This window comes from Centroberyx gerrardi, chromosome 1 (genome assembly GCF_048128805.1).
Source record: "Centroberyx gerrardi isolate f3 chromosome 1, fCenGer3.hap1.cur.20231027, whole genome shotgun sequence".
NCBI classification, from domain to species: domain Eukaryota; kingdom Metazoa; phylum Chordata; class Actinopteri; order Beryciformes; family Berycidae; genus Centroberyx; species Centroberyx gerrardi.
In genome coordinates, this window is record NC_135997.1 from 8,666,377 (window position 1) to 8,895,406 (window position 229,030).

General features: G+C 42.2%; 14 protein-coding genes across 16 annotated transcripts; 8 read left to right on the plus strand and 6 right to left on the minus strand.

Annotated features, from left to right (window-relative positions):
* The first annotated feature begins 3,865 nt into the window (after positions 1-3,865).
* Positions 3,866-43,686, plus strand: pde8a (phosphodiesterase 8A). Its single transcript, XM_071901473.2, has 22 exons — positions 3,866-4,264; positions 21,943-21,999; positions 25,749-25,939; positions 26,592-26,648; positions 26,868-26,922; positions 27,175-27,263; positions 27,578-27,656; positions 28,160-28,300; positions 29,828-29,916; positions 30,067-30,118; positions 30,215-30,257; positions 32,727-32,804; positions 33,026-33,096; positions 34,122-34,286; positions 37,353-37,401; positions 37,802-37,937; positions 38,053-38,251; positions 40,039-40,256; positions 41,225-41,357; positions 42,508-42,672; positions 42,816-42,945; positions 43,051-43,686. The coding sequence occupies exons 1-22, from the start codon at positions 4,112-4,114 to the stop codon at positions 43,155-43,157; spliced, it is 2,457 nt and encodes an 818-aa protein (XP_071757574.2). The 5' UTR covers positions 3,866-4,111; the 3' UTR covers positions 43,158-43,686.
* Positions 43,687-45,969: 2,283 nt separating this feature from the next.
* LOC139913455 (KH homology domain-containing protein 4-like) lies at positions 45,970-55,036 on the plus strand. The gene is made up of 14 exons (XM_071901476.1): positions 45,970-46,107; positions 46,876-47,179; positions 47,288-47,407; positions 47,650-47,726; positions 47,927-47,979; positions 48,743-48,948; positions 49,778-49,986; positions 51,252-51,312; positions 51,610-51,667; positions 51,893-52,128; positions 52,330-52,434; positions 53,446-53,528; positions 53,617-53,735; positions 54,191-55,036. Exons 1-14 carry the CDS (start codon positions 46,079-46,081, stop codon positions 54,319-54,321), a joined length of 1,791 nt encoding a protein of 596 aa, XP_071757577.1. The 5' UTR covers positions 45,970-46,078; the 3' UTR covers positions 54,322-55,036.
* A 47-nt stretch (positions 55,037-55,083) lies between these two features.
* fsd2 (fibronectin type III and SPRY domain containing 2) lies at positions 55,084-62,157 on the minus strand. Its single transcript, XM_071901474.2, has 12 exons — positions 61,876-62,157; positions 61,597-61,692; positions 61,107-61,340; positions 60,430-60,452; positions 60,019-60,140; positions 58,859-59,023; positions 58,549-58,683; positions 58,152-58,305; positions 57,184-57,317; positions 56,960-57,092; positions 56,324-56,500; positions 55,084-55,523 (listed from the first exon to the last, which is right to left on the minus strand). Exons 1-12 carry the CDS (start codon positions 62,155-62,157, stop codon positions 55,274-55,276), a joined length of 1,905 nt encoding a protein of 634 aa, XP_071757575.1. The 3' UTR covers positions 55,084-55,273.
* Positions 62,158-63,182: 1,025 nt separating this feature from the next.
* On the plus strand, positions 63,183-77,870 carry whamm (WASP homolog associated with actin, golgi membranes and microtubules). Of its 2 annotated transcripts, none has more exons than XM_071901488.2 (11): positions 63,183-63,810; positions 66,538-66,711; positions 67,724-67,874; positions 68,548-68,717; positions 69,657-69,852; positions 71,741-71,925; positions 72,695-72,781; positions 72,912-73,007; positions 73,747-74,173; positions 75,023-75,165; positions 76,297-77,870. In XM_071901488.2, the coding sequence occupies exons 1-11, from the start codon at positions 63,238-63,240 to the stop codon at positions 76,456-76,458; spliced, it is 2,364 nt and encodes a 787-aa protein (XP_071757589.2). In that variant the 5' UTR covers positions 63,183-63,237; the 3' UTR covers positions 76,459-77,870. The 2 variants fall into 2 exon arrangements, with proteins under 2 accessions (XP_071757589.2, XP_071757590.2); XM_071901489.2 differs by having other exon boundaries at positions 73,750-74,173.
* A 2,294-nt stretch (positions 77,871-80,164) lies between these two features.
* On the minus strand, positions 80,165-109,001 carry homer2 (homer scaffold protein 2). The gene is made up of 9 exons (XM_078283158.1): positions 108,582-109,001; positions 98,666-98,822; positions 91,126-91,257; positions 90,263-90,355; positions 89,053-89,192; positions 87,295-87,451; positions 86,636-86,746; positions 83,782-83,862; positions 80,165-81,636 (listed from the first exon to the last, which is right to left on the minus strand). The coding sequence occupies exons 1-9, from the start codon at positions 108,584-108,586 to the stop codon at positions 81,448-81,450; spliced, it is 1,065 nt and encodes a 354-aa protein (XP_078139284.1). The 5' UTR covers positions 108,587-109,001; the 3' UTR covers positions 80,165-81,447.
* A 577-nt stretch (positions 109,002-109,578) lies between these two features.
* On the plus strand, positions 109,579-111,308 carry LOC139912588 (RNA guanine-N7 methyltransferase activating subunit-like). Its single transcript, XM_071900428.1, has 3 exons — positions 109,579-109,651; positions 109,874-110,044; positions 110,589-111,308. The coding sequence occupies exons 2-3, from the start codon at positions 109,875-109,877 to the stop codon at positions 110,818-110,820; spliced, it is 402 nt and encodes a 133-aa protein (XP_071756529.1). The 5' UTR covers positions 109,579-109,651; position 109,874; the 3' UTR covers positions 110,821-111,308.
* A 7,428-nt stretch (positions 111,309-118,736) lies between these two features.
* LOC139912575 (BTB/POZ domain-containing protein 1-like) lies at positions 118,737-123,748 on the minus strand. Of its 2 annotated transcripts, none has more exons than XM_071900410.2 (8): positions 123,198-123,748; positions 122,620-122,776; positions 121,453-121,558; positions 121,155-121,352; positions 120,757-120,886; positions 120,547-120,634; positions 119,758-119,904; positions 118,737-119,632 (listed from the first exon to the last, which is right to left on the minus strand). In XM_071900410.2, exons 1-8 carry the CDS (start codon positions 123,623-123,625, stop codon positions 119,474-119,476), a joined length of 1,413 nt encoding a protein of 470 aa, XP_071756511.1. In that variant the 5' UTR covers positions 123,626-123,748; the 3' UTR covers positions 118,737-119,473. The 2 variants fall into 2 exon arrangements, with proteins under 2 accessions (XP_071756511.1, XP_071756510.1); XM_071900409.2 differs by having other exon boundaries at positions 120,757-120,949.
* A 636-nt stretch (positions 123,749-124,384) lies between these two features.
* On the plus strand, positions 124,385-130,395 carry LOC139912576 (transmembrane 6 superfamily member 1-like). The gene is given in 10 exon segments (XM_078283663.1): positions 124,385-124,641; positions 124,767-124,892; positions 125,286-125,387; positions 125,478-125,577; positions 125,831-125,913; positions 126,165-126,283; positions 126,959-127,063; positions 127,628-127,720; positions 127,832-127,951; positions 129,951-130,395. Coding segments are annotated over 10 exon segments (1,143 nt in total). The 5' UTR covers positions 124,385-124,544; the 3' UTR covers positions 130,149-130,395.
* Positions 130,396-131,261: 866 nt separating this feature from the next.
* zrsr2 (zinc finger (CCCH type), RNA-binding motif and serine/arginine rich 2) lies at positions 131,262-136,561 on the plus strand. The gene is made up of 11 exons (XM_071900416.2): positions 131,262-131,509; positions 131,697-131,782; positions 131,890-131,959; positions 132,136-132,244; positions 132,457-132,543; positions 133,088-133,126; positions 133,675-133,811; positions 133,956-134,169; positions 134,512-134,567; positions 134,683-134,792; positions 135,024-136,561. Exons 1-11 carry the CDS (start codon positions 131,463-131,465, stop codon positions 136,046-136,048), a joined length of 1,980 nt encoding a protein of 659 aa, XP_071756517.2. The 5' UTR covers positions 131,262-131,462; the 3' UTR covers positions 136,049-136,561.
* A 56-nt stretch (positions 136,562-136,617) lies between these two features.
* Positions 136,618-141,412, minus strand: LOC139912580 (AP-1 complex subunit sigma-2-like). The gene is made up of 5 exons (XM_071900419.2): positions 141,257-141,412; positions 140,482-140,660; positions 139,119-139,227; positions 138,730-138,867; positions 136,618-138,082 (listed from the first exon to the last, which is right to left on the minus strand). The coding sequence occupies exons 2-5, from the start codon at positions 140,658-140,660 to the stop codon at positions 138,035-138,037; spliced, it is 474 nt and encodes a 157-aa protein (XP_071756520.1). The 5' UTR covers positions 141,257-141,412; the 3' UTR covers positions 136,618-138,034.
* A 2,501-nt stretch (positions 141,413-143,913) lies between these two features.
* Positions 143,914-160,299, plus strand: LOC139912578 (phosphorylase b kinase regulatory subunit alpha, liver isoform). The gene is made up of 31 exons (XM_078284320.1): positions 143,914-143,991; positions 144,858-145,016; positions 145,971-146,018; positions 146,387-146,555; positions 146,691-146,773; positions 147,182-147,262; positions 147,426-147,524; positions 148,279-148,425; positions 148,579-148,632; positions 149,015-149,137; positions 149,265-149,360; positions 149,845-149,952; positions 150,578-150,656; positions 150,980-151,114; positions 151,224-151,333; positions 151,453-151,597; positions 152,026-152,104; positions 152,237-152,391; positions 152,506-152,676; positions 153,322-153,431; positions 153,565-153,701; positions 154,236-154,398; positions 154,977-155,056; positions 155,189-155,267; positions 155,370-155,499; positions 155,613-155,714; positions 156,050-156,168; positions 156,969-157,022; positions 157,382-157,615; positions 157,813-158,013; positions 158,113-160,299. The coding sequence occupies exons 1-31, from the start codon at positions 143,914-143,916 to the stop codon at positions 158,284-158,286; spliced, it is 3,702 nt and encodes a 1,233-aa protein (XP_078140446.1). The 3' UTR covers positions 158,287-160,299.
* Positions 160,300-172,909: 12,610 nt separating this feature from the next.
* On the minus strand, positions 172,910-181,852 carry ppef1 (protein phosphatase, EF-hand calcium binding domain 1). The gene is made up of 17 exons (XM_071900424.2): positions 181,798-181,852; positions 179,401-179,528; positions 179,204-179,264; positions 177,533-177,696; positions 177,062-177,176; positions 176,470-176,516; positions 175,991-176,157; positions 175,844-175,880; positions 175,465-175,614; positions 174,962-175,113; positions 174,616-174,847; positions 174,323-174,508; positions 174,040-174,182; positions 173,790-173,896; positions 173,494-173,657; positions 173,205-173,289; positions 172,910-173,109 (listed from the first exon to the last, which is right to left on the minus strand). The coding sequence occupies exons 1-17, from the start codon at positions 181,850-181,852 to the stop codon at positions 172,910-172,912; spliced, it is 2,193 nt and encodes a 730-aa protein (XP_071756525.1).
* A 4,636-nt stretch (positions 181,853-186,488) lies between these two features.
* rs1a (retinoschisin 1a) lies at positions 186,489-192,569 on the plus strand. Its single transcript, XM_071900406.1, has 6 exons — positions 186,489-186,540; positions 187,079-187,104; positions 187,552-187,681; positions 190,649-190,790; positions 191,830-192,025; positions 192,417-192,569. The coding sequence occupies exons 1-6, from the start codon at positions 186,489-186,491 to the stop codon at positions 192,567-192,569; spliced, it is 699 nt and encodes a 232-aa protein (XP_071756507.1).
* Positions 192,570-196,158: 3,589 nt separating this feature from the next.
* On the minus strand, positions 196,159-211,688 carry cdkl5 (cyclin dependent kinase like 5). Its single transcript, XM_078284287.1, has 17 exons — positions 211,643-211,688; positions 211,422-211,558; positions 210,750-210,870; positions 209,806-209,865; positions 208,688-208,778; positions 207,326-207,428; positions 206,076-206,162; positions 205,519-205,599; positions 205,140-205,315; positions 203,505-204,325; positions 202,908-203,248; positions 201,861-201,962; positions 201,369-201,474; positions 200,446-200,581; positions 199,396-199,501; positions 197,654-197,920; positions 196,159-196,563 (listed from the first exon to the last, which is right to left on the minus strand). Exons 2-17 carry the CDS (start codon positions 211,515-211,517, stop codon positions 196,159-196,161), a joined length of 3,099 nt encoding a protein of 1,032 aa, XP_078140413.1. The 5' UTR covers positions 211,518-211,558; positions 211,643-211,688.
* Between the last annotated feature and the right edge of the window lie 17,342 nt (positions 211,689-229,030).

The window sequence follows — 229,030 nt, forward strand, 5'->3', positions numbered from 1 at the left end:
AATTGTAATATTATTACTGATATTGAAAAAGTAATTCATTATACTACTCCGTAATCATTACTGTGCAAAGTTATAAGGTTACTGAAACATGTTACAACCAAACGCTGCAAATAGGTGCATTTCACTTGCACTTACTCTTAGGTACATAGTTTCTAACTTGGCAACATTGCTTTAGTGACTTTTAGTTAGTTTTAGTTTAGTTTTTGATGCCTGGTTGTAGTTTTGGTTTTAATTGCACAGAACCTGAATATGATCGCTGTATCAAACGTTCAGGCCTTTGACCTACATTGATCTAAAAAGTAATTTTCATATTAGGAGACAATAGTCCTAGTCCCAAATATACAGGCTCCCATGCTGCTACTATGCCTCTCTGATTGCTAGAAACATCAAGTCAAAGTAATAATGCATATGGACAAAACCCAGTCAGTCACATGTGAAGCAAGTCGCTGCATCACATTTAACTCTGACAGAATCACCAATAGCCTAACCAGGTAGTTTTCACATAGCTATTCAATGCTGTGGTCTTGATTCAAATAAGTATATGTCTTGAGCTGGGTTTAGACATTGCTCTAATGCACCAGTACAATTGGTGCCCAAGAAATTTGACCGGGTCAGTTGGTTCAAGATGGTTAAACAATACAGGTTTGACGCACTAGGTGAAGGGACAAAACAGGACTTCACATATAGTGCAGACATATTGCATGACACATTGTAAGTAAACCTTCAAAGCTGAAGGATTATACCAGTGTAGCAGCATTGGCATAGCCACAAATGTGCAAAGTACAACTAGGTTGACTGATAGCAAAATATGCATAAATGACAGAAGTGTAAATAAGGCAACAGTAAAAATGTCATCCCCCACGCATAATGCAGTCATTGTTTGTTTATCTAAAATGATGTCACTCAGTGCTTGTATAGTACTGAGTGTAGTTTTTGTCTGTGGATTGGTGTGCTGCCACCCATCATATCTCAGACACCACTGATTGGCCAATCAGTGTAATTTTTAAATGCCAGAACACAGTGCCAAAATGTATCATCCCTCCAAATTTCATCAAAATCTGACCATTTTGACCTGTAATCATATCTCCCTTCTCAGGCTAATTAGTATAATTTTTTAAGCACCAGAACACTGTGACAAGATGCATTGTTCCACTAAGTTTTATCAAAATCAGACCAGTGAGACCAGTGAGACCAATCAGACGTTTAATTGTAGCGCCTCCATCAGGCCAAACAAATTATGGTACTACTATCCATATAATGTTACCTATTGTGCAAATGAGATGTGTTAACAAGACAGTGAGAGTTAGCTGGATGCTATGGTTAGCTAGCTAATTAACAAGCTGACAATATGTAAACACAAAATCAACCACAGGCACCAGTGAAGAAATGATCAGCACTGAAATCAACCATGTCTATTTCATCCTGTTTAATATCTACCATTTTAGAAATGAAGTCAGTCATTCTCAGATGTTGTTGTGGACCAAAAATCAAAAAATCCTCCATAAATGCATTAAAACAGATAATTCCAGTCCTCAGTTCTGATTGGATGAGTCAGCTGTTGTAAAATACGTGATAAACACACAGCTGTGACCGCATAAGACTGTGGTCACAGATCACATTTTTTTCCCTCATGCTGAAACACAATGTGCCGCTTTGAGCGTCACTAACAGCGAGAGCAAGAGTAAAATCGCACTAACCAAAAATCACTGGAACATTTTATAGAACCACGTGAGACTGTGATTTATAATGATTTTAGAACAACTAACAGTCTGAGCTCTGTTTCACGTTGCACCTAAAAACACCTCTTAGCTGTTCTAAAATTGCTGTAAACTACCTCCTCCCATGGCTTGTTGCTTAAAGGAGTATTAAGTAGCCTAATCTTTAACTTTTATCGACCTCTATCAGCGACCAAGGAATTCCAACAACATCGACAGGTCTCTGGCACAGCTTATGGTGCCCATTAATTGACATATATAATAATCAATAGTTTCACATATAGAGATGAGTAGTAGTAAGTGTATGCTTTTTTCAGATTATGCAGCATCCATGGCATCAAAGGCAATATATGATGCAATTGCGGCCTGTGTAACCGCGCGCATAGGGTCTTAACATGCACCTCCGAAATTTTGTAACAACGTGGATGGCAGTGATCAAGCTGCAACGATTGGCTGGCTAGCCTATGTAGTGCTAGTGCATAATGTTTGTTGCTATGGTGACAGAACATGCACTCTGTTCTTCAAGCCGCTTTGACCTCATGAACCATGAATTCGCCTGACGTTCGCGGAAACTGTGCGTGCGGAAGCTGAAATAAAGTATGAATCAGCTGTAAGCTAATTAGAGCAGAGAGAAACATTTATTAAATAGTTTGTCATGATGCAAGATATTGTAATGATAAAAGTCATTTGTTTGTTTTTTTTACTTGAGAATGAGATGTCTTCTGAGCATGAGCAGCTGAAAATAGGGGGGCGGGGAGTTTTTGTTCCAAAACAGAATAAGGGCCTGAAAGTGAGTTTTGAAAATCACAAATCTCAGCACCTGGCAAAGTAATGGCATTGGTATTGATCAATAACCCTATCAATCCCCCCGCAGATACACTATAATATGTTCTATGGGAGAGTAAATACGTCACTTACTGCACCTTTAATTATTTACCCGGTTTGCAAGTGACATTCGCACAAAATGTGCCCGTAGCTCCAGCCAGCTCTCTGCGGTCTCCTTCCTGCTTTCAAAGTTCCCACGGAAAGCAGCGGACCACCCAGCAGCGCCGAGCACGACGCCGATTAGCTGAGTTGAGCTCATTTGCATTAACGTCAGTAAAGGCTGTAGGTCAATCCTTGCGGGTGCTTTTATTGGATGTGCCGCTGTCAAGCAGTGCTGAAGAATTGGAAGGGCAAACGCTAGAAAAGGCAGAGAAAAGACAAACAGAAAACCAGCATTATGTAGCTCGTTTCTGCCTTATCTCTGCGCTCGTAAACCTTAAATAATTCTGCCTTCCCCTTTTTCATACCCGAAACTTGTGGACGCGGAGCGGTCTTGTTTTTTTTAAATTTTTTTTTCCTCTCTCAAGCGATTGCATTCTCCAGAGGTGGTACCTCCACATATTACAATTTGACAGCCTCTACATCTTTCTTTTCTCCAGAATGAGAGAAAATCGCGGAGCCTGACACACTGTAGCCGGGTTTGTGTCTCTCTATCTGGCGGATCATCTTCAATCGGGCAGCGGATGTCTGAATGGAGATTGCAAGCCATCCCCAAGATTTCTCCGCTTCCTAAATTGGTGAATTTGGGCTGATAAATGGAGTGTTTGGTCGGACTACATGGCATTATGTTGCAAGGGGGAGGCTTGACATCGGAGCGACTGACCAGAATAATAGTCTGCAGTGTGAATATTTCAGCCTGTTGATGATGAACGGCTCAGGACTGGAGCAAAGTGTCGTGAGAACCGGTTTGTGGCCCATGTCTTGAATTGAAGTGGGCAACCAGATTGTTAAAGGAGAAAAAGGATCATTTTGGATGGCTGTGGGGTGGGGAGGACGACAGCAAATGAATCCTCGGACACAAAAAAATGGATAAAACTAATGCATGAGCTGGCGGGGGGACTGGTGTTTTTTAGGCCTACTTGATAACAGTGAAGTTCAGAAAAAAAAATGAGAAAATGATGATGTGGTACGAAGAAGGCGAGAAGAGGAGCCAGAGTGAGGGATAAATCGTCCATGGGGATCTGAACAGCCCAATTGAAGAATAACGGAATTCAAGTTTTTTTTTTTTTTTTTTTTTTTTTTTTTTTGCGCGAGGACGAGACAGCTGCTTTGATTAAAGAAACATCTCCAATTAACTTCATGTGAAAAACAGAGGGAGGAAATCAGCTTCCTGGTCGGGGGGTGGGGGATAGAAAGATAGATATATTATTCATGCTTTGTGTTAGAGCAATTGGAGAACCCGTTTTGTATTGGCCTAGCTGATATATATATAAATATACATATAAATATAAAAATGAAATAGCTTAGGAAGAAGAGTGGACCCTAAAAACACAAGGAGACAGCGAATGACACTCGGGTAGCCTCTAAGTAAAGCACTTGCGCAAAAGAAAAAGGCTGAAGTGGGTTGAAGCATGGGCTGTGCTTCAAGTATTCATATCTCTGATAGGGTGGTCTACCACAGTGGAAAAGAGTCCGAGGATTCCCACTCACCCCAGCAGACTAATACCACTCAGCATCAAGGAAATCCTGCCTCGGGACTACCCATAAAACCCCTGAGTTGCAAGGTGAGGGAGCCTACATTCATTACATTCAGAGAACTGAGAGAAAGAAGTGTGTGTGAGAGAGAAAGAGTGTGTGTGTGTGTTTGAGAATTGAGAAAGTGAATATCATACAACCTATTTAATTCAAGTTGTTCAGCAAAAGGCCTGTATTCCCTTACAGAAAAGAAAACCTATAATGATTTTTTGAAGTATACTGTACAAATATCCCTCCAAAATCATAAATTATATATTATATCCAGTAGGGAAATTATAGTGACACTCTAGGAGATAAAAAATAACACAAAATACAGTAAGGTCACGCTAAACTATTGACTGACACAGACACAGTCCCTATAGGAATATTACAGTGATTTGTTTTGTTTTGTTTTGTCATGACTGCTAGATTTCACATTAGAATTTGCCATGCTTGACATTACAACTTTATCTGCTACTTTTTTTTAAATATAGAAAAGCTAGGCCATGACAGTGTCACACACACGGTGGAAGGTCGCGGGGTCACGGGCCTCCACACCAACCTGAGGTATTGTTCAGGAGTTTATGAGCCCGGCAAACGCAGTCAGGATGTAGCATATATGTTTATCAGCTGTGAGGAGCTTGATATATACTGTATATGTATAATCCCACTGCTGGAGTTGTGGACTAAAACCTTAATCAAAGCTCTAAGCATTCACTTCTATTATAAAATATGGTTCTGTTCAGGTCACCACACTGTAAAAGCCACGGCCTTTGCCTCTGCAGCACCTTTCTACTAATGGAGCTCTTTTAGTTTTCAGTAAGATGCCCTCTCTCATTGGCCTGGTCGAGGCCCAAACTTGCCGCTTCAGGTTTGATTGAAATTAGACTCTAGTCAAAGTCTCGTACTGAAACGTTAAAGTGAAAGTGCTTATACGGGCGGCGAAAGTGTCTGAACGGGCAGCAGGAGAGGCACTGGAAAGGATTTAGTGACATAATCACAAATAGGTCCTCATCAGTATGTTACATCATGTCAAAAAGACAGAAAAAAAAAAAAAAAACAGGCCCATTTGTGTATTGGACTATAAATAATTAACAGTGGCATAATGAAATGCACTGTTTGTATCCTGGGACTAAAAAAAGAGTTGTTTCATGTTAAGATATCCCAGTATTATTATTATTATTATTATTATTATTATTATTATTATGACGATGATGATGATTATTATTATTATGATTATTATTTGGCATTCTATGTCATGTTTGGACTCACATAACAAGAAGTGTAACAAATCAGAGGTGCTTGTCTCCCTGTTATCAGGGTTCAGAAGTCAGCAACAGGCATTTGGTGATGAGGAGGATCTGATTTTTGCGACAAACTAACAAGTGAAGATCCTGGTTTCCACGTGCGCTGGCAAACCGCCTCGTCCCTTTCACACAGTGCTCCTCAGAAATCTCAGTCACTACACAATCTTGAGTTCAGAGCAGTTATTCTTTTCCTGAATGAAGAATAGTGATGCAGTGGACTCAAGAGGAGTGGCAAATTTACAATAGAGTCGAGAGAGCTTGTACTTGTGTGCATGTGCCGGCGTCTTCAAGTATAAACAGTATGTAAATGTGCGGTTTTATGATTTTTAGTGCGCAAAAGTGTGTTTGTGTGATGGTGTATGTTTTCATGAGTGTGTGTGCATTTGTTTGACAGACCGCAGGCTATTTGAGGACCTCTGTCAAGCTGAATTTTGTGGCCAAATGTCACCGCAGGATCCAGTGAGAAGTCAGTGTGACAGATGCCCCCACGTCAAGACGCCCACTGTGCCTGTGATTGAATTAGTCCCCTGATTGAGTTAGACTAATGGCATACAAATCTCCTTCAGCTGGAGACGGTTAAAGCCTGTTCTGTAAGGTGTCATCATCAACATTCTCCGTAGTCACTCCCAGCGAGCGGCCACGTTAATTCTGCTATAATCTATACTTTACAGCCAAGTTGGGTTGTAACATTTACCGCTCGCTCCCTTCACAAATCAAGTGTTTGCCAACACCAGCTGGCTGCGATCGGTCTGAGGTGTATGTTCAGTGATATGTGTCACTGTTGCTCGTCGTAGCTCTCTTGGATTCTCCTGCTTATAAGCGATCAATATTGGCTAGGGTTAGGGTTAGGGATTATTCTCGTGAATGTAGGTTTTATTCTCCCTTCGCAAAACAATTCCATTACAAAAAGCACAGTGTCCGGCGGTTCTTCCGGAAGATGTTTGGGAGTCGAGTTTTCCGAAGATGTCAAAGTGTTCGTTTGACCTTTTTCCGACAACAGTAGCGCTGCACCGTAACCCCAACAAGTGTCACCGTAAAGCAAATTCGACCCACATCATCTCTAATTGTTGGTGCGTCTAATTATACGTGTTTCTGTTATTGTCTCTGTGTGTGTGTGTGTGTGTGTGTGTGTGTGTGCCCATGCTTGTGTCATTGTGATTCTGTGGCACAGAAAGGGGCACACACACACATTCAACACTTGCAGGATAATAATCATCCACATCTGTGCCCAAACTGGCACTAGCTACAGCAAAGCACACTTTTTTTTTTACCTTCATAACAAACTTGAACTAACCGGATTTTAAAAGTGTGCTGTGTCTTTTTTCTAGATTTTTACACTGAGAGAAAGATACAGAGAGAGAGAGAGAGATACAGAGAGAGAGTATGTGCAGGCGTCCAGGCGAGTGTGAGAAAGATTCAATAGAAGTTTGGGAGCGTGATGTGAGCCTTTGTCAAGGGTACGTTACCATCTGGGCTGCTCTGGCAGTGATAAGGCTCAAGTACAAGGTCTTGGTGATAGTGGGCATTTTTTGCTGTGTGTAGGGCCAACAGACAGAGCAAGACCTCAGCCAAACACAACACCATTTATCTGGCCTTGACTTTCACAGTCTGACTGCCCCACTCAAGAAAATCAAGACGCTCTCTCCCCCGCACCCTGAACAGCAAATACAGAATCAATTTTACATAACCTCTTACCATGAAGGGGGAAAAGGCGGGCGGTATCGGTCCTAAGCTTAGCATCCGGATATAGTAACGCCGTCCCGCTTGCTCTCTGATTCCAGCCGCTGTGTACATTAACATCACTCACTCGCACCTCAGGCTTTCCCCATTAAACCCTTCCATCCCCAGAAGTGACAAGGCACACAAGGTCGCTTTTCTCAACTGAAGCCCCGGCCGGGAAAAAACACTTAACTACACATTTACTAGCATGCAACACAAAACTTTTAGAAGTTTCTGAGGAATCTCAAATTGATGCTTCTTAGTTTCTGTTCTCAACCGTAATGAGTGTGTATGGGGAGATATGCTACATCTGGGACCTGGGCGACTTCTTTCCAGTTGTCAGTTTTCTGTCCCTCTCTCTCTCTGGTGTGTGCTCTTTTGAGCCCTCTCTGGCCAGTGGAGTAGAGATTGTGTGTGTGTTTAGTCTAAGTTGAGAGCCATTGGGTAATTTATTCCAGAGGAAGGCAAAGGCTTAGCATGGTGATGAATTAATCCACTGTGCTTTTTCTGCCGGCTGAGAGGAGGGAGACTGATATTGGCTGTTTTTTTTTTCTCTCTCTGTCTCTCTCTCTCTCTCTCTCTCTCTCTCTTGCTTTCTTTCATTATCACACTTTCTCTGTTTTCCACGGTCCTCCCCTTGTGTTGTTCTTGTTCCATAAAAAGTTTTTTTTCTTAGCTATTGCGCTCAGATGGTGCAAAGTTAATGCATTAATCTCTGTCGTATTGACAACTGTGCTTATCACCACTGTCGCATATATGATTTAGTGTACAATAGGAGCAATCTCCCTCTGTAGACCCATAGAAATGCAAACGTCCAATTGACTTCAATGGTCCTGCTGTTGTCTTTGTCTTTACAGCTGGAGATAGGATCTAGTGATGGACTGTGCTTATCTATGTCCATCTAGGATGTCATGTGTGTGTACAATGGTGCTTTATAGCTCCATGGCTAGAGCATGACACTAACGCCTGGCACTCTGCCAGGATTAGGGGTTTGATTCCCATTGGGGCCAAAGTGTTTGATACTGTAAGGCACTTTGGATGAAAACGTCCATCCAAATGGCACATGTATGTAAACATTGGCACATTTTCAATAACTACCAGATAAAGAAAGGCTTTCTGTGTTAATCTGACCATTTCTGCTCACTCACTAATAGTCACTGAGGCGGAGCTGCCCGATTTTCACATTAATTGAAATAAAAAGACACTTCACAAACTCCATGAATCCAACATACAAATATCACTTTAGCTGTACATTGTGTTTTATTTAAAGAAAGTGTCAGCTGGCACGTGACCCTGTGTTTCCCTTCCTGTCAGGAGTATCTCCAGTGGCAGTGAGAGGGCAGTTTTTTGTTTTTTTTGCCATGTCATACTTGTCTCTTTATCTTTCTGGCACATGAGCTGAAGGACTTGAGGAGAGGAAGCCAGATGGGGCCCATAGAGCACCCATGGTCCACTGATTGATGCATTGGCAATGCTAGAACTCATCATCTTACTGGACTTTTGAGTAAAGGCAACAGTAGGAGTTGTCAAAGAGTTTAGCCTTATTCAACCTCTACAGTAAAATGTATTCAAGCAAAAATATGAATTGCTGTTTATTATGGTAACTTGGTTGATTTTGATTGGGGTGGAATTAGACTTGGCTTAGGTGTTGAATGGCTCCAACAGTCAATGCGATGACAACGAAGAAACAGATACAAATGGGCCACTTTAGTGACAGAGCCACTACTTGATGTTTACAGAGTCTCACCACTCCTTACAATCCTTGTTATTGTGCTATCTAATACTTAGAAGCACATATTTTTGCTGGTTATTCATGGAATTACATTGAATTGAAGAATCACTTAGTGGAACAGGGATGGCTATCCGTTTTGCATGTAGCATCACAAAAGCATCTCTATGTACAATCCTTTGCTTTCACTTGATATCACAGCTCCCACTGGTGGCTACGGAGCCTGGGAGTGGCCATCCTGTAGGGGAAAAAATCTATTTCTTGGTAATGAAGTATTAACTTGTGTGCACAACATGCTCTTGTGTGTGCACATTATATGAAACATCCACTTGGGGTGCATAAAAACAGCAAGATAGATAGAAGTTAGTAGAGCCGTGCCAGTGCAACCGCACCAACTTCTTTCTGAGACTGGTGTTGGAGAGCTCTACTGTAAGTGTTGAGAGATACAAATCCTTGCAATTGATCGACTATAAAGTCTATAACATCCCTCAAGTCTGCATTTTGTCAACAGTTTGGCCCATTAGCTCTTAATATCCTTGACACTTGTCTCTTACAGTAAGTGTTGTCAGCAGGCAATGGCTTAATAACTCAACCAGAGTTATTTATCTGAAGTAAAACTTGATTGACGAATCTCCTTATGAATCCTCCTCATTGAACCTTATAAAAAGCCTGAATCAGCTAAATATGTCTTTACTCAACAAAATATCATCCTAATTGCAATAAATTAATCAATGCAATCAAGTAAATTCAACTGATTATTGCAAGTGGGTGAAATAATTTTGAAACTTGCTGAATGAACTAAATTGAGCACACCATTTATAAAAAGCACACACATTTTATTAAATTGTAGGCACATGTTAATTTGTATGTATGAATTATGAAATTGTGTGCACAAAATATCGAAAGTGAGGGCACAAATGAACCAAATCCAGTAAACGTAATGTGTCTTGTACACTTGACTTAATCAATACAAGGATATGAGTTGTATCTTGTGCACACACAATACGATCTCATGCTGTCTATGTAGTAAACTGTGATCTCCTCCTCCATTTTTTCTCCCTCGACCACTCCTGAGCTCCATAGGTGGCCATTTTTATGGCGGCGATTTTGTATCCCTCCTTGCATTTGATTGTATTAAATTAGGGATGGAAAATGGTGTGACTGAAAGCAAAACATTGTGGCTACAACTGAATTAGTGTGAGATCATATGTTGCTATGTTACTCCTGTAATCACTAATTAAATGGCGATCCTGAGGAGAAATCAAATTAGGATAATATAATAAACAGCTTTGTCACCTTGGGTGTGGACAGTGCTCAGTCTTTTCAGCTCCAAGAGTTTGTTCACTTATGAGATGTCAGCTGAGGTGCATGTACTTTTGAAACAGACCCTCCCATTGTTTTTGAAATAGTCTTAACAAATAAGGCCACATTCAAAGCTTGTTCTATTCCCCCTCAAGGTTAAGAACTTAGTATCATAAGGTCAGCATATGATAGTTTCATAAGATTATGGAAATGGTATTCTTCCAAAACAAGGCACTGCAAGTGTTTACTTTGTAGCCATGCTCTCTGTTCTGTTTCAGAAGCTCCCAGGAATGTGGATGTGAGCGGGCCCAGGTCTGACTATCGGTGGCCTTAAGCTCCTCCCTGACTGCATCGCTCCCAATTTCTGGGCTCACGCCTGAGCATCTGCTGTGGCCATGGCGTCGTGCTACCAATGCATGTGTTTTCAATGCGGCTTCCAGCCCCATGCATCTAGACTGTCAGGGCGCAGAATGGAGTTTATCATGATGAGAGAGAGAGAGAGTGCCTGAGTGGATGGGGACTCGCTCCCCTTGCGTGTGACGCTTGTAGAAAACAGTGCTGTGTCAAAGGCCTGCTAGGCGTGTAGTTCTCCAGAATTTTATTTTGTCTGCTGACTGCTGGAATGTCTTGCAACCGCTGCCTCGATGCTAAACTCTCCCAAGGTCCTAATCCCACACTTGACTTTAAAGTGGTTTTGAAATGAACACCATGTACACAACACATCATCATTGTTCAAGCAAATGAAGAGTTCATCTGAGATTCATCGTCCTCTTGCATAGTATCGCATTGTCAAAGTGTCCATAGACGTATTTGACTCTCCCCTGTGAGAGAGCCTTATGTGGCGATTGAGGGCTGCTGTAACCATGCACAACACACTATGTTAACCCTGTTAACAGCCATGTTAACAGCCTCTGGTTACTGGAGTACTTTGGCCGTTTTCACGCTCCGTCACACTACTGTCCATGCAGCCAGAGCACACAGGAGAAAGGCTGTGTACAGTACAGTATGTTGAAAGACTACTCCTGGGGCTAGATGTACAAAACCTAAGGAACAGTTGCACCCAATTGGTAAATTTAGGACTAAATTATAAACCTAATGGGCATTTCACTGCTAATTCTGAAAGTTCATCTGAGACTAATTTCTGGAGGTTTTGGTGGCAAACATCTCCTGAGGCCTTGACTTCATTTTAGTTCCTTTCTTCACTAAAGAAAGGCTGAGCAGACAAGAGGCTCACTGGATTTAAGTGAACAGGGCTGCAGCTTATTGGTTGTAGTAAACAGGCGAGAGGCTCATTCACCTGCTGAACACCACAGTAAGCCGGCAATACCTGCCTCCTTCCTTGTGTTGCACGGACACAGCTATGACACACAAACGTTTCATGACTTCCGGGAGCGTGTCTTGCCTTTTGACTCTCTCTGAAGGTGTGCGCTCTTTTGCTAGAAGTCTCTTTAGCCAAAAACAGTGGTTGAGTTCCACATCAATGGAGTCAACTCTGCCCTTCCTCTGCCTAGACCTGAGTTAGCCTGAATGAATGTATGACTGTATGAATGCTCTTTAAAGGAAGCTTTTTAGCCAGAATTTTTCTTCTGTAGTAGTCAGTCACATCCCAATGGAATTATGGCACTTACCTCAAACTTTCAGATACATTCTTTAAAGGATAATACCGGTGTTTTGCTAAGTTTGTGCCAATCGTCTAGGTCGCCCCTCTCTCCTTTTACAATATTCCTGGTTCTAAATCTGTCTGCACACAGTCAGCGTAGTTGGAGATATCAAGGCTCATTTTCCTACCTTCAGAAGGAGACATTCACAGCCATTCATTTTATTACAGTATGAAAAACAACTTTAATTGTCCGAGCAAGATTATCCTTCACAGTAAACATGAAGCCTTAATTTAATTTGGTCAAAGTTCCTGTTTTATCGTTATCGCCATTGTGCCCAAGTTGAGTGTTGGCCATACACACGGCAAAAACTTGCTTACTGTCAGTCACCTGACACCCACAGAAAGAAATAATCTTGCAGTTAATTTAAAGCTAGATTTGACACCGTACAAGTTTGTATTTAAAAAAACAAAAAAAAAACAGTAAATTTAAAAAAATCTAATTACATACAGCATGCATTGCAAAGTGATTGGGAAAATGCAAACTAGATGTAGACTATAGTAAATGGTCGATAACTGTAAATGACACTGGTATTCTCCTTTTAAAACCTAAATGCTGTGCTGTTGAACTGGCAATATAACCCTTCATTTTCCATCTGTTTCAGCTGCTGTGATTGTATTCTTAGCACTGAACTTTTTACATTTTGTCCTGCTATGTTAATAACCTCTTAAAGAAAACTCTTAGTTTAAACATTAGGGTTAGTGCTATGAAGCTATTTGAAGTTCTTTTAGCAGTAAGATAAAGAACTTTGTCATTACAGGCCCCATTGGCTACCGTAGCAATATGAAATAATATTGCATTTATTCAGATAGGAAGTTACTATAAGTGCTAATGTTACCTGTATTATTAGGTATTATCGCTGCAAGCCACAGAGACAAATATATTTTCTTTCAAGATTAGAGTGCATTTCTTCTAAATTATGAAAGTCTTTCATACCTAAACATTAATTCTCTATCCATAGCCCATTGAAGTTAAAAAAGAGAGCTGGGGCTGTGTGTGTGTGTGTGTGTATGTGTGTGTGCACGCGCACATGCAGTCATCAAATCTCCATTCCTCATTCAGCTTTTGTGTGTGTGTGTGTCAGTCATGTTTGAGTTTGTGTGCCAAGCCCTAGCCTGGTGCTTCAGCTCGTGTCACTCAGTGATCCCTCATGCTACGGTGACATCAGTGCTCCACTTTTAGCAGGTGAAGAGGAGGGGGAGTCCAGTGATTATCTAATGCTGTGTCTCACAGCCAGCTGAACGACCAGGAGCCCGCTCCTGATATTTTCAAAAAGATCTAAGCTGTTCTGGAGAGGTGGAGCCACACGGTGCTGTAGATGGAGCTGGGGTGGTGCGGCCTCAATGAGTATATTGCTAATTCTAATCCTGTCTTTAGGCTACGGGGGCAGGTGTGATAATTAAGATTGTACAGTTGGGTACGGCTCTGGCAACATACTCACTGTAAATGGAGACTAACGGTCTCTTATTGAGGCTAAACTGTTTTTATGTGTAGCTTCTTGTCTACACTCTTGCCTTCCTTGCTGTGATGTGTTTGGCAGGACTGAAGAGGAGGAGGGGTCAGTCGCAATGGAAGGTTTCCCGGTAAGATTATGCTGTAGTGTCACTGGACCAGGCAGTGTCCCAATTAGACTGACCAAGCTCCCTTAGCTTGTCTCTTTGCTTTACTGGCCTCTGACCTTACCTGGAAGGAGCTAAGAGGGGAAGGAGAATGTGGACTACACACGCCTGATGAACAGCTGCGTATTTTTGACAGTACAAGTGACACGGCCATGGCAGGCACAGATGGAGATGGACAAAGTTAAGGGGTTTAGTGCTGGTATTGGAGTGGGTCACAGTAGAAGAGAAAGGAGGGGGCACACAAGCAGATTATTTGAAGTATGCATTGGTCTGTGTGTGTCTGTTTGTGTTAAGTGAGGTTGTTGTTGGAGGTGGGGAGGTGTGAATGAAGGGGAAAGTGAAGCAGTCCATAACCTAGGCCTACAGTAACTGTAGTGCAGATTGAATGAGGCTGCTGGGGGCAAAAGAAGAGGAGGTTTTAGTAAGGGGCTGCCCCAGAGCCCTGGATGGCTTAGGATTGTCCAGGTATTAGGGGGATTTCAGGGTAATCTGGATAAGGACAGAAATACCTTGAAGGTGAACATTGGAGAAAGTGCTCCGCTCCTCGTGGATCTGTTTTCTCGTGATTCATTCATTTAATTAATTTACACGCTGTGGCTTTGGACACATTGAAGTCTTTAGCTTGCCGCACGGGAAGAGTTTGTAGATGTAGGCATTCACTACTCGGCTCATCTGATCACACCAGGATGCCCCAATATCGGATTTTGCTGGGATTGCTATCGGATCTTCAAAACCAGATATGGACTTGTTCAGGCTCCTATTGAGATCGGAATTCTATGCCGTTTGGACACAATCCAATCACAATGTGCGTACAAGTAATGTAAAAAGATGGAGGGGGAGAGTGGGGAAAGTAATGTAGACACAAATGTAGATAAATATAGCCACAGGAGATGTAAAACAGCCGTTTTCAGGCCAAGTGTGGACATATAAGGATGTGATCATAAAATCTCATCTTTATGATCAAAATCTCTAAAATCCTAGCCTTAGTTCCATCGTTAGAGTTCGACATGTAGCTTATATGCAGGGATCTAGTGGGTTACTTTATGCATCTGGTGGCTTATCTGTGTCTGTGTTGAATGTGTGCATATCTCTCGCTCTCACTCTCTCTCTCACTTGCTCTCTCTCACTCTCTCTCTCTCTCTCGCTCTCTCTTGCTCTCTCGCTCTCGCTCTCATTCTCATATCCCTGTGGACCAGTCAGGGCTCTGAGCACTGTCTTTCCCAGTCTCTAACCCTCATCACATGGTCTGTCGGCAGGAACCGCTCCACGGCGAGGCCTCAGTTACTCTCCTTGGCACAGTGACGCACAGATCACATACACACTCATGCCAATATGGACACAGGGTATGCAGGCACGCCTAGGCAGTGTCACTAGCTGTGGGAATGCTGCTTGCACTCTGACGTCAAACACAAACACACGTACCGTATACTGTAAAGTGAATACGCATTGTCCTTTTTTCTTTCATTCAAAAATATAAACACCGCGTACTGACTACGTCTATAGGAGCAGAATATAGTGAGTAACAATGGAAGCATTTGGAGTGCTGTGATATGGTCGGCTAGTCTGATTGTGTTTGTGTGTGTGTGTACGTATGTGTGCATATGTACGTATATAAGCAGTCAACAGATATTCATTCCTCATTCAGCTCTCTCTGTTCAGCTGCAAAATACACAGAGGAATTCTACATAATTTGCAGATTTTGTGTCACCTTCGAAGCGATGCTTGCAGGTGTGGTACACTAGTGAGAAATAGGGACAGGTCACCAAGGATGAAGTAACCTAGTCATTTTCTGCAAACTCTGTATTTTTAAACCACGGACGTCATTCAAGGGCATTTGGGACTGAATTCCAGGACAAGGATGAGTTCAGTCTCCTGCGAGTTGTATCGGTGTATTCCCTGTGTGTGTATGTGTGCATTCCGGTATGCTTGAGTTTCCGCACTATCTGGTGAGGTAGGAGAGATGTCACTGCAGACAGAATAAAGGTCAGGCCGTACTCTGGCAACCCTTAGTGTAGTGTCACCAGGCACTGCATGAAACAAAGTGTGTGCGTGTGTGTGTGTGGATGTGCACGCCCACACATGCTTGTGTGGGCGTGCAAGACCGTGATTAGAAATTGCTGTATTTAGGACAGTATGTGGAAGAATGTGAGTCACTAGCTAATACTTACAGTAGGCCTACATACAGACCAAGCACCAGCACATTGCTTTGCGTCGTTTTCCTCTATCAAAAGTCATCGCTTGTGGGCCTTTCACTGGGCGTGTTGTTGGGTCAAGCATCGGTTTTGTTTAACATTATTTGTGTATGTAGACCTATTTTGTATTTTATCATTTTATTGTGCCCAAATAAAGTCTGTGATCATATGTCTGCAAAATGTAATCTTGAAATCATGCCTTACTCATTAGCGTGATATTCAGACTGAATGGCCATTTCGTTACCACTCCATTATTCAGCCTGAGATTACCTCCTAGTTAACCGTTTTCTCTGTGTGTGTGTGTGTGGGGGGGGGGGGGGGGGGATTTTCCCCTAACCACTAGTGACTGACATATCCGGCCCCTCTGACATTATTTTCAGTCACACTGATGCTGGGCCTATTTTCTAACTTCACCAAGAATATCGCCCATTTTTGATAAAAATATAATCTTTGCAAAGGTTGTCATGCTGCGACTGCCGTGCATATGCATTATATAGATTTTTTTCAAATTGTCGTGTTGCATCATGGGTCTGGTTGGCATCGCCACCTATCGGTATTTGCAGACGATACATCATTGTCCATGAGAAGGGAATGACCGAGTGCGCACGGCATGACGGGATAGGTGGCGATGCAAACCAGGCCTGCGATGATGAGAAAAGTTGAAAAAACATAGATGAGCACGACAGTCGCGGCACAAGTACCAATTACAAAAAGCTGGAGACTAGTTGGTGTGTAACATTACCGGAGGTAGCCTAAAAGCTAACTTTACCTCTGGTGGCTAAACACTGAAGTTGGCTTGCTAGCCTACCTATCCCATCACATCCAAATACATAGCCAGCTAGCTAACTGGCTAGAGTAAAGCACAATACTAAGATTATGTATTCCACCAGTATGCTTATGGAATATATTTGGGCAAAATGAAATGAAGAAAATGATAAAACGCCCCAAAGTGATGATCTTTTGATAGAACGAAGTGATGCAAAGAGTGGTTAGGGTTAGGGTTAGCATAGTGTTTGCTTACCGTTTCCCTTCATGTGGTCACTTGCTTCTCATATACAATGAATGGAGCCAAACTGCTTCAAGTAATAAAAAAAACAAACTTGTAGTTGACTATTTTTATACGTCAAACATGTAAAGCCACACAGTTGTAATTCTCTCAGAGTGGATTTTTGCAGTTTTTGTTCTACGGGTTGGTCTTTCCTCTTTAGTGCATTCCACCAGCAAGTGAGAGAGAGACGCAGATAGAAATACAGAGAAAGCAAGGATGTTCTGGGACACACGGATCCACGGTGGCCTAGTTTTCCTCAGCCATGCCAATGACTCACCTAAAGTCTTCTGCCTGGCTGACTGTGGGCTTGGTCACCGTGGATAAGACATGTGGACGGGGCCAGAATACACACACACATGGTTACTGTTATTTTTCTAAATGGATGAACTGCAGTAATTACATTAACACGTTAGACAAGTGCCTCGTTTTTATAGGGGCGGGGGGTTGTTCTTTCACTCGGGTGAGTCTTTTTGCTGCTCTTTGGCTACAATATCAAAGCACTGGAGCCACAGCAGGGCCAGATAGAAATACTGGACCACCAATATTATCTGCTAACATTTGCCTCTCATTTTTGTGTCAGTGTAATATTAACGTCTGCATATTACCTGACCTTCCACCTTATAGCCCTTCCTTTCCTTTTGTCTAATTCCATGCATTCTGGTCTTTATTTAATTTTACTGCATACTGCCTGACCATTGCTCTAATATCCACTCATTAATCTGCATGCAGGTGCCCACACACACATACACACACACACACACACACACACTCCTTTTCTGTTTCATGGAGTTTGTGCTGTACTTGTCTTATCTCTCTCATTATCATTTCTTTCATTATCTCTTGATTTATCTGTATCTGTGTCCTTTGCTTTCTGTAAAACACTTTGTGACAAACTTGTGTGTGTTAAGAGCAGTTTGGACATAAATTTAACTTAATGTGATGTGACTTGATGTGATAGGTTGTAGGCTACACTGAATGAATGGGTCTTGAGTCTGGGCTTAAAGTCACAATGAAATGAGCAATGGCTTTTTCACCTTGGTTGCTAATTTTCCATGTCATAATATTTTCCTATTCAATAATATATGCCAAAAAAAAAATAAAAAATTGTTTTCTTGTATTTTTATATCAAAATCCCATGGTGTGTCTACATATAGGCTTATGTACATAAAACGTACATAAAAAATCCAACCACATTTTTGAACAATCCCGCCCTTCCCATCAACTGCCTTTACCTCTCTGTGCCTAATGGATATCCCATTGGTTTTCACTTTTGAACAATCCCTCCCCTCGTTATGTCCCGCCCCAACATCCTGTTTCAACAGGAAATGCGTCATATTACAGAAGCAAGATGCTCTCAAAATACCGTTTCATTGTGACTTTAAATACAGAGAGAGTGTCTAATTCCTACAGTTCCTCTGTCTGAGCATTTTTGATTATATGGAAAAAGAAAAAGTAATCCCTGCTGAGAGAATAACAAAGAATACCAACACTTGTCTATGGTCAATTCTGAATTGTAGCACATAATGAAGTTCAAGTTGTTTGTCCGTTTATGATCATTTGGTTCACTGTGTGTCCAGAGCCAGATTATGAAATAATGGTGCCTATGATGAATTCAATCTAAAAACAACAATCAACTTTTGTAATTTAAGTTTGTAATACAAATTACGATTTTTTTCTTTGATAATTAAGTCTTTGCAAGCAATGTATGGAAATGTCTAGTTGTTTCATGCTGTCACAACGTTTTTCTAGTGGCAGATCAATTTGGAATCTGCAATTTTGCTCCCAAATAGTAATCTAAATATGCTGTATCAGTCAGGCCTTAGAAAAATAGTACATTGTTACAGTTCAATGATGATTAAAATGGATAGAATGATTTACTTTATGTTTCCGAGTCAGTAAAGTGGCTGTTGTAGTGAGGGTTTAGTGAAGTGCTTGCCAGGTTGGTTAGCGGGCTACGGGTCATTGATTGGTCAGAGTTGGAGCTGGTTGCAGGTTTGAAACCCCATTGTTATTGATGGCTTCAGCACAGTTCTAAGGGCAGCAAATGTAAGTGGCCACACATCAATGTGAATTATTCTCTTTGAGGTAACACACACAGCATGGACAGCCAGCACTACTATCTGAGTGGCTCGGCATGTGGTGGGGTTGACGTGTCACTCAATGCCATTTAGCCCATCGCTGAGCTCTCTGTGTGTGTGTGTGTGTGCGTGTGTGTGTGTCTGTCTGTCTGACCGTCTGTCTGGTACATAGTGTGCGTCCCACACCTGTGGCTGGGACTGCTCCCCCTAATCAGCCCTAATGAAGAACATTGATTCATCTCCATTTGGTCCACACTTTTAGACTGTTGTACAGCACACGGACAGCCTCTGGAACATACACACACATGCGCGCACACACACGCACACAAAACCCCCCACCCCCCATCCTCACCCTCTCCCCCACCACCACCAATTGTGAGACCAGCACCAACTCAAGGCTCTGACTTCTTCTAACAGAGGAAGAAATACCGGTCTCTTGTAGTACGGCTGATAGTTGTCTTCATTACTTATACTCCTTTATCATTATCAGTTCTGAATATAATAGACTTAATGACATGTATGGAGATATTTAAAAGAGGGGAAAGAAGTGTCGCAAGGGAATTGAAGGAGGGGAGGCATCAGAGAGTGGGAGGAGGTAGAGCGAGCATGTTAGCAGGAGAAAGCTCTGTCAAAGCGAGGGATCTGGAGATTGTTAGTTAATGGGGCCGCCATGCACATTTTCCTAAGAAGCACGAGTAGGGCAGACATCCCAAGATTCCCTGCATCCTGGTCCCAGCTCTGGGGTGGAGGAAGCTGTTTACTCTTTCTATCTCTCACTGCTGACGTCGGCGCACCGAACAATGTCATCCAATTTCCTGTTTTTCACTTTAGTGGAAAGCCACTCTCCCAGTGTGTATGATGTAGTGTGTGTGTGTGGGTGTGGGTGTGTGTGTGTGTGTATGAGTGTGAGAGAGAAGGGCTGGTGGGCTGGAGGAGAGGAGGAGATCCATAGGGCCGGATGCACAGGGAGCAGGATATGGGGTCAGAGGCAGCTCTGCTATGTAAATACATTAGGTGTATAGAACGAGAGTAGCAGTCGACTGCAGCCTGGGACGACTGTAGACGCCTAGCGGCTCTGATGCGATCAAACCGGCCCGAACAAGGAGGAAAGGTGTGTTATCACATGCCATATGATCAATTGGAGCGATGAGGCTGGAAACTGTCACTTGACGGCGTGAGATTGATTTCTAAGGTTATTGTGTTAAGTAGCACTCAAGCATTTGATTTTGAATTCCTCCCTGGTCTTGTATTCTAGGTATTTGCTATTGTAGAGCTGCATTTTTTTAACTGTGGGGAAATGTATGAGTCAAGAGAAACTACAAGAACCAGAATGCATTGCATTGAACTCAGACTTCCATTCAAAGTGTTTGCACAGAACAAAACTGCATCTACACTATGCCCAAGTCAACAAACTTGTCATCTACGTTTACCACCTGGCCCTGTGCAGAAAGAGAGAGAGGGAAAGAGAGAGAGAGAGAGTGAAAGAGAGAGAGAGAGATCCCAGTGTGACTGGTACAACGCAGCACATAGCAGGAGGGAGGGACATGGATTACGTAGGCACACACACCATGTCCGTACTGCCCGCCCGCCTGGCCTGCATGCTCACTCACTTCCCCCGCTTTGTTTGCCCCTGGTTGGGTGCCAGCATGATGTTTGCGGGATGCAAATGCTTGGGTGAGTGATTCATTGCTGTGTGTGCGTGTGTGTACTGTACAAGAGGAGTATGCTGCCCGAGGAGGCTGGCAGACTGGCTCGACGCTGTGTGTGTGGCAGGCTGGCTATTCGAGTTACACAACCTCAGCTGCAGTTGCATTGGTTGTGTCAGTGTCAATTAGAGAGGGAAGTCTCTCTGGACCGAGACAGAGCGCTGCGTTCTGCTCTGCTAGGCCTCGGCTAGCTGCAGGCCCTGTGGCCAAACTCCATACGTCAAGGCCCTGACCTCAACTACTTCGCTAGCAAATGCTGTCACAACGGAAACATGATGTACATGTGTGTGTGTGAGTGCGCGCATTCGGGCACTTGCACATTCCATCTGGGACATTTACTCCATAGGAGAGAGAATGTTTTGCTTCACTTCCACAGTAAAATGAATGATTTGGTTAAATCTCTAATCAAAGTCGATAGAGCTGAGGACTGAGGTTATTTGTTCTGACACACATGGCCAAAGAAATTAAAATCATATCTGACAGCAGTAAAAACTGGGTTTTGTCCTGTCAAGCCCTCTTGGAATACCAGGAGTTTGTTGCATTTCCATACATTGGTCCCTTTTCACAGCCACACACACACACACACACACACACACACACACACACACACAGTATCATACACATACATACCATCTCTCCAGGACACATGAGCTAATCATGCGACCAGGCCCTCGTGTCTGTGAAAGATCAGATTATCACACAGCCCATCAACTGCTGGCCATCCTGATGTCATACTCTTTGTTAGTGGACGTTACAACAAACAGAGCCTAGAGTCACTGTGACGTCAATTTGGCTACTACTGAGAACTAATCAGCTTTTTTTCCCTTTGTTGTTAATGTTGCTCACAAAAAGGCTTACAATTTAGCGAGAAGCGATTTACTGCTGCCCGGCATGTTCTGAAATTCCTCTCTGTGTTCCTCCTCACGTGTGTAGATTGTTTACGGAGAAGAGGAATTCTAGAGGGATGGCGGTCCGCAAGGGGCTTGGTTGCTATGGTTACTAACCCCTGCGCTGGGTTCCATTTAGCAGGAAGGAAGCTAAATTATTTGCAGACAGAAAAGAGTACTCTCATGTAGGGAAAGTGTAATGAGTTGAAAACGGGTCTATTTGGAATCAGTAATCAAGTTTTTTTCCTTTTTTCTTTTTTTCTTTTCAAAGCTCTATAATTACTTGATTTTTACAAATTATGAGATTTGTTTTTGATGGCAAGATATGCAATACATGGCAAGAGGCTCATGGTAGATATTTACATTTTCTTTTATATAGACAGAGTAACTGAGTGATCTGCATTGATTAAAGATACCAGGAAATATCTCATTTATGAAATGATTTTTTTTTCTAATCCTTGTATTCTTCTTGTTATTTTTCAGACCACATTAACAGAGGTGCAATTTGGACCAATGAAGTTATTTAAAGACCCGCTTCAGGTATCGTAAAACAATGCCAAATGTCTGAATGATGGATGCTTGTGTGGTTGAGTGAATTAGGCTTTCCAGTGAACAAGAGAAGTGCTTCAGTGAAATGTTCATGTCCATATCATTTAGGCTCTTAACTAGAACAGTCCAGCTAAAGTTGGAGTAGACTGTCAATATTTGGTAGCATTTTTCTAGGATTACTATTTCAAAACGTCGCCACAGTATGTTTGCAGTTAGAACTAATCTTGAATTTGAAAAAGATACCACACCTCACTAATAGATTAAAGAAAACAAGTCCTCATTCAAACATTCAAAGAAGAGAAAAAAAAAAATGTTAATGGACGTATTGTGTGCGATGTAGCCTTGGGTTGTCAAGGCAACAAGGCCAAACATTGATGACCGTGAACATACCATCATGAACAATGCACGTTATGGGAGAACTGCACAGAGGAGCCATGGACCGGTTTCGTCACTGCAAATAGGACATTCTCTGACGTTCAATGGTTCATTATACAGTGTTGCACTGTGCTTGTTCCTTTGGCATGTGTCGCTGCTGTTTTATGAAAACCTGCTGTCTTCTAAAAGTCAGCTTTTTAGGAATTGTAAAATCATTTTGAAAATATACACGTTTTGAATTGGTTTCAAGGGCGCCTGGGCCTTGCAACTTGCTCAACCCACAAAGGACTATGCAAACCTTTGGTTCGAGTAAAACCACAATAATCACTAAAAGTGGAAGTATGAGGTTTCCACTTGACAGCAGCATGTCATGTAGCCAACGCGGCTGGAAAAGGAGCCTAAGAGGAGAAATGCAATAGATTAGAGGTCCTGTGTTTGAAGCCATGTATAAGTGCACAGAATCAGCTTCATTGTAGTCCGGGCGTGATGCGCTCCAGTGTGACCACAGTAGGAAAACGAGGCAGAGAGATATCCCCTTCCTGTTTTTGTCACTCACAGCTGATCCTGTCATGCCCTCCTCCTCTCTTCTCTCCTCCTCTTTTCTCTTGGCTCACAGGATCTGGCCAGGCCCTCTGTTTTCAACAATGATGTTTTCTAGACAGAGCAGTCAGACCCTGCCAAAATGCTGGCTACCCCCCTGAGAACCAGTTTGCCTGTCTTTCTCTTTCTGTCTCTGTCTCTTTCTGTCTGCCACTTTCTCTGCCGTTTTCCCTACTGTTTCTCTTGGAACATATTAATTACATCTTCACTCAAAACATTCTTCCTATTAGTAGCTTGAATGTACTGTGAGTTCTTTGCTGGATTTTTGTCCGTTGCGACTGGGTGTGTTAGTACTGCACTGGAAAAAATGTCCATCTTAACAAGTCATTTAGGCTATTATTGAGTCCTAAAATCATAATTTTCTTAAAACAAGTGAAAAAATCTGCCAGTGGGGTTAGATAATTTTACTTGTTTCCAATGCAAAGTAACTTATTTCAAGAATTTTGTCGAATCAAGTGTCATTTTCTTGATAGTAGTGCAGTGATCTGCTTTATCCTGACTTGTTTCAAGATATTGACACTCATTTCTAGAAAACTCCTGAAACAAGTGAAACTGTTATCTCACCCCATTGGCATAATTTTTCTCTTGTTTTAAGAAAAATAAGATTTGAAGACTGAATATGAGACTAAAAGACTTGTTAAGATAGATGTTTTTTGCAGTGTGAGCGAGGCCTATCTGTCCAGCCCCAGTGCAGGCACCTGAAAAGACCTGATCCTGGCCTACGTTAGCCCGTTCCTCCACCTCAGCCGGAATGTTGACTTTTCTACCAACATCCCAATGTGGAATTCTGATCTAATTCCCTGTGCGTACCAAACATAGCTGAAGGACTCAGTGATGATGTATTTACGACCTGGACACTTTTTGCTGCTTGTAATGAAAATGGTCATATGTGGAATATGGTTCGTATTAGGAACATGTCTCTCAGCCGTTAGGGCTCCTCTATAGGCCTGGGGCCGGCTTTTGATGAAGTCAGGTCTTTAAATAAAGCCAGACCAATCGTCAGAGTGAATCAAAAGGATAATTGTCCAACAACAAATCCTCTGTCCCCTGATTGTGCGTAGGACACTAGCTCTAGTTTTCTCAACAGAGTCATGTCTTTGTACCCTAACTCAATTTTACAGGTGTGATGCAAACCTAAAACTGCAGAACAAACTTTCCCTTCTTTACGTTCATTCTGCTCCCTGCCAAACAGTTGGAGATGACGTCTGTTTGAGAGAGTGACTCATGAATCTACTCTTAGTGCGGCAGTGCTCTTGGAGGCGGGCCTAAATCTCTGGTCCTGTATTTACGCAAGTAAGGGGTTATATGAAAGTATGCTGGCAGGGAGAGTGTGCTCTCAATGGCTGGTTTGACGGTAGCAGCAGTACCTTCTGCCACAGCCTTGGCAGACCAATGGGAGGGGCCGCAGCTAGTCAAGGCCACCTCGACTAATTGTGTCATAGATCATGGCAGCGGACAATAAAATCTCTGACGCATCCAGGTGGGAGCTGGGCCTGATCGATCAGGACCTGTCCGCTGGAGGCCTGAGGTCACAGTCAAGCCCACACTGCAGGCTGGTTAGGGACAAATGAGCATAAGTGCACCTATGAAAACATGACGACTTAGAGCTGTAAGTGAATGGATAAACTCCTGTTCTAGCTCTCTCTTCTCTTGCTGTGTCCGAACTGATTCTATAGCTCAGAGGGGAGGCAGGGGAGGTGGATCGTCTGTGGTTTGGAAAGTCAGTTTCCATAATCAGATCAGGGCTACATATCAAGTAGCTCTATGGTTCTCATATATCCTCCTATAAATAATATCTCCGGCCCATTTTGAATGCAGTAGCTAGGATTTTAACTGGTGCAAAACAAATGGATCATATATCCCCAACTTTTGCATTTTTCCATTGAGTACTGGTTAGATAGAGAATTGATTTTACGATTTTACTGATCACATTTAAAGCACAGTTAGGTCTGCTCCCTAGTTCACTGCAGAGCTCCTAATCGCCTATGAACCATAGAGCGGCCTGCTGACTGTCCCACAGTCTGGACTCAAGACTGAAGGTGATCGCTCTTTTGTCATCAAGACCTCTAAAATGTGGACCGCTCTGCCTGAGGAACTAATGCTTGTTCCTACTAATTTATGCAAATTCACTGTCATCTTTTAAAACACCTCTTAAAACACACTCATATAGACTTGCTTTCATGTACAGTTTTGGATTTTGACCACTTCAAATCTGGTGTTTTTTTTTTTTTTGTTACTGTTTATATTTTATGTATTTTTATTTTTTTTCTTTTGAATGCATTTCCCATCTTTATCTCCTTTGTATATATTTTATATTTACTATTCTTGTTTTTTATGGCTTCTTGCAAAGCACTTTGTAAACTGTGCTTTTAGATAAGTGCTATATAAAGTTTATTATTAAGTGAAAAAATCTTTATGCATCTGCCAGTGGCGTTAGATAATGTCACTTGTTTCCAATGCAAATCAACTTCAAGAATTTTGACGATATTGACATTCATTTCTAGAAAATTCCTGAAACTAGTGAAACTGCATTGGAAACAAGTGGAGTTATCTCACCTCATTGGCAGAATCTTTCTCTTATTTTCAGAAAAATACGATTTGAAGGCTGAATATGAGACTAAATGATTCGTTAAGATGGGCGTTTTTTGCAGTGTAGTAGTTGTTGTAGTAGTAGTAGTAGTAGGATGTTGCATGAGGTCAATGAGAAACAAAAAAAAGACTTACTTAGCTTTGTACTTTGTACTATGTCATTTCTCTTTTTGCAGGTACTTTTAGTATTTGCCAAAGAGGACAGTCAGAGTAATGGCTTCTGCTGGGCATGTGAGAAGGCCAACTTCAGGTGCAGCATGGCGCGGACACCTGAGTCGGCTCTCGAATGTTTCTTGGAGAAGCATCACGACCTCGTCATCATTGACCACAGACATTCCAGACACTTTGACGCTGAAGCACTATGCCGGTAGGCTAATTCCCTTACCATCAAAGTACTTCTAAATGCATTGTATTTCTGGAATGATACAGTGGACACAGATGGATTGAATCTGATGCCATGCAAATAATGTCACCGAAGGCCAGTGTCCCAATCCAGACCAGATCTGAAAGTCTTGACAGGCCCTGCTGTAGCCTCTGTGGGTTTCCCTGCCTCGCTGAGGGGGATGAATGGGAGCCGGCTCACTTTGGGCTAGCTTCATTCGCATGCTACCTAGTGGAGTCATGTCAATGAGAAATGAGCAGTGCCTGCCCATACCACTCTCTATCTTTAGCCTGTGCCCAAACCAAAAACACATTTACAAACATTCATTTACCCTGCCCAGCGTGTATGTTAACCCTATTCATTTTGGCCAATCCATATGTTCAGTGTACACGCACAGGCCCTGATGGGGAACTAAAGGGCCTTTATGACCACTGGCTGGGGAAAACCACAGGCGGATGAGTGGCCCTGTACACTGCATTCTTTCAGAGGCCTAGGCCTGCTCACAGAGCTGCACCACTGGGCTCTGCCTGCCTGGGAGAATCGGAGCGTGAAAAACTGAAAAATACATTGATTTGATGCCATGGGCTTTTCCACCGGCCTGCTCACTGGCTAAAAGGCTCCCTCTGTTTACATTCAGGTCAATTAGAGCGGTCAACTCCTCAGAAAACACTGTGATAGTCGCCGTTGTGAAAAGGTACGTACAACTCGCTGACACCCCCTTGCTCTCCCTCTTTCTCCCTTTTCTTCCTCACTGTGTCTTGTTATGTAGCTAATGATTAGGATTATGGTCAGCATCAAAATGGCTGACTCAGCACAGGCCTGGAGCCTGTCATATGGTGCGCCCCTCTGACGTTCTCTCAACAGGCCTTTGTCGTGGGGATGGTTGGGTGCTAACATGTGTTCTTTTTTTAAGGCCAGACAGAGAGGAAGCCTCTGTGATGCCTCTGATCAATGCTGGCTTTAATAGGGTGAGTACGATTGCATGTGATTTTTTTTTTTTCATTCCTGGTGTCAACACTCGATCTAAGGCAGGGATCCAGACTCTAAATCCTTTTTGTTTGCTTAAGAGGCACACCCATTGAGTTCCCTATACCTGAATCACTGGTACTCACTGGCATTAGCAGCACCATAACATGGCCTATAATAGCACTGATTTGAAAATGGACTATTAAGGAGCTTTGGTTGATCCATGCTGCTTTGTGTTGCCCTCTGACCCTCAGAGATATGTGGAGAATGCCAATATGATGGCCTGCTACAATGAGCTGCTACAGCTGGAGCATGGAGAGGTGCGGGCGCAGTTCAAACTGAGGTGAGGAGCGAATGGGCATTTCCCAGAGCACACCTTAGTATCTGAGTGCAATTAAGTAGTACATTAGTTATACAATGTGTTATCTAGACCTCTTGCACTGAGGGCAAAACATCAGAAAGAGGATATAGGTTAATGTAATTTGTCGTGCCAATGTTGCTACCCGTCTCCATCTGGGATATGAATACATGTCCACTTTGATGTTCTCTAAGATCTACTTGTTAGCTGTCTTTGTATAATCAAGCTCATGTGTTCAATACATTTGGGGAATATGGGTATTAATGAGTCTGTGACTGTTCTCTCTCTATTTGTGCAAGGGCTGGAAATGCTATTTTCACGGCTCTAGAACAAAGCCAAGAGGCCATAGAGATCACTTCTGAAGATCAAGTCATTCAGGTGGGTCTCTGATACACTTTGCATTCTCATTGCATCATTGTGGTTAACGTTTCAGTTCTCTCTCTCTCTCTCTCTCTCTCTCTCTGTCTGTCTCTCTCTCTCTCTCTCTCTCTCTCTCTCTCTCTCTCTCTCTCTCTCTCTCTCTCTCTCTCTCTCTCCTGTTTTAGTGCCTGCTGATGTCTTGTGATCCCAGATCTCTGTAATGATAGTCGTGGTCTCTCTCTCTCTCTCTCTCTGAATGGTTCCTTTTGTTAACCACAAAGCATTTTAGGCTGTGTTATCACATTCTGTGTTTTTGAGTTCTATGAAGTGAGTAACGAATGTGCCAGCATCTCTCTCTGGAAATGTATTGTTTTGGTTGGCATGGCTCCTATGCCATTAGAGGTCATCATCATAGCTAACACTGCTGACACCCCTAAGACTGCACTGTGTCTGACCTCAGCCCAGTGTGCGCTTCATGAACAGCAGATTGTCATCTCAACACTCTCTCCTCTCCTTCGCAGTACGTGAACCCTGCCTACGAGTCCATTATGGGCTACCAACAAGGCGAGCTAATAGGGAAGGAAATAATAGAAGTGCCTAAAAGTGAGAAGAATAAGCCTGATCTCCTTGAAACAATAAACTCCTGCATACGGAAAGGAAAGGTAATAAGCATTCACAAAATCTTACTCTTGCCTACACTACACTTTTTAGAACAGTGATTCTCAACATTTTTCATATCAAGCACCCTAAATTTAGTGCCCATTTAATGAGATTTTGTCTCTCCGACCCAACTCTGAGAATATTTTTATTGTTAAATATGATTTTGTCCAGAATTCCATGACTATCAGTATTTCTAGGTAGAGAGATAACAGTGAAATTATGACCAAAATAGTCATTCTTCTATTTTCTCTAATTGTGTTAACTTCTTGTAAATTAAATAATGCTGAAGTTTAACGATTCATCAGTTTGCCGGGGACCCTCTGGAATGCCCTCAAGGACCCCTGGTGGTCCCTGGGCCCCATGTTGAGAACCACTGTTTTAGGCTACGCTACACTTTCACTGTGGTTCACTTGCACCCCCATGCAAACTGTAGCCTCATCACTAAATGAATGATCGCCTACATGATTGTGATTGTGACTGTGTTGATAGACTGTCCCATATACATACTGTGTGGCCGTCATTGTAGTCTATTACTATCATTCCACTATTAGTTCACTCTAGCAAGTAGTAGGGATGGGACGATATATCGAAATTCAATATATCACAATACAAAAATGTGACAATACGTATCGTGGGGCAGAAAAATGAATCGCAATATTAGCTATGTTTTATTCTGCTGTAGTAATCACAAAATGCGCCGGCTTGCCAATCACAATTTTACAATCTCTCCATCGATATTATTTTCACTTTGTAATGACATTTTTAAATTGTTGTTTACATTCTATCAAGCCAGTGCCATTGCTAGAAAGATTTTTGGCTGAGAAATAAACATCATTCTGCACAGTTATACTTTACACATTAAATGTTTATTTATTACATCGTATCGTGGTTGTGTCGAATCCTGAACCCCATATCGCGTATCGAATCGTATCATGAGATAAGCACATCATCCCTTCCCTAGTAAGCAGACTACTACTTACTGTATGCAATGCATATGTGCCTTGTCTGTGTGCAATGCATATGTGCACGTGCATCCACGTGTGGTCCATGAACCGTGCCACGGGCCATCCAGCAGCTCTGTTTCATGTGCATAAGAACAGTGGTTGATGGCTGTGCTGTGATCTTACTACACAGAGAGCGAAGGTCAGTCCCAGACAGACTAACAGCGGGAAAGGCCTTTTAAAGCTGCTGCAGCAGTCCATGGGTGGGGTGGACATGAAACAAGCACACTGGACTCCAGGAGTGTTTCACCTACCCATTAAAGCAACTTGCTGCTCTCTGAAATACTCTGCCACCCCCCCTACCCCACCCCACCCCCAAATACCACCCTGGCACACCCCGCTACTCCCAGTTTTTAGTACCTTTTCAACAGATGAAATCTTGTGATTCCTCACTTTTATTATGTTTTTAATTCGATACAGTGTATATCTACAGTGAATCCATGTCCTGAGTATGTCTTCTTATACTGTAATGTTTTGTTGCTGTATGTCTCACCGCCTCTCTCTTGGCTCTGGCTTGGTATGTTCCAGGAGTGGCAGGGGATTTATTATGCCAAAAAGAAGAATGGAGACAGCATTCAGCAAAATGTGAAGATCACACCTGTAATTGGACAGGGAGGGTGAGTGACAGTATGTTTAGGCCTGGCTCATCCAATCTTCAGCTGTCATCCACTGTAAATTACCTTGCAGTAACTTGCTGTATAATGATACTGTATAATTGTATCCCCTTTATTTTTTCCCCTTGTACTAATTGTTTTTGTCATTCACAGAAAAATCAGACACTATGTGTCTATCAACAGGCCTTTAAATGATAATAATAAGGTAAGAGGTATTCTTATTTTTGTTACAAATAGATGAATGAAAGGAGCTCTCTGACCCAGATGTATCAAGTTGCTTTTTTCCCCCCTATCCATACAGACTGATAAATCCAGTGAACGTGTGCAGGCAGAGTCTCAGACAGGTAAGATCTGTCCCCAAGTTCTCTCTACTACCTTAAAGTGTCTACTGTGGGTGCCGGGGGGGGCTGCTCCATCTTAATCCTTATAGATATTAGTGTAACATTTGATTTCATCAATCACACAATTATGCTGAACCACCTAAAAGCCTGGGTTGGAGCCTTGGGGACAGCGCTTGACTGGTTCAGGTCTACTGTATGTCTTTGGTAGAACACATCGGTGATGCTTGTTTCTCCCAGGCCAGTATCACTTGCGGTGCGCCACAAGGTTCGATCCTAGGACCAATACTGTTTTTTTAATACGCCGATCCACATTTTTTTTATGATTGCCTTGAAGGCATCAACTGTTAGATGGCGTAAAACTGACTGAAACTTAATGACAGTAAATTGGAAATGGTCACATTTTGTAAACTGAGATTTGCAGACTCGGTTTGCAATCACCTGCAATATGTCCGCAAATATAAGGCACCGTGCCAGAAACCTGGGTGTTTTTTTATTAGGAGTTAAATGTTGAAGAGCAGGTTATCTAGTCCTGCTTTTTCCAACTGAGAAATGTCTCTAACATGAAATCATTTCTTTCTTTTATCGACCTGGAAAAAGTTATCCATGCTATTATTTCTTCTAGACTAGACTATTGTTACTTGCTCTATTGTGGCCTCAGCTGTAAAGCCCGTTCACAGCTGCAACTGATTTCAAAGTGCAGCAGCTAGGCTCCTGACAGGCGCAGAAAAGAGGGATCATATCGCTCCTCTCTCCCTTCACTGGCTCCCTGTCAGCTATAGAATCAACTTTGAAATCTTGCTGTTTGTTTATAAAGCTTTGCAATGCCTTGCACGTCAGTATAGAGGTATTTCTGAACTGTTTTGCCCTTACAACACCCCAAGATCCCTTAGTCTTCTGATCAGGGGCTCTAAAGGGTGATCACACTTTTACTATTGTGGTCCCTATAGACTGTGGAACAACCTTCCCAAAAGTGTTAGGTTGGCAGAATCGACTGCTGTTTTTACAAATCGATTAAAGACCTACTTTTACTCCACAGCCTTTCAGTGTGACTGATGTGTTTTACCTACTTTTCTGTAATCTGGTTGGTCTTTTTGTCGGTGTAGATTGTTTCTTGATCTGATATCTTTTTCTTTTAACCTTGTGAAGCGCTTTGTATCAAAGTGTCTTGTGTTTAGGCGCTATATATAAACATTTGTATATGTTTAAAATTGGCTTGACTATCCCAAATCCCTCCCAGAGCCTCTGCCAGCCTACTGTATAGATGAAGGTTTCTGTTTTACTTCAGAACTTTTAATAACTGCATTATTCATTCACATCATCATCATATGTGAGTAGGTACAAAGATACAGGGTTTATTTTTAAGTCCCTCCAAGATTTTGCAATTTTGCAGTTGCGATAATAGAAATTCAAGCAATAGAATAGAAATTGCAGTTTTGCAAAATGACTAAAGTTGCTGTGGATGAAATGGCCAAATCAATTTTTAGCCGATCATTACACTTTTTCACATAAAATGATCCACTCAAACCATACGTTAACAAACTATGTCTTCCTCGGTCTTCTTATACTACAACCAATGACTTGGCAATGGAGCTTTAGAGAGGGAGAAGATGGAAGATTATTCAGAGGACAATGAGTTGTAGTTTCATATACAAGTTTTATTCACCCCTACAGGTGGAAGAAATTTAGTTTTTCATTTAACCTACACTATTATAGCTTCCATTTTTCACAAGCCTTTGATTTTCATACTGTTATTCAGAGGAACAGAAAGTGTACCTTAAACATAAATGGGCACTTTTTAAATGAAACTACACAGTTTTATGTTCATGAAACATATTCAAATGGGCTGGTTTTATTTGGTGCTTACCATGCTGATGTTAATTTGAAGGTATATTTATAAAGACTGAAATCTAAGCACAGTATTTCCCTTTGTTGTAACTTTGAGCCCATGTTTTTTTCTCTTCATAAAAGAAAAAAAGCATGAGCACTGAAGTATTTCCAGTAGCTTCTGTGATATCCAGTATGCTTATTATCAGAGGAAGTGATTATATATGACTCCTTCTTAATGGGTAGTAGTTACAACCATCCCATTTTTGGTATATCTTTAGTGCCACTTTAGTACCTTTTTTTTCTTGACGTCAGATTTTTGCCAATTATCACAATTTTACTGCAAAAAAACACACATTAAACGTCAAATTTCATTGCAATTTTGGAGAAAGGCCACCACAAAATCAAGCAATTTGGGTACAATAACAACACAAAAAGCTCTGCTACATCCTGAAGGGACTGTGTACAGTAAGCCATCTCTCTGTTAGAAAGCGTTTGCCGCCTTCTCAGTGTAAACTTCTTCTCGTCAAGGATATCGTGATGGAGGTCAAAGTCGGCCCCCTCATCCCTTTTGAACTGATTGCTGTGTGTGTGAATATGCGTGTGTGTGTTTGTGTGTGTTAATGTAAGGTGTGCTGCTCTCCCCAGACATCCAATCCAGTAAGCACAAAGACCGGAGGAAAGGCTCTCTGGACGTCAGATCCACAACGTCTCGAGGGAGCGACGGTGAGAGAGAAGGGAGATAGATGATGGAAACTCTGGGCGTTTCTCTATAGCTTATGAAACTTTCCAAGTTGCCTGTTTGCATCAAGTGTTGATTGGACACACACACTCACACCAAGTAGTGGAAAAAAGGCAGCTGATTATGAATTTCTCCCTTTGAGAATTTGGTTGAATGGAAGATCAAGCGGACATTGACATGATCTTTTTTTTTTGTCTCCTTCCAGGGAGTTCTCAGCGAAGGCACTCCTCCATGGCCCGAATCCACTCCATGACCATAGAGGCTCCCATCACCAAGGTGGGTTCGTCTCCCTCCCCACCATCCCCTCCCAGCCTCCATCATATGATTAGCAGTTTGCACTGATGTTTCCATCTCATGACTGAACTCTCGGGTCATAAAACTGCCAGAACGGCCATGAGCATGTATTGTACAGCTACAAGTCTAAGTCTAGAGGCCATGCATACCATGTCAAGAGAAGATAGGCTGATAAAATGCCATATTTCATGGACAAGACAGGAAAAGCATGTGGGACCAGAATGACCTGCTGTTTCAGTGGTTTATGTAGACTGCAGCGCGGCTGGTCGGAAATGGAGAAAGTCCCCGGGGATGGGTCATATGACACACTGCAGTTCCTCTGCTGTATCATTTGACTGTGTTGTCAGTCCCTGTAGGCATCTTCCTCTCCAGAATAAAGCCACTGATAGAACTGCTGGTCATGTGTGTGCAAGTGAGTGGGTTAGCACTTGCGCAGTGCCCTTGCATCTGCCTGCCTAACCTAGCCGTAGGTGTCCAACCTTAGATCCTACAGTAACTCTGACTTCTTTCTTTGGGAAGTCAACTACATAATACAGATAGACCTCGGGCTGGGCGATATATCCTATAATATCGATATTGTGATATGGGACTAGTTATCATCTGGGATTTTGGTTATCGTTATATTGTGAAATTAAATGTTAAATGTTACTTCTCCCTGGTCTTAAAGGCTGCGTTACAGTGAAGTGATACAATTTTCTGAACTTATTAGCCTGTTCTGGCAGAGTAAAATGAACAATGATTGGCTTTACCTGCTCATCATATCCACTTTACTTATTACTGATTACCCATTACTGATTACTAATGATCATTACTAATTTTCAAAATTTTCTTGTGTGTAAATATCTTATGAAAGCACAAATACTCATCCCCAAAATATCGTCACATTATCGATATCGAGGTATTCGGTCTAAAATATTGTGATATTTGATTTTGTCAATATCGCCCGGCCCTAGATGGACCCCACTTATGCCCCACTCTCTCTGTGCCCTTCTCGCTTCGTCATCCAGGTTATCAACATCATCAATGCGGCACAGGAAAGCAGTCCCATGCCAGTGGCGGAGGCCTTGGATCGGGTCCTGGAGATCCTGAGGACCACTGAGCTCTACTCCCCACAGCTGGGCACCAAGGATGAAGACCCCCACACCAATGACCTGGTGGGGGGGCTGATGACGGTAAGGAGCAGCTCCACAGGGGCACAAGGGGCCTTTAAACCAGTCTAAAAGCCCGCATCCGCACCCCATCTGCTTCCACTGAATAGATTCCCATATGAACACACACACGGTGAAAAGTTTGCACATGATTCTGTGGTGATAGCTTGCAAGTCCACACAAATGTTCATTTAGCATTCAGTAGCGTGCAGTTGACTATCTCGCCCATGATATCATGTGATGTGTCATGTGTTAAATGAAAGTAGCAGAAAGTCAGGAGTGGTGTGTATGTGTGTGTGTATGTGTGCGTGCCCGTGTGTGGACTTTTGTGTTTGTGTGCATTTCTGTTCATATTTGCGCACTTTGAGTGTGTATTTGAGCGAGAGAGAGAGAGATTAATGGACAGCAATGGTGAAGTAGAGAAGTAGAAAGAGTGCCAAGTTGGCAGTCTTGGCAACAACCCCAGAGGAAGTGTTAGATTGTCCTTTGTGCTCCTGTAGGCTGGAGAGGAAAGCCCACCCCTCCCTCTCTTTCTCCCCCCTCTCCCTCTCCCTCCCGCTCTCTATCTCTCTCTCTCTCTCTCTCTCTCTCTCTCTCTCTCTCTCTCTCTCTCTCTCTCCCTCTCTCTCTCTCTCTCTCTCTCACACACGCACACACTCACTCACACTCACATGAACCTCTTCCTCTCAACTCCACAGGCCTGGAAACATCCTGTTCTTTGGATCAGATGAATAAGCATGGCTTTACTTATACATGTACACTCCAGAGACACAGAGGCGGAGAGATGTACAAAGAGAGGTTATACGTAGACTTTTCTCAGAAAGATTTTTCTGTGTAAGCGATAAAGGCTGATGAAACCAGAGAGCCATGAGGTGTGAGTGGGTGTGTTGTCTTGTTTTGCCCCAGACTAGATGATTATTTATGTAGAATCTTATCTGTTTATGAGGCGCCCGGTTGCTTATTTATTTTCTTGGCCTTGCGGTTCCAGCTCGTTGTGGTGCGGGAGATACGCCAACTGAGCCTGCGCTCAGAAGGCCCAGGGAACGTTAAGAGAGGAGCTGTCATCTTTCTGGGGAGAAAGTCTTAAAATAGCCAGTGTGTACAGAGGCAGCGCCACCATGAGACAATGCTCAGGTCAAAGATGAGCCAGTCTCCTCTTCCTTTCTCACTTGTGAAGTAAACACTTCACTCTGTAACACACACCCATGTGCGCACTAACGCCCAAAATATACTGTATATCGGTGCACCAGCATGACTGGGTGATATAGGTCTTTCATTTGCATAGCCAACAAATGGCAAAATTTTCTGTTTAAGGAAGGGGCGGGGGCCTTGATGCTCACAATGCCTTGTTTTATTTTAATTTTTTTTTGTGTTCAACATTTGCATAACATACAATGGCCTGAGGATATGGTTTTATACCACGTAACAATACATTTAGAGGTCAAAAAAGCATTCACTGCAGCTCTTTGTCATAATTACTCTTTGAGAAACAAATTTGAGCAATACTTCCCAAGGAAACAACTGTAATGCATGCAAAACTCCTGCACTGGTCATGTGCACACTCATTGGCATGTGCACACACACTTATAGCATACATTTATGGAAACACACAGTGTGATAAAAACTGAGCTTGCCCAATGTAGTACATTGTGCACAGCTGATGCCAATCACGTTCCTGGAAGCGCCAACTGATAACCAAGTTTGAGATGCAATTTTTGATCATTCAAGTGTTACTCTACTGATAAGCCCCATTTACTAATACTGTAGCATGACAAGACTAATGTCACATTGGAATCATTTACTGTAGATTGTCTGACATATGTACATTAATTTTCACGGCGTCATTTCTGACACAACTGGAACAGTTCATGAATATGATAATCATTTTGTAAATGGTACATTAGTTTCATTAATGAGCTCAGCTTGGCTGCCTCAATCCTCCCCTCCCTCCCCTCCATGTGCTAGTGTGGAAACGGCTGAGATGTCGTCATAGTCCAGTCTCCAAAATACTGCATCACAGGACAGATGAAAGAACAAGTCATAAAAGTGTTAATTGAGAAAATCATCCATGTTTCTTTATTTCTCCTTCTTTATATTATTGTAATCTGTTATTCTCTTGCCTCAGTCAAAATGCATTTCCATCTGCAACAAGACATTTGGCCAGATCCAAGACCCAAGATCCATGTCTCTCTCTTATTTTGTTTCATATCTCTTGTAAGAACTCCAGACACGACTGTTCCTGTCATTAAGTCATTTGACAGGCTTTGCTATGAGAGTTCACTGTTGACAGATACTTGGCTTATGACGTAGGATAAAATTACATCACAAGTTTCACACCTACAGCACCACATGAGACAGAGGTTCACTATGTATTACACATGAGAAAGTGGCAATATCTATAGATGACTAAATGAAAAAAATGTAGTGTCCATTATAATTGAAATAGACTTAATTTAATAATTTTGTCTTTAATGGTTTTTAGTCTGACTGAAATAGACAGTGAACTATGAAAGTCTTTGAACAGAGAAACATTTATTCTTGTTTTTGTTTGGTACGCTGGTTGCTAATTGTTAAAGTGACAGAGGTTACAGTATAAGATGAACGCATATTATTGATTCTATAGTTTCATTGGCTGGGAATTGAAAATGAGCTATCTAGAGTCTGGTTTGTGAATTTCAGAGGGTCGTTGCCTCTTCAGAGTTTTTTAGACACACTAAAATGACTTTTTAAGCGGATATGATCTTAATCTGTCCAAATACTCTTGGAGCCCTGATATGCTCAAAACGTGGCGCCTTTTTTAACATAATAATCATCAGTCACGCTATGTGGGTCTAATTCAACAAAATGTCTGTGATAGTGGGTGCCATACCTGATCTCACCCACCCTTCTTTCCTCTAATTTCCTAGCCGTTTGTCTATGTAGGCACTCTTCGTAGTTATATCTGATCTTATGTATTAGTAAATGTCTCAACTAGCAACTGTTGCAACTAAACTGTCATTATGTGGCTGTTGATAAAGATGAGAGTGATAACCTATGCATGCATTCTGTTTCTGTTTCTCAGTCCCTGTCACTTTTCTCTCTTGTTCACAGGATGGTTTACGCAGATTATCAGGAAACGAGTACATCTTTTCCACCAAACGTAAGTATACACAAAGCACACAGGTTACAGTAATGAGTAGTGCTCATTATGAAGTGCTCTGCTATGTTTTAGAGTTTAATAGATGTTTTTTTCTGGCACATATGTGAAACTAAAATAATTTTTTTCTTATGTTGGAGCATCCAAAAATAGTAATAATATTAATAATTTTATTTATATAGCACCTTTCTTGACACAAGTTTACAAAGTGCCTCACAACAAGTAAAAAGCAATAGACAGATAAGATAAAGTACAAAAACAAGTAGGTTATATAAAAGAAAAGGTACATAGCAGTAATATTAAAAAGTACATAGTAATCTGTGAATTTCTGAACAGTCTCTCTCCTCCTCACATCACTCTCTTCATCTGAACGCCTCCTCTCCTGTCTCCTCCTTGCACACAGAGCCTCACCATATCCCCAGCCACCTGACCACTCCTCTGTCGTTAAATGACATCCCGCCACGCATCGCCCAGACCATGGAGAACGAGGACTCTTGGGACTTCGACATCTTCAACTTGGAGGCTGCGACCATGAAACGGTGAGGCAACAAACACGGTAAAGAGCTACCAGAGAGGCTGTGTGTCAGGTTCTGGGCTGTGGAAGGAGAGCTGAGCAGGAGATGTTGTGTTAAACCACGCTGAATCCTCCCGCAGGCCTTTGACCTACTTGGGTCTGAAGATCTTCTCTCGCTTTGGGGTCTGCGAGTTCCTGAGCTGCCCTGAGGCCACTTTGCGCTCCTGGCTACAAGTGATCGAAGCCAACTACCACTCCAGTAACTCCTACCACAACTCCAGCCATGCGTCTGACGTCCTGCACGCAACTGCGTATTTTCTCTGCAAGGAGAGGGTCAAGGTAAATGGAAAAACAACTACACACCATGCTTCTTGCCATTTCAAGTTTTCAAGTTGTCAAGTGATTTTAACTTTTCAGATCAGACCTACAGTATTTCAGACCTATTTCCTCCTATTATCCTTACCTTTCATGATATTTCTAGTTAAATTATCTCACTGCACTGCCAGATAATCTTGCTGGCTTCAATAAATTTCACTTGGTACAGGCCAAAATGACTTATTTCAAGAAATCATCATAAAACAATGAAGAAAATCTTGAAACAAGAAGACAATTTCACGTTTACCAAGTAAATGTCCTGAAAAAGTTACATTATCATGAAAAAAACAGTCAAATTTGTTGAAACCTAAAATAAGCTTGATAAGTCTGGGTACAAGATAAAATAAAGTTTTTGCAGTGTACCCCTTAAAATTGGTCCATAGCTGTGGTTTATAACCCATGATCATCCTTTGTGTGGGAGGCTTTTGAAACCAGCCAGTCACTCAGTTTTAGTTTGTCCATAGACAAATGAAATGAATGGACATAGTGGCAGCGAACCTCCCTCTGTCATGGCTTTCTATTGCGTTTGGACCACCAATCACATTCATTTCTAATGAGACATTACAATTTTCCTGCTTTTCTCTGTGAGTGTGTGGTGTGTCAGTATCCTGGAAAAAAGCTCACTTCCTTATATGCCAATTCTGTTTTATCCTCCCATAGAGCTGCCACTGCAGCAGCCACTCTGCCCATGAATCAGCCATAGTAATGGGCTATTGTTAATATTTGTTATGTTGCTAGACAAAAAAAGAAAACCTTACAAGTCCTGTCATTTCCTGTATATGTGTAATTCATACTAGTAGTTCATGAGTAGATGTGAAGCTACACCGCTTTATAATTCAATATGTTGCTGAAAGTCAATACGGAAAGACGACTTTTTCTCTCTAGGAACGCTTTGGAGAGTTATCCCTTTGGTTAAAACTGTTCGCTGCTGCTAGGGTTTTATATTCAGTGGTTGTATGCTAATCCCTTGCCCAAGTAAATCTGCCTTGTCTATCGCTGCACAAGTAGGCCGAAATACCTACAGTATATAGATGTTGGGATTTTCTTTTGTCACACACGGCTCTCTGCTGAGTCTGTGTGAGTCTGAGTGTCAGGTGCCCCGTCTGAGATTATGTTATCCTAGAGAGTGCTGGTGTAGCCCAAGTGTGTCAGTGGCTCAGTAACTGGTTAAGTGTGCGGCCCTGGCTAAGCTGATTACCAAATTGTCTATTTCTGATCTCAGGGAAGCGATGTTTCATTGGCTTAGCCAGTGGACTGTGGCGTTACATCACCCAAGGCTAGGGCACATAGAAAAGACCCTGGTGCTCTCTAGACAGGCCAGGAGAGGTCTGTTAGGAAGCTAAATTAAGTGATTACATTGTGCTGATAAAATTCATGCAATAATTTTGATGATCTATATTCTGTTAACTCTGTTTTATTTATTAATTAAAATAAATGTAAATGTGCCAGAGGGTAATTTTCATCTGTAGTCCTTTAACACAGGTGACTAAAAACTACACAACAAGCAATAAAAGACATCATAAACATGACACCTAAAATGACATGAAGTACAGCTGTTTATTCTGCCTGTTTATATAAAGTGTTCACTTTTATGATAGTGGAATAGTACTGAAATAGTTCTGTTGCATTGCTTAAGTCAGTATTTTAACATGATTTTCTGGTTAGACATCATTTGCTGACATTTTCCTCAAAGCGCAACACCCTCCCTCATTTTGTATTTTCATCGTTTTACATATTGTCTGCCCTGACAGCAAAGTCTGGATCCCATCGACGAGGTGGCTGCCCTGATCGCTGCCACTGTGCACGACGTGGATCATCCAGGCCGCACCAACAGCTTCCTCTGCAACGCAGGGAGCGAGCTGGCCATTCTCTACAACGACACGGCCGTGCTGGAGAGCCACCATGCCGCACTGGCCTTCCAGATCACCACCAGAGACGACAAGTGCAACATCTTCAAGAACATGGAGAGGTAGGAGATTCATCACAACACGGGGTGTTAAAGGAATAGCTCATCCCCAAAATGAAAATTCAGTCATTATCCCCAGTGTCTGTCAAAACTCCATTGAAGTTGGTAGGAACACCAAACACACAGCGAGGTCGCCGCCGTAGTTCCATCTCAGCCTTCTCCCAAACTATTGAAGTTAACAGGCCATCTTTTTACAGCTCCAGAAATAAGCATAAAATGTCCATTAAATGTCTCCAAACAGCTCATGTGGCATAATCCAAGTGCTTTGTAGCCAAATGACTGCACTGTCAAAAAGTCCAGTATATTCCTCAGTATCTCCTAATGAGGTAATGACTTCAATGGAATTTTGACTGGCATGGGCATGAGTAAATAAAGTCATTTTGGGGTGAGCTATTCCTTTAATTTAAGTGGACCTGCTGACTATTCAACTTAAGTGCACTTTGAGTGATTGCACTATGGCCCCAAATTTACTGAAAAAATTCTATACTTCACAAGTTTGAGAAGATGTCAGTCATCATTTTAATTATTGAAGTTCTTTCCGAAACATTGGTTGTGATACTGAAATCAGCTGGGTTGTCATATGGGATAGGCTAGAGCTGCACATATGCAGATAAAGATAGTTTGTGTGTGTGTGTGTGTGTGTGTGTGTGTGTGTGTGTGTGTGTGTGTGTGTGTGTTGACAGCGGCAGGGTAGTAATGTGATTTGAGTCCCAAAGCAGAATGGCTCACATGCGCTGGTCCCCTCAGAGGGGGAAGGTGAACAAAGCATCCATTCATCGCCACTGTCACTGCAGTCAGAAGGGGAAAACTGTTCACACGGGTTTCCATGCTATTTACCACACTGTCATCTCACTCTCTCTCTCTCTCTTCTTTTCCCTCTCTTTTTCTCCTCTCTCGCCCGTCCTCTCCCTCGCCCATCTGATTTCTGTCCATCTCTCTCTCTCTCTCTCTATCTCTCTCTCTCTCTCTAGGAATGAATATCGAACACTACGACAGGCCATCATTGATATGGTGCTAGCAACTGAGATGACCAAACACTTTGAACATGTCAACAAATTTGTCAACAGCATCAACAAGCCACTGGCTGCTCTGGAGGAGAATGGGGTGAGATGGATTGAACAGAAAAAAAAATATTAGCACTTTTAATGTCTGATATTAGAGGATATTTCTGAAAATCAATATATTATGTCTGCGTAATGATGGGTGGTCTCATTTTAGATTTAGATATATGTGTGTGGTGTGTCACAGACAGACACCAGATAAACTTAACCAATATATTCTCATTCTGCCAAACAAGCATCCTCCGTTTGTGGGACATTTAATGCAGACAGTGTCCCACAACTGTACCCAGTCCAACACTAAGCAAGCAACGATAGTGTATTGGTTTGAAGGAAGATGATGCTGGTTTAGGGGACGTGTGGCCTGTCGTTGCCTGGGCACAGATATCTTTGAGGGGAGAGAATTTTACAAGTCGGTACCATCTTTCTCATCTGGGTGTGGAATGCTCAGCACAGCCATTTAAAAGTTGTCTGTTCTTTTTAAGGCAGGAATGATAGGGAATAAATGATAGGAACACTGACTCATTTTTTTTGTTGTCAGAGTAAGTAAGCAAGTAAGTAAGAGAAACAACTTTTCCACTTTGACATATTGTGGATTTAAGTGTTATGTGTATAAATTGTAATGGAGGTTAAGTTCAGTAAATAAAAAGACTAGATTTGAGAAAGGGTCTTTGGCCTTTGACTCTAACTACAGTACGAATAGTGTAGCTACAGTACGAACACTGCACCACATATACTCCACCATCTGATGGCAGAGTGAATCTTAAAGCTCCAGAATAGAACAGAGGCTCCATCCATCTTGGCACAGCAGAAATAGATATACCGTATCCGTATGTCTTCTGCTTAACAAAATTGTCAGTGGAATTCAATCATGAAACATACAGTAGGCTGCAAATCTTGTGACTGCATGAACCATACTGTGCTCTATTGCATCTGTTAACTCATAATGAACTCATGCTGAACACTTGCACAGTGCACTGCCCGATCTCCCATTGTAGATATGAATGAAAACTTAAGAGATATTTATCCGCTGCCAATGCCAATGTACTTAATTTTTCCCGGCATGATATATGCACAGTCACAGTTGAGTTATTTTTAAAGTTGTTCAACTGTTCTGTGACATGCGGAGCTGTCAAATGCCGCTACTAAGTAGAACTTCGGTTTTCTTTCTGCTAATGGTCTGCCTCTGTTTTCAGGGAAACAATGATGAGGAATCTGTCAAAAGCATCCTGACGTCCCCCGAGAACCGGATCCTTGTCAAGCGGATGCTGATTAAGTGTGCAGACATCTCCAATCCGTGCCGGCCTCAGGAGCTCTGTATAGAATGGGCCGGACGCATCTCAGAGGAATACTTTGCACAGGTAATTAGAAAAAAAACCCAACATGATGCCGTGGCTGGGAATATACAGCAGATGGATCTAGCGGGCAGCAGCTGCACTGTGCTTATTGTATTTCATGTATTTAGTGTGTGTGATGATCATTTGCGCTGTCGTCTCTGGTACAGACGGACGAGGAGAAGAGACAGGGTCTACCGGTGGTTATGCCTGTGTTTGACAGAAACACGTGTAGCATCCCCAAGTCCCAGATTTCCTTCATAGACTACTTCATCACGGACATGTTCGATGCGTGGGATGGTAAGAACGGATGCCGTATCTGCAAAGTATGATGCAAACTCTGTCGTTAAAAACAAAGCATACCGCATCAAATCCCCAATCCAACGCTCTTCTGTTTGTTTCCAGCTTTTGCAGACCTGCCCAATCTTATGCAGCATTTGGACAACAACTTCAAGTACTGGAAAGGCCTGGATGAAAGGAAGCTGCACAGCCTGCGACCGCCTCCAGAGTAGGTGCGCCATGCGTGGGTTCAGCCCTCGGCCCCGGGACTCTGCGGTCCAGGGTGGCCCTCCTCTCCTCTCTCCTGCCGGGGTGTCTCTCTCCCTGCCGGCCCAGCCACCCAGGGCCTCCTCGCCTTCACTCTCCTGCTTCTGTAGCACGCCGAGCGTCCACATGTCCGTCCACGCAGAAACACAGAGGGACTTCCTGACAGACAGCTGCGCAAGCGCTGCTGGCTTTGTAACCCTGTCAGATGGGAACTGTGACAAACAGAGAGATGGATGGCTAAAATGGACACACAGCATCCTTATGAACTCCTTGTGCCTCTTAGGCGTCGGCGGTGTAGCTGGTCAAGTGACATGACTGAGAGAGGGTCCTCATGGGCCTCCTGGCAAAGCATCCGTCCCCTATTTACTACGTGGGTTCTCCCTTTCTGCCCGCGAGGCAGATGTTGCTGTCTGAGTAAAAAAACTGCTTGTTCACTGATGGAGCGATAAACACTGACCGGGTGTTGCAGCGCTCGGGTTTTCTAGAGAAACTCGAGGATCGGATGGAGGAGCGGTCTGGAGGCGAAGGCGTCCAAATCCACGTCCGGACCGTGAAAGATCACCTCGGGCCTCCATCCCTCTGCTCGCGGCAAGGCAGGACTACTCTCTTGTGCCCCTGGAGGCCGCACCATAGAACAACACTCCACTGCTTTTTTTTTTTTTTTTTTTTTTTTTTTTTTTGGCTTTTTTTGGCAATATTTTTGTCTGTCCTTCAGAAACACATCCACTAATCCAGGCAAGGAAGATGTATAGTGACACGAAGCTGTCATAAGAGACAAGTGGGTTGGGATGCTTTCTTTGGGGTCAGGGAGTGGAACTTTACTTAGGCCACTGGTGAGAGACAAAAACCTCAACATCATGATCATAGGTAACTAATTACAGATGATTTGGTATATTAATTTTTCTTAGATGTTCCATATTTTCTATATTAAAAAATACATACATGAATTAGTTGATAAATAAGAACAAAATAAATTTAAAAAGAGAGAAAAGCCAAAGCTGATTAAGACGAATACTACTATAACTCTCAAAGTCTTGTCCACGATTATTATTCATATGAAGCATTACCATTATAAACATTTTTATTTTCTTATCAAAAGTACAGTACCAGTTTGAATGAACACCTTTGTATTGCACTGTAAACAATATTAGAAATGTCTACGTCTCAGTGATTTGTCCAGGGATGGGATGTTGCATTGGAGAATAAGCTGTGTTATGGTTGATCATCAGGAGTGTGTGTGTGTGTGTGTGTGCGCGTGTGTGTGTGTGCGTCAGTGGGTGTATTCATTGTTGCAACAATCCCTTACTCTTGGTTTAATGCTGTAAACCGCTTGACATTTGACAACAGCAGAAATATGTGAAAACATTTTGGACTTGAAAGATTTTTTTCTCCCAGAAATTTTTGTATCTGGTTTATCCTACTGAAAAGACTGCCTTATTTTATACAATATTTATACAGTACATCCCACTGTGCAACTGCAACGGACATCTGGAGTTTTTATTATAACATAGTCAAAAGGTTATGTTCAAGTAAATCTCAATATTTTTATAGACAATGAATTTTACACTGGATTTGCAGCAAATGAGATCAACCATTATAGCTATCTGAATACCTGTGAATTGGATGGTCACAAAGAGGCATTTTAGGCATGTATACAGAGAACTAAATGGTTTAGAAGGATGTGGATTACAGAATTGTCTATCACTGTCTTTAACCAGTCTCCTAGAGGCCAGCTTGCTTTGATTTTGATCAAACATCATTCTATTTTGGCCACTTGTCCAACATCCTTATGCACAGACCCAGGGAACAACTTCTATCCAAGGTTGCTTTCAGATTAGGATACTAATATATGTTAAAGAATGTTGCTTATTAAGAATATTTCCTATTTAAACAGTATATAAATGCCATAACAACTAAGCAAATGATGGTTAATAAGATGTATTGACCATGGTATCTTTGTTTCTCTCTTATGACAGAATTGTACACTCAATCAGGGGATTTGTTTGTTCCTTCTGATTCACTTCTTGGTCTGAAGGCACGGAAAAAATAAAAAAAATAGAAACTATTCAATGGAAAATAAAATAATGTCAACAATAAGTTTGGAATCTCTTTCCTGCCATGATTCAAACTCTCTCCTCTATCTTTCCCTTCCTCTCTACCTATCTATTTTCATTCATCCTTGATGATTAAGCCAACAATGAAATGCCTTATTGATGCATTGGAAACAGTTTTTGTGCTGCATTGTGTCTGTCTAGTTTTCTTTATCAGCTTGGGTTCCTTGTTTACCACCCAACCAGACTACCTTGCTTTACCAGATTAAGAAAAAACTGTTTTAAGTTTGCAGGGAATTTGTTCAGGTTTGAAGTAGGGAAACTGTACCACATGTAATTCACACACAATTGCACTATAGCAGACTGAGACCCCGGCCTGGACAACCACCTATTTCTTTTTAGTCACCTTTGGGAGAGCTGTAACGTTTGGTAAAGTCTAATTTTGAGTAGATCCATGCCAGCCTATCAAGGAGGTTCTATATTAAGCCTATCCGTTGGGCCTGTGTAGGAAAGGTAACTCAGGGGACGCAGCGTAACTGTAGCAAACACGGCATTAATATGAACAAAAATCAAAGGAGACGCAGATGAGAGTTTATATTAACTACTAGACCGAGGACTAATCGTCTATCATCTCAGTCCAACATTATTCCTACGTACAGGCGTGTAGTGTCTGCCTCGTTACATAACAGGCGCTCAACTTCCGCCTAGTCAGAGTTTGCGACAAGTCGTCAGAAGAAATTGCCGGCGTTGGAGTGAAGCTAGATGGCTAACGTTGTCCAACGTAAATTATTTTAGATACAGTTTTTATTTTACTGCAGATTTAGTAGAGTGGTGCTATGTCTTCGGGAATGACTGGACAAACACCGTAAGTATCCGTTTATTTGGGTTCAGTTAGTTTTGACAAACCCTACTAACTTGGGTAACCGAGCTAACAACACATTGCATATTTTGAGCGGAACAGCGCGCTAGCTAGCTAAGTTGTATTTGAAGCTACTAGCTTTAGTTTACCACCAACTAGCATATATGGTCGTGGCAGTGGCCTGCTAATAAATCTTAGCTGCCGAGCTATCGTTTGCGCGCTTATCAACCAGGATGAATAGACTGTCGTCTGTGTACCATATCACAATACTCAAGCATGATATTCCAAAATGTCTTGTTAAATAGCTAAGATATAATTTGAATATTAAGATAATCAAGTAGCTATAGCAACTTGCTGAGCTTTTTTTTAGCGCAGCCTTAGCTCATGCCATGTATCAACTAGCTAACGTTGGCTATTGTTAGCTTAGAATAAACATACCGTAAAGCCAGTTTACTTGGCAAAAATACAAATAATTGCTGTTAAATCAATGTTTCAATAAGACAGTTTACCAACGTACAATTATTTAATTATCATATTTTCCCAGTCAGACAGTCATGATGTACGACGACACCAGACGGCTAACGTTAGCCATAAACGCTACCGGCTTGATGGCTTGGCTTAAAACTTTCCATGATATATCGTTCGTCTATGGCGAGTCATTTTTTCTTGTTGTTAACGCGTGTTTGGCAGTAGACCTGTATAACTAATGTAAGTGAATGTTAATCGTTATCATAATGCCGCATACTTAATGTTTTTATTTTATTTTCTTCTCAGGTGCTTAACCAGCCGATGGGATCAGCCCGCCCAGCCCAAACAGAGTGTAGATGTGAGGCAGCAGAGCAGTGTTGAAAATGCAGCTCATCCTGTCTCCTTATCAGGAGTAGCTGCCACTGCGGGCTCAAACAGCAGAGTTTCTAAAAGTCAGCCACTCAACTCAGCAGCTGCATCCTTTATACCTGAAGTGGAAAAGCCAGCACCTCAGGGAGGAGTTGAAATGGCTGCAGCCATGGCTGCCAAAATCAATGCCATGTTAATGGCAAAGGGAAAGCTGTTGACTCCCCCACCATTACTTGCAAAGGTGCTCAACTTTCAATAACCTTTAGTGAGTAGCTGTTAATTTTCCCATATGTATGGATTCATTAAATATGCTTACTGTGTTTCTTGTCATTTGGCATCTGTCTTTCAGACCCCTCCAAGTGTGCCCGTGCTGACGACTACAGAAGAGACGGTGGTCACAGAGGTGGACATAAATGATGTACCAATAAATTGCAGGGACCTGCTTACCAAAGGCAAAACACAGGAGGAGGTAAATGGAAAGTAGTCATGGCAGTGTTGCATTAAGAACAATAACACTGTTTGAGAAAATGGCAAAACTATTATAAAAAAAAGTACATTTTAGCCAAACCTCCCTCTTAAACGCGAAGAAGCATTGTCCTACTGTTTAGACTTTGTCCTTTTTTACTATGAAAAAATGCCAAAATAAACCTTCATTTTATCAAGTAAAATCCTTTTTTTTGTCGCCATCAACTTTTCTGTTCCTTTTTCCAGATCCGACAATTTAGTGGAGCAGTAGTCTCAACAAAAGGTCACTACATGACTGATACAGAAAAGGGAAAAAGAGCAGGGTATGTATTCAGTCATAATCTTGTTGACCAGTCATAGCATTTGTACTTCAGAAAATGAAGAGGAACTGCAGTGTTTACAAATCGTTGCAATTATAGTGATAAACAACTGTTTGTTGTCATAATGATGATGGGAAAATATTTTTGGAGGGCTTGCATAAGTTCTGTGTTGTCCATGACATATTCTGATTTGCTTTCTTTAGAGAAAGGCCTTTGTATTTGCATGTCCAGGGAAAAAACCAGGAGCAGGTCAATAGTAAGTAGTATTTAACTTCTTATCAGTCCATTGTAGAGGGTTGGGAATTGTTTGCACTTCGTAAGTTCCAGTAATGCCTTTTTGTTTAATTTAATCTTTTAAAGGTGTACAGCTGTGAATCCTCAGAGGCTTCAACATGTTTGTATAATACCTGCGACAATACATATTTTTAACTCAGGAACATGGCACATTCCAGCAGTATTTTAGAGGATTTAAAAATAATAATAATAATGAGCAAGGGTTAGGGTTAGTCAAATAATCAGGATAATCGTTTTAGCTATAATCATGTAGGCCTAGCCTTACACACATTGATTTGACTCTACTTTAATTCTTGATACTGCTTCTTACGCAAATTTTTGGATGAAATTAATGCAACATTGTTTGTTCAAAATTCACTAAATGAACAGTATAATAGCAGGAATGGAGCAATCTGATACTTTATTGTCAAATAATTTATTTTAAAGCATTAATGATACGTTTCAATCAAATACATATTTACTTTCAGAAAAAGCATAAATATAGTCAAATAAATTGAAAAACAAATTGAACATTTCTAAAAAGCCTATACTTTGTGGGAGAAAGAAATAAAAAAAATGTTGCTGGAAGATTTAAGCATTCTTGTTATCAGTTCTGTTACTTTCAGAACTGGAATTGTTTTTCCAATTCCCAACCCTACTACTGCTGAGGTTTTGAGGCCAGGGGTTGAATATGGAGACAGTATGGCTGATGTCTAAACATTGTGCACTTCTCTTCTCAACATCAGAGGCTGTGATCAGGATCAAGGAGATAATCTCTGAGGACGTGCTGAGGGCGTCGGCAGCATCAGGAGGACAGCAGATCCCCGTGATGCCCCCTCTCACTCTCTACCCTCAGCCTCCTCGGCCCGTGATTCCACCGCCAATGCCAAGAATGCCCAACACCAACTCCACTTCAACCCAGGGACACCGACCTGCAGCTCCACATTCAGGGGTAGGCAGATAGACACGACATCCGTGTTAAACATCATCCTATTACAAAAGTGGTGAAACTACTGATGTTATACAGAACGAAAATTGAATGACACTTGAATGACAAAGTTGTCACGTACAATTAATTTAAATGTTACAAGAACATTTCTGTGTTCAGACGTGGAGGACAGATTTGCCTCTAAAAATGGCATTTAATCATCAAGTTCAAGCACTGGTCTACTTCTCTCTTCCGTGTGAAGTGAGCTGGCAGCTGACTTGGCTTCCTTTTTGTGCATGCTTCAGTCATGCTAAACATGTGACGGAGACAAATAAGCTGCATCCTGTGCGCTCAGTGGTTGTGATTTGTTATAGCGGTAATTGTGAAGAGCCAAGGAATGTAAATGCAACTGCTTGTGTTAAGTACAGCAAATAGGAGCAGTTCATTTGATACTGGAGGCGTTCTCAATGAAATTAAATAAGACATCCATAACATTGCCACATTAAATGATTATTAAACATGCACAGTAAAATCGGGGTTATTGTATACAATTAATGATGCAGCCCAACTCTCTTGTACTTAAAATTGGTTGGTGTCAATAAGATAGGATTCAACTAATGGAGGTAAAGAAGGTGAGGCAAGTCAAGACCATGCAGCCTTCTCCGATACCCACCTCCAAGATCAATCAGCAGAGAGAACAACCCTTGTCTACAGAGAAAAGCCTTGGGTTACAGTGTCTGCTTACAAACCTGTTCTCCTTCTAGACACAAAGTTGTTTTAGATGTCTTTTGTCAATGAATGGCAACTTAAACTCACAAGTCATATTAATAACTCGCATTTTTCATGTCCTCAGAGTTTTGTGCACACAAAGATTTTTGTGGGTCTGGACCAGGCGCTGCCCTCATTCAATGTGAATGAAAAGGTGGAGGGTCCAGGGGGTTCGTACCTGGGTCACATCCAGACGGAGACGGGGGCGCGGGTCTTCCTCAGGGGAAAGAGTTCTGGCTACATTGAACAAGCATCAAAAAGAGAGTCCTTCGAGCCTCTTTATGTCTACATCAGGTAATGTTCAATCCTAAATGCTAAATACAAGATCATGTACCATATCAGGGCTCTAAATGGACTTTTTTACTTGGTAGCATTGGTGCTCCTAACCTCCAAAACATAGGAGCACCAACAAAAATGTAGGCGCACCCCAAAAAATGTAAGGAACACCAGTTTATTTTTTATATATAAATATACACGCAGTGTCAGTAAGATGGTATTCCACTAATGGAGGTAAAGAAGGTGAGGCAAGTCAAGACCATGCGGCCTTCTCCGATACCCACCTCCAAGATTAATCAGCAGAGAGAACAATCCTTGTCTACAGAGAACAGCCTTGGGTTACTGCGTCTGCTTACAAACCTGTTCTCCTTCTAGACACAAAGTGTGTGTGTATGTATATATATATATATATATACACACATTTATTTTTATATATATATATATATTTTATTATTTTTTTATTGGAAAAATAGCCAATGCTTTACAATCATTACAGTTTCATGCTATGTGTATATACTCTCTATCTAGATATGGAACATAGAAACACATACCAACACTAATTATTTACATAGATTGGCAAACATTAGCATCATAATGATAATAATACACAGCACATTTAGCATCAGTAGTTGACATGGCTTCCATACTCTCTAAAAGTCACATCTCCGCTTAGTCATAGAAAATCCCCGCTTTCGAGTCAAAACAAACTGGCCAGTGCAGTAATGCTGTCCTTGAGTGGTATTGCACTCATGTTCACTGTATATCTGAGTGTTGGGCAATTATACACAAAAAAGTGGCACGTTAATTTCTAGCACACACTATTAACACATACATGAGGTTTGGAGCACTTTTCACTTTTGCTTTCATAAGGGTCTGGCTAGATAGGAGTCAGTTATAATCTGGACAGCCAGCACTTGTGGAAAATAGTGTTTCTTGTGAGAGGAAGCCTGAGGAAGGGGATTTAATTTTAGCCAATAAAAAAAGAACAGCCTTAAGGTAAATACAATCACGTTGTTTTTTGGCCAGAACCAAAAGGGAGAGGAGTTGACATGCTCAGTCTAAAAAAGTTATTCAGACAAAGGCGCACCAAGACAATTATTTGTAGGCACACAAGCGCTCCCAAATTTAATTTCCAGGTTGCACAATTTCAATTTTAGTGGCCGCACTTTAGAGCTCTACATATACTTCACAATTAGGCTAAAACCATTTTCTTTCTTGTTAACTGCTACTCTTTTCCTGAGTCTGGTTCATCCTAGTTAACAGTGGTCCCTTGTGTGTTATAGCCATCCAAATGCAGCTGGATTGGAGTCAGCAAAGAAACTCACTGAGAGTCTGCTGGAAACTGTAAGTTTCTAATTTTCTCACAACAAATAAAGCGGTGGAGTGTGTCGGAACTGTATGAGAGTCTGATGGGAGGTACAAGAAGGTGAAACTATTAAAGCATATAGTTTTCACTGATACCCACCTCCTAAAGTAAAAGTGGTAGCGTGAACCACCTGATCTCCAGAGATAGGTTTTGAGTGCTCTGCACCTACCCACAATGCTTACTGCAACTCTGCTGTTAAACTAATATAAATCAACCCTGCCTTGGAATGTTCTCTTCTTTAGCGTCTCACATTTTGTTTCTCCCCGGTTTTCCAGGTGAGAGCTGAACACGGCCGCATGGTGTCGATCTACACAGCCACCGGCTCCACCCAACGTGAGTTTTCCTTTACACCTTGTAACTAAACAGGCAAATTCCAACAGGGTGACCTAATATCAGATACTAGCTGATTTAATGTATTCTTCTTGTGGTAATTAACCCTCTCCTGACGTCTTTAGTGGCCCAACAATAGGTTGGAATAGGTCAGAGTTTTCAAAAACCCTGTGTTATTGATCCATGTGATACGTGCTATTAACTCCATGTTCTATACTTTCATTTCAGCATACGCAGCACATGGATTTCCACCTAATAGCAATTACTCTAGCCAGGGGTCCTGGTATAACTACCCAGCAAATGGGTATGCTGGCGGCTATTCAGCGTACCCAGGAGCCGGTGGTTATTGGAGTAATGCAAATGGTCCCCCAAGTCATTCTAACCTGTCGACAACCCCTCCATCTTCTCAGGCAATGGTTCAGTATCCTGTGTGTCCTAGGAAACCACATCCCTATCTCGTCCAGGTATGTGTATTGTGCGCACACACTCGCATATGACATCACATGCTTCATAAAAGTTAATGTCAACAAGGTCTTGAGCTCATTGTGGACGCAATAATACATAGTATAACACTGTCAGGCCACAGGAGATCTGTCAAGGCCGTTTTATCTGTTAACAATCCTGCCGTAGCGTCAGTGTGTGTGTGTGTTTCTGTTCTGCCCAAGGATCCTGGGAGCAGTGACACAGTGGAGCCTGAAGGATCCTCAACCAGCCCCCCTGAGTCAGGAAGTCCCAAGCGTCATTTCCAGGAGGGGGCTGAGGAAAAACAGGTGAGCTGAGAGTTGCATTTAAGTATTGTACACACTATTAAAGGATAATTCTGGCCATTTTTAACCTGGACCCTATTTTTGCCCCATACTGATAGATTCTGCCTGCACACACAACTCCAATACAGTGCTTTCGGGTCAATGGACAGCTCCCAAAGCATGTCTTTTTCAACACATTGCTTGCTTGCTCTATAATGAGAAGTGTTTGTAAATAGATGTAAATGAAAATTATCTAAAGCCATGTTTTGCTCGTACAGTTTAAATGCTGCCTTGACCATTGCTTTAGCACTTCCTTGTTTACCCTTTGCCAGCTGGCTGTGGGCTGCCTGTCTGCATACGCCACAGTTTTGGCTCCAACTCGTAACACTCCGTCTACACTCACTAGCTCACCACTCAGCAGGGTAGCATGACATTTCTTGTGTGCCTCCGCTTTGTAAAGTAGTGCAAAATAAATGGTGATAGTTGTCAGGTCATGGATAAACTGTAATGAGACATGTCTATATTTAATTTTCAGAGTGAGTGTCAGTATGTTGAAAAGGACATGCTTTGGGTGCTTCTGGTGTTTATTTTTATTGATGTATGTATGTACTTATTTTTTGGGTGTCCACTGGCCCAATAGGACTGTATTGGAGAGCTGCAAGGTGTATGTAGCTCTATAGTGTAGCACTTGAAGAGGTTTTGTTGGGGCGTCCTGGTGACTCGGTGGTCTAAGGCGCGCGCCATGTAAGCACAATGTCCTGGGTTTCAATCCAGTCCAGGACCTTTGTCATCCCTCCCTCTCTCTCACAGTCTGTCCTGTCTGTCTTGACTTTGAACTGTCTAATAAAGGGGAAAATGCCCCAAAATATAATCTTTAAAAATAAAAGAGGTTTTGGTCAGAATCAGTATGTTGGAAAATGGGGTTCAGGTCAAATGGCTGGAATTATCTAACTTTCCTAATTTATGCATCAAACTTTTCTCTGTATAGGTTGATAAGTTTTGAACAGTCCTAAAAGTCTGTGCTTTTCTATTTAGCCTACCAGCAGCTCCTCAGAAGACCCTGCTAATCAAGAGTCTTCACTTCCTGCCTCCAGTGTTGCAGAGAAAGGAGCAGAAAGGTTTGTGGATAGATCTCATTTCCCTTGGGTGTTAGACTTCATGAATCTTATGTGATGCAGATGTTACTTAACGCTCCTCTCTTTTTAGGATACTGATGCCTCCACCACCACGTCCTGTCGTGGCCCCCGCCCCTGCTGCACGCAAAAGGCCGAGGGAGACGACGACAGAGCATCCAGCCAGTCTGCCCAGCAACTCCGCACCGATGGGTATGCATCTCTCACTCTCCTACCATTCTCAGACCCGAGTAGTCAGACATTTTATCAGTGGAGTTGTCGGTAGTATGAAATGGCTTCTCCCCCCGTGGAGGAATGGGAGAGCAGTGGAGACCTGTGTGAATCCCTCGGCTGGTAGAACCCACTAACACGCTCTTCTTGTATATGTTCTTTGTCTTTCCCTTGTTTTCTCTCTCAACATGTGTCCCCGGACCTGCCTGTTATGGATGTGTGCTCTGCTGCGGTTTCATTTGATATCCCCCCTCTGGCTGTGGATCAAACGAACTCAAAACCACCGCTAACATGGGGCTCCTCAATGGGTTTCTTCTTTGTTTTTGCTCTTTCTCGCTTTGTCTCCCCCACTCTCTCTCTTTGTCTCCCGCCTCTCTCTTATGTCTCCCCCCTTTCTCTCTTCTTTCCTGTCTCTCCATTTTTTTGTGCCCTCACAGGTGTTCAAGAGGAGGTGTGTGAGAAGAAGTCTAAAGTGGTTGAGGATGCGTCAGGGCTAGTGCCCTACGGAGGAGATTCCTCCGACGAAGAGGAGGAGAGGACACGCAGCAGTAAGACAGCTAACTCATAACCCCTACCACACCCCCTCCCCACTGTCCAGGATACCCACAGCCCAAAGCCTAGCTCTTCTACGTACATCAACACAACTCTCGAAAAACCCCTTAAAGGAAAAAGTCCACGCCCCTCACTCAAAACACAACATGTCTTGTGGCTGCATTGCATTCTGGTCTATTGAAGCTGCTGTCAGTGAAGAAGTTGGAAATCTCTTCCTCTTCTACGATGGATTTCTCCCTGTGTGATTGTTGAACATCGGTGCAAAATGGTGAATCTAGAAAGAAGCCCTTGCTCTTTGATTCTGAGGGACTGACACCAAAACCTGACGTTTACCACTGATGTCTCGGATCGCAGAAAAATGTTCTGCTATCAAAGAAAAGAGAATAAAATAAACCACCAAACCACAAAATAGGCCCAGAAATGCAAGGCACATCGCCAATGGCTGTTACTTAAACAGTTTTAGTGTTTTAGGGTGGATTTTTCCTTTAAGACACGAATGCAATTGTATAGTAATTATAAATGACACCTTTTTATTAAGACCATTTTATTTCAATTCTCAAAGCATATTTTGTCCATAAATGAGCCAAATCTTTTTGGGATTTTCATCACTTGCTCTGCACCAGTTGCTGATGATATAAATATATACATATTGTAAAATTCAGTGGAACTTTTTCTTATCTTGGAAAATGGTGTATGCCTGTTCCCATGGAATACTGTAATAAAAAAAATGGAAAAACCCTTGTCTTTGGGTCTCACACATTTAATACAGCTGCAAGATTTCCTTTTTTGTTATAAAGGCAGAGATGCATATTATGTAGGGATAAATCCTTTCCATGCTCCTGTTGGTGTCCAGTCATTTAGAAAACACTTCCGAAGGTATTCAAACAGACATCCTATATTCTGCTTACTACAAGCCATGGATTTTATTTCATGTAGAAGACTCAAAATTGCAGACATGGTAATTGATGTCAGATAAATGTGTACTCGGGAGCCTCTATGCCGTTGTGCACAGTGAGAGCTCCGGGGTTGTCCAGGGCAAAGCAGGGGTGGACGTAATTTTGGAAGTGACAGTGGAAGGTGTGGAGGTGTTGTTCTAGGTCGACGTTAAAGAAGGACAGAGCCCCCTTCTCATAGTCGAGTGCCACTCCTATGCGCACCGGGTTCACCGTGATCCTCAGGTCGGGGCTCCAGCCGTTGTGCAGAAACTCATACTTGTGTCTAAGGAAAGAAAAGGGCAACGTCATGACGGCTTACCTGGGAAGTTATAAATGTTCTGCCGCTTAGGAGTGAGGTGACATCTCATGTGAATCCTGATAAAAGAAATTTGCTGTAATTTAAATCATGACTCTTCATGCTGTCAGAATAATGTTCCAACTCGCTAAGCCATTAGTGATGTCGATGCTGAATTGTCAGCCAACAACGGGAAGTCCTGTGGCTGCGGATTAAGGAATGAGAAGTGTGTATTGTGAAGTTGTGCGTAGGCAGCGCCACACATAGCAGGATGACATTAAGACACCCGCAATGTAAAGCGCATTGGTGGCTTGTGTGATATGCCTTGGTGAATGATCCGCTAAATTGGCGATTCAACTGTCCTGCTGCTTTGTTCCAAGAAGAGTTGCTATAGCAACTGCTATAAAGTAATATTTATTCTACTCTGGGCCTTTTGCATGAATAAAGTCTACCTTCAATAGGCTTAGTTTTGCACAAAGCAGAGGCACAACATTTTTTGCTTAGGAAAGGAATTTGTTTAGTGACTAAAAATACTGTCTTGGCCCACTTTCCATGAAGTGTGTGGTAGTTCCTCTGAGAGGATCAGCACACTAATTCTGGTATCACATGAGCTGAAAAACTTCTACTTGGTCTGTCCAGTCCTGTGAAACTAATAGCCAGTCTCTCCTGTCCAGCTAGTATGTAATGAATGGGAATAACTAATATATCCTTTGTGCAAACCATAGAGCAGCAGACCAAGGCTACAGATTATTAATAAAGTTGTATTTTTGATAAAGATGTACTGATACCTGGATGGAGTGAGGATGTGTCTCATACACCATGAAGTGTTGTTGGCCCCCAGGTACGAGTTTCTCTGGGTGTCCTCATATGCAACTCCAATCCTGAACTCCGTCCCATCATCCACCTCTACCTCCCAGTAATGTCTGCCGCGCACTGGAATCAGATCCCCCAGAACAGCTACACATCTACACACACACACACACACAGGTTAATTTCACATATCTACACTAAATGCATGAAGGGATATCTTGAGTATATACATTCAACAGTCATCAGGACACTTCCAGTTACTATGTGCATATTGGTTGTAGGGCTAATAACTACTAAGAATTATTTTCATTATCGATTAATCTAGCAATTATTTTCTCAATTAATCATTTAGTCTATAAAATGTCAAAAATAATGAAGTTACTTTTATGGGTAGCAGCCAAATAAAAACAAGTATTCATTATATAATGATATGAAAAAAGCGAGCAGATCTTAGCATTTGTGAAGCTGTAACCAGCAAATCTTTGGTATTTTGACTTGATGAATGACTAAAACAATTAATCGATTATCAGAATTATAATCGATTAATTTTCTGTCAATAGACTAATCATTTCAGTTCTGATTGGTTGTCACATTAGTAGCCATGCAATATTAACCTGGCAAAGGTGTTATCGTCAAACGCCATAGCGCTTAGTGGCAGCTCCTCATCTCCGTAAAACATGGTGAAGCCATCTTCAGACATGGACAGGCAGGGATGGGCAGTATCCTCTAGAAGATGGAAGAATGTACCTGCACAGATGCACATAAACGTACACAGTGTTATTCATCACATGAATATGCTGCAAGCACAACGAGCAGGCTGATGCACGCTGCTCCTCACCTGTTGTGGAGACAGTAAACGCCTCACTTCTGTCACTGGGCCCTCCGATGTTGACTGCTCTGACAGAGATGAGGTAGCGCCTTCCTGTCTGCAGCTGGATCAGACATTGACAGGTGGGCACAGCTACTATGGACCTGGGGGATTAACCAGTGGGACAGAAGATAGATATCGCTTCCTTTTCAATGTATTATCTGCCTAAGAATGGCAACGTTTGGGTTAACGTCATTATTTTCCACACTGGTACCACAGAGAAAAGTCTCCAAACATCTTTTCTCGCAAGTTCTGAAATACTAGGTTCATATTGCACTTTGTGGGATGGGCAAGCAGTGAATGATGTAAACAAAGAAGGCATCCAACTGTATGCACCCATCTCATTCACACGGTTTAGAAGGTTTGATTTCTGTTGTAATTATATGGAAATAAATAGAGCATTGTAATAAATGGTTTGACTTTCTTTCAATTCACTCTCTGAAGTGACCAGATGAAAAATGAAAATGACCCCAAACGCTGGGACAATATTCTAGCTGAGGCTAACAGTGCTGCAGGAGGCGAAGCTAAGAATAGATTTTCTAGGACAGACTGTGTCTTGAATCAGCAGCTCTACAACCATGGGACCTCAAAAATCCCAGGCAAGCACTAACAGAGGCATGTTTATGGATGTATTGAAGCAAAAGCCTTATGAAAGGGCAGCACAGTAAAGACAAATATCATGTGGTACTGCATCTAGTATGAAGCTCTGCAGATCCAACAGACCATTTCTGACCCGGGCTTCTATTTATACAGTGCCTTTTTTAAATTTAGCTTTTTGCAGAATTTAAAAACATCTATCATGCAAATGTTAAAAAAGTCAAGGAGTGCACAATAAAGTCCTGAGCTTGTTCCCATGCAGAATCAGTCACGTTCATTCTGAGCCAGGATAATCAATGCGATACAGGTGTGTGTTTGTATTAGGGCAAGACAATTCTTACTCAGTAATGCCACTCTGTCTGCCATCTGTACCCATCTCACTGAGCTCCACAGTGTAGGAGTCAACAGGGTTGGGGTTTCCTGACTCCCAGCGAATCAGAGCAGCCTCTGGACAACTGGTACACTCCCTCTGCTTGATCACTGGAGGCGAGGGCACTGGAGAGAGAGAGAGAGAGAGAGAGAGAGAGAGAGAGAGGAATCCACAATTTGGGCCTCATTCTCATAACATCAGTCTTGTGAGTCTGGAATGACTACAAAGTTGAGAGTAATAAATCTGAAACTCTGCAAAGCAATTTTGGTGGATAACCAGAAGTCTAGCCAGGGCATTAGAACAATTATTTTCGACTGTCGGGACTTTAATGACTGCTTGCGTCATGGCAGGACCGGGGCATTTATTACCTGTCATGTATAGGGCTTTCTCGCTGGCTGGGCTGATGCCTGTGGTGTTGGTAGCCGTCACCCACAGCTCATACTGAGCGTTAGGCAACAAATCTGTCACAGTGCAGTGGGTCTCCTTCACTTTTACCTTGGTTACTGAAAAGGGGACAGCAACCACAGATTTAATATACGATTTGTTTGTTGATCAGACTTCCGGTACAAGGATCCCTCAGCGTGAGAAACCTATATCAACAGATACGATTTCAACAGTAAACAATGTGATAATTCAGTTCAGTAGGCAATGTGAAACTGCAATATTTCTGTCCTGTACCGTCTGGTCCACAGGTGCTGTCTGCTGGTGTGTCCTCCAGCACCGGTCTGTAGTACAGCTCATAATACTCCACTGTATCATCTGAGAACAGGCTCCAGCACACACGCAGGGACGTCTGTGTGGCAGAGTTGGCCATCTGGGGGTTGATTACTGGGGCGGATGGGGCTGGAATCACATTGGAAAAACATTATAATCCCAATCCTGTTACAACAATATAACATCAGTTGCATTGCAATGATAGTACAGTAGCAATTTTACAAAAAAAACAATACGTTTTGACCAGGATTGGGGCCATTCATGAATTGAATTGAGAATGCATGGGTAATTCCAATTCAATTCCTGGAGTTCCTGGAAACAGAATTGAATTTCATGAAATTCCATTTCTATGACAAGTTGTCTTGACTTGCTGAACATAAATCAAACATTATGAATCAAATAAAAGACAGTTAAACAAATCAAATATGTTCAATCATAATGTATGTATTACGATTACATGTTATGCATCAAATACCACCTGAAAGGCACCTTTAACACTTTATGATATTCAGTATTGATAATATATAACACTACATTTATTATTTTGCCCAAATCGCTTGAGACTTTAAGCTCAACAACTGGGAAACACACACACACACACACACACACACACACACACACACACACACACACACACACATATACAGGACAGTTGACCAAAGTGATTCAAATATGAAAGTGAATCATGGATAGGCATCATAGCAAGATTCTCTCATTCAGAAAATGGGTGGTAACAGTGCTGTATGCATGTTTTCCCATTAAGAGCATCACTGGATTATTGACAAATTAGAGATCATCCTATAATTAAATACACAAAGGCAGTAAATTGCTAGTTATTGGTCTCTAGGCAACCATTATGCCACATTCTTCTCCAAATTGTAATTACGCACATATGGAGTCTGGAGTGTCCAACTGCACAATGCCTTCAAGGAAATTAATAATCTATTCTCATCATGCTTGAGAGAGAAAGAGCATTTGGCTGATTCATTCATTCAAGAGTCAAATTGTCTCAGACAGCTGTGTGGGACAAGAAATTGCCCGTTATCTACAGTATGTACAGACAGACAGTAACTGTAACTACACAGTCTATTGATTGGTATGTAACATATGGGTGAACATCAGACCTGGAACAACGTTGATGGAGTCCATCATGGTTTTGACATCTGATAGGTCAGCAAGGGGCGTGCTAAACTCAAGAGGTGTAGACAGTCTGAGGTCAGTCTCCTCTTTGGCAAACTCCTCGATTCTGGTGAAAAAAACACACATTGAATGCTAAAGTTTTAACATAAAGGTAAGGCAGCTTGTGTCATGCCATTCACTGTCACTGGCATCAGATGGATTAGTCAAAGATAATCCATTAGCACAATGTCATTCTGAAACTACGTGCAAAAAGTATCTTGAAACACAGCATCACTCTTGAATAAGTGAGCATCACTTCATAAGCAATTAGTCTTTTGAAATATCACTAGAGTCGCTGTCACTGCAGTGTCATGCCACATCAGACATTCTCTCTGAACAGCATCACACAGAATTACCTCTTAATGGTGGGCATGACTGCCTGTCAATAAAGTTCAGAACAGAGCAATTCAACAACACAGTAAATACATATATAAATACTATTCAGTATATCCAAGTCAGAACAAATCAAGAGTCCAGTATCAATTCAATCTTAAAGAAAACAAAATATCTGTTTTTCAATGCAATATGGTTTTAATAGGATAAAAACTTGGTAAAGCAGCATGAGTTTGATTTCTATGATCAGTTTCAACTTCAATAAATTCAATCATTCCATACTAATTCAGAAAACAGAATTTAAATTTAGTTGTCTGGTGGAACAAATCTCATCACTTTCAGTCTGAGTCATTTACACAAACACAAGAACAAATCAAGTCATGTCTCAAGTATTCTCTTCATGCAACAAGTCAAGTCTTAAGCAATTAAAAGTCTAGGTCAAGTCCAAGGTGAATCCAAGTCATGTGACTCAAGTCCCCAACTCTGAATATTTCATATTGATAATCGAATCAGTGCTTTATTCTACATTACTATCATGACAACAAAAAACATCTGCTGGCTGACTCTTCTACTTTGTTTACATGATGATCATGAATCATGAATCCAACTGTACGTTGGATTCTGCACGTTCTTATGACTGGACTTGGTGAAGGGAACTGTTGCAGAGCTGGAACAAACACAAGTCAAAAAGCCGACAGACCTTTAGGAACAGCCTCTTGTCCTGGCTGCGGTAGATCTCCTGGGCCGCCTCGATGAGCTCCTTGGAGGCGTCCAGCGTCTGGCCGCAGCCCAGCAGCTGATTGTACAGAGCCTCCAGCTTGCCCTTCTTCTCCTCCTCCAGCCCGGCTGCCCGCTCGTCGTACCGCTGAGACAACGTCTGCAGCACGTCGTTATAGTGCTGCTCCAAGTGCTGCTCCTGACGGCCAAAATTCTCCTGCACAGACATTTACATGTTCACAAAGCTGTAGTAAGAGATTGATTTATATTAACAGATTTGTTTCGCGTTTAATTGATTATTCAGACGCAAGGAAATGAAGAGAAGAAGACAGATCAAGGGAGGCAAAGCATGAAATTAGGATGTGGCGGTTGTTGAGCTCAGGCCCTCAGGAGGGAGGGACACACATGGACTTTCCAGCAGCCAAACCGTCTCTGGTACAAACTGAAAGATCGTTATTGAGGATGATATTTACCTCCACAGTGAGGAAGATTTCTTCCAGATGACCTGCAAAGTTCTCCATCTGAGCAACCTTCTCTTGCAGCTTATTCCTGGTCTTGAAAATCTCACTCTGAAAGCAGTTGAGAGCCACACACACACACAAAAACAATGAAGATCCATTCAGTTTGTACTCGATTTCAGCCGTACCCCTTTAATTCAAACCAGTTTCACAGAACAGGCCACTGCAAAACATGTTCAGAGGTAACTGGAAACTATTTTTTTCAATAAAAGGTCAGTCTCTCAGTCTCCCCACCTCAGTTTCTTGCTCCTCAAACACATCATCATGCCCATCTTCAGCTCCAGTAGGGGACGGGGCTTCATCTTCACAAGGCTCAAAGTGAAGGGACTCATTGGTGTCGACAGAGAAGCGCTGGAAGGTGGAAATGTCTCGGGTTGCCCTCCCTCCTCTGTCTGACACCGAGGCGAAGGGCTCCATGCTGGTGAACCCTCTGTTGAGCTCCTGGTGCTCGTCACCACTGAGGGCTTCCTCTGTAATCACATCCAGTCTGCCTCCTCTGATGTCATACAGGTCCATAACAGGAAGGGGAAGGAGACACCTTAAGAGGGACTGTGGAGGACAAAGTCAGGACACAAGGTTACATACATACATCTAATCTAATACAATACAATCTAATACAATACAATCTGATCTAATATCAGACCAATTCAGCCCTTTCTGATTCTATCTCACATTCATAGATCAAGAAGAATGATTTTAGATGATAATATTGTGTTGGCTCATGTTGAGAAAATCTTGCACCATACAAGCTGCACAGAATGAAGTCAACAGTAGCAACAGCACACAAGATCTGAAAACTACTTTGTCCATAACTTGCCTGTGCAATACAATTAGGCTGTTGTGTTTTCTTGATCCAATTAAATTCCTTATAGTGAACAAGAGACTGGTGGCAAATTTACCTGGGTGATGAATCACTTAAAAAAAACTGTTCAAAATAACATTTAAAGGGCGGCAGTGGTTTTCGACAGCACAACTCTGCAAGCAGCCTAACGTGCAGCCAGCACTTGTGACAAAAATAGATAGGATGCAGGCAGCTCAAATGTCAGGAATGTCAACCATCAGTGGGGGATGTTAGTTATTCATTGAATAAAAATATAAAGTGAGACCAATTAATGACCTGCCTTTTTTTTACATTGTTAAATTAAAACATAATTAATGCTGTTGCCAGGTTTGTGCTCAGCATAATTTATTGCCTCGATGTTGCAAGAGTGGAATTCCCCGAACATGTGATTCAAAGGTCAAAGTTGAGCATGATAAAGCGACCTACTGTTGCCTTCAAGTGTCCCCCGTAAGCTCCTACATACGGTCATCCAAATGCTTTTGGTCGGAAATAACAATAAAATGGATTCTGTAATATAGGTCGTTTTTGGTGGCTTTTGCTTTAATTTAGAAAAGGTCTAGTTTATGCAAATATGGTATCAAATTCCGCCTTTCTCAGTCGTATTTATCACTTTGTTAAGTCGTTCATGTGAACTTAAAAATCGTTATTCCTATAATTTTTGAGAGCACTGAAGGCAGCATACGTCACGCAAATGGCGGACGGTGTAAACAGAGGCTGTAACGTCGCAGACACAAGTGAAATATCTTTAGTTTAAGATGAATAACGTAGAATATGAGCGTTTAGACAGCTTGGACGGCTGGGTCGCTGTAAAAAGTAACATATTTGAAGAAAACGAGACGTTTAAGCTGGGATTTATCGTGCAGTGGAATGTCATCGAGTCTAAGTTTGCTGTCACCTGTCACAACCGGACGTTACAACGGCAAAAACGCAAAGACCAAGTTGCCGTCGGAGACTCTCAAATGAGCTGGGCTGGACTCTTCTCTGTCAACGATCTGAAACACATCCATCAACAGTTTACATGTGTGGCTGATGTCTTGGTAGCCTATCTTCCGGATTTATCCGATTTTGAAGAGGGCAACATTTGGGACTTGCTATTCCTGAATCGGAAGTCGAGTCCAGACGATGACGAGAGAGATTTTGATACACCTTGTCGAAAGCTTGAGAAATATTTCAGCACGGCGATCGATATCTGCGGACGCAAAATAGTGCTGGATACCTTATTCACACAGGATGAACGCGACGTCGAGGAGTACTTTGAAAATCTCCAGGAGTTCAAAAGGAAGACCATGCAGGATGAGATGGCGAGAGCCAAGGGTCAGCTGCGAGAGGTGAGGCACTGGACTGCTGCTCAGTGTCTGCTCTGTCCTGAAAACTAGGGGAGAACGGGGTCAAATGAGCCGCAGGATAGGGTTATGCAGTTTTAGAAGTAAAATAGGTGTCTTTTGGCACAACTTGCCCCAGGGAAGGGGTAAGGTTAGCCATAAGGACTATTTTTATGATTGTATAGGTCTAAATGAGCATGCAGTGGACCCCAGGAAGACTAGCTGTGCTTTAGGGCAAAGCTAATGGGGATCCTAACAAATAAACAAAAGCAGTAAAATGGACAGTCATACCGAACAGGGAGAACACAGTTCTCTAGATGAGACCTCGTCTGAAGCTGGGGAGCTAACATGCGGTGCACCTCAGGGATCTATTCTGGGACCCCTCCTATAATAACCTGTCATTACACCTTGGCAAAACCGAATCTGGTTTGTTTGGCACAAAGCATAGCTGAAGTAAAGCAGTTGGGATCAAGGTAACCTGTGATGGCAAAGGAATTGAGTCCAAATCTCCTGTCACATATTATTTAGGGCCCATATTAGATCAGTCACCTTCTAGCGAAGCGATAGCAGACATAATCCTAAGTAGGATGCCAACAAACTGAATTATCTGCACCGCAGAACAAGGCAGTTTGGCATAAAAACCAGGCAACTACTAGTAACAGCTCTAATACAGTGCCATCTTGATTACGCCTGTTCAGTGTGCCACAGTCTCTTAACATCCAAACTTAAGAGAAAGATGCAAGTTCTCCAAAACAACATGATACACCATCTACTTGATCCTCCAACCAGAAGTCATGTTGGGCCAGAGGACTTTAAGACAGTGGACTTGTTACCTGTGCAGCTAGCAGCTTAAATTCAACTACATGTTTAACATCATAAAACCATAAAAAACACACCATACTCGGCACAGGGAGGACCACATTGGAAGCAAGTGTCATTTCACTTTCATTTCACTTTCCCCTGGGTTGGCACAGTACTTTGGACTCTCTATCTTACCCAAATCGAGTCAAAACAAATCAAATCAAGGACGGGGCAAATTGAGCCCTATGGGGGTAAAATATTGAAAAGAAAAAAATTAAAACCTTTATTTTTGTCTTTTTCAGTCCTTTTACTAGGGCCTTACCAGCATGCCACAAGTTCAGTGTGTCTCTCCATTCTGTCTCCTCTGAGAATGTCTCCCATTTTTTCCTCTTTGACATTCTAACAATATAGCCTAACTTCAACTACTTCAACATAACATGGGATACTTTCTCTGATTCCCAAAAGGATAACAATGCACCAGGTGGCTCAGCAACTGCCAACACAAAGTTTGTGTAGTGATTGTGTGTTTAAATTAATTACATTTAACTGAATGTAAATGTAACTCGATTGTTGTAAGCTGAGCCATTGGCTTATTGGCCCCATAGCTCGTGGCACATTTACCCCACAACCACCATTTTGACAAAACTGCTTCACACAAGCCCTCAGTTATGCCAAGTTTTTACCCTCATAAATGAATAGGCCTATATAATAAATCCTCAAACATATCTACTTCCTTTTAGATACAAGAATCATGACAGCTTTACCATGATGAAATCACCTCACATAGCAAAAATCACGTTTTTTTCCCCCTCACTTATCACTTCACTTACCACTTTCTCCATGTGCTCTCTTCCATCACAGATTCAGGGAAACTAATTACTGTTTCTATATCTGTGATCAAATGATTCATTTTGTGTATGGTTGCCTAGATACATGGGGTGGCTCATCTTACTCACATGCTCAGCATACCCCATTCTCCCCTGTGACTGCCAGCTTAAATTTCAATGACTGACTCAGCTGACCTAGGGACAAAACCTTCATCAGATGGGGGTCTGTGGTCTAAAGTGTATCAAACTGGAGATCCCCGACATGAAAAGGTTTGGGAACCTCAGGGTGTGGATGACACACAAGATGTTAAAGAGTTGAGGAGACTCATTTGTTAGACTTCTGTGGTAAGGGTCAGAGTTGCAGTCTACACCACTAACTTTATCTTGAAGTGGCTGCACCAGTCGACCTTCAGCTACAGTAACTTGGTTGTCAAAGTAGTAAACAGTACCTAAGTTCTGTGCTTGCTTGATGCTGTACTCATCATAGTATTCATCAGAAAGCTTATTGCCACTTGATCTGACTTCGCCAGCTACGTCCTCTGTAAGGCACACTGCAGGAATGATGAGATCTATTTGCTTAGCTGCTGTAGTCGCGGTATTAGATAACTTCTCAGTCTTATATATTTTTTCAAAACAGTCATATTGGTGTGCTCAGGTGTGATTGGTACAAAGAACAGCTCCCTGCACAGATTTTTCTAGTGCATTGCAAACATGGAATAGGGCTGCGCAATAATTCAATATTATCGTATATTGTCTTTCAATAGAATCATATCATGATGAAATAATGATTTCGAGTTATTTTGATACACAATTCTTCATTCACAAAAATTCACAATTTTTGTCTAAAATTACAGTTTTATCATAATTTAAATTCCCATGCAGTTCAATGCAATGAACTGGCCTGCCTCTACAAGATGGAGATCCTGGTAAACATAGACTCATACTTGCCAACTGTGGGCTTTTGATAATTTATTATGATTATTGTTATAATAATTTTGTCCATATCCTCTAGCCCTAGAATGGAATAGCTATGCCGAGCGAAGAGTTGGCCGAGGGCAGAGGGAATAAGCCCAAGCAATGGTGTTTATGTCTTCTCCATCCACAGCTGCTGCAGAGCCACGGCAGCGCTGACGGCATGGTTCTGCTGCTCAGCATCTACCAGGAGGAGGACCAGGCCTACCAGGACCTGGTCACAGTGGCCACCACCTTCTTCCAGTACCTGCTCCAGCCATTCAGAGACATGAGAGAGCTGGCCTGCCTCTACAAGATGGAGATCCTGGTAAATATAGGCTTGACAACTTGACAACTGTGGGCTTTATTTTTAGGATAGTGTGTATTGCATATGCTCCTTTTAAGGTACAATCTGCAGTTTGTTAGCATCTACACATTGGATATACAGTATGTAAACATCAGGTATTGAAAAGTTTGACTTAAATGAAAAGGAAGTTTTGTGGAACTGTCTTCACTCAAAGCACAGGTCTGCTTACAGATTCTGCCAATGTAAATACACATTTTACACCCTCAGAACACATGTAAAACTCATCTTTACTGCCAGTCCTTGTATCAAAAGCTCAGATAGTAAATCTCAGAGTGGAAAATGGCCAATAAACCACTATGTAAACAAATTCAGTTTTGGGGTGACAAATCCTGCAGTGACATGACTGTTTAATCACTAACCTTCTTTGTTATTGAAAATACAATATTTCCTTTCACTCAATGGACAATTCAAATAATTATTTTGGTTGCTATAGGTCCCCCTGCTGGTCGGGGGTGTTTAATTTGTAACTGCTGATATTCCCAAAACATGCCACCCAGGGAGTGATTGGCCTATGTTTCAACCCTAAATTGGAGTCAAATTAGGACACTGATTCACAGCTTTTTTCCTCCAGTAATTTGCATATGGTTGCTGTGCTGGAGTGTTAGCTGATCCTAGAACTGGCGTGAACCTCAGGGATTCAGCAGCCGGAGCGGCTCTAATGTAATCATGAGCCTGAGTGATTACCAGGTCACCCTGCCTGGAGCGCATGGGAGCCCCAGTCAGAGAGGGACATGACCAGAGCTCTCCATCATGGTCTAGACACACACATACACACACACACACACGGTAGGAGAACGCTGGACACAGTTTGATCTTTTTTTGTTCATTCCTGCAAAATGTGAGGCAGATTTTAAATTTCTCACCAAACTAAATTTGAGTAAAAGCCAAAGGCATATATATATTAAGTAACTGTTCTGCATTAAATCGCTGAGTGCAAAGTTGTCTAGTTTTTGCTTACTGTGGTCTTTTGCAGAAGTCTTTGGAGTATGAGGACTTGGGTCCTAAGAGAATTGCAGCTCTGGAGAAGGAGGCGGAGGAGTGGAGGAGAAGAGCGGAGGATGCAGTCGCCTCAATTCAGGACATCACTGTCACCTACTTTGTGCAGACATCAAAGGCTCTGGCTGGTATAGGCGACTATGTTTTACTGTGTGTGTGTGTGTGTGTGTGTGTGTGTGTATGTATGTATGCATGTGTATAACCACTAAGCAGGTGTTCACATGCCACTTGTTTGTGTGTTGTGTTATATTTATGAACTTAAAGGAAAAATCCACCCTTTAACGCTGTTCAAAAACAGCTATTGGCAATATACCTTGCATTTCTGGGCCCATTTTGTTGTTTGGTGGTGTATTTTTCTTTTTCCTGTGGATAACTGGCCAAATGTAGACAATGAGACGTTACATCGAGATGTTTTCAGCACAGCTACAATGGAGCAGAACATTTTTCAGCCATCTAAAATATCAGCAGTAAATGTCAGGTTTTGGTGTCAGTCCCTCAGAATGAAAGAGGAAGAGCTTCTTTCTAGACTCATCATTTTGCACCGACATTCAACAATCATACAGGGAGAAATCCATCATAGAAGAGTAAGAGATAGCAATTTCTCCACTGACAGCAGCCTGACATTTATGACAATACTTCATAACTCCTGGAATGCACTGAGCATCACAAATTAATGACATCTAACAGTGTAAGAGTATCCAAGGGTGGTTTTTCCTATTCTTGTGTTATGTTCCTATGTTTACATGCATGTACTTATGTGTGGTGCGGACATGCATAATAGATCATTGTGTACATGTCTAGGTATGTTGAAGCAGATGGAGGAGGATAAGTGTCGTTTTGGAGCTGCTGCCTGGGCCTCTGCGGCTCCCAGACTGGAGAAACTACGCTTCCTATTGGCCAAAGAAACCCTGCAGCATATGAGAGCCACAGAGATGTGCCTCAGCCGCAAGAAAGATGGCATCAGAGAGAGGGTGCGTGTCTCACTCTGTTTTCTGCTGAACAAAAACCATGGTACAACATGTATCTCTGATTTTGAAATTAGTCGACACTTTCCAAGTTGGCATATTGGACCCTTGCACGCTCGCAGGGCTTTGGCTGTCATTCAGATCTTCCTCAGCAGTGCCAAGGTCTTCACTGCTCTAGCGCTGTTTGTATGTCTGTAGCAAAGAGACGTGACACAGTGTCTACCCGCTCTAGTGTATCTTTCACTTGGTATTCCAGTCCGATCTGAATCTCTGGCTGCTATAGGCCTTTGATCTATTTATAAAACCCTGACTAGAAACACAGAGAATCCCCCAGATACACCCCCAAAACCTGTGTGTATGAATAAGTGAGTGAGTGAGTGTGTGTGTGCCAGCTAACATGCCAGCTATATGTCTATCTGTGAAGGCATATATTTCTTCTGATTTGCTGCTAGTTTTTTGCAAGTCAAAATCACAGTATGTTGGAAAACTGCAACAAACAACATGGTGGTTTCAGGGTGTCACGCTGTGCATTTCAGCTTCTGGAAGAGAACACAACACCTTTAGCACCTTCACCTTCATGCAGCTGCATTATTCATCTGATTAAGTTCTTTAAAAATCAGGTTTCAGGATGCTGGCAGCAGCTACCACTGTGAAATCGACATGAGCCTTTAAAGAGACAGCTGTGTGTGAATGTGTATAATGAGATTAGTGAGCTACACCTACGCACATCTTCTGCATAAAGCACTGGAGCCAGCATAGCTTGGTGGCACCGCTAAGTGTGCATGTGCGCCTGCGGATGTCACAGCGAGAACACATGTGCACTCATAACATGTTTGTGTGTTTGGAATGGATTACAAAGCTTCAGTCTCATATCCAGTGTGCCTATTTGACACAATCCCAGCATTCATGAGGCTGATTTAGCACTCTTCTTTTGTTGTGGTGCAGTTGGGCGGTCTGTCTGGCCAGAGATCTGTTTCTGGGTCTGCACCTGAGGGTGGCCAGCAGCAGGACACAGTGGATCAGCTGGAGCTGCAGTTCTACGAAGCCCAGCTGGAGCTCTACGACACCAAGTTTGAGATCCTGAAGAATGAGGAGCAGCTGCTGGTGGCTCAGATAGACACCCTGCGGAGGCAGATTAAAGGTATGCCATACATGATAATTAGTACAATGGCGAGAGTAACAGTTTATAGAGTAGTTCTGTTTTATGGTAGCCTGGTTCCAGACTCCTGAATCGCGTCCCGCCCACTCTTCAGATTTTGTCGAGCGATTCAGAGAGTCTGGTGCTGCTCCAGTCAATGGCTCGTTCTTGCTCAGAGAAACAGTCGAGCCAATCAGCGCTTTTGTGGGCGGGACTAAAGTTTAAACCATTTGTGCAACGGTTTTTCATTGCCGTTTCAGCAGAATAATATTTGTTGAAATCACCCCCTTAACCAACATATTGTCTTTGCAAAGACAATATTTTTGTCAAAAACGACTGACATTCTTGGTAAAGTTGATAAATACACCGTCAGTGTCAATGAAAATAACCTCAGAGTGGCCGGATATGTCAGTCACTAGTGATTGGTTTGGGGAAAATCTCCCCCCCCCCCCCGCCACACACACACACACACACACACACACACACACACAGAAAACGGCTAACAAGGGGGCAATCCCAGGCCGAATAATGGAGTGGTAACAAAATGGCCATTCAGTCTGAATATCAGGCTAGTTTTGCAGTGTGAGGGTGAAGAGTAATTTAACATGACTCCTTTCTGAGCAATATGAATCACGCTGCAGGACAGACAGGTTTTCAAGTGGAATTGTGATTCTTGGCCTTTTACAGTCCACTGTAAATCATTCAAGGAACCTTCATTCAAAGGTCTCTTAAGCTCCATAGAGGTGACTCACTGCCTTTTTCAGAATTCATAATACAAGAAGTTCAAAGTACAAAACACAGGTAAGCTGAGAGAAAAGGTTCAAGGTTGCCTCTGACTGAAAATTTGATTAGAACATAAAGGCAGCTTGTCCGCACACAGATTGGCATTTTTGCCAGAAAACTGTATTTAAAATAATGCAATAATATGCTACAAAGCATGTTTACTTTGGGGAAATATTTTGTGCATTTACATGTTCCCTAATTGCTCCTCCTGGGAAATGTGATTTTTGCTTTCCAAGTTATGTGTGTGTGTGTGTGTGTGTGTGTGTGTGTGTGTGTGTCTCTCTCTGCCTTGGCTGTGTGTATGCTTACCTTGGCTGGCTTCTGGTTTATTTTCCAAACCTGAAAAGCAGGAAGGGGTCCTCTACCACTCGTTGCTCAGTAAAGGAAGCAGGAGGACACAGGAAGAGATGAAAGAATGGTTTGTGAATGAAAGAAGGCTGCCGCGAGTCTGTGGAGCCTTTCAGAGGAGTTCAGAGTCAATACCTTGAATTAAATATTCATCAGCGGGCAAGGGTTTGTTTCATATTGGGGCCACACGCTGAAAATGTATGCAGGCTGTGCTGTAAGGTGGTACTGTAAATGTTATGTAGGTTGTTGGAGAAAGTGATGTTAACTTTGACGCACTTTTCAGAATGAATGAATTATATTAAAAATGTACTGTAGTTAGTCACTTAGACCCCTTTCACACTAGACTAATGACTCAGGAAAATATGCAAGTCATCTGTCAATGTGAAAAGGTCAAAGCAGAACAACTTTGGCCAAGATCAGGGTCACACTCTCTTCGGCACAACTGTAGTGTTTACAAAGTTGAGACACTGTTGCGGCCCACAGAACAATGTCTGAAGCATCATGTCACCCGCCATGCTGAACACACAATGTAAACACATCTGCTTTTAATGGTGCATAAAGAAGAGCTGATGAAAGAAGTATACTAGTGAGATGTGCTGGTCATGCACGACATTCCTGTGTACGAGGCTCGGTGTGGATTCCCTCCTACATGGGATGGAACCAGATCAGCTTATTTTAATATTCCCACGCCGCGTGTGTGTGTGTGTGTGTGGGGGGAAAAGGGTGTTAGATTGACGGGAAGTCTGCGTTTGTGTTTCAGAAATGAAGGAGGAGGTGGTGTATTATGATGTGTGTGAGGATCCAGAGGAGCTGCACAGCCTGGCCCACACAGGTATTCAGCAGACAGACTCTCCCGCTGTCAGTCAGCTGAGAAGACGCCTACAGACCCTGGAGACCAAGAGAGGCAACATCTGTGCCCGGCGAGCATATCTCCGCAATAAGAAGGTAGGGTGTGCACCAGGGTACGAATACAAACTTTTTTCCACAAGGCTTTGTTTGTCCCTTTGATCTGAACTTTGAAATAATACATTTTCATTGCATATTGTCAAATAAACACTCAATTTGTACCACTAACATCTGGTTTATTTTAAAGCATACCACACGTCCCACACTTTCCCTTCCCACTGCTGGAAACTGGCGGTAGATCTTATAAAAGAGGATGGTGTCGTTTTCCCCACTCTCTGTCCCCAACCAGTCCATCTTCCTCCCCTCAATTGTTTTTACAATATTGTTTGTTTTATTTTTTATTGACACAGTGATTTGTGTGGTGTTGGCATCTTCTTCTGCCGCTGGCTGTGTGCTCATTTGTTTTCTGATTAAAAGCCGGTCTATTTTTCTCACCCAGAAGCATCCCCGAGTCATAGGCTCCCACGAATCCCCTATGGTGGCCCACAGGGAACAATAGTTGCATTCACGTGTGACTACTTGACAACTCAGTGAAAAAAATGTGAACTGGGTGAAATTTTTAAAAGGGTGCTCCTAATTATCGGGGGCATTTTTTGCCCCTCATTTTTAATTTCACTGACATTTTATGAACTTTCAAGGCCTTTTTTGCCCAAACTTCTGATAATTTCTGATTCTTGTGTGTACACGTCAAACAGCACTATTCTCACTCTTACACATGTTTTTGTATGTATATGTTTATGTACATGTGTGTGTGTGTGTGTGTGTGTTATGTATGGGAACCCCAAATGTGTGCCATGTGTGTCTGTAGGATCAGTGCGTGGAGGCCCAGGAGCAGAAGCATCATGTAGCCGAGCAGAGCTCCATAGTCTTCACCCAGCACCACCAAGTCCAACTGGTACGTCACCATGGCAACGGGGCAACCCTACCCACAGAGACGCCAACACCGGCAGAGGCCGCAGATCAAATTGGATCCAATTCTCTCTCATATTTGTCTTCCCCTCACTGTCTCCCTCTGTTGTCTGCAGAAACGAGAGAAGAGGAAAGAGGAGGAGCAGAGGAGGAAGGAGTGGGTGGACCAGGAGAGAGAGAAGACGCTGAGCAGATTACGATCCTTCAGAGAGGTCAGGCTCTCTCGCTCTCTCTGTTTTGCTCCCCCCTGCAGCTTCCCCCTCTCTTCCTTTAATAAAGTCCCACAAAACCCCTGCTCCAAGGAATAGTTCACCCTAAAATGAAAATTCTGTCATTATTTACTCACCCCCATGTCGGTTCATTGAAGTTCGTAGGATTATATTTCCCTCACTGACAATGCTCTAGAAAATATAGGAGATAATGAGGTAAATATTGGACTTTTGGACCGACTGCAGTTCTTTGGCTACAAAACTCTTATGCTGGCTATGCTGTGTGATCTGTTTGGAGAAATTAGATGGACATTTTATGCGTTTTTCGGAGCTGTATAAAGATGCCCCGTTAAGTTCAGTAGTCTGGGAGAAGGCTGAGATGGAACTGCGGGGGGTAACTCGCTGTGTGTTCGGTGTTCCTACCAACTTCAATGGAGTTTCTGCTGACTGTGAGTAGACGCTGAATTTTAATTTCGGGGTGAGCTATTCCGTTAATCCCAGTTGTTCATTTTCTCTATGCATCAGCATCATGGCTTTGTGTGTGTCTGTGTCTGTGTGTGTGTGCGTTGTGCACATTCGTTCTGTCACTTAAAATTAATCTCAGTCGCTGTGAGACCTATTTAAAACAAAACGTCAGACTGATGTGTGGGTGGCGTCATGTCTCTGTGCTGTCTGTCTCTCCTAAACCGTTGGATTGATAATATCCTTGTCCCTAAAGCCATTTCTTCTCTTCTTTTCCAAGAAGCGACACGGCCAGTACATGCTGAAGACCCCTCAGTCCAAGATGTCTTCCTTGGGGCTGCCGTGGCCCGACGACTCCTCCCAGCCGCTGTCCATTATCAGCCTCGGCCCCTCTCTCTCCTATGCCGGGTCCTCCGCCCGTCCCGCGCCCAGCACCAGGAAAACACCCAAGAAACAGCAGCCCAAACACAAACCCAAAGACATCCCTGTCCAAATCTACACCCCACCACCGCCACCACCAACAGCCGACCCCACTGCAACCCCGCCACCGCCCCCTCCCCCTCCGCCTCCCCCACCCCCGCCGCTGCCTCCCGCTCTACCTCCCCCTCCACCCGCCCGTGCCCCTTCCTCCCAAGACACTCCGATGCCGCTCAGCGAGAAAGAGGTCGCCCCTTTCCCAGCCAAGAACACCCTCAAGCAAAACATAGGTGAGAGCGAAATATATGATTCTGCTCTCGCCTTGTTTATATTTCTGAGGCATCAAAATGTTTTTCTCTTTCCCAAAGCCACCAAGAGGTCTATGAATCATTCATCAGATAGTTTCATTTCTAACCCAGTCAGAGCTCCCAGACCCATCATGACTGTGTGAATGGAAGCAAAGCTGCGTCTCCACTTCCTGTTTCTGTCACCGGCGGACGATAAATACATATTCTGGCTGTTAGCTCAGGATAGATGGAGGAGGATGTGTGAAAGTATCCGACCACTGGGAAGGTTATGTTTGTTTGTTCCAGAGAAAAGTGTGCTTGTAGTGTGTGTGTGTTTTTATGTGTGTGGGTGTGTGTGTGTTGTCTGCCTGCCTGTACTTGGTGTTCTGTCCTAAATCCCCAACTTCCCCATGAGGCCAGGGGAGGCATTTACCTCAGTTGTGCTTATGCACACTCTCAGCTCCAGGGAGACAATGCGGTCTGGTACAGCTTCATTTTTCTGAACCTTTGGAAAATGGAGGCCATTCAAGAGGATGACATTTTTGAAATGTATTGAGATTCTGTACCAATGCTTATTCAAAATATGCACTTGGGAATGCTCTGTGCAGTCTACATTGTAGTTAGTGTTTTTAATTGCTTCACCAGTGAAATGAACACAATTATGCATAATTCATAGAGCATATTATCAGCACATTTGGTCAATATTTCTGTTCAAAGTGAAGTCTGTGGTTAAGGTGAACAATGTTAAACTTTACAAAATGAAGGAAAGCTTGTTCTGCCCAATTTCCCTCGTTTACTCTCAAATCTTTCCATTGTTGTAAAATTTGGTGTTTTCTGTCACTCTCATACTAGGAACAATGGACGAAGTGTTGGCCTCGTTGCAGCGGGGTCAGATCCAGCTTCGAAAGGTCCCTGCCCCTGGGACAGCGCCCCCTGCAGGGGACCTGAGGAGCAACCTGATGTCTGCCATCCGACAGGGAGTCACCCTGAAGAAGGTGAGGAGAAAACATACAGACATGTTTACTGTGTTTGCTTTAAGGGTGCAGAAGGAGAATCGAGTTTGATTTTACTGTCAGTGGTCTAAGTGAAGGGCCGGTGTGTGAATCAATTGTTAGATCATTCCCCCTTTAATCACTTTGATGGTTATAACTGAGTAACTGAGGGCAACTTCAGTATGATATGAAAGACAAATGAGGTAAATGTCCATGGGTCACTGCTGCGGCTTGGACTGAGTTCAGTCGGCTTGAAGCGGTCAAAAATAAGTTAAAAAACATAGAACTTATATAACTTATATAACTATAACTATCCTTGTCTGGTTTTATCAACTGATATTCATCTATGTGTGTATATTGTGATGATTTGTCTTGTGTTTTATTATATGTGTTTTTATTGTGGCTTTATTGTTTGTTTTTTTATGTTTTTATTGCGCATTCTTAACTGAAAACCTTGTCTGCAAAATTTCTTTAAGGGACAATCAGTGTCTGACATTAACGTTTGGCTCACCTGCCAACAGTTGGCAAACTAAAAATAATTACCTGCCAAGAATACATTTTACTGGCCAAAATAATTCATATAAATTTTTCATAGAAATGTGTCATCCTACCCATTTTCAGTGCTAGTTTGTGTAAAGAATCAGGTACTTGTGTTAATTTAAAACTTGCTCGATCACTTATACATGGATCAAATTTGTAATACACACATAGACACACACACACACACACACCGAGTTATGTTTCACATTTTGATATTAATCCTCAAGTAATGTTAGGCTAGTTAACTAGGCAGGTGAGAAACAGGAAGAAACGTTTGCACTCCTTTTTCTAGAGCCATTGTAACAGGTAGCCAATCAACAGTCTGTTTGATACAGACCTTTGATTTGATTGGCTCACGGTCAGAGAGACTATGGTGGTCAACAGGGACAAAGTTTGAGAACCAGCCAAGACCAAAGACTGTATACAACTGAGGCGTTCAAATGTTATCGTCTCAAAGATGTGACCCTTACTGATTTATCCTCCAACAACAATTTTTAAACGCATTTGGCGCTTGGCGGGTGTTCATTTCAGACCGTGGGGACAGTAAAGTTTTAACAGAAAACTGAAATTGAATTGAATCCTCTAATGCTGCAGATGGTCCCTGTGCGTGCAGAAGTCCAGACGAGTCCAGACAATGAGCTGGAGCGCAGCATCAAGGCCGCCATGCAGAGGATGAAGAAGGTCTCAGCCGACTCCGATGAGGACGATGAGGACAGAGGAGACGACGAGACACAGTCTACAGAGTGGGACAGCTGAGAACACACTCTCTCTCTCTCACACACACACTAATGAAGATGTTCCCTTACATCAGCCCTGCTCTTATTTTTTTCTCCATAGTACTGAGCTACAGCATGTTGCTGCCAAATATTCACCAAAAGGCTTCTTGTTTGACAAGGCTGGGATTATGTCTCCTCTAAATGTGACACTGCTGTTTGCTGAAGTTGTCACCCAGTTATCTTATTTGTCATTTCAAAATAATCCTAAAGTGACAGTAACGCCACCCAAAACTGCTTAAATCAAAATAATCGGCAAGTGGTAAAGTCAGAGTTTCCTCTCTTCCTAGCAGTTGGTTTACAGAAATCCCAAGCTGAGTGTATGAGGTGTTGAAATTTAATAAGCAGTAGTATGTAAATGATTGAATCGCTCCCATCTCTCAGTGTCTCAAAGGCCTTTGGTGAGCTAGACAGTCACACAGCAGGGGAAGCAGAAAAAAAACCCTGTGCTTGAAGCAGAGACAACAGGGAAACCCTGTGAAACAACTACAACTCCACTGTCATTCAGTACTCATTTTTCTCACTGTGCTGATCTTGGACATAATAGTCTGAAAAAAACTATTTTGACTCGATTGTACCTTTAATGAGGGCTCCCGCAAATCATGAGTTTTGCGGCTTTTGGATTTTCTTTCTAACCCGAGGAGGAGTTAATAACGGTGTAATCAAGTAGCATTAATTAGAATCTACGTTTGTCACTGTTGTATTATAGACTGTCTTATGTACCGTCCCTGTTTTTTGTCTTTGAATTAGAAATGTGTGAATGTCTTCTGTCATGCATAACATGAAGCTGACTCCTTTAAGGTGCAATTATTATTACATGATCTGACGTTTCTTCCTCTATGATGCCATAACAAATGAAGCTTGAATGTTGGATTCTTTTGCCTTTCGTTAACCAACAGGGTTTCTTATTTTTAGCACTGAACATTGAAATGCATACATGTACACACCTGTCAGCTCACGGTTCTGTGCTCATCTTCAAATCCCCAGAAAAGCTTTAGATGGGCATGTTGACAGGTAATTCGTAATGTTTAGGGCAAACTTTGTACTTATGACCTTTGAACGTGTGACACACAGCACTTAATTTACTAGGACTTCTCAGAGAGTTGAGGGTGTAACACATAAGAGGACTATGAAGCACTGGTCTTTATTCTGTTTTGGTTTCAGTTCTTATAATATTGGATGGTAAACAACATTATAAAGGTTTGCAGATAATGATAATAAATGCAGATAATGAATGCTAGTTCTGCAGTTTCCTTTTTATTTTGAACTTTTGAATGTGCACACATGAAAAGTATTCCGATGTGTTACAGGTCAGCTATGGGCTGAAACGCTGAAGCGCGTTCACCTGTTGCTGCTGCCGTCTTTTAAGAATAAATGAAGACATATTAGTCTATACTCTTGGGAGTGCTGGTCATTTCTTTTTAATTCATTATGTGTTGGGCCTTGCACCCAGTCCGAGATATATTCTTTGACATTTGAACCTTTATGAGTTGTGCGTGCTACAACCTGATCTCTGTAGGTTAGCTTTACCCTGGTCATAATGAAAGCCAGTTATTTAAATGAGCCACATCATCTACTAAAGAGATGCCTTATCAAACTGTGCCGGTGAACCCCAGTGAGTGTGCTTTGGCAGATCCGAAGCCCACATGATGATGAGTCATATTGCAATATCCAATCTAGCAGTCCTCGCTCTGAAATATCTCTCCTGCAGTGAGGGCTTAGACATCCCCAGCCAGCTGTAATTGGGTTTATTCAGCTCTATGTACTTAGAGAGCTGCCACTAGCAGAGTAATAATGACTGCTCTTAAACAACATCTTGTTTCCAGGGCCCCCTACACTTTGCATCTGTCAACTGTGTGTGTGTGTGTGTGTGTGTGTGTGCATGTACTGGTAGCATTCAGGTGATGCAGGTGAAAAAAGGGCCATGCACCTAGGGAAGACACACATGGCAGGTACTGGGCAAACCAACTGATTCAGCGTCAACGTGAAATTCCGGCAGCTACTGTTACTATGGCAACAGGAAGTCTCAGTGGTAGTGGCCCACGGTGCGCTTTTTCTCTCTCTCTCTCACACACACACACACACACACACACATATACAGAGAGCAGCATACTCTCTTAATGATGTTTCACCAACTCGCCCACTCATCACCAGTCACACAATGAGCCTTGCCCAGAGAGTTAAAGAGAGAGAGGGACGGGCAGGAAAAAAGGATAAAGAAATGCTGCTTTGCGACATTGCCACCGTGTTGATTGGAGTGTGATTGATAATTGATGCTTATACACCGACAGAGTCATTTTCCCCTTACCCAGAAGCCCCGTGCATTCCTATATGAAACCCCAACCAACTGATCTCAGAAGGTCAGCAACAAAATTTTAAAAGGCTCCCAGGGAGTCTCTTTGGCTGGGAAAGATGATTGACTCTCTAGTGTAATTAAAAATTAGTTAGGAAGCAGCACTGGACACACACTTTTCATAGTCAAACAATAATTCACACAGCTATTTACAACAAAAGGAGTGAGTGGGATTAAGTTGCCTAGGCAACATGTCCTCTGATCCACCACTGCAGCTATTTCCACATTATGATGAGGACATTTTGGAGTTTAGGGTTTTCCGTTCCTCAAAACAAGATCATCTGCTTCCTTTCATTTGTCCTGATCTGAGAGAAATTGATACGTGCCACTGTGATCAAATCCCACCTCATTCGTTTTGGTTATTTGTCTTTCTGTTAGGATTAGAGCTATATTTAGTGCTATGTAAATCAACATCAGGGGGAAGATGTGAGGTGGCGGAGCTTCTGTACTGGATGCAGCTCTGGTGCTATACAGTAGCTCTAGGTTCATTCCCTCTCACAGCTTCTCACCTGTGAACTTGGAGAAAAAAATGCCTCAAGCAGAGTAGACCTTGACAATGTCATGCTTTACCTTCTACCTTTGACAGTATCTTGATTTTCTACACAGTACCCACAATGCTGATCTGTAGCCGAGTGCGGATTAGAGACGCTTCCCTCGTCCTCGCTGCAGAACTGTTGCTGAAATGTGGCCCAGCGCCGCATAGTAACCAGTGAGTCATATTCCTTAGTTACATCTTAAAAGGCATTTGAACTGAAAGGAGGACACTGGCCCGGCATTGTAATTAAACTAAATTTTAACAATTGTCAGTTCTATAGTACAATATTGAACAGGAGTCACAAAAGTGGATAAGAGGCATTTGTTTGACAGGAAGGATCATACGTTCTGTTATCCAGGTTCAGATGACAGGAGGGTTAAACAGAGAGAGAACAATAAGCAAAAGTCCCTTCATAGACGACTCCACCTTATAATGAGATCAAAACGGTGATGGAAAATATAGAACATCATAGTGTTTCCCCATAAATATTCCACTACATGATGTGCCTTTGATTTCAATTAAAGTACTATATTTCAAAACAGCATATTGCTGTATTCTAAAAAGGTGGATTTCCCATCTTAAAAAACAGAACAAAAAAAAAAAAAGAAAAAGGATTCATGACACCATCCTGCAATCAAATTCCTCCATTATAAAAACTCTGAAGCCAGACAATTTGGTATACATATATTGTACAGTGCGTTTGTGGAGACATTAGGTTAAGGTATTGTTCATGTACTGGGTACGTTCTAGAAATACTAGTTGCAGATAGGCACCAAAATAAATAAATATGTAAAACAAAAATCAAGAATCTCACAGGGTTGTATTGAAGGCCCATGCCATCTTATGGTATCAATGAAGTACACTTTCACATTATTCACCCATCTAGCAGCACCAAGTCCCCTCACCCAAAATAACCACCACCATAACAAAAACTAGTGTGTGGGAAGCACATCAACAACAGCTTTGAAGACATACTTCTTTGTTCTACAAATGGACAAAAATACTATCGCACATGCAAAATCCTTTGAACACTACACTCATGGCAAATGGGTTTTCTACTATTATTTTTGGATGACTAAGAACAGTCCTCGGCTGAGACAAGGAGTTTTCCTTCTTTATGCAAATATAATCTTAAGGACTGTGTATTGCAAACAGCTGATGAAATCCTGCTCCAATCCCTTCTTGGAGTAGTTTTTGTGCCAACACCCGTTTTACCCTTTGTGTTTCTCACTCCACAAGGAAGCATTAACATCCTCAGGATTGGCTCGCCTGCCTGCAGTCTCCTTTCATCTTGTTTCCTTAGTGAGGATGTGTGTTTTTCTTTAACACTATCATTTTTAATCAGGTTTTCCACAGAAAATAACCAAGTTATTATTATGGTGATGGTCATCACTTGGCCAGTTCTCCTTGCCAGGTGGGAATAGGCCCACCTGGAGGCACTTTGTGTCACGGCCGTTTGTCATATATGTGCATATAATCTAATGAGTACAAACTGTCTTCAAACACACCTGAGATAGACAAGAGGCAATAGCAAGGACAGTCTTTAAAAAGATTTCATCTCTAATTCTCTGAGGTGGCCAGAAGGATTAACACCAATTATTACTTTAGTGGTGCTGAACAGCATTTTCTGTGTGTGTTCTTCACTTTAGCCCTTTTAAGCCCCTTCTTCCCACTCTTAAGCTCAGACTGCCAGTGTGGAACTGCTGCGGCCTTCAGAAAAAGACAGATGGATAGAATCTAAGAACCCACCACCAGCTTTAACGCCGTTTCCCCCCACAGAAACGGATAGGTAACCTTTAAGTGTGACTCTGGATTTAGTATTAGAATGCCAGCGCACAAAATGGAGCCATTTGGTGGAGCATTCTGGCCTTCTTTTTGGTACATCTGCCAGTCTCTCTCTCCCTCCCTCCCAAAAAAAACCTCTCTTACTCACATGGTAGTGTTTGTTAGTAGCCAAAGCTGATTGTTTCTGAGTGGACGTCACCTTGGGGGAGTGGGTGCCACATAGTACTGCCCTGAAGACATACAGTAGTTAAATCCCTCATATCTGACCTCTGACCCTTTCAGCTCTCGGTGCCGCTCTCTCAGTTATCCACGCCTAACTTGGACAGCCCCTGCCTGAACTCGTGCAGCTCGTCTATCTTTCCGTCCAAAATATCCATGAACTTCTTCAGTTCTCCCTTCATGTTGCCCTGCTTTTGCTGATTATCGTCGATGTCCACTTGAAGACCCTCTATCCTCCCTTCCAAGTCCTTGTTCTTTGTCTCTGCAGCCTGTGGAAAAAATGAAAACAAATGATCAAACATCACCAAACACAGTTTCATTGCAAAAAAGAAATCAGATGGTGGATTTACAAGGGAATCAAAATCATCCCCTAAATTGGAAGTTAGTCCATTTGACTGTATGCTGTATGTCCTCGTTTAAGCAGAGCTACAGTGGAAGCCATGGGTGCAGCACTGCGGTGCATATCTGAGCCAAGGAAAGAGCCTCCTTGAATTACAGCTATTTGTAAAGTGAGAAAAAAAGATAAGCTGAATATACTGAGAACTGTTCTCTTAGCAGTTTTCTTCAGTTCAACCAGCCTCTTAAGATAGAGTCCTAAAGTGAGCAGTGATGAAAAATAAGGAAATATTTAAAAAAAAGGATACGATTGCATTTAATTTTAGGGAACATTTGCCAAAAACATTCAGTGTTAAATCAAAACACGCTGCACAGTAAGAGATCCCACTGAAAAGAAGCAATTCCTTCAGTCTAGGACAGGTTAAAGGATAATGACTCTTGGCAATTTAGCCTGTCATGCCGCTAATTGAGTTTGTTTTTCAGTTACTATCAGGACAAACAATCAAGGTCTTAGATTTAGGCAACTTTTCCATGTTTATTATAGTGTATGGGGGTGGGGAGTGGGGGTAAAATAAGCCCTCCAGACTAGCAGGCGACACTAGTGACACATTAATGCCAAAGATACCAGTGAAGGGAGGGGTTTAAAATAGGAGCTCTAAACGGGCGTTGTGTCTGCATGACCGTATTCTCCAGCTGACTCCTGAAACCTGATCTCCACGTGGGGTGTCTTCTTTAAATAGAAGGGAGCCAGCACCGCAAGCACAGAGGTGGAATAAGTAGATTTTACAAAATGCCGCAGAAACGCATTAATGTTAGGGGAATGACTTTGATTTGGTGGCATTTAGAAGTGGAATATCGAGTTACTGTATTTCAGTGATGGGCCGCAGCAGGGAAGTGATTTTCAACAGTTTTTATCAGTCAACTTCCATCTCAATGGATGCTGGCTCTAATTTTCTTTGGGGCCTCATGGATAGAGAGGAGGTATTTGAGGCATCCCATTGTCGCCTCTGTGCTTCTCCTCAGTTTGGATAGCCTGTTTGTCAGATCGGTTTCTGCTTGAGCCAGTTCTGTTGTCATTGTCATTCATGCAGTTGGCTGATGCAGAAACAAACCTGGCAACCAGGCTTTGCAAAGCATAAGAACTTCAGGCATGCCACTGTTGGTTTTATACTCCACCCTCTCCTCCCCTCCCCTCCCTCCTCTCCACCCAGCTTGAATAGCACCACATGCATGACAGCTTGGATGATGAAATCCTGCTCTGAGTCAGTTAGAACAGGGGGAGAAGAGCGTCACTATCAATGCAGCTCATGTCAGACTTGGCACTAACTGGGCATACAGTCATACACCAAGCCTGGCACTTCAGGTTTCACAGAAAGTCTGATGTATGGCTGAACAAAAAAAAACCTTGAAGAACAGGTGCTCTCTAGTTGCCAGGTAGACGGCGGATGATGGGCGTGAGTCCATATAGTTTCAGGGTTTCTGTCGACAACAGAATCTCACACCCGACTTCGCCTCACGAGCACATAAACATGCCCGTGGATTTGCGACATGAAATGTTATAAGCCCGGGGTCTTTAAAGCCGGCCCTGGTTACGAGCTCTCAGCGGAGCTCTTAAACATCTTCAGCTGTACTTGTCATCAGCAAAATGACGAGATCAAATCAAAAAGCGGCCGCCGGAGAACCAATAAGCTGCGACAGAGATGTTGTAAGTGCAGGAAGAGAATACGGCAATGATCCACTTAGTCTTTATTTATAGTGCTGTGATGGAACTTGATTAATAGGTACAGTAACCACAATGTGTGTGTGTGCGTGTGTGAGACACGTGATAGGAATGTTGTGTCACAAGCCCATGGGCAGAATGATGAATGCACCTCTAATGCTCTACCTCCATCTGAAAGCATTTAAGAGCCCACGTGTCACGTCAATGTGACAGCCGTGACGTCTTCGTGTGTTGTGTGCTCGAGGTCTGTGCCGTTCTCCGCCGCGCGCTTATGCTCTGGCCATAGGTCAAGGCTGAGCGCGTGCGGGGGTTGATGGGAAATTATTTCGCGGGAACTTTCGGGCTGCTTTGACCTCACCTGCAGTTTCTCGGTGATGCTCTCGCACTCTGCCATGAGCTGGGGGATTATCTCCGCCTGCTTCCTCAGGTTCTCTAGTTCCTGGGAAAAACAAGTCAGTTCATCAAAAACCTGCAGTTCATATATTGCTGCACAAAAAGATATCAGCGATATAAAGCAGGTAAGGAACAAAAAAAAACAAAAAAAAAACACATATCACAGGCTTTGAATTAATATTCCAAGATGTAACCTTAATGATGTTTTCCCCCTTTATGCTTAGATGCCTTTTTTCCTTCTTTTACTTCTCAATTAAATAATCTATTATATCTCCAAAAAAATAAAAAATAAATCTTCACCCTCCACTGCCTTAAGACAAGCACACTACACGTTCATAGCTTCTGTTAGCGCTTCAAGTACTTCCAGCCAAGTAATAATTGGTCTACTCTTTGTAGTCGCCCAGAGCAGCTTCGCTCCGTTAGCTCACGGCCGGCCAGCGCCGGGGTCAGCATCACACTGGATGCTTAATAATTCATAGTCACGTTTTTAATTGGACGAGTTCGGCGTGTGCATTTCTAGAAGGGGGTGAGTCACTCTGCTCTGTGGCTCCGGCAGATGAACCTCTGTGGGCTGTCTGCCGTGTGAATGCATGGCAAACAATGAGATCTCATTTTGTAGGACCCTTGGTAAACATGAGCATTCAAGCTGATGCACAGCACTGTGGAAATGCTGGAGACCAACGAAGGACTCGTTTCTTTGGTTCCAATCTTTCAAAATGAATCACAGCCTCTTTCAGCTACTTCCTGCTCGTCATTGTCCTGCAGGAACGCTTTATGTATTCCAGTAATACTCCGATATGTGGATACATCTAATTTATGCAAAACAATCTAGTTTGTATAAAGCACTTTGAGTTGCATTCTATGTAGGAATGGTGCTATATAAATAAACATATTGTTATTATTATTATTATTAGATTGCCAGGTGTCAAACTAGAATACTGACACCCATTTCCTCATGGGGATTTTAAATGGATCCAGTGTTTCCTCTGTATTCATTTAGCAGTGGTGCGCCACCACAGCAAGGAAGTTACCACCACTGCTAGAGAGAATGTGAAATTAAAATTAACACTGTAATTTAGTCTTACTATCATCTAAAACTAAAGAAAATAATTTTTGAACAGCTAAAAGTCTTGAGTGACAGGTGCATAGGACAAAAAACAAAAAGGTAGATACTGAGAAAGCAATATAATCCTTCATCAAGCAAAAATGACTCATTCTTGGCTGATGAAGGTCCTATGACCTGTGTGGGATTATATTATCATCTGCAACTAAAATAAATGTAGTCCAAATGTTTTAGAAGTAATGATTTTATTGTGATTAAAAAACATTTTTAGCACTACACCAAACAGTGACAGATATGGGATAAAACTAGAATTACCCCCCAAGCACCACAACTGCACCAAATTACAGAGGAAACACTGTGGTCTTTATGTAACTTGAATATAAATATAGTTTTGCAGCACAGTGATTAGCAGCATTAGAGACAGACCATCATTCACCTTTTAGGGAGAGTGGAAGGCTTGCATTAAAGTAACTTGTATTGCACCAGAGTGCCAAAATGTCTAATTTTCTCTACAATCTGTCAGCGGAGGTAGGCCGCTGCTCTAAAACCTCAGAACAGTGACAGAGAGCACACGCTAGTCAGCCTCTGTGTCCCTTTATCACTTTCTGTGTGATAAAATATCTAAAATGACCTGGCCAGATATCAACTCGCAAAGGATGGGGAAACAAATTCAAAAACGATTCATCCTCTACGTTCTTCTCACGGTGGCTGAATTTGTTTTGTCAAACGCTTTCTTCCTCTGTTTCACACAAGGCTGAACACACTCCCCGTCAACGGCATGAAAGGGAGACACAGTCACCACAGAAAGCGAAGCGGCGGAAATAAAGAGAGGCAGTGAGATTCTTAGGGAATGCCAGAAGTCAGTACTAATAAAATATTTGTCTGCAGACTGAAACAGCATTTAACCAGTAATGAGAAAAGGTCAAATGACTGTGTGGCCATGCAGGACCCATCCTCATTAGAACTAACACGGCCATTAGGCTCTGCTGGGCTGAGAATCAGATATTTTGGATTATGGATGAGTGACGTAATAGACAGTCGGTGCTAATGGCATTTGTGCCCAAAATTCCTTTCCGTGCATCTCTGATAATAGACAAGTCAGGAAACGAATACGCATTCCACAGTCTGGCTATTTTCAAAGAGCAGTTCCATTACAAGAGGCACCAAAACTAAGGTACTTAAAACATATGTGGGACACAAAGTAAGATAAAGGAACTTCAGAGAGGGAACAACAACAGTGGCCTGTATAAAAGTCCGGTTTTAGCTGGGTAAGCGAAAATAACAAGACCAGCCCAGAACCCCAGATCCCACAACAATACCTATCATTTCCTATTGGAGAGTAATCAGCTCCGGAGGGAGAGGAGCGCTATTGAGTGGGGAAAAGAGGCAAAGAGAGCCACTGTGCAGTGAAGAGACTCACTGAAATCTAGGATTATGGAAGAGAAAGCTAGACTTGTAACTTCAGGAGATTAAAGGGTGGAGGGACAGACAACGGTGGAATCCTGCAGCACTAATCTGAAAATTGTGATTGCTTTGATGGAGAAAGGATGAAGGGAGAGTGGATCATAAATGTAAACTCTGTAGGTGAAACAAAACCTCTACTATGAGGTTTTCCCAGCCTGGCCCTGATATCACTGGCTCAAGACAGATGTAATTGGATTAGATTTGCATTTTCGAGGGCTCAGAGCGTGGTGAAGCGATCAAAGAGCAATAGATAGTTGCAAGATCTGAAGCGCCGTGTGTGCAGACATCTCACCTGCTCTTTGTCCTGTAGCTCAGCCTCCAGCTCCTGCACGCGTACGGTCAGCTGGGCGTTTCTCTGCTTCTCCTGATTGGCTTCGTTACACTGGGCTTCCAGCTCTGCGATCTACCGATAGACAGAAAAAAGAGAGAGAAGTGCTTGATGAAAAAGCAGCTCTTTGTTTTTATTGTGAACAGGGATGAATGAGACATTGGAAATTCAAATTCATATTAATTGCAGTGTTATCATGACAATTGACACGCTAGTAATAAAATAACTTGTGGCATGTTACAAAAAGAAGAGTTGTATTGTTGCAACACCAGTCCAGTAGCAGCACCAGCCCACATTGATTATGAAACTAAAATGATTCTATTTATAGTGCTGGGAATACAGCAGCTGATCTAATGTACTCTACTGTTCTGAGAAGAGAAACAGACATTACAGGATTTACCACAATTTGTTTAGGGATTCACACATCACATTATACAGATTTCAAAGCATAGATTTACATAAACTGCTCTTTTGCCACAACATAAGATGTATAGCAGCATAGAGATTTATTCTGTGTCCTTTTTATAGCAGTGCCAATATTGTTTCCAAGTTACCTTTACTGCAGGTTTGAAGGGTCTGTGTACATTACTTAACTTCCCTGTAGGAGTGCATGACTGTATTACCTTTTCCCTGAGTGTGTCACTCTCCTCCTTGCAGGCGCCGAGTTGTTTCTTCCAGCTTTCTACATTAGCTGAGGACTCCTGCAGTGCGTCCACCAGCCTAGCATTATTCTCTCTTAAAGTCTGTAGCTCTGTCTCCCACTTCTTAGCATTGGTGTTGCTGCCAGAACGGACAGATTGAGAGGGATCCAGGCGGAGAGTTATTAAGGGAAGGAGGAAAAGAGATTCAGACAGGTTAGTGTTGAAATGCCTGGGGCCTGTGCCCACTGACATGACACATACTTCTACCAAATCCTTCCAATCATAAGTATTTAATTAGCTGGGGTGCGCATCAAACTGTCAAGAGTCTTTTCAAGTAGAAAAAGAAAAATAATTGACTGTGAAAAGACTCAAAGGTCTAATGTGCTGCAGCCCTGATAAGATAATGCAATCTGCCTATATGGTTCAGGTATCCTTTCCCACTTGAGTGTGTGGATAAGGTTGGAGAGGTTGTGATGTATATTTAGTATGCATCGCTGTTCCCTTCTGTATGCATGGCTGGATTGAAGTGTGCTCCTCTCTGTCAAATGTAGACAGACTTGCACCGTGACATTCTACAGCAGCAGTCCTCAGCCTTGCTGCTGCTGCGGCACACTTCCACAAAAACAAAATCCTAAACCCTTGTAAAGGCACGCAAAAGGGCCAACAAACACAATCAACTATGGTGGACTTGGCCCAAATTGCATTGCACAACCACTACTTGGAGAAGTCAGTGCATTGAAGTTTTATGAAACAAATGTAATTACTTTGATTTCATTTCCACGGCCCAGATTCACTCTTCTAGAGCAACACATACTCATTGACACAGATGTCTATTTGGTTCTCTTATCCTTGTGTGAATAAAGTCTCAAGCCCTCTCCGGGACGCCGTTGGTATTACCAGGGGAGGTCTGGTGATCGGTCATTTTTACCTCAGGACCACGCAAATTTTATCTTGTCAGGATCAAATACGCCAGTGATTTTCTCCAGCTACCCCGGTAAAAATCCCAGCTCAAATTGCCTACTGTATTTTGATATTTTGAGCTAACTCTGACGTTCTGGGGTCATTTTAATCCCATCTGGATCGACATCTGGTGTTTCACGCAATTACCGTTTTGCGCATCTGGATTCCAAGAGCCATATAACCAAATGGCGGGGTACAGCAGCATCACTCCTTAGATTAGATTAGATGATTAAGGATCCCCGTGGGGAAATTAGCTTATTGCAGCAGCAAAAGTGATAGGATTCAGCAGGGAAAAAGGCACATAGAGTATAAGCACACAAATAGAATATAAAATGAGCAATAAAAGGAAGAGATAACTCATTTAAGCACAGTTTGGTGCCGAGACAATTAGAAAAATAGACAAGACAGTGGAAGAGAGTTTAGGAGCTGCTGCATCTGGTTACAGAGAGTTTTGCCAGTTTTGCTGTACTGTTGGTGACGTTGTGTGGCACATTTGCACAGACAGATTCCTGGATTACCAAGTTCAATATTTTACCATCTGGATGGTGGACTGAAATTACTATGCGCATGGGCAAAATTGGGCTAATTACTGACCTCACCTGGTAATACCAATGCTGCCTAGAGAGGGTTTTAGTTAGAAATGATTTGTTCTTTCAGAAAACTCTGGAAGCAATGCAACAGCCCCGGAATGAAAGGAGCTAAATAAATATGTAGTATAATATTAAAGCCCTTTTTTTTTAAAATCATTAAGTCGTGCATTATTTATAAATGAAGCCTTACCTCTGTTCCACGGCACTCTTGAGGCGGTCGTTCTCGCTCTTCAGCAGGGCGGCATCCGGACCCCCGTGGGAGATTTTCTCATCATCTGTCCCATTGATGCTGGACGCCTGGTTGGTAGACGGGGTCTCGCGGCCAGACTCCTGGTAGGGGACGGAGGGAGACTTTTTGAGCACAGTCACAGCTTTCTCGCAGCTTTCTAAATGTCTGATGGGTTGAAATGTGTAAATGCGTCTCACAAATAGCACTCCCATTGTGAAAAAAGGGCCCTGGGCTCCTCCATGTGAAGCACTGTAACACCCACAACACATCAGCTATGACAGTGGAGGGGTGAAGAGGGAGTGTTGCCAGTATCCATCATGTCATATGGCCCAGCAGCTTTCTGCTTCACAGAGCCGAGTCTGAGTCCTGCCATCTGGAGTTAGCGCGGGCAGAGAGCGCGGAGCGGGCCTTGGCAGCTGGGGACCGGGCGGAGGCTGCTGGACGCACCTCCAGTCCGGCTCTCCAGCGCCATTTTCTTACACCACAGAATTGCCAATCGGGGATCATTTGTGCAAAATACAGGAGCAAAACAATGTGGAGTGACACTGTGATCTCCCTCTCGGTCAAATTGTCACTCAGATAAAACATTTCCAGCCCTCCACTTACCTCTGACTCCAGCACAGTGACATTTATCTCTTTCCTTTTTTTTCTTTGTTTTATTAAACCCTCACTCACTCACTCACATGCTCCCTCCTTCTTCTTTTAATTGATTTCTGTCCGTGTTTATCCACCTCTGTGGTGCTCCCCAGGTGATAAGTGGCTTGGGATCACTTTTGACCTTTCCTACACCTCATCAGTCATCATGAATCATATGCCTGACTATTATTACATGAGTGATCTCTGTGTTGTGTAGGTTAAAATTCATAGTTACAGCACCACAGGCAATGACTTACAAACTGTGGCTGAATTCATGGTTGGGTTTCTGGCTTTCCACATCTCTGTGTTTTAGTCTCAGCTTTGGTGCTAGTGCACTAAAACTATTCTTATTTGGATATTTGATTATGCTAAATTTCTAGACACAGAGCCTATACCGTTTTGTGTTTTTGAGGGAAAGTGAGCTCAATTAAAATGTTTTAACTTCTCATTTCCACCGTAACTGCAGAGAAAGCATTGAGACAGCAGAGGCGTTGTACTGAATCAGAATTTCAGACAGTCGCAAGATATAATTTACCTGGGAGTGATTACTCGATGTCTCCACTTTCTCTTGAGATTTGTCCCTCGCTAGCTTGGCTGCTTCTTTCACCTCCTGGAACTTCTCGGCAAACTGAAAATATATGAGAGATGTGAAAGAGTTGTGATTAGTTGCAATACAAGCTGAAATGCAATAAGCAGGGCACCTCGCCTTTAAATTGGTGGGAGCTCATGGTAGACTAGAAAGCTGGAGGATATGATGAGCTGAGAGATATGGGGGCACATATTCTATCTACCCTTATAACTTTTCCTAATGCTTTCTATACCCCCGGTGATGTGCAAATTAATAGAGAACGAGTGTGTGCGTTTGGTCTCATGAGTCCTAAGACAAAAACAGAAATAAATATCAAAAAGTCCTTCTCTCAGCTACAGCAGTGGTGGAAAGAGTACTTAAACATCCTACTCGAGTAGAAGTACTGTTACTTTACTGATATTAAGTTGAAGTAAAAGTACTGGTGTGAAAATCTACATAAGTAAAAGTAAAAAAGTAGCTCATTGAAAATGTACTCAGAGTAAAAGATACTGAGTTGCTTTTTAGAAAAGAGGACACAGTTCAAACTAGATTCTTTTAATTGGAAAATTTGGAAATTACAAGCTAAAATGCACAAATCAAAGTAAAGCCAGATTACTCTTCTCACTTTGAATGGCTCCACAACTGGCCAGTTTGACTCTTGCTCTAACAAAAATGTACTTAAGTAAAAGTAAAATTACTGAAAAAGTACACAACAAAGCTACTCAATTACAGAGACAGGAGTAAATGTAATCAGTTACCTCCACCCTTGAGCTACAGTATATGGAGGCTTTTGTGACCTTATGTGTTGCTGAAGCATTTTCTGGACTCACCTTGGCCAGCTGCTGCTCCGAGGCGAAGCCCAGGCCGAAGACGGTGTTGGCCCTGCTGTCGGCCCACTGGCCAAACTTCTGCGACGTCTTGGTGAAGGTCATGTTGGGTGTGATGGTGCTGTTGATGATCACCTGTCAGGGATAACGACAGGATAATCAATTCATCGTGACACGCTCGTTTTAGCTTTATTGGAAATCGCATGGTAATCAATTAAGATTTAGGCTTCCAGCATAATTCACAGATGCACTTCCTCAGCAGGATGCCAGGTGTTTGGATTTTGAACGTCATGTCTAGCCAAGACAGGGAGTTCCAGCAGCTGCAGTCGCATGGTGAATAGTCCTATTGATTTGCCAAAGGACAAACCCCTATTGTAGCTCCTTTCATACCAGAGTGAATATCTGTTGTGCTCTGCCCTAGACGGAAGGCCAACACCAACCGCCTCCCTCTGACTAATACAAGACTACTAATTTTACACCATGTCCGTCATCTTGCCTACACTGACACATTTGATTCGGATTAGCATAAAAGAGGCTGGGTGTTTTTTTTAGTTCATCTGCTGTGCCCATCTCCAACACTTTAGAGGAGAGATCGCTCATACCTTGTGTCATTTATGTAAGACTGTGACAGTCCACTTCCGAAAGAGATTTGGATTCATGTGAATGTTTGAGATTCTCTCTAAACTCCAAAGCAATTAACTCCTAAGCATAAAATCTCCAATACTTTGCGACTGTTTACTAGAAAAACCTCCTTGCTCAAACATGACTTATCTTCTCTGTCCTCGATACAGAGGGAAAGGCAGAGTTTCCACAATAACAATAAAAAAATAAAATAATCCAACAGGATGCTGGAAGGCAAATGGAGACTTGTGCATAATCCTAAAAGGGGGGCAGCAATCTAAACACTATTAGATTTGCTGCTGTGAGTGTCACTGTCTCACATTCCCTTGAGGATCAAAGAATACTAGTCTTAAAATGGAGCTCCTATCTCCTATCTCCCCGTGACACACACAGACACACACACACACACACACACACACACCCACACACATATATACACACACACACACACACACACACACACACACACTATGCATTGGTGATTGCTGACCCACTAACCTCTAAGTGGTCAAATAGCTCCATCCATATCTGCTACAGGACACACTCAGCTGTTGTAGCTATGCAGTATATCAGCTGCCAGAAAACATCTGCTGCAGTCTAAAATTGTAAAGTAACAACTAGTGCATGAGGCAGCCGCGCTAACCAGTAGAATCTCACTAATAGATGCTACAGTTGACACAACGTCAGCACAACTAAACTGGGCTTGACTATGCCATTGAATTATGCTTGTGTGTCTTTGTTACTGCACCACAGCAAACACAGACATGTCTAACCCTGCATGCACACTTACACATTTATGTGCCTGTAAACAAACACACACACACACACACACACACCTTCAGTCTACCCTCGCACATGCACACAAACCCACAAAAACTCATGACAGGGGTACAACAGAAGTTGGAAACAACACGTGCAAATTATCCTAACAATTAAGTAACAATAGAAGACAGTTTAATTACAATGCAGCCCTTGTCTCATAGCAACATGGCGCTGAACATAGGATTTGAGAATTCAAATTACCGACAGACTCTTGTCCTCTCCTACGCCCCCACCGTCTCTCTCTCCATTTCTCTCCATCTCGTCAGCGGCTGAGGTGTTAAAACACTTTACACTGCATCTTTCCAGGGCACAGAGACCCAGAAAGCACAGACTTAACAGAAATTAGCCAACATTAGCATTCAATCAATAGCCTCTTACTGAGACATTAAAGTCTTATTCAGAACAATTAAAGCGGCTACTAAAGGGGGAAAACATTGCACATACATGGAAAAAGCCAGTCAGGACACCTTTGTCAGCGTCATTTTTACTGTGGAGGTCATTGGTTGCAACCTGTGATTCAGTTTGCATTCGCTCCTCCAGGATTAAACGAAGAATTAATCTGATTTGAAATTACCAGAGGCTTGATCAAATCAAAACAAAGGTAACCCAAGTTCCCCAAAAGAGGGACCTGGGCAAACCTGGAACAGCACTTGCAGATCTCATCTAAAACAGCTCTGTGAATATTTAACAGACCTCATTGCTTTGGCTAAAGGGGAAGTGTTAAAATAGAATGAAACTTTAACGATTTTAACGAGATTGACCAATTGACCAATCAGAGCCCAGATTGCACTGCCCCTGCTTGTTTGCACAGCGCTACAGAAACTTTCTGACTGGGTTTCACGTTAACTTCCATCTCGCCACACCAAGTCACTAGTTAAATGACTGATTTAGGTAAGCCCTTTTGCTTGCAGTTTTAGTAATTAACTTGCAGCTTGCGTTAGCTTTGCTTGGCTAACATGCTGGGGCTGCCAGACGTCCTTGGTTCAAATGCTCGGTGGTCAACTTTTCAAATGAATTGTCCAGGTCTGATATGAAAATATCCGACCAGAACACTATTTGGCAGCAGTTTCTCTTATTGTTCGTCTACTTAATTTACCTCTAGCAGGCTGTCGGCAGGTTATCTAGTTAATGTGCAAAATCAAGCTTGGATAGAGAGAACTCTACTGTAGCCTTGTTAGACCTAAAATCAGCAGGTGACAACCATTCCTGTTTCTTCAACACTTGCCAAAGTGGCAAATAGTGCTGATGTAGGGGGAAGAAACAAAGAAATAAAAATATACCAAACAAAATCTGAAATATGTACAGAATGAAATAAGTTGTAAAAAAAAACATCAATATATGGTATGTATAACCTATGAGAGGAAAAATGCGGATATGAAAAAGAAAGCAAATGTCTGTCTGCTGCAATAAAAATAAAGTAATAAAATTACTTTGAGAGAGTCACCAATATCATCAGAAAATGAACCGCAACTGACCTGTAAAAATGAGTAAATTGAGAGCGCGAGACTAGAGGCTGTTTGTTTTTTATTCACCTACAGACGCGCTCAGAAAGGGAGACGGTAAAGCTACAGTATATGTCTGTGTTGTTGATCCCGCCAACTCTGTCTGTAATGTGGTGTGTAATAGGATAATGAGCAGTGTGGAACATGATCGACTTCACGCCACTGAAACTACTGACACAGATCTACAGTCTGCCTCAGTGTCCTGCTCTGATCACCTCCAGCTCACATTTTCACTTTTTTTTAAGTGGGTTATTGATCTTGTATTGTGGTTGTGCACACCTACAGAAACGTGGGTATAGACAGACGAACCTATGGAGGCTCCACTTCATGGTTGATAGGGGCATCCTGATGGTCCAGGATGCCCCTATCAACCATGAAGTGGAGCCTCCATAGGTTCTTTTTAGGCCCTGTGAGAGTATGCTGGCGTGTCTGAGTGTATGTGAGTGAGTGAGCGAGTGAGAGTGGGAGTGTGTGGAAGAGAGAGAGAGAGAGAGAAGAGTGACAGGGGCAGCTGTGAGGGTGGTGAGCTGGGCTGCGTATCAAGTGGCACAGGAGGCGCAGAGCGAGGCTCGGCTGGGCGCTGGCCTGAGGGTCACCAAGAAGACGGCCAGGGAGCGTTACAGGAGATTTCTGACTGGGCTGGTTATGTGTCTGCAGCGTGCACAGAATCTGCAGAGTCAGGTGAAGCTAAAACTAAGATCAAAGATGTAGAGCATGGCAGAAGAGTGTAACCAAGCGCTGAATACCGGTAAAATTTGTCTTTGGTCACCCACCACACTGGCCAGTAACGTTCTGAAACGATAACATCTGAATGCTTGCGGTATATATAGAAATGCACACGTTCGTTGGTCTTTGCCTGTCCTCTAACTTTGTCCCTGCTGATCACCGTAATCTCTCTCTGACCGTGAGCCAATCAAATCCAAGCAAAACAATGGTTCTGTGTCAAACAGGCTCCTGATTGGCTGCCCGTTAGGGCTGATTTATACTTTGTTTTTGGGTTTGCGATGTTCAGGGCGTGGATGTCAGGCAACTCATGGTTCTTGGGGTCAAAGTGGAGTGTGCGTTCTGTTACCATAGCGACAAATTGCTTTTGTAGTTCCATTTGCACACGTTGTAGTCTACCTTTTTCAGATTTCTGTGAGTTATAGTTGAATATACGGCCTATAGCTCTAGTTTTTGCAGGCTATATAGTAAAATGGTGGTGACAAACTGGGAGCCCTTTTCTACCTTGCTTCTCCTTTCTTAAACGTACCTCCACAGAACAATTACACACTTCTGGATAGTGCTGGCCAGCCAATCATTGCACCGTGATCTCTGCGACACCGCCTGCACTGTTACAAGATTTTGGAGGTGCACAACTCTGCACATAGTCCCTGTGATGATCCTACACACGCAGTCACACAGGCCACAACTGCATCATATCAACATTGATGCTGCACATTCCGCAAAAAGCATAAATTAAGCTTTAAGCTGGCTCTACACAAAGTGGTAGCATCTGAACTTCTGTTTCTCCACTGCCTGAATGGTAAAATGGTAAAACAAAAGATCCATTGACTACGTGAGTCAGCAAGTTTTAAATTAAAACTCCAAATCTACTCTTGTGTCTGTATTTAATGTTTCACATAGTACCCGATTCTGTACACAAAATCGAATACAGGTACGGTGACATATTGCTGTGAAAAATGCTTAAAAATTATTTTGGCTGTTAAAAAGTATTCTAGGTAAATGTTTTTAGTTTACCAGCTGTTGGCAGGTGAGACACAATTTTGTACACTGGGTGTGAGAGAAGTAAGAAAAAAACAGAAAGAAACAATAGGTGGTAAAATGACAGTAGGTCATGAGACAGAGGAATGAGGCAAAGAAAGGGGAGAAAGTATTCAAGACCAGAACTTTGCAAAGATGTTAGTTCTCCATAGCATTGGCTCGGAGGTCTATCGTGGTCATATTTACACATATTTAAGTACAGCCAGCAAACTGGACTCAGCGCTGTGTTGTCATAGTACTTGTACATCCGTATATCAGGAGCATTATTCAGGACGGGTTAGAGCGAGAGTCAAATGTGCTGATACGCTCTTCTACTTGCCATATCATCATCATCATCATCATCAAGTTGCCCTGGCCATCAGGGACGGACAAATACAAGCTGACGGTCTGTCATAGTCAGTGTATGTTGCACCAAAAGCCAATTCTCCCAGACAGACCTGTCTCCCTGGCAGCTAGTCTAGGAACTAAAAACTTTAATTTAACACTTATTTGATATGACTCAATATTTCTCTGCTTTCAATTACTTTGCCTCATTTAAATTTAAGCGGAAAGAGAGATAGAATTGGATTAAATCAGCTGGAGTCGACTCTTTATTTTAATTGAGCGACCATTTTATGTCTTGACTATAATAAGTCCTCATACCAGATAGCTGTTGCCTACAGGTCCTGTTATAATGCACACTGCTCCCTCCCTGATGGTAACAGGAGAGTGGAGAGACAGAGGGGCAGAGAGGACAGCAGGAGTGGGAGAGCGGAGAGAAAACTGCCTTCAGGGTATATAGGACATGTACCAAAATAGATGAATCTACTCCAGGAAGAGCGATGTAAAATAGATTACCCATCTCTGATAACTATGAAATCTTTACAAAGCAAAATAAAGATGTTTTGATAAGAGAACTGCCTGCAAGATAAAAGTTAACTCTACTTATCGTCAGTAATCTACAGTTATTGTCAGTGGTGTCAGAGTCTTGCCTCTCTGGTTTCTAGCTGTGGGAGAGACTTGTTATGAAGCTAACAAAGCGTGACTAAACTATGCTGGAATAGAGGAATAAAGCATGTGAATTCTCTTTTAAGATGTATTTTTATTGCACCGAACTGCCTCAACCTGCACAGCTACCAGTCCTGTAAACAGAGTAAAATGCGTTCTCAAATCTGAGAAAAAGAAAAAGTCAGAAATTCATCTTTATGCCAATATATATGATCCAGAGGGGCAAAAACAAACTTTCTTCAAACATAACAGATTTTCAAGTCCACACGCACACACACTCCTCTAAATTCAGAATGCAGTTAGCATGCATTTGTTCAGAGGAGCTTTTCCTTAGCACTAGAACAAAATGCTTGATGTGCAAATAACAATCTACATTCAGGCAAGTCAGTGTTTAGGTCCTGTGAGATCTGTCCTTCAGCAGTTGGGCTGGTAATCCTAACACTGAACTCCACAGGCCTTTTATCCAAACAACCGGTTGAGAAAAGTGCATGACTGAGAAAGTAAACAGATCCAAATATCCCTCAACCTGCTCAGTCATTGAAGTGGCTGTGGAGGTAATCTGTGTAATTTATGCTCGGTGCAAAAGGTGACAGTCCACCAACGTCAGTAGAGGGATCTCGTTGCCATCACACCCCTACAATTTCCCACAGAGAGAAGACTCCAATCACCATGGAAACGCATAATCTACCCTTTCAGCTACTAGAGGAAGTAGGCATGAACATGAGATACATGCACACCAGCTATGGTATCTATTAGTACATGCATGATTTAATCTCAACAGCACGTTCTCGTCATGTTGGGGGCGATGCTAGTGAGTATGTTGAAGATTTCAATTTAGCCATGGCACACAGAGCTGGGGGAAAGATTCATGGTGTGTGTGTGTGTGTGTGTGTGTGTGTGTGTGTGTCAGGGCTTAAGTCCCGTAGCCACATGCAGGCAAGGGCCCACGAGGCTGGAGGAGAAAACACAAAAAAAAAACAAAAAAAAACGCCCTAATTGAGCAGCACTCTACAGTCTGCACTTTGCTGTGCAGCTTTCAAGGGCAGGGAGGGGTGTGTATGAGCCAACAGAGGACAAATCAAATCATTTTATTGGAAAATGAGTGTGTTGTTTTTGATTATGAACCAATTAGAATGTTAATTGGTTAGGAGGCTCTTTGCTCTTTGCTGGTGTTCAGTTTCTGATTTCAGGCTACATGAGAGCTGTAACGGTGCCGTCCTGTGAGTTGGTGCTGAACTGTTAACATGCATGTGTAAGCCTTTCATAAACTCATCTCTGTCTGTATGCAGGCAGTAGGCTAAATCAGATTTAAAGTGGTGCTAGGTGTAGTCTCGGGTATGTGTGGTTGTGCAAAATCTTATCTCTTATCCTCTGTTTCTTTTGCATAAGTATCATAAATGTATTTTATGAGGCAGAACGATGGTGATGGGTGCTGAGGGAACACAGGCAGAGATGGGCTTCCTCACTTCAGAAGCAGGGGAACACAAGAAATGGCAAATGGTCCACTATTAGGTGGATGCTGATCAATAGGAAGCGCAAATGTGACATTACTATGCTTCGCTGCAAATTGTTTTTTCATTTCTTCCACTGAGTGCTCTTCTTTAGCCTCAACTGTCTCTCTTAGGAGCAGTCAAATCTATCCCCTCATCCCTCTCTCTCTCACATTCTTACACACACTCAAAAATCTCTGTTGCTGTCAGTCTCCTGCAGCTCTAATACACACCTCAGTCAGCCCTGGGGACGTCCTGGAGACAGGACCCATTTGCAAAAAGCATGCATGCACACAAACAAAAGGCACACACCGGCGCGCAGGAGTACACACATACGGTACACACACACACACATACCTTGGATCCATCCACGCTGATGATGCGGTAGCTGTTGCGCGTGTTGTCGTAAAAATAGGAGACGGTGACAGCCTGCTTGCTGGCGGGGACCCAGTTCTTCTTGGTGGTGGGGTCAATCTGGAAGACGTGGGCCCTGGTGGTGAAGATCGGCTGCTCCCTGCACACCACAGAAGAAGAGGAGAGAGACGGCATGAGAGGGGGATGACTGCAGATCAGATAAACCAGAGAATTCATACGAAACAATAGAAAAATCATTTACTGATAAGCCACATCTTGCAGCGGTTAGCCGACGTCTCAAAACACACCAGAGCTCCAGATATCTGCTTGACCAGACACTCTGCTAACATCCCTCCATCACACTCTGCCTGCAGCACTGCTGTGCCGTCCCAGGAGATGCCATGTCCTGAGTGTCTCAGCATGGAGGGGCAGGTGTTAATGTAACACATACCCTAAATCCTCATGGCAACCCACAGCCAATAGCACATCAACACCTCTTGCCCTCTCACAGCGCAGGACGGGCTACAATAACACATCTCTGTGTTTGTGTGTGAGTACGCACCTGTGTGTGTGTGTGTGTGTGTGTGTGTGTCTATTGCCTAATGGAAGATTTCCCCTGTGCACCAAATACATTAGGGGCAATCATCTACAATTATCTACTTGTAGCAACATAGTCAAACAAAGGAAGATTTCTTAGCCTAGCTTGAACCGATCGTACTGTGAAGTGTAACCTTCACTGTCTGATACCTTGTATTTCCAAAATGTCAACTTTTCAGGAACTAAGAAAAACAGCCTTGGGTTTAGCTTGATGCATTTTTCACATCTTCCAAGTGGTTTTGAAAGGGTTTTGTAAGCCCAAGATAACTCTCAACCCATAGAAGAGCATGCAATCCTCCAGAATGAGGTGAAAACGTCCAAATCACCAAAATAGGATATGATACGAGTAATATGGGAATTAAGGAATCTAAAAGCTATGCAATCCAATGGGAAGAGAAAGGTTTTCTATCAAAACCCTTTGCAATGAAGCCAACAGCAGGGAGTCACTGTCATCATAACCGCAGAACTACAACTGCATTGGAAAACATCATGTCAAACTGCCATTCATGCATCATTGGAATAATGAATTAATGAAAACACTGCTGAACTTGTCTCTTACAGCCATTTCAGTGACCGCTACTATTAATGATCAAATGTTTCTGAAGAGTGGGGACAGTATACAAATTAGGGTTTAGATGTGTTCTCTCCAATGTCACTGCCATGTCCAGTGTGTGTGTGTGTGTGTGTTTCCTGCCACATCTCCCTTAAGTTCTCATTAAACACAATCATCCTTCCCAGTTTCTCCATCGCCGACAGCTCAAGAATTCTTTATTGTCTGAGTGTGATGTGAAAAACCTCAAATCCGTGTCAGTTTATCTTTGAGAGTGTGAACTAATCGGTTTGGCGCTGGTAGAAGTTGTAAACTGAAACAGATCACTAGACCCAATAACAGCGGCATCATCTCTGTTTGATCTGCCTCCCAGCGGCGAGGAGCTCGTTGCCTGTGTGTTTTTAGAAGAGCATCAGCATGTTTTCCCAGACTCGCCGCAAAAAAAAAAAAAAAAAACATGGTTAGTGGATGAAAGAGCAGAATTAGACCGGCTGTGAAACTTTAATGATCTCAGAATGAAAAATTACAGTGGAAATGCTCCTCCTCCTCATAACATTCCCACACAGCTCACACACACACATATCCCCTCTCTCTCTCTCTCTCTCTCTCTCTCAAGACACTGTCATTACCCTTCTCACTCACTCACACACACACCCACACTTACACACACACACACACACCATAGCCTGATTCAGCATTGCGTTGAGAGCTGTTGTGAAATGTGTTCACAAAATCCCCTTCTCCCCTCTCTTTTTCCTGTTTAGAGCATCAAAGCTTCTATTTAAATAAACTTTACAATTTCATGACGATTTTCTCACTTTCTCACTCAAGATTCAAGATAAAATGCTGTGTCGTCATACTAATTAATATTGCAAGGGAATTGCTCAAGCGCAACTAAAAGTAAAAAAAAATAATAATAACAAAAAAAAATCACATGCATACAGACTGTACATGTAATAAAACAGGAGCTGGAACACCCATTATTGAAAGTGAAAAACTACTGCACTGCCCTTTAGCGGTAGTGCTTCATGGGGACTAGACCCAGTGAGTTAAAATTGTCTCCTGGTTAACATTTCAGAGGTGAATGGTTTTAGTTGAGATGTTCCAGGAGGGAGGCATGATTAATTAAGGGTTGGCTGGATGAGAGTGATCAGAGGACACTTCATGAACTTCATAATGGAGGAGGCGGGCGAGGAATACAGGGGGAGACAGAGGGGAAGTAACAACCACCGCTACTTCGCTGGAAATGAAAATGTGAAAGTAATGCCTGAAGTAGCATGGAAAACATACACAGAATTTTTTCAAGAGCCACTCCTAGCTTGTTACCATGCTAGTGCTGTGTGTGTGTGTGTGCATATAAATAAAAAACATCCAATATAACATCAAATGGTCACGCTAATCTCCACTGCACATGCTATGCCCACTTGTTTAGAAACATGCTTCCAGGAGAAAGCTTTTCTACTGCGGTCCCTATACAACTTCAGACTTTTGTTGTATAATTCGGGAAATTGTGATGTTGATAGTGCTAGAATACATTTTTCCTCCATTTTCTTTCCCTTCCTGGCCGGCTACTTCCCTTGCTATTGGACGCACAAGGGTTTCATCACAACGTGCAACAGCCCAGCAAAAAATGTGTTAAATCACGGCAAAAGCCATTGGAAATAATGGGATGAAAGTAGCATCAGCCTACACCCAAAGTTGTCATCTACAAGTTAAATTTAATTTAAAAAAAAAAAGATTCCTGACCAACTGCTGTTGATGCTGCCAGAAACATAAAACACAGGGGGATTCTTCAGGAAAGACCGACCAGACACTGGATGTTTAAAACAACAAATATAAAAGCTTTCACTAAGGCTGAACCGCTGTTGTGTTATGTCAACCTGCAATAGAGAGCAGCAAGATGAGCACTGATTTATATGAAAACATAATGGATTATCACTTTAATGCACCGATATTATGAGATCCCGGTGAAAATAATTCCAGACAGACATGCAGCAAATATTCATGAGCTAATAAAGCTTTTACTTCCATTGGGATTATGGTTCTGACAGAAATGAAAGCCTAATAAATTCACTGTCCCCTTTAAGCCTAATCTCAGTTCTCATCTGCTTTGGGAGCAACAAAACCCATTATATAGATCAATGTTGTTGGTTTACACACACACACACGCACACGCACACGCACACGCACACACACACACAATGACCTTTGCAGTGGCCCTGTCTGGATCCAGCTCACACTGGCAGGACAGGGAAGAGAAAGGCCACTGCTGAACACATGGATGCACTCGCAAGCACGTCACACAACAGTCCAGTGATCTGCTTTTCGGAGATAAAAACATTAGGTTGATTGATTTTCCTGGATAAAAGGAGGTAACATGGGGACGTCCTGGAGGCTCAGGGACCATGTGAACGCGACATCCCGGGTTCGAATCTGATCCGGGACTTTTGTCGCGTCTTTCCTGTCTCTCTCTACTTTGATCTGTCCAATAAAAAAGGCTAAAATGTTAAAAAAAAAAAAAATTTAAAAATGGAGGCAAGATTCAAGACTTTTGAAGATCGCTGAATCCTTTGTCCTGCTGACTCTGTCGGGCAGTCGCTACCCCCATCTGGTTGCTTTAAATAATTTACAGGTGTGTGGGTGGGTGTGTGTGTGTGTGTGCTCGTCTCATGGGGAGCAGGTCTGAGTCAGTCCACACCGTCTGCCCACACACACCCACACACACACACCTCAGTCCCGTCCACACCGATGCTGTGGCAAGTGTTTTGTGAACCGTCAAAAAAAAAAAATAAATAAATAAAAAGTTGAATATGTTGACAGCCAGAGACAAACACACAACCACTGGGTTTGTATGGAAAGTGGTCAAGTATGGCTGTCAGTATGAAGTCTACTTATGAAAGAGGCAGCATTATTATATAGATATACAGTATGGCTTTATTTTTACATTTAATGAATCTATATATTAATGAATGTTTCTTTGAAGTTATAATAACGCAGAAAAGTAAGAGAAAGCCAACAAGTGTGAATCCAACTGTTTGAAGTTGAGGGTTTCTCTTCCCTGAGCAGAAGGCTGCCATGTTAGCATGCCATACTACACTACCTGCATCAAGTTCCCTCTGAGGAATATGAAGCAGGCAATAATGTGATGCATGACTAAGCCTGCCTGGCTCTTGCTCTCTTAAACCCTTTAAAAATTTTAGCTGGATGATCACTACCTAAGATTTACCTAAAAAAAAAAAAGCATATTTCCCATCCAATAAGTCCAGAATTTTCAGTAAACTCTGCTTACAAAAGGATAATCTTACTGCTTAAAGGAGACAGTTTCAGGATGATGTTGGATTACACCATGTCCTGAGTGTGAATAACAGCGTGAGAGTGGCTCCCATCTTTTGACAGCAAGTTTGGATGGAAATTTCATGTAAGGAGTTGCAGTCGCCTTGTATTTGTTTCATGCAACGCCTGTAGTTACATTTGGGCTTGTCTTCCCTATCGAGTGTGAAAACAGCCTCGTCTGGATTCCTGGGCTGAAGAACCCACTCCAGGCTCATTCTACATACAGACTTTCTTCACCCATAAAAGTAATCTACCGACTGCAAGAGCTGCAAGTCAACTGTCAATATCTTGCCAAGTCATTTGAGAATGTGAGGCGAGGCTTTGAACGGACCAATATATGAAACAACTGTGGCCATTGGCCATAAAGCCTGCTGATATAAATCAACAGCATTTGCTGCCACAGATACACGCACTGCAACATTCTTCATATTCCTACCAAGATCGAACACAGGAATGTTACTTTACCTGCTGCAGATGTCACTGTTATTAATGCACACACACGCACGCACACACACACACACACCCCTGAGGCAGGACACATGACTACACAAATGTAGGTGGATGTAAGGCTCAAATCTTACATTGCATAGTTCCCAAGTAAATATAATATAAATATACAGATGCAAAGTAATATTTGTGTAGTTAGCTAGTTGTCCTCCTCTTACACCATATCTGACAATTTCATTCCTGGATGAGGAGTGGATTACACTGCCAGCGCCTGGTGAATCTCCCTGGTGAAATCAGTTGTCAACATGGTGCACAGAGTTTCTTTTTCTCTACTGGCAATAATTTTATGGAAGTGTCAAATCTGCCTCTGAATGGGTCGGGAGAGAGAAGATGATATCAACATAGGCAACACAAAGCATCTGAGTTTTATTCCATGGTAGGAGTGTGATAGGGGCTAGAGAGGACCATGTGAAAAAAAGTAGTCAATTGTACATCCAGGTGCCATTAAGTGCAGATCCACAGACACAATGACATGAATGAGACTGCAACACTATCATAGAATCTCTTCATTAGTGAGACAGCATCTCAATGCTAGTGGGCCTTCATAACATCATTGTCCAGTTTAGTATTATGTTCTTCCTTTTGAATCCTCCAGAGGTAAACCAGACACCTGAACAGGCAGCGTTTCCAGTGAAAAGCACCACATTATTGTCCGTGACCTGATGAAAACAAACTGGGTGCCACAAATATCTCACTAATAAAATACAATTTTAGAAGCAATTGGAAGCTTTTTTTAGCATGCTGCATGTTTGTGTGTATAATATATGGGAAGTGGACACATTACATTATATCCTAACCATACTAATTTATATGTGTTATTGCTTTGGTATTCAACAACACAAAGGACAGGCTGTCACCAAGACGACATCAGTTACTCAGATCATTACTTTGTGGGGGAATATGGATAAAACGATAGCCTTGAACGGGAGTAAAAATTTGGAGGAACACTGAGTAGCCCCCTCTCATTTTTTCTCTATTTCTCTGGCGGTGCTGACAACAATACAGTAACAAAACGTTACAATGGGCTCTTGTACAGGACCAAGGAACATGAGAACATCTTCTCCCAAATCTGTCAGAGAGGGAAGACAAAAAATACACATATCTAGGTCGCAAGGTACATAGACTCGGCGGCTCTGACAGTATGGAGATGACATGAGTTAGAAAGCAGATTTGTTGCGACTTTACTAGACAGCATCCACGTGTGAATGAAAAAAAATAACCCTCACACCTGAAACCAATTACTTGAATTCTCATTAGCGAGTTTAATCGAGTTCATCTGTCAGAAGAAGAGAGTCGAGGCTCTCCATCATTTTTTTTTTACCTGCGAGGCCCTGCTGGAGTGCAGAGCCGCCTCATTAGTGAGAGTAGTGTTATGTCTGTCTGAATGAGCAGAGCACGCAGGAGAGGAAAGCTCCATGGGATCAGCATCAACACCACCTGGGCTTTTATCCAATAGGCTGCTGTACTAATGATGTCAGCAGGTCAAAGGGCACATTTTCCCTCAGATAGCGTACAACAAACCTGGACTCTGAGATTTCCCCATTAACGGAAGCAATACTTACATCGAAAAGACTGTGCGGCGGACATGAATGAATCTGCCAGTAACAAGAGAGCGATGACAGCTCCACATATTACGCTTTTTTTTTTATCTTCTTCTCTTTGACATTTACAAAACAGGACACGCAGTATCATAAGCTCAGCATGAACTTGAGATCATCCTTGTTGCAAATAATATTTTGATTTCGGCTTTCGAAATCTATTCAAGGTTTGTTTTAGGAGGGAGAAAGAGAGAGAGAGAGGCTGTGTTTGTACTGTGTTATCTAGAACTCTTTGTTACTTTATATTTACACTAACCAATCCTAAATCATTACTTATTGTTATGATTGCCATTTTATTACAACTGCTTTTTATTAGCATTATTAAATATTATCATCATTATTGATTACTAGGCTGTCAGAGCTTTTGCAGTATATTCTGAACGGTACTTCATGCCAATACAGCTCACTGAATTGGACAGAGAGAGAGAGAGAGAGAGAGAGAGAGAGAGAGAGAGAGAGAGAGAGAGAGAGAGAGAATGCCATGACTCAAAGCCAAGCCAGGCTCAAACCCGCAACCACACCGCATGTCCGCCCCGCCCCCCCCCCCCCCCCCCGCCCCGCCCCGCCCCGCCGAGGCTCCGGGACACCGAGCCCCGTCTTAATCTCAACGCGAGGAGGAAAAGGAAGTGCGGAGGTCTCCACAGAAGCACAGCGGCGCAGCAGATGGCCTCCTAGCCCTCCACCATCTGGTGAGGAGACGTCCAATCCCCCGTCAGTCTGTCCCCTTTCATTTCACCCGTTTGTTTTTACAGTAAGCGCTGCGGAGTCCCTGCGACCCTCCGGCTCCCACCTTCCCCTCCCTCGAGTCTTAGGGAGGCAGACAGAGGACATACATTTAAGATTTACAATCCGCTCTCCTCCCTCGGGCACCTAGAGCTTCCCTGCTGGGGCAGCCAAGAGACCCACCGCCACGTCACATGTCACGCAGCCTAACAATGAGCGTAAGCCTTGAGCTGTCACTCTCTGGTCGGCCAGCAGATTACCATCTATCCCTGTGTTGGGGCTGCTCTCAGCACGGCTTACTTTAAATAGCGATATGCTGATTGCATTGCTGTCAGTGACCGCTTACTCAGTCAGCAGGGGCTTGGAGCAATCTGAGCTTTATTTTGGATGATTCCAGAAGGGAAACGGATGCAGTGCTTAAGCTGTGAAACTCTACTTACACTGCAATTATCATCACTTTCTCCTCAGCAATCTATGACAAAACAAAGCTTCCCAAATTCTCCAAATGCAGCAATCTTGTAGCAAATAAACCTGATTTGTTGGTTCTGCAAACTTTTAACAGTGCAACTTTCCATCCAGTGTCATATATCTTGGACTGATATAGTCACGTTTCAGTCTTCGTTAATGTTAAACCAAACGTCCTATGTAACAAGGCAATGGTGATAATTATATGTTTATATGATCTAAAAGTGACATAAGCCCACTCATGAATGGGTCAAAGTCAAGAAAGTGCTGACAGTTCGCACGATGATGACCTACAGCAAGAGAAAGATAGAGAATGGGGGGCGAGAGAGTGTGAGTGAATGAGTGTGTGTGTGAGTGTGTGTGTGTGTGTGTGTGTGGCAGGAGTCATTGTTAATCTATAACTCCATTCAGGGCCAACAGCTTCAGGGACAAAGGGGACGACTTAATCCAGCAAAAACATGACAAATGATCAATACTACCAACAGCCACACACACACACACACACACACACACACACACACACACACACAGCCTTATCAATACTGTCTGGCTGCTCAGGGTGGGACACATATTGCATAATCGCCAAATGGAATCAGCATGTCATAGCCTACATTGCACACTTCAGCATGCATGAACACTCAATCTCAATTTTCACTTCTGGTTTGAGAAAAAACTTTTCAGAAACAAACTGCTTGGGAAACGTTTGTTGTGGTGAATTTTGATGCTAAACCTCCCAAAAAGTATTAAACTGTCAAGTGAAACTAGAGCCTGGGAATGACTGAAACCAGGAAATGAAAAAGGGGAATGCCATGTGTTTATGTCTCTCTCTCTCTCTCTCAGTAGGTGTGACCTCCTGGATCTAGGATTGTCTGCTTGGCTGTCTTGCTGCCGGTCCATCGGGGCAGTTTCATGACAAGGTGAGATGATACATGAAACATCAACTCCTTTCCATTTCAAGAACCTGCTGGGCGAGTAGGCTATGCCAAACCCTTGAGAAGGAGTCAGGACTGTTGAACTGGTTTCCTGCACATAAACACTCTGCTCAATCTGGAAAACATGGGCTGGTACTTTAACTTGGATCATAATCACTAAATGACAATGCTGCTGATTATTCAGGCCTAGCCTCTTATTTATTTCATTTTGTTTTACATAATTCAGGGTTTTCGTAATGGCTGCAAAAGAAATCATTTATAAATTGCTCATAAATAATTCAGGGAAAGGTTTGATTTTGAGAAGAAATATAACTACACTGGGCTGTTACTGCTGTTTCTAAGTCAAATAAAAATATATAGGAGCAGTTAAGGTGTGTAAGAAGAAAAAGCAAAAGCAGAGGAGGCAAAAATCCTATGAAAGTACAGTAATGTAGATGTGAACAGGGCCAGCGATTGCATAACTGAGGCAAAAGCATAGACTCAACATTCACACCACAGTAGACTATTGAGGCAGAATAATCTGTCCTGCCCTGTAAACAGCTGTAGGAGGACACTACCTCCACACACACACACACACACACACACACACACACACACACACACACACACAACCAGAACCACCTCTCTTTGCGGTCCTACGTGGGCAGTGTTGACTCTGACACCTTCATATCATAACACCCCCCACCCCCCCTCCTCCTCCCATAGCCATATTCCTACAGACAGTGAGGATTAAAAAAAAGAAAAGAAAAGGAATCACTTGTCCGCATTAGTAACTCGACTGATTTATAGGCACTCCAATGGGAAATTTAGTCAAAAAAAGAATCCACCATTAGAAATATAGAAAATATCCCATCATACAGCGAAAGATCAGAATATCTCACAGGCTGCGATGACCAGATAGAGAGTCATCTCTTCAATTTCCACCACATTACAAATAAACAATATTCTCAGCCTCAACAGCAAGGACTATGAAAGAGTGAATTGGGGTCTTCCTCAGCTCGCACTTAACGCGCACCAACACACAGGCGCGCACTCGTGCAACAACAGCGCTAATCAAATTTATTCAAAAAAGCTTAACAGCGGGGAGCGGATAGTTGTAAAGGCATTTTGCAGTATTTTCCCCACTGCAACACACACACACGCACACACACACATTTCAGTCAGCGCAGGTGTCATAAGACGCTCTGAAGGGCAGCGCTTTCTGGATTACTTACCCCATTGCCGCGGACTTGAGGAACAACTCCTTTTAAACCGGCTGTGATCTTTTTTCTTGTAGAGAAATTAATATTTTAAAAAACGCAAACCAAAAGTCCAGTGATGATTAGCGGTCCGGAGAGGTCATGTCTCGTCCACCAGCTTCGAACAAGTCGCCTGGCTGAGAGACAACTGAAATATGAGAGCTACTTCGTAAACTCGATTCACCGGGTTGTCAAGCTTTCACATACAGAGCCTTCTTCCATTTCAGGAAGTTTTTTTTTTTTTTTTTTGGGCTGTTTAGATAAGCGACAGTACAATCCCACTGTGGAATATCCTCCTCCTTGCTGCCTTAAAAAAAGCCGTGCTTATAAATTAAGTTAGTGTTCGCGTTTCCCTGCTCGCTGCGCAGGAGTTTCTTCCTCCCCAGCGGGATTGTGTTTCATACGGACGGCAGCAGCAGCGACACTGAGCGGCTTCCACCTGCTCACGGTTTTGCCACCCACACTTTTTTTTTTTAGAGCCTGTGGCATCTGCACCGCAAATGTTTAAACCCGGGGCGAGGCCGCACATATAATGAAACTGAAAATGAATATTAATTAATTACATTGAATACATTTCAAATAAGAACATGCAGTGTCAACAGCGGTGATTGGGCGAATATATTCAGGTGCACTTACATGTTTTATATGACTAGACGATGGCTCCCAGCAGTATTTCCTAAATTAATTTAATAGCAGACCTACATGCGATTAATTGTGGCACACATGGGCATCTCTTGTGCTAAAAATGCCCCCAAAACTTAGGTTTGAAGCAGGCCGCAAGAAAGCCTGGTAATTAACTTTAAATGTAATCGTTTTGACAACCTATGCTCCGCGTTGATGTGTACTGTTTCCTTGCTTTTATCAGCACACACTGCATGGAGCAGGTAAGCCATCAACATAACAGGTGTGTGTCGGGGTGCAGGTGCGCGCCCCCCGGAACCTTTACAACTAGTTCATTTTTTTCCGGGGGAGCATTTCAGCGACGTACTATTGCCAGCTTTCTTTCTCGGACATAATTTTTTTTTTTAATTGAACCAATTCATCAGGTACTGTAAGTTAACGATTTGTAGCCACAACTTAACACACATTTTCCATTATCTAAAACGTATGCTTTATCTAGCTAGCATTAGAGAATCGTTCTTTCTTTCTTTCGACGTTTTCTTGGTGTTTTTAGCTTTTGCTAGCGTTAATCGCATAGCTAGCTGCGTTAGCTGCCGTCACATCATATCCACATAACGTTAACTGTTCGTTTTCTTGGGTCGTTTTAGAATGGCAGAGACCACAGAAAACCTGCCTGACTACGAGGACCAGTTTGCCAACCGATTTTCTAAAGAAGACCGTGAATATCAGGAGTATGTCAGCCGGCCGGCCGACCCGCCTCCTATCGTGGAGGACTGGAGGGGCCGCGCAGGAGGAAACTCCAGAGGCAGGGGCAACAGGTAGCAGACTGTAGCTAGTCAATTAAAATACATTTCGATTATATTAACGTTACATCTATACGTAGGATAACAATGTTAAATGTAGGCTACATGTCCTTCTCGCTAGTTATGAGCCCAAATGTGCATTTGTGTAAGATATGACATGGTATGTAAAGCCCTTTGAGACATGCTTGTGATAAAGGACTTGAATCTTGGAGTAACATAGCATCGTAATAATAAAGTTGGTGAGCCCAGAAGATGATTTTGGATAATTTCAGAATCATGTTTTATAATCCGCAGTCAAACATTAGGACAGTGAATGGACCAAAACTTGTAGAGCATGAGTGAGAAAATATCTGCACTTTAAGGAAAAGTAGTGTCATTTAGGAGGATTGTCCCAGGTGCTTTGGTTCAGAAATCATAGACAAAAACGCCATCACTGAGCGACTGTCACTGAGTCGAACTACTGATCCATTATGCTACCCTGGTCTTTACCATACCATATCGACTGATGCATATCTGTTCTTGAGATTGTCTGTTGATGCGTTTCTGTCTCCCTCTCTAGGTTCCAGGACCGTCGTGGACACAGAGGCCAAGGGTGGGGAGGAGGAGGAGGAGGAGGAGGAGGCCGAGGCTGGGGAGGAGACCGGAGCTGGGGAGGGGAGCAGCGCGAGCAGCAACACTCGCAAGACAGAGACAGGCGCTGGGGGCATGGCAGTGGGCATCAGTCAGGCCCTCCGGGTTACAACCAGGGATACAACTCCTACAACCAGAGATCAAATTATGACCGCTACTAATCTCTGCTGAAAATCGCTCGGGTATTGTTAGTATTTACAGTATACACAAACATGTAATGCAGCACCATTTTTGGCATTAGTATTATTCCTCATGTGTCCCTCGCGGCCAGAGTCTGATAAGCTTCAAACATTGACGTGGAAGATGCAAAATGTGCTCATCTCAAATTAGAATCGCTACACTTTTCTATCCAAGTTCAGTCTCTCCAGGTATTAACAATCTAGCCGCTACATTTTTACATGAATTTACATTTACTTGAATGTTTGTTATAATGGGTAGATTTATACATGGTTGCAAATTCTACATTGACGTTTTTGTTTTTCGATTCTAGAAATGTTCAGCAGGTCTGGATATACTGTTGTAGTCGGTGAATATGAATTTTCACAGCAAATGTATCTGTAATGCAGCTGTATTTTCCTATGTCACAAAGCTATATAAGGACACTTATGAGCTGAACTCTAATCAATAAATGTATATTTTCTTTTCTTAATTAGTATTTCCTTTTTGTGAGGTTATGGAGCAGCAAGCATCATCAACAAAACCAAATATTGAGCACAAAATGTTAGTGTGGCGCTACTTACAGCACAATAATATGCTAAGTATTCTAGGAAGGGGGTCAGCATAGGACAGCTTTTCCTCTCCTTGATGTTGGGTGAAGAGGAAATTCTTTGCAGGCTTTTTTGGTTTTATTAGATTGTTTAGAGCCGGCGTTGTTGCTTTAGACATGGAGAGAGCGGTGATGCGTCCTCCTGACCCACATTTAGGCCATTAACAACAGCGACTAAAATTGAGGCCACCACACTGTACCCTCCCCAAATCTTAGACTCTACCGTCAGACACAGAACAAACTAGGGGTGAAATTACTAGTTTTTGTTTAGTGTTTATCTGCAAATTTTGAGTGTCCAGTCCGTTTCCCCTAATATTAGTGAGTCGCTGTGACTGCAGCACCTAGAGCCAAGAAGAAGTCACTCTGTAGATCAATTTATTTTTCCCTAAATAAGTTCTGATGCTTGTGTCAAAACTCTACCTATCAGCTCAGTAATTAAGAACTAATTTAAGTTGCATAACGACATCAGTTTCAGCCTGTAACGTCACTTAAATGGCTGGCATGTTCAGACAGATGGCCCGAACAACTGTACTGTATGTGGAGGGAATGTGGAAGGATCAGGAGGAGCCTAAGACCAATAGTTGACATTGTGAAAAAAGACTGAAATATTTATGTGCATCATTAATACATTATTTCTACATGCATCATTGGCTATGGCATATGTAGCTCACTGCCTAAAGAAGTCAGCCATAATGTATCTCAAACGATTCACAGAGGATCTTCCTTAATTCATTAGCAAATTATGAAGTTGGACACAGTGGCCCGATCCGCTGATGCAGTGCATAAGCAGAAATGTGAAGTGTTGTTTTATCATTGCCTGATTGCCATTCTGTGGTTTCTATTTATGGCCCTGGTGAAGATGGGGTTAACAGTTCATTTGGACTTCAGCAGTGCAATCAGCTGTGATGATGAGGGAGGGATGAGAGGAGGTTAGAGGGAATGTGTGGGGGATGCTGTGAAACTGGCACACAGCGGGGAAGGCTGCCATCACCACTGTAATCAGTTTAGATTAGGGAAACTTCAGCCTTGGTTGCTGCATCTTCACAGAGCAGGGATGGGATGAACAGGACATAGAGGGAGAAAGGGATTGAGATAAAGTAACAAGAGAGAGGCTTATTGGCAAAGAAATGTTAAAATTATATTGTGCTACATTGAGGGCATTGTAAAAGGAATTGGAATTGTGGAATTGCAGATGACTTTAAACATTACAGTCATGAGTCAGCACAAGTCACTTGTCTTTTCTGTGATGCTACGTGAAGGCAGGAATCACTGTGTCCAGATGGAGATGCTGTTTAGAGCTGAGGAGACAGGTAATGAGGGAGAGGTATTCAGGAGACAATATTTGGGTTTCAAATGAGGGAGAAGAGCTCTTCTTTACAATAAGGGACCCAGTGAAATCCACCTGAAATCCTGGATAGTTAGATGCAGTCAGCAAAACTAATCCAATGTGGTCAACGTGTTAATCCAACGCTTGAGGTGCCACACAACAGTCCTAAGTACGCATTACTCACTCATTGCAATCATCTTGTTCACTAAGCATGTGAGTGTAATGATGTGATTTAGGGATGAGTACATTTTGTTTGCTGCCTAAGACAAATTCACCATTACCACATTGTCCCGTTTAAGGAGTCAAACAACTACTCGCTGGAGAGGCGTCGGTGAACTCTTTCGATGCTCCCCATATTCAAATCCAGCAGCTATTACATTTAATTAATAAACCATGAATGCGTAGTGAGAGAGAGAGAGGGGGACTTGTGAGTAGCCTCAGTCTGCTCTGCTGGGCTGTCAGGCCTCATGTTGCCTGTTTGCGACAATGCAATGTGACAGCAGTGGAGACTGTGCTGGCAGGCATGTCCTTGATGATGAACTCATCCTCCACAATCATCACTCTATCTCTCCCATCTAAGTGCATACACACATACGCGTGTGCACACATAATGCCACAACCCCCCCTTACCAACACACACACACACACACATAGAGAGAGATGCCCTTCCCCCCCCCCCCCCCCCCCCAGCCCCTGCAGCACTCTGCGACCTACATCTGGTGTTGGAGAGTGCAGGGGCTAAGGTTGGACCGGGCCAGGCATCCTGCAGCAGACAGTGGAGTGTGTTCATGTAGCATGTGACGTGTGTGAATGGAGGAGCGCCCCTGTTATTCTCTTTCTGTGGAATCAAACCCCCCCCCCCCCCCCCCCCCCCCCCGGCTTCATGAGGGACATACAAATCTGTGCACAGTTGTGCCCCGTCACATGAACGCACACGTGCGGACACAGACACAAATACAGCCACATGATCAAGGGTGGAAGTAACTAATTACATTTACTCCAGTTACTGTGATTGAGAAGCTTTTTTGAGAAACTATTTTGAGTATTTAAATTTTACTGTTACTCAAGTGCATTTTCACTTACGTATTATACTTAGCTAGATTTTAAATCACATCCGTTACAGAGTACAATTTTTTTTCTTCTGTTTTTCATAAGCAACAGAAACTGGATCAATGTAAATTGGTCAGTGGTGGAGCCATTCACAGTGATCAGGCAGAAGAGAAGAGAAATCTGGCTTTATTTTGTGCACTTTATGTTGTAATTTCTAATTTTTCCAATTAAAAGAATCCAGATTCAACGTCTTGTCCTTTTAGAATTGCATGGAAAAGATCTCTTTTTACAGTACTTTTACTTCTACTTAAGTAAAATTTCAGTAAGGTAACAGTACTTCTGCTTGAGTAAGATGTTTCCACCCCTGCCCATAATGTAAGCAAACACACACACACACACACACACACGCACTGCAGCTGCAGATCAGGTTAGATGAAATCCTGTCCCCTCTGCTGGCATGGCTCTCCCCACTCCATGCTCTATAAGTTAATAATGCAGCCACTCAGGTCACCCATTGGCTGTGGACTCTGTTCCCAAGGGGAGCTTGTTAGTCTGATTATGTCTGATGGTGTCTCCACAGGGACGAGCAGGCAGGGCTCAGGAACACTGCCACACATAGTAAGGTAAGCAATAGTCTTTCACTTGTTATCAAAAAGTCCTGGTGGATTTCCAGTACCAAGAAGTTAGTGAATACTGTGCTCCCATCAACTGAGCCATCTGCTGTGACTCGGAAGCCGCACAAGATTGTTCCTTCTGCTACTGTTTGTGTGTGTGCGTGCGTGCCTGCCTGTGTGCATGTGTTTGTGTGTGAGTTGTGTAGTTTTAGATGTGTTTATGTCTACGGTTCAGTCTATCCTCAGCTATTTATATAATCCAAAGCAATGCTCTGCCCCAGGAAAGGGCTGACATGCCATCTGACAATGGACAATACACTAGAATCTTTTTACAGTGCAGAAATGTTGCTGCTTTGTGTGTGTGTGTGTGTGTTTGTGTGTGTGTGTGTGTTCTTCAGGATGAGGCATGTTAAAATCCAGCAGTGTATTGCAGGTGATATTTCTGTTTCCATTCTTGAAACAGTGCATTCTGCCTACAAGGCTGCAATTACACTTCAGTGTGATAAGCATATCAACACCCTGCAGAGAATCTCAATAATCAATCCTCTGCTAAAGATTTACATTGCTGAATATTAATGGAAGCAACACTGGCCTCACTCAAAGGTCACAAGCATAGACTTACAATGACTAGAACAAATGCTCCTATTGAAAGTAATGGCCCAAAATGGGTAAACTGTTGGCATTTTGGATTGTTTTTATTGCCATAATGACCCTCATCCTGGCTATACTAGCTGAACCAGCTTTCCTCTGCGGGCTACATCTTCATAATGGCTGCCATGTCCACTATCACTAACATCATGTTGTGTCATGTATCTTCCACTGGCAGCAAGTGAAGCAATTGTCTGCTCAGATTGTATTTCAGAGCAAGACAGGACAACACGTCAGTGAGAAGAGAGAGGTTAGCAGCTTCACTCTTCTCTCTCTGCTTTTTTTATTTTTTTTTACTATAATGTGAGAGAAGTCACAAATTAGCAGTTTCTATTGATGTGAACAAAGCACATGTTCAGCGCACAGTGACTCAGGGGCCTTGGGGTAAGTGATGCTCACCACAGAGTCCTATATGTGGTAATTAATTACCCAACTGTCTTACATCATTAGAATACAGATTGCATAACTCCCACCAGCTGGACAAGTCGGACACACACACACACACACACACACACACACACACACAGAGAGAGAGAGAGAGAGCTGGCTATCAACCTAGAACATTCCTCAGTAAATGTGTAAAGGAGATCTACACTGGGAGAAGAAATGGATTAGGGCCAGAGAGGATGTGTTATGCTAACTGGGTGTACAGAATGACCAGGTAACAGTAATCACACTGGGAAAGTGCTTACCATAGTTAAAACTTTGGTAACGCTTTATTTTCTGGGTCCACAATTTCTCAATAATCTCCTAAAAAGGAGCTGTTAATTTCTTGGGAAGTTTCCTGGAAAGAACCATGAAATTATGTAGTAGTTACATAGAAAATGTAAGCAGTCTGTTTGATGGAGTTAATAAGATACTAAAGAGTTTCCTGGAAAGAACTGCAAAACTATAAATTATTTACTGGAAAATAATAGGCAGAGGTCAATCTGGTAATCCAAGTCATTATTCAAAAGATGATATGATGTAGTTATTTGTTGAATTTCTTCCTCTAATTTCTCATTTTCTATATAACTACTGCATAATTTCATGGTTCTATCTTGGAAACTCCAAAAGAAATTACCAGGTACTTACCAACTACCATCTACCATTGAGCTCTTTCTCTGTTTTCTCTATAATTAGTACATACTGTAATGGTTCTTTCCAGGAAACCTCCTAAGAAATGAACAGTTCCTTTCTAGGAAATCATTAGGAAATTGTGGACCCAGAAAATTACCAAAACTTTTGACCAATAAAAGTTGCACATTTGAGTCCAGTTTCAGAATCCTGGATTAATAGTTCTAACCCAAAGCCGCTTCCAGACACATCATTTGGAATCGTCTTAGAAATAGTCTATTCAATTAATCAGATTGCTTGAAGGAAGACTGGAGCTGCATCAGGACTAAATGGGAGCTTAAATTAACTTCAGTTTAATGTTGTTGGCCATTAACAATGTAGCAGGACAGGCCATGACAGCGATAACCACTTAGCACCAAACAAGGCCAAAGACTGTAAAGGCACTTTAGGATTTCAATGAAGTCAGAAAGACTTTCATAAGTCATAGGCATAATCAAAAATAATTCTCTAGTTTTAGGATAGATTCATTGTTGATGGTCTATTCCAAAGCATGTATTTTTACTTTTTGAGTTAGTGATATTATTGTGATTGGTTGGCTTTAATTCCCCCCAGTTTCCAGAACAATGCAAAATACAAGCCCATCTGAGTCCATCTCATGGTTTTGTGGAAACCTTATGCACCAGAGTCTGAATAGGCCTTGAAGATGTGGATTCTATAGTCCAGAGGCAACTAAACCAAATTGAATGATTCGGAAATCCATTTTTTAAGCCATAATGAACTATTTTAGAGTATGATCTACTACTTCTACTACTACTACTACTACTACTACTAATTAATACCCTGTCCAGGAAGCTGGCCCTTAAAATTTGAATTGTTTTATGTCATCTAATGCTCTAAACTGCTTGACCAAAGAATTAATCCCATATGGAAACATACTCAGAGAGCTTATACAGGGGGAGATGGGAAAGAGCCTTTCTCTGTTTTGCCCATGGCGATCTAACTCTGTCTCAGCAGCACATCAACACTTCAGTCTCACACAGTCATATGTCATATAAGTTGTCAAAGACAGCAGGGGCATGCATCCTCTCTCCTGCAGTCGGTTTTCAAGTAGGTGGCTAGAACTGAAAAAGACAGACCGTTCCACTGCTCCATCTACCCACTCACACATGCATGTACACACACACACACACACACACACACACACACACATACACACATACAACCACGCACACTGGAAAACTGAGTCTGTCACAAATCACTGTCATGGATTTACAAATCTAATGACTGCGGGAAACCATCCACAAGCTTGAGTTGTTCCCCATAAGCTTCATATTTGCCTCTTTAATGCCCCAGACATATCAGGGGAATCTACCCTCCATACGCTGCAAGGAGCTTTCACGCAGCTTACTTTTATATAATCCCTTAAGAGCCTGAAAACAATTCTTCACAGGACACAGGTGAGACTGCATATGCTCATGCTGTAGTCTATTTGTCTACCTGGTTCTGAGAATTTCACGCTGGTGGGTGGCAAAAACCTTCCTAAAACTGATTTTCTTAGTTGTTTTCTGTTGTGGAGTGTGTCTGAGTGGGCAGCGAGCAGGAGAAGCTCTCAGGTCCTGGTGACTCACCTGGCAGCCTCTGTGGATCACTCTCCTCCTCAAAGCCCACTCACAACCATCTAAAGTGGCCTTCTCTTCACCGCCTTCCTCACATGAATGTGCAGATTATGCAATTTAAGAGCACTTCATCTCTCTGCTATACATGTAGCCTTCAGCTTCACTGTTGTAAATCTTCTTTTGACTTGTACTGACTATGAGAATTATGCACAGCCGACAAGAATTAATCTGACTTTGTTCATGATAGCATCAGGATTCAGGACTACACAACTATGGATAAAATGATAACGCTGGTTATTTTGCTAGATATTGCAATTATTTATCAGTAGCTAATTGTAGTCTGGATGATTTGAGGAGCAAAAATATTTTACTGCACTTTTGGCATCTTGAAAACATCCTGATGATTTCAAACTACTGCACACATTCTAAATGAAAAGAAACATTTCAATATTGCCAATATGCTATGAATATTAATCAGTCTAAAATTGCTTGTATGATTGTACACAATTAATTGCAGCCATATCAAGAATATGACATTATTCCTTAAATTCTCTTTCTTCTCTGACATCAGTGTTGGTACTTTTTAAGTGTCTCAGAGTTGCACCACCAGTTGCGATAAAGCATGTAGACCGGTAAAAGCTTCTTTTACTGCCAGGATGGTTGTGAAATTGGCTAGACTATTATGAATAACATAGTCTAATGGAATAGTAGTTCATAGTTCATGATCCGCCTTACTCATACTGACTAGTTTGCTAAAATACTTTGATGGTAATGATGACAATTTATGGCTGAAAGCTGATCACCTATCATCCCTTCTCCCAATTCATCTGTTCAGTAACAAAGTTTGACAGCTGTATGGAGTTTCTGGCATCCTCTAGTGACAGAAAGAGGAAGTGTATGAGCTCTGCATTATCAATGATTTACCCAAAAGCAGACTCATTTGGAGTGTATATCCAAGGAACTAATCTTGCATTGGTCTTATCACATTTTATTGCCAAAAAGCTAAAAAATAGCCATTTTCATTCATTTGACCATAAAAGTCCTGGAACGTTCTTTTCTTACATTTTAATGAAGTGCTAAGCAAACAACATGGTATCATAAATTACAGCATGTACCACTGGCAAACACATCGGTACACACACTGATCCTCATCATTACAATGCAAAAAAAAAAAAAAAAAAAATTACTTGAAGACACCTGCTGAATAAATGATAAAAGTAGTGCACAATAAAAGATGTAAATATTATACAGTTTCAGTAATCGCATCAGCAAAGATAGGACAAAATGACAGGATGAACTGGCATTGACCAACAATGAGCGGCTGTCTCTACAGTTTCTCACACACACACACAGAGACTACACTCATGCATTGGCTGCCTACCGATAATGACACACACACACACACACAGAACACCGTGATTTGTATAATTTACAACCAATGATAAGTTTATGCCCAAAAAGCTTTTTCAAACCAGAAGAACTGTGATTTCCCTAAACCTCCAACCGATCTTTAAGAGTCCCACTCCAATCTCATCAAAAAACATGTCTGTACACCAATGTATAGACAGACACACATGTACGGATGCATGCACGCGCGCACACACACACACACACACACACACTTAAACATTCTTTATTCCAAGTGAACATGAGGCACAATCTCTCCAGCAGTCCAGTCTTCCCAGCAGTCTGAGGTCTCCCTGGTTCAGTGTACCTGCTTGACAACATGTTAAGAGTCTAGGTGTAGTAGATGATCTCTGGTATCTGCCCATCCTCCACTGATGTACCATTGTTATTTCCAGGTGAGCTGAAGAAGAAAAACGTCGTCTTGGTCCCCGTTGCCGATTCCTGGGTCACTTTCTTCAAGCCTTTGGTGCCGTAATGGGAGTCTGGGCCCTGAAAGGAAGAAATTAAAAAGACATGCGCTTGGTGAATCCTAACCAGGGGTAAAAAAAAAAAAAACAGGTAATGGTCATGCATGCATTTGAGAATGTATTGTATATACTGATAGTAAGACTAACCTTTAAGGTGGCACAAGCAGTGTAGCTGACATTGGGTAGGATTTCCACAGGCTCTTTAAACATCACTCTGAATGTGTTTGCTGTGCCGTCACAACTGAAACCTGTGTCATTCTGCCCAAGTGTAAGGCTTTTGTCGCTCTCAATGATCTGCAAAATAAGACATTTTTTTATTAACTGAATGAATAATGTTGTGTAAAAATGTTTTTTAAAAAAAGGAAAAATCCACCCTAAAACACCTTGAAACTAGCTACTTGCTTTTCTGGGTTCATTTTGTTGTTTGGTGTGTGTATTGTTCTTATTCCTGTGGATAACTAATGTAGATGATGTGATGTCACGTCAAGATATTTCCGCTACAAGGTTATAGCTACGAGTTTATAGCTACAAGTTAGAATTTTCTTTAGCCATTTAAAACATCAATGGGAAACGTCAGGTTTGGGTGTCAGTCCCTCAGAATCAAAGAGCAAGAGCTTCTTTCTAGACTCTGAGATAACAATTTCTCTTGCCGTTACTATGCTATCACTATCACTCTCTCCAACTATATGTATAAGTACACGCCCTTTCTCTGGGGATTGTCGAAAGGCATTCTGGGAAATGTAGGAAATCACTAATTGAAATAGAAGCAGGCGAGGCAGGTTGAGGGAAGGTAGGTAAACCAAAAAAGTAAATTACAACACAAAATAACTCCTGGAATGCATTGAACATCACAGATTTGTGATATTTAACACTGTAAGAGTATCCGGGGGTGGATTTTTCCTTTAACATCAATACACCTTACATGCCAATACTTACCTGTATGTTGACCTGATAGTCAGTGGGTCCATGTATTGAACCATACAAGCCAAACCCCACTATTGATATTCGTCTATTAACATTGAATCTGTAGAAAGAGAGAGAGAGAGAAAAGGAGAAAAGTGTAACTTGTGTTGTCCGTTAACCATCTTTCCATTTGCGCTTATGAACCACATTAGGAGAGCTAACCGCCGCGGCACGCTGTCCCACCTGATTCTGTCACTGGTACCACTGTACCCCCATCGACTCTCAACCTGGTGGAACCTATTAATGCTGCATTCCTTCCCCCTGAGGCAGCAGCGGGGTCTGTCAATGTAGTCGACTCGTGGTTTGGGGTTTACTGTAAAGTGTAAAAACAGATTTACCACCTCCCGATCGAACAATATTCCAGACTGGGCAGGCCCTGTTGCACAAGAAAGAATATCAAACTGGTTTCTGTGGTTTGGGTTCTTTGCACACATCAGGCACATGACAAAAAACAAAACACACATGGTGAATTATGTTCATTAATGGCATTATGCATTTGGTGTTATTACAGAAAAAAATGAACAGTATAAAATTTGACATGGAAAAAGACATTTATTTTTTTTGTTTTGTGATACGCTTACCTGCGGCAAACTCCTCCACAGTCATGAGTGGGAAGCGGATGAGCGAGAGCGCTTTCCCCAGAACCTTCTGTTTGTTCTCTGAGGTCAGGGGAAGCTGTTGTCTGTAACACTCAGCATCCGCCCAGCGCACCACCGCCCCAAACAGACGGTTCTCCCTGATGCCGAGGGTGTCTCTTTCTAGCACTGCACATAAGGTGTCTACACACACACACACACACACACACACACACACAGAATGCTGATCAGTTCAGATTCAAACACTGCAACAGGACAGGAAAAGTCTTGACCATTTACATACCTAGGTCAATATCAGTAAAGCCCTCGGCGTTTATAGCATCAGCAGTGCTTTTGTCTATGGTATCCAAGCAGAGGCTGGCAAGCTGAGGCTCATCAAAGAGCCTGGCCTGCAATGAAAGCATAACAGAAGCCACATGAGTATGTTACGGTGATTTCAGGTCATCTAACTACGCATGCTCCAAAGGAGAATGTCTACTGTTTTACAAACTGTGAAGAAAAGTAATTCTGTGTAATTCGATTTCATATTTAGTTTAGTTTCCAAATACCTTGTCTGGTAAACCCAAAAAGTGTTTTGGGGTTGTCAAAAATGAAAAAAAACAACAAAAAAACAAAAAAAAAAACAACAACAAAAACAAGTGAAGTGAAAGTTTGTTCTTAGCGAAAGCATTGCAAGTGAACAAATCTAGCTAGATTCCTGGGTATCTGGTTCCCTAGTAGGATACCAGCACCACCTGATTTGGGAAAGTCTATATAAAGACGAGCTTTGCATGAGGTTCAGAAATTAGCAGGGCTCGGGGCAAAAACGGCCTTGAAATTTAATAAAATGCCTGTGAAATGAACAGTAAGGGGGCAAGAAATTCCCCCGATAATTAGGAGCACCTTTTTTAAAAATTTTCGGTCTGTTCAGTGTTTTTTCAATGCGTTGTCAAATGTTCAGACGTGAATGCGACTACTGTCCCCTCCGGGTTACTGTAGGTGATTCATCCTATGATCCTATCCATCCTATGATCCTATCATCCTATGATGACCGGGGATCCTTTGCAGTGCGTTCTGGGCAAGAGTGTTTTTCTGATCAGGAAACAAATGAGCATGCAGCCTGAAGCAGTAGAAAAAAATGCTAATATCATAACTATTACATAAAAAAAAACAAACCCTCTCTTGCTGAGAGTTGAGTGAGAGTGGAAAGTAAGTGTGGGACATGTGGTATTATTATTATTCACAGTTCAATAAAATTGTGCCAGAAAAGGACCAAAATGCCCCTAAAAATCCGATCAAGGGGGCAAAAAAACAGGGGAAGAAAGCAACTTTCTTCCCCTGTCTTGCATCTGATTTTGGTCCCTTATGTCTTTCGGTGGCAAACCAAACCTAGGGTTAACAAAGCTCTCTTCAAAGCCAGATAGGAAAAGTGTTAACAGTGTTTGAGTGTGTAGGTGTGGATGAGGATTACCTGAGTGAGGAGCATAAACGCATTGTCAGCTCTGAGGTGCTTTGTGAGGAACTCGACACAGTGACTCTCCAGAGCGGGGACTGCGTACTTCTTAGCCGTGTACAGAGTCGTCATCACAGTCTCTGGACCGATGTGGACCTCATCAGAGTACAGGAACCTGCAGACAGGAGAGGATGTGCAGTTTACCCACCTTTTTGACATAAATCTTTACACGACAAATTTACAGTATGCAATGTAGTAAGTAGCACCAATGGCGATAGAGGCATTAAAAAACATAAATTAATGTTTTTCTAAAAATATAATTAATGCTTTACAATGGTGGTTGTTTGCCTTATGATGATCACAGACTGGAGGTCCTACTGTAGTTTACCCACCTTTTTGTTTACTACCATCACTGATCTTATAGTGATATTAAGGCTCTGTCTAACTGGAGACAGGGCCACAAATCCCAGAGTGCAGTGCAACAGCCAAATGGCATCCTGCAAATATAACTGAAGCTGCAGGTTGCTGGAGGCTCAGATACTAAAGTGACCCAGTGGGCTTGAATTTGGGCAGTAAGTGGTGACAATGTGGTCTACCTGAGCAGGGCAAGGAAGGCTGCCGGCTCCACGTCAGGCAGCTCTATTTCGGCCGAGGTAGTGGCCATTCCCCCGTTGAACATGGCATCGAAAACGGCGCTGCCCGCAGCCAGGACGAATTTATGGGCCGGTATCCTCTGAGCCTGCCGGCCTTTACCGACTATAAACCTGACGTCGCTGAGAAGTTCGTTATTGAAGAGGAAGGCGAAGCGCTCCTTCAGAGAGCTCTTCGTGGCCTGCCAGTTGTACATGGGCTCCCGGTGAAGACCCATGACGGGAGCGGAAATGGACGGGGCAGGAGCGGAGACTGGCACGTTGGCGAGCGCTGCGGCTGCGGTCCTGCCCGCTCCAGACTGAGCCAAATTGGACGCCGCTTGTCCTTCAAGATTTGACGCCAATCCGCCGCCACCGCCGCCCCCGGTCGCCATGCTGCACTTCCAGTTACTCGGCGACCAGCTGCGACCAGCGTTGAAACGGAAACTTACACCGACTGTGCAATATTTACAGTCTTTTGCGTGGTTTCACCGGAGCGGCCATCGTTCTTGGATGTTTACTTGCTAGCTTGCGCTGCGCTCGGCTCTCCAGAAATGACGCACACTTCCGCAGTTTACGCCTTCCTGTGCTGCCTGATTGAAGTTGTACAGTCGACCGCTAGTGGGCGGTCTCTTCACATTCACTTTGAACGGCTGAGCTGTGTTGTTAGAAACGGCAGTAACATATTATTGTATTTAAAAAAAAAGAACACAAACATTTCGTATTTAGTATTCACGGACATAGGTTTGCTTTTATTGTGTATTTAATAATGGCTTCGACAGTGACGACAATCAGAACTGAGGGCCGGACCTACCAGTTTCATAAACTATGGGTTACCGTGACTGAGAAAAAAGTTCTGCCACTGCCACTATTGTGCTGTAATGTAAAAATAAAGGGAGAAACGCTACACTGTCCAGAAAAATATAAATAAAAACAACCAAGAAATTTCACTCTGAATGAAATTCATGAAATAATTTCACTCATTCACTATATCAATCAATCAATGGCACCCGAAATAGCTGTGTGTGTGTGTGTGTGTGTGTGTGTGTGTGTGTGTGTGTGTGTGTGTGTGTGAGAGAGAGAGAGAGAGAGAGAGAGACAGAGACAGGGACAGACAGAGAGGAGAGAGAGAGAGAGCTTAAGCATGCATGAGTTGAAGATTTGTAAGTTTGTGATAACGATGGAATTATGCCGTAATTGTTGATGATTTCTTGAATGTGACTTGTAGACTGGACATGGCTCAGTTCTCCGGCTGAACGCGCCTTCCTCAGATCCACAATCCTCGGGGAGAAAATTGCTCAAACGGGATCTGCAATGAGCGCGTCAGCTGGGACCGGGGTGTTTGTTCTGTCCTTGATGTCCATACCCATCTCCTATTTCTTTAACTCCCTTATTTACTACAACAGGTGAGTCTGAATAAATTATATTTGGATGTTATCTTTGCCAATGAAAAAATGTGACGATCACTGACTGGAGCATTAGTTATTGACATAGCAGTTGAAAATTGTTACATTGTTACATTATTAATTGTTTATTAATGTAAATGTCTTGTGTTTAGTATTGAAGCAGTCTTCTTCGCTGGCTGCACAACAGTTCTTATCCTGGCAATTTCGGTCCGTTTTATGTTCAAGCAGAAGGCCCCAGAAGATCCAGTCTTCTATGGTATGAGTCATGGAATTATTATATTATTATACAATATTATGGTATGTATTCATAAATGTCCTCTTCTCATTAGTCTCTTTAGTAGCTCTGTATCCTGTTCTGACCAGACCAGGCTATTATTGTTCCCTCTATGGAATTAAATATGAATACTAAATTAATATCAAATCATCAGCTTGAAATTATAAGGTGCTCTGACTTTTTTTTTTAAAACATGAAAATTGAGTTATCCACACATTCATGATCTTTGAATGTTACTTTTTGCTTGTGTGGTGTTGCTATTATTATGTTTTTTAAAGAACATTTTGTGGTTTAATATTCAAAAAGACAGAAAACATAACAGTTTTGAAGTTATAAACCCAAATAAAAGCAACAACAATGTATGCCCCTCTACAGTGTATGCAGTGTATGCCTTCCTGAGTGTGCTGAACCTGATCATTGGGCTGGAGCAGGACAGCATCATCGATGGCTTCGTGACTTTCTACCTCAAAGAGGCGAGTGTCCTGTTGCCTCTCTCTGTTTGAGGATGACCTTTGTTGCCTCCACACATCCTAACTGACTGATGACATGACCCCGTGTTTCAGGCAGATCCTCACATCAACACGGCTCACGGCCACATGATCTCCTACTGGGATGGATGTGTGCACTACCTCATGTATCTGCTCATGGTTGCTGCCATTACTTGGGGGTAGGTTCTGTGTTTTCTATATGCAATGCTGATTTAACAGATAGGTAAAAAAAATAGCCAAATGTGGGAACAGTTTGTCTCATTGTTGCCCTTATACATCAGTCACCAACATTTATTAGTATCATTGCAATCAAGGCTTATTTACATGAATTGAAACAGTCATTTACAGTCATTCATGTGTTGAGTATCTATCTATCTATCTATCTATCTATCTATCTGTCTATCTGTCTATCTATCTGACTGTGGTTTGCAGGGACAGTTACAGGGCCATTGGACTCTACTGGGTGGGATCTTTTCTCATGTGTGTCATAGTCTACATTCTTGGGAATGCTGTGGGTAAGTAAACTAAAAATAATGGGATGCATTTAGATGGCTACTGTAGGACATGCAACCTCCCTCTCGCACACACAGCTCCCCTAAAAATAATGAAGTGGTCCAAACTTTTGTGTTTTCTCAAGACTAGAATTGAAGTGGCTCAAATTGATTACTTGATGCACATATTAAACATGCTGACTTCATATATAAGCTTTTACATTTCCCACAAACAGGTACTGTCTTGTTCTGTCTTGTTCTGTCTTTTCCCCCAGGGAAATATGGGACCCACGTCGGTCCTCTCTTCCTCTTACACATGCTGTATATCTTGGTGTCTGTTTGGGCTTGTTTCCGTGTCTTCAGCCAGTCGTCCACACAGGAATTTCAGCTGCTGGTGAGAAGCCAAGTCCTCAGGATCAAAACAACAGTTGTTAAAGAGGAGTGTTGAACAAAACTATTCCAAATGTTTAAATGTAGGCAGGGGCGGAGCTTGCCTTTCATGCATATGGGGACAAGCTATAGTTGTGATCTCTGTCTACTCAACCATGGTATAGGTCCAAAAGGGCAAAAATAATAACTTATAAGCATACTGAAATTACAATTAAGATTCACAGATTCACATTATGGTACAGAAAATGCAGTGGTACTTCCCAGTGACTTGTCAAAACAACATTTATTTATTATTATTTATTTACCAATTCTCATTGAGTCATGTAAGTGCCTCAATATCACAGCAACACAATTTTTCCCCCAAATCTGCCATATTGCACCAACACCACAAATTCATTTTTCTATATTTTGTCTTTGCAAAATGCCAAAGACTGTGTTGATAAAAATTATGAGTGAATTAACTATGGAAAATTGTCTGTGATTGTTCATAATTTGCTTATTTACCTAATGAGTATTTTTTTTTTACCAATATTACTAAATTCCAAGGGATTCTCTACATTGTTGGCCACGGGTGCCAGGCACCCACAGCACCCATTCAAATTCTGCTTACAGTTTCAGTATAAGAAACATCAGTCATAGTTTGAGCTTGACGTGTTGCTGTTGCTCTTATTCCTGTCAGAACATCCAGGAGGCCCAGAGGAAACGCCTGGTCCACAGACCTTTGGACCTCCTGTTCATCATCTACCTCATCCCTGCTACGGCTTTCTGCGTCTTCAGAGGCCTGGTAAGGACTAAAAGAGGTTCAACAGGCTACCACACACAGAGGCAGGACAACCGCTTTATGTAGAGCGCCTCTAGATTTAATACTGCTGCTGTATCTTCTCTCACCTTCCTCTGTGAAGCGAGATCAACACTAGTATTTTTTCATTTACAGAGCCCTTCTCAACAAATTACCTTGTTATATCACAACACTGTTGGACTGGAATATTAGAGCGTATAAAACCAGATTCCAGTATTGGCTCTAAAAGTTAATTCTGACATAGGAAAGGCATTTAGATTTTGTTCCCCTCATACTGAGAATGAACTGCAAAGCCTTTTAAAGACTGATTCATTGTTATCACTGGGGTGTTTCAAGAATCTAATTGTAAATCTCATGAATTTTGAATGTAAATGTTTCGACTAATATTTTCACTTCATTTTTATTTATTTATTGTCCCAATTTTTTCTTAGATTTTTGTGTTCTATATCTATTGTTACCTCGGCAACCTTGCAAATCAGAGTCTTTCTCTCAGTGTGGCCCGAGGATTAAATAAAGGTTTGAATTAATGAATTAATTAATTTTATGTAGGTTGTCCTGGACTGTTCCAGCAAATGGTGTCAAGAATACACTCAGCAGTATGAACCTTACCTGAAAGACCCCTCAGCCTATCCTAAAATACAGGTAACAGAGGCTACTGAGGCTATGGACACCTTACTTGTGTCCTAACATCATGATTACACTTTTAAGGACATTTAAGTCTCAGACACATCAAACTGTACTCTTGTCTGCCAGATGCTGGTGAGCATGCTGTACTCTGGACCGTACTACATCATTGCTCTTTATGGGCTGTTGGTCCCAGGATGTGAGTGGATGCCAGACCTGACCCTTGTGCACTCAGGGGCGCTGGCACAGGTAAGTAGTATCAACTGTGCTATACAAATAAAATTTGACTTGACTTTGACTAGTGTAACTAGGAAACTTGAAACAGTTTTGGAAGACAAAGAGGTTTTTCCAACTCAAAGCATCTATTTCTCATATATATTGTCAAAGTCTAAAATGGCCTCTGTGACTATTTCTGTTGGGATTCTTCACATTTAAAGTGGGAACCAAATGTATAGACTATATCTCTTTTTTACAAGATATTTCTGAGACACAGAGGAGATAACACTGAGCCATGAATTTCTGCCTTGCATAACTTGTAAATACCAGTATATCCATGTAAAAAAAAAAAAAACCCCACATGAATTCATGTGCATTTTGGACACGGTTTTCATATGTGAAATTCTCACCTGACATTACATATGACAAAATTTGTTTCACGTGAAAACATAATGTCACATGCAGATTGACAATTCGCAATTGAAAATGTCATTTTCACCAAGATGTACCACATGCTTTGAATTAACGTGGGTTTTTACATGTGACTTCTTACTGTGGCATCACATTGAGACTGTGGGTGACAGTGACTCTGCAGAGATTATTGATCATTACTCCTGTGAAGGTATTACTCTACACACCTATTAACACCTAGTGTCTGCGATACCTTCTAAAACAAGGGCTTAGGGAGAGCTGTGTGTACTATTTTGATGTATCCCTCAAGACCAAAATGTATCAGATGTCAATGCATGTTAACAGTGACACAGTGATATACAATTTTCAACACACAATACAGTGAAAATGAAATAATCAAGTTTGAAACACCAACATAGTTTCATTCTACTCTGTTTTGTAAGTTACGTCTGGCCTCATATTCAAAATGCCCATATACCAGCTTCTGTTCTGGAATTCTATAACTTCTCCTCTCTTCTAGTGCTGCAGATTGGTCTCTTTGTTTATGTTATGTTATGTTTCTACAGTGCAGTCACACCACAGTGGTTCTGTATGAACAGATGACGTTGACATCTAAAGATGGAAACTCTAAAGAGTGGTGGGAGCAGCTAGGGCACCAATCAGATCTCATCAATATGAAGCAGCTTTTTGTTGGAACTGCAGGCTGACACGTCACTCACCGGCGGGACAAAGGCAGTCGCTGACTTCAGACCAGGAGGAATGGTGGTATTCACTTAAATGTCAGCTGTCTGGCCAAGATATAAATAGAAAAACTGATGCTCTGGCAGCCATGGTTGCTATGAGACAGCTTGTGCATCTTTTTTCAGTCACTCTCCATGTACTGTAAAGGATAACTGGCGGGAGTCCAGGGAGTCAGATTGAAAAATATTAGTGAGACTTTCAGGATGAGAGGTGATGCCAGAGTCTTTGCTTTATGCTTCACCAAACCATTAACAGGAAAAATCCACCCTAAAACACTTCAACATTGTTAAAGATACGTCAAGATATTTCCAACACAGCTACAATGGAGTTTGGTACCAGAAATGTTTTTAACTACCTAAAACGTCAATGGTAAACATCATGTTTTGGTGTCAGTCCCTCAGAACTAAAGAGCAAGAGCTTCTTTCTAGACTCCCCATTTAGCACCGACATTCAACAATCATACAGGGAGAACTCCATCATAGAAGAGGCGGAGATACCAATTTCTCCACTGACAGCAGCCTCAATAGACCAGAATGCAATGCAGCTACAAGACATGTTGTGTTTTAAAGTCATTCTGGGAAACGTAGGAAATCCCTTGCTGAAGTAGAAGTAGATGAGACCAACAAAGTAAATTACAACTCTTCATCACAAAATAATTCTTGCATTGAACATCACAGATTTTTGATATCTAACAGTGTAAGTATCAGACAGTCAAGGATAAAATAAACCTTCACACACAACAGAGGAGCTCCCTGTCTTCCTTTTTTTGCAGATATCAGCGAGATGTCTATCACCTGAACAGGACAGAAGCAGCTCAGAAGCTGTCAGTCAGTCATTCTCATTTTTCTCTCCTCCTTTTCCTCTCTTCTTCATTTCTCAGGCCCAGTTCTGTCACATCGGTGCGTCTCTTCACACGCGGACACCGTTCTCCTACAGAGTGCCTGCTGCCAGCCAGCCTGTCTTCCTGCTGCTCAACATCCTGTACGCTCTGGTGCCGCAGGCTCTGTGCTACCGCTGTGCCACCAGGCCGGCCTTCTTCCTCAGGCCATCTTCCTCACCTGACAAGAAGAGTGAATGAATGAATGTGTGTGTGTGTGTGTGTGTGTGAGAGAGAGAGAGAGAGATAGATAGAGAGAGAGAGAGAGATCAAGCATACAGCACAAGGACAGCTGGATCATGATTGTGATGGAAATACGCTGTCATTATTTATTATTGCTAGTGTATTTCTTTTAGCCATAATAATGCGGTGAGAAAAAGAGAAGAGGTCTACAATGATGATGATGGTCATACAAGACACCTTATCTTTGACTTATACTGTGGATGCGATGATGTAAAGTTCTTGATAACGTTTAGTACTGTTCTTATGTTTTTGGCCAATGATTAAAAAGGGAAAATAAGTAAAATAATTGTTACATCAACATTGTTGCGTTTATTTCCCACTTTCATCTTTCTTGTTGACAATAAATTTCCTGCCCTGTCTGTTTTGGCAATGGGTGGGTAACATTAATTAATTAATTAATTAATTAATAAATACTGTGCTAGTGTGTATAAATGTACGTGTTATTCACACTAAATATACTATAAATAATATTTATTATAATGAAATGAGTAGACTAATCAGAAACAAGCCTGCTGTTGGTAGATAGATAGACAGATAGATAGATAGATAGATAGATAGATAGATAGATAGGCAGGCCTAGTTCAACATCACTTTAAACATCAGGAAGAACTCAATTAGAAAACTTCTAGGCTATAGATCGAGGTGGAGTCACACAAAATTGAATAACATATTGCAGATAAACAGTCCAACTTTGTCAAGAAAGAGAATCAGTAGGCTACAACATATATATTCAGTGCAGTAAATATTCAGCTGAAAAAGAGACAGACACTTATGGTGAAACTATGGGTTGAAGGAGATACTAAATATTTATTTAATGTGCCATCAGGGAGTATTACTTTTAACAGTCTCCTCAATTATTTGAGAGAGACAGGGCTAGTAAATGGGGTTTAGAGGAGTTTTATTTTTTTTCGTTTTAGACTCTGGTCTACACTCCAGCACAGTAGGTGGCGGTACTGCACCTGACAGTTAAGCGCCATGAAACAAAACAAAAACAAGAAGAAGACACAAGGCGGTTGAACCGGAAGTGTTTAAAGTTAGCGCCACCTTTTCCTCTGCTCGTGAGCAAAACAAACTCCACTGGTAGCTAACAGTAGTTGTCAGCTAACTAGTAAATGAGTGAGTTAAAGTTAATCCAGTACTTTGCGAACAAACTCATCTCAAGAAATAACTCATCCAATCATAAGAATATCCAAGCCAGTGTTTTTCGACTAAATGCTGGCGAGCTAACGTTAGTGAAGGAACTAGCTAGGTGTCGTAAGCTAGCTAGCTGTTATGATGGCAGCATCCACTCCTTCACTGGTTTCTGCTCCAGCATTAAGGTGCGTGTTCTCTTAAACTTTGTCTAACCTTAGTTTGTATTGTCTTTTGATCATGTTAAAGTTAGCTTAACTATCCGTTTTTTTATGTGTTGGATGGACTCAAAGTTAGCACCAATTTAATGGGCTTAGCTACGCTTTTCAAGTCTGATATGGTTGCTCATTATTGTTTTACCTGTCATCACTTTAGCTGCAGGCAAAAGCAACGCAGGGCGATTTTGAAGAAAGGACGAAGAAAACGGAAACGCCAAGCCCTAGCCCAAGTCAGAGAATGTGGTATGGAGTTAGCTACCAAGTTAAATGTGTTAACTTCATATTGTTCTCGTTTTAACAACCATTGCTGTTACGCTTGATAGACACTTATGGCCTTTGCACATCCTTAGGTTTAACAGATGGAGTGAACTGTTCACCCGAGGAGGAGGAAGAAGAAGATGATAATGCTGAGGAGGAAAGGTAGCTAAATACTAACTTTGTTCTGTTTTCATGTGCAACACATTCACTGGTAACATGTAGGCCTAATATCTAATAACACACAGGAATGTTGATCTAGATAATACTAACACAGACTACATTAGTGATATGAAATTAGTTTGATACGTGTTTGATGTGCCTCCACCTTCTCTTTTCAGGCAGCGGCTGCATGAACAGTGGCTGGAAAGAGAGAGGCTTGCTCAGGAGGAGTTCAGGCTCAACTTTGAGAGGGAGGAATCTGCAAGGAAGAGAAAAGAAGAGGATGAGGTATCCTACAGCTTCTCAGTATCCGTCACACAGAACCTGCCCACATGGTCATTAACTGAGCGTGTTGTGTTCCTTGAATGCAAGAAACCTGAACATTTTGACAGTTTTTAAACATCCCAGGTTATATAGTCATTTGTAAGATATTTTTTATGATGTTGATGATTTAAATTAACATGTCATTCCTTGAGCAGCTTCACTTCTTGTGTTCACAGCGGAGGATAAAGGAGGAGTGGGAGTCGCAGCAGAGGAGAGAACAGGAGGAAAAAGAACAAAAGCAGCAGGAGAAGCGAGACAGAGAGGTGAAACGGGCCCCAGGAGGATAGAAACAAAGAGAAATATATCCTCTTCTACTTTGACCAATGAGTGGACCCTTAGATTTATCACCAGTCTTTATATTAGCAATTACTAGCATCCAAATTGAAGATTGAAATAATCCTACATTTAAACATATCTAATTTAGAACTTGTATAATTTTGTACCAACTGAATATTTACCTTCAAAGAAGTGTTCTTGCCTTATACACAATTCTTTTTAATTTTTCCTTGACCGAGCGGCACAAGCAATGATCCTGTTCCTTAACTAAGATACACACAAAGAGAAACACCCTTGCCATCACCTTCAACTCTCAGGACAAGGATGTATCTTTTACTCGTGGCTCTGTGTGAAAACTGTCTGTGAAATTGCTTCCCAATAGTCCAAATATCTTGGAATTAACCTGTTGAAACGCAAACAAATTATTTTGTCTCCTTAAGTACTGGTGAATGTGATCTTAACATGCAGTAACAGATATGCTATGTTGACCCCTACACATTTTCACCAGCCATGTCTTTACACCATTTGTAGGAGGCTGTTCAGAAAATGTTGGACGAAGCTGAAAATCAGGTATTGACATGCACCAACGTCATTGCATTGTTTTTTATGATCCCCAAATATTCATAGGTAGAAAAGAGTGAGGAAACATTTATTGTATTATTGAAATGTATAATCTAATTCAAAATCTACAGAAAATCCACTACAGTCAGCCTTCAAGAGAGCATATAAAAGGAACAGTGCATAAGCAGGACAACATACTTAAAATTCTTCATAGCATTAATCATGATCACTGATTGCTCTCAAAATAGCGTTTCCAGTGTAAAGCCCTACTCATGCATTGATCATATTGAAACTGTGGTTAGGATAGACTACACATTTTTACATTTTAGGCTTTAAGCTTACACTGTTATCCAGAGTGTCTTGCAGTGATAAGCCCAAATTCCCATATCATCAAAATTACAAGCAGCCAACAGTAAGGAGTGTCGGGGTCAAGATTGTCAGGGCTACAGTGCACAATCTTATGACCATAGAATGACCATGTAAGAGACTGTACTAAAAGCTCAGCAGTAAATGAAACAAGTGAAAAATTAAACTATATATTTTGTCGATGTTCTCAGTTGCAGCTAGATAATGGAGGTCCATGGATGAATCCTGAGGCTCCAGCGACAGAAAACTCTGAGAACTATGGAACAGAGCGGGACATAGCCAACTGTCCCTTCTTCCTCAAGACAGGAGCATGCCGATTTGGAGAGCGGTAAGTTTTTGTTTTTCTTTTGAAACTGTGTGACATTCATAAATCTGTAACTTATCTGTTCAATGAATGGATGTTTGTGTGCATAAATGAACTATTCAACCATCCCTCTGTACGTTCTCCTCCCCACCGGCCTTGTGGGTGCAGATGTTCTCGTAAGCACGTTCATCCCGCCGCAAGCCCTACCCTGATGATCCGTGCGATGTTTGTGACGTTTGGCATGGAGCAGTGTCGCCGCGATGATTATGACACAGATGCATGTTTGGAGCACAGCGAGGAGGAGCTGCAGGAGTATTTCCTAGATTTCTACCATGATGTCCTGCCAGAGTTCAAGAGTGTCGGCAAGGTGGTGCAATTCAAGGTAAGAAAATCAGGACAGTGTGAAATCTTGTTTGGGGAATTTTTGGTTTCATTGTTCTCTGGTGTGTTTTTTTTTCATTGTGTTACGAGATCAAAGAAAACATTAAAGTGTATGAAATTTTCCTTGTAATATAATGCTAGATCTCTTACTGATGGCAGGAAGAATCAGAGCTCTAATGTATATCTGGATGTTTCAAAACAAAGTTTGCTGTATAGAAACCTGCCTCAGACTTTATCGTTTAGGTTCATGCTCACTGGATGGATGGTGATACAATCATTACCAGTAAAAAAATATTTTCATTGAAATCTGCTGGTTCCTTTTGTGTTTTTTTTGTTTTTTTAGGTCAGCTGCAACTTTGAACCACACTTGAGAGGAAATGTTTACATCCAGTTTGACACGTAAGCCAATGCACAACTACTCAGCTACTTTTTCAAAATAGTTAAACTGCGCCGTGTTCAAAATTTTGGATAAAACTCTCACTCTCTGTCCTTTGTCTCTCTGTTGTACGTCAAGAGAGGAGCAGTGTAGAGAGGCCTTCGTCAAGTTCAATGGGAGGTGGTACGCAGGCAAGCAGCTTCACTGTGAGCTCTGCCCTGTTACACGGTGGAAGAATGCTATATGTGGTGAGTCACTTATTCATCCAGAAATCAGAAACGCATTATTTGCGTTAATAAATATACAGGAATTTGGCATTGACTGACATTACTGCAGAGATTGACAGCTGAGTTTCACAGTACAGTGCAAAGGGACGGGGCAAGACATATGATGGATGTATCACATATCATATACTGTACATTCACTATCTCTGTGAATTCACTATCTTGCTTCTTTGTGTATTTGGTTTTTTTTCTCAGGCTTGTTTGACAGACAGAAGTGCCCCAAAGGGAAGCACTGTAACTTCCTGCATGTATTTCGTAACCCCGGCAATGAGTTCTGGGAGGCTGACAGAGACCTGCACATGTCACCAGACCGCAGCGGCACGGGGACTCACAGAGCAGGGTGGTATTCAGAGCGATGCAGAGAACGATCCTGGAGACAGCGGAACGGCAGCAGAAGCCCCCCGAGATCAGAGAGATCCCACAGCAGACGAGAAGCCGGCAAGTGGAGGAGCAGGAGCAGGAGCAGGGAGAGGAGTCGTGAGAGGTGGGCGTCCCATCACCAGAGAGGAGACAGCATACGGAGTGACAGGTCATCCAGATCGAGACCCATCAGCAGGAGGAGAGATGGGTATCGGAGCAGGAGTAGAGACAAAGACAGAGAGCGAGACCGGTCAAGGAGTAGAAGTAGAGAAAGGGAGCGAGAAAGGCTTCGGAACAGGAGTACAGATAAAGACAGAGAGCACGACAAGTATAGGAGTAGAAGTAGAGAGAGAGACAGGCCTCGAGGTAGAAGTAGAGATAAAGATGCATGTCTTGGAGTAGAGAGAGACAGGTCAAGGAGCAGAAGTAGAGACAGGGAAAGAAAGAGGCAAAGCAGAGAAAGGAGCAATGATCTGAGCCCCAAGAAACCAGATAGGAAAGACAAAACCCCGAATGATGACACCCACACACGCCGCCACCACAAACGCTCCAAAAAGAGCAAGAAAAAGAGCAAGAAGAAACACAAGAAGAAAAGCCAGTTGCCTGCAGGGATGACTTCATCTGGAGAGTCGTCGAAGGAGGAGGAGTCAGAAACCGGGGAGAAGAACCTTTCTGCAACAAGTCCCAGTCAAGAGATGAATGAAGGGGAGCTGATTCGGAGTGCTGAAGAAGACTTGGGTATGAATCCCAGTGTTCACAATGAGACTGAGAACAAGTCTAGTCCGGAGGTGAAAAGTGAAAAGTCTGACCCAGAGATCCCAAATGAACTGGTTGGAAATGGTGACATCAACACTTTCTAGTGGCTCTCTTAAATCTGTGCATCTGTTTTTCATCATAGCTGTTTGCAACTACATGGATAGAGATTTGCTTCGCATTCAGTTAGGAATAACTGTTATCCTTTTAGCAAAGATGTGGCAAAAGCCACAAAGTTGGCTTTTGCAGTTTCAGGTTTTCAGCAGGCAAGATCACCATTTTGTACAAATGTAAATGTTTTCTTTTGGAAACTAGAAGGGCACTCGGAGAGCGCAGACCTCCACCAAGGTTCGTGCTATTATTGCTTGTTCGTGAGTCAGATCCGGATCCGCTCCAAAATTTAATGGGTTCTTCCTTGGCCCATGCTACACCCTTCCACAAAGTTTCATGAAAATCGTGCCAGTAGTTTTTATGTAATCCTGCTAACAAACAAACAAACGGCACCGAAAACATAACCTCCTTGGCGGAGGTAATGATAGTGTTGCTTTAGCACTATCAGCTGAAGCTGTAGCACTAAACTACATGTTTATAGTGACTGAGTAAAAACGGTGTAAAACAAAGATTAACAGACAGGTTTTCTTTTTTGGATACATTTATTGTTAATAACTTTCAATCAAGTATCAGAAAAAAAATGTTGGCAAATGTGTTGGCAGTGTTTAATACAAAAGTCGGTGATTTCTTTTGCACAAATGAAAGATGAACATGACAATTGTTGGATGATTGCCTATAAATCAATGGTTACAAAACACCCTTTTGGTGTTAACTATTCAAATAAAAATGAATGCCAGCGTCAGTCAGTTAACCAGACAAACTGGGATGAGCATCTAATCATAGCTTGTTGGCTTGGTTTTTCCTGCATCCTATAGATAAATGAGCAAGCTGGCAATAATGAGTATTAGTGATGTACTCTGATATGTGCAGTCGTCCTTGTCAATCTACAGGGCTTAAGTTCCCACCCCCCAAAGACACTTTGGAATGGACCTAAGTCTTTAAATTGATTTGATTGGAGTACTTATCAAAATATCATGGCAAAAAAAACGTACATTTTTGGGACAACTATCCTGAAATATATAATTACAATACAGCTTAAACATAAATCAGTTGTGATTAGTAGCTCTTAATCCCTTTTCCGCCAAGTGAGTCTTCCATAGACACCATTAATAAGGTAAACACAGTGTTCTTTGGTCATATAATGTTAGTCTTTAAGAATTAGCCTAAACTATGATAATACATAAAATATCATGTCTTTTATTAGGATCATCGTATTTTCCATATGGCAATCCTGACCTAAGATTAAGATTTATCTCCAAAGGCCATACAAATTTCATTAAATATTCAACCGTGTCAGAAAAATAAATCAAGTGCGTATAGAAAAAAAGCCTACTAAATTACATTTTTTAACACCTTTGACAGTCTAATCATGTAGAAACTACAAAGGCAAACAATTTGACTTGAAAAGGAAATATAAAATTCTTGAAGTAAAAAAAGAAAAGTAAAACAAATTGAGTTTGGGTGTATGGTTTAATTGAATTTGTCTGGCGTGTCAGATATGTCCATCTATAATTGGTTATAATGGTGTCAGTGATTCCCATGACAGCACATTTAAGGAGCTTTAATCATCTCATGAATTCAGAAATACTCCAGATAGGACTTTCATTTTTAAGTCTGTCTTGTAAACTGAACTGCACATACAGCTCTGCAATCGGTGAGCATGACAATGGATGATCCTAACATGATACCGCAGTTTTCATGTTGATGTCCTCGCTACATTGTACTCCATGGGGTTTCCAGAGTTTTGTGGGAGTGTAGTAATTGTACTGCAGAAAACAGCGATCTGGTACGTAGGAGAGACACTAACACCACAATTGGCACAACATTAAATGACATTACAGAATAGTACAGTACATTGATTGTGATTATATACATACAACACTGACAGTGAAAGGAGAAGACGGGACAGAGACATGGAGGTGGCGAGATCTACGTCTGGGAAAATGAGTAACGCAGGGCCGCGCGGTGAGGCCGGGACACATTTATGTCAGTCCAATTTCTTCTAGGACGCTCCGTGGGGCTTCGGCCTCCTGCAGATGAGGAAGAGAGAAAACAAACGGACACGGTAATGCTCTCCACTAAAATACACACTTTGTACGACAACGAGGTAGTGTGTGCATGAGTCATGTTTTGCAGAGCAAAGTACCACTCCAAATTCAACTTAATAATAGGCGAAGCGTGATTGCAAGTTACAAAATCTGTTGACGGGGGGGCAGGAGGCTTTTCCAGTGAGTTTACCTTTTACAGGCTTGTAAAGTGAGCCATGTTACAATAACAAAATTGCTGTGTGCTTTACTAAAAATAAATCGCTTAACATTGACTTGATCTACTGCCACTGATGACAGCTATGCAGCTACGCAAACATGCATGCCACTTAGGAAGGACAGCACTCACTTTAGCATCCTAGCAAAATGGTGAGGCACAAGGGAGAGAGGTAGTGATTGAGTGCTGCAGCATTCTAGGCAAGGCAGAGGTGAGGAGAGGACACAGCGGAGACAGCAACGCATAAAAGGGAGAGAGATCATTTTGGATCTCCCTTTCTATCTGATTCTCCACCCTAAGACTAAATGAAACTATGAATTCTACACTTATGCTATGTACTCTACTTAATACAGTAATTGGCCTGTGAAATCGTCTATCCCACAACCAGAGTCGCTGATAAAGAAGCAGTGCTCACCTCCTGCAGTAGGTCAGCCTGCTCGATGGCCTTCAGCACGTTCTTCTTGGACGTCTCCTGGGCTTCTCCTCCCAGCAGGAACTCATCCAGGATGAAGTAGGCCTTCTCAAAGTTGAAGATGATATCCAGCTCACACACCTGTGAAGCCACACCAACAATTAGCAGATTGGAGGAGATCCTGTGTAGCCTAAAAGCTTTGGACTTTTACTGCTTTTACTGTAGACTTGTGTAGCCCCCCCCCACACACACACACACCCTCCCTAACAACATGTGCATGCACGTATAAACAAAAACACCCCCACACACACAAACAGTAGAGGATGACGTGTGAGTAAGGAGTCACTCAAAGACCAGCAGGGTGAAATGTGTGTGAAATTTAAGAGACTCACACTTCCAAAGTATTTGTCCAGCAGCTCCACATATCTATGGATGATCTCCAGGGTGATCAGCTCATTATCCTGATCCTCTACTGCACAGCAGAAATACAGGCTAGCATATCTACAATATAAGGAAATACAAGGCAGTACATGGGTTAACGTGGAGGCAACATGTACAAATAATAGTCCTCCTCGCCCACACAGCAATCACACAAGTGGTGCATATTAGGAACACAGGTGGTAATATAGGGATCTGCCACCACTGGAAATATGCTGTAATCATATAGGTACGACAGCAGCACATGAGACAAAAATCTGGAATATTCACTAGTTCCCACTCAGGCCTACAAATGAGAGAAAGCAGAGAGAATCAGCACTGAACCACAACACAATGAGACAACAGACGGTCTCTGAAGATAAAAGTTAGTCTTCACAAGTTTTTGGCATCTTTTTTCATCATTTAAATAGGGCATTAAATAATTTATGACTTGTATTGATTTCAGTCAGTTACCAAGGAATTGCAACAACATCGACATCGGTGGGGGTGTGTGGGGGGGGTTCTGGCTTTCAAAATGCACCAGAAGGTGAGTTTTAAAAGCCAGAAATTTCAGCGCCTGGTGAAGTAATCGGTGAGTCATTGGTATTGATCAACAACCCTATCAAACCACTGCAGATATATTATGGTTATTTTGTGCTATGGGTCAGTAAAAATCTTACTTGATGCCCCTTCTACTAGGGATGAACTGCTTCAATATTGTGCAAAGTAAGACGCATTGTAACCAACTGTGAGCACTTGCACAACATTGGCACAGACAGGTCCCATTATTAGAATCTTTTAAGACTACAAAATATTTTTTTTTTATTGTCTGGCCTAAGAAACTCTTTTTCTCCACAAAGAAACCACTGCTGTGAAAAGTGGCAGCCTATTGTGAAACACAGATAAAGGTAGCTATGTGTGACTCACGATAAGCAGCTGGTCAGCAGCTTTCACAGCGAAGCTAATGGCCTTGGTTTGAACAGAGTGATAATGATTTAAACAGAGTCTGCCATTGTGTTCAGAGGGTTAGGTGCAATGGCTATCTGAGTTTCTTATTCAAACTTTACTTTCACAATGATATGCATTCAAATAAAAGATTCATGCTTGCTTTGAAAGCCAATGAACGACAACAAGGCACAGTTTCCTATTAGGAAATTACTATCAAAGGTTTGAAAAAGTGTAATGCATCTCTGCTGCATGTGTGTGTATGTATGTATATGTATCTGTGCATGCATGCATGTGTGTCTGTGTTTAAACAGCAAGTTGGAGGAAAGCACAGATGCCGTCAGGGAGTGAGAGATACCACAGCCAGGTTTTACACTTCTGTTACTCGCTTACCTCTTGTAGACGATCTTAAGGTCCCTCCACTCCAGAAAGCTGCACATCTTCGGCTTCCTGGCCAGTATGGTCTGCACCAGGTCTCTGGAGATCTTCTTCCTCTCCTTGTCAGACAGAGGCACATACCACTTCTGCAACCGCAGCTTTCCCTGCCGGCTGAACAACAGCATGAACTGCATCTAAAGGGAGGGAGGGAGGGATGAGGAGTTGGATATAAGATTATGAAGCGATTCAGTGAAAAGTAACGAGGGTATGCATGGAGAGGGAGCGATGCAAGGAGAGATAAACAGTAACATTTACAATGATTTAAGAGATGAATAAATTAAAATAATTTGAGAGTGGTGAAGAAGGGACGAAAATGATTAAGTAGAGGACAATGTTAATGATAACATTACGGCTAACAATAATTTTACGTTACATGATAGGGAAAGTTAATCCAATCCCTCAAACAGAATGAGACGGTTGGGAAATAAATAATGCTAGCATAGCATAGGGAAGCATGATTTTCGAGGTTAATACGAATCATTCGTGTTATCAAACTTATTCTAAGTTAGGTAAATAATATATCCAAATATTCGAGAGGCTTTTATACAAAGTTTAATCGGTGGTTTGTTCGAGCCAAATAGCTAGCTAATATTAGCTAACCTAAATGGTCGGATATTACTAACAACATCAAACGCGGGTGCTTCCCAACATGTTTTGTCATGATGTGTCATTTGCGCCCCCTCCTGCGACGCTTAGCTAGCTACAGCCGATAAGTAAACATTAATCTTACCTTCGACCCGACCTTCGATGTAGACACTTAGGCGATTCGTAACTTTGATAAATTCAAGCAAAATATGTGGCCACAAAGTGAACGAATAGCCCCAGTGTTGTTGTGTACTTGTTCCGCTAGCTGCTAAGCTAGCTAGCGAGTCTAACCAGCCTGACTGATGATGGTGATGAGGCAACGATTCAGTTAGCGGCGCCGTCATTGGCTGAAACGTCCACTGCTGTGAAATTTGATTGGTTTAGAAATTCCGTTATTCGTTACGTTATTCTCAGCACGCACCCTTGGTTTCCTGTTATGTGAACGGCATGCAGAAGCATAAACCGATGTGATGGAGTGATAAACAAGTTTATTACTTCACTGTTGGAAATGTGAATGAGATGGGAAATGGACACTTTTGTGTTTGAGACTATTGTGATTTAAATAGTGACTTTGTAGTAACCTTATCGTACCTGATGGTATTTGTATGGCCTTTTTGTTATCACTGTAATATTCCAATATAATATTCTTATAGGGACTTAATTGGCTTTGCTGTGATATTTGTATAGTATCCTAAAATCGATGTATTGTAAGATTACTATAATTATTTTTTCTCCAAAGCCCCAAAATGCAGTGACAAATGAAATGGCTGATTACTCCATGCATTTCACTCTTTCATGTTTGCTGTTTCAGACATGCCTTGACGAGAGAGAGATTTCCAGGCATTTCTATGCATTTCCATACTGCCCGTGTTTAACAGTCGCATTTATGACTGCATGTTTATTATATTTTTAGCATATTAACATTGTGATATTTTGCACCGAATAGCCTACAAATAGATAATAAATATGCCTAACTGCCATAGGCATCACAACTGTTTTACTGCTTTTCTTTATTCACAAAAAAACTCACAATAAAAAGAAAATTGCAGAAAGTGCAGGGGCGTGTCTAGGGGGTGGCAAGGGCCACCCCTGAAATCTGACTGGCAAACCCAAGTGTCACCCCCAAATCCTTAATTATGATTGGCTGATGGGCATATGTTAGAGGTGGGGACCATAAAGCCAGCGCATTGTTTTTCTGTTGTTGTTGAGTTTTGTTCAAAACTATGCTCCTGTCTTCCAAGAAACACGCCCTCAAGCAACGGGAAGCAAAGAGAAAATCGGGATCTTTTAATGTGACAAAAAAAGTATGTCTGACCAAATTGAATGGCATGCAGCACCTGAAGATAAAAACCAAGAGGTAATGTTAGTAGCCTACATTTTTTTTTTTATATACATACAGTAGGTAGTGATGCTTGGAAACATTGGATAATTCTGGTTATTTTCAATCTGGACCTTGTGTTCAAAATTTCATCACTTAATTCAGTGATTCTCAACCTTTTTCATATCAAGCACCCCTAATTCAGTGCACATTAGGGCCACGGACCCCTGTTTGATTAGATTTTTTCCCTCGGACCCAAATCTGAGAATTCTTTTTATTGTTAGATGCACATTCTCTAATTGTGTTAACTTCTTGTAAATTAAATAATGTTGAAGTTAAAGTTTAACAATTCATCAATTTGCTGAGGATCCCCTGGAACCCCCTCATGGACCCCTGGTGGTCCCCAGACCCCACATTGAGAACCACTGACTTAATTCACTGGAGAGCTTTCACATCTCCAGATCAGGAACGCTGCGGTCCAATAGGTAGACTACAAACACACAGGGCAAACACAATCTCCAACAGTTGAATCCAAAAAGTAATTAAAACTTGTCCTTTCAACACCCACACAGCAGTGGGACCTGCCTACATCCTTCCTAAATGCCACGCACAGTGCCACCCTGCATTGAGTCTGTGCCCCACCTCGGCCACCCCAGTCAAAATGGCCTGGACACACCAATGAGAAAGCGTACAGATACTCCAGGGTCATTGGTTTGGATAGAGTCTGGAGAGAGGACCTCATCATTTTACAAGGGAAATATCATATACATAAGGTGCTTTTATTTGAATATGAATCCTCTCAAGTATTATGTACTATTGTTAAATTACATTAACAATTAATTGTATACGTTTATTCATCCTGAAACAACACTTATTTTGTCACTTATTTTAATGTGAGTTGAATTTTTGCTGTGTCAGGCTGTTTGTAATGCATATATAACAGAATGAGTCAAATAAAATGGAATAAAAAATAAAAACAAAACAGAGCCTGGGGAAAGGTCACTTGGCGCCCCCTGCAGGCCATTAATGAAACAACAGGAATATTTTTGTTTTGCAGGATGGATGTCAAATTGCTCACAGCCACTCCAACATTCACCCTGCAAATCGCTTACAGAGAAACCGCCTGTATTAGCATCTGCAGGGGCTGACCGTGCATAGAAAGCACTTTGACCAGAAGATCATTCCGCACTCAGAGGAATACAGGCTGTGACTGTAAACACCAATGTCGGCGAAACAGCTGGATGCTACTTACTGTAGCTAGCGAGCTTTAGCAAACCAGCAAACTGCGGACCGGCGTGAAGTCACCAGCGGTGAAAGTGTCAGACTCATGCTGCAGATGTGGAAGGATGGATCACTGGTAGGTTAGCTCAAAGCTTTTAAGCATTTTAAGGACGGAATTGGGCTGCTGTCTTTATTACTAAACCGTACTCTGCAGACGAGGAAGTTGCTCCTAACTGTGTTGTGTGCAGTGATCAGGCGTGAGGATGAGGAGCCGCAGTAACTCAGGAGTACGGCTGGATGGCTATGCCAGGCTGGTCCAGGAGACCATCCTGTGTCTCCAGGTAAGTCCAGACACCCTCTCACTGTCATGTTGTTTCACAGCACTAAACCCTGCTGTGTTATTGACAGCTGAGAGAGAGAGAGAGAGCGAGCAGTGTTGTGAAGCCGTCTTGATGGTGGAATTGCATGGTATAGCTGTATAGTTCAAGTTCAAGTTTGTTTATATAGCCCTTTATCACAAGCATGTGTCAAAGGACTTTACAGAGAATGAGCCTAACTAGATCTAACTGATCAACAATCAATATATGATAGAACAGAATGATATAGGACAAACATCAGGAAGAGCAAGACACACAAAAAACAGATTTTAGCAAGACAACATCCTACCTATTTTACACAGCCTGACCTACCAGCGCCACCAGCCTTAGGCCCTCAATGCATACAAGGAAAAACTAAACCTTGTTATGAAAAAAAAAAGGAAGAAACCTTGGGTGGGCCAAGTCAAAGAGGGATCCCCCACCGGGAGGTTGAGCATGTAATAGGTGCCGGGGAAATAGTGACAAGAACATGGGCAATGACTGTATCCTGTGTGTAGTTTTGTATGATGTGTGTGTTATTTTAACTAAATCTTCAGTTTTCTGTTTTGCCACTGAAATATGTTAAATATGCAGATGTTATGGAGCCTATGTATGCATGTTCTGCTCCAGCCAGTGTTTGCAGCATAGAAATAAACAAGGGCTTGAGCAAAGTTCAACCCCCGGAACAGAGGACCGGGAACGCTATGCACCTTATCTGGTCAACACTTTGGTTCACACTGAGGCACACTGTCAACAGCTGTCTAAGTTTAAAACTGTGGCCCAGATGGTGGATAGTTGATAGAAAACAGTGCCCACTGTCTTTCCTTTGTGTGTGTGTGTGTGTGTTACAGAACCCAGTGACAGGGCTTCTGCCTGCCAGCACCCAGCAGAAGGATGCCTGGGTGAGGGATAATGTGTATAGTGTCCTGGCTGTGTGGGGACTGGGCATGGCCTACCGCAAGAATGCAGACCGGGACGAAGACAAGGCCAAGGCCTATGAACTGGAGCAGGTGTGTTTGTCACAGAGAGGGAGAGAGGGAGAGGGTCAGTGTGTACACCAGTGTGTTTGTCCTTCCCTCTATGTTGGGTTAAATATTTCCGCTTAGTCAGTATTTGGCTTGAGGCCCAGCTGATCTACAGTAGGAGTCTGGAGAAGCCAGTGATACTGTAATAATCACCATTCTTCATATGAATATATTAGACATACTTAGGCTACGATTACACTTGTTGCTTTAATGTGACTTTTATCATCCAATTCCATCAGGTAAGGCTGGGCGGTATGGACAAAATTAATATCACGATAATCCTAAGAAATTATTTTGATATCAATATATGATGATCTCTGCTAACATATGCAAAATTACATGTTAAATATTCAAATTGATCTTGATTGCACTGAACTGCATGGTAATATAAAGTATAGGCTAATAAAATAATTATAATCATAATATTCCCTCATTTGTTTCAGATCTCATTTCAGAAAGATTTTAATTACTATTAATTAATTTATTATTAGTACAACAAAATTGTGTATCATAACTCCATATCATTATTTAATTAAGATTATGATTCTATCGAAAGATGATAATCGATAATACTGAATTATTGCCCAACCCTACAGGACACATTAAGTGGCAGGTTGCACAAACAACAGATTTTGCTCACATTGCTATCAGATCTTCAAAATCAGATGGAAGTGATCAAGCTTGCATTGTGATTTGAATTCTATGTAGTCTTGAGCTAATCCAGCCACAGATACTTCGCACATATAAGCAATGGGAAGAGATGGAGAGGGAGAGTGGGAAAAAGTAATCCAAACACAATAATAAATACAGCCAGATTTCCTTAGAGCACTTGCCTCCTGTCCATCAGAGTCACAGAAAAGTAGACGTTTTGGTCCGGTAGTGACCAACGTTTTGTTTGATCTGTGTGGTGCTGATGTGACTGTTGTTGTTTCTTGGCAGAGTGTGGTGAAACTGATGCAGGGACTTCTACAGTGCATGATGAGACAGGTAAGGTGCACTCATGTGCTCCTACTGAGTGATTGATTTATTGATTTATCTCATTTTGAATAGCGTAATGTTCTTCATTCTATTTTTTTTTATGCAGACCATCTTATGTTGCAGTACATTTTAAAGGCTATGGTAAATTGTCAGTAGCTGCATACAAAACTGACATTTTATAGTTTAAAAACCTTCAGCTATTCCAGTCTTTGCAAAAGGAGTTCCCGTTCTAATCTTGCCATAATCCCTTTTGGGTCTCATCTGACCCAGATAAAACAAAAAAAAACAAACAAACACATTGCACTAGAGAAACATGCTTTCAGTCAGTGTTGGTATGCATTTTGTGTATGTGTATTTGTGTATGTGCGTGTGTTCAGGTGGACAAGGTGGAGAAGTTCAAACAGACCCAGAGTACAACGGATTGTCTGCATGCCAAATACCATACTCCCACCTGTGCCACAGTGGTGGGGGACGACCAGTGGGGCCACCTACAGGTGGACGCCACCTCTATTTACCTGCTGGTGCTGGCACAGATGACGGCCTCAGGTAGGCTGAAAGACCGCAAAGAAAGTGGAAGAGTAACATTTACCAAAGCACACTTTTTGCAGTGAAAAATACGACGTGACGCATTTTGACTTACAGAATTGTTAACGTTTGTGTGTGTATCACGTTTGCATGCAGGTCTTCGTATCATCTCGAACCTGGATGAGGTCGCCTTCATTCAAAACTTGGTCTTCTACATAGAGGCTGCCTACAAAGTAGCGGTAAGTGGCACTTTCAGAAATTGGAGGGGGAGTTCCAGTAAGTAAGATGTAGAGGCAGACACCTAGGGGAGTTAGCTGAAAAGTGGAACAAAGTCTTGGAGAAAACATTTAAGATGATGCACGGAGCCACAGGGGGTTTGGGGAGAAAGGGAAAGAAGAGCTTAGAGATTGGAGAGACTAAATTCAGTCAGGGGGAGAGGGCAAATTGTGTAGCCTGCAAGATGGAAGCAGGGAAATGGTGGTGAGAGGGACTCGCAATTAGCTGCTGGATATGGGAGCAGAAGAGGAGAGAAAGGAAGGGAGAAAGACAGAGAGAAGAGAGAGCACGCATGAATGAAAGCAGGTAAAGTAGGAAAGATGAGTTGCCAGACTGTTGAGTGGTGCTGTCATGACCTTTTGTCTCTGCAGGATTATGGGATGTGGGAGCGAGGTGACAAGACCAACCAGGGCATTCCTGAGCTCAATGGCAGCTCTGTAGGCATGGCTAAGGTACCAGAGCTACAGATTACAACTTTGCAGTATTTATCAACGTCTATAATTTACTGTATATTATTAAAGACCTGAAAGGTAGGTGTATATATTTTCCAGAATTGAGAAAAGTGTGTGTGTGTGTGTGTGTGTGTGTGTGTGTGTGTGTGTTGGGGGTTTGCAGGCAGCTCTGGAGGCCATAGATGAGCTGGATCTTTTTGGTGCCCATGGAGGGCCAAAGTCAGTCATCCATGTTTTGCCCGATGAAGTGGAACACTGTCAGGTACTGCTGGCCTTGCCTCTATCTATCTCAACATTGGGGAATTTTGAGAGTCTACTGCTGGAAAAAACCTCATGAATCGTAATACAATGTCTGTACAAATTCATTCAATCGTTTATTTATTCAGATGAATCTCATCGAGATCTCTTTTTCGAGAGAGAGCTGAGTACAAAAGTCATAACAAAAAGTGGCAAGACCTACACAACAAATCAATCATACATTCATACATCAAGCAGTACATGACAACATGAAGAAACTAAAAGCGATTACATACATTACTAAAAAGGTCAAGTATCAACATTTTAAAATCATGAAAGGGAAGAAGGCAGTCTAATCTCAGTGTTTTCTGTAAATTTTCCACTTGTAATGGCTAAACTAGCTTTACCCAATCAGGTTTTTATGCGAGGAATATTGAGTAATACATATTCATGAGATCTTGTACCATAGCTTAATAATTTAGAACTGAATAAAGGTAATATAGGAATTTTAAAATCAAGGCCTTGTATATAAATATATATATATATATATATATTATATATACTGTGTATACATATTTATATATATATATACAAATACAATGAATTTCTCTTCTGGATGTGAGCAACAACCATCCTGCATTTTGATATAAGACGCAGTGATGTGTCCTGAAATTGTCTCCTGTAATAATGACATATATTACACATTATTAATGACATACACACCTGCACTCTCCCTGCTGGCCTCTCTTCCTCTCCACCTTCCTGTGTCTTTTCCCCAGTCCATCCTGTGCTCCATGCTGCCAAGGGCTTCGACTTCGAAGGAGATCGACGCCGGCCTTCTGTCTGTCATCTCCTTCCCTGCCTTCGCTGTTGAGGACGCTGACCTGGTGGCCGTAACCAAGTCTGAGATCATAAACAAACTGCAGGTACAGTCTAAGCACAAGAAACTCACATAGTTCATTTTGGCCTGCTGTGCACTGAAACACTATCCAATTCAGTATTCTATTTTATTCTATTCTGTTCCCATGTATATGCAAATCATGTCATCATAAAATTTCTACTCTTCTGCGTACTTTCAGGGTCGCTATGGCTGCTGCCGCTTTATCAGGGACGGGTATCGTTGTCCTAGAGAGGTAATGCTGTTTTGAATGGTTTATTCAAATAATGGCTGCAGAGAAAATGAAACAGGGAGAGGACATATTAACTTGATGTTGCATGTAGCAGATAGACATGCCACACCCGAATTATGAAATGAGAAAGAGGAGGCGCTCTGTTTGGATGGATGTCATAGACAAATTTAGTATGAATCTGATTTAATTCCTATTAGAACAAAATTGTTGATCACATTTTAAAGAATTACATTTCCCCTGCTTTTATTCTAGTCTGTTGACCGCAAGTGGTTTCAGTTTAGTCTATTGTTATGTCTTATGTGGTTTTATTATATTTTTATTATTAATTATACGTGTGATATAATGTGAGCTGTAAGGTGCTAGTGTGCGGCTGTGTGTTTCCCAGGACCCGTCTCGTCTGCACTACGACCCCGCAGAGCTCAAGCTGTTTGAGAACATCGAATGTGAATGGCCGGTGTTCTGGACGTATCTCATTCTGGACGGCATCTTCACTGGAGACCAAGTGCAGGTAATAGAACCAAGTGCGCTGTCCGTAAGCAGCATGTGTTAAAGCCTGGAGTCACTTCTAACAGCATGTCAAAGTGATGAAGACGTATTATAGACATAGTAAACAAACTACTGTGTGTGCTGTGCAGGTGCAGGAGTACCGTGAGGCTCTGGAGGGCATTCTGATCAGAGGGAAGAATGGCATCAGACTGGTGCCTGAACTCTACGCTGTACCACATGAGAAGGTATCCTACTCAGATAAGAAACGTCCAAAACCTGCAAACCAACTTCAAGCAACTTCGTGAAAAACATGGGAGTGACGGCTGCACTCCAGAAACAAAACTAGAAAAATGACTGAGACTGGTCCTCATCTTTTCGAATGAATTGATCATTTTTCTAATACGTTTTTTTTTGGAGTGCTGCCACTCCCATGTTTTTGAGTTGCACGAAGGAATTCTATTCTATTCTATTCTATTCTATTCAGAATTGAAGGGCAACAAAGGCAACAAAGGCTCAGCAGACAAGAGTTTCGGCAGCAAAATCAGTAGACCAGTTTTTTTCTGACCCTAGTTTTTTAAGAAAGTTATAGGCCTATTTGCTGCAGATTTTGCCTAGGTTGCCCTTAAAAGGTGAGAATGAACATCAGATTAACATATGTGTGTTTGTCTGAGCCGTTGTACCTGTGTGTCATTTAACCAATTAAGAGTGGGAACATGTTGCCTGTTGCAGATGGAGGAGGAGTACAGCAGCCCCCACACAGTGGACAGAGTGGCTCTGGGGCAGCTGCCTCACATGTGGGGACAGTCGCTCTACATCTTGGGCTGTCTGTTGGCCGAGGTAGCTGATGACAGGACCTTTACACACCGCTTCTTATGTTAGCTAGCAACACTTAACTGGTGTTTACAAACATGCTCAGCTATAGATTGTCAGGAATGCACATTAACACACATTTTCCCCTGTACACAAGTAAAAGAACTCAGTTCTGTAAAGGCAAATTTATGGTTTCTGCGGTGTGACTGGTGTTTGCGGTGTTCACGGCAAGACCGTTCTCTCCGCAGAGGCACAGCTTTTTATGGTAAATGCGGTAGCAGCGTGGTGTTCGCAGAGAGTGCAGAATCTCCTCCGGTTGTCCATTTTTGCCGGTTGTCAACTGTCAGTTGGCTCCAATAGACTACTTCCCTAGTAACCAACTAACATAGCAACCATTAACCAATCATAGCCTCGGAACTGACTGCGGTGTTTGCGGAGGCCTCAGCAGAGTTTCATGACCCTCCGCACTGCGAAGACCGGGCACACCGCAGAAACCATAAATTTGCATTTAAGAAGTGGTTTCCAGTGGACATGCAGCCATACAGAACTATCATGTCTTTTCTAAACATAAACAAACAGTAAAGCAGCTTGCATTGTTTCCCTGTGTAAACTTCCCCTTTCTCTGTCTCTCTTCCTCTCTCTCTGCTCTTAGGGTTTCTTGGCACCAGGGGAAGTAGATCCACTCAACAGGAGATTCTCTACTAACTTCAAACCCGATGTTGTGGTGCAAGGTTTGTGTCAGTCATCTCTCTGAGGGAAGCTTTAGCATAGAGGTTAGAGAAATGGGCTTGTGACTGGACGGTCACTGGTTTGAATCCCAGAAAAACTGGGAGGGAAAAGTGAAGGAAAAGAAGAAATCAACACTCTCAAATCCCATAGCAACTACCATCAAGACGCCCATGAGCAAGACAATTAATTTCTTTGCCACTGTTGGCTATGGGCGTAAATAAAAAGGGCATACATGCTCTGTCAATCTTCCCATGATAGATAAAGTTTAAAGCAAAAGAAATTCTGTTCAAACCACGTGACACTTTTTTTGTGTGTGTCTGTCCAGTTTGTGTTGTAGCGGAGTCGGAGGAGATCCAGGAGTTGCTGAGCGACCATGGGATCCAGGTCCAGACAGTATCAGAAGTGCTGCCCATCAGGGTCCTGCCCGCTCGCATCCTCAGCCACATCTATGTCAGACTGGGTACCAAGCATCGAGCACTCTTTTCTTCAGTGTGTATGTGTGTGGGCTTGTGTGTGTGTGTGTGTGTGTGTAAGAGAAAGAGTAACATCTTCCTGTATTGTTGCCACAGGGAACTGTAAGAAACTAAATCTGAGTGGGCGGCCCTACAGACACATCGGAGTTCTGGGAACATCCAAATTCTACGAGATCAGAAACCGCTCTTACACGTTCACCCCTCAGGTAAAACTGTAGCCTGAACTGAGCACACTGATTCATGGGTTCACTCATTCACAGCATTCTGATCTCTCCGCTTGTCTCTCTTCCTCCTTCTTCCCTTCTTTCCCGTGCTCTCTGTCCAGTTTCTGGATCAGCACCATTTCTACCTGGCGCTGGACAACCAGATGATTGTGGAGATGCTGCGTACGGAGCTGGCCTATCTCTCCTCTTGCTGGAGGATGACTGGCCGGCCCACACTCACTTTCCCCATCACCCGGAGCATGCTGGGTAAGGCACTTGAGTCCAGGGTCATCAGTTGGTGCTGCGGTCCTTGTTTTCTCAGGAAACAGCCAATGGAACTGCTCTTGACCCTGATATTTATGAATCTCAGACATTGGTCACAGGTGGAACATTGCTGGCATTTTTCAGTCCAGCGCAGTGCAAAATTATTCTCACAAACCAGAAAATTTATGGGGATTAATGGAGATATTATAAAGGTGAAATGCTGAATGGTTTCGCCAGGATGTCTGAAATGCATCCCTGTTTCATCCCTGCTTGCACTGTATTGCAGTCTAGCTTTGCCATGATAATTCCCATATTTGTGGTTTGAAATAATATGTAGTTTCTATGTCCATATATGTATGTTTCCTTAATGCTCTTTCATCAAATGAAATTACCATCTACTCATAATGATTTTTTCATTTTGTTATGTCCAGTTGAAGACGGTGACGGGATTGATCCGTGTATCCTAGCAACCCTGAGGAAACTACAGGATGGCTACTTTGCTGGAGCCAGGTCTGTCTCCTTCTGTAATACTACACATAGGATGTCATAGTACTGAATTTAAGAATTTCTGCTGTTTTCTTTCACAAGTGTATTGATAATCATGTTGTACAATATATGTTATTACTGTGCGTGTGACTGCAGGGTGCAGATGTCAGACCTCTCCAGTTTCCAGACCACTTCCTTCCACACTCGACTCAGTTTCTTAGATGAGGAGAATGATGACAGCTTACTGGAAGATGAGGAAGAGGAGGATGACGAGGAATATGAAGAGGGAAATGACAGCTGTGGGCCTTCAGGTAGCCCACCGAAGTGTTTGCATACCTCTCAGAGGCAAGATTAGTCAATTAAGTGTAAGTATAAGTAATCAAGTGTATTTAAATCATAATTTATGGCTCATCTCTCCTCTCCAGGCAGCTCAGAAGGCATGATTGACCAGTACCTCACCCAGCTACTCCACAGCACCACCACCAAGTGCCATCTCCCTCCCATCCAGGGCGGGCAGCACCATGTCTTCAGTGCTGAACACACCACCAGAGATATCCTGTCTCTCATGGCCCAGGTTCAGGGCCTCAACATGCCCAGTGAGTTACATGAAATCTAATGATTCAGCCTAGGTGGTAGGTGGGAAAAATCCTTATCTTCCTGTAAAAACAGCTATTGGCGATGTACCTTGCATTTCTGGGCCTTTTTGGTATTCCCATTTGTTTCAACAATCTAAAACATCAACCGTAAACGACAGGATTTGGTGTCAGTTCCTCAGAATCGAAGAGCAAGGGCTTCTTTCTAGACTCGCCATTTAGCACCGCAATTTCTCCACTGACAGCAGCCTCAATAGACCAGAATGCAATGCAGCCACAAGACATGTTGTGTTGACTTGAGTAATGGGGGACAGTCTTGCTTTTTCTCGACTGGCAAACCTCTTGCTCCACTATCGCTACCGCTCTCTCCACCTACAAGTATAACCCACAGCTAAATACAAAAAGTTCACCTCCCTTCTCTGTGGGTTGTCAAAAGGCATTCTGGGAAACGTAGACTATCTGAAGTAGAAGTAAGCAAGGCAGGTTGAGGGAAAGTGGGTACACCAAAAAGGTAAATTACACTTCAACATCACAAAATAACTCCTGCAATGCATTGGACATCACATATTGATGATATTTAACAATGTAAGAGTATTTGTTGTGCTCTGTCTGTGTGTGTGTGTGTGTGTGTGTGCGTGTGTTTTTCAGAGTCATCCATGTATCTACCTGTGACTCCTGCCATGACCAAACACCGCAGATCTCTCAACCTACTTGTAGTTCCCCATCCTCAGCAGGCCTCACACACAAAGCAGCTCAAGGTTGGCACAACAGATCACTGCACAAGCAGCCTTGTTTCAATGTGGACTAAATTGCTCTGTATGTCTTATGACTTAAGTATTAGTCCTTCTTTTCTCTGATGCCTAATTGTGTAACACTTAAATTCCTTACAAGTCCCACAGTGCTGCTGATCTGCACCTGCCTCGAGACTCGCAGGGCAACACAGACTTTGCAGGGTTGGTGAGGCAGCTGAGAGAGTGTCCCACTCTGCAGGACCAGGCTGACATCCTCTACATTCTCTACATCATGAAGTATGGACACAGACTCACAGACCCTCTCTCACACACACTCACACACACAGCTCATTGCCAGTCTTAGCACACTAAGGCAGCGGCCACACTAATCCATCAGAACAGGTTACTTATAACAGAATTATTGACGGATAGATTTCTGTCCGTTGGGCTGTTTTGGAACGTCAACATGGTGGGCGAGGCAGAAGTACAGTAAGGCTTTGCTCATAACGGAGCTACTTCATAGAAAAAATAAGACTATACAGTATGAATTACATAATAAACTGTTTTATCCTTGTTTTGGTCATACTGTTATTTCTGTGTTGCTATTTTTCCCCAAATAAATGTAGGAACGCCTCTAATTGGCTGGTGAAGATGGTGAAGAATCCATCCGTCCAGAAAAAGTTTGGACAGAGACGGACGTGTTCATTGAAAATAAATTAAAATGATACAAGGACAGACACAACGGATCAGTGTGGCTGCCGCCTAATAAGTAAACAATGATTTGAATAAATTGTTGTAATTGAGTGTCCTGTGCTGTCCACTGCTGAGCAGAGGAGCTAATTGGCTGGTTGAGGTGTCGGGCCCGGGCCAGGGCGGGGCTAGTGTGCGCTCTCTGCTGGAGGAGCTGTATGTGCAGGCTGGAGCCTGTAAGGAGTGGGGCCTCATCAGATACATCTCTGGAATACTGCGCAAGAGAGTGGAGGTCCTGGCTGAGGTCAGTTTGTGGCTGTTGCTGTTGCCCAGCTGTTAGAGAGACTGTTCTTTAGTTGGAGAGCAAGAATCCCCCCTGCTGAAGTGCCCTTGAGCAAGGCACAGGATAACTACCAGCTCCAGCAGCAGTGCTGCTCTGTAGCTGAGTCTGCATTCTGAACTCTCTTTTCAGGCAGGCAGACAAAAAGAGAATTTCCCTACGGGGATTAATACACTATCATATTTTTATTATTTGGTAACACTTTATTTGGATAGTCCAATGTTGATATTTAACTATCACGTGACAAAATATAGATGTTCAGTAAAGTGTAATTTGCCTATTTGGTGCATCTCCACACACTATATAACCCACAAACCTGACTTAACCCGAGGCCTAACCCTAAAATTAAACCTACCCCAGACACTGAATATCTATAGACTACTTTTCACACAATTATGAATATCACTTGAAACTCTGTAGACTTTTTAGTGACATGTTATAGTCACTTGATAGGATGTTGAGTATCAACACTGGACTATCCAAACAAAGTGTGACCTATTATTTTTACTATTTCATTCCATCTATGTGTGTCTATTCCACAGGCGTGCACAGATCTTATTTCCCATCATAAGCAGCTGACAGTGGGTCTACCTCCTGAACCCAGGGAAAGAGTTATCACAGCGTAAGTTATCTTACATACAATTATTGCCAAGAAAACTGGTGTGGCTGTAGAGAATTTGTGATAAAGCTTAGGCTTAGTTGAAATAATTACTGGAGAGTAAACCGACTCCTCCTCCTTCCTGTCTCTGTCCAGTCCGCTTCCTCCTGAGGAGCTGAACACTCTGATCTATGAAGCCAGTGGTCAGGACATCAGTATAGCTGTACTCACTCAGGTAAAACTTTAAGGTAAACTATAGGGCTGCTGCAGGACTTCTTTAAGACACTGATCTTAACGGCATGAACTGTGTGTGTGTGTGTGTGTGTTGGTCATATAGGAAATAATGGTCTATCTAGCCATGTACGTGCGCTCCCAGCCTGCTCTGTTTGGGGACATGCTCAGACTCAGGATAGGACTCATAATGCAAGTGATGGCCACTGAGCTGGCTCGCAGCCTCCACTGCTCTGGTAGGAAAGCACACACACACACACACACACACACAGAGAGACACAAACACGTGTGAACATACAGAAAACTACCCTACACAATAGGAATGGAAATGTGTGTAATACTTTTGTAGGTGAGGAGGCCTCTGAAAGCTTGATGAGCCTGAGTCCGTTCGACATGAAGAACTTGCTGCATCACATCCTCAGTGGCAAGGAGTTTGGAGTGGAGAAAAGCAGTGAGTCTCTTCCTTTCTCTTTCTCTCTCTCGCTCTTTTGTCTTTCCCTCCCCCTTATATATATATATATATACAGTATGTGTGTGTGTGTGTGTTTATATCACACTCTCCGTCTTTGTATAAAGGAGAGAGAGAGAAGAATGAGTGAGACCAAGTATGAGGTAGGATGAGACAGGTCAGAATGAGGTGAAGGCCAATAGAGCTAATGAATGAATGAGAAAAAAACAGGTAAATTGATGGACGAGGAAGTGAGGAAAAGGTTACAGGATTGGGAGTGGAGTTCTACAGCATTATTTAATGTTTGAATACTTGGTGTTTTTATCTCTATGCATCAGTGCGCCCCATCCAGTCAACAGCCACCAGCCCTGCCATCTCCATCCATGAACTAGGCCACACTGGAGCCACCAAGACCGAACGCACAGGAATACGCAAGCTCAAGAGCGAGATCAAGCAGGTGACGAGCACAAATCATAAAATGGATAGACGATCAGAAACTGAATCTGTATAAATATGTCATGTTGTGGCACGTGCTTTGCTATTACTGATCTATCAATCAATCTTTAGTTTTTCTCTGAATAACACTCTCCTTGGTTCTGATTGCAGCTGGATGACTCTCGGCCGCTGAGTGTGGGTTGGGTTTGATAACGATCTGTAGGCATGTGGCTGTCTCATCTCTAACCGCTAAACAACAAAGCCGCTGGCTAAACCCTTCATAAACCACATGCTGCCTCTAATCATTTTGCTAGCCACAGGGCCGTCCATGGCTGGGATTAATCCCACTTCATCACTGTTCTCATATCAGCAGGAGAAAATGCTTTGCTACTCTTGCAAGTACCTCAGTTCAAAGTAATTCACTCTCCCAAGAATCTCTCCCTGGTTTTAGAAGTTCACGTTCACAAATCACATTTTCACGTATTCATGAGCTAGATCATAACGTGAATTCAGCTCCTCATTAAGCCGCTTTCAATAATCCATCCCTCTCGCAACTCGTTTAATGAAATTCTTTATAATTTCAGCATGGAGTGGCTTCATTCGTTTGTTGAATGGTCTTGTTCTTAGTTATTTCCAAGAGTCTTTCACATCAGGTGCCTGTTGTAGTGTTGACTTACATTGTTCATTTCATAGACCAAACATCTCTTAATAAAATGTGCTGCGATATCATCTGGAGTCTAGCGTGAGAATGAGATGGCGTCTCAAACTCAGTCACGAATTGAAGTGTGATTCCTGTCATCTGTCATCCATGTCCATCTGTAGATCTTTGGTGGCGGTCTTTCCATGAGTAGCAATGTCACTTCTCCCCGCTCTACGGTAAACCATTTCACCCTACAGCACATCTGCTTCAGTTTAGCTTTTGCTTGCCTTGTCCTACCTAAAGTTGCCGTAGTTAGAATGTAGATACTGAGTAAAGTCATCCTAAAGGCATTTTCCATTCAGATTTCATATTTCATGTTGGTCCAGCTAGGCAGCGCGTGTCTTGCTAAATGACCTCAATGTGTCTGCTTAACTATCTTGCATTGCCAAGTGTGCTATAGCATGATGTTGATGTGCTTGAATGTTGATTGCATGGACTGTATGACTATGTATCAGTGTTAGAAGAGTCCTTTTTCATGTGTGTGGGAGAGAAAGAGAGAGGGAGAACATTTGTGTAACTTGTCCTCCATCCACAGCGTTGTAGCAGTCCCTCCACCCCTAGTGGGATCCTGTCTCCAGTGGGCGCTGGTCCAGTTGACGGACAGCTGCACTGGGAGGAGAGGCAGGGCCAGTGGCTGAGGAGGCGCAGGCTGGACGGGGCTATCAACAGAGTGCCGATGGGTTTCTACCAGAAGGTCTGGAAGATCCTCCAGAAGTGCCACGGCCTGTCCATCGATGGATACGTCTTGCCCTCCTCTACCACCCGAGAGGTAGGAGCCTCCGATCTGAGTGAAATCTAGAACTGAGAGGCATCTGTTTTCTCTTGGTTCACTGTGGTACCTCTCTACAGTCAGATGAGATGGATGAAAATAGCTTGTGGCCTTTCGATTGAAGCTGGCTTTAGGACTTCATGTGTGTGTCTGCATGGTATTATGGATGTGTGTTTACTTCTGTTTGTGCACTGCAGATGACAGAGGGAGAGATCAAGTTTGCAGTGCAAGTGGAGTCGGTCCTGAACCACGTCCCTCAACCAGAATACCGGCAGCTACTGGTGGAGACCGTGATGGTTCTGGGCCTGGTAGCCGATGTGGATGTGGACAACATCGGCGGCGTCATCCACGTAGACCGCATCCTACACATGGCCAATGACCTCTTCCTCAGTGACCAGGTACTACCACTTTCTGCACTGCGTCGCCGTTAATCTAACACAAAGGGACGAGCATTTATTTTGCACTGCCATCACTTTCTTTTACCTCTCCATCCCCAGAAATCCCACAGTGCTAATGACTATTTTCTGGAGAGGGACCCAGCCACCGGCATCTGCAACTTCTTCTTCGACAGCGCCCCTAGTGGCAGCTATGGCACCATGACCTATCTGTCCAAAGCTGTGGTCACGTACGTCCAAGACTTCCTACCAAGTTCCAGCTGCCTGATGCAGTGAAGGCTCGGACCAGCAGGTGTCACTATTCCTGACAGATGTTGTAACATGACATGTAGGTAAAATCTTAAGAGATGCATTGTGTAACCGAAGGATCCACTGACCAAAGGCAGCAAAGCTTCTCATTATCGGCTCATATAATTCACACGGTGCTTGTTTGATGAACTTCGTAATGAGTATTTGATTCAATGAATGCTATAGCTCTAATATATTGAAGTAACACATAGCCTTGGCAGCTGATTGCAAACCACTATTTTAATTTTCTTTCTTTGTGACCCTGGACTGTAAACGTTATTTATTACTTTCAACATGCCGCTCAAATATGATATGTTTACAGCCAATAACTAACATGCATATCATGTTAATGGCATGAATATCTACCAAGACAGCAGGTATATGTGTGTGCTTTTAGTCTTGTATGTGTGAGGATTTAGCCTAAATTACATGAGCAGTTACCTGTCCTCTGATTGGATACGCCATATATATTATAATTCAGTGTTGTTGATACTAAAACTTAATTGTTGTGGTCCTATATTCATATTTAATTAACCTGTGTGATGACAAGAATCCTAGTTTCTTTGAATGCCAAGAGGCTGGTGATAATGTTTTTGTCTGTGCTTATATGTTGTTTGTGTTGTACATTGTGTGAAAATTAATCTGAAAATTCGTCCATCTGTCTTCATATGAATGTGACACCCCTGGCATGTACCAAGGTACTACTGTACTAGAGCATTTGGCCTGTACTGTAACATGTTGAAGCTCTGTCCTTGTTACACTTTTAATTTGTCTAGAGTGACATTCAAATTGTTTGGTTTGCTAATGCTGGTGCCATGAATTAGTAATAATGTAAGATCTTGCATAATGTCTGGAAAATACTTTAAAGGAAAAATCCTAAAATCCTTAAAATACTAAAACTGACAAAAAACAGCTATTGACACTGTACCTCATATTTTTGGGCCCATTTCGTTGGTATATTGGTGGTATATTTTTGTTATTCCAGCAGATAACCGAGCAAAAGTAGACAATGTGACGTCACGCCAAGAAATTTCCAGTGTAGCTACAGTACAATGAAGTTTGAGAAAAAAATCAGAAAATGTTTCAGTTATCTAAAACATCAACAGTAAACATCAGGTTTTGGTGTCTTAATTAAATTAAAGAGTTAAAGGTTTCTTTCTAGATTCATCATTTGCCACCAATATTCAAAAATCATATGGGTAGAAATCCATCATAGAAGAAGAAGAGATACAAATTTTCAGCCAACAGTAACCTCAATAGACCATAATGCAATGCAGCCACAACAGGTGTTGTGTCTTGAGTAAGGGGTGTGGGTCATTCTGGGAAATGTAGGAAAACACTTAACTGAAGTAGAAGTAGACAAGGCAGGCTAAGAGAAAGTGGTTACACCAAAATAAATAAATAAATTATAATTCTTAATCCCAAAATAACTTGTGGAATCCATTGAACATTACAAATTGGTGATATCTAAAAGTGTACGAGTATCCGAGGGTGGATTTTTCCTTTAAGACTCCAGTGTATACTAGTGCTTTATACATGCATGATGTATGTGTATGATCATGAGCATTACAGTTGGATATTTTATGGTACCAGAGAGGTGCAAAGTATGTTGAAAAAAAGGTCCAAGTTTGAGAACAGTGTTGTTCCACACAGGCTTTGTCCTGGTCTGTGACATGAACAACTTGTATAGGGTTTGTACATGGAGCAGAGAGAGGAAAAGTTGCAACAGCTTTTGCTTAGTGCTTAGGAAAAAAGCAGGTAAAAGTGTACAGAGTCTTTTATTGCTAGAGGTTGAAATGGCATTTTCATTTCTATACAACTAAAATACTAGAATATAGTACAATTTACATATTTAATTGAAATGTAATATATCAACAACATATTATAATACAATGTGCAGATCACACATTAAATATTGAAAGACTGCTCTCTTAATGTAACAATGCAATCGCCCTTCATCTCCATAAGCTATTGTGTTTATTTACATATTTTTAAAGTACTTAAGTTATGTGGTCATACAAGAATAATAAAATCATTATCTACTAAAATCATCAGATACTTGTTTTCATCATTTGATACTATTAATCATCACTTTTCCTCAAGATCTATTTAATGATGCGTCATTGTGAAAATATCACACACACTGCTACTGCTGAACGGACGGCTCACACCTGCATAATGTAAGTGTCGGAGAAACTACTACAGAGTTCATAGTTTCAAAATTAACATCCATGTGTTTTAAGTGAGTTTCTTGGGTCTTAGGGCTCTTAGGGTTCTGAAACCTACCCAGTACATAGAGGATCATGTAAACTTGCAAACTGTCAAGTGAGAAAATGTCACAAAACAGCAGCAACACTCTACCTGTTTCTGGTTTCTTGTATTTTCACACTAGGAGAAGGCCGGTAGAGAGGGACAGGCCGTTACAGCAAAGTACAGAGTACAGCAGAAGTCTGTCCAGTCAGTGTTTCCCAGGTTAGCCTGCAGTGTCCAGTGTTTCCCTGGGTAAACATTTCTTCCAGCTGTAGGGGGAGAGGCGGTGGGAGGCCGGGCAGGCGCATTTATATCCCCCTTTATGGTTCACACACAGGTGAGAACACCCTCCGTTCTTCCGACTGCACTCATTAATGTCTGGAGGAGAGGGAGAGAGAATTACTGTCTGTAGGCTACCTTCAAGACGGAGAATGAAACATCAAACTGAAAAGACACTTGAGCTGCGTAATGTCCCGCCATAATCACCATGATATATTAAACATAACCACTTATGCTAATGTCATTAATTAAGCTAATTAATGCACTAATTATCTGTATATGTCAACATATTTGTCTTCACATAACATACGGGTGGTATTAATTTGAACTCTGTATCTTAAATCTAATCAGATCATCTACTCTATTCATAGTATTCTCATGATGTCACATGCATTTCCTACCAATATGGTGCTTTACCATGTACACAGCTCACTGGCTGTGTTTGTCATTTGATTATAATCACCTGTTCATTTATTACAATCAGCTGTTATTTTCCTACCAAGATGGCCATGTGGTGATGTAACAGAATTCTATGAATAGGGGGAATCTGTGGTGTAAGTATGAAGTTTCTATCTCCTGGTCCTGCATACCATGTACCATGATTGTGGGACAAGTGTTTATGTGAGGATGAGTGTGTGTGTGTCCTCACTGACCCTTGCAGCGTTGTCCATCTGTTTGGAGTGTGTATCCTCTGGGGCAGATGCAGCGATGAGAACCTGGCAAGTTGACACACTGCCACTCACACCTGTTGAGCTGCAGCGTTTCCTCCTGGCACTCGTTTATATCTGTGTGTTGACGCAAAGAGTCAGCTCAGTGACGAAGGGAGAGAGGAAAGACTTCTGACAGAACAAGGTAAAGAAACCACTCAATGATATCTTTGAAGATATATTAGGATAACCGCTGTACTTTTTTAACAAACACAATATTTCTCCTACCGACACACTCCTCTCTCGGAGCTTGTGTGGTTGAATCCTCAGGCGTTGGTGCCGGTTGCTTCCTGTAGCCAGGAGGACACTGAGCGATGCAGCTGTGTCCGTCTCCGGCCAAGGCGTGCCCATACATGCAGGAGCATCGGTAGGATCCTGGGGAGTTGTGGCACTGCTCCATGCACGGCCCTCGACCCTGGCTACCAGCACACTCATCTACATCTGCACCGGAAATGACAAAAAGGGAGGTTTATGTTTATGTTTACAAGAGGTGCTTTTACTGGACGACAACTAAGCCAAAGGCTTGTGTACAGCATTATTTTATCAAATGTGTGAAGGCACTGGGACAAAGGTAGACTGAAAGAACAACATGACTTTTAGGCTGATTACAGTCACAGTTTGGCATCATGATTGATTTTAAAAACTGGACCCAATCCATGCTACAAAGCAAATTTTCCAGTGTTAACAAGTGTTGATTTTTCAGTGACGCTTATTTATTTTGGTGTTTATTGGAATATTGTTGTCCACTCATAGAACTCATCCAACTCTGATGGATGTAGACTTATGCAAACTTATGATTTTTACACTGAAATTAACACTGGCAATTTTGCTGTGCATTTAAAAGAATTTCATTCCAAAATAAGATATTGAATGATAGACTTCATGTTCTGATCAACTTCATGGTTTTTTTTGATACATAGTGCTTTGTAATACAACCCCTAATACATTCCAGGGGAATTTGAGTTAATCTGCCATAGAAACAACAGAAAAGAAAGAGGAGTGGATGTACAGTAATATTTATCCTAACCTTGGCAGTGGCCATCAGCGGTCCGAAGGCTGTAGCCAGCAGGACACTGACAGTGGAAGCTTCCAGGAGTGTTAACACAACCAAACACACAACCTGTCACTGCTACAGGCAGCAGGCACTCATCCACATCTGGGGAGAGGGGAGGGGAGCAGCAACTTAGCAAAACATTTAGAAATAAATGATATAAACAGATATACAGTACAGTACAGTCTCACACACTTGTTTCACACACACCTGTACAGGAGGTCTGGTCATGAGCCAGCTGGTAGCCGTCATTACAGCTGCACTTATAGGAGCCAAATGTGTTGACACATCTCTGCTGACACTGGTGCTGCCCTTCCACACACTCATCTAAATCTACACACACACACACACACACACACACACACACACACACAAACACACACACACATTTTTACAATTTAGTTAATACACTTAACCAGCAATTTAAAATAAGTGCAGCCACTAAATAAGTGAATGTAGACAAAAACATGCATAAACACACAAAAACACAACCACACATATTGTAACACACGCACACACACACACACAAACACACACACACACACACACACACACACACACACACACACACACACACGCACACACACACACACACACACTGAAGCACACATGCACAGTCAACGAAACACAAACACACAGTAAACACCACACAGTGAGATGAAAGAGAACAGCAACAGATGAAAGCTGGTCATGTTTCTCTACGACTCTGAATCAAGCTGGAATCTGAAACCTCACTGATGTCTCTCCATGTTTGCCTGCTGTTTTAGCCTGTAATGAGCTAACCATAAAGCAGATGTTTTCTGACTTCCTTTTCTTCGTCTTGGTCCTGTTGTAGAAGAGACAGGAAGCGAGGATGTGTGGAAAACAACTCAGCCAGGATGAACATCATCTATCCCAGCGTCCCTGGTGTGGCCTGCCATGCTGCAGAGCATCATTTTCCAATCTGATGCTTCTCTGTATACACTACCAGTCAAAAGTTTGGACATACCTAATTGAATACATTATGTTTTTCATTATCTTTAAGCCATTTTGATCTAAAGGCTTCTGCTTAAATGCTTGAAATGTGTTTCTTAGACAAATATAAATAGTGAAGTTGATCCTATGTATGAATTTCTTTCCAAAGCCTTTGCCTTTCCATCAAGGCAAAGGGCGGCTATTTTAAAGAAGCTAAAATATAAGATAGCTTTGATTTGTTTAACTCTTTTTTGATCACTGCATAATTCTATTTGTATTATTTCATAGTTTTGATGTTTTTACTATTATTCTAAAATGTGTAAAATAGTAAAAATAAAGAAAAATATGGTGTGTCCAAACGTTTGACTAGTAGTGTACCTGCCATCTTTGTTCATGGGTCAACATCCTTCCATATTCTGACATAAAGCAGAATGTGGAGGACATGGATGAGCTCTGGCTGTCAGACAGGAATGCTTCCAAGAGTTATTTCATTGCAATGGAATTCCTGGGCTAAAGCTAAACTATAATCATTTACCCATCATGTCTGTAGACAAGCTGACAGGACAGGACTATTTGTCCATCTGCACACTGATAACTGTACATAAATAATATCAGCACCTTGCACCGATGGTTCTCACAAATGACTGGTTGTCCACGACAGGAACATCGCGTGAGCAAGCACACCTAACTTGAGAACATAAATCTATTTTTAGCATAGTAAATTTCATCAAGGGGATCACGCCACCATAAATTTCACAGTTCACTTATGCTTGTCAGTGAGCCATGAAACATCAAACACATAAAACATTTGAAGGAGGTTCCCCTGCTGTGCTGTAACATGCCTCATTGCACCGTGCTTTGTTATTTGGAAGATCCCTACGGGTGCTAAGAGAGACTCAGGATGAATGCCACAGTCCTAAGGGAGCTCCGACAGCTCTGAAAAAGCAAAACATACCAATGACATGCTCACCTCTACACGTCCGCCTGTCATCCAGCAGAGTGAAGCCAGGTCTGCAGTGACACTGAGTCCCGGTCTGAGTCTGACTGAAGCTCTGGCTGTGGTTGTGGGAGTGAGAGCAGAGCTGGGAACAGCCCCCGTTGTTAACCGAACATGGTGTCAGCTCTGGGTACAGACAGACAAGACAGAGGAACAGTGAAGGAAGATAGATACTGTACAACCGGGGATGCTGTCAGAATAAGTGAAATCATTTGGTGTGTTCACTATAGACCGGTCCCTAGTCTGGCACAAGCTGACTGTCAAGGCACTTTTAGATGGTGGAGAATTGGAGACTAGCCAGTTTGAACCCACATCAGCAGAGGATGTACCTAACCAAAAACTGAACTCACTTCTACCCTTCAAATCCACATTTGGCACTATCACGTCAGAGTGCGGTGATGTGTTTAGCAGATGAAATGACGTCAGTGAGGTAACTGATGTTTAAAGCAGATAACCCACATGAAGCGGCATTACTCTGCTTGACTGAAACACACAAACTGGATGCATCTTCACATAACACAACACAGAACACATACGAGAGACCAAGTAGATAAGACGAAGGGTTTTTAAGACTTTTTTTACTTTACGATGGCACTTTTATTGGTAAGAGGGGTCAGCCAGAAATCGTCCAGTTAAAGACAAACAGCTGTAGCAGGACTAAAATGATCATTGCAAGCATGGACAGGCATACTTGACTTTTATTGTGATGGCAAGGAAGAGCATCTTGCCACAGTGAGATGCTAGTCACAACTCTTGGATAACAAATGCGCATTCTGTACATTATCTATATCTGTAAATTGAATGTATTCATGAGGTGAATAGTCTTTTACAATGCACGTCTGCATGCCTTAACACTTTCTGTACATATATATGATGACCTTCTGTAGATGCAGATATTTTCACATTGTATATATGCTGTAAATGTATTTGTTTGCTTCATATTCTCATATCCTTGTCATTTGTTTTATATTGCATATATATAGATATTTGTATAATTTCCCCACTATTTTATACTGCATAGTAGAACTTTCTGAAACAAAAAAAAATTAATGCTGAATATGCACAATATGGTATATTTTCATATTGTGCATATTCAGCATTAATTTTTTTTTGAGAAGGATATGAGAATATGAAGCAATATGTTTGTTTTACACACTTACACACATGTTCTAGTGTTGAAATTGTTGTTTGCTCATGTTTATAACCTCATTTGCCACATTATTTAGATTATATTTTTCTTTGCTGTATCGTACTACTATTACTGCTACAACGATCCAGTTTCCCCACACAGAACACTAAAAGTTTCATCCTAGCTATACTAGGGTTTGACCGATATACTTTTTTGAGGGCTGATACCGATATGGATATTTTTACACTGAAGTTGCCGATAGCCAAAATTTTGTGTTGATATTCAATATCTTTAAATTTGACAATTTTCATGCCAAAAATGTACAAATATTCTGTGTTTCCCTCAGAATTTTATTCTTGGCAGGATGGAAAAGCCTCTGAAGCAGCATTTAGACCAAAACTCTCCATACTAATAAAATTCTTTTAGGTAGTTTGGCAGCTCCTTAAGGCACAGTGCATTAGGCCTTTAAATAAAGAATTTATTTACAAAAAAACATTATTGAACAATACTAATAAAATATAAATTCAATGCAGGTTTTACAGACTGTTTTTATGTAGGTGTGGCCAAGAAGGAACCTCCTCACATCGGCGGTGGACGACATGACAAGCCGGTATCCAGTATTTGATAAAAGGCCAATATCAGCCTGATGTATTGGCAAACCAATATATCGCACTAACCCTAACCTTTACCCATTACCTGCATCATAAATCCATCTCCCCCTTCCTTGTCACTGAGCTCAATTGCAGCACGGTAAGATTACTGCAAAGAATCCAAATTATGAAACAGCATCATAACCTACCGAGACAAACAGGTGTGACTCCGCTCCATGTGCCGCCCTGCTGGCAGTAGCTGTGTACGTCTCCGTGAGCCAGTGTATAACCGGGGTAGCAGGCATACTGTATGTAATGTCTGTACTCCCTGGGACCCGGGTTTTCTACGTTACGAAAGTAGAAGGTCCCGTGAGCGGGTACAGGTGGGTAGGGGCACACAGGCCGTCTGCTGAGGGTCAAAGACCGTGTGGGAGGTTTGACGGTGACATACTTCATGAGGTATTCTGTCCAGGAGGGTCTTCGCTCGGTGGGGGTTGAAGGGGTGACATCAGACAGCGGTGCTTTCTCATTGGAGGGAGAAAGGGAGGGAAGGGAGATCGGTGAGGAGGAGGCAGTAGAGGCAATAGGGGAAGGTGATGAAGTGGAGGACAGAGCTGAGACAGAACTGACAGATTTGGAATAAGTAGAAGGAGACAAAGCGGACGGTGAAGTAAAAGCTTGTCTATGCCAAGCCCTCTGAGGCTCCAGCTTAATGCCAGTAAAGTCTGGCGGCTCCGTCACACTCTGACCAGGATCCGGCAGGCTGGTCGCTCTCACCTCCTCTTCACCCTCAGACCCAGGCTGTTGATCCTGGGCAGAGTCTCCAGTTGAACCCCTCTGTCTGGGGCCTTCAGACAACGAAGGATGCTGGAAGACAGTTCCAGCCTGGGGGTTTGCATCTGCAGGTGCGGAAGACCCAGTTACTAGTCCAGGATGAGTCACATGATCCCGGGATGTGTTGGGGACAGAGAGGCCCCCTTGGTCTCCGAACTCAAACACTTTCTCGCCACCAAGCACAGGTAGAGCTGATGCGGAGGCTTGAGTTGGTGGGAAAGTCACAGTTTCTGCCGCTGGAGAATGCTTGATCGTGGTACTTATGACGGCAGTGGCAGCTGCAGTTTGGGCCGTTGAAAATGATGATGATGATGAATATGTTGATGCTTCTGTTCCTGACATTAATGAGGTAGATGAGACAGTAGGCGATAGATGTGATTCAGTGGTGAACTGTGTAACAGGTGTCAGAGGCATTTGGGAGGCTTGTGTAACCTCCTCTGCTTCCTCAGGTGAACCTTTTGCCGATGAGCCCTTCATGCCAGTTCCTCTGTCTGGTCCCATGCTGGTCTGTCTTACAGACACTTCCTCTCTGCCAGATTTAGTTACAGGGGCTTCAATTCCCTTCTGGAATTGAGCTTTATGATGAAGGGTTTGGACCCCGTCTTTGAGGAGGACTTTAGCGTTAGGGTTTTGGACTTTTTGATTAGTCACTTTAACCCCCTCACTGTTTGAGGTGCGGGATGGCATGCGAGACGACAAGCCAAATTTTAGGTACACTTCCTTGGAGGCGGTATTAGCGAGGGCGTCGTAATGGGATTGCTGCTGGTTCTTCATAACCGAGGGAGCCTGGAGGTTCTGCTGTGTGTTTGGCTTTTGCAGGACTGCATGTGAAACAGAGCTCATCATGTCAGACTCTAGGAGGAAGAAAGGAGTAAAAAGATGAAAAGGTCATGACATAATACAATATTACACACAGATGAGTTTACTGTTGTCTTGAATAATAGATGGCTACAGGAGAAATAATGAAAAGCATAATACAAACACAAATAAAAGTGCACGCTCACCTTTGCAAACAGGCTTGGTGCTGTTCCATGTGTGGCCCTTACAGTATAGCACTGAGGGCCCATGGAGCCTAAAACCACTGTTACAGCTGAACACCGCCCAGGAGCCATCCTCATTCACACTGCTTGCCCCATGGAGCAGCGGTCCTGGGCTGCGGCAGCCAGAGCCTGAGGCAGGAGGAGAGAGACATGAAGAGTGAGAAAATGTTTAGAAAAAAAAAAAAATTAGAAAGTTATTCCTTTTGTCAAGAAAGGAAAGACAAAAATGAAATCATGACATAAATGCATGTGAATCAAGCTCCTCTTAGGACTCACCAACACAGACTGGCGGTTCCCGGCTCCAGTGCCCAGACATGCAGCTGTTAGTTTGGTATCCATGGAGCTTGTAACCAGGGTGACAGCGGAAGATCACAAGCAGCCCGCCGTACCGGAAAAAGGTGCGCCCGTTCTCCAGGTGTCTAAAACCACTGCAACTCTCAGCTCCATGCACTGTAGAAAGAGTACGATAAATACTTCCAGTTCTCCCTGTGCTTGTCTGAAACCACTGCTTCTCTTACCAACACACACACTGAGGAGAAGAAAAGGGTTGATAAACTGACAGAAGGAAATTGAAAATGAACTTGGCAGCAGGTACCTGGAGTGTGGCTGCAGAGCAGAGCGACCAGTGCCGCCAGGAGCCCCGTCTGAGCTCCCATGGAGTAGCAGAGGTGCACACAGGATGACACTGCTGTATGATCTACAGACCTGGGATACCTCTCATAAGGTTTAGAGAGGGAGGGAGGGGAGGGGAGGGGAGGAGAAGACGAGGGAGGGAGGAGTGCAGGATGGGAGGGTTGGCTGAAGAAAAGAAGGGAATACTTGGAGAGTGAAAGTGGGTGGTTTATGAGAGGTGGGGGATGAAGAGGGGAGTTGTGGCCTGGGATTACTACAGGATGGGCAGAAGGGAGGAAGGAAGGGAGGGAGGGAGGGAGGAAGGGAGGGGGTAAGAGGGTACATATGCACTGGAGAAAACCAAAACACTCTGACAGATGGATGGAAGTGTGTCAGGAGAATTGCTCTTTCTCCCTGCTTTCCTAATTCTTTGTGAGTGGCAAGGACTCTACAAATTCCAGCATACACCGTAGAACTGCGGATGTATTTCTGATGTTTGCTGTACGGAGAGGGTAAATTCTACCAGTCCACATACTTCCGGATATATACCATTCGGATGTATGTGGAAAAGGGAAAATTCTGAAATTCTGATGTAAAGCCATCAGTTGCCATGGTAAATAATCCCTCCTGTGGTATTCTGCCAGGAAACCTTATAGAGACATTAACATTTGACACCTTAGTGGCACTGATACAATGTTTTCCCTTATTGGTCACTAGTCTCAAACTGTCTTGCCTCAGAATTGATTTGATTGGTTACATTTAAAACTTAGCCCACTCCCAGACCATGAAAACCGCATATACACACACACATCCCAATAATTTGCAAATTACAGAAAACTGTGGGCAATCACGTCATTATCTTTATTAAAAAACAAACAAATGCAATTACATAAACAGAAAACCTAATCACTGCCCAACAGTTCTAAAAATGAGCCACTATGTCTTGGGTCAGTTGTCCTGGCTGCCATTGCTGTGTCCAGTTGTACTCGCTGGTGATGTGTGCCCATGTAGTGTGGGTCAGCCTCCAGTCTACCTGCAGCTCCTGGCACAAAGCAGACAACTCCTGCACTTCCTCGTCAGACTCTCGTTCGCTGGCAACTCTGGGAAAAAAGCAAACCCCTTCTAGAAATACAGCTGTACAAATATAGATCATCCTCTGACTGCATGTCAAGCCTGTCCGACTGAAACACTGTTTTGTTGTTGTTTGTAGCAACTTTGTGTCAAACGCCATTGCAGAAATATGCTTTATTGTGCCGATAAAACAGTGCGTGTGAAATATAACGTTGTTACAATGTTCACAAAACTGCCGAGGTCTCTGTCTTTTTTTTACTCTCAATACCATTTTTTTCTTCCATGCTGAAAGCCAAAGTGGAGAGAAGTCAGTAGTCTCACACAAATATAAACAATACCAGCAGAAGACAGTAACCAATAGGAAATGCCCATACTCGCCGTACAGTGAAAATCTTCCACTCACAACTTTTCTTCTTTTGGGGGGCATGGCGCAGGAGAGGGCAACCAATAATATTTGTGCATCAATGCATGGGCGCGAAACTGAACACATAGCCTAGTGCTTGTTCTCTACTGTGGATAATAAAGCTCATTTTAGATAATTGATTTAGCACTAGAACATCACCCTGGCTGGCACATGGCATTGTGATTTTTAATTTTAAATTACTGATCTGAATCTGTATCTCTTTGCTGACTGACTTCACTGCGAATGGCCCCACTGTTGTCGAATTCCTGATGCTTATGTAGAAATACTACTAGTGAAATACTAATTCAGAAAAAAACGTACTGAAGTAAAAGTATTACGAACTTAAAAAATATTCCAAAAAGTACAACTACACAAAAAAGCAATTAAATTACAGTAACATGAGTAAATGTAATTAGTTACTTCCACCCTTGGTGTGTGGTACACGCTCACACAAACCACTGTCTGCACTGGAGAAAGATACTGTGTTGTAAATATTCTGAGCAGGTCAACACTGCACATTTGTATTGTATTGTAATGTAAAACATTACATGCATAAAAGCACAGGACTGAGAAAAGGTGGCCTTTTTACTGGCAGCCTACACATTGTTCTGTGACAAAAAACAAGCAGCCACCACCATCCCAGCCCATTAGCCAGTCATCACCATATGAGCAGCTGTGACACTTAGCCAGCCATCAACCAAAACTTGTAGAATTCAAACCGGGGACTTCCAGAGAATTACACTGATCTCTGTAAATGTCCACAAAGTAAACATATGTGGCTTTTGTTGGAAATTTACAAGTCCACAGTACTTGGTTCCATTTATTTCCACATACATCTGACAAAAGTGAGCTTAAGTGTAAATTTACAAGTTCCACATTTTTCTGGATACACCTCTTCCCATGCAGTACTTGATGAATTAATATAACAGTCAATGTTCAACAGAGTTAAGAAGGTTCATTGACAAAAAAAATGAGGGGGACGTTCAGGGACCCCAACCCTGAAAGCACCATGTTTATTATTAGTCTCCATGCCTCCCTCCATTTATCTCTCTCTCTTTTCACTTTTTGTAGGCTCTGGCAACTGGTAGTTATGTGTAGTTGTGTTTAGTGTGTGTGTGTGTGTGTGTGTGTGTATGTGTGCTGCATGAGTGTGTAGATGCCTTCAGTAAAATCTGACCCCATTATTTACTCTGGCTGACAGGATGCCCGGGCCTGTTTAAGTGCTTTCACAGTTTTATAATTATAGTGGGCAGGATACCAGAGTGAACGAGCACACACACATGTACAGTATGTACACACATACACACACTCTCGCTCTCTCTCTAAAAATACACACAAAAATGTACAATAATTATAACCGTATGAGGAAATCTATTTTATAAAGCCATTTTATTCTCTTTTTGGATAACAACAGTTGGAACACAGACCAGCTGAAACACTCAAATTAGCGGCGCTCTCCCATGTGAAGGCAGCGTAGTGTTTCTATTTTCCCTAATGCTACAGACTCCAGTCATCAACACCTGTAATACTAGAGAACTGACATATAGGTGACTATGCTGCACTGCACTGGCACTACTACTGTAGACTCACTTTGTGCCTTACAAAACTGCAACTACAGTTATTTTAGTCTGGGAGAAACTTAGAGGCGATATATTAACACAAAGCTATGTCAAACTATATCTACAGTCCCAGAACCTGTTCTAGACTAATATGTTTAACACGTTCTAGCAGTTTTTTCACCTATTAGTCAAGGTTTGTGGTGGTTCTTGGTGTCTGGTCTGCACACGTCTCTGAAGGCCGCATTGAATACTGTCGTCTGCCAACATAATTCTTCTGACCTCTATATTATTATCCAGTCATTTTTCTAATCCTTAAAAGGAAAATTTCACCCTCTGATAACTCGTACACTGTTCCATATCATGAATTTATGTCCAATGCACTCCAGGAGTTACTGTATTTTGTGATGAAGTGTTGGTATTATCCTCTTTCCCTCAACACTGATTTCCTACATTTACCAAAATGACTTTCAGCAACCTCCAGAGAACGGCTGTGAAGTCGTTGCATTCAGCTGTGGGTTATATACGTGTAGGTGGAGAGAACAATAGTGATAGTGGAGTGAGAGGTTTTCAATGAGGGAAAAAGTGAGTCTCGCGCCCCTTTGTCAAAACACCTTGAGGCTACTGTCAGTGGAGAAATCGGTATCTCTGCTGCTTCTATGATGAATTTCTCCCTGTATGATTGTTGAACCGAAAATTGTGGGTCTAGAAAGAAGCCCTTGCTCTTTGATTCTGACACAAAAACACAAAACCAAAAACATGGGATGACACCAAAACCTGACGTTTACTATTAATGTGTTAGATGGCTGAAATTTTTCCTACCATCACACTCATTTATTGCTGCGCTGGAAATATCTCGACGTGACGTGACATCATCTATGTTTGCTCAGTTACCTGTGGGAATAATAAAAATACACCAAACAACAAACAGTGCCCAGAATTGTACGGCATATCGCCAATAGCTGTTTTTTTTTTAACAGCATTTAAGTGTTTCGGGGTTGATTTTTCCTTGAAGAACCCTTCCTACCTCTCTTCCTCCCTTCATTTCTCCACCAATCAGGTATGCAGGACTTCCAGAATTTCGTTTTTAAGAATGTTGCCATTCCTCCCTTCACTTATACTTCCCTCTGTCCATCTGTCAGCCTTGTTGCTGATCCTTGTTGTCCAGTTTGTGCACCACTCTGAAGGCCTCTAGGAACTCTGTGAAGTCTATACTGCCGTCCTTGTTGAAGTCGATACTGCGGGCCAGGTCATCGATGGCTCTGTCGTCGATGTCGACCCCCAGGTGGGCGCTGAAAAGACGCCAGGTGTGACGGAACTCCTCGATGGAGATCAGACCTGAACATGAACGCCCCCCGCACACACACACACAGAATTTTGAGGAATAGATTTAAAATTACTGACACTAGTTATCCAAAGAGATACTTCTTTACCTGAATGGTCTTTGTCTATAATGTTGAATATTATCTCAAGGTCTGTCCTGTATCTGAACAGAGTTTCAGCCAGGTTTGCAGTGACCTAAAAAGAAAGAAAGAAAGAAAGAAAGAAAGAAAGAAAGAAAGAAAGAAAGAAAGAAAGAAAGAAAGAAAGAAAGAAAGAAAGAAAGAAAGAAAGAAAGAAAGAAAGAAAGAAAGAAAGAAAGGACACTAGGGTCAAAGGTCAGTCACTAGACTACACCATTACTATACCATATGTATATTAGGACCTGTCTCCAGTTCTGACCTGTGGCAGTGGAAACCCCGGGCCCATGTCCTCGAAGCAGGACTGATACTCCACACTGCCATCTGGTGCCAGGTGAGCCAAGTGCGGCCGAAGAGTCCTCCAAGGCAGGTCCAGTCTCAGCACAGACTCCAGCACCTGAGCCCATTCACTGACTGACACACAGCCTGGACACACACACGTAGGGATGCGTTTACATACAGAATAAAGATACGCACTCACATAAATATGATTCATGATTTGACCCCAACCCTGGTTTGAACCACACAGAAAGACAAAAGAGGGTTTGCATATCTCACCAGTGTTATTCTGGTCACACTGCTGGAAGCCCGCCATCAGCTCAGAGCGATGGGCAAACAGCTTCTCCTGCAGAGACCTGAGAGCAGAGCCCTCAGCTGCTCGCACTCTGCGGACACACACACACACACACACACACACACACACACACATGCACACACACTTAGACTGAGCTCTTCTGTCCAGATAACTGCACCCAGCTGCTGTTAATCTGCCCCAGTTTACACCCAAATGACCACCCCAGGCACCTACCTCTGTGTTAGGGTGAGTTTGCGGGTGGTGCGGCTGACCTGGTACTGGTAGAAGCGGGGAACCAGCTCTCTGCCCAGTTTGATGTAGGCGCCGCGGTTGCTGCCCTCCTCATAGTAGTTGGAGGCTGAGAAGATGGTGATCACCTTTAGCACACACATACATGCATACACACACACAGATTTATTTTTCCAGACTTCTGTAAAAGCAGGACTTTACCTATCAGAGCAATCTTAGCGATTTGATAAAGTTTCCCCACCGCTACTTCCTCCACCAGCTAGTCTACCTGTCCACCATGACAGAGTTCGTAGCCCTCCTGTTTGCACTCATGGGAGCGGATGAGCAGCTGCAGCCCGTGGTGGAGCAGCAGTCTTTGGGTGACGTCAGGGCCGAAGTAGCAGCCTCCCCCTCTGAACGTGTTGGGACTGCAGCCCTCTTGGGTTTTAGGGTCACTCCACAAAATATCCACTATCTGCAGGGGGGAGAGGAGCAAAGTGCTGCACAAGATAGAAGAAAAACAATGCAATAGAGCAATACAAAAAAGTCTTTATTTCTTTCCGCTGCCTCCGCTCCTCTGACCTGTTTCCATTCCCGTTCGTGTTGAGGGGGCGAAGGAGGGGAGATGGAGGAGAGGGAGTCCAGGAAAGGCACATGGAGGACATCCATAGTGCAAGGCATGCTGGGAGAAGGCGGGCAAGGATGAGGCGAGAGGCAGGATGGAGTTCGAGGAGAGCAGAGAGAAGAGGAGGACGAGGAGGAGGAGGAAGACGAGGAGGCGCTGTCTTGTCGGCTCAGCCCACAGCGCCTCTTTCTACGAGAAACAGAGTAGAAGAGAAGATCTGTCAATTTTAACAAGAAGTTTAGTCGTACACTGACATCATAAAAATCAGTTATAGCTGTATGAGATAATGGGCTGCTGTCGGACCTCTGAGTCGGGGTCCTTTGGCTCTTGCCGTGGCTACGACAGCTGCCTGGTCGTGGGCTGTCGGTCGATCTCAGTCTTTTGGCCTGTCTGCAGGACCTGCTGATATCCAGCTGCTCCAAACTGTGCCTGGGAAACCTCAGTGCAGACTTTACCTAGAGGATGGAGGGAGGGAGAGAAGGGGACACCGAAAGAAAGGGAGAACAATGGTGTTGGACTTCAAGCACGGTTTTAAATTAAGTAAAGTTCTAAATTAAAGCTCCAACTGACACCGATACTCAGGAGTTATTTTGTGATGGTTATAATTGACTTTTTTTCTGTATGTTTGGCCTATTATCTGCAGGAATAAGAAAAATACACCACCAAACAAAAAAATGGGCCCAGAAATACAAGGTACACCACCAAAAGCTGTTTTTTTTTTAACAGTTTTAAAGTACTTTGGGGTGGATTTGTTAGAAAAGTGGGAAGGGGAAGGCTGGGAAGATTGGGTGTTCACTCCCTCTAACCTTGTGCCTGTCTATGGAGCTGAGGAGGTCCAGGTCAGTCTGGTCTGATATCCCTCCATGAACGATCAGGACCTTGCCGTCTATCACCGTCGCGACAGGCAGGAGGCTGAATACGTCCTGAAACAGCTGGAGAATCTTGCGGCCGTGGGTCTGGACACAGTCAGTCACACAGGAACGAAGGAATTCATTTCACAATCATGGACTGCTCAGCCATAAATAATCCACCTGCTTCCACTGGCTGTGACAGTCAGTGAAGCAGTCAGTAAGACGACCACAAGATGGCGGCAGCTACATGCTACAACTGCAGAAAGTATGATGGAGCTCTGTGCACAAAAAAAGCATAATAATCATCTTTATCCTTCAGGACCACTTACTGTACCTTGTACTTCTGCATGACTTCTTTTGTGAACCCATATCTGAAACAACAACATGTGGTGTGGTCTTTAACCAGACATCTGAGTTAATCTACCATGTCTTTATCCATGAATAAACATTTTCTTTCCCATGTACTGTTCAACCTACCCACCTGAGGTTCATTATGTGGTCTTCATGGTTTCCTCGGTTCAGATGCATGTAGTCGGGGTAAAGCAACAGGTAGGCAAACAGGAGGATGACCACCTCGATGGACTTTTTGCCCCGGTCCACAAAGTCCCCGTTAAACACATACGGCGTGTCCGCAGAGGGAAGGCCGTTCTGAACAACAGCAATGTGACATAAAGGCAACACACTGTCACAATCTTAAATCAGATCTTAAAGAAGCCTGTAACTGCATTATTGGGCTATCTGTAGTTTGAATTTGACCGTTACAACTGTTTTGTAGAAATCTTTTGTGTATTTAAACAAGAAGTAACACATAAAACATAACTATGCAGTAAAATCAATAGGAAATAATTGTTTTTCCGTGTCATCTTCATGCAATAGGACCTATATTTAAAAACTGATTTAATACCTGATGATTAATGCTAAAGTAAAAGCTTTATGGACAGCAGCAAAATGTAGCTTTACCTTATAAAATATGAGAAGTAAGTCATCAAGCCGCCCATGTAGATCACCTGAGCCAAATGAAACATCACAGGGATGGAAAAATAGGAATGAAAAAACAAAACAAAACAAATCATATAACCCTATCTACATTGGCCACTGTTTTACACTGCATGTGCAAAATTGCCTGATGGCATGAAAACGAGACGGTGAATTGCTCCACCTCAACCAAAGGGTGTGTGTTTTTGTCTTGGTCACAAGTATTCTTGAGTTTAATGAGATGCACATCTGCAGGAGAAGGCAGCCATGGAGGAGTCGTCGAGTGCCTGATCAGTGTGCAAATAAACAACATTTCCATTCTTGGAACGCTCCCCTCAAGATTCAGTCAATTGTATTTGAAACACGTTACAGACGTAAACTAACATTGAACCAGTGAGCAGGGCATTTATTTATTCAGTAGCCTGCTGTATGCTTCCCCGGCTGCTCAGCCTGCAAAACACATGGCAATGGACACACAGCAATGTAGTATCATGACACTGAATCTTTATGATCTTTATGATCAGATTGCAAAAATCTCATTGAGATGACAAGGGTAACTGAGGGAGTTGTCACCTACCACATATAGTGATCTCCTTGGTATAGGATGTTGACAAGTGGATGATGTTGGGCATCTGTTTGAGGAGCTTCTTGGTTTCATACAGCAGCTGCAGCACATACCTGGCATGGAGGGACTGGGGGAACAAACTCATCAGACCAGAATAAATACTGCTATTACATTTGCAGATGTAACACAAGGGCTAAATATAAATCCAATCCCAAATTCTCAATTCTCAAAGTCTAATTCCCAATTTCTCAATGAACCACTATTGCATTATTCAAAGTGTAGGCTACATTTGTAGTTTCAATGAAAATTCTCAATGCTGGGGAACAGGGAATGAGAAAGTCAGAGGTCAAAGTCTCGTCTCTCTTGCCATTATCACCACCGTCAAGTCGTTGCTGTCATTGATTTGCTGCACATCTCTTTCTCTCGCTCTCTGAACCTGGTCTAAAGCTCAGAGCACAGCATAAGACCCACTATACTCTGTACCTGCTGCTCCTTAAAGGCGCTGAGGAGAGCAGTAGTGTGGGAGACGGAGAGAGGGAAAGACAGCCGCGGGCCGGTGTAGGACTCCGGCACGGGGATCAGGTCATAGCAGTTCTCTCTCTCTAACCAGGGGTCGACCACTGGGTCCAGCAACTGGGAGATCAAGTCTGGAACGCACAGTGTAAAGAGCTGTAAACATACTGAGCTCGAGTCTCCTTCTGCTTGTTGAGTTTGAGAGAAATTAACTGAGTTAGAGGCCCAGGGGGGGAAAAAAAACACATTTTGCCTATTGGTATTTGTAACAAAGTCTTTTCATCTTTCTTTTTTGAGTGAAATGAACTGAGCTAGAGGGCCAGACGAGTGAAAGAAAATCAGAGTTTGTGGAGTGTGAAAAATGTGTGAACTAAATTATTTTGTGAACAAATAAAGGTTTAGCCCACTGAACTAAAATATATCATTCCAACATTTGTTTTATGTATAGCCTTTGATCTTGTAATCAATAGCTTGATACGATACGACATCTAGCTCTGTGACCTCATGCACTGTATTAGAAGTCCACTCCAATATGCTAATGCAAACTGATGGCCTCTAATTTATGCAAACAAACAGGGCATGAAGGGACCTCTACCTACAGTCCCATTTCTCTTTTGTAAATCTTTTGTCAATTTCCTTCTCTTAGTGTCTATTTTATCTCTTTCATTCACACACACACACACACACACACACGCACACACACACACAGACACATACGTATATATTTTAAATATGATCAAATGAGGATAGCCTTTCTGCGTTACTTATTTCAACCCCCATAATGTGAAATCCATGAGGACGTGTAGATTTTGAGGAATAGCACTGGCCTAAGGATTAGCTTGTCAATAGAGCATTATCCTTTTTAGCTGGATGAGTGGGTCAATACACACTTCAACCACAGCTGTGTCAGTGCAATACACCAACACATTGGCCTCCACATCCACAGTAGTTGCTAAGCAACAGGGTATACGCAATGGTTTTCTAGACCAAAATACAGGGGCATGACTAACAAAACCAATGTTAATTTGATGGAAACAGTAAAAAAAAATTCTCCTATGTTAGAACATGTAATAAAGAGAAAACAGATGTGCAGAACTGATACAACCGTTACAACATCAACCAACAATTACAGAACTGGTTGAAATTATTATTAATGTGTAATGATTGACAGTATTTTTATATTCCCAAGGTTGGTTGAACACTTTTTATAAAATATTTTTTCTCCAGAAATGCCCTTTCTTTACTCTTTAGTTCAACACAATAATACAACTACATTCTGGACGTCATCTCTCTCCTAAATACATGAATGATAAACTGCCGTACAATAACCTCATAAATGAAGTTATGGCAGTGAATGAACCTGCACACAGACAAAGATGGCCAACCAGCCCTGAAATACAAGGTGCAAACATGAATAAAAGTTTTACAGTTCCTAAGAAATATCAGAACACACTGATAATGTAACAACCAGTCTCTGTTAGACTCAAATAAAAAGCATGATGTGTTTCTAAAATAAAACCCTAACTTCACCTTCTACGGATAGATATGGATGAAGTTAGACTCTTATTTTGGAAACACATCATACTTATCTATGTATATCTTCTATATCTTATCCAGATGACAGTAGACTGGTCTCCTCACCTGGCCCGTTGCCGTTCAGCTGAGTGAAGTTGTCCAGCATGAAACTGAAGAAACTGGAGAGCTGAGGAAAGAAGTGAAATAACACTGAGCCTGTTTCTATTGCATCAGAGGTTAAGTGTTGAGATGCGTATACAGATGAGCCTACACAGGTATCTCGATCCTATAAGCAAACAAAAAAGACTTGTGGTGAAAATCACCTGTAGCTGGTCCTGCTCCCCAGCATATTCAATGGACTGGAAGATGTTCCAGGTGTACCTGCGTCTCATCTCAAGCCGGGCCATGTAGCGCCGGTACCATCTCTGGATCAAAATGGCCGCCTTCATAGCTACAGAAAAACACCAGTGTTTAAATTTTCAGCAAGTTGACTTTATTCACTCTTTATGTAGAGGTGAGACAAGTCAAAATATCTGGCCCTAGTAAAATTTGCGTACATATGATCATGAACACACACGAAAAATCCTTCCAACCTCACTCCTCAACTCCTTATTTTCCTAACACTTCCTGGCACTTCTCAAACAAACAAAAACACAGAAATGCCACAGGAATATTTTGTTACACGTGTTGTCGGGGAACTACGGCTCTGAACGCTGCACTCTGCAACTACTAGCTGTTTGTAATGAGAATGATCTACACTGCAAAAAAAGTCCATCTTAACAAGTCATTTAGTCTCATATTTAGCATTCAGATCTTATTTTTCTTAAACCAAGAGAGGTGAGATAACTTCATTTGTTTCCAATGCAGTTTCACTGCATTTCACAGGAAATTTCTAGAAATTAGTGTCAATATCTTGAACTAACTCAGAATAAAGGCAGATCACTGAACTTCTATCAAGAAAATGACACTTGATTCTACAAAATTCTTGAAACAAGTTGATTTGCATTTGAAACAAGTGAAATTATCTAAAAACACTGGCTGATTTGTTCACTTATTTTAAGAAAATTACGATTTTAGGACTCAATAATAGACTAAATGACTTGCTGAGATGAAGATTTTTTTGCAGCGTAGGAATTTAAGCTAATTCTACTGTTGCACTCATTGTAAGTCACCACTCTGAGTAAGTGCATCAGCTAAATGCCTAAAATGGAAAAACGATAATGCAAATAGACATGAGAGGAGAGCCATACATCCCCCCCAAAACACCTTCTGGTTAATCATATGGATCACAAGGCCCAGGATGAGCCACCACCCTCCGCCTCTCTTTCTCCTCCTCTCTCTCTTGCTCTCTCTCTCTCTCACACACACACACACACACACACACCATGTGTATGGCACACATCATGTATGGCACAGACTAATCTTTAGAAACGAGCAGGGCCTTACTCAGAGCAGGGCTGGGATTCTTGGCTGCTTCATCTGCGTGAAGAAAACTACAATTCAGCATAGGAAAATGGTAATTGAATAAAATCATGTGTGAGGCAGCAGCGAGACAGCGAGAGAGATAACAAGACACAGGGGAGGGCAAGAGGAACACTGGGACTGGAAAAACTGAGCAAATTAATAGAGCTTTCGGAAGAAACGGCACTCGTTAAAAACAGGAGCGAGGAGAGAGAAGGGGAACAAAGCAAAGCACCATCTGTCAAACATCTTGATGGTATCACCTAATGAGGGGGTGGCGAAGGTAAAAGATGAGCGCAACAAGTCTGTCAAAAATTTACAACTGGGGCATTGTAAAAATTAATTAGCGTCAGATTCATAATATGCAATGTGATGTGGTGGAAATAATAATAATATACTTCATACAGCACAAAACAAAGTTACAAAGCACTTTGCAGAGTTTGGAGAAAAACAAATAAAACATCAAGACAATTCCAATAAAACAATTAAAACAAATAAAATAAGAACAGTTCAATCAACAATAATAGTTACTAGGCAAAAGCCAGTTTATGACAGTGAGTTTTCCATTGTGATTTAAGAGAAAGAGGCACAGATTTCCCCTGGCAAAGAGTTCCAAAGTTCAGGGGCCCTGATGGCAAAACATCAGTCACCTTCAGTCTTTAATCTGGACTGAGGAACAGACAAGGGCTTTGTCTCAAGATCTACTGTAAGACTGCTTTTTGGCAAATAGGGAGATAAGAGCTCCATGATTTAGGCAGGGGCCAAGCCCTTTAAAGCTTTAAATGTAATTAATAAGATCTTGGAAAGTAACTGGAAGCCAGCATAAGGAGGCTAAAATAGGAGTTATATTTTCTCTTTTGTTAGCTCTCATTAAAAGCCTCATTCAAGTGATTTTGGAGCATGTACAGCAATTAGTATCCAATTTATGGGCTGTTTATGCTCAGCCAGCTTGTTTGCCGATGGACCAGGTGTATGAACATGGCACCTCTAATTTGATGCCATTGCTTTTTTCACACCTTTCCATAGTGCAAAGGGTCCAAACGTCAAAACTTTCCAGTTCAGACAGAGAGGAGGAGGAAAACATGCGTCAGTGTGGGATGGGCTGGGAGGACTGATGACGTCTATCCGGCATTTCAATCCCTCCTAACCAATAAAGTGCGTAGTGTACTTGGGGGGGGAAAAACACAACAACAAAAATCTGTCCGTTCAGGGAGAGCAGTGGATCGCTGGGACACAGTAAACCAGCCACACTTCGTTACCTGTCTCCAGTCTTTTCTCTTGTGTCTCCGTGGCAATGGAGGTGCCACAGCCCATGATGACCAACAAGGAAGTCCAGTGGTCACATGAGTCAGCGTTTCACCAGCCTGTAGCAGTGGGTCACAGCTGGTTGGTGGCATGTAACTGCTGTAAAGAGACCTGCGAGGTACAGGAGAGAGTGGGCGACTGTAGCAGGAGTGGTTGTTGGTGACCAAGCTGTAGCCAAAGGCCTGAGGAAATGTTTATTGGACATGGAAACCTTTCAGGCTATACCAAATTGTGCAACACCAACTAACATGATACCAACAGTGTTTACCTCAGCAAATTGTCCAGCTATTGGATGCAGTAGATAGGGCACCCATCTCTGCTGCAGTACTCCTGGAGAACTGTCTTTTCTTCAGCCACCTCTTTCACTTGGGCCAGGTTAGTGGTATCATCAGCAGAGTGCTTTCTGGTGAGCATAGACTTCCTGTTGCAGACACCTGCTGTACATCACAACACCAGGATTAACGATGAACCGACCCACATCTCCTTAATTACTTCTGCCAACTAATCAAGCCCTAAGAGAAATATCAAATCTAAATTGGTCAATTTAGTCTCGAAATTGCCCAGTAAAATTGTAGATCAAGGTGTCAATCCCTCAAAGTTCTCCCAACAACTTTTCTGCGTCCTTTAATGAGTTTCAGCAAATTTTTGCGTGAGAATTAGTCTTTCCAAACCTAAAGAGAGTTCGGCAGAATATCGCAGGTCTTTTCGGACAACTAACTGTTCCACTTTAATGAAATCTTACAAATTTAAATTAGTAAATGGTTGCTACAACCAACGTCATAACCTCATTACGCTTGAACACAAAACAGCCTAGGCTACTTGCTTTTGACAGCACAGATCAAAATAAACTGCTGCAGCGTTAAGTATTGCGCGACACTTGCCTCCATTAAGAGCATCACATTTAGACCATGCGCCTCACCTCATGCATCTAGTCAATCAGATTTGCTCCCTCTTGCTAAGCAGTAAAGCATCCACGCTTGGTAGATTTGCGATGGTGCCTGCCTACCTGCCGCTTGTACGCACGATCCGAAAATCATGAATGGCACCCACAATCCATGTGTTGCGCAAAAACTTGTATCAAAAACAGGGATAGAGGTTGAGTTTTACGGAATTATAAGGCGTTAAAAGTGTGTATTGGAGCAGCTCTGGATGCTCATCTGTTGTTGCTCGCAGCCCATCAGAGGATGTCGGAGCGCACAGAGCGGCGAGGAGGCGGAGGCGTCAGGTGAGCAACACCCACCAATGGAAATGATAAGCACACAGTACATCAGGCTTCACGGGGAGGGCGACGTTTCACCTTTTCTGCTGTGACAAGTCTCTTTTCACCTAGGCTCCTCCAAGTAACATAGTGTAGCTCAATTCATTCATCCAAAATAGGCATTTATTGCAGTTCAGGTGTCAGAAAACTAAATTTCCAAGCTACTTGGTATCCCTTGAGTCTTATGCCAAGCCATTTGTCATTTTGCGTCACCGAGCATAGGAGAAAGGCCTTGTTTGAGAATAGTTTCTTCTCCCCGTTGACTCCCACTTGGCGAGACTATGCTCAAGTCTACAAAGGTAGCCCATCACTACACACCAAAAAATCGTCAGTGTCGATTTAACTCAGATTTAAAAACAGACTATACTAATCTTAACAGTATAATTCCACATCCAGAGTTAGTTTAATATTAATACATTTCTGAACACCCACGTCAGAGCCATAGCAGCTCTGAGTGGACAAACTCGCCAATCACTTACTCAATTGCCACTGGAAGAAGAAAAATCGCTCATAACTCTCGATGTGCAATATTCCTATAGGGAGTTATCCTTCTAAAATCAGATTGTAATGTTCGGGATAGAGTACATCACAATACAAATTCACTGCCCCCCCTCCCCCAAAAAAGAAGAGTGTAGCCTACAGCTTGGGGACATGTATGGGATTACACTCATAAAAAAAAAAAAAAAAAAATCCATTTAGGCTATGTTCACACTACAGGTGGAAGTGGCTCAAATCCCATGTTTTCCCCAACATACTGTTTTTTTAGAGCAGTGTGAAGACCAAAAACACATGGAATCTGATATAATTCCGATGTTGGGCCACATTCGTATGAAGTCCTAGATCAGATTCATATCACTGACTGGTCAGATTGGAATTCATGTGCTTTGCACAACACTGTGTAGCTCACTACATTGGCCACTTCAGAAAAAGCTGGAGGACAGCAAAACACTGGCAGTCAAAATGGAGAGACAGTGAGGAATCATTCTAAAATTAATGCTTGGACCACAATTTAACCAGCTTCCATCATGTACTGTCTGGCAAATGGGACCTTTGTTAATTTGCGCTGTGGGTCTAGCAGATATGGGTTGCTTTTTCCAAACATGAGTGAGAACAGTCAGACAAACACAAAAATTGAGCATTAAGGCCTTATGTGAATGCAGCCTTAGTTTCCTTCAGCGACTCATGACTAGCTGAGTTTGCGTCACCAGTGATAAAGGCAACAGACAGTAAAATAAGAGACATCTTTAATAATACACTTGATAAAAATCTTTGTTCCAATTCAGTCTTAGCCCAGTCCAATATCTCATGCAGCGGTTCTCGTGCAAGTCCTCTGTTGTACAAGTGTGACAGCAGCACTGATCTCCTGTTGAGTGATCACTCTTCGTCTGGTGGTCTTGGAGAGCCGAGAAGCCTCCGAGCCCACAAGTCTGAGCAGGACCTGTTTTGGATAACCGGAGCGGCTGGCCAGGAAGATTTTGCTCTTCATCCCGGCTCGCCTGACCTGCAGAAGACACAAAACACAGGCTGTTTAGAGTGTAGCTGCACGATGGGGGTGGGGCTGGATTTATATAAGCTTTTTACTACACCACTTTACAAAAAAAAAAAAAAAAAAACCAGCACAACCCTTATCCCAAACAACCTTAACCGAACATTAAAGACATCCCATCTTACACTGCATGTACAGGAAAAAAAAGCAGGCCAGAAGACTGTTCAAATCTCTTCCACCCTGTTGATCCCACTGGTAGACAAACGCATGTTGCTTGGCCAAGCTTTGTTCAAACCCACAGAACGTTATTTTAAAGTCTAATCAAGATCCCAAATTTCCAAAGATACCAAATATGTCATGCTGAGTTACAGGGAGAATGACACAAGACATCTAGATTTATTCCATTTGATGTAATTGGGCAGCAACAAAACATGGCATCATCGGTTTAAATAAGTCACTCAATATCAGCGTGCTATTGCTTCAATGAAACATTGGAGTGAACAGATACAGAATATGTAAGTGACTTTGTTGTATAATGTGGAAAAAAATGTTTGCTGTAACTTTGAAGTTACTTAAGGGGAAGTTTAAATGGCAACCAAGGTGCATGGGGCTAATTTCACAAGTAATGCATTTGTTCTGACCTCTTTTCTGGCTCTGTAGATGAAGGTGCTATAAGCTCTTGTCCTCTTCTTTCCTTCTTGATGCATCTTCCTTGTTGCTTGGACCGGCGCCTTCATTTTTGCTGTTATCACTCTTGTAAAAGCCAGATTAAAAGACACTGATGAAATTGACAGCAGCCTTTTATAAGGCCACCAGGAGAGAGAGAGAGAGAGAGAGAGAGAGAGAGAGAGGGGTGAAAAAGGTGTTTCAATGAACACAAATTGAAAACAGCTTTGTGCAATTAGGCTTGATTACTTTCACCTGAGTTTCCTCGGGCTGTGGGCGCGCTGGGCTGTGAAACCTCAGTGTGAGGTCTGACTTTAGCCTTGACCACAAGTAGATCTTACAGCTAGTGTATGTACAGGAAGACGACTGTCCAAAATTGTCTTTCAACCATCAAAGGTGATGAAATTCAACAATGTCGTAGGCCTGCATTTTCCCTGATCTACCTCAAAACTCATAAAACTGGATAAAAAAAAATCATCTACTTTTTGGAATTCCTCTTCACCCATTTTATTCATTGTTATCTTTAAAGGCAAAACAGATCCCAGAGCAGCATTTCTCCTCACGTCTCCTAGCTGTACACTTCTATATTCTTCTATATTCTCCTGTGTTTTCCCAAAAGCTATGGCCATATTCACCCAGATGGATCTAGCTCAGTGGGAATGAAATCTAAATGTTTCACTGGACGTTTCTACTTTCCAACAATGATTCATCTTAAAAAGGAATATGACTGCACAGTGTTGCCCTTGCAAATAGACATGAGAGGAGAGCCATACATCCCCCCCCAAAACACCGTCTGGTCAATCATATGGATCACAAGGCCCAGGATGAGCCACCACCCTCCGCCTCTCTCTCTCCCTCTCCTGCTCTCTCTCTCTCTCTCTCTCTCTCACATTCACACACACACACACACACACACATTCATACTCATACCACTCAACCCCCCAACTCACACCCGCCCAATCCTGTCACATAACCGACCATCCTGTCTTTATTGTTTTTTTTAAATTTTCACAGGCTTTGTGACTTTCCTTGTAGTGTGCGCTGATTTCCGCAAACTGGCAGCAGAATGAATGGCGGTGGTGGGTGAACAGCTGTAGGAGGGGCTTTATGAGATAAGGATGGTATTAGGTAAGGCCATTAGTGTCCTGTGGATTATTGTAATCCAGTCTCTCTTCACTGCTGGCTTGGTTGCTCGGTCTACAGTCGGTCTAGTCCGGGTTGAAGCAGGTTGGAAGATGGCTCTCGACGCGCGGTGTCTCCTCCTGGCCCTGCTGCTGGGAGCGAACGGTAGGCTGTCAATCTGTCTCTACACTCTGCTGCTTGTGTTGCTGCTGGGTTGGTGAACCCGTAGTCTGCGGTTATAGTTGATTTCTTACTCATAGATTTAGAAAAGTAGGATCAGACATGTACGGAAGAGTTACGTTACATTGTCTGATGTATAGCTTGCTGTATATAAGTCACCTCAGATTGGACCATATGTTGGAGAAAACCTCTGAAGCAGAACAGGACACTTCTGCTTCACTATGATCTCAGTGATTCACATACTGAGAATTTGACTGGTTTGTCAGATCGGTTTCCCTCAGTAATCCCTTCGATTATGATCCAAGTTTTTGTTGGGTGGCATAACACTTGAGTCTCTTTGTATCTCTGCATTAGGTTTATTTTGTCTATTCTTTATTTTAATGTGGTTACAGTGACAGGTTGATGTACACATTTTGTTTGTTCTGATGGGAGACTACTGTGTCCTAACAGTGTGTCCTTTTCTCCCCCTCTGTGCTTCCCTGGCCGTCTGTCTTTTCGCCTGCCTGTCCATCTGTCTGAGCAGTGTTCATCAGCATTCATGCTCAAGAGGTAAGAGGAAACCTCATCCACACAGCATCTTCATCAGTATTAATTTAACTCTCAGAGTGTGAAAATCAACACCGTGCCAGTGTTTGTATCAGTCCACACCCATCAGAGTTCATTTAACACTTTTAGATTGTTTTGAACAGCCACCCAGAGCCATATCACCTCTGAGTGGACAAACAACTCTCCATTTAACACTTGTCAACTCCAAATAATTACCACGGGAAAATCAACACTTATTAACACTGGAAAATTTGCTTTTTGAAGAGATGTTAGACAGTCTAGCCTCTGCACAGCATTTTCTGAATTTCGCTTATTTTATTTTTGGCAAATCAGTTAAATGCTAAATTAGCTGGCTTTTAATTAATGGCATTTGTGATACTAGCATGGGATCTTTTTGTATTGTATCTATACAATGTCTAATGTGTGTATCTGTGTGCGTGTGTATATGAGCCGGGTGTGTCTGAGGCGTGGACCAGCAGGGCTTGTAAGTGTGACTGTGAAGGAGAATCTCCGACCGAGTTTTCCTCCATCGTGTCTCCAGCTGGGTCTCCCATGGTGCGAGGCGTGGACTGCATGCCAGGTAAGACCTGCACTCCTGTCTTTGAAGAAAAACTGTCTACTCCTTTGCCTTCCGTTTTTTGTGCCTGTAAAAGCTTTGCACACCTAGGAAATCCCTCAAAGCAAATGAGTGTGTTAATAAGTGTTGATTGTAACAATGCTTACTATCTCCAACACTGCACAGAGGTCATTCTTAGTGTCCTTTTCTTTCTCCTTTACCTAACAAGTACACAATATAGATGTATGTCAGAATCAGTATCAGAAATATACAGTTAATTTCCTGGGATTTGTGCTGGTGATATTGATGCAGAAACAACGGACAAAACTATAATCAACTACAGTGACAACTTAGAGAGTCCACTGTACAGATTTATACATTGGCAACAGGACCTCACATACTGTGCAAGGAGTCAGGGCAAGACATGCAATGATGTGATGACAGAAGACTGTACAAATCACCCTGAATATAAACATGCAATATCTATGTACTATTCCGTGTGGGAAAGGGGTGCAGCTGCAGATGGAAGTGTAGTGAGTGCGTTAGTTAGAGTTAGTTATACTGAAGAGAATGTGCAGTTTGAATAAGTTATGGTAGAGAACACAGATCCATATCCAGAGTCTGTAAAGTCTCATTCTGCCAAGACACTGGGTGATATAGGGTTGCTTAAACATTGTGAAGTAGTTCTAAAATTGCACAAATATGGCTTATAATGATAAATGCTTTTTAAGTTATTGCACTGAGATCTCAAAGTGATGATTCAGATATTCATGGTTTTCATTCAATGGACTTTTTGGTTTGCTAAGATATGCACTTTATGAAACACTGTGCACATGTTTAATCTTCTAATCGCCAATGAGGCCACAATTTTACCTACTAAAGCGATTTTCGTTATTTAGATGATTAAGCTATTCTAATGAGGTAATAGTATTTCTTACAGAGGGTGGATTGTGTTTGAAGCGCTCTGTCTAGATTGGTGAATGTGCAAAGCTGTGCGCTGACTGAGAGAGTGGACGAGGGCGAGGACAAAATATGTCTGCCTGTAACCTGCTGGAAACTCATTACAGACCACAGATGGAGGGAGAGTCTGTTTTGCGTGTGTGTGTGTGTGTGTGTGTGTGTGTGTGTGTGTGACAGAGAGACAAGAGAGAGAGAGAGACAAGAGAGAGAGAGAGAGAGAGAGAAACCCTATGTGTGTATGTGACAGAGAGAAAGGACAAAGAGAGAGAGAGAGAGTGAGAGAGAGAGAGAGAGAGGGAAAGTGAAAGTCTGTGAGTATGTGTGTGCGTGTGTGTGTGCATGTGTGTGTGTGTGTGTGTGTGTGTGAGCACATGCATGAGTGCACGTATGTGTTTGATTAGACTCCAGATCTGACGCCACAGGATAGACATGCTCCATCGGATGTCCTCAGAGAAGGTGATGCAGCTCAGAAGGCGATGCAGAGGATACAGTTAAACAAAGCTATGAGTCGGCTTTATAGTGGCAACAATGGGAAACAAAATCATGAGATATTAAGATTAGCAGGTCAGGCTTGAGAAAGAAGGATAGACTTGATGGAGAAAGAAAGAGAGTAAGAGACAGAGAACAGAATGTGGATTGGTAATTTCAGAGAAGAGTTTAATACTTGAAGAAGCGATGAATGAGGATTGCAGAAGACATGGTGAAAGATAAAGCTGGATTACATCCCGTGTGATGACTTTCACTGATACAGCATCTTTCCACCTATTGTAGTGTTGGAGCCCCGGGGCAGTGAGGGTTTTTTTTTCTCAGCTGATCAATGTGTGTCAGCTGGGCCGCCAGCGTGGCAACCGCTGACGGAGAGGAGAACGTACCTGAGCAGATAATCGTATTCTTAGAACCTGATGCTCAGATTACAGGGCTTGGAATAGGCCGCGCCCGTCGCACAATCACAGAAAGCAGCAAACGGGCTGACGTGGACCGGGTGACGACAAGCGCCCGGCGAGACGGACTGCCTGCACTGCCTCACCTCCTTATGTATCTCAGTTCTTCTTAGTTTCACGTTCATTGTTCATCTAAATGCATTTGATTGTAGTCTGGTGAAACAGCGTAGAAAAAAACACTACAAGAGGAAGGCGTATTCACTCACGTTACTGTTATGTAAACACTTATCTCCTGACTCACACAGGCGCTGCTGCTCTGTGCGTTGTAATACTGGGATTAGGCAGGATGACCCTGTGTCAGATAGGCTTAGACCAGTAGTAAACAAAAGAGCAGCGGGCTGCTTCTACTATACAATACCTCTCTTCTCAACATATCCACTGCTGATGTATTTATTTGTATCGAGGCTTTAGGATAAAGACACATGAACCTGTGTGTAACTCCCTCTCATGTTAGCTTATGAGGGGGTATACAGGACAATTATGTGTATATTGCTGTATATTTATTTGCAGGGTAAGTCCACAACATTGTAATGGAAGCAAGAGTGCAAATTGACAGATCAAAAGATGAGAGCAACACAGAGCTAAAGCTGTGGAGAGCAGAACATGGCCATCTGTCCGCCTGCCGCCCTAATGGACATCACTGATCTCTCACTGTGGAGAATTAAACTGGAGGCTTTTAGGATGGGATATGGGTCACACTGGGTCTGGTAGCGGTGGGGGGAGGAGGGGAAAGGGGAGGATGGGTGAGACAATGGGAGGATGGGGCAACATAGAGGGCTAGATTTGAGGGAGGAGTGGATAGAGGGATGGAGAATTAGGAATCCAGAAAGGCTTAATGCTGTTCATTTATTGGTCACATGACATTGTAATGTATTGCTGCTAAGCTGCACGCAGACATGTTTGTGTTCCCCTCTATCGGGGTGCTGCCCTTCTTTCACTCGTGTGGCCGTTACTAATCCAGGAAGTCCTTGAGTGAAAAACAATGACGTTAAATGACATGACAAAAGAGATTAAAATTAAAACCTCTCTCACAGGGAAATCTGGCTTATAATTCCCTCTTAACTTGGACTATGTCTCTGATCGTCTGCAGAGTGTCCATACCACAGGCCGCTGGGCTTTGAGGCTGGATCTGTGAGTCCGGACCAGATCACCTGCTCCAACCAGGACCAGTACACCGGCTGGTTCTCCTCCTGGCTCCCCAGCAAGGCCCAGCTCAACGGCCAGGGCTTTGGGTAGGTACAGGCCAATAATATACTGTCAGTCAAAAGTTTGGACACATTCTTCTTTATTTTTACTATTCAAAACTCTGAAATAACACAAATTAAATTGTGCAGTGACCAAAAAAGTGTTAAACAAATCAAAACTATCTTATATTCTAGATTCTTTAAAGTAGCCGCCCTTTGCCTTGATGGAAAGGCAAAGGCTTTGGAAAGAAATTCATACATAGGCATCAACTTCACTATTTATATTTGTCTAAAAAACAAATTTTAAGCATTTAAGCATAAGCCTTTAGATCAAAATGGCTGTAAGATAATGAAAAACAATACATTCAATCAGGTGTGTCCAAACTTTTGACTGGTAGTGTATGTACACATTTGCGTCATCCACAGAAAATTACTATTGCCAACGCATCAATAAACAGAACATTCCAGTTATATATATTGACATGTTTATGTTTAATCCCTGATGGTGAACACGGTGAAGCTGCCTTAATGTTTAACTCACAAAATGTTGTTGATCCAAGAAACGGTTGAATGTTCTGCCCCCGGGAAAGACCTTAATAAACAAATACCCAGACACTCGCCATCTGCGGTGAGCAGCATTGTATGAAGAAATGTGCTCAAGCAGGATCTAACCCATCTCTCATTATGTAAAGGGTAGAGTTGTACAGTATGGTAAAGTCGATGGTGACATGCCAATATGTTCTCACTTAGTAAACAGTAAAATATAAATAAGACATGCAGCATTAAAATGGACAGCGTAATGAGGATCAAAACCACTTGCTTCTTGACACTCAGCGACCGCCAATTTGAAGTTTATCCTCCGTTTGCACCACAGGGATTTGGACGGCCTGTTCTCCCTCCTCACTTGTGTTATGTGTCTTTTCTGTTTTACAATTTGGCTGTTTATATCTGTGTTTTATGCCTGTCTTTCTTAAGATCATTGAATCGAATTGAACCGAACCACTGTCCAGGTGTGCATGTGTGGTAAACAAGCCTATATCCTACATGCAGTATATATAGCCTGGTCAATAGTCGTGTTTCTCCCCAGGTGTGCGTGGCTGTCGAAGTTCCAGGACAGCAGCCAGTGGCTGCAGATCGACCTGAGAGAGGTGATGGTGGTGTCAGGGATCCTCACCCAAGGCCGCTGTGACGCCGAGGAGTGGATCACCAAGTACAGTGTTCAGTACCGCACAGACGAGAAACTCAACTGGATCTATTACAAAGACCAGACCGGAAACAACAGGGTCAGTGGGGTCTCGGCCAAGACTAGAATACAATATAGATTAGACACAAATAGCCACATGTGCACTCAGATGTGTGGACGCGTACGCGCACCTCCTGAAACTTGGAGGGATGATGCATCTTCACATTGTATTCTAGTGCTTAAAAAATACTCTGATTGGCCTGATGGGGGAGCTATAATTGAAGGTCAACATTTCAAACTTGAAAGGACCTAACTCCTTCTCAGTTAAGTCCAATTGTGATGAAAATTGGAGGGATGATGCATCAATTAGTGATTGGCCCAAGGGGTGTGTGCATCATTTGTGTGGGGCAACTGTTGCATTGTTATTAATATTACTATTATTAGTAGTATTAAATGCTGCATCCTGACCCTGCTCTCTACTCTCTCCCCAGGTCTTTTATGGTAACTCTGACCGCTCCTCCTCGGTGCAGAACCTCTTGCGCCCGCCCATCGTGGCGCGCTACATCCGCATCCTCCCGCTCGGATGGCACACACGCATCGCTCTGCGCCTGGAGCTGCTGCTCTGCATAAACAAATGCAACTGAAAGTCTCCTCCTGCTGTCCCTGAGGCCTCGTCCCACATCTGCACCTGAGCCTGTACTTCAAGCCCCAACATAAAAGTGTGTGGTCAGTGATTATAATCCCCAGATTTGGCTAAATCTCCGTGTGGAATCAGCCTACACAACAAACTGAAGTTTGGTAAAACTGCCTCTTCTGTTTGAAACCCCTATGAAATATACAACAAATGAAACACGTTTGTTTGAGTTGTGTGATGGCAATAAAACAAGTTTGTTTGACTTGTTCAAGGGTCTCTCACAAGCTCAGCTGACCTGTCTTATCTCTGCCATTAGTCTCAGATTGTAGCTTTAACTAGATGAGTTCTCAGTAGATTGTTGAATTTTGCAATAAAATGGCATAAATCCAAACCAATAATCCCCATGGAGAGGGAACAGTGCTATGGAGGTTGTATCCACAGCTTTGATTTGGGGCGACCCCTTCCAAAAGACCTGTTTACTTCTGATATTTAGTGGTCAATGGGAAATGTACTGTTCTCTCAGTCCCTTCCTTATTCCCTCCTTCCTTACTGAATATGGCCCAGTGATTACACATCCTTTTTTTCCTAGTGTTTATTTTCTATTTGTGAACAATCACCATTTTTAAGCTCAGGCAAAAATATTTTATGTTTTTCATATTTTTTTTAAATTACCAACACTGATAACACATGTTGTAAATGTGATCTTCTAGCCTTCCACTTATGGAGCACCAATGGAAATGGCTAGAGTGATGTCACAGCGCTAATAATGGCTGTTCAGTGCTATACAGGGACAGAAAATTCACTAACAGGACAATGTGCTAATTTTTGGATGTGGTTTTTGTATTGTGCGTAACTCCTGATGTGTTAACATAGTCGATTCAATTTCCCATGGTGCTTTGGAACTGTACTCCAGAGTTTTCCTCTGGAAAGGCTTTCTTTATTGTATCTTCAAACCATTTCCTTGATTAAAGAAATACTTGTATCATGTCATGTCTTTTTTTCTCATTGTGTGAACTATACTACATTCTTGTTACATATGAAATAACCATAGGAGCAGTTCAAAAATGTACAGTTGGCTTTTATTATGATACTCTATCATTTTAAGGTAGAATGGTCAGTTTAGATACACTCTATTTACACCCTGTAAGAAGTGGGGAACAGCTTAATGAAAAAAAAACAAAAAACTGATGCTTTAGGAAACACATTCATGTCTGTGAACAAAGTTTCTCCTTTCCATCTCACTCTCTGTATGTGACATGCTGGGTTGGAAGCCTCCATTTCCATCTGAAGTGTTGAGTCAGTTAGCTAATGTGAGGCTTCAGGTCACTGGCAAGGCAAACTCTGTCATCACTCTTATCCCATTAATGACATACACAGACAGACCCACCACAGCAGTCATTTACAATCATCATCAATCAGGATTTTCAAAAATACACGACATGTTGTGACAGTTTTAGCTGTCCTAGATCATGTTCAAGGACAAATCAAAATAAAAAAATGTATTGCAGAACAATGTCTTAATGTGGACAATCCCCTTGCCTTCACCACAGTCTCCTGTTGAAAACCCTTTCCTCTACTGTATTTGGTTCCAATTGAACTAGCCGTTGATTCGGCTAGTGTTTGGCCAGTCCCAATGTTATTGCTTTCAATCAGCCAAGCAGTCAATTTGTTTTTCATTTTTAGCTTGGTTATGTCTTTTCATCACTGTGACAGATGATGAGAAAACATCAGGCTGAAACCAAATTCTCCCTAATCCATGGATCTGTCTGAATTTCACACAGCTGCATCCCTCCTTCCTTCTCTTCTTCGTTCCCTCCTTCCATGATATTACTGATCTATTTGGCTATACTGGTTAGGGAAAACCTTTACTCCTTTGCTTTAAGCTCTCAAACCACAGAGAGGAGGAAGGAATCAAGGACAAAGGGAAAAATTGAAGGAAAACTGCACTGTGCATTTTAACTAGGCCACCAATAGTTTTTTGTTCTATGTAACTCCGTTTTTTATCATCCACAGGTAAGTAGACAACAAATAAATGCATTTATCAATAAGCTAGTTAATAAAATTCATCCCTGATCATGATTATTGATGTTACACTATGAAATGAAATTAAAGAAAAAAAGATGTAATGCAAAGAGGAAAAGGTTGGAACCAAATTCAGATTTACAAAATGCATTTACAAAAACATTGATAACACAAGCTTTTAAAACACATACAGAAGACGTAAACACACACATTAAGATCTTAAAGGTTGTAGGTGAGGTACGCATATTGCACAGCGCTCCCCTACTATCTTAAACAGTTAGATGTTGTAGCTGGGTTATTCAGACCTCCGTTACAGAAGGCATGAGGGCGGTGTGGTGCTGCGGGCAAAGTCACGATGCCCATTACTCGCTGTTAAGGCTGGTGGACAAAACTAAGCCACCAGGGCAGCCGGGAGCCGGAGTGCTGTTGCAGCCGACAAAAGACAACAGCATGAAATCGAAACATGGGGCTTACTTTAAAAGGGCGACCCAAAGAGTGGGACATAACTGGACTGGCCATTATGTTTACATGGAGCTTGCATGTTGTGAAATGAACCGTTTCACTGAGCACACGGTCTATTATACTACCAACCCCTGTTGACAAATAACCCAACTTGTCACTAAGCCCTCGACACTGACGTTATGAGGGATATGGGTGGGCATCTATTTGTACTAGGTGTAAAATATGTCAGCAGAATGCAAGAATTGTTTTTCTACTTTCAAGAATGGAATATTTTTCAATAGTTCTTCACATCTTAAACAAAAAAAAGAGCAAAATAACATGAAATAACATGAAATTCTGTTATAAATAACATTAAATTGTGGTGAACAAAAAAAGACATTCACCATTAGATATTCCTTGTGACATATTGTATTATCAACACATAAATATCTATGCATTTCTTTTTGTGTCGAAACTAAAGCTCTTGCAATTACACAATAATTCTATAATACCTTTTTAATATTCCCATATAGCCTACATACTGTGTCATTTATAGCTTATATCCTTGAATTTAAAACAAATAAATATTTAATAAATAATGTTGATATAAATTTTTTTGTTCTTATCAAATATCAGAGCTTGAAAAACATATGACTTTATTGGCCACTTGTGTGACAGTGGCGTGTGATGTGTTGTAGTAGCGTCCTGTAAGCAGAAGATGGCAGCAAAGAGGCCAGATGGGCAGTGTCTCTCTGCTGCTGCAGACAGAGGGCCGAAAGATCAGCTTATCTTCTGATGTTCTAACCTTAACAACCAGTAGAGAAAGAATAACATACAACTGATACGATACTGGCGTCCCGATACTGGGGAACCGCCCCTGTCCTGTCACTGATCCCTAAAAGACACTGTAACTGGTGTGTGTCTCGCCCGTCAATGTCTAGTCTTCACCAGAGTTGTTGAGTTCAGAGACGTAAGCATCGACAGAAAACTGTGTTTCTGGATGAGGACTTTTCAGAGCTCGTGTCTGATCCAGTGAAATTGGTTTGTAATGTAAACTTGTACTACAGTACCATAAGTCTGCGTCTCACAGATGCTTCCGAGATGGAGCCGTGTTGGAGGTGGTGTGGTTTAGGGTTTTACAGCGCGGTCTCCTTCAGGTCGTTGAGGTTTGGCATCCTGGTGCGGGAGGCGCGGGTGAAGGTGGGTCCGTTCTGCCCCGGCTTGATGCCCAGCTGTTCGGGGGTGTACTGCCCCCCCTCTGCCCGCTGTAAGGCGGACACGTGCCAGCTGGACTCGATCTGTCCCGGGAGGGGGTAGCTGGCCTTGCGACTCTTGGCCTGGGCGGAGCTGCTCACCCCGGAGTGCCCCCTGCTCTCGGTGTGCCCCCTGGCTTCAGGATAGCCCGCTTTGGAGGAGGGCTGCGGGGGGTTGGGGAGGGGGGCTTGGAAGCGTAGGTCTGGAGGAGGAGGAGGAGGCTGAGCTTGGTTAGAGGAGGAGGGGGAGAGGTGCAGGAGTCTGCGAAGGGACTTCAGTGGCTGGCTCTGGCAGGAGAGAGACAGATAGGTTGATAGAAATATATAAATGTGCAGATAGAGATGAAAGGGTTGAAACCAAACCTCTACATACTAACAACTATTCTGACTGAAAATAGACATACAGGTCCAGATTCACAAAGATTGCATTGTGAGAGAAATTTGTGAGTTTTCATAACAAGACATAATAAGACGTTTATGCAAATAAAGTTGTGGTGCAAACAAGCCCTCAAAAAGAGCACTGTGCAAGTGAATAGCTCCCTTCATCACCAATTGCAAGCACAAACTGTGTGCTTCAGCTTTAAGACTAATTCACCAAGGCTGGCACCCTTGTGGCCTAAAGCGGCCTTTATAATTGGAGCGTTCTCTGATCTTTTTCTTTTCTCAAGCATAATTCATTGGTATTTTCATGTAAATTGACAAAACGAAACACTATAATACAATAAAAAAAAAAAAGATTAAATTAAATATATATATACTGTATATATATATGTATATGTATGTATATTATTCTAACCCTGACTGGCAACCTGTCCAGGTTATTTCCCTGCCTTCTGCCCAATGCATGCTGGGATAGGGTCCAGCCCCCCTGTGACCCAGAATAGCAATAAGCAGGTATGGAAAATGAATGAATGAATAACAATTTTCTGATTTTCTCTCTTGCTTGCCTGACTTGCTGGTGACGATGCCCATGTCTTGCAGCAATGATAGCAGTCTTTGTGAACGGATACACACTTTGTGAAAAGTCTTTACGACTCCTTTGAAAGGATCTTATATGCACCACAATAATTAGTTGGAGTTGAAAAGTGTTAGTGAATTAGAGACAATTCCAATTTGCAAAGCCTAACCTACAAATAACTATAATGTGGGCAAAATAATATGATTTACATATAATTTACATATGCATGACCATGACAGGTGCAAAGAGGCTTTCTTTTCTTACCAGCAGTATTAGTCAGTTTTCCACTCATTGTGCACGGTAAGTGAAAAGCATGACTTTCTGATTTGGTCATTTTGGTGACACAATCCCTTAGTGAATCTGGGCCACAGTCTTTAGACAAATGCAAACTCAAATCTCCAGTATATACAGTAAATTTACCTGAGAGTGTGAGTCGACTGGCTTCTCTGGTGGCCAGTCACTGACTCTCTCTCTCTCCCTCCCTCTGTCCCTCTCTCTCTCCCTCTCTCTCTCTCTTTCTCTCTCCCGCTCTCTCTCTCTCTCTCTGTCTCGGTCTCTGTCCCGGCTCTGCTCCCGCTCCCGGTCTCTGTCTCGGGATCGCTCGCGGTTTTTTCGACGGCTGCTGTGGTGAGACGACGATTTGGAGGCCCTCTGCAGGGACAGGTGGTCTTGCCCGTTACCAGGAACCTGCCATTTCAGACAAAGAAACAGAGGCATATTATTAGCTACATAATGTCTTTATTGAGAATATATTTACTTCATTTAAATGGCGATGTTACCCCACAATCATTTACAACACAAACATGAACGAGCATTGTCAGAACTGTCACATGTCAAATCCTGGTGAGGTTCCTCATGCACCACTCTGGCAGCACCAGACAAAACACAAGGTGGTAATGGCGATTAGTGATGACATCATACAGAGAAAAACAAACAACCTCTCCAAATAGTTGCTGTCGTTGTGTGTTTACAAACTATAATACACAGTATACAGTGCGTGAATGTATCTGAGTTTGTACGTGTGTGTTTACATACATGAATGTGTGTGTGTTTGTGTGTGGGGGGGGTGACTGGAAAATTGTAGTATTTAGTATTTGTAGTATGTATTATTTTAGGTTCTGGCTATGATTTATTATAAATGTCTCTGAATGATTATGAGCTTTATATGTTATGAGTGTTTCATCTGAAAAGGATGAGTCTCGACATGTGCACGAGCAAAAGTGTTCGCCTCAAACACAGTACACATTGTAGCATGACATTAATGTCCTACAGCGCAATGTGAATGCAATGTGACTTGCATTTGACACACAGTGTAGCAAGACAGTATGGATGCACATACACCGTGCGGCATCAGACTGAATACATATTTGAAATCCTTTCAATTCGGAATATTTATTCCTCCATTGTGTCAGGAAAGCTCAGTCAATCAATCACAGGGGGCTTGAGAGGATTTCAAACCAGGCAATCCTGGTGAGTGCAGTATGAGAGTTAACATGCAGCGGTAGTGTTGAGGTTAGATTACTGGTGAGGCAGGGTAGGGCGTGGTAGGCTGGTGTTGTACCATAGGCGAGGCGACTACAGGTAGGACTTTGACAGCTGAGTTGTGCTTTAAGCTATTCTTAGAGCTAAAGAGGGGGAAAAGGCTTTTCCTGATGCTGGGGTTCCTCCCGTCCTCCATGTCCGTCTGTGGAACAGAAGACGCACAGCCAAGACTCTCAACACAAATCTGTCAACCCAAACTGAAGACAACTGCTGTACCTTATCCCCACACATTAGGAGACATACCGCCTCACAACAGACACAGAGATAAAAGCATTAATCACAAGAATAGTTGACTGTAAAATCAGATAAGATGATAAAATTCACCACAGCAGTAACGGTTAATATCAGGGTTTGTTTGTTTGTCACACAGTTAGCACAGTTAGTTCTTTAGTGTTAAGCACTTATAAAATTCTAACAATAATGTTGGGAGAATACTGATGTTGGGGAAAATGCCAAATATATTTTCAAATTCATTATTCTGAAAAAGCCTACTGATCAGCAGGTACTACACGGTGAAACAGACTTTTTGGATATTCCAAGCAGTTTCAATGCATCGACCCAGAGGGCGTGTTTTAATGTGTGCTAGATGACATGACAGGTGACGACTAGAAGGATCTTACTATTTGCGTCTTCTTCTTTTTCTTTTTAATGGCTCTGAAGAAGCCCTGTTTTTCCTTCTCTTTGGTGGGCTCTGGAGGACTCATGACCATGGCTTCAGCTGCAGTCCTATATAGCAAATGTGGAAAGGTTTTATATGGCTCGTGAATCATTAAAGCTCAGGCTTAAATGGTGAATTCTTCTACGGTGAGTCCGATATGTTGGGGGCACAAATGAAATGGATAATAGAAAACATACTGTATATAGGAATTAAAAGAAAGTGTGAGATAACACCAGTAGCTCTGAGGGACTGTAACTTGTGTTTGGATGATGCTCGAGTTCAAACTTCATATCAGCTGCATAGAAACACTTCATAACACTATATCTGCAACTTGAATTACTAAACACGGATTGTACTCAAATAGATGTGAGGGTACTGAGAGTTTACTCAGTTGTTCAAGTGCCAAGTGAACACATTTATTTTTTAGTCGAATGACCTGATCCTGAGAGTGGAAAAATTGTAATAAATGTGGAAAAAATGTAGATTCTGTACCTTGAAAAACATCACAGAGTAAATAATTGCCTTGCCAAACATATGAATCATACCATACTACTATATATAACCATAAGTGCCTCCTCTCTTATGAATTATCATGACAATATAATCAAAACTCCTTGTACTGAAATTGTCAACACTGAGGTATTTCTAACCCAACAGAAGAAAATATTTCAATTCATCACATGACAGTGTTGTCACACACTTGAAAATTTGTTTTTTTCAAAATCGTCATTTAGAAATGTTGTGAAATGTCGGTTGTGCCTCATCACACTTTTCAATTAAACTGTCTCCACAGCAACACCGCAAAGTAATCTTGAAAACTTCAATGAAATTAGTTTTCTGAAGTGAGAATGCCGATTCAGCCCTAACCTTTCTCAATCATTTTGTTTACATGGAAGGCCACAATGTTAAGCATGATTTGGGTTAGAATGTGGATTTCTATCGTAGCAATTCCCCGAAGTCACACTCAAGAAGCCCATGCCGTAACCAGCCAGTTCAGAAAATGAATTCTCACCAGTCGAAAGCGGTCTGGCGTTTGGAGTGGTTGGCCATGGCAACGGGGTCTCCAGGTACGACTGGCACGACCGGCCCTCGACCCTGGCCGACTCCATCGTGGAAGGAGGAGGAGTTATCTGGTCTGGGGGAGGGGACTGGAGAGAGCCGGGGAGGAGAGAGGAGGAAAGGTGGGAGAGACAAAGATTATTACTCTGCAGCATATTTTACTGAGGAATGGTTGTTGGTGAATTCTTAAAGGAAAAAGTCTTACATGGTTAGATACCATCAATTTGTGATATTCAATGCATTCCAGGCCCGGGGTTATTTGGTGATGAAGTGTTTACTTTGTGAAGTGTGTTTGCTTTCCCTCAACCTGCCTTTTCTACCTTGACTATAAATATATCTAGCCAACTAGTTCGCAAACACTGGGGCGTGCCAATGATCACAGCCTTACTCGTCTTGTGGCTGCATTGCATTATGGTCTATTGAGGCTAAATTGAGCCATTGGTATCTCTGCCTCTTCTATGATGGATTTCTCCCTGTATGATTGTTGAACGTCGGTGCAAAATGATGAGTCTAGAAAGAAGACCTTGCTCTTTGATTCTGAGGGACTAACACCAAAGCTACTGTTTTAGATAGCTGATTTTTTTTGCTGTCAAACTCAATTGTAGCTGTGCTGGAAATATCTCAACATGACGTCACGTTGTCTACATTTGGCCAGTTATTCAGAGGAATAAGAAAAATACAATACACAATACAATACACCAAACAACAAAATGGGCCCAGAAATGCAAGGTACATCGCCAATAGCTGTTTTTTTTTAACAGTGTTAAGTATTTTAAGGTGGATTTTTCCTTCAAATCGTTTCCTCTTCTGTTAGCATACTGTATGCAGCTCCATGCTAAACCCACCTTAACTCATTTGGTGATTCCTGTTCCTTACCTCGGTAGAAGCTGCCTACTCTCCGAGGCATGGACTCACTGAAGATCATACGGTTCTCCTTGGAGGAGCCTCCATCCTCACCGTGGGGGTCGTGGTACATGCCCACCTGGGAAACACACAGAACACGCAGACACAGACGCAGACACACACATGCACACGCAAAAACACACAACGGCAAAATGCACACGTGGACACAGAGCAAAACCAAGTGCCTCAGTATCTTCAGCAGTGTGATTCATAATCTCAGCTGATCTCAAGACCAGTGATTCAATCATCACCCTAATATTAGCTTCATTCTTTACTGGCTCACATCACAAGACATTCAGGACAATCTTGGAACTTTTCAGTGAGGTTACATTTATATCAGCGACAACGTGCAGTGAGGCTGTTGACCTGAGTGGGCAACAGAGAAAGCTATGGAGACCAGCAGTCAGCAGAGCTACAGTATGTATTCAGTGAGCTGGTTGGAGGTAGGGAGTCGGGGGGTCGGACCTCGTTTTTAGAGCGCTGCGTATGAAAAGCAGCAGTGTTGTCCCTCGTAGAGTCTTTGATGGGGGCACAAGGGTGGCTCATGTCCTTAGGGGACTGCTCACTCTGTTGGGAAGACGGACAGGTGCAGGTCAAAGCAGACTGGAGCAGCAGCATGGAGCAGTGGCAATGATAATGTAAGACAAAGACTGTCTCTGCACACGCACATCAACTCGCGTGCAAGTGCACATACATACACAAACACGCACGCATACGCACACACGCGCACACACAGACACATACACACACTTTTAATGCATGTATTAAAGAAAAAAATCCACCCTTGGACACTGTACACTGTTTAATATCATCAGTCTGTCATGTTCAATGCATTCCAGGAGTTATAGGAGGAATACACGGTACGCGACCTCGCAAGTGTGCCATTCATTTTCAGTGAGAGGAAGGCGGTGAGCGGAATTTCGCCAGCTTTGTCTAGGCGGAGCGGCGAGTGAAGCTCGATCTCGTGAAACTGTCGCACTGGCGCACGACACGTGCACACGCAGGCCAGCGGCGAGTTTCGGCAGAGTTGAGATCACCTCAACTGTTCGTCACGGTGTTGTCGCGCATGGTCCAGCCAATCCATGTGTTTAGTTATGACAGCAGGACACCTGGCGCACGAGGCACACAGTGACAGCGGGAGTATCCACCGCTCACTGAAAGCAAATTTTGCGTCTCTCCTTTTGGAGAAGCGGAGAAAAGTATTCCCGTCAGAACTGTGGCCCTAACCCTCTTCCGTACTTGAGCTTTTATTCTGAGGGACTGACACCAAAACCTGACATATACCTTTGATGTTTTAGATAACTCCATTGTAACTGCGCTAGAACTATATGACGTCATGTCATCTACCTTTGGCCAGTTACCGACAGTAATAAGAAGAATACACCATACAACAAAATGGACTGAGAAATGCAAGGTACATCCTCATTGGCTGTATTTATAACAGTGTTAAAATGTTTTAGGGTGGATGTTTCCTTTAACTACCAATACACACACAGGGCATCTGCCACTAACCCTGGTCATGTCGTCAGTGCAGTCCTCTCTAGAAGAGTTCACAGAGTGTCCAGTGAGGGTGGTCCGGTGCTGGAGCTGCGGGGAGAGGAGCTGCAGGCTGCTGGCACGTGTCGGTATCCCCTGCCCCGGTGCGGGCAGGGCCCCCAACCCAGGCTCCACTCCGTGGGGCCGGTGGCGCTCCCTCCTCACATACATGGAGTGGCGGTGAGGCCGCTGCTGAGAGGAGAAGGGGGAGGTATAGCCCAGGCCATAGTGGTAAGATTCATGAGGGGAAGGCAGGGTGTGAGTGGAGGGCATCCCCACTCCTCCTGGGTCTAAGAGCTCTGGAGCTTTGGCCTCCTCTGCAGAGAGGAGAGGGGAGGAGAGGAGAGGAGAGGGGAGGAGAGGAGAGGAGAGGAGAGGAGAGGAGAGGAGAGGAGAGGAGAGGAGAGGAGAGGAGAGGAGAGGAGAGGAGAGGAGATCAAACATTCACCAACTGAACTCTTGCTGCATCCACTGCAAATCATCCAAGTTCTAATCTCTTTCCTTGCATTTAAGTATTTACTGTTCTCCACAACATTTCAAGTAACTGATCACACATTTGACCCATCAACCTACCTGGTGCCAAAGATTTGTGTCTCGATTTGTGTCTAGAAGAGGAGTCAAGTGTGCTGCTCTCCATACGGACATTGCCACTGCCACGAGAGGCGGGGCTGTGCCCAGAGCGATCACTGTGTCGTGTAGAGGGGCTGCCAGGGGGCCCCGGGGGGCCCGAAGGGGCGTTGAGGTCTAAACAGCTGGCGGGGAAGAAGCGGGCTCCAGCGCCAACGCCTGCTGTTACGTTGGAGTTCGGGTCATCTGGGTGGAGCCGGCCATCGCTGAGGTTCCCTATAGACTTGGCATCGCTCAGGGCGCTGTGGCTCTTGGACAGGCTGAGATAGGAGGCTGAACTCTTAGAGGAGGAGGACATGGATCCATGAGCAGAGTCTGCCATACTGTGGGCATGTCGGCCATGTTGTTTCTCTGCTCCAGACTGCAGCGTATTGGTCTTGCCCTCCAGGAAGGGGTGGCGGCTGGCCTGCTGCTGCTGAGAGCGAGAGGAGCTGGGCTTGCTGTGGCCGTACTTGACCCCAGGATCTGGCAGCTTGGAAGAAGGCCCCAAGTTGAAATCAAACTCTGTCTTGCCTTTGGCATCTTTGGGACTGAGGAGGTGAGGCAGGTTGTTATTGGCCAGGTCTTTGCTGCTTGAGGCAGAGCGATTGAGGGTCTGGGACATGTACTGGCTCTTGGGGTGGAGGGTAGGACTTAAGCTGGAAGGGGCCGGTTTGTTACCGTTGAGGAAATTCTCATTGCCTAGGTGATGGAGGTCTCCATGGCGAGGGAGGCTAGAACATTCTTTGCTGTTGGAGCGACGACTGCTTGAGCTCTTACTATGACTCCTAGAGGGGAAGAGGGACATAGACAGGAAGGCACAGACGGATGGACAGGATGTTTATATTAGGCTACATGCTTAACAACATGAACAATAGGATTTATGTGTTCCAACCGGGTATCATGAGTTATTTTCACTCATTTGTATGCCTAACAAATTAAAGCTAGGCTTGGATACAGTTAATACTGAGGTGCACATGCAAATCACACACATCTTTGCATCTCAGTTGTCAATAGTAAAGAGTTTCCATCTTATTTACAAAGAAATTGCTGCAAATCAAGTTGTGGCACAAACATTCTACTACACTGATATTAACAACTGCCAGGGTTTAGTGTCATCCAACTATTCTACTGTGTTCGAATAACTATTCAGACAGTATCTGAAAATGATTCCAGCTTCTTAAAGTTGGAAGAAAGATATTCTTGGAAGGAATACCCTCTCATTTACTTGCCTGAGGCAACAATGCCTCTGTCAGGGAGCAAAGATAGCAGCCATTATAAATAGCAAAACTGACAGTGTTGTGACTTATCACCTTTCAAAAGACCTTATTTGACTGGGTGCTACCAAGTCAGTATTATTTGTGCAAAGAAAATCAGTGCCAATGGCTATATTGTTCTGCGTGATCTATTAGGCATACTCTCCATTCACTCAGTCAACTGCCTGCTTAGTGAATAAGACGGTTTTCTAATTTGTTCCTTCAGAGCTACAACATACGCTCCACGCATACCCTTGGCGAATCAGGGTCCTCATGTTTCCATCTGCAAGATGGTTGCACATGGAAGCAGTGACATCAAATGAAAACAAAGGGGCAGCAGTCTGACCTAGTAGGAACGGTGTTCTCTCCGTGGTGGTGCGCCTTCCTCTTGGAGGAGCGCGGTGGGTTGGGAGAGGCAGGGAGAGGCCTCTCTCTCTCTGCCTGCCTCAGCGGCTGGAAGGCTGGGTGGTTCAGACTCTGCTCCGTCAGATAGCGCTCCGTGGGGGTTAGCAGCAACAGGTTCTGATGGCCAAAGCACATGCACAACACATGAGGAAGGAAACATTTTTCAGCGGCTTATATCGTACATTTTATGTGTACAACAAGGAGATGACTGGAGAGGTTAAGGATGGATTAGACAATACATCATGTCGATGTATTCCACTGGGTATAAGGTCAAGGTTTGAGTACTTACAGCGTAAAGTGAGTATTTTTCACTATCTCACCTTCATCAGATCCAACATCAAACCGCTTAGGATGCCCAGGTACCTCCTCTCCAAAGTCTGAGGGTGAGTAACCGAGGGGAACTGACACACACACACACACACACACACACACACACACACACAGGATCACAGTGGTATTGATTTGAGGTTGAACACAGGAACTCTTTCCGTGCAGTGAGAATTACTTTCAGTGTACAGTAGATATTACTACCTGCCAGCAAGAACTAGTTAATCACTTCAAATCACACAGAAATCTATCACTGGATCACACTAAACAGACTACCAAACACACACTCACACACACACACACACAGTCTTGTTCAGCCTTCTGGGACATTTTCTCTTGCTGCTAAACTGAACACCAACCTATCTCATGAGTCATAGCAATCCACTCAGTCATGGTGCTGGGAACACTGCCACTAGGCACCAGGAGGGAGGGAGGGAGCGAGAGAGAGAAAGAGAGAGGGAGAGGGAGAAAAGAAGGTGAAAAGAGAGAGGGGGAGGAGAGAGAAGAGGAGCAGAGGCAACTGTAGAAAGGATAATGGAGGGTTTCCTACCCTGATGCCATGAAAGCGAGGGTTGTTGTAGAAGAGTTTCATCTGTTCTGCAGGGAGTGGCCCCAGCACCTTCTGAATGGTGAAGAGCTGGACAGAATATTAAATAGTTAGCATGGTAATTAATAGTGTGTGGCAGGGAGTTTCAGACTCTACAGTGTGGGTGACAGGTAATTCACTGCAAAAACTAACCCTGTATTTACTGACTTCAGTTCATACGAACAATGGAGCCTATATCAAAGCATTTCAGGGATGTTTTGCGACGTATCCAAGGCTCTTTACACCATGTATAAAAGTCCCCTTGAATATCCTTTATTAAAGTTATGAGTTTTCCAGACACATGCTGCATAAAAACAGAGATATAGCTGTTGTCATGTGAAACCCTCATAACTCATAAACCTCATAACTGTTGATTTTCATGTTTTAACTTCAGTTGAAAGATTACATGCTCTTCTTCTTCTGTCAACTTAAGTCTGTTTTTCTTGTTCTCTTTCCTGAAAAGTAGATCATTTGGAGATACAAGGTTTTTGCTGGACAGCAGTGATATGTATTTATATATATATATATAGCTTCCATGTGCTTGATATAGATCCCCTTACATGTAGGAATATCACTTCTGAGGTTATTCATTTCGATTACATATCCTGTAGTGTTGTACTGCACTGTATTATTTTCCACTTATATTCTTTTTTGTTTTTCAGAATATAGAACATACAAAGTTATAAGCAAAGATAACACTGAAAGAAAAAAAAAATTGACATTTAGACCAATTTCATGAGAGTAATTTGGACAGAATCACTTCATCATATCTGTATTATACCTTTCCATTGTTGACAAAGGCAAGGTTTCAGTGTAGTCAATGTAAGACTGCCAAATTTTCAGAAAGCAGTCATATTTCTGCAATTGCAATTTTTGCACTCCAGGGGTACAGATCTATTCATTTTTGAGAGCCAAAGTCCTATTGTGAGGTGAAAATTAGACTTCCATGTTATTGCAATGCATTTTTTGATTTCATTTTCATTGTTGCACTGTGTTTTTAATTTTAGGCTTGTTACTGCTTTATTAGATAGCATGCAGTGAGGAACTATAGTAGGGAATGAGGTGATAACACAACATTGAGAGCACATGCCCCAGCCCCAGTGAGCCACAAGGACGCCCCCTAGTGCCCATTAGTTCCATAAATTTCACATTGTCATTGTCGGGATGAAAGAAAAACGCATCAAGCCTCATGGTGGTTTTGGCGCTCAACAAACCTGATCTATCTCACTTTCGCCAGGAAACAAGGGCTGTCCGTCACTCAGCTCCCCGAGGATACACCCCACCGACCACATGTCCACTGCCTTGCCATAGGGAGCCCTAGGATGGAGAGGGAGAGAGAGAGAGAGAGAGAGAGAGAGAGAGAGAGAGAGAGAGAGAGAGAGATAGAGATGATTCATGTGCAGCAAATCAATGACAGCAAATGACGACTTTGCTGATTAGATGGCATTGATGACAGGGGTGATAATGGCGGTGATGAAAACGAGGATGGTAGGAGTGAAAATGAAGCCGTCCATTGAAGAGGAGATGATGATCATGATTGTGAGAATGGTGGGGGAGATGGTGATGGTGATGGTGGTGATGATGGCGGCGGCGGCGGTGGTGGTGGAGCAGGAGAGTGTCAGTGATGGATGCAACTGATTGAGATGATGATAAAGAAGATGGTAATTTCTAAGGGAAAGGAACTGAGGAGTCTGGTGAGAAATGGGGAGAGAGCTGGCAGCAGAGAAGCAGAAGAGTGGTGATGTTGGAGGGAGAGAGTATTTGAGTGGGCGGCATTCAAACGCCGTCTCAATAAATGTTCCAGGGCATTTACTAAATCAGGCTACAGCAGTGAGGCTAGATGACGCTCAGCTGTCTCCAAGCTAGAATGGACATTCATCGCAGCTGAAACACCGAGTGTAGCTCTGAAATCTTAGCTTTTTGGAGCTCAGGAAAAACAGCATTTCATGCACTCTAAGGATAGGGTGTATAGTGACGTATGTTTGATGTAAAGGCAAGGTGGTTCTGCATGCTAATCCTGTAGTAGGTGAATCGCTCTCTCTTTATAGGAAAGGAGTAAGACCAGATTGTGAGTGATGATCCTGAATTAAGTCAAAGAGGATGAAGAAGATGAGCAGTGAAGTGACAGGCACTGGTTTATGGAACACCCACCCATGCACACAAACACACACACACACACACACACACACACACACACACACACACACACTATGCCTGGATCAAAAATGGTATAATTCTTAGCACTTACCAGATGGGTGGCGTTTGCCACATAGGACAATACAATAAGTGTGAGAAACTTTAGACTATTATACTGTTAAAGGCGAACTATACTGACATTATACTCATGCTATACTTAGCATGCTTTAGTGTGACCGACAACTTATCTCACACTACCTGAATTGTCGTAACGCAGTAGACTCCATCCATCTGGTGCTCCAAGAAGATTAAAAAATGCTAAGAATTATTTGCAAATGCCATTCGACTGGGGACTGTCTCTCTCTCTCTTTCTCTCTCTCTCTCTCTCTTTTTCTCTCTCTCACTCACACGCACACACACACACACACACAGCCACTCACCCCAACAGCAGCTCAGGCGAGCGGTACCACCTTGTGGCCACATACTCAGTGTAGTTGGCATCTGTCCCTTCAGACAGGTTACGAGCAAAACCTGAGCCAGAGTAACATGGGAATTAATTAACAATTAATAAATCACCCATTACTGATATACTTTAGCCATCTTGTTGACTGCAGTAATTTAGAGATAATTTACAGAGAAATAGAGATTTACAATCAACAATCAAAGTGGTCTTTACCATACGGTCATCATCCCATCTGACCAGTTTTCTGACTAATTAGTTATGTTACTCAAATTGTTTCTGCAGCATAGATAGCAAAGTCCATGCTTTAAATAATTGGTGTACAGTGAGTCCATTTTAAGCATGAAAAATCACAATAACCAGAATGCCAGCTCCAACAGTGAATAACAAACAAATCTCACCCCAGCTGACTCAGTAGGGTTACATTAGCCAATTATGCAAAGCTAATTGACCGTGTGATTTCGTGAAGGCAATTCAAAACTCATCCAAAATGTAGAATAAATACTCTGTAAAATAATGGTAAAACTATGCTGAATCAATACATTATCACAGTTTATGTGTATCTTTGAGGGGGGTTACAACTTTTTGAGAAAGCAGGTGCTAGATCTTAACGTTAACCAGGGTTTGACTTTCATAATATATACTTTTGTCAAATGAATTGTGGTAATAACCATTGGTGGTACATTTTATATTCCCCAGGGGCTGCTTTCCAATGGCATAATTTATATTTCCTTCCTTCTGCTCCTGATGCATGACTTACCAGGTGACAAATTAATGGTGGGATTTTTCACAGTGAACTGAGCCTAAGAACCAGAACTGGGCAAAATGAAAGCACAGACAAACAACTGCAAACACAGCTAATTTGACAGCATCATAATAATGGGTAAATCCTGCACATACGATGACTAATATATCACCAAAATAAGCAAATGCCTTTATTTGACAAGGAAGATATGGAGAGCCTTACAGTGACGTTGTGTGGGTTTATTTCACTGTAGGCTACATATAGGGTTCGGGTTATCTCCCATGTCAAAGGGTCTCTAGGAACTGAATGTGACAATATGGCTGATAAAGACCAGGAGAAGCTCAAAGACTCACCAAAGTCGCAGAGTTTGAGAACGTCCTCAGAGCTGATGAGCAGATTCTCAGGCTTGATGTCTGGGGAGAAAGACAGGCAACAGGTCCTTATAAAGGCTGTAAATAACTTGTTTGAATCCCATCATGCTCCATATCGCTGTCGTTAAACGCAACGTAAAATATGACTTAGCTATTTATCTTTCTCAGTGATAGGCAGTCAAATGTATATGAGGGTGGTTGGAGGTTTAGAATCCTGGCTGGGAAAACGAGATGCGCCCTCCACTCCCTCAACAACTACAAAAGTCCCCTTGAGCAACTGCAGTAAAGCTGCTCAGTGGCCAAGACTGTGGTTGTGCTGTACTGCTCCCAGGTATGGATGTGTGTTTATGTGTACATTCAGAGAGAGGGAAAAATGCACAGCAATCCATCTTAACAAGTCATTTCGGCAAGCATGGACTCTTAAAACCTTATTTTCCTTTAAAAAGTGGGAAAAAATCTACCTGTGAGGTGAGATAATTGCACTTAATTCCAAATCAAATGTTTTTGTTGACATAGTACCAGGTGGGTGTGGTTTACCTTTTAGTACAATTCTGTTTTTGGGTAGGCAAGCTATCATTCACAGAACAGTATTTCAGTAGCTTTCAGACAACATTCTCTGATTGGATTAATTTGGCCTGGTGCTAAACATTACATGTGACAAACTCCACCCATCTGGCCCTTTAAGCAGGGCAAAATGAACGCTGCAATTTGCAAAATACTATTTGACCCAGGTCTGATTCCAATGCAGTTTCACCTGTTTCAAGAATTTTCTAGAATATTAGGTGGACAGGTTTCTATCCCTTGTTTTAGGATAAATGTGATTTTAAGACTCAATACTACACTAAATGATCCAATAGTAGACTAAATGACATGGATATTTTTGCAGTGTAGATATAAATTTAGAGAGAGAGAGAAAACCTCTTCACCTCTGTGCACTATCTCGTTCTTGTGACACCAGTGGATGGCTTTGATCAGCTGGTAGATGTAGCTGCGGACTTTGTCAGGCGGCGCTCCATTGGGCAGCTCCTCTAACAGCTCCAGCATGTTCTGCAAAGCACAAGCGACAGTTTTAGCTGTGGAAAGCGCTGCACCAGGGGTAGCCCAGGGTTTAAGCATATGCAAAACTGCATTTGGGAGTTTGGCATTTTGAAAGCGTCGCGATCAGTCTTGAGAATATGTTTTTCTTTTTTTTCTTTCCAACAATGGGGATTCCTCTCCCTCTCCTCCCTTTAAAGCATGACAGGGGAGTGTGAGGCAATGCCACCGAGGGCCACCACACTGAAATGAATAGAGCACAGTATGAAAATAAAACCTGTCATGTAATAAACACTTGGCTGGATACCTTGGCAACACAGTGGGGAATACCATTATTCACCAAGAGCATAGTTCATATGTTGCTATGGTGATGCTTTTTATACAGAACTGAGCAGTCTTAACATCATGAAACTTACAGCCTACATATAGCATAGCAGGAGTATGTAATATACAGAAATATACATGCACAGACACACACACATACACACACACACACACACGTGCATAGACATTTACTCACATACACAGACAGACAGAAATAGTAATAGTGCCATTTAGCTGACCCTCTCCACGTATTCAAAGACGAGGTAGAGTTTCCCCCTCCTGCGGAAAGCTTCCTTCAGCTCGACGATGTTGTCCTGCTTCAGCGTCCGAAGCATCTTCAGCTCCCGCAGAGTGGTCTCCTTGACCTCCTCATTTTCTGCAGGGAAAGACACAGAAATGACATTGTTGCTCGCTCCTCCCTCCCTCTCTCCCTCCCTAACTCCCTCACTCTCTCGCTCACCTTCGCTGTCTTTGAACTTCTTTATGGCCACCAGTTCATTGGTTTCCTGTGAAGATAAGATAAGACATCCTGTTAGACAAATGAACACAGCTCACTGAGCCAATAAAAGCCGTGCTCAAGCTGCTTCTTAATGAGTAGAACCAGAGCAGTTGAAAATCTGACATCAGTAATGACCGAATGTTTAAGAAATCTTTGTTATCTATAGGATAGATTGACAGGTAGATAGACAGACAGACAGACAGACAGACAGACAGACAGACAGATAGATAGATAGATAGATAGATAGATAGATAGATAGATAGATAGATAGATAGATAGATAGATATGAACCTATTCAGTTCAGAATAGAAGTGAGAAATAGAAACTATTTGTAGAATGAAAGGTGAAAGGGAGAAAGTGAGAGAAAGAGAGTGAGGATATTGAAATGCATTTCCTGCCCACTCTCAACATAAAAAAAAAAAAAAAAAATCTGTGGATTTGTGCCCAAGTTACCAGCAGTGCCAAGACAAGAGCCATGCCAATGCTCTCATTCCAATTCTTTTACCACAGGGCACACACACAAAAAAACAGCACATCCTTGGCATAGTTAATATGCATCGAAGTTTCCTTCAGCTACTTGCAGGTTTCTTGATTGACCTTGCTGAATTTTCTAAGAGGGTGGGGTTGCAGATGTAGCATATAGCTGTATTTCAAAGGCTGCGTTGCACTGGCAGCTCGAATACTGGAGTTTAAATACAATGTACAGATTTACCCAAGACCGGAAAACAGTTACAGCCTGTGCAAATTATCGACACACAGTCTAACAGTTTAATTTTGTTATCGTGTGAAAACTTGCCCATCATGCGGCCAGGATGCAATGTAACTATTTTAGCAACAGGCATTCAGACAGGCACATTTCAACAGCAGCAGCTGTTTCTATAGGATGCTCTCCTGGTGTATTTTGAAGGTAACCCAAGCCTGCAGGTCTATGGTTACAAGCTAGCTTTACAAGGACAGTATCTCTTTAGGTTCACCCCACACAGCAGACACACAAAACTTTACACAAGGACAGGAATGTGTCCTCGATAAGATTAAAGGTCTCTGTTTTTAGCAACAGTATGACCATTTTGTTAATGAGGACAATAATATAGACAAGGACAATAGTCAAGTCAAGTTAGCATCCACTAGCGATGACATCCAGTTAATTTCTGGCGGTGTGTACAGGAATGGGATCATCTGAGGACACGCGGAAAAGCAAAGCAAAGAGGTTTACAGGTGCATTGACACCATCAAAGGGATTAGTCTCCATGTTGGACCCCGAGCCTCCACACTGCAGCAGGTCAACACAGCGGCCCGGAGGGGATTACAACATACAGGCCAGTCTCCCGCTGTCCTCCGCCAGTCTCATGTTGCTCTGCAGGGCCATTGTTCTTTTGTTCACAGACAGCGGGGTCAGACAACAGAATCAGTCTCACTGTCAACAAGGACCACACTGTGAGGGGCTGCATGCCACCGGACTGGTAAGGGAGGCAGCGCTCTCGGTTATACAAGCTAATCCAGAACACACAGGCGAGACGCAGCGTTGCAGGACGCTGCTTCACAGAACACACATTCAAGCGTAATAATGCAGCGGTATATTGTGCTCTTTTTTTTTCCCAGAAAGTGGACGTTCACAATTTTTCATTTGACTTTTGTAAACAGAAGAGATAAGTGAAAGAAAACAAGGGGGGTCCACAGCACAAACAACATTTAAGCCTGAGAGTGGGATTACAGTTTCCATTGAAGGAAAGCATGTGTAAATGGAAAACTGGGAGCGCTGACCGAGCAGAATAAAAACACGCACATCCCAATCTTAACCAGGACAGAGCACAAAGAATAGAACAAAAGCAGAGTCTGCACATTGCAAATTGCTCCCATGGTGTTTGAATTTATTAACACCTATACATGTGACATTTCAAGCTCCGTGGGAGCAACTTGCAGTGTGTGGATTCCACGCTTGTTCAGTGTTACCACTTACACCATACGTGCGTGTTGTATTCAACCTCCTGCCCTCTTAACCTTCTCTGACCTCCATTGATTTACCTTTTGAGCCTGTGAAAGCCAGCACAGCAATAAATAGCCTCAGGCCTGCTGGATCACCACATTACACAAATGGATACAGCTTGATATTTTCATTTTTCCAGAGTCAGCCATGAAATGTCCAGCATAGTCCTAATCAGTTTCTTCCTGAGATTGACTGGCAAAAGTAGCGAGTGCAAGAGCTTGGAATGCCCCCCCCTCACTTAATGCCTCTTTAAAGTAATAATCTGTGACATTTTGACATAAGTAAATGTCTATATTGCTACTCTCTACTCTAGCAACAATTGATATAACACTGTAGTGCTTCAACGTAAACCCAGACCATTAAAGGAAGGAAGTGATGCGTTTTGTGTTTCCAGCAGCAACAACAGTGTTTTGCTTGGAATAAACAGAAGAAGAACTGGGTAGTTAGCATGAGCAGCGATAGCCACCATGGCTGAACACACAAAGAAGAGAGTGGCACCTACAGAAACTCAAATTTCATCAACAGAAAATCCAAGGAAACACAAGGAAGTCCAAGGAAGTCACAGTACTGGCGACACAGAAGTGATTTCTCTGAAGTGCAGCGCATAAACACCACAGCAATGCCCATTCATCTCCAAAGATGTAGTCAAAATCAAAAAGCATCGATCTCCAAGATTACCACTTTAAAGTGATGCTAATTCATCATTTTCCAGTTACCTGAAAGAAAACCTCTGAAGGTTTACCTGTATGCAATTTCAACACAAGGTCTGTCTTATTAGCATGAAACAGCAAGCTCATTCAATGGAGCATAGAGATGAGAGATGCAGGCAAGAGGAAACACTGGCTAGCGTGTAGGTCGTTGCTATTGTCACTCCCAAAACACAAATTCTAGATAACACATAAGCCCCCATACACACACCCACATACGCTAATACAACACTTCTTAGTACATTACATAAAGTGGCAGAACATTGCACAAATGCTCACACATTTTCAAGACTAATTAAATTTACCATCAAACACATACTGTAAGGTATACATAATTCATACTGGAGCACAGAGTTAGTTGTCAGCGCGGTAATGGAAAACACTAAGTTTGAGTGCATTCCATCACTTCCCAGCACACTTGGAGTCTCCGCCGAGTCACCTAGTCGGGTTTCAGCCCAGTACTCAGAGGAGGCAGCCTAGTCTTCCTATGATTTTCTCATCCATACAGGTCTCCTCTGGACTCCTAGGAGGGTGACCCATTTAGCATCAACATAGTCTCTACCTATGTCTCTCTCTCACTCTCTCTCTCTCTCCCCCTCTCCATCACACACACACACACATACACACACACTCACACATTGCTTCTCTCTCTGCCACCCTTTTCTCTTCTGCCCTGCTTTCAGCTGAGAAAAGTAAAAATAACTGCTCTCTTCCAGCAAAGCTAAAAAGCTTTTATTGCCATGGTCTGAGTCTCTGGCTCTACATGTGGAAATGAAACAAATTGAGCGACTGTTATATAAGTAACACACATGTCACATGCCGATTCTTAGTGACTTCCATCGACAGCAAGAATATGCAATATCTAGGTTGGTGACAGTAGAATTCAACATAGACACCCTGAGACATCAGACTCTGCCATTTCAATTTGCATGAAATCGCTACAGATCCACTGAAACCCAAATTCATAGTCCAATAAAATCAAAAGGAGATTGAGAGGGTTGGATGAAGAATTCAAACCTTGCTGTGGCAGAGCTGTTTCCATCACCTAAGATGTCGTTTACTTGTGCTATGCAAGCATGAAAAGGTTCAGGTATTGTAGGTTGATTACACACAAACCCACGACAGACAGTTTACAGAGTAGTGACAGACCAGGAGGCAACAAAAAGGGGTTTATTAGACAGGTCAGATATTCTAAAGATGTGGGCACAATCTTAAAATGAAAAGGCTGACCTTAGTTTGAGCTTTTTTGACTTAAAATAACTGCAAACTTGTCTTGACTCAGATTCCTCTGTATTACAGGCAGGTCTTGTCTCTTCAGCTGCCTCCTCAGACTGGTCCGTGAAGTGCAATTTAAACACGTACAAGACCAATCGTGCTGTGACTAGACATATGACAGCCTGCGTGAGGAGGAGAGGATTTTCATACTTAGCAGCAATTTTAAGACAAAGTCTCAGGAAAAAAAGTGTGGTATGAATCGAATGCTGGTTGAAAAAGGACTTTGGCTTTTGTCTTTTTATCTTTATCTAGGGGCCCTATTGTAGAAATTCAGACTCTCATCTATTTCTTTCTTAACTATTTTGAAGCATTTATTATCAAAAATGTTTAATGTGCACATTGTTAAAATTTGCATATGTTTTGAGTAGTTAAATTTAAAGTTATTGCATTTTCAAAAATCCATCCTTTTTACAGGCCGTTTTGGACTAACTACAGTCAACGCATCACAACTGGACTTGGTCTTGATTGGTTCTCCTCACTAAACAGCTAAAAACAAATTTGGCAAATTTGGAATAATGTTGGCTCAGCAGCTGATATTGTCCAGTATTGTGTTCTATCGTAGTCTTCAAATTCATTCAATAAATACCCTTTTAATTAAACAACATTTATTTGCAAAAGATCGTCAAGAACATTATTCTTATCCTGAGCTAAAGCATATTTGAAAACAAAATCATGAAAATTGTATAATATGGGACCTTAAATCTATGCTCATACAATCGCTTGATATGGGAAACTTGGCTATTAGATTACTGTTCCTATAGTAGTCAGCATTTACACTTGAGAATAGTTCATTCTATGTTGGTGTGTGTTGTTTTGAATTATTAATTAACATTGTTTCAGAAACAGACTGCAGAAAGCGCTTCCAAGTATGAAATAATTATTTGATAACAGGCTGAAACTTTAATGACGTAACATGCCGCACTTTGGCTAGAGGCACAGTGACCAATCACAGACTTGTATTTGGTTAGTTGGTTATTGTGATCTGTAGCAATGCTGTTATTATGCTGGTGATTGCATTTAATTTACGTTAATGCTGCAGTAGTTCCAGATCCACATAAATACCTTGTTTTATTTCAAATTATGTCAAAGCCTAAGATAGATTGCACAGTTTTTCCACAGTTTGTTTTTTCAGTTTATTTTCCTTTCCACTCTGAAGTATTTCATTGACTTTGGGTGCAGGATAGAGAACAGATGGGAGGACAGAAATGGGAAAGCAAAGAGACAGCAGAATATTTGACGGCATCTACATTCTCCTAACTGTCACGGTTCACTGGGTGAATAATTGGGGAGTAATGGACCAGTTTATCCAATGTGCCAGTAATTCATGATGTCGTGGGTCACAGAAGGTGGGGCTCGGGTCACTTTGAAAATGAGGGATTTCCCCCGGAGTAGAGCCTTTAACAGCATCTTGAAGATAAGCTTGCCCGAGGGTGGGGTCATGTACTTACAAATTTAAACAATTCCTGCAAGTATTCAGTTTGCAATACAGCACAAGCTCAGTCTGTTGTCCCATTAGAAGTGTGTAACGCTGTGTGAGAAACAAATTAAGACCGAGGAGAAAAGTATCTGATGAATAGGACACCATGCAGAATTAGAACAAAGCCTGTGGAGGCTTTGAACGCATTGTGCTTCAGATAAGAGATCTGCTGTAGATCACAACAAGAGGATAATGCTCACAAGAGTGATACACATTTAAAAAACAAATGTCCCATTTTACCATGTATTGTGTTTGTCTTATTCTTTTTCTTTGCTATTCTAATAAAAATAATTTAATCATGTAATATTGTGCAACTAACCTGCTTTTACATAATGAAGGCTCTTCCCATGAGGTGTGAGAGATGAGAAATAAAAATTTTCTGAGTCTGGCTGTCATGCACTGTGTCAAATTACATAATTCTAGATAGATGCATGCTTCTGAAGCTGAACACCGGCTGGATGAAATAAGTGAGGAAAATTCAGGACAGCCAGGCAGGGGAGGGTGAATAGAGTAAGGGACAAAGATATCCAGGACCTATATATAGGGCGACATTCCCTTTGTTCCCCCTCTTTTTTGAGAGGGATCTTGGCAAGGTGACATCACGCTTACTAACATATTTCTTAGCTTATTCTTTCATTTTTGATACAGCAAAAGAAGTAAATAAAACAGCGACACTATCCTTTCTGCTTTCCTTTTTGTATAGTGAATTTTAATTTTACTAGCTTTTCTTATTCCCATTTTTAATATGTACCAAGTGCCACTTGGGAAAAGGTAAGATCTGTCCAATTTTTTGTGGTAGGTAGGCTATTGGGGGAAATTGGTCTTTTAGGTATTTAATTTAGAGGTTGTTTGCATTGCATGGTTAGTTTTTGTAGGGTGTGTAGTGCTCTTTATTAGATATTAGAGAAAGTGAGAAGCTTTCGCTAATAGTAGAGGATCTTTGGCCAATCTTGTTCAAACAAACCCTGACACTTAATTTGTTTGAGTTTGTTTCTGATGTTATATTGGGCTCAGTATTTCATAAGGTGACATCCTGAGTTGAGTTAACGGCATACTGAGTAGGATGTTGCCAACTTTCAAAGTCGACCCCTCCTCCCTAGCTCAACAAGTCGCGAAGCGCACGCCCCCTGAACGCGGTTGCCAGAATGGTTCAAAATGCAAGTACAGCGAGGCGAAACGCCAGGCAGACGAAAACCAGAGTCAGTCTGTTGGCTTTCACCAACAGACTGACTCTGAGTGAGTATTGAAGGAGAGGATGGGGATGAAGAGCGACGCGGAGTTGGCCTGTTTTCTGTTGGACAGGTAGGTGCCATCTAGCTTAGCTAGCTAGCTATGTACCTCAACGAAGCTGCGCTAACAACAGCAGCTAGCTGCCAGCTCACGACACACACTCGCTCTGACCAGAACTCCAGCTCTGTATTAGAGTTCAGGACCACTACTGTAGCCAGTGTGGCTTTTAGATATAAAACGATTCAGTAGTGGTTTTGGTTGCAGGTGGACACACCCACTGCCAAAAGGCTGACGCACAGAAACGTCCCGAACATTCAGAAATAAGAAAATACAGGCAGAAGTAGGCTCTCTGCAGACACACACTGTCACACACTACCAATGGGCCATAAGTAATGATTGAGTAGGATAATGTTTGGATGAGTTTATGCTATTTCAACAGGAAAAATTCTGCTCAGCATGCCTTTAAAATTTGTGGTGGTCAGTTATTTTTCACTGCTGGAGCACAATCCACTCTTGGACTCATTTCTTGGCTGAATGTAGGTCCTGGGCCGCGCACCTGTATGGTCTCACCTGTTCCTGAGAGACCTGTGAGATAGATGGTTGTGAGAAGACTAAATCTCACACCACCCAATTCCCTGAGGTGTGACAAAATTCATGACTCATTGTATTCAGCAGGGTCTCATGCTGTGTGCGTGTGTGTGTGTGTGTGTTTAGGGCATCATGTCTGTAGGTGTGGGTTGTGTGAACCCCAGGAAGGCTAGCAGTCGCTAAGGTGTCAGTAACAGGGATCCTAATAAAGAATAAAGAACGTCTACGTGCCAGTGAAACTCACAGTTCAGTGAATGCTGAGACAGGCCCGTCGCCAGCTTAGTGAAGGGGGGTGGTGAGTGTTTTTTCCCCAGAAGTGGACCTTTTTATTGTGATCACAAGATCTAAGGGCTTTGGCTAACTACACTACCTTGTTTTTTAGTTAAAAGGCACAGGAACCAGTTCCTCACCTGGTCTCTTAAAACAAAGATACTTTTTATTTTGCTAGCCTTTTTAATGTGTGCATTTCACACATTACTGTAACATCACACATTTTCACTCCAATATTTTTTTCAAATAGAAATGTGGTAAAAAAAAAAAAAAAAAAAAGCTAGATAGCATAGATTGATAAATTTCTAAATTACCCTGTCTGATGACTTTTGCAACACAAAATGAATTGGCAGTTTGACTACACGCTTGAAATCTAGCTAGCAGTGGTCACCATAGAAACGGAACACGATAATTGGTGTGAGCCAAGCCGCTTTGCCACAGGACAGGCTGAGATTTTTTTTGTATTTTTTTATTTCAATATAAAGTGGAGATCAGCAAGGGATGCATGATGGATATTTCAGTAACGTTAGGCTTTAGACCATCATATGAAAGCTTTTTATATAAATGCATAGTCAAGTGCAGTCGTGGTTGTTTACAGTCACAGCAGGCTTTAATTGGCTTCAGTCGGACCTTTCGTTGTTTGGGGTGGATCCAACAACTCTGTTGAGCTATTACTGGCTATGGTGGTGTGAGAAGGCTATTTGTGTGTTCACATGCTGGTGGGAAGCTCTGCCATGTGGGACTTTCACGTCAGCTGCAAAACAGCATTGCAGTCACAAGTTATTTTGTCAGAAAATCAAACTCGGAAGACAACAATACACAAACATGGACATCCTGAAAAGGATGATGTGGATTTGGCTAACAAGCTAATTTAACGAACTTCATTTAAACAAATGTTAGTTATAATGGTTCGTCTGGTTAACTACAACCAAACGTGTAATAAAGGTATATGTGTATTTGTGTGTATTGTGTCTTAATGTTGATCGACACAAAACTTTTTTTTTCCACCATGTTGAGAAAGTTACAGGTTATCATTGCGTCATAACTCGGAAACTCCGGAAGCAAAATTTTCTCTGTGAAATCTCCAAGTACAATTTTTGTGACAAAATTCATGACTGATCGTATTCTGGAGGGTCTCATGCTACGTGTGTGTGTGTGTGTGTGTGTGTGTGTGTGTGTGTGTGTAGTGAATAACGTCTATATGCCAGTGAAGCCCATGAGTCATGACTGAACCCTAGCATTTAAACGTTCACCAACATTTCTTTAATATTGGGGATACTAAAGTATTCCGTTAATGAGGTGGTGCATGAAAACAACATATCCCATTTACAATAACCTAGATAAACTCAAATCTTGATTATGAGAAAAATAAATATAACAGCTGGTATATGCAGGACAAATTTAACTGCTCTGTGAATTAGTTAAAATGGTTGAAATGGGTGTTGTTAAACAATATTTTTTCTTACTCTAAATTTGATTATCGACTCTTTTAAGCCAATTTCTAATTTTTATGTGTACATAATGTCAATGTTGATTACTGATTTCAAATGTTTATGCTTATATAATGGTGATTTCTGATTTCTGATTCTTGCAAATTCTCTGACGAGTTCAATGTGCGCCTCATAATTTAGTGTTTTTCTAGGTCTTGTCAGAAAGTAAACAAGTCAGCACAGTTATCTTAAGTTTGTTGTATCCAATCTGTCATTCTGCAAAGACAAAGAGAGGGGAGAGAATTGTTGGCCCACATTTCCCTTCCAACATTTTTCCTCTCGGCACAAACATGTTAGAGATGGAGTAAAAACTGACATGAAACTGTCAATAATAAATCAGGAGACATGCACCTGTATGCTGCAGTTTAAGTTGTAGAGATTGAGCATCATGCAACAGAATTTCAAGGCTGGTGTTTTCCAGTTTGTTTGCTGCCTATCCAGAATTTTCTCTGTTTATGTTTTTCCTTTGTTTTTGATTGAAATGAATGTTTGAAATGTTTCCAAGAGACACTGATAAGCAAAACTATTTTGTCAAGCGGATCTTTGGGCTGTAAGCATGAATTAGAGTAGAGATGAAACGATATGCTTGTCTCACTATACGATATGATAAGATACGATACGATATGATACGATACGCGATATGCGGTTCACGATTCGATACAACCACGATACAATGTAATAAATAAAAGTTCAATGACAACAAAGTATGACTGTGCAGAATTATGTTCATTTCTGAGCCACAAATCTTTCTAGCAAAGGTATTGGCTCGCTAGAATGTAAACAACATTTTTAAAATGTCATTGCAAAGTGCAAGTAATATGGAAATGGAGATCTTCTCATCTCATTTGTGATTACTACAGCAGAATACATTGTAGCCAACATCACAATTAATTTGCATTGTATTACGATACATCAAATCTCAATATATTGTCCCATCCCTAAATTAGAGATGCATGGTGAGGTTCAAAGCTTTTAGGTTGAGCTTTCATTTTGAAAAGTCAGACAGGATAAGGATTTCAACCGCTGATATAACAGTATCTAGGTTGAACAGTAAAACAGACCTCCAAGTAACATACATCAATACCTACTAAATGCTTGACTACTATACAGAGCTACTGTTACAGTAGTGTGAGAGTAGTGAGAGATCACTGTAACCTACTTCAAATTGATTTTCATTGTACAGTAATTTGAAAGACTCATCTCCGGTCAAGCATCAACAAAGATTCATTTAGTGTATTGGAAAAGGAGGTTGCGCTTCAACAATGGGATTTTGAGTGCTGAACCCAAAATCCAGAGCATGTTCCAAAAAATATGAAAAGGTAGCACATCTCAAATTTCCAGGTCAAGGAGGACAAAATACTAACATTTCACTTATTTATTTGGCTCACATCACAATAGAAAAACGCTTACGCGTTTCGCGTTTTTGTCCTCCTTGACTTGGAAATTTGAGATGTGCTACCTTTTCATATTTTTTGGAACATTCATTTAGTGTATTTGTATGACTAAACAATATGGTTATAACAGAAAAAATGGTTGAACAGAAATACAAAAGCAGGCACAAGACTACTTGCTAGTCATTGGGCACCGCACACACCAGTCCAGGCCAGTGCAGTATGATTAATTGAAAAGAAAACCTGGTGGCTACAGTACACTCCAGTATATTTTCAGCTCCTGGACACAAAGGAATCCATGACATACACTGACCTTGCAGCCACCATGCTCTGTGTTTAGATAGCTTAGTGATCTGCACAAGTGTACATAGCCACTGAGCAAACACATGAGGAGATGCTGACTTTCCTCTGTCCCAAATGAAATTGACAATAACAACACAGAGCAAGTAGAATGTGTGTGTACATGCACGTACAACATATATGTGAAATATCTAAAATTAGCCAATTATTACATTAGAATATACTGTATCTGTTCCTTATGTTAATAAAATTCCTCTGTAAACTAGTTTTGATGGACCTTCCTCCATGTTTCACAAATGCAGTGCTTCACATCCAGCATCCCTTTCTCATACAAGAGACATGAAGTGAAACCAAGTTAAATGGGAATGGCAGTGACCACATTACACTGAACAATGGGATGAAATATTCATCACCAGCCAACTGCTTTTCCTTTATTGGGGTCGAAAAATACATGTTTGGAAGGTGCGAAGAGAGAAAAAGTGGGAGCCACATTCAAAGTCAGTTGTATTCTGCATTGTTAGCTTATAATGCAAATTCTCCCTCATTTAACTAACAGTTGTGTTCTGCCTCAGTTGGGTTGCAACTTCCCCTCAGAATTGTGTTCTGCTTACCCTGTCAACTTAATGGAGTTGGCCATGGTTGCAGAATGCAAGCACTTGAATATTTAGATTTTCATTCACGGTATATAATTCATGACCCTTTTTAATTTTTCATGTAATATAGGGTTGAGAGAACATCGGGCTCAGGGAACCTTAGGGAACAAACGTAGGGCCAAAAATGGGCGAAAAATGGACAGATGGAACACAGGAAACAGGGTGAGGCCCAAGGGCTCCGTGCACTGCAGATGACATCACTTGGAGGACAAATTCAGTAACTCTCAAACTTATATTGACACTGGCTTCATCTGTTAAAACCCCAGTTTAGTATAATTTCCCCTTTGGTAGTTTGAAAGATGTAACAGAAGTCTATCATAAGATGTAGGCATCTTACTGCTACCAAGCACATATTTGACATCACTGCTAACCTTGAAATCTGTATTTTCAAACTGAGTGCAGGGAACAGAAATGAAGACCAAAAATCAGAAACCATAAACAGGAACAAACTTTGGCTAAACGTTCTTTTACATTCCAACAGTTATTCTATTTCTAGATGTAAATGTTGTCTGAGAAGTACATTAGAACAGCAACACCATTAAACATTTCAAAGTCTCTTTCTGTCTATTGACTCGGCTGCCTGTCCCTCTGGCTCCCTGCAGCAGCTCCCGCATTTCTCTCCCTCACTCTTCCCTTTTTTCGTTTTCACAAATATATTCAAATGAATGTGTGTTATGCCCATGAATGTGCGGATCCAAAGAATGAAATAAAATGGGCCTAAAGGTAAGTCCCTCTACAAAGCAGCAACATGTGGCTCATTCCACACAGGATGGATCTTTACTCCATAACATTTTGATTGCTGAAGCTCAAACCAAGCAATTCTGAAGCAATGAACGCAGAACATTATGAATCATTTCTTGTAAATTTGTCCTAACCAGTATGTAATAGGGCTGAACGATTTTGAAAAAATATCTAATTGCGATTATTTTGACTGATATTGCAATTGCGATATCATTTGCAATATTAGAGGGAATGATAATTTTTACATAATTATTCTCATTTTCATTGAAAAACGTATTAAAATGATTATGGTGTGATTTTTGCGGGATCTGTACCAAACAAAGAGGTTTTCTTAAGTCTGTAGAATATGATGTGTAGGCCAGGACATCTCTGCAGCACGACAATATTTAATTTAAAATGGTATTTTGACACACATTTCGCCTTTAACAAATATTGCGCCTCCTGCGATTTGAAAATTGCAGTAGGCCATATTGCGATTTCGATAAAATTTTGATTAATTGTTCAGCCCTACTATGTAACATATCTATATAGGCTGAAACTTTGGAACTGAAATGGAAAAAACATTCTGGTTACTCCTGGAACAGAGTTTAATCAAACTTTAATGGGTTAAACTAGGTTAAACCATGCAAAAAAATAAAAAATAAAAATAAAAATAAAACTTTAATAACTGGTGATAAACTGTGTTAAATTTGACCTAATAAAACTTTTTCAAGCAATTCAGTCGCTGGCCAACATCCAATCCAATCCAATCCCGTCCACACGGTCTTTTTAGTGGTTTATGTGTCAACAGACCACAAAGTACAGCTTAACTCGGTTTGGCTCAGTTTAATTTAGTTTAGTGCAGAGAAATGATACGTGTGATTGGCTGAGATCTAGAATCAACAGTGATTGATACCACCAGCTGGGATACAGTCAAATAACAGTTCACAGAGGGAAGATTTATAAATAAATGGAGAGATACAGACTAGGCATTGTCTGCTGTGCAAGAAATCTTTTTATGTTAACATGGTTTCTTATACAGAGGGAGAAATCATTGTTAAGAATGTAACTTAGCGATATTGTTGACTACACTGATGATCAAGTTGGGCTTATTGTGCAGATTTACTACCTTGCTAGAACCCCCAGGGCCCAAACACCTTCAAAAATCTGCTCGGCTCACCAATTTCTGCATAATCACATCTTTTTCTACTTATAACTAAATGAGTTTCTAAGCTATAGAGCAACAAATCTGAATGTACCCCCATGTCATGCTAACATAGCAGAAATTGCAGGAGACACCTTTTTTAATTCTGATGTCAGGTAATGCCATAACGAAATAGCGCCACAGGCTTGATGCATCACTCAACACAGATGCCACAGTTCAAATGAAGTGTCACAACTAAACGAAAATCATAGTTGTGTGATACTAATATAGGACAAAAGCAAGTGAGTTTTAACAGTACAAAGAGGGGAAATAGGTGGCCATTTTCTACTGTGCCTCACAGCTTCCATCTCAGTAAAACCCAACAGAATTTACATTTACTTTAGCCAAATACCGCCTAAAGAAATGTCTCATTTTTGGCATGGTTACTGGACACGAGACTCCCTCCTTTCCAATGAGTTGACTCATGGCGTGTTCATGAAGGTCTCAGAAGCCACGTCTGCTCTCATGAGTCCGACCTAACTATCTAAAACAACTTCTTTTGGGATTATCTAGGATTTTCTAGATGTACCAGCAGGGGTGGACTTAGTGTTTAGGGGCCCCAGGCAAAGGCAAGCATGGGGCCCCCTGACTCCTAACCCTGACCCTATGTATAGAAATATTCTATAAGTAGACATGCAAGTGTTGGTAATCCATGGAAGTAGCAGACAAGAACACTGGAGCTGATCTCTCCTGACTGAGAACAGAATGATATTCGCACGGCGTCATGTGACTCGTTGATGACCCATGTTTTGATGCTAGTCATCACCCTCCTCATCTTCATCATTAGTATCACTATTTCTAATATTTACTTGCTCTTGGCACAGCAGTTGGAGCAGCTTCGAATGGTGCTGGCGGTGTAGCAAACGTTTTGCTTCACTAGAACTTGTTGAGCTTGGAGGCATCAAACACTAGCAGTGATTGATTCTTGATTGATTCTGATGAAAAAAGTTTTTCCTCTCTTTTTTGTTTTTCTGTCCCAATTGGGTAGTTTGGCTTCATTTTTTGTTCTTCTCTTGCAGCAACGATTGCTCTAGAAATGGAATAGCTCACAATAGCCTGACTGAGTAAGGGGAATGGCCATGACTCAAGACTGAAATCATTTATTGTGACAAAAAGAGGGGCTTTTAAATTGATGAAAAATAAGTTTGTATTAGCTCTATTCTTGTCTTTCACACCTCAGTTCAAACGCAGAGTTAATAAATTCTCCATATAAAGCGGTGGTGGTGGCGGGGGGTCATAATTCTGGGATCTTTAGCCTAATAGTTTATTGAGCAACCTGCTCATGAGTAACTTGGATAAGAACCAAAGAGCAGGGACCACATTACAACCTGAACTAACTCATTCATCTTTGGTGCCGGATCAGCCAATAGCAGATGGCAATTTCATTAGCATTCTTTTTACCACTAGATGTCAGGCTTTTCACAGATTTGAGTTTGGGGTTTAAGATAAGATAAGATAAGATAGCACTTTATTAATCCCCTTGGGGAAATTCAGGAAAACAAACATCATGACCTTCACTTCTGTGGCTTGTACTGTGAGCCAGTTCCTTAAACCACTGAACCACTGTGACCTTTTACCATGATTGTTTAGTTCCGCTTTAAGTGTATTGCATTGGACACCATTGTTCATACAGTGCTTTCCAATCATTAATTGAGGAAATTAATACGGCTTTAGTGAAACAATATTTAAAAATGTGAGCACCTGAAGATTTCATTTATTAATGGATAAGTCACACCTTTCTGCAGAATTAAAATTTACTGTTGTTTTTGCCCAACACAATGCGGATCAAGTCATTTCATCAGTGCACTGTCAGGCCCAAACATAGAGTGAATACTGAAATGGACAATGTGACTGTTGGTGGCTCACCTCCAGAATACCTGCTGTTCTCACTCGGCTACATCAAACCCTTAGTTAACGTCACTGTTGTCACTCTGTTAATGAGAATGAGGCATCTAATACAGGTGCTAATAATAGTTGTAGTAATCTGCCCTTAACCCCATTCCTCTCTCATCAAACCAGGATCAGGTTGATGCTAAACTCATCCCATAGGACATATAGAATGTGGATGGATTCAAACATATACTATTCAAACATTTTTAGCCTGAATTCAGGATTCTTTTGCAAATAAATGGTGGATATATACGTATGCATGAAGAGTTTTACTTGATCATGAAAAATAAGGTTTTTGTGACTAAATGCATTGGTTCCTGTTTTCTAAAACATCACCACGCCACACAACACAGACCAACGTGCCTAAAACCAAGTCAAAAGATGCAGAGGGAAATCAGAGACTCCTACACCTACACTTGACAACTCATGCTGGCCTTGTCAATTCACCAGCCATCAGACAGCCAATCTGGAAAAATCCTCCACAAGCCAATCTCATCTTAAAAATCTAAATGGAGGAAGGAATGGAAAACCCTAGACGCTCAAAACAAGCTGCTGTGACAGGTCAGTCTACCAGTTCTGGGCCTCAACCTCCTTAGCAGAGATGCTCTACTTTGAGCAGGTTGAGCTCTGGTGATGCCCCAGTCTGCTCAGCTGCTACAGGTGATGCAGTGACCCAAAGAGCGGAGCACCTGTGCAGCAGAGCACACTCCGACTTGTATCACTGAAACCTGGGGCCGGATTCACAAAAGTGCTCTTAAGATAAATCTTAAATCTTAAGAGGTTCCCTAGTACATATTTTAGCAAATTTATAAGAAGGCTCTTAAGTGCAATTAACCAATATTTTCCTAAGATTAGTCTCATCTCTTGGTTTCTTACTTACAAACTTCTTAAATAGGACTGCGATGTAAACAAGCATAAAAGGGGAATTTTCCTCCCTCAATGCAGCCCTTAGCACTACCACACAGAAAACAATTTAGAACAATTATTTAGGGTGGCTTGATTTATGGTTTACGTAATTAAGTAACTTTAAGTATAGGAAAAGGCTCGGACATTGGTAACTGCCTTGTGGCTAAAGGCCTATTAAGTGTACCTGTTTAATTTGCTAGCTTCTTTTCATGAGACATGAGACATACACCAAATAAATCGAGTGCTTGTAAGCTTAACGATAAAATGTTAGCTTAAAATGTAAGATACAGTAAGTAAAACTATTAATACTTTGAAACACCTACTTAATTGTCTAAAATGTGTGTACAAGAAAGTTGAGTTCTTGCTTTCAAGAATTCCAATTATTCATAATAAATAAGAAGCAAAATAATAAGAAAGTTAACAAAAACTATTTTGATCAATCACCTCTTTTCTTAAGAATAAAATTATGAAAAAAAAGCACTTAAGAAGACTTTTTTTCCTAAGGAGGTTTTGTGAATCCAGCCAGAGTTTGATAACTTTGCATTTGCTTGATAAACACACTGCTGAGCCAGGGGGAGTAGAGAAAGATGCAACAGCATAACATAAACTGGGAGCCATGCAGTCATGTGTAAATGGTATAGGCACTACTGCTTGAGTCTCCAGCAGGTCCTGCTTTCACACATATTAAGTATTTTAATAGCAAGACTTTCTTTGAACAGCCACCCTTGGAAGCCACATTAGACACCAGTCATTCTCAGAAAAATAGATTCAAGCATACAGTATATGACATAAATAAACCATGTTGGGGAGTAGCTCAATAACATGTAACTGAATTTCATGAGTGTGCACACCACAAGCAACTGGTGACACAGAAACCAGTCACTTGTCCATTCATTTTCTATGAGCTGTGCAAATGAGATAAGTCAGCTAATGTTGACAGTAGTTGCCAAGAAATATTTGCCAGCGACTTTTGTGGAATATTATTAGTCAATGAACAATTTCATGTTAACATTGAATATATCCCTCGTATAGTACTATATCCCTGAAACACCATTTGTGTTGCCTTTGACAATCAACTTAAATCAGCCAATGACAGTGAGGAAGCACTATAGTTACTATTTGAGCAGAACGTTACTTTAACTACATTTCCAAATGGCTGGTGTTAACAAATTGCTTTGTCATCATAGCATTTTTTCAGACATCAGGTTAGGCAGTTAACTATCAAAAATACTAACTCAGAATGAGTCAGAGTGAAATCCAAATT

Bases quoted from the DNA above. Each gene is read 5' to 3' on its own strand.
- whamm (XM_071901488.2), top strand. From the start codon at position 63,238: ATGAATAACGTAGAATATGAGCGTTTAGACAGCTTGGACGGCTGGGTC. The intron at 72,782-72,911 runs GTACGTCACCAT...TGTTGTCTGCAG, and splicing joins AGCACCACCAAGTCCAACTG to AAACGAGAGAAGAGGAAAGA. The intron at 75,166-76,296 runs GTGAGGAGAAAA...CTAATGCTGCAG, and splicing joins AGGGAGTCACCCTGAAGAAG to ATGGTCCCTGTGCGTGCAGA.
- LOC139912588 (XM_071900428.1), top strand. From the start codon at position 109,875: ATGGCAGAGACCACAGAAAACCTGCCTGACTACGAGGACCAGTTTGCC. The intron at 110,045-110,588 runs GTAGCAGACTGT...CTCCCTCTCTAG, and splicing joins TCCAGAGGCAGGGGCAACAG to GTTCCAGGACCGTCGTGGAC.
- cdkl5 (XM_078284287.1), bottom strand. From the start codon at position 211,517: ATGCTTCGGACGCTGAAGCAGGACAACATCGTCGAGCTGAAGGAAGCT. The intron at 207,429-208,687 runs GTGAGTGGCTGT...TCTCCATCCTAG, and splicing joins TCGCCTGAGCTGCTGTTGGG to GGCTCCCTATGGCAAGGCAG. The intron at 204,326-205,139 runs GTCAGACTGCTG...CTTCCCCTCTAG, and splicing joins GAGAACACCGTTCCTACTAG to GAGTCATAGTAAGAGCTCAA.
- pde8a (XM_071901473.2), top strand. From the start codon at position 4,112: ATGGGCTGTGCTTCAAGTATTCATATCTCTGATAGGGTGGTCTACCAC. The intron at 25,940-26,591 runs GTAGGCTAATTC...GTTTACATTCAG, and splicing joins GACGCTGAAGCACTATGCCG to GTCAATTAGAGCGGTCAACT. The intron at 32,805-33,025 runs GTGAGAGAGAAG...GTCTCCTTCCAG, and splicing joins AACGTCTCGAGGGAGCGACG to GGAGTTCTCAGCGAAGGCAC.
- LOC139913455 (XM_071901476.1), top strand. From the start codon at position 46,079: ATGTCTTCGGGAATGACTGGACAAACACC. The intron at 51,313-51,609 runs GTAAGTTTCTAA...CCGGTTTTCCAG, and splicing joins CTGAGAGTCTGCTGGAAACT to GTGAGAGCTGAACACGGCCG. The intron at 51,668-51,892 runs GTGAGTTTTCCT...CTTTCATTTCAG, and splicing joins AGCCACCGGCTCCACCCAAC to CATACGCAGCACATGGATTT.
- LOC139912578 (XM_078284320.1), top strand. From the start codon at position 143,914: ATGAGGAGCCGCAGTAACTCAGGAGTACGGCTGGATGGCTATGCCAGG. The intron at 148,633-149,014 runs GTAATGCTGTTT...TGTGTTTCCCAG, and splicing joins GGTATCGTTGTCCTAGAGAG to GACCCGTCTCGTCTGCACTA. The intron at 152,105-152,236 runs GTCTGTCTCCTT...GTGTGACTGCAG, and splicing joins GGCTACTTTGCTGGAGCCAG to GGTGCAGATGTCAGACCTCT.
- LOC139912580 (XM_071900419.2), bottom strand. From the start codon at position 140,660: ATGCAGTTCATGCTGTTGTTCAGCCGGCAGGGAAAGCTGCGGTTGCAG. The intron at 139,228-140,481 runs GTAAGCGAGTAA...CTTATATTGTAG, and splicing joins CTTAAGATCGTCTACAAGAG to ATATGCTAGCCTGTATTTCT. The intron at 138,083-138,729 runs GTGAGCACTGCT...CCTCATCTGCAG, and splicing joins AGGCTGACCTACTGCAGGAG to GAGGCCGAAGCCCCACGGAG.
- homer2 (XM_078283158.1), bottom strand. The intron at 91,258-98,665 runs GTATGTGTGTGT...TATCCCTGACAG, and splicing joins TCAGCGTGGATGGATCCAAG to GTGATCATCAACAGCACCAT. The intron at 90,356-91,125 runs GTGAGTCCAGAA...ATATATTTTCAG, and splicing joins CGGAGCAGCAGCTGGCCAAG to TTTGCCGAGAAGTTCCAGGA.
- ppef1 (XM_071900424.2), bottom strand. From the start codon at position 181,852: ATGGGCTGTGGCACCTCCATTGCCACGGAGACACAAGAGAAAAGACTG. The intron at 179,529-181,797 runs GTAACGAAGTGT...GTTTTTCTGTAG, and splicing joins AGAGAAAAGACTGGAGACAG to CTATGAAGGCGGCCATTTTG. The intron at 174,848-174,961 runs GTCCGACAGCAG...TGTTTCTCGTAG, and splicing joins CAAAGGACCCCGACTCAGAG to AAAGAGGCGCTGTGGGCTGA.
- LOC139912575 (XM_071900409.2), bottom strand. From the start codon at position 123,625: ATGGCGACCGGGGGCGGCGGTGGCGGCGGATTGGCGTCAAATCTTGAA. The intron at 122,777-123,197 runs GTAGACCACATT...TCCTGTCTGCAG, and splicing joins GCCTTCCTTGCCCTGCTCAG to GTTCCTGTACTCTGATGAGG. The intron at 121,353-121,452 runs GTATGTAAATGG...GTGTGTGTGTAG, and splicing joins CTTTACTGATATTGACCTAG to ACACCTTATGTGCAGTGCTA.
- fsd2 (XM_071901474.2), bottom strand. From the start codon at position 62,157: ATGGACCTGTATGACATCAGAGGAGGCAGACTGGATGTGATTACAGAG. The intron at 57,093-57,183 runs GTGAGGAGCAGC...GCATCTGTGCAG, and splicing joins GTTTACTGTCTCCACAACAG to GTACATTCTTCCATCTTCTA. The intron at 56,501-56,959 runs GTTAATATTGCA...GTGTGTGTGTAG, and splicing joins GACGATAACACCTTTGCCAG to ATGTGTAGCTGTTCTGGGGG.
- rs1a (XM_071900406.1), top strand. From the start codon at position 186,489: ATGGCTCTCGACGCGCGGTGTCTCCTCCTGGCCCTGCTGCTGGGAGCG. The intron at 190,791-191,829 runs GTAGGTACAGGC...GTTTCTCCCCAG, and splicing joins CTCAACGGCCAGGGCTTTGG to GTGTGCGTGGCTGTCGAAGT. The intron at 192,026-192,416 runs GTCAGTGGGGTC...CTCTCTCCCCAG, and splicing joins ACCAGACCGGAAACAACAGG to GTCTTTTATGGTAACTCTGA.
- zrsr2 (XM_071900416.2), top strand. From the start codon at position 131,463: ATGATGGCAGCATCCACTCCTTCACTGGTTTCTGCTCCAGCATTAAG. The intron at 132,245-132,456 runs GTATCCTACAGC...TTGTGTTCACAG, and splicing joins AGAGAAAAGAAGAGGATGAG to CGGAGGATAAAGGAGGAGTG. The intron at 133,812-133,955 runs GTAAGTTTTTGT...TTGTGGGTGCAG, and splicing joins GCATGCCGATTTGGAGAGCG to ATGTTCTCGTAAGCACGTTC.